Genomic DNA, 288358 nt, shown 5'->3' with positions numbered 1-288358 from the left:
AGCCACCCCTTGGGGTCAGCTCGGTACCGGGGGGGCTTCCCTGGAGACCGGCGGGCGCGGAGACCCTCCTGCTCTTCCGGGGTAAGAGCTGCTTTTCCCTTGGGAAAGTGGCTGCTTCCCGAGAAGCGGCCGGGCGCCCGGGCTGCCCCCGGCGGCCGCGGCCCGCGGCTGCCGCCCGCTGGAGGGAGCGGGCAGGGACCGGGATGGCCCGTTGTCCTGCTTGTCCCTCCCGGGCCCGGTGTTTCGGCCTCTGACACCCGTTGCCTCTGGATCAAGTCCATCACTGGGTTATGGCAGCCCCTAGAAAGGCACCTGGTCGCGGTGGCATGGCGGCGAAAGGAGAAGCAGCCCCAGTTGTGGTGGCTTTTCTGCCAGAGGCTGCCTGCCTGTCACATTCAGACTTCCAAGGCTCAGGCTTACTCTGCTAGAACACCTTTTTCCTCGATTAGAAACCTTCAGCGATCTTTTTTCTTCCTGGGGGGAATTCTTATGCACTCAGATGATGCTACTTTACAAAATTTTTATTTATAAACCGAGAAGACAGCTCCCATTAAGATGGCCGGTATGAGAAATCCTCTTATCCATCACTTTATGGCTCACATGAGCACCCTCACCTATTCAGTTTTTAACACTGGTGTAAAGCGTAGGCATGAGATCCAACAATATTTTGTTCTTGGACTCCCCGGGGCTATATGGGGAGGTATCACTTCCATCTGTTAGCACCACCCCTCCTCTATAATTTTCTTTAATCCTCTTCGCACCCAGATCAGGTGCCTGCCTTGGTGATCCAGAAATGCTGCCCGCTCCGGGTGTCTGCCTTTCCCTTCATGCACAGCCTCTGCGTGTCAGTCCCAAGTACGGAGTTTTGTGTTTGCGTTGAGATGCTTACATGACCCTTTCCTCAATGAGCAACCATCAGCGCTGCTCGAGTTTTATGAATTTTCCCAGTCTCCTGAGTTGAGCAGTGTTAGTCAGCCATCATTTCTGGGAGTTCTGGTACAAGTTTCCTGCACATTTTAATGAAAAAAAAAAACAACCCTCCAAACCTGGTCTTTCCCTCTAGGAGAAATTTGATGTTCTCTTTCTGTAGAAACAACTGTGAGGTTCTTTGTCATTTTCATGTAACTGTCAGCCAAAACCCAAGATCTTGCTGCTTTCTAAATACAGAAGAGACCATTCATTTTAATGTTTGCCTTTTCTGTATCAATAACAGTTTACTATTGACATATAGTAATAGGACTATATACTTTAATTTTTAAAGTGTTTTTGTTCCCTGTCTTGTACATCTTAAAAACCCTTTTCTTGTACTTAGCTGTGCTGGTCAAGACTTCTTTTCTTACTGTGTTTAGCTTTACTTATTGTTGAACTTCATTAGCTGCTTGTCTATATTTATCACTCTCCATTTTTATATCCTTCTATTTGGTAAATAATGCCCTTACTGCCAACAACTACATTTATTTCCCCTTTGAGGCAGACTGTGCTTGGGTTGTTCACTTCACTTCACTTCACTTCACTTCACTTCACTTCACTTCACTTCACTTCACTTCACTTCACTTTCAAGAGCATGAAGTGTGGACAGTGTCCTCAGTCAGATGATTAAGAAACTAAAGAGACCTGGTGACAACATGGTGGTGACTGCCACTACAGGGAACTAGTCAGGTTTGTAATCATAGGTCATATGACACTCTTCAATTCATGGCTTTACCTTTTTCCAGGAGCACTCAAATTAGCTGTGAAAAAAAAAAAATCCAGATCATGGCATAACATATGGAATTTTGTATATTCTATCACAAGGAAAAACTGCTGAGTTTTTGGTGTAATCAGCCACAAACCTGGCTACTTCTGTTCAGGAATCAAGAGCAGTAAGATGAAGGTTGTAGACAGAAGACTGCAGGTGCACAAACCTTTCTTCTAGTGTCCTGTGGTCACATTCTGGAAGTCTTCAGGAAGACGAAACTATTTGATGCTGAGGACTAAGGACCAACCTGCTGGTCAAAAGCAAAATCATCTAGCATGAAGGCTTTTTTTAACTCAGTGGAACTGTTCTTTCCTGTTGAAATAAGTCAGAGTAGAAAAGGAGCAACCTTACTTTAAGTGAAGAGTGGCTGCTGGAAAAGTATAAAAATGATGTTTCATCCCTGCTTTTATTCACAATTACACTACCATTTCTTTTTCTTTCAGATATCATGAAAGTATTTGTTGTCTTCTGATCAAGTGCACTGGAGGAGATTTGTTGTTATTGTTCTGTATCAGTTAAAAAGATAACCCTGTGCTGCTGTAAGAGAAACCAATTCAATGACCTGTTATAACCCTCATCTGATTTGAACCAGTCTTAACACCTCTGAGTTTCTAACTCAAGGTTTTATATGGATAGACCAGCAAGCTAAAATAGCAGAAATTGGCTTCAGAGCAGATAAAGGAAGGTATTTCTTCACTCTACATATATTTCAGCTGTGGAACACATGGTTACTGATAGCTTACATAGGTTCAGAAGTCATTATATGCAAAGATACCATTTCAGTCTCATGAAGTATCTGCCTCACAGAGAAGTACATACTACAAAAGTATCATACGCTTGCTTTGATTTTTACTTTTTGCTGGGCAGATGGTGTTAGCCCATTTTGTAGGCAGGTTAGATGAAGCTGTAGCTTGACCTGAAACAGCTTTTGCATGGTCTGATGTACACGAACCCAGCTGCCTCTGAGGTCTTGTCCCAGTTCCTCTGGATATCGTACTATTGACCACAAAGTTCTACACATGGTATAGGCAGGTGAGACACTGGTGGGAAATTACCCTGTAGCACCATAGCTTCCAGTTCAACAGACCTGCATGGCACACCCTAGAGAAGCAGGGAGAAAACTCAGGTTGTCCTTATTCACTCATTGCCCTCCCTCTCCTCCACTTGCTTCTGAACACTCAGCCTTGCAGGTTCTTGCACCCCACTTGTTCATTTTGCTGCTTGCAAGTGGGATGGACTTTCACCTTCTTGAATGTGTCACAGCGTACTTTAGTTTCTGGATTTCTATGTAGGCTTTGAACTGATATCATTAAGATGCTCTTAATAGGAACCCTATTATTTTTATTGCCCAGCAGTGACTGATACAGGCTGCCCAGAAGCAAACTGCTAGCACCTAACTCAGGCTCAAATCTGATCTACTCAATAGACTCCTACATTTATACAGTCCTAAAATTACATTCGGCCCTTGAAGGTAACCAGAAGGCTGATGTAGCCCCCGGTGACAACAAGTTTGACACCCCTGACCTACAGGATGAGCACTTCAGAGGAACCTATGACTGCATTAACATTTCATCAAACAAAATTATAAAATTTGGTAGAGAATACATAAAACTGGCCCCACAAGTTTTGATGGCACAACTGAGAAAGTTTATCTGTTCCATGTAGTTGAGTGGAGTTTAGTTTAAAAGACAGAAATAGCACAGTTGTGTGTAAATTAAATGACATTATTTGAAAACAACTTTGAAAGATTGGAGACTAGAAATCTTGTCCAATTAATGTGTAACAATAGTTGATGATTTATTGACCTTTCTGTGAATATACAATTTCTATTAACAATCTTTAGATACATTTTCTCAGAAATTCTTAATTATTTATGTTTAGTAATTTATGGTTAAACATTTTACAAGAAACAAGGCACTAAAATGTACAGTTAGTCATCCTTATTACATACTCTGTGAGCTTCAAACATACAGTACATTCCCTTCACTTAGACAATTATTTAATCTCTTCCTCCAATGGTACTTATTGTTGCATTTCACACACCCCCAATTGTCAGAAAGTATAGATTTTTGAGCTGTGCTTTTGTCTCCTTTGACTCATCCTTTCTGTAGAAAAAACAAAGAATTTGCTATGAAAATTAGCTACACAATAAAGATAATTCCTCACATTTCCAAGGACTCAGATACACTGTGAGTTCCTTAGAGATCCAAACTATAATGTGGGCATTATTTATCAATTAAAAACAACAGTAACAATTTTTTTTTTTAATGTGCAATTCCAGAAGCTACTTCTGTGCAGGCAGAAACAGCTTTGGTGGTGTTTGAGGCACTACAATACTAAACCAACACTTTACAGCAGGTGAGATGACTGAAGCTGACACCATGCTAGGAAAATCAGATTAGCCTAGTGCCTACAGTTCAGCTAAAAAGGGAATCTTAAATAATATACAGCTTTTAGTGCAATTTAAAAAGCAAAACCCAGAAACTGTTGCTAATAAAAGGCAAAGACCACAAGAGGTACCATCTAATACTCCATTGAAATATTTAGTATCAGAAGGAGTGTATATATTTTCAAGTATCTTTTTAACAAATAGCCCAATACTTAAGTGCTAGTTCCGTTTTAGATGCTCACCGACTATAAGCACAAACACTGCACAGTGTAATTTTTACATTGTTAAAATACAACAGAATCTAATGTCACATAATAAATACAACACAGTGTAAAGAAAGAGTGGTTTCTTAATTATTTGACCACTTATACAAAAATGACAAAGAGGAGCACCTAGATTCAAGTTTCTGCTTGAGATTCTCAAGCTCTTGTGCTGGCAATAATTTAGAGATCTGATTTTCAGTGCCTCTGCACTTAGACTGCAGTGATCCTGAGCCCCCTGAACACACATGGAAAGGTTCTCTCTTTCAGAGGTTTTCAGAGGATCCTTGTTGTCTCCTTGACCAAAGGAATTCAGGTGCAATTCCAGTGCTGGTGGAATATACATGCAATATAATGGAACCTTCTGCAGGATAAGAAAAAGTGGTGGTGGAGAGAGAAAGTCTGGCAACAACCTTGAAAAATACCCTGGGTCATTGCCAAATTAAAGTGAAAGTTACTTTTTCCCCTTGGAAAGATAAGACTCCTAAAAACCTGGCCAATAAGACTTCTCAAAATATAGTCAACATGATGTACCATCACAAGATGGTAGTACTGGCAGAGATGGCAATTACACATTTTGGGGGAAAAAAATCTCTTAAAGCATTTTTGCTTGTTGGATATTGTAAAAATGCATCTGCAAAACAGCATGAATTTTTGGAAAATAAAAGTTCTTACTCACTTAACAAAACAAGTCACTCAAAGATCATAGGAAGAAAAAATGTTAAAGAAAACCATGATGCAATTGCTTTTTATAAGCAAAACCCATATTTTTTTACTTGTAGTCTCATAGGCTGGAAATTCCAGAAGATGCCCAGGGGAAGTGAGGCTCCAGTGCTCCCTGGAAATTGGTGGGATCTGAGAGTGCTCTGCTGAAAATCCTACCCATGGTTTCTAGAGCCCGTTTTGCTCCGAAGTCCTGACTCACCAGGACCCCTGCTGAAGACAGTGGCTCAGCACCTCTGACAAACTGACCCTGTAACTCCACCAGTGCGGCCAGATACCAGTTGGTGGCAAAAGGGCTGGTACATGCTGTGAGTGGAAGTTCAGAAACGCAACCAGAACAAGAAAGGTATTGTCAGGGCTACACCTTCTAGTGCTCTGGGAAGTAGAGCAGATCTCAATATCTCTGTATTTGCATTTATGGATTACTAGAACTTTTCCTGATATGGATATAAAATGTCAGGACATCTGCATTTCGACAAGCTGAAGATCAGACCTCTCATTATTTTTAACTCTACAGAGAGAAAAAAAAAAAAATTTAAAAGAGGGGAAAGTATAAATAAACATAAAAGCCCACATATAGCTGAAAATACGAAATATTAGAAAAATATTTGATATATTGTTCATTTGTTTGAGTTTATGCATCTGTCTAACTGAGGATGGATTAACAGATTTGGCTTTATTTTTTTATTTAAGAATGCAAACTAATTTGATGAAAGTAGCAAAGATTTTACAAGCAAGAAAGGTGAGACCATGTCTGTATGATATATTAACCATATACCAGTCAAACAAATCCTAACAGAAAATTGAATCTTTCAGACTGAAGCTGTGTTAATTTATTGCTCTTGTTAGCTGAACACTAACAGGTTTAATTTTAACCTGTCCCATGATTTGTAAGATTTTAATGTACAACAATTAAAAAACCCCAGTTGCTTACCACCCAAAGCTGTTTTCAGAGATCAAAGCAACCCACTGCTGTTACTATGTCCATACTTGGTTTTTAAGTTGTGATGGGATATAAGCTTGAGCTTGCTGTGCCATGGGGTTTGAGCCACTTATGTCTATGCTGTGGGTAGGAGAAGGGCTCAAGTTCAAGTCAGACTTTTCCTATGCCTTGTTTTCTCAGCCTGGCCCCCTGACAGTGCTGGATTTACAGAAGCAGCATTGGTAGCTGTGGCATTTGGACCAGAATGAGAGCAGAGATCTACACTTCTCTGTCAAACCCACGGCAACATGCAGAGAAATCTATTGGTTTCAGCAGGACTGTGCAAGCATAAACTGGAAGGAAGCAATTAATTTTCAGACTACAAGAGGAGTTAAAGCAAGATAGACCCCAAAAGACAGTGTTGTAATTGGCTGAGACAAAGCACCATTCCAACCGTTTGTACTTCTTTTTTGTACTTTTGTACAATTGATTGTACTTCTAAACTTGCCGCCTTGTCAGTGTGACAAGGTACTGCAGTGACACAGTTAGCAATGATGGTTGCTCCTGCTGGCCACAGCCCCTCATTTTTTATTAGAATTCATCCATCACCTCTGATTTGATAATCAGAAAAGGTACGGGGAGTCAGTGCCAGACAACTTGAGAGTGTGGGCCCCTTGCGATGGTTTGACCAGTACCATCCAAGTAGGACCATTGCATTCAGGAGGAACAGGACAAAATCAGCATGGGAAGTCATCTTCAAATGCTATCAGCCACCAACAGAGCGCAACATAAAGCCCAGTCTGGCCTCTGAGCCCTCAGGCAAGCCAATAATTGAAAGGAAACAAGTGCATTTTGGAAACTACTGTTGCTTTATTTGGCAAGGACTTGTAATTTCACCTCATTTTAGATGGAAAGTTGGAGATAAGGCAATATTTGGATTGGATGTTGTTGTTCCTTAAGCAGAGGTTGAACCTCTTTATTAAGTCAGCACTGATAACTTCCAGCCTGCCAAAATTTCTGCCCCAGTTTAAATACCAAATCCATCACATCACCTCCTTACTTTGCACTTTTCAGACTCTCAGTATGTGAGAGCATTTACAAGATATTTTTCAGATAAATGGGATTTATCATGTGTGTGTCAATTCAGACTTCATACAGTCCATAGGGTTGATATTCAAAAGTTGTAAAGCCACCGTGGTTCACTGGGTTGAAGGAGAGTTCTGTGGGAACGCACAGGTGTTGAATGGAACAGAATAATTTTTAGCAAAGCCTCAGTAAGAGTATCAGGTCAAAATTTCAAAACTCCGTAATTAAACAGAAGCAGGAGGTTATTTTTCGCTGCATTACACTGTACAGAATGCATGGCAGGAATTCGTATGGGTGATTCAGCTGGTCCATTTGTGGCTTAATATTATACATCATTTCAGGGTATAATGATAAGGGAAGGGACTTTTATGTGACCAAGTAATGGACAGAGCTTGAGCAGCTTATGTCACCTCATTAATGCTGTATAAACAATAAATTACTATTAAATTGGTGTATAATGCCAGTTTCAGATTCACAGCTGTCCAAGAACAGCCTCTTATATCTGAGAATAAATATCTGAAGACTTGTGGAATACAATCAATCTCAAGTTGTGTTGAATATAAACCTACTTCTGCTCTCTTGCCAAACAGATTTGATTAATGAGGTGCTCTAACATTTGGTCAGAAACTGAAGCACACAACTATTCTGCAGCTGAACTGAATAACAAAAGGGAAACCAACAATTTCAATCCACATTTGAAAAAAAAAAAAAACCCACATAAATTAAATAAGGACTATCTAAAAAAATCTTGCTTTATTTCTGTTACATTAGAGAGTTATTTCCCTCTATATATGTAGTGTAACTTTTTATCTAGCCAGCCTTTCATCAGGAAGGCAACAGATTGTTTCTAGCTATTTTGACTGCTTAATATTTTTCCCCTTTTGTTTTTGTCCTGCGGCTGTTTTGACAGATTGGGAAATCTAGACTAGGATGAATTAGAAGATTTGGCAAAAATATTTAAAATATTTCTTGATTCTTATTGTTAAAGAGGTTAAAGACCATCCAGTGAGATGCACCCAACATGCCCTCAACAGTTTTATAACCTACAGCCATGTGGTGGACCTTTTCCTTTTCCTTTTCTTTTTCCTTTTCCTTTTCCTTTTCCTTGCCTATGCCATTTGGCAGTCTAGATGCTGGACAAATTTCACATGCCTTTCCACAGTGTGTAGGATGTGTGTCTGGATAATGCAGTCACAGAAAACTGTCCAACTTCAGTTTAGTCAAGAGTGAGGTCTAATAACTCTAGTGGGATTCCTACCTGACATGGTTACTTTTCTTATTGTCAGGCACTTGGAGCTGTGAATGGTACGATGGAGATGTCCAGAGCCTCAAAGGAAACAGTGAGCAGGGAAGGTGAAGACCGTGCAGGGGATTTGTTCAACATACGTGACAGCGTTACCTCTTAGGACAGCCAAGAGCTGTCTTCACTTCTGACTGGCCTTGAAAACCACACCAGCCCTTTTATTTTTGTCTTTGCAAGTTTTTAATTTGTTCAGGGTTATTAACATGACTGATGATGTGGGATGCTTAACCCTTTCACCACCAGAACAGTAAAATATTCAGAGCCACAGCTAGTACTTTTCTATTTTATTGCTCTTGTTTTAGGTCCAGGAATCTGTCCACGCTTCTATGTGCACTTTCTTTACATATAAGGGAATCAATCTGGTTTATGCAATCCCATGACCAAAAAAAAAATTAAAAAAATTAAAAAATATCTATGAAGTAAAATACCTTGTAAATCAGCACCACAGAAGTTAATCTGTGATAACTGAAACAGAGATCACTGCTTGCTTTCACTGTAAAAATATATTATCCTATTCTTATAGATGCCAAAACAAAAAGTTCTTTCTTTTTCTCAAATGTACAGAGAATTCTTCTGTAGCGCTTTCAAAATTATATTGACAGTCGCTGCATATTATCCTATCATCTTGTTACTTGATTTATTTTATTAGCCTAAATGTATTAATTTTAGTACACAGTAGTACTTACTTTGTACGGAAATGTTTCTGAGTATCTAACTAGAGACAAAGTTCAGGAACAGTGATGATGTGAGTTTACAGTCAGCTGCTTTGAGAAGAAACAGAAAAATAATATGAAAAGACAGGCAATTATCTAATAAAAATAACTAAGATGCATCAGTTTTTTTATAAATATAGCTTCCAACAAGCTAGCTCTAAATATGAAATCACAGGACTACTTGTAAAGGATTTTACTTGCGTGGAAAAAATACATTTAAAATGTTATTTTAAGATTGACATGTAATTCCCCTACTCTCAAAGTAACAATAGATAAATGTGTAGCTGTTTATTGTTTCAATGTCATTATGAGAAAAATACCTGAAAATACGATATTGCACGGATGTGTGGTTGTATGGACCATAACCACAGAAATTCAGAATGAAACTGGAAGCATTGTAATGCAAGTGAGGAAGAAGGAGGACAGATCATAAAAGCCACTTTAACTACAACCAGCAGAAAAATGTCTGCAAAAGATCATTGAAAACATCTACGTAATCATAAAAATCCTTGGGAGACCGTTAAAATTTGGTATTGGAAACACACAAAGATAAACAACCATTGAACAGAAGTCAAGACTACATTCTCAGCTGCACTAGATGAGCTATTACTCTGAAAAGGGCAGCACTGACCCACCCTTCCTTCCTCTGGTCACAGGGCTACAACGGGACTACCTCAGCCCCGTGGTCTGAGTGCTCAGCTGTACCTGCTCTGTAAGGAGCAGTGTCTCTGGGCACTGGCTGCTCAGCAGGACTGTGTCCTTCAGCCCTGGCTAAACACGTCTCTGCAGTGTAGGAAGGCGCATCACAGAGAAGATCTGTGGTAAGTAGCAAGATCCCTTGCTCCTGTGATAGAGTGGGCTGTTGAAGGAAGTAGTGTAGTGCATTGCAGGATGCGTTATTTGTCAAGGTAAGAGTCTCGAGGAAATATCTATGAAAATCTTCCACTGACACTCTTCCACTACCTAGAAAGAAGGAACTTTGTTACGAAGAAACCCCAGACCTAACATATGCAGAACCCCAAGGATTTATGAAGAATCGGTACCGCTTATTCAGCTTCAGCATCCTGCATTAGCTCTGTTCCTGATTAATGACTTTGTAGTCATAGAAAAAATAATTTTGGTTGGAAGAGACCCTCAGGATTATAGAGTTCAACCATAACCTAACTCTAGCACTAAACCATGTCCATAAGAACCTCATCTAAATGCCTTTGAACACCTCCAGGGATGATGACTCCACCACTTCCCTGAACAGCCTGTTACCATAGACTGTCCTCTCAGAACTACGGGGAGCTGGAATGAAGAAAGTGCTCTTCTCTATACAGCCCTTTCTCTACACTAATCTCTCTTCAAAAACCTCTGGTATGTTCCGAGCCTGTGCACAGAACCCAGAGTGCTTGGGCAGCTGTGTAGAAAAGGCATACTAAACATGCTTTCTGTGGAAGGGGAAGATGATGACTGTGAGAAGCACCTAGTTCATGGTCAGTTGTTGTGACAATAGACAATCTGGGCAAGAGAAAGGAAAGAGCAAACCACATAATTCTGGGTGGAATTCCCTGCTCATATTGCTGGTTGAAAAATTAAAGGGGAACACAGACATAAGGAAGAAACAGAGAAGAACAAAACAATAAATAAAGATTATATCAAATAACAAACTTGATGATATTGAAGAAGAGACAGCACTTGAAGGCAGGCTAGTGTCATTTTTGTGAGTGTAAAGGAGTTCACCACATTTTAGCTAGAAGGTCATAGAACATAAGAACATAGAGGCTGAGAACAATGGCCACAACATGGCTAGTGTGTATTTTTTCTTTTGAGGCAGGGATCATTTTACCCAGAATATCTTTTGATTTCATTCTTGCCAACAACTTGTAGAACAAATCCAGAGAAAAGTGCGTATGTTGTTCTTCTTAAAATACTGCTGTATTTTATCTATGAAAAAAAAACTTGTGAAAATAACCTACGTAGCTCGGCCAAATGATTAACAGGAAAACACAATTATGTGAAAGTATCTGAATGATGTAAGCTAGAAGACAGGGAGAGGAAGAAATGGACATACTGCTTGAGATGCCTATATTAAATAGAAACGTCAAAAAAAAGAAAAGCTAAACCATATCAGCAGAATAAATAATTAAAAAGATTTCCACATTTCTCAAGTAATTTAAACTCCATAAAGCCGTTAGCTGGAGAAGTCAAAGCCTGGCAAGGAGACACATTACTTCATCTTGTTGATCTTTTACGTTGTTCTGTGTCTATCACACAACCTTACAGCAACCAACCGTCAGCGATAGATGGGAAAGCAACAGCCTGTGTCACCAGTAAGGCATCTATTACCTGTATCACAAAAGCATCTTGTATCTTTTGTGTTAGGTGTGACATTCCCATTCTTCCTCTACTGATCATTCTTTCTTTCACATCTTCATCCTGGCTTTTTCTAATTTTTCACCTGCAACTTTCTTTCTTTTAAATAGAACCTGAATTAAGACTCCTTTGTTCAGCCTAAGAACTGTAACTTTTCATTTCAGGACAAGTATATATACCAAAATGCAAGGCATTTCTCACTTAGTGCAGTCCAAAACCATGAATATTTTAAATGACCTTTTAATATAAAAATAAAAAAAAATCTTTCACAAGCAATAGTATAATTTTCAGGAGTCAAAACTATCCTTGTCTCACATATCACAAGATTCTCCCTGGGCTATTTAATTCTTTCTCACAGGGCTATCTAGAACTGGATTGTCTCTCCATTCTTGCTCTCTTCACAGTGCTGAAATTGTCTCCATCCGTCACCTTTTGACACCTTAACGTACATGGTTTCAATTTCATAGTTTCAAATTACTTTCACTTAGAAGCAGTGTGGAAGCAATCCCATCACTGGTTAAGAGAAATGTCTTTCCTACCTTTTTTTCTGGATGGTGCCTGAACAATCTTCATAACTGCTCAAATAACTGACTCATCTTGCGGACCACAGAATACAACCTCAGAACAAAAAGGTTCTTACTCCTGTTTACTTCTTTCTTTTGCCTCTACTTCTATTATACATCATTGTCCTACTGTCCAATAGTGTTTCCATTCAGCAGACAAAAAAAGCGTCCTTAAAGATATCCTTCTTTGGAAGTCCTGTGCTTCCTTTACACAGCCAATTTGTAAGAAAACTGAGTTTGCTGTCAAAAAGATCTGTCTTCAGATTTCATACATGGCCTACTTTTGATCTAGCAGCAGCTCTGCAAATTTTTTTTCTCTCTGTCATGTAAAATAAGTTGCAATAAATCACCCCCATTGTGATTGCTGGTGTTAGCACATTGAATGTATGTACCACAGCGTTAACCACAGTGAGTACTGTGGTTGATAATGGCAGTGCTTGCAGAGATGAATTATCAGCAGGGAAAGCAGTTCAAGAAACAGAAACACACACAAAAAAAGAAAACAAAAATCCAAAGGAAAACCGAAAGAAACTCACACTACCAGAAAGAACATCCAGGGAAGAGATGGGCGAGTAACTGGGAATGTATGTTTTGTAACATACCCTGATTTGAATATGTTGCTCACCGTATGGACGTGCCCTCGTGAATCATGATCTGAAAATACTTTATTGAACAATGGGATACTCAGGTTTTTCCCTGAAACTTTATGTTTTTTTCATTTTTCTCACTGGTACAAGCGATGGTTGTACACCTTCCTGTAAAACAGGTTTTCACACTCCAGAAGTTCTTACGAATCTTCATGGAGTGCTGTATTTCACATTTTCTTAAGCCTTGTGCCACTAGACTAAATAATTGCCTGGGGAAGGATTTTTATTTATTTATTTATTTATTTATTTATTTATTTTTGTGCTTTCCTACCATCTACTATTCTGGGTCCCCAAACTTTGTGGGGACCTTCATGTGAACGCTTTACTACAAATCATGTCCATTACCCCTCACTGACAGCAAAGGCGAGAAACACACCATCAGAACCTGCAGGATGGAACAAAACATAACAGTGCTCCAAGACAGGAATGATTCCCTTGAACTGCTTCCCATCCTACATGAAGGTAAAAGAGGAAGCATCTGAGTCTTCTTGCAGCTCAGGAGAGGCTGAAATACTCCAGCTATGCCATAAAGTATTGCACGGGGGGAAAGAGGGAGACTTTGCCAATGGACTGGATGGCTTGTGACATCTTAAGAGCTTTATGAATTATTAAAAAGCTCTTCCCCTTAGAACGGCTCCAGGTGAACAGCACATAGCACTGGCAGCAGCATGCATCCCTCCTATTTTCGTATTCTATTTGGATATGAGATGGGCCTGGAAAAGAGAGGACAAGCACAGTGGCTTTTGAGGAAAAAGTCCCTTTCTTTCCAACTTCTTAAGGGTCAAGGTTCAAACAACCGGAGGCCAAATCCACAACTGTTCTCTCAATCAGCCAGTGAGCTGGAAAGTATTACTGTTCTTCACAAGTAAAGGGCACAGTTACTACAGTGGTCCTTTTGCTATTTTCTTCATTTTTACATCTTCTATGAAGAATAAGTTATGAACTATATTAACCACAGACAAGCTGGTTTGGTTTTGTTTTGTTTTCTAAGCCCCAGCATAACTATCCAACCAATACCTGTCAATCACTTTTTGTCTCAATAGCAGAGAGCAACACAGAGCCATGCCTTCATCTGGGAAATTATAGATTGGAAGAGATAGAAATAAAAATAAATACTATAACCTCATGTTTAAAGCTGTTAAGTTCTCTTAAGAACATCCAATGTAAGAATACCCAGAGTACCTTAAATTTCACAGGTATTTTGAGAGGGAAAAATCTGTTCACATTTTAGAACACTGTGCATGTCTAAAAGTTAAACAAATCAGAACTACCTACAAATGAACAATAAGGTTTTCCCCTTGGTGGACTCTGCGTCTGTTTCCCTAAATGTTAAGAGTCAAAGTGTGTTCACTTATCAGCCAGGTACTGATCCTGTCACTGTACATTCACATTAGAAAACCTTTCCAGTGCACGTTACTCATAAATGTGCTCAATCAGACTGACTCTCTGCCCCTTTATGTTCTATGGTGAATTAGGAAAGGGCCTGTTAAAGGATGATACAGGCCATTCTTTTGTGATGGTCTGCAGTTTTCTCTCCCAATACATTTTCTTTTTATTTAGCACTTCCATTTTTATTCTGTGTTCCTCTTCAGCCATCTCACACTCTCTTTCTATTTGCTGTATTTTTGCCACATGAACTTCATTCATTTGGATTAACTGCAGTTGCAAAATTGACATTTGCTGATGATGTTCTTCTTCATGCATCTTTTTTAGAGCACTTTCCTGAGATGCTTTACTTCTGTAGTTCTTATCTGCTGCTATTCTGACATCAGAACACGAAGGCTCAGGTTGAGAGGTACCTTCACATACTGGGAAATGTACCAGTTCTTTCTCTTCATCACAGAGTTCTCTATTTGAGACAACAAATGACTCTGCAAAACATAAGAGGAAAAAGTATTATAGCATTCCATTATTCTCCCTCAAGAAACATGAACTTGTGATAATGCTGTTATTGGTGTACAGATCTGAAACTTCTGCTTCTGTACCATAGTACAGAAGCCACTACATAACGCAGTTCTGTTACAGATTATGACAGACATAATGGTCTGAACTGAAACACTTTGAGTTCTGTTGATAGACCTCCATGGCTATAACAGGAGCTCAGAATACTAAAGAGCACACAGACATTTATAAGCGGACACTTAAATTTATGTGGCTGAGCCTGGAGTTGAACCTTAATGCAGCTGCTCAAGCCAAATTCACATGTGACTTCCAATATTTTTACAAAAGATCTGAGTCTCAGGTGAAGAGCTGCAACAACATTAATACCAAGAGACTGAGGGAATACTAGGAAGACTACTGTTTATTCCTTCGTTATTGCTACTGTATATGCTGTAAGTGCAGTGGTATGTTTTTTGGGGAAAAATCACACTACTCTAACTTTGAGAAGGTTCTACCAATTCTACTGAAATAAGAGAAACTACTCATGGAATAAAATAGTAACTGCTGCAAATAAGGGTCTCAAAATACATTTATTTACGAATCATGATTACTACTTATGTTGAATACAATTATGAACAAGACATTGTAAGAATGTTATCTAACAATGTAGTTACTGTTGTCATTTGAGCAAGGACACTCTTCTATTTGCAATCCTGATATTACAAAATTTGCAAGAAGATGCTGTAGCCACCCTCCCTCTGTGGTTTTGGATTACTCCTTCTGTGTATGCTTGTCAAACAAAGAAGAATGTGGTGCTCAACTTTTTCAAAAAGGCCATTCTCCAGTATGGACTGTGGTGTGAAATGTGGCTCTACATACTCTTTTTAGTCCTTCTTGAAAACAAAGGAGGGAAGACCTACAGGGAACTCTTGCAGCAGGCAATTGTGTATCAATTTGCTGGTGGTGGCTTTTTTTTTTTTTTTTTAAAAGTGCTCAGACAACCTTTTCCCAACAAAACACTATTTTATAAAGGATCAAATTATCCTAGGGACAGTCCTCTGGAAAGCCAGCATGATAGCTGCTGTGATGCTTGCCACAAAGTAGCAGATATGTCAAAAACTGATGAAAAAAAATTGAGCAAAACATCAGTTTAACTCCTGGGGGCCTAAGGAAATACAATAGGGAGTCTTGTAATATCATAGCTCTGAAATTACTTTTCTATAACCAGCAGTCACAGCTAAGTGGAGAGATTTAGACTGCTGGATGAGAATCACTGGTAAAATCACATACAAAACAATTCCACTTGCATCATTACAGCAACATTTATACCTTGACTAGAAGCATCAGGCTGATATTCAGGATCTTCTTCTGGTGGGCTCTGCAAAAAGTACATTTGCTCAGGCATTATGCTGGCAATCTTCTCTTTCCCTATGATGTGGGTATTTATAAGCGGACTAATACTTCTTTTTACCTTCTCCCGCCTTTCATGTGCCATTATCTTTTTTGTCCGTGCCTTGATATTTTCCCAGCATTTCTTTAACTGTTTGAAGTCTCGCAGTGATACACTGGGCTGTGAATTATATTCATGAGCTAGTGCTTGCCAGGTACGTTGTTTCAGAGCAATAGTTCTTGCATCGCTCTTTTTACATTCAAGCACGTATTTGTATTTTTCAACTAATGCAAGCAGCACACTCTTCTCCACTTCCGAGAAGTATTTAGCAGGCTTTATTATTTCGTTTTGCATTTTCTAATGTTTCTCCAGGAAGCCAAAAATCCTATGAAAACAATGATGAAAGAAAAAAGAAAATCACAAATTACAACTGGGTACAGTATCAGGGAACTGTGTTTCACCAAATAACTCCTAAGCATAGCTACTGATTCTAACACATTTTCATACTTCGTGAGTAGTTCTACAGCATATATTGGAACATCCAGGTAAGATGTAATAAAATTACATCCTGTTTCCTACTGCGACTTCAGTGGCTACACAGTTACAGAAGCATGCCATAAGGAGGAGAAGCTTCAATTTGTTACAATTCGCCTTGATACAAAATACTTAGGATTCAATTTACTTAGTCACTTGTTTTTAATAACCTACTTTCCTATTCCTCATACTTTGTGTCACCCAGGGAGTTTTCAAAGCCCCGAACTCTGGAGCAAGTCCCTAAACGCAGCCCTTCACAGCTTCAGGTTTAAGTCTAAAGCCACTTCCAGCAGGTTTGGGTTTTGTTTGGTACACGAAAGACCCTTTTCTGTCCTTGCTGACTGTGTATAACTAATATCTCTCCTCCATCTGCAATATTTGAAAGTTGTGTCAGAAATGATAGTTAGAAGTTCTCTTTTTAAAGAGTTCTGTTGGGTTGGTTCTACTCCCTGCTCAGGCCTCGTTGACTTGACATCCAATAGGCAGCAGGATCCTAACCAGTATTACAATAGTGAGAAGAAGCAAAGGTTGCAAGAAAATATGAATTACAGAGACCACTCTGAAGGTACAGGTTCTTCGCTCTTTACTGCTGACTCTGTGTGTGCAGCACTCTTCTTTGCACTCATGCTGCTGGTCACTCCCAGAAGTCAATGACCAGGCTAAAAAAAGAGTTTTGGACTCACCCAATATGGCCACTTCTACACACTTACACCATGTTAACAACTATTCTCAAGCCTAGGACTTACATACGCAATAGGGGGGGGGTAGATTACTTTTAGATTTTGTGCAGAAATTTCTGGATGATTAAGCAGAAAAAGGGGGAGCAATGGTGTCTCAGCTTACATTTCTTCTGGTTTTAATAATAAAACAGAGATGAAACATATACAATATGACGCTTGGTTCATATTCCTAACAGTCTAGGACTCTCACAAAATGAATTTTCTAGTATTTTGCCCATTGTTTCCTTCTTCCCTCATAATATTTCTGGAAGATGCAATAGATGCCACCATCAGATTTGCTCTTTTCAATATTTTTTCCTTAATTCCACTGCACTAGCACTCTTTTCGTGCCTTCTTTGTAATTTTTTCCTCCAAATGTCTTAGTACTTACATTTATCCTCACCTCTTTCAGTTAAGACAACTACTTATATTTACAAAGAAAGCTATCAAACAAGCTAACACCAAAATAAGAAATCAACTCTGACATACGAACAGGAGCTTTCTCAAGAAGCCCATGAAATACGACAAAACCCAGCAAAACAACAGAGTCAAAGACTAGAGGAAGCAGTAGAACTAAGCCTAGAATAGCAAAACTGAAACAAAGTGAACTGAAATAAGTAATAGTCTAAGTTAAATGTGTTAAGTCAGCAGCAGTAGATATGTTGTACCCCTGCTGAAAAAGAGGCAACAAACACTCCGTTTGTACTTCGTGTCACTGCTCAACTGGGCAATCACTGGGCATGTACGGATTGGGCAGCCAGCACCGTGGCTCTTGGCTAGTTACAATTCTGCTGTCTTTTCCTGAATGCTGGTGTCATAAGGACATGGGAGAGGTAGGGGTTTTGCAGCAGATGGGATTTAGGGGACAAAGGGAAAGATCCATAGGAAACCTGACTTTATTAGTTCTGCTGCTTGCAGAACAGCTTGTCTATTTTGCAGGAAAGACAAAGGTGGAAGAAGAAAGAGAGCTGGGTGGCTGAGCATCAGGAAGACAGTTCCCTGATCCAGCATTTCCCCCATCACGCTGTATCAAGTTATTTATTACTCTCTGTGAAAACTTAAGTCACCCCAGCTGTTGGTGACAGGAATTCTTAAACACCTATAATCTCACAGAACAAGCTAAGTATATGTAAACAAACTTAAAAGTGTCACATACCAATCGTTATAATGTATAGGTCTAATAGACAGAAGAGAACATCTGCTTCAGAAGTTCCTTAAACAAAAAATAAATTATAAAACAAACAAACAAAAACCAAAAAGAAATGGACATCCTAACAAAGAGATACTGAAAACTAGCAACTTTGCTCCTTGAAACAGCTCTTGAAACATGTAAAATAAGAGACCTATAATGAAATGGACTCTACTAATCTATTTCACTTATGTACTTATTATACCATTTCAGACTATTGATCTGCTTTAGACAGGTGCTGAATTAAATTTTTAGGACTAAACACTTCAGCCTTTCTTAGCCTCTATTTCACCAAGGAACAGGATGAAAAGCAGTCCCCACCAGCAAGTCATAAGGTCCAATAGCTTGTGACCCTGAAAAAATAGGATCGGAGCCTCTGGGTGATCAGAAATAGCTGATTCTGCCTTCCACTGATGCACATAAATCTTATTTCTAGCTTTGAAAAGGTGCAAGAGTCTCAGACCAAAAATAATGTCATGCTTGTGTGTAGAAAATCCCTTTAACTAGAAAACCAATGGATTTTCATGAACTTCAGAGACTTAAGTTCAAAAAGTTAAGCCATGATACAGAGACCTCTGGATTTCAGGTGCTAAATATTTAGCTACACAGACTGACAGAGATCAACTGATATTAGTAAATATTTAAAACATTTCCAAATATGACTTCATATCTATTAACAACCTACGTACTAGGATAATAACAGCTCATCTTTCATGGATGGAGCCACAGCAAAACTTCAAGTATCACTTTCCTAACACTCTATCATTTATTACTATTATTTTTACTGTGGTAGCATCTGAGATCCCCAGTTATAAGCCCCAATACTGTACACTTAAGAATGGAAACGTAGGTCCTACTTTGAAAACACAATATATGTCTTCCCTTCCCCCATACATATTCCCAACTGTTTTTTCCTACACATACGCACTGTGCTTGTGTCCTTTGCATGAAAAAGCTGGGATTATGATCTAGGACACATAAAAGAACTCAAGAACTCATGAAAGCACTTTAATGCACTTACTACATGGAAGATAAGAGTTCTTGAAGATTCTTTTCAAGCTCTTACACGCTTAGCCTGCTTGCTTCAATATATTAAAGCCCATTTTCAATTAGGTGAACAAAAAGCACTCTGAGATGTCAGAGAACTTAGAATACTGAGAAGTTGCAGTAAACCACCACCATATATTTATATTCAACTCCTTTGCTTTATGCATATCAATCATGTCCTGGCAGCCCACTGATTCCTCCGCAGAATATGAGAAAGGACTCTCACAAGCCCAAACAATTTCCATTTTGAGGCTAAAAGATCCTTCCAGGACATATGCCCAGGATATAATTTAGCATGTAGCAATCTGTGCTGAAATTGAAGTAGTTTACTGTGTATAGTTGATAGAGTAAAAAGGATTGATTTGGGAATGTGTAGGCACATGAGGACAGTTGCACAGTGAATTTAAAGAAACAAAGAATGGAGGGCTTCTCCCACTGTTACAGGAGCCCAGGCTCTAAGACATGCAGTAATGAAGTACTTTATCCTAAGTATCTTCTCCTGGCATGGCTCAATTCATAACTTGTCTTAAAACAAATCAGTCTCCTAAATGCTTGTCGTGTCACACAAACCTTTATCTCTTTAAAATAATAATAATAAAAAAAATCTCCCAGCTTCTTATTTTTACTTTGAAATGTTGTGTGGTTTTCTTCTTTTAAAGACTATAAGGGGTATGCTGTGATCTGCTGGAAGAATATCTTGCAAAAGAATTACACAAGTGAAAAAGTGTACATGTTCATAAATATATATATATATGTATTATTTTGCTTGCATACACCTAAAGATACACCCAAACTCCAACCAGTTGCAAGGAATCCCATTTAAAAAAAATAAAATAAAAATCAATCACTTCAGATTGGTATGTATGAGCATTTTCAGTCCCCCCAATATTTTTTTTAGGCATAAGAAAAATGCAAAGAGCAGGTTATGATGGTAACCCAAATGTTAAGGTTACACTAACCAAACACAAAGAAAATAGTTTGCTAGCAAACTGTGGTCACTTACGATGTGAAAAAAAAAAAAAAATTAATTTACCAATGCCAAAAGTATTACTAACAGAAATAGTTAAGGATTGAAAAAAAAAAGACAAAATTGGACTGAAAAACAGAGCAAATTTATTTATCCAACTTATATTGCAGATGAATTAGCAGCATTGGAATTAAATCAATCCTGCCCTTTTCATACAGTGTTTGACGGTGAAAGAAAGGTATGGAATGCAATGACCCAAACTGGCCATAACAACAGGTTTACATTTCATTTGAATGACAGAACCAGCAGCAAACAGTGTCCTTCTTCCTCAAATGCTGGGTTTTCCTCACAGAGCTTCCAGGCCTGACCCTGTCTACCTCGAGACTTGAAATCTCTAGGTTATTAGGTGCATATTACAAATATGAATGAGATTTGTATGTAAATCGTGTTGCATACAGATTAAAAAACACCTTTTGGGTGTTTTAATACAAATCTATAGTTATCACGGATCATCCAGCAAATGAACAAAATAGACTATTAGTAAAAATTCACGGTACTTTGCCTAAATTTCTCCTGGCAAATTTTATATACATACGCACGTAAATGTATTTAAAAATATATAATATTACATTATTTAGACACACACATAGATATATTTTAAGCGGGTCATCCCGCTACCTATGGAGGACATCCAAAGCAGTTTGTGCAAAGAAAGGTAATGGACGCAGGTTGTTATTTCAAACGATTGTCTGAAATTCATCAATAAACAGGCATAAACCGGAATCCTACCAGACTCTCCCGCACCCGAACTTCTCAAACATCAACTCGAGCTTGCTTTTAATTTCCTCGCTAGCTCCTCTTCTGCTTGAACGAGAAAGGAGAGAGCAGGTCCCGGCTCGACAAAAGGCGGCCGCTCCACCCAGGGCGGGCATACAGGCTGCGGCGCGGATCCGGGGACATCTGCCGCGGCGGGAGGAACGGCGGGCGGTCACGCTTGTCACCCAGCGCCCCGGAGACCGCGCTCCGCGGGGCCGGCGGGGACAAGCCCACCCTGCGGCTCCCTGGTGGCTCCCTCCTCGTAACAAAGCGCCGCCGAGAGCCGTCGCCGGCTGCCTCGCCTTCCCCTCCCCTTCCCTCCCCTCCCCTCTCCTCTCCTCTCCTCCCCCCGCACCCGCGCTGGGCGGCCGGGCCTGCCTCCCTCACCTCCTCGCCGGCAGGTCGCTGCTTCAGCTCCCCGCAAACCCCGCGCTGGATTTCCGCCTCTCCGCAGCACGGGCGGGGCGGCAACCGTCCTCTCCCCACGGGAGGCCCGGGCGGCGAGGAGGAGCCGTCCCGAGGGACCCCGAGCACTCCGGGTGCGGGGTGTGTATGTGTGTGAGGGGGGGCTGTTCTGGGGAGCGAACACCCAGCGGCCGCCGGGAAGGAGGTGGGCAGGGCCGTCTGCACCTGGGGCAGGCCGAGCTCCGGGGCCGCCCGTCGCTAGCGCAGCGCCCCGCATGCCCCCAGCCCGGGACGGGAACCCCCCGGCACCACCCGCCCCAGGCCCGGTGCAACGGGAGCAAACGCCAGCTCGGGCTTTACCTCCGATAGCACCCGGCGGAACCACACGCGTGTGCGCCAGCGCCCCCAGCGGCGGCTGGGCGAGCAGCGGGCCCTTGGATGCCGCGCCGTTCCGCCGCCGCGCCCCGTCTCCTCCCGCCGACGTGGAGCTGCTGCCCCTCGCCACCGTACAGTCCCCCAGGCCCCCGCGACGCAGTTCCTGCCAGCGGCAGCCCTGCGGTTTCCCCGGCTCCTTGCGGGAACAAGTGTCCGTCCCCTCCCCGGCAGGGCTGGAAGTGTCGGCAAGACCACTGTCCCTCGGCGGGCGGCCCGGGGCCGACTCACTTTATGGGCGCCTTTGTTCGTGTGTGGTTTGCAGCTTGCTCCTCCCCACCCCTCCGCGGTCCGGAGTGGGACAAACCCCCATCGTGTTGTTGATAAGCGCACACTCCGGGCTCTGCGCGCCTGGTGGCTGTTGCATGTCGTCTGTCCCAGCCCATGCGTGCATTGCAAGCCCAGGAAAGAAGGCGGGAAGCTTGAAATAGTTCGGATTAGTTTGGTTTTCGAGATGCGTGTAGTCTGCTGCTTTTGTGCTTCCACTATAGTCGGCGCTGGTGAGGTCCCACCTTGAATCCTGTGTTCAGCTTTGAGCCCCTCGTCATAAGAAGGACATTGAAATACTAGAGAGAGTTCAGAGAAGGGCAACGAAGCTGGTGAGGGGTCTGGAGCACAAGTCTGATGAGGAGCGGCTGAGGGAACTGGGGCTGTTTAGCCTGGAGAAAAGGAGGCTGAGGGGAGACCTGAGCGCTGCCTGCAACTACCTGAAAGGAGGTTGTAGCATGGAGGAGGTTGGTCTCTTCTCCCAAGTACCAAGTGATAGGACAAGGGGAATGGCTCAGGTTGTGCCAGGGGAGGTTTAGATTGGATACTAGGAAAAAAATCTTCACAGAAAGGGTTGTCGGGCATTGGAACAGGCTGACCATGGAAGTGGTGGAGTCACCATCCCCGGAGGTGTTTAAAAGTCATTTAAACGAGGTTCTTAGGGACATGGTTTAGTGCTAGACTTAGGTAATGGTTGGACTCGATGATCCTGAGGGTCTTTTCCAACTGAAATGATTCTATGATTCTAAACTCTTGGGGAAGAATTGTTCCTTTCCACGCTGTGCTTTGCTCTCAAGTTAAAAATGTGATCATTCGCCTGGAGATTTAAAGGTTGAATGTAAGTGAAGATGGGGCACAAAGTAAAATTGGAATACGCATGACCCTTAAATAGGTGGATCAAGAATATGAATGATTTTGTGAAGCTAAAATAATAGTTTGCAATCTTTTTGCGATTTGCTTAGAGTTTTCTTATCATCTAAAGATCCAATATGGGCCCTGAGGCTGAGATAAATAAGCAAGTAAACCCTTTCTACTGCAATGTAAGTATTCCTTACTGAAAATTGGAACTAAAACAAAATAATTTTATTAGAACAAAGTTGGACTAAACCAACTTTTAAATTCATTTTTTAATTTTTTCTACTGTGCAATAATGATAAATAGCACTGGAATTGAACTTTTTTTGCTGTCTTTGTCATGTTTGACTTGGATTTGTGTCAGGAACCAACTTATGAAAATGAATTATTTTAATAATATTTTGTTTCTAAATAAAGGCATTATTTTAAAGTGGAAGATTAAAATGCAGCTCCTGTTCAGAAAAAAAAAAAAAAAGAAATCCTAATATATCTGGTTCTCAGGGTTATTATTATTGTTTTTAAGGATCTTTGTTTCTTTAGAGGAGGAGAAAATATTTAGACTACCTTTGTCTATTCACATGAATTTAAACCTGATCTGCTCCTGTTCTGAACCTGCCCAGGCATAAACCGGCTGTGACTGAAAAACTTCGTATGCATGTGAGAGAGGCAAGTTCCAAACTGATGAGGGCAAGTGTCTTGGTCTGGATGGAGCGCTGAGAACTGGACCATCTTTGACAGGTGCACTGGCTGGTTACAATTATGCTGTGTCTCTAGTTCAGCCCTAGGAGTTCATGAGGAAGATCTGGGATCTGTCTTTACTTATCCATGAAAAAAACTGCTATGAGGTAGCTGCAGGGTTCTGGAGACATCTGGAATTTTTATGTGATGTGGAGATTCCTTTTCATTTACTCTATTTGGGTGGTCTTGGAGCCTCCTAAAGAAAAGTTTTAAAAGCTGCTTTAGTTTGTAGGAATAGTACTTTTGTAGAATTTACATATACTGATATTTTGATAGCAGATTTGTTTTGATATCATATCAATGATTTTTTAAATTGTTTTATGTGCAATGATAGAAATACTTCTCTTCAACCTAGATTTGCAAAATCTGGTGTGCTTCTGCATTAAACTTGCAGACTCACTTCCTTGGCTTCAAACACAAGACTGTAAGATCAGTTTTTGAATGCACCTTTTGCCAGATTTTATAGATTCATTTTGCAATAGAATACGGGTTTAAAATATATTTTTAATGTCATTTTAAAATGTGCAATTTCAGATACTTAGCTAGTTTTGTTGCTTTACTATTTTATTTACTGGAATAATATAGAACTTAGTTTTTTATGTTAGTCCTATCAGAGACTGTTGTTACAACTTTCTATCTCATATTCTAAATTAGTAAAAACAATACATGAGAATATATGGCTGTTAATAAATGCAAAGTGGAATTACTTAAATCAGAGAGAGTCTAGGAAAAAAGATGTATGCCTTTTTCAAGTTTCATGTAATTATCTACTCACCTGAGCTGCTCTGTGGTGTTAGTGTTAATCTAACTTATTTTATAAATAATAAAATGTTTGCATTTCATTTTTTGAATCTTAAGTGTCTGTCTTTCTTCTTTGTTGGTTGATGACTTGGTAACTTAGGTTGAAAAAGCACTGAAAGCTCATGGCATTGGTAAGTGCAAGATTTTTCACTTTTTACTGTGTTCTATACATGCACCTTTCTCCCTCCCCCAATGTTGCTGCTTATGAAAAAACAAGACTTTCTCAAGACCTGTGCTTTAAGACCTGTCTTGTGTTCTTTAATGACATAATTATTTAATCCTACAGAAATCCATCAATAGTATGAGCAAGAGGTATACAAAGTTTATTAAAAGCACTAGCCACAATAATACAAATCATCTCCATTAAAGTTTTGAGAAACTTTAAAGAATTAAAGACCTTACAGACCTTCAAGATTCAGAATATATTTTAAAAAACAATGCTCATTAAATCAGGTAGAAATACTTTTTTTCTGTATGTACTTTACATTTGTTTTTTTTTAAAAGAGCATATTAAAATATCTTAATTAGCTGAAACAAAGTATTTTTCATTGGTTTAATATATTATTAAACCTTCCACAGGTCTTTATGGACCGGTCTAGTTCCAGAAGGAATGAAGGTCTAACTGTTCATAATTGTTTTCCTACTTCTGTTTCATGATGCACCAAAATGTACTTACAGGTTTCTATGGGACGCTGCTCCTAGAATTTGGTTGGAAAGTTGTGGCCCGAGCTAGACATAGTATTGTACCTACTCAATCCAGGAATTTTCGTATGGATTGCAAAGGAAATTTAAGTGATTTAATACTTAGCAGCTGGATGCTGCTGAACTGGATGCCCTGAAATTATTTGGTGCCCTGAAATGTTTAGAGGTGAATTGGTAGACAGTGGTTTTATTTATTTCTATTTTTTTTTAAGGATTGGTTAATCACTTAAAAATTTGACAGGTTCTAGTGACCAGAATATCATTAGTGTTATTAGAGTCTTTGTAGACTTATCTTCTTAACACTTTACTTCTTTTACTCTTCTGACCTCTTACTTAAGTTCATTTCAGAAAGGTGGTGGTAATGCAGCCAGTATTAAGCAACATCTGATTGGCAGGGAAGATCTGGCAGCTTCATCAGTTATCAACACAATAAAGTTTGTAACTTAAATACTCAATAAAAGTTTTCATGAAGATTATCTCTGCAATCAAAGCAAATGTACAGTAGTATAGGTTGAAGCCTTGTGACTCCCACCTTCTATATAGGGTTTATTGTAAGCCATACGCTCAACTTCTTCACAATATCTGATGTTTCAGTAAGAGATTACTTGCAACAGGAGAATAACAGGGTTGAGAAGCATCCAAGAGATGAAAAAATTCAAATTTGCCCTTAGCTGGTGTTTCAAGCACCGCTAGCAATTGATTTATTTATGTATTTCCATGTAGTAAAATCCTGAGCTTTCTGAATTTCTGAAATCTTATTTTTGTTTTCTTATAGTGAGTGCATTAAGCCCCTGTTCAAGGAATAGCAATTTGCTTCCTTCACGTGCTCTGCATTCCACTCCCAAAGACACAGTCTCATCTCATACAGATGTCTTTCTCACTCTCTGGGTTCCTCAGTGCCAGATCACATTATGTGATTGTCTTACCTTTCTTAAAGTTTTGCAGCTCCAGCTGTATCACATGCCATATGTAGATAGAAAAATATATCTGACGGGGGAGGGGATAGCTGCAGATCTTTTGAAAAAGACAGCAAGGTTATGGGCGGTGTCACGTACCCTGGCAGGCAGCGTGTGGCCTGGCAGTTTAAGCACCTCAAGTTCAGTGGATTTAAACTGAATTCCTGTGATGTATTTTGATTAAAGTAGGCCCGAAATTTACTAAATGAAGCTGTGTTCATCACAGAATAAAAGATACTTGTACTGTAGTGAATCAGTCAGTCTTTTCCCTAGTTGCGGGTTTTCTGTATAAACTAAGTTACAGCCATAATTACTTACAATTTAAGCCGCTGTTTAATAATTTAATTTTGTGATGTGTGGTTGAACCCATATTGTGTGCTAACTGGTCGTTTGATTAGTCTTCCTTTCTGCCTGCTTCCTTGGATTGCCTGAAATTAATTATGTTATTGTCTGGTCTAAGCATTTTTTGTCCATTTTTTGCCAAAAGGAGCTCACAGCACATTCAAAACTAAACATAAATTCTTTTTATCATGTCAACAAAAGCTCAAAGGTGTGGGGTTTTTTTAATTTGTTATCATACCAAATTGGTTTCTCTACTTAGAATTTTATTTCTGCTTCTGGTTTTGTTTGGATTTTTTTTTCAGTTAAAACAGCAAGTGGCTCAGGGGAGCAAGTGAAAACACCTATAAAACTTCCTGATTATGGTAAGAATGTTTAATAATAATTAAAAAAAAAAAAAAAGTTGAAGAAATAAAATGTTTTCAAGTACAGTGTGACAAGTGATGTCTAGACCTTAGCAGGTCATTGGAAATTCATATCTGTTCACTGTATTTTCCACCTGAAGTAATATTTTGTAATCATACTTAATATTTGCAAACAAAATACTATACAAAGAGTAAAAATAGGTTTGGAGGGATAATGTTTTTCAATAACTGACTTAATTTGTGATGTCGGGCTATGTATGTGCAGGGATTCACTTAAGTGTGAATTTCTCAGCATATTTTCTCTAGGCCAAAGGTTAAACTCAGGAATTTGTTTCCTTTTTGAGGATTTTTGTGATGTGGCTTGAGACCATGAAGACTGATTGATAGGTGAATGGTGTGGGATTACATAAAATCGATTTTCTCTTACAGTGCAAACTGAGCCAGAGGGGTTTGTTTCATGGACAGACCTTGGAATAACAGCTTAACACGTGTAAAGATTCAGAACCTGCAGCTGGTGAGGGCTTTTAATATTGTAATTGCTTGTGTGATGTTCACCTTTAAGGAGTGATTATTATTTTATTTTAAATGTAAAATTAGGTAACGTGTAATAAAATCTCCCTATGTTTACACTGAGTACCCAATAGTATGGTAAGAAAGTGACCAATAGTGACAAAATCATTGGGTTTGGCCTGGAATATTGTTTGATTAGGGTAGACACCACATATTGAGAATATTCTCTAGAAAAAATGTAAGGTGATATAACAGAAATGAAGTTTGACTTAGATGATCATTACTCTTTTTTTGCAGTTTAACTGCCCATCCTGTGAAGGGGAGAGTGGAGTGGACAGGAAAAATAACTACAGGGGCATATATTAAGATACATTCCCATCTAAACAGTCACTAAAGAGGTGTTGCTATTATTTTTTTAGGCGATTTAAAAAAAAAAATTGTCAAGTCCTATGTGGTAAATATAAAGCATCTTAAAAAACAATCGGTTTTGTACCTTTGTTGTTGAGGAAGTTTAGACACCCAAAAGATAAAAAACCTGATGATTCTAAAAATCTTGATTCACATGTTTGGCATGCAGCAGTAATGATTTCCTTGAATGTCGCTTTTGTAACTAGCACTGGTTATTTGTTTCAGCAAACAGCAAATTTCCTAACTTTTTTTGTTATCAATACAGGACTTAATTATATAATTGAATACCAATCAAAAGCCAATTTCTCTTTTCTCTATGAATGTCAACTGTGCCACTGTAAAACAGGACTGAGTAACATGGCCATGCATGTTTGTGGTTCCAAGCATAGACTGGCATACCTGATAGGTTTGTAGAGCAAAGGTTGTGGGTGGTTGTTATTTTTTTAATGTAATGATTTAAGTAGAGAATTTGCTAGTGATATTATGATTAAAAAAAATAAGGTGTTACCTGAGCTTTTGTGAAAATGTGTGTGTTTGTATTGCAACCATGCAAATAATGTGATAAATGGATTTAAAATTCTTCTCATCAGTAAGGTTTATGCCTGTCCATTGCTGGTGCTGAGTTTTTAGTTTCTGTTTTGGTTGACGAGTAATGCCAATAATGAAATCTACAGCTAAAATTGACTAGAAGTAGGTTTTTTACTAAATTTTTTGTTATCTTAAAGAACTAGATCAATGAAGAAATTGTTCCATCTTTCAGATGCTTTATGTTAAAAGGAACATAATTATAAATCAGGATGAGATGTATTGGATAGAGGCTGTAACTCGGAATCAGGAGAAAAAAATTATTTCCAGTTTTATGGCTGGACAAGCCATGTAAGTTCTGTGCCTATTTTATGGAAATTTGCAAAGCTCTTAAGGTTCATGTCAGCCTACAAATATTTAGATACATTATTTTTTTCTGTATGTTTAGAGAAATGAGGCTGTCTAGTCTTTGAATGTTTACTTGAATATATTTGTTTAGGATAGGATTTAACAAAACTGAGAAAGCAATATTCTGAAAAGTATTTTGATACTTCCCATAAAATATCTGCTCAAAGATATCCCACATATTTCAAAGTAATAGAAAGCTGAGTTCATATAGCATTTTGAGGCTGTTTTAGAGCTAATGTTGTTATTGGGTGTACTGCAATGGATCTGCAATTATGTCCTTCGTAAACATCATGCTGTTTCTGGTCATTAATTCAGATGTACATGCTGAGTTTTGATGTTCTTAGCTCTTGTATTTCTTGTTTACTTTGAACTGTTTCCTGCGGTTCTGAATCTTGCACTTGTTAACTGCATCTCTGCTATATCCTTAAACACTATAAAATGTAAGAACTTGACAAGGATAACTTTCAAGTCATGCATCTGGGATGGATTAACCCTAGGCAGTGGGAAAGACAGGAGACTGAACGGCTGGAATTTGCTCTCCCGAAAAGGAGCTGGGGGTTCTGGTGGACAAAAAGCTAAAGATACGTACTGTACCTTGGTATCAATGACAGCTGACAGGAAGCTGAGCTATACTAACAGGAGTCAGAGAGCCAGTAGATGAAGAGAAGTGATTATTCCCTTGTTCTTGATGCTTGTTAGGCCATATCTAGAATATTGTGTCCAGTTTTGTGTTACTGCAGACAAGAAAAATATTGATGACATTGAGCGAGTCCAGTGGAGAGCTGCCGAGATGTGCAGGAGGGTGAAGCACTTGCCCTGGGAGGAGCAGCTAAGGTAACTGGTCTTGCTCAGGCTGGAGAAGGAATGTCAGGGGGATCTAACAGCAGTCCTTCAATACTGGGGGGTTATTTAGAAGACAGAATCAGGCCCTTTATGAAGGTGCTTGGCAGGAATGTAAATTCAAACGGGAATTTCCTACTTGCCAAAAGTAAGAAGTTTTTCACTGTGAGGGCACTCAAGCATTGGAGCAGGCTGCCCAGAGAGATAGGGGAATCTCTGTATTCAGAGATTTTTAAGACCCAAGTGGACAAATCCCTCTGCAACCAGTTCAGCATTCACTGTCAGCTCTGTTTTGAGCAGACGATTTGGCTTCAGTCCCATAAATTATTCTGTGACTCTATACACAATCATTTTAATAAGTTCTACTATGTATATATAAAAGTTTATTTTTTTTCTCCATGATTATTAGCTGTGCTAGATCTGGAAAGAGTTGCATAGGATGAAGTTTGACTTCAGGATTTGCATTTCCTTTTCTAGAAACAGCATTATCCTGAGATAGCAGAATCTGATGAAGCTAGGGGTAAAGGCTCCGAAATGAACAGATAAGTTAGGCAAGTTGCATTAACAATTGAGAGGAGGGAAGAAAACAAATAAAGGTACATTTCTTTAATAATTGGAGAAGTTTTGTATTTGTTAAAAAAGTAATTTCTGTTACGGTGGACAAAACTACTTTGGATGATAGGAAAATCTTGCTTTTTTAACCTTTATTACAAATGCTTTTTGTCATTTTCATAACTTCTTCAGGATTCCACAGGGGTCCATCTTAAGGCCAGCACTCTTCAATGTCTTCACAAATGACTTAGACTCAAGACTCAAGGATTGCTTAGTAAGTTTGCTGATGACACAAAACTGGGGGGAGCTGTCGACACTCTCAAGGGCAGAGAGGCCATGCAGAGGGATCTGGACAAATTGGAGAACTGGGCAATCACCAACCGCATGAGGTTCAACAAGGGCAAGTGCCAAATTTTGTACTTGGGACACGGCAGCCCTGGCCGTACATAAAGACTGAGGGACGAGGTGCTGGAAAGCAGCTCTGTAGAGACGGATTTGGGGGTTCTGGTTGACGGCAAGTTGAACATGAGCCAACAGTGTCCCTGGCAGCCAAGAGGGCCACCCATGTCCTGGGTGCATCCAGCGCAGTATTGCCAGCCGGGCGAGGGAGGTGATTGTCCTGCTCTGCTCTGCACTGGTGCGGCCTCACCTGGAGCACTGTGTGCAGTTCTGGTGCCACAGGATAAAAAAGATATAAAGCTACTGGTGGGTGTCCAGAAGAGGGCTACAAAGTTGGTGAAGGGTTTGGAGGGGAAGCCGTATGAGAAGCAGCTAAAGTCAGTTGGTTTGTTCAGCTTGGAGAAGAGGAGACTGAGGGGAGACCTCATGGCAGCTACACGTTCCTCACAAGGGGAGGGGGAGGGGCAGGCGCTGAGCTCTTCTCTCTGGTGACCAGTGACAGAACCTGAGGGAATGTCAGGAAGATGTGCCAGGGGAGGTTCAGGTTGGACATGAGGAAAAGGTTCTTCCCCCAGAGGGTGGTGGAGCACTGGAACAGGCTCCCCAGGGAGGTGTCACGGCCCCAAGCCTGACAGTGTTCAAGAAGAGACTGGACAATGCCCTCAGACACATGGTGTGAACTGTGGGGTTGTCATATGCAGGGACAGGAGCTGGATTTCATGATCCTTATGGGTCCATTCGAACTCAGGACATTCTCTGATTTTATGTTTACTCTGGACACAATTCCCATTGGTCACTCCCATCGTAAGTATTTCTCTTGTTTGAAATAATACTCATGCTACCTGAGTCTACAGAAATACAACTCTAGAGTGCACAAATAACATATTAAATTTAATCAATTTCCAGCTCTGTGTGTGTGTAAAATAATTTGTTTTGTTGTTGCTAGGAGACTACGACTTTTCTGAATTAATTTTTGCTAGCACCTTGTGGCAACTCTCAGAGGAGCCAGGTAGAAATCTTGGTAGTACAAAGGGAAATGCGGGAATTTGCAGGTAGATATGAGTTTATCAGCAATGCCATGGGATCCCAGGAGTGCCACAAGCTTAAGTTCTTGGGGAGCTGCACCTTAGAAGCATGTTCTTATGAAGATATCTTAATATTGCTTTCTGTTGATGCTTACGCCACAGTAGTATTGAGAAATGTTTACCACCTTTATCTGGGCATCATAGTGGCAAAGTTTCTTCTTGAGGTGTACCTTACCACTCTGATTCATGACAAGGTTATTCAAGTGCTTAGTGTTCTTTATGGTATACATTAAATCTGTTTCCTCCATCAATTCCAATGTCTGTCAACATCCTTGGTAAGTAGTGTTTCTTGGCAGGATCTCTTGCTAAAGCTACTTAATGTGCGTGGGCTATGTCTCAGTTTCAAAGCAGAGTGCACAGCGTTACTGTGTTTAATCACCTTATGTCCTGCCCATCTGAAAAAGAGAGCTGTATTTCTTTCTTTGTGATATTATCACAGCTAGGCTTGCAGATGAGAGCCTGTACTGATCCTACTCTTTTTGGATTAAAAAAAGTATGGGAATATTGGAAGATCAAGTCTTTCATCTAGAGTGAATGCTCTAGAAGGAAGAGATTTCTGAGCATCAAATTCAATCTGTCTGCATATCCTTCATTTTTAACATCAGCTTAAAAAGAAAAACAAAACTGACTATTGGCAGTGACTTCTTATTTTGGCCTATGTAATAAATTCAAGTGTTTTTACTCAAGACTGTATATTTTACTTTAGAGCTATGTTCATGGATATAGAGATAATTAATTCCATTTATATTTTGCAGAATGTTTTGTTTCTCTAGGAACAGTTTCACTATATCCATAGCAAATCAGTCCTTGAATTAAGGAACTTTTAAATAGAATGTGCATAATCTGGTTTAGTTTTACTGCTATGTTTTCTGAAACCAGGTATTTAATTTTTTTAGCTCTAACAAAAATTTAATTGTGGTAAATAAGTGTCCAGGTACCTGACTTTTGAATATCCATTCAGGGATTTACACTACTGGTCATATACCCTTAAAAAGTATTTAACTCTAATGAAATACCTATGGAAACATTTTATCCACAAAATAGCTAACATAAACAGGTTTTATTTTTAGGTTGTTACAGATTCTCCAATAATGAGGAGAAGATGGCAAGCACGTAAGTTTGCTCAGTCAGATGTAAATTGTATGTTTCTAATTTGGGTAAACTCCCTTTAATCTAAATCAGCTTGATTTAAGGGCAAATTGAAATATTTGGTCAGTAATTGTAGTCTGTGCTTATGTTTTAAGCTGCATTTTGTATGGTTTATATTGAAAAATTGATAGATGAACAAGTTCTTCCATGGGCAACATAACTACACAGACCTGTTTTATAGGGCTTTGTTCTCTCTCCCTTTTTCCATCCCAGCCGCCCCTTGCTTCCCCTTTACCTAGGATTTCTTTTTATCTGGTAATTGCTGTAGTCTCTGCAGTGCTAACTGCTCATAGGGCTTTTGGTGAACAGGGCAAAAGAAGCAGGTTGGAGCTCCATGTGTGTATTTAATTTACAGTCCAGAAAGTCAGCTGGAGTTCCTAAAGCACTGCTATAGCTCTTTTCTGTGGAAGAAAGCTTTCTGTGTAACTAGCCATTAATACTCACAAAATTGGAGAAATGTAGTATCTCTGGGACTTCTCCACTCAGCTTACAACTCTTTCAAAACTCACTGTAGTACAAAGTCATTCAGATGGACAGACAGGACAACTGCATGCTAAAAATTACTACAAGACCCTCATTCTCAGACCTGCATGAAAAATAAATTTGAATTAAAACTAATTTACTTAATTTTAATGCATATCGGGATGTAAATAGTGTCTTAAAATAGCTCAATAGACGTAATGAGAAGATTATTTCTATAATGATCTAGATTAGCAGTGTCATGCTCTGAAGAGGAAAGATGTCCATTTTGAATCGAGGAAAGTGTTCTGAAGTAAGTTGAATCCTATTCAAATAACATTTCTTGACTGTAAGATTTTGGTTAATGTGTCTAATTTTACACACAGCTATGTGGCATTCTACTATATATAATATTTACATATTTTAAGAAATTTATGTATGTAATTATAATCAGAGTATAAAATATTTAAAACTTTTATATTAATTTGTAGTTCATATTTAATATGCCGTCACATAATAATGATTATAGAATTATTCTTAATGTTTGTAACTAATGGTGGGCAGAAACAGAGCAAATTGCAATTGAAGTGCAGTTTTAGAACCCTCTTCTATCAAGATAACGTCCATTGTGCTACATTTCAAGTGTGTCGGTTTAGATCCTAAAGCAGATAACAGCCCCTCAAAAGCTAAAGTTCAGCATGTGGATATGTCTCTTAGTAATGAAGAAAAAACAGATTGAATAGATTCTGGCATTTTTCCATCCTTATTTTTACAAAGTTAGAGAAAAATTATTTCAAATTTTTTTTTTTTTTTACTTTCAACAATGTATTAATTATTTACTCTTATGTGCTTGTTTATAGCTTCTAGAGTTATGTTCTGCTATGCAAAGTGAATTTGCACAGTGTTTGGAAGGCTTTGGGGTCTGTGGTAGATGAAAGAATGATCCCAGCATTTGTGAATAAAAAAACATCCAGTTTTGCTTCATGTCACTGGATACTTTAGAACTGAAACAAGACAAGATTAATAATTAGAAATTTTTACTATACATATTTTTGGGAGAAGGTGCACAGACTCTTTTTGGGCATATAAGCTGTTCTTCAGTGTGAGGAAAAAGAAATAAGAACAGCTACATGCTGGACTATTTAGAGTACAAGAAGATTAAAAAGGAAATAGATTGGATAGTTGTTGTTGTTTGTTTGTTTTTTTTTATGAATGACATCTAAAATATTTGATTAATGCTTGTTTTCTTGAAAGCAAAACCAGAATTTAAATATAAAAATCAGCGAACAACATGTAATTAAAGAAGCATCAGAAGTTGCTTGGGTGTAGACTTAATGTCAAAGATGAGATTAGGATTCTGTCTAAATATAATTCTGTCTAAATGCATTATAATTACTCTCATTCAGAGTATTTCTGATCAGAAATACAAACTTGTGCTTCATGACTGAACTAAATCTTTGATTTTTAGGTTCAGTTTTTATTTTATTTCTTCACAAGATACCTTACTTTCACCTTCAGGTTTTATTGATATTATCTTTTTTAAAAAATCTAAGCAAAGAATAATTTTAAATTAAAATATTGGATAATCACTAGTAAATATACTGATTTTGTTGTTTTAGCTGAAAATAATGTTCAAGAGGAGCAGGAAAAAAATAATAAAGAACAGGCAAAACCAGATGAGAAGGTTGAACCTAATAAGGCTATTGAAAGCAACAAAGGCAACAAGGCTGAAGAAGGCAGCAAAGGCAGCAACTCAGAAAAGTAAAACAAACAAAAAAACACACCACCTTTATAAAGTAAAACCCTTTAAATTTACTCAAAGGAAAATGTTGTAGATGATACCTGTGTACACTGAATTTGCCCAGAGTGTGCTGTGAGGAAGAAGGGCATGCTGTAATAGTGAAATGCTTGTTCGAAATTGTGCTCAGCTGTAAACTTTCCTCCTCAATAGAAAACCCAGTGTATGTAAATTGACCTCAGATTTTGCTCTAGATGCAGCTATTTTTTATGTTTAACTGTGTTATCCTTAAGCGATAATCCTCTTGTATTACAAGTTCAAAAACAATGTTCCCTCATGGTTTAAAAACCTCTCTGTTATAGGTTCATGTTAGATAATTAGAGTGGTATATGAACTAATTTTAAAAGGAAAAGATAATAATTAAATATCTGTAACAACTGGAGTTCATCTTTACAAAGATTTCATGGAGGAACAATTAGTGTGGTTCTAAAATTGTGAAACTGTGATTGCTGTTTGTAAACATCTTTATTAATAACAGTATCATGAGTGTAGTTTGAACTATCAGCCTTTGTGTGAGGGGGATATCTCCAACATCAGTCATCTTTGTGCAACACCAGGAACCACAGGAGAGCGTTTGATAAGGGCTATACATGCAGCAACCCAAACATAAGACTTTTGTTCCAACAATAAGTTATTTGGTTTTGCTCTAATGACTTCCTCTTTGAACGGTTCATAACCTTAAACCAGTAGTATCTCTCCCAGACATGGAGGGCAAACACCTTTTTCTTGTTTACTGTTATCCAGTAAAAGGAGAAGTTTTCTTGTTCCTGAAATGTCTTTTTGTAGGAATTCTGTCTCTCTGTGGGCAACCATTAAGGAAAAGGATAAACTGAAACCAGATTCAAGTCCAGGTTTATAAATCTTTGTGTTCATTTGTCTGGCTTTCAAATAAATGTAACAGTTCTTAATCTGAAGAGTGAAATAATTCATGAAAACATCAAAAATCGGGAACTAACAAAAGCTCAGACATCCACATCTGGAAATGCTGCTGTTTCTACCAGAGGCAGATCCTCATTGTTCAGTCCCATACTTGAAGTTTTAAGAACAGCATCCTTTGGAAAATCCCTTAACGTTGTTCTTTTAATCCAGTTGTTCAGATAGATCCTGGGTAACTAAGAGCCGACAGGTCTTTCAGCAAGAGACTAATTTGGAGGTTAGTTACTAAATTAGGGCTTCAGCTTGTTCCTGTAATGTTTATTTTTGTGAGACCTCTGAGAGATGTGAACTCAATATACAGTTCCTTAAAAGGAGTAAGATCAGATTCTCATTGACAGTGAGCAGTCAAATGGTCTTGAAAGATTCTGCATTATCAGTCTGGGAATTTCTATTACTTCTAATTTCTTTGTAGTGAAGTTCTGCACAGACAGTCATCCAAAGAAGTAAATTATTTTATTTTGAGTTAAGTGTATCATCTGCTTTTACAACATTTTTGATTCCTAATAAAGATTTCAAGAATGAGGAGGGCTTAGGCTTGGCAATCATATGGTTTTGGTTAATTAAAAACAAGAAAACAAACAAACAGCCACACTCAGCCCTGGTTCCTGGGCTTGCAAAGTGATGGAATGCATCTATGGTAGTTGTAGTTGCAAAACAGTGGAAATACAGGTTAGTAACTTCTAGCCATGTGAATCTTTGTATGCCCAGTAGCTTTGTGGCTACATTGTAAAATGCTTATTTTTATAGCTGAATTTTTGTAAAGGCAAGTTTGTGAAGTGCTGATAAAAATCACACTGTAATTAGGGGCCTTGTCTTTCTGCAATGAATACAAAAAGCTCATAGCTTTTACTACCAGTGTCAAACTTTTTTCTTAATTCTGGGTTTTAGAACTAGGGTACTAGCTAATCACACTAAAAAAACCCTCATAAATAATTTTAATGATGATATCTGGGACCACTGGGATTTTTGCAAGGGAATAATATGTGACCTCTCAGAGTGTGTCAACTACTCTAGTAGGAGTGTGTCAGGAATTTAAACTGATTATCAGTTACTGACTGGCTACACTTTTTTGATAGATCAATCAACTCTATACTGTTTCATTTATGTATGTATTTATTAAGGTGTGAGACCAATAAACCACCACAGGAAGAAAATGAGGAAGTTGAGGTGAATATTTTTCTGTGAATGTGTAGCTCCAGTTTACAAATATTTGGGGAAATAATTACTTCAATATATGATTGGCAATGGTGTTTGCTTTTGCAATGAATAAATAAATTTTCAAATATGCAAAACTATTAAGGACAAGGCTTTTTCCTGCTTTGTCATGTAAACACATGTACATGTTTTATTACTTAATGTTTAATTTTAGAATTGCTACACATAATAGATGTCTGGACTTTTTTTTTTTTTCTTTTAGTGCTAAACAGCAAGACTTTACAGCAAATCCTGAAGAATTCATGAGTCAAGAGGAACTGTTGAGTTACTTGGTGAGTGTTAAATCTTACGTTGCAATGTAATTTTTGGGGAAAAAAATCGCAGCATTACTAAGTTTAAAATGTAGCAATTAACATGAAAGCCAAAATCCAGGCAGTTTGCTAATCTAACAACATATTTTGTCAGAAGGTAAGATTCAGAATAAAATTAATATCATTGAATTTATGGTGTATCTATTAATTTTAAAGTTCCTGGACAGGGATTTTGCCAAAGTACTGGTTTACTCTCAGAGGAATGACTTGTATTGAAAACTAATGTGTTTTTCTCAACTATAGCTTAACTCCACTCCTGAACTACATGATTAAGTAAAATGACCTTTTCTATTTCTTTTCCCTTCTTTTATAATTGGCCTATGATTTTCAAATGGGGAATTTGAAAAGATGTAATTAAATGACAGAAAGAAGCAGAATGAAGAAAAATATCTGAGGTATGCAGAAAGGAAATAATCATTTTTTAAGAAATAAAATATGAGTTGTATAATCAAACAAAACAAAACATAAAACCCAACCAACCAACCAAAAAAAAAAAAAAGAAAAGAAAACAAACCCACAACAAACAACATAAAGTAAAAAACCTCTAATCTCTTTGTACAGTAAGTGGCAGACTATCTGAATTCTGTTCAGTTATTGGAAATATGTATTATGTACACATTCACAGCAGGGATACAATCAATGGGTTGAAAACCAGCAGTTGCCAGTTGTTAGATGTATTAACAACATTTTTGGTCGTACATACAGAAATGGTGATTTTATTAAAAGTATCAGTGACAAATTGTACAAAAATCCTTACTGATAGTCACTGTGACTCAGCTACTGCATGGTAATTTATGCACTATTGACTATCATAAAATCTTTTTTCCCCTTTCTAGTAGGGAATTATTAGATGTAAAGATTGCACATTGCTAACAAACTTTGAATTTGTTTTGAGGCATCCTCTTAGTATGATTGTCCTCCAAGAACAACAGAGGATTGGAAAAATGTTCTGTTTTGGAAAGTTTGAAAATTTTTTAATATTAGCATCTACAGTAATTTTTTTAAAGCTGCATGTTTCTTATGAAGTGGAAAATTTAACTGTGAAAATCAGTATCCTCTGCTTTGTCATTAAAATAATTGAATTTCTTTTACTACCTGATAGCGGAGATATCTTTGCCCAAATTTAATTTTCTTCTTCCACCTAGTTTTTGATAAGATCTTACTTAAATATAACTTGTGCAAACCAGGAGAGATGATTACTCTTAGTGTTAAAAATATAACATAATCTCTATTATGCTGTCATGTATTAACTCACTGCTAGGTTTTTATTATTTTTCCATTCTCTGGTGAGTTTAAAGGTGTTTGGTTCTAATCCAGAAGACTTTGAATCGTTAGGACAGACCTGCAGTTCTGTTGCATCGTGCCCAGTGAAGTATTTTCAGCAGGACTTTATTATTATAGGTAAGAGGATGATACATGTAACTCCCTTTGCGAGGACTGTTAGTGCTAGAACTTGGTCCCCTACTAGAGATTCAGAGTTTCAAAGGTTGCTTTTTCCTTAGGCTTTTTTGGGAAGAACATTAGTATAAGGCAAGGTGGCATATATTTTTAAATTCAGTAGCATTCTGGGTTTTTTTTCTACTTTCTAGATAAATGGGTTCTGACTACATTGCCTCAGGGAATTTGCATGTATTCATTTGTATTCAGGTATCTTGGAAAGAGATTAAAATACTTGAGGAAAAGCTGTGTGTATTTCCAAGCATATTCTTGGGTTGTTTCTTTTCAAAGGGCTCTGCAGCTTCCTTCTGTTAGGATCCTCCTCCACCCCCCGCCCTCCAATTTATGGGATTAAAAGTAAAAACTTGATTTGCTTTGTAAATTCAGCCATGTCTGACAGAAGAATAGAGGCCTAAAAAATGAGGCTTCTGCAGGGTTGTTTTTATACATTGTGATATTTGATCCTTTCAGAGGGAAAATTTTTATATTGTGTATTATTTTTTTTTTCTTTTTATCCTAGTAAAGTTTTGAGATTCTGAATGGAGATGATGCTTCATTTATCCCAAAAGTAACACAGACCCTTACAGATGTGCTGGTGGAATATCATCAACAGGCCGCATCAAAAAAAGTAATGCGGACTTTGTTTTGGTTTTGTTCCACTAATCTGTAGATTCCTGGAACTACGCATTTTTGTTTGTACAGATAGTTTAAACAAAATTGATATGGACACTGTATTGTTAGTGTTAGCCATTAAATACTTAAGTTTTTGTAGTGATGATAGGATAAACTTATAGCTTTTATGTTGAGGAGTCTTAATACTTCCTGTTCAAGGGTGCTTGATTTTTTTTTTTTTTAATAGAAGCTAAAAAATCATCTTGCCTCTTATATCCCATGCTTTTTCTTAAATTTATAGTTTTCTGCTATTTTTGCCCTCTTCGATTCTAACAGGTTTTTCTCATCTCCACTGACCTCCCTAACACTCTTCTTCTGTGTCCCATTTCCTTTCCCAGCCTTCACTTCGTTCACCATGTAATCAAACATTATTGACATCCATTTTCTTTCTTACACAACTGTTTGGTCCTACTCTTTGGACTCTTCCCTTTGAGGTCTCTTTCTTCCTCCACTATTAAAAACACATTTTTTCACCCTCTCTGCTATTACTTTTGACTGATTTGTCTTTACATAGGCATAGCATGGAGGTGTTTTGAGTATTTCTTTGAGGTTGTGACTTGCATTGCCTACACCTTCAGTTTACACTCCACTATACTATAATCTCCACAGTTACTACTCTTGGAATGACTTCTTGTTCATTCCCCCATTGTCAACAGGGATGGTAGGAACATTCATCTTGGTGGTGATCCATTCAACACCTTTGCCATTGGAAATATTATTCCTTATCCCCTCCCAGCGTTTCTGGCACAATTGTCAGTGCTGAACAGACCTCGCATTCACCACAACAGCTACTTAACTACTTTTTTATTTAAAGGATGAACTTAAGTGGGTAATGCCAAATACAGATAAGTACCAGCCAATAAACTGGAGAGAATCACAGAGGTGACACTTCAAGAAAGTTAGTTTTGGTTTGGTTTGGTTTGGTTTTTGTCTTCTAAAGCCTTTCTTAATTCAGGACTTTATAATAAAGTTTATCTTTGTTCCTCATATTCCATCTTTCCTCTGTTGTTTTCTTTCTGCCCCAAAGGCAGTACTTCTCCATAATAAATTCCATGTCTATAGTTCTCTTTAATTATTTACTGCTTTGTAGTTCCTCATTAAGCTTCCTTATTCCTGCTGGTTTTTTCCATATAGGATTTTGTTGTTTTATTCGTATGGGAGGAGGGCAAAATCTGTTACTCTGTCACAAAACAATCGAGTTCTAACTGATGTAACTCCTAAGTACTGGTTGTAGAACCACATCAGGTTGTTGTGGGTTTTTTGTTTTTGTTTTTTTTTTGTTTGTTTGTTTGGTTGGTTGGTTTTTTTTTTTTTAGTTTTCTAAACTATGATCTTTCAACTGGTAATTTTGTAAGTAAATGTTTTACTCTGTGTGTAAAATGTTTCTTTTTTTAGACCTGACAGGGTAAGAATTAGGGTCTAAAAGTATCACTTCTTGTCCTGATACAGTGCTTTTTCAAATGTAGGGAGACATCATGAGCAGTGTATACAAAGAAGTTCGTTATCAGTTGCATGATTTTCAAAGAAATGCTTGATTTTTCAGATTTGGTAGCAGAAATACTGGTCTTTTATTTGGCTTGTGATCAATAAAAATGTAGTAGTTCATTGTTTCAAGAGATTATCTTAATGAAGTTCTGAACACAACTTTTTTCAAACTCATAGGACCTCATAGATGCTGAATATAATGGAGAAGCAGCACTGGAATATTACACAGAATGGTCTGACCTGACTTCAGCAGATATTAGTGAAGCTGATACTGGTAATGTTAGCTTTGTAACCTTGAATGTGCTTTAATCTTAACACTAAACCTTGCATAAATTTTAGTAAGCCTTTTCTTCCTGCTTCTCTAGAAGCAGAGACAAGAGCAGAATAAAGCCAGGGTCAAGTAGCATAAATTAATAGTTTGTTGTTGGTTTTTTCTTCAATCCTCTTCAAATGTTAGGATGGCCAGACTATTCAGAAAACATTCATCTTGTTTAACTGTAGCATTTGGGGAGAAATTTAGTATTGACTCTGACTTTTCTCTGTCTAGAGGCAACTCTTCCTAAGAAGGCTTTCAAAGTTGAACTCTGGCTTTTTTTTTTCCCCATTTCTTTCTCTTCTTGGTGGAGAAGAGGCTTAGTGCAGGTCTAGTCCAATCAAGATGTTAGCAAAAACAAAATTATGTTGTATAGGATGGATAATTCTTTGTATTAATAACATGTAAATATTACAGCTACTTGGCCTCAGTGCTTCTGATGAATCTTTTCAAAGAATCTTGGATTTGTTTGAGGTCCCCTCCTGCTTGATATTAACAAATGGTTATTTTTCTCAAGCATATGAAGTACAGTCATATACTTGGACAGGCAAAATACCCAGAATACTAGTGAAACTATTTTGTTGGTGGTGGTTTGTTTTTGTTTTTTTTTTCCTAGGAATATTAGGTTTTGAAAACCTAAATTAATACAATGCTAATAACAAAAATGACTTACAATACATGAGACTTGGAACTTTTACTTTGTTTTTGCAAGCATAATGGAAATAGCTTTCATCCAGCCCCCCACCCTCATGTCTCCAGGATTTTCTGTAAAAGGAAATCATTCCTCACTCTCAGTTGTATGAACATGTAGGAAAGTCAGATGTGAACCCTATCAGCAATGCTGCTGTGCCAGACCAGAGATGCTTGTTTGGAAAAGCCCTATTTAGAGATATAAGTAATGAGGACTCTTCAGAATATTTTCTTACTGAAAAAAATATTTCTCTTCTTTAAGGCTATACAAGCAGCCAGTCAGCCAAACAATCCTTGTCAGTAAATTAAGAAGATGAACCCCAAAACTTTTCAGCTGGCTCTTTGGAAACAGTATATGAGGACAACATCGCTATTGAATTTTTGAACAGCTTAAGAAATACTAATGTTGAAGAAGTTACTGCTACTCTACGCAAAATAGTAGCAGCAAATCCAGCTTTCAGAGGTAATTCGTGTATACATGCATACACACAAATGCATGTATATAAAAATATACCTAACATATTTTGTTAGCTCTATGAAATATTAAGGACTATGTAGGTCAAAGAACTTCGAGGTATTAAGGAGGGCTGAAGAGACTTCCCCCTTTTAACTTTTGCAGGATTCAGTTTAGGAATGGTATTTCAAAATGGCTGCCTTCCCATGAAGGTGTTAATAATTGCTGAATTGCTTTTAAAATTCTTTTCTCATTTGTTTATCATAATGTTTACATGGTGAGAGATAGTAAACTAAAATCAAGCATATTGCTATTAGAAAAAAAACACGAACTTTTGTCTGTGGTGAAATGCTGGCTTTAGGAATGCCAACAGCAAAGAAATTTTTACTTACTGATTGCTGAAGGAACTGTATTTGCACAGTAACATAGACTTAATAACGAAGCAGAGACAAGTAGTCTTTCTTTTGTTTTTTCTAATAAGTTTCAGCTACTAAACCTTCCCACATCTTCAGTCAATTGCTGCCCCTTCTTCAGAACCTTCCTGTGTACATTTCTAAGCTTCTCAGAGTGTGTTTAGGATCATCAGGATAAAATAAGAACACTGAAGATGAGTACATGGTAGAGCAGCTTAAGATATTCTTTGCAGAGTACTCACTGGGGAAGAAACTGGAGATACTGCGATCTGTGACATAAGTTCTCCTTGGGCATCTGTATGCACACACAGCTCAGTAGCATATTCTTGGAAAGGAAGTTCTGAAAGAAATTAACAACATAAAAACATGAAAGTTGCAAATCGTTATTACTCTTCCATGAATATCACCTGGTCCTAGGGACCTGCAGAACAAAATGGTGAAGTTACTGAAGGTAGTGATTTCTCCCACAAAGCCCCCTTTGGAACCTGAAAATTTGTGGGTGGCAAACATGGTTCTCTTTTATGTATATTTCTCCTTTATTTAAAGTTTTGTTTTGTGTTGAACACAGCTGCTTGCTCTCTGCCTCCCCCCCAGACTCAGCAGCTGGACGGGGAAGTAGAAATAGGAAGAACAAAAGTAGAGAAAACTCATGGGTTGTGATAACGACAGTTTAATAGAATCATAGAATCATTTCAGTTGGAAGAGACCCTCAGGATCATTGAGTCCAACCATAACCTAACTCTGGCACTAATAAGTGGAGGGGAACAAGTGATGCAAAGACAATTGCTCAGCAGACTGATGCCACACCAGTCCTGAGCAACAGCCACTTTAGAACCCAACCCCACCATCTTGCCTTGTCAGTTTTTGTTGCTGAGTATGATGTATGGAATATGCCCTTTGGCCAGTTTGGTTTAGCTGTCTCAGCTTTGTCCTCTACCAGTCTTTTTCTCATGCCCAGCCTAATCACTGTGGGAGTGCAGAGTGGGAAAGAGAGAAAGCCTTGAAGCTGTACAAGCAGCATTCAGCAACAGCCAAAACACTGGTGTGTTATCAACACTGTTTTGGCCAAAAATCCCAAACACGGCACCATGCCTGCTCCTATGTAGAAAGTTAAATCCATCCCAGCCAAAATCAGTACAGAGTTCCAGGTGATCTTTGAAACTTCTAGCTTCTGTTGCAGAGGTGAATAGAAACTGTTTAGAAAAACAAGGTAGGAATTAGTGAATGCCTGGAAAAAAAATTATCTGCTTGGAGTGGTTGGTGGGGAATGAATATGGCTTTTGTGATAAGGAAACCTTCTGTACAAACCCCCTGGTGTTGTTTGAAAGGGGTCAGCAAAGGAGTCAGAGTTTGTTTGGAATTCCACAAAGCTTTTGATAGGTACTCTAATCAGAGACTTTTAAGGGAACTAACTGACTGTGGGAAAAGAGGCAAATCCTTGCAATGTTAAAATAATAAACGGATAGCAAATGGACAATTAATTTTTATAATGAAATGAAAAGAGGTTCCAGTAGAGAACTGTGGGCCTATGTTTAAGACCTGTGCTGTTTAGTATCTTCACAAACGACCTGGAAAAAGGGATGAGTATCTGGATGACACGATTTAGTCAAATTCAAAACAGTTAGAAGTGTTGGTTGACTGATGAATTTCAAAAGCTCCTCATCAGATCAGTGGAAATGCCAACTTATCAGTCAGAAGAATATGCTGAATACAAGGAATTAAGGAAAGAATGGAAATAAAGATGGGAGTTGTCATTTTTCTGTTGCATAAACTCATGCTTTGCCTGTATCTGGCAGAAAGCGATGGTTCTTCATGCAGTAGTAGGTGGATGATCTGTGGAACTCTGAGCAAAAGGATACTGTGGATACAAAAATGTGGCATGTGTCCTTGTCTTCACTGTCTGGCCCAAACTGGGCAAGTGTTTGGAAGGGGGATACTGAAAAGTTTGCCATATCAGACTTGGAAAATTTCCTGAGCTGAAAATGATCTGATATGGGAAGAACATAGTATTCTCACACCCCACCAAGCATCAGGGAAACTTGCCCTGCTCTTCCCTTAGCATTTGGTTATGGGTGCTGAATGTTTATTAGTACCACTTCAGCAGTCCCTGTATCTCTTCTGCTTCTTCTTTTCCTAAAGCCATGGGCATTAGTTTCACCAAAGCAATGTGGCCTTATGCTTCTCTTCAGAAGAGAACTCTTTGACTTATTATTACAATGATAAAATCAAGCATTTCTGGTCATGCTTTCCTGATTATCAGCTGCAGATCTTTCAGAGTCAGAGTAGAGGTGCAAGACAGACCCTTTAGCTGAACCAGTAGAGCTGTTCATATCATACAGTTATAGTTTCCAGGCATATTCTGATTATTGACAGTTATGGTATTTTTCATTTAGTAAGATCCCAACTTATGTCACCCTGTAAATGTTTCAGTATAACTTGTGCTTTTAAATGTATTTTATCATCAAACCACTTATGTTCTGCTTTTGTTTGCCTTTTACTAAGGAATTGATATTCCGAATGTTGCAAGGATCCTGACTGAAAATGGAACTCTGAGAAGACCAAGTAACGGCAGCACAGTGTGTCATGGTAGTTAATAGAGTTAATGTAGCAATGCTTACTTTCTACAAGTTTGTTGTTTTACTTAATATGAACTCATTGTAGCTGAGGTTGCTATGTTCAAATTTTGTACAGTGTCATTTTAATTAATAACTTGGTTTTGAGATTCTTGCTATTTATTTATCCATATAGCTGAAATTTCTGTATTTGTGGAAAGGTTGTAAAGCTCATGTTCTTTCTTTCCATGTTAAAGCATACTTTTAAAACAAGTAACAGGTTTTTTTCTGAATATCATTAAATACCGTACACTGATAGTCTGATAATTTCTTATTGTTGCTTCTTTTACAAAGAGTTATCAGCAGAATGACCTACTGCCATCAGCAGTATAAATTCATCCTACAACAAATACTTGGATGTTATTCCCTGTGGCTGCTAGGCCTGGCTCAAAAGCTTTTGTAATAAAAAATCCTCTCCTATTTAAGGGTTAAGAATAGGTGTCCACAATTTTTTTAAATAAAGATTAATAATAAAAATTCAGTGCTGTCAGTCTAGTTCTGAGTTGAGAAGTGCCTGGACTATAGTGAATTTAGGAAGTATAGATAATTGGAAGCTCTAGCAAAGTCAACAGAGATCGGCTGTGCTTGCAAATTCGGGAATATGTCCCAAAAGATCTAACCAGACTATGGTTAAGAGGCGCAGATATTTGCAAATCTGCAGCAAAAGTATCTTTTGTCCTCCCTTATCCCAGCAGCAGGAGAATGAAATGAAAGCTGGCTTATACAGTCCTTCAGTTCAGGCTCTTTTAACGCAAACTTTTTTCCAAATAAAGTAGGAGTCTTTTTGACTGAATGTAAGGGTCTAAATATCAATGACTACTACTTTTGTAGGATAATGACAAATATTTTGTATGGGTACAAATTACTGTGCTTGGGGGAAAAAAATTAAAGTTGAATTGTGTAATTAAAATTTGCTTCCTGCTTGTGATGTTCGGTAGCATTCAGTGGTTCTAAATATAGCTCTTCAGTTTTGCAGCCAAATGCTGGTATAACATAGATGTGCTGGGGCCAGATGGTAAATGAACCTTTTAATGTTAACTTACTTTTTTTTGAGATCTGGATGGAATTGAGAATCCTCATCCTGATGGTTTCACATCTTCATATCATGGAATGCAAGATACCATAAAAGTAACGGTAATAAAGAAAGCAGCATTTAAATTGGTTAGTTTTGTTCTATGAACACACACAGGAATGAAAGAAGTTATATGACAATTCAAGAAATTAAAACACAAAATGCTGTTTTAAAGAAATTGTGGAGAACTTCTAGAATACCTCTAAATATGTTATCAGAAGCAGAGACAGAACCAGAGCTCTTACAGCTCATTTACTCTATGATAGGGACAATGTTAATGTCTGCTTAATGAAGGTGAACTTGATCAGTAAAAGCATCTTTTAGTTGATATGAAATTCTGAATTCTGTTCCTGTAATACAGAAAATAAAAATCGAAACATCTTTTTGTTTGTTTGGTTTTGAAATGCAGAAAGTGGCTGAGTCGCCATCCCTGGAGGTGTTTAAAAGACATGTAGATGAGATTCTTAAGGACGTGGTTTAGTGCCAGTGTTAGGTTAATGGTTGGACTCGATGACCTTGAGTGTCTCTTCCAACCAAAATGATTCTATGAATTAAAATAATAAGATCAGAATGTTCAGCTGTTGTAAATGACCATCTCTGGGACAGCTTTTTTCTCTTTCTGTGGAATCATTCCTAGTGGAAATAAAATTCAGTTGAAATTACTTGGATTTGAGTATTTTTTTCTGTTGGGTGCAGGAGGAGCATGCTGAAAATGGAAAGACCTCTGAATCTGCAGTACTCAGATATAAACTGGTTTGAATGGTGTGCTGCGGAACACTGCTGTATTTCTCAGCAATGGCTGAGAAAACTGAACTGCACAAAAATCATAAAGTGTATGTTTCTGGTAATGTTTTGAAAGAATGTCTAACACAGCCTATTCAGTTGTACAGTTTTCTTCCCCTTTAAACTTATTTTCTGGTGCAAACAGAGGCTGCAAAAGAATTACATTATTTTGTTCCAGGTATCTGCCTGTGTTTTGTGATGGCATTATACTACAATGGAAAACAGCATGTTTGTTCCAAAACAGTTTTTAAGGATAATGTTTTACTTCTGCCAGAATTTTAAAGTAATAAACAAAAGGCATTCTCTTTCCTAATGATGCTTAAATGATGTTGCTGATTGTATTTAATATTATATATTTTAATTGTTTCTCACAGCAAGGCAGACATCTGGGGTAATTGGAGAATTAGTAGATTAAAACTTAACCAACAGCAAGAAAAATTAAACCAAGACAGAATAAATTTTTCTTTTAGTTTTACCTTGGTTTTACACATTTTACTCAGAGACCAGAGAGCTTAGGGGAAGAGATCCTTAACAAAAAAATGAAGAACTTGCACTCCTCTGACAAGGCAGAAAGTGGAAAGGAGAAGGGTATTCACAGGTGAATTGATAGGAAGTGAAAAGTTTTGAAAGTGCAATAGAAGACTTACTGTCTGGTGTAAACTGTGATGATCTCTGTTCTAAGCAGGTTTTGCATCCTGTGACTTCTAGGATCCTGCTCTGTGCTTCTGGTTTATAAATTCATTACCATTTTGAAGCAGCAAGCCCCACCTTGTATATTTTACCTCGATATTGGTGTACAAAATTATATAGCATGCTTGATAGTCTGATACTATATGTGAAACCTAAAGTGCTAATGGTGACTCTGCATTGCCTTCAACAGAATTGTTCTCTCTTGTAGATGTTTTCCAACTCTATAAAGACAAATCTTCATATTTCTTATTATTAATGCATTCTCGTTGGAGGAAATAAGAAAGAAATAAAGAACTGAAGTAGCTGGGCTCAAAGAAAGTGATCCTATGACTTGCTACGAGTAAGAAGCCTGAGCCAAGATGTCTCTGATTCCAGTAATTAAAATGATGTAACACCTTGTGTGATGGGATGCTGACATTGTAAAAAACGCTGTAGAACTACTGGCAGTCATCCATATTTGTTCCAAACGGTGCAGTGTGATTACTTCAGCGATCTGACTGATTTGTTCTCATGACTGATGCGCTAAGGTAGAACATCCTGATGTGGTCCCAGAGGGAGGCAGAGAGTGAACTGGAGGTGACTTTAAAAATACTTAAAGACACCCCTGCAAAAGCATCTCCCTTCTGTCTAGAGACTTGACGTTAAGCCTGCAAAGGGAAAAGTGTGTCTCTGAGTATCTTCAGGCTAGACACGAGGAAAAATGTTTTTACGGTGAGGGTGGTGAAACACTGGCCCAGGTTGCCCAGAGAGGTGGTAGATGCCCCATCCCTGGAGACATTCCAGGCCAGGCTGGACGGGGCTCTTAGCAACCTGATCTAGTTGCAGATGTCCCTGCTCATGGCAGGGGCTTGGACTGGATGACCTTTGAAGGTACTTCCAACACAAACTGTTCTGTGATTCTATGAAAAGCGTCATGAAGCTCTCGTGGTCCACTGGTTCAACACCTGGCTGCTCTGCTGTAGGTACGTACAACAGTGATGGTTTGCCTGCCCTTGTTTAACACGTTGCTTTGCCAGCAAAGAACTTTTACTATAGAAAAGGGAAAACCTGCTGCAACCCATCACCAGAGCAGCACCCGAGAGCACACCGCTTCGAGGGAAAGAAAAAAACATCTTTGCGACGCTTCGCCGCAGCGGCAAGGTCACGGCTCACACCTCGGGCCCCTCCCGCCTGGGCGGGCGGCGGAGCCCGCCGCTGCTGCAGGTGGCGCCAGCGCTCCGGCGGCGCGGGAAGGGAGGGGCGCTCTTTCCCGCTCCAAGCGGGTGAGGGTTCGAGGCGCTCGCTGGTTGCAGCCGCTCACGTGGGCGGCCGTTTCCGGGCAAGCTCTCGGGGGCGGAAGGGGGCTCGCGCTGCCGCGTGGTTGGTGAGTGGCTGGCGCGCGGCGCGCGCGGGGCTCGGCGGCGCCGTGGCGGCGCGCGGGAGGAGGGGCCCGGCCCGGCCCGGTCCGTCCCGGCCCTGCCCCGCGCTACCGGCCGCCTTTGTGTGACCCACCCCCTTCCCAAACGCTCCTGCGCAGGGCGGCGGGAAAGCGTGAGCACAGCCGCGGGCGTGTGCCGGTCCTGGGGAACCAGCGGCCTCGGCGCCTTCGGCCGCGGGCGTCGCCCGCCACTCCTGCCCCACCTCCCCTCGCCCAGCGGCTTCACCTCAGCCGCGGCTCCCACCGCTGCTGGAGCCCCAGCTCATCCCCGGCGCGGCTGCGGCAGCTCCCGGGAGCCGAACTCGCGGCCTCCCCGCCGGGAGCCCCGGCAGCCGGGCGGGCACTAACGCGCTTTATTTGAACGCCTCGTAGGGCGCCTGGAGCGGAGCAGCTCTTGGGGAACACGCCGAAAGATGTCCCGGGACGGCGAAGAGGGCTGTTCAACGGCCTAGGCACGCGGGAGGAGCCGCCGCCTTCACTTCAGCAGCGCGTTGGCTTCGGGGTACGGCGGGGTGACCGGGGACTTCTGGGAGGGGTTGTGTTCTGTAGTGGTTTTATGTGTTCTGTGGTGATGATGTTCTCTGGTGACCGGTGCTGTGCTTGGCGGGAGCCTCGGAGAGTTAATTGCGAGCGAATGTGGCCTTTAGCTGGCAGAGAATTTGCCCAGGTGCAAACCTGTATCAGATGAGAGGAGTTAGGGCGCGTACCACGCCTTCTGGTTTCTCAGGATTTTCCCGATTGCCCGAGCTTGTAAATGTGCTGGTGGCAGGATTCCCTGAGGATTCCGCTTCAAAGCTGCGATTCCAGGTGAAACAGGGACTCCTTCTGGTTCCCCTCTCTTTCCCTAAGCCTGATGCAAGGATGGTCAAGTGACACCTGAAGTAGCTTCCAAAAGTGTGGTGTACAGCTTTGTGTTAAAAGAAGCTAATATTGATTTGAGGTTATTTTAATGTTTTGGATTGTAAAACTATATTAGTGTGTAAGTTGTTAGGTGCACTTAGCTCAGTCCTGTTGGAAGAGGGCCAGCTGAAAATACATTTGAAGTCAAAAGGCAAACAGTTGTTTCAGCAGGAAGTTTCATTAAAATATTTATGTATCTTTAAGCAAAACTGTATACAGCTTATAATGTTTTGTTATGCAGATACCGTGGTGTTATTATGGCTTTAGTTTTGTAACCATTTTATCTCTGATTTAACATTATACATGTAAATTGGAAATGGATATGTTGAGATTTCTAATAAATAATTTCCAGAATACGCAGTGTAAAGTAAACTGTGCTGCTTTGGTTTAACTGGAGATAGTGTATTTCGTAAGCCCCCTCCTTTAGGAGAACTTAATTGACTTTGTTTAGGCGTGTCTACACCTGTATTGTAAAGTTTTTAGTGCTAAATGGAAGCCAGACATTTTGTCCTGAAATGTGAGACTTTCTAAATGTCTTCATTAAAGCACGCTTTGTAAGTGGAAATAACGTGTCAAAAGATTCTAGCTATTTCTGTATGTCTTGCAGTGAAATAGCGAAAATCTTTTAATTCCTTCCAAAAGATGCATATGGTAAAAATCAAAAGCTTATAAAACCATAGTTTTTATGGTTGGACACTAAAGGACCTTTTTATTTTGGCACCAAACACCAAATTTTTTCAGCGCCTTTTCAGCTGATAGGTTACTTATGCTAAACTTACACTTCAGTTAAAGTTGTCTATTTTAAGCTAACATGTGAAAAGCAGAAATTAAGTTGTAGTCAAATGTTTGTTTAATCAGTTCAAATTGTTTTAAAGGAATAGAAAACGTCAACTGGATTAAAAAGATTCTTTAATGATCACCCTGATGATGTATATATGAAATACTGTAGTACAGCACAAATTTACGGTTTGAAGTCCATTGGGAGAATGAGCTCTAGAATTTTATTTTCTGCAGTGAATGGTGATCATATGCACCATAAAAGAATCATTGTTTGGATATTTTATTTTGAAATTTCTGTGTTTAGTTGGCTGTATTTTTTTTTCTTTTTAGGTAGTATGGTCTTTAAAATTTGAGCATTGTGTTTGCAACTTTTTTTATAGTTCAGATGTTAAGAACCCAAAGAGTAGTTTGAAAGAGAGAAGAGACAAAAAGTTTATGTACCTGATAGCATGGACTTGATACTGTGTACACTGAGGTCTGGAAGGATTCAGATTTCTGGCTCTGTAAATTACCTGTTATAATTAGAAAGTTGTGAGATATTAAACCTCAACATCATAATGGCTTTGTGCTTGCCGCCCTCTTCTCCCTTTTAAACTGTAAGTAATCTCTGCAGCCACTTCCAGCAGCCATCAGACTGTGGATTCACAGTCTTAATGAACAGATGTCTAGGTACAATTTCTATGTGATGTTGAATGTTGTGACATCAGCTTCTGGAGTTTTGTTATGAATGAATTTAAAAGTACAGAGATTGAGGGAAGGAAGATTAACTAAAGGAGCCTCTGTGTGTAGTTTTATAGTTTGTTTTTTGGTTTGTGTGGGGTGTTGGTTTTTTTTTTTTTTTTAATCTGTAAATTGGGTTTGCATAGCAAGGTTGTGGTAGCTGGGCATCTACAGGGGTGGCTTCTGTCTTCTGTTTTAAGATTTAGTTTTTATTTCTCATTATCTGACTCTGATTTTATTTGGAATAAATTAATTAATTTTCCCCAAGTTGTGTCTGTTTTGCCCGTGATGGTAATTGGTGAGTGATCTCTCCCTGTTCTCATCTCAACCCATGACCTATTTGTTATATTCTCTCTGCCCTGCCCAGCTGAGGAGGGGAGTGACAGATTGGCTTTGGTGAGCACCTGGCGTCCAGCCAGGGTTAACACACCACAGTCTGGTAGAATTAAGAGTACTTTTATCAGTACAGATATGTCAAAACCAAGAAGTCATTCAGAAACTGAAGTGTGGGTTTTTATTTGTTTTGGTTATTGTACATCTATTGTAATATGTCCATATGACTTCTAAGTATAGCTATTCATATTTCTTATGCCTTGTGAAACATGACTTAGTTTTTCAGTCTCTTTTTTTCTCTATATGTGCCCATTTAACCTCTTTCCACTCCATTCTTTGTAGTTTTCGTGTTTTAATGCACAGACTGGACTTTTCAGTGTATAGTGGAAGTTTTCTTAGCTACTTGTATAATACTGTTATCAGTGAAGGCTTGATTAAACCCATGATTTCACCTGTGCAGAATGTATGCAATTAATGATTGAGCTGGTAAACAAAGTACAAATTAAATGAAACAGTTCACTGAGCTCCTTTGGCTTGGCAAGAGTCAGCTGTGTAAAAAGTGGCTTTATTGGCAGGAACTTTTAAAAACAAAACCAAACCAATAACTTAATCTGATAAAACAGTGGGAGATGCAGATACTTAAGTGATCTTTTTTCAATAAAGTAGTTCTCAGAGCAAAGACAACCAAAGGAGCAGCAGAAGAACAGCTGTACTGGCTCAGTCTGCATGTCTGTTTAGCCTAGCATCTTGTCCTGGGAGCAGACACTAGTTTATCCATAGGAAAAAACATAAAAACAGTAGTCTTCATAAGGAAGTTGCTGCTCTTTGGTGGAAAAAAATATTTACTTGTAGTGTATTTAATGAAATTAAAATTCTTAATGTCTTTTTTTTTTTTCAGAGAATGAGAATGACTAAAAAAAGGAAACATCAAGAAGATTTCCAGAAAGTGAAATTAAAAGTTGGGAAAAAAAAGCCTAAACTAGAGAATGCAACTGATACTACCTTCAGAACAAAGGCCATACAAATTCCTGAGCAGCTTAAAGAAGATGGAGTGCTTCCTACACAAAATAGAAAACTTAACATAAAGGTATACTGTGGCATTGCATTCTGAAAACAGAAGTTTACTTGTCATTTGTCTAGGTTTACTATGTTCATTAGAGTTGAGGAAAACATTTAAAAAAAAAAAAACAAACAAACCCCAGGAGAGTATCTGCATATAGTTTCTTTGTCCTTGGCAATAAGCTGAACTGTGAATTTAATGACTGAAATTGCTGGACCAGCATATAACCCAAAGGAAAGGTTTTCAGCAGTGCGAAAACTAAAGTTGCACATGTTTAAGAATCTAGGATTAACATTTGGTTTTTGAAAGCCTTGGTTGATAACTTAAGGACAGGATTTTAAAAAGTAGGCTTCCTGAGCTTATGTTTTTTAAAAAACCTTGTGTTTCTTTGGGTGGTGGTTCTGCTTTTCTTCCATTGCATCATCTTCTATCTCTTGCAGCTCTCTGCTTAAACTGAAGAAAGCTGTTGAGACTGAGATTTCATAGTTCTACTTTTGAGGCAAACTGTGAGAGGACTTATTTTTTATCATCCCTCTGTTAAGTCAGTAGGGTTGTGCATAATTGTAGTTACCTGAAGGACAAGTCATGATGTCTTGTTTTTTCTGTCATTGAATTTTGATGATTGTTCATTATTACACTTTAATTTTATATTTGTTCTGAATGTATTATGCTGTCATAAACAGCAGTACATCATAAGAATAAATTCTGTATTTTTGAGTGTTTGAGAAAAATGTGCTGGAAATAGCTGGGGAAGTTTAAAGAGCTTAAAGAAATAATTATGGCAAGTCTATGTTTCTTTCTTTTTAGGATCTACTTTCACAGATGCATCACTATAGTCCTGGGGTTAAGCATAATGCACTTGTTGGACTCAAAGATCTTCTTTCTCATTATCCATTTTTAATTGATGCACACCTTTCAAGTGTAATAAGTGAGGTGGCAGCCGTGTTTACAGACAAAGATTCTGGTGTCAGAGGAGCAGCTGTTCACCTGCTGCAATTCTTGGCTTCAAAAATAAAAGCTGAACAGATTGCTCCATTTTTTCCTTTGGTAAGTGCCCATCTCTCCAGTGCCATGACTCATATCAGTGAGGGAATTCAGGAGGATTCATTGAAAGTCTTGGACGTTTTGTTGGAAGCATACCCAGCTCTTCTCACAGACCGCAGCAGTATATTGTTGAAGAATTTTGTAGAGCTTATTTCCCACCAGCAACTGTCAAAAAGACTCAAAAGCAGAGAGAAACTTTCCTGGATGCTCTCTGTTAACCCAAATCGCAGAGTAACTTCTCAGCAGTGGAGGTTAAATGTACTTATCAGGCTCAAGAAGTTTCTCCAAGCGGTGGTAGATGGATCCAGTGAAACAGAGGATGAAGGGCTTCAAGGACAAAAGGATACCCCTCGTTCTGTGAGGAACCCAATATGCATCAGTTGGAAGGACCATGCAAATAATCAGCAACATATACAACTGTTTGAAAATGGTGGCTTACGACCAAAGATCAACTCATCGTTTAGACTGAGGTGAGAATACCTTAGCTAATTTGGGAATTAATGTCAACTGTGTGATCACAATGTTAAACTGTGGTTTGTTGGTGTTGAAGACAACAATTTATTTTTTTATTGTGGGATTGTCCCTTTGCTGTATTTTACAGCATTTAGTGTAATGGGCAGTCTTAATGCAGTGGCTTGAAAATATGTAAATACTCAGATAACTGCTATGCATATAACATGAACTTTCCCATTATCAAGTAAAAGCTTTATTTTATGCTATTCATAATTATTTTGGAAGATAAGCTCTAGGGTTTTTATTTATTGTTGGGGTTTTTTTGTGGTTTGGTTTTGTTTTGTTTTTTTTGTTTGTTTGTTGGTTTGTTCTTGTTTTCAATGTGAACAGGCAACTACAGGTTGTTGCAGGATATCAAATAGACCTGGGGCAAGCAGGCAAATTTCTTTGCATTAACCATAAGCTTGTTTCTTACACTGTGATAATGAATTTGACTGAAATTTTTTGCTTTTGCCTTCAAGAGTCTATCATAAGTTTAGGACTCTCTTTTCTTTGTATATAGCTCCTTTTAAAAAAGACAGCATGATATGGTGTGTTTGGCTCTATGAAGTTCTGCTGAGTTTCTGATTCTAGATAGTTAATTCACTGGTTCATATCTTCACTATGGATAAAAGATGTCTCATCTGAGATATTGAGAAATATGGAAGGAAGTGTAGTGTGCTTAGTCACAGAAAGCTTTCTGTGTTTTTAGTAATACTCTAAATATATGCGAGCTGAAGTTAAGGGAGAAATAACTAACCATCTTTATTTCTTTTCCTCCTTTCTGAATCACCGACTCCTCAAACTAGAGGGGAACTTACCATCCCACTTCATGGTACCTTTTAAGCGTTAGCAGTGCGTATACATGAAGATGCCATAGATGCTACATACTGGCTGATAGGAGACCTGAAATGATGACGTGGGAAAATAGAAACTATTCAGCTGTTACACATTACTTCTAATCCATACGTATCAAGTTGGCTTGAAGACAAACCACAGTCCTTGTTTTACTGCTGGGGGAGACTGAATAAGTGGTCATCTAGGAAGTCAGTGGCAGAATAGAGTCTAAAACCCACTCTCTAATCCATTGCTATGTCAATCTCATATATTTGAATCCAGTGCAGAAAAGAGACCTCCTGTTGTAATCCCACAGGTATTGGCCTGAATTGGCAGGTTTTCCAGCTCTGTCATGGAGATACACAAAAGGTGGTTCCATTCCCACTCTCCTAGTCTTCCTCTTGGCAGGTAGCATATTAACATAGCATAAGGGTTCAGTCATGCTCAAAAATATCTGCTCTGGTTAAAACTTTAGTTGGAAACTATGTCAGTGAAGCCCACTTGAGGAAGGGGAAAGGGATCAGTGCTGATCACAAAACAGTCCTATAGTCTTCATCTCTGCAGTCAGAAGCATACAATTGTGAACAACTATATTTCAGAGGATTCTTGTGTGGTGCCCTGAATGATATGACGTGTGTGATATACCATGCCCTGTAGTAGCTGAAGATGCATTGTGTCCAAGGTCTAGGAAAGTAAACTTCTGGTGTCACCTGAATTGGATTCTGCTTTTCTGAGGAGCTAGATTTTGGTGAAACATCGTGATCCACTTGTGGTTATAAATACTTTCAAAAAGGAGTTTGCAAGCATGAGGAGGAGCCAGAAGAATAGAAAGAAACATTGCTAGAATCCAAGGCGAGGTTGGCAAAGCAAGCTGATGGCAGCAGAACAGAAGAATGGAAAGAGGAGGGCCATCTGCAGAAGGTACTAAAATGTTCTCTTTCTATTGCATTTGTGCATATTTTTGGTATGTTCATTTTGCCTAAAGGGTCAGTACAGCTTGTTTTAGTGGATATCTGCAAAATGCTAGGAGTGGAAGTTACTGCGGTGACTTTTGTATTTACCACTGAAATATTTTCTAGTCATCTGAAGATGATTAATTCTGTCTCTTCCAATCCCAGCTGTGCCATTCCTAGGCCTCTTCTGTGGCTATTACTGTAAGGACAGAAATTGCTTCTAATAAGAGGTGCAAAACATCTGTAATGCTTCTTGAGTACTTCCAAAATCTCAAACAGTATGTGTGGGTTTCCTTAAAGAAAGAAATGCACAAATAGTCGAGCCCTAACTGTAGGTAATACCTTGACCAAACCATAAGTAACTAATTGTGGTATGTATTGATGGACTCATCACTAGTACTGCAAGTGAGTTTCAACTTTGTCCTTTAAAAAGCAGACTTCCAAACACCACTAATAGTATGCTACATTTTTAAAATTCTCATATCTTTTCAGTCTTGCAAGTTCATTGATTAGTGATGGCACCTCATTGATAACCTCGTGATTATGGAAAAAGATTTTCAGAATTGGTTTGCAGTTTTAATGTTTAGGAAAAAGTGTGGATTCTGAGCTTTGTATGCTGGATGGTTCAACAATGCAGATCTTAAGACTTCATTATTTTCTGTTGTGTGCTAGGTCTTCCTACTGTGTGTGATTTAAAGATTACAGTGATTATCAGAATATATCCTCTGACTGTGCTGCTTTTTGCATCAAATTCATTTCAGGTGTGGAAAAATGGAAAACCTTCACAACTTAAATGTGGTGATACCAAGGTGTGTGATGTATATTCGGAATGGAAGTGGTGCTGAAGAGAAATGGTAGCACTTCTGTTTCTGCTGAGAAAGGAGAAAATGAAGCTGTGGAGAAAAGCCAAGAAGACTTGAGAGACCAAAATGGAAGACGAAGCATAGTGAATAAATATGTACATAGTGTGATCTGTGCATCAGATGGAAATGGGAAAATACAGTTCACTTGGTGTACTGAATGCTTCTTTGCCGCAGTTGGCAGCACACACACAAAAGGAGGACAGTAACCTGACTTAGACTCTAAGCCATAAAAACTTATTAACTTCCAATGACTTTCCATATCTTAAGCAACAGAAAGTTGTTTCCTTATGTTCTTTTTCTTTTACACTTCCTTGACTTCCCTTTGCTGTACCTTTCAGAAAAGTACTGAAATAGTTGGAGGTCTGTGTTATGCTTTTCTAGGAGTCTTGAGGCGTGTGTTGGGTGTGTGTTCTTGGGTTTCATGCATTCTTAAATGTTTAATTTGGACATTTCTTTGTGTGTGTTCCAGAGATTGCTCAAATTCTAGAGCTCTGCTGTAATATCAGCTATTATTTTCAGAGAAACTATTCAAGACTACTACTTCAAAATCATTTCAGGATCTCGGTGGAGTGTGTAGTCATGGCATAGCATTTACAGGACAACCTAACTTTTTCAGTGAAGTTATGGTCTTGGTATCAAATGGTTTGTCCAGTGACACTTTAGAATTTGTTGTGGTTAAAACTGGAAGATGGGATTTGTATGCTGTGTCTTTAGATGACTATGAGTTAGATGTCTAAGTGGGAACCATTCACCCTAAACTCTCTTTGTAGTCTGAAAGAAACTGGTGTCTTTACTGCAGTGCCTGTGGTGTAGAAGGAATATAGAGCAACAAAAAAAGGGACAGATAATCCAAATTACATTGACTGCATATGTTGGTTGTTGTGGTTACTCTTAATAACATTTTAAGATGTCTGATAGTTGTAGTAGCTACCACAGATAAAACTAGCATTTTTTTCGTATGACCAGTTAAGTTTCTGTCTACTTTATTTTGTGCTAGAGATCTAAATTCTCTCTCCCATTTTGCTTTCATGAAAAAAAGGGCTGGCATTTGTCTCTCACTTTCTTTTTATTCATTTGCAGTTGTCTTCTTCCTGCTCCTTTTACAGTTTGTTAATACCTGGGTTTGTTTTGGTTTAGTAATTTTCTTGAGATAGCAATTTCAACCAGAGAGACAAGACAGAATAAAACTTTTTATTATCTGCATATATAGATGATTGCAACAGCATGAGAAATGAAGCTTCATAGAAGGATATAAATAATTGGATAATTTGGAAATCAGGTGACCAGGAAAAACTGCTTTACCTCTTCAATCAAACATTCAGTTAAAGTATTTGTAGAGAGAACTTCTTTGCCTATCAGTGGAAAGAAAGCAAATAGTCTTTTAGATCCTATTTTTGGGTGTATATGTAAAGAAATAATCGCTTAGAGAATGTCACTGAAACAGAAAGGAGTTTTAACAGAAGGTTCAGCGTACCAATTTTATGTATATTAGGAAGTTATAGTTATGATGGGAATTCCCTGCTGTGAGTTAGAAAACAGGATCAGAAATAATCAGTTGAAATTGTTGCTTTTTTTTTAAATGTCTCTTGTTATTTGGAAACCCTTCCAGAAGCTTGTATTGCTTAAAATTATTGGGAGTTATTTAGGGGTTTCTTTCTTTAAAGAACCTTTTTTATAAAATGGGTACAAATTGCCTGACTTGATCCAGGGGCGGGATTTTGTCATTTGTGCTAACAATCCCTTTTGAAAATGAAGTGTGTTATGAGAGGGGGGCAAAAAGTCCTTGGTTTTCTTGCTTTCTGGGAGATGTTATTTTAATTTAAACTATATCTCGTAATTTTTTGATAACATTTTTTTAACTTCATTATCAGACCATTTTAATAACTTTTCAGCTTTTTTGCTCTCCAGACCATTAAAGGTGAATATTAGGTGGGAACCAAAGTTATATTTCTGAAGAATGATTTTTTTTTTTTCTTTCCTATTAATATGAACAACCATTATGTTTTTTATAGCGATGGTTATTAACTCTAATAAACCACATGCATTTGACAATACTTTGTAGTCAGTTTCATTATTTTGCTTCAAGGAGCTTAAAACTTAAAACTTTTTTATTTTGTTGTGCTGAGTACAGTGAATTCTTATCTGTTGGTTTACAGTGATACGATGATGCAAATCACATTTCTTCACTTTATAGACTTTACATATAACAATGGGGAAAGAAATGCTGGAATCTAAGTTGTTACAAACTTGCAGGGAGGCTCTGGAGAAGGTTTGTTGTAGATGGTTTAAACTCCCATTTTTCCTTACTGAAGTTTCTAGCAAGAAAGCAAGCAAACATTTAATGTATTTTAAAAGTAATTTTTCCTGTTATTCAGAAAGTGATAATGCCCTCATCTGTTAACCTGTTTTTAAAGGTGTAATTTTTTTTTTTTTTTGCCTTTGTCATTTAGGTCTGTGGCAAGCGTAATGGACAGTGCAGAAAAAGGCCTGTCCTCGGCTGAAAACTTAAAAGGTTTTATTGAGATAATAATTCCATTACTGATTGAGTGCTGGATTGAAGCGTCTCCTGCACAATCAGCTCCCATTCTTGGAAACCTTTTGGAATCAGAATCTCATCAGCTTATGCAGCAAGTGCTTAGTATAATACATTTATTGTGGAAACTCACAAAGCGACATGATGAAACGTACAAAATGGTAAGGGAGATGAAATCTCTGGCATGATGATGACAGTTCATTTTGTTTTGATTGGAAACTAGTGATTTGGTGATTGGAAGGAGTGGAAATACTTTATGGAGAAAAAGCCTAGGTTTGGTTACAATTTTATTTTGGATTTTGTCAAGTGTCTTACTCTAGAAAAGAATCTGTTGAACTGAGCAATGAGTTCAACAATAGTCTCAGGAATCCTTCACAGACTGCAGCACAAAAGCTTTTGAAATTGAAAGTGGTATTGGAGAAGAGGAGCATTTTGTCTCCCACATAACCTCTAGAATATAAATCTGAACAAAGTATGGAATGGAGTAGTTTGTTCCTTGCTTTTGTGTGTTGAAAAAATTTACAGAGGTGGGGGAGTGGAAGTGAATAAATTCAAAAGCCTTGGGAAGGTAGGGAATAACAGGTGGTATGAGATGCTGTAATTGCTTCGTGCAGCCTATGTTGTGTCACGATTGATAGTATCACAAGACATTGAATCAAGACCTCAATAAGAATTTTGGAAAATATCCTTAAAGTTTTTTTTTTCCCCTAATTATTTTGCCTTTTACTTTTACAAATGAATTGCTATTTTTTTGTAACTTATGCTGCTCTTCAAATATTTTTGTGAACTGAAAAAAGAACACTCTTTCCACTTAGGCTGTTGAGAGTAGTTGGAAGGAATGTCTTGACAGCTCTTTGTTTTACCTGTGTATAGGACTCTAGGCCCATGCGTTAAACAAGATGTACACTTAGAGTAGTTATGGAAACACATTTGTGGAATCATTCTATTAGACCAGAGTGACCCAACATACACAGCCTGAGGGGTGGATCAGAGTTGTCTGAACAAAACACGCTGTTCTCTTTTTTTCCCCTCTTCATCTTTTCTAGAGGGTCTGTTGGAAGCAGGCAGAAAACAGGCAGTTAGCCAGGTAAATACATGTGGCAGCCTTTTTCTTTAGGGTACTGCAGATGTGCTGCCCTTAACCAAAACGCAGGCACCCTACGACTATCTGAAAGGTGTGCGCCTGTGGCAGGTTGAGAGCTGTTCTGTTTCGCAGTTGCATTACGAACTAATGATATTTTGGAAAAAAAATTCTGATGTCTATGCAACTTTTTTTTTTGAGCATATTGTGTTTTAGATAAGAGAAACAGTTTATTTTGTCTTTTCCTTTATAGTCACCTTTATACCTAAAATCCATTTAAATGCTTCAGTTTGAAAATGTAAGCTTTGCTTATTTAATAGCCCTTGGGCTTACAGGCCCAAGTGCTTATTGTAGACACTTTGGGAAACCTCTGAATATGCTTAGTGGAAAACTATTAACCTTTGAAATAGTTTAATGGTCATTTTTTCTTCTTAATACTTGAGTACCAAAAATAATGTTCTGCCTGACCAATTTGATAGCAGTGCAGGCTTTTTTTTTTTTTCCAATGAGTTCTGCTGGATACTTTATGGAATGGTGACTGCGAGGGTCTGCTAACCCACAAAGTAAAATTATTTGTAAATATTGAAAAAAATCCTTTGTCTGTAAGGATGACCTTTCTACTGGAAAAATTTGTCAGCGGGCCTTGAACTACAAGTACACTGATAATGGGAAAAGATGAAAGTGATGTGAGAATACATCTTAATGGAAAACTCAGAACAGTCACTACAAGTTAATCAGAGTTCACTCTGATTTTTAGTACCCTGATAAATTGATATAAAGCACTTTTGATTCACATCTGTAAGTCACACAGTTTAATATTGCACATATCAACATCAATATGTGCGAAGATAACATGCTGGTCCAGTTTGGATTAAATGTTGTTGCACCACCTTGTTTTGTGGACCTTCAGGTTCATGCACAGGACTTCACATTTACATCTGAAAGTAAAGTATATGAACACTTGCAAACATCTGGTAAAGTTCCTGGTTTTCATTGATTACACTAATAGATTTTGGAAGATGACTGCATTGATGTATTTCACTTACTACCCTGTTTCCTGTCTATCATCTGCTTTCCTTAACAGGAGCTGTGGCTTCGAATGAATTACCTTGTTGATTTCAAGCACCACTTCATGCGTCATTTTCCTTATTCTTTACACGAAACAGTAAAGCACAAAAAGAAAGATTCGTGCAAAGGGTAAGACTAAAATCAATGTCATGTTACAGCTTTTAATTTCGTAAGATAAGTGTGACAATGTCAATCTCACGCTTTTATGTTTTTAATGTTGGAAAAGAAAACTTTTTATTGTGTGTTCCTTGAAGATCTGTAAAGAAGTTTTTATAGGAAAGTAGCATTGCTTTGAATTGAGAAGTTTTTGTTGTTTTTTGTAAAAGTATTGTATAAGAAGTCATCTGAATAGCATCCAGTAGAAATTAAAATGCTGTCTTAGAGAAATTAAAGTATTTTATTGAACACTTGATCTGGAATTTGCATGTTGCTACGTGGTGATTCGTGGTAGTCTGATTGTTTTCATATTTCTGCATGTCTTCTGCAGTTGACTGCTGAATAACATCAAAACATAGTTAATTTTCTTTTTTCCACCCACATCTACTCTTCTACAGTTGTATTACAGGGCTGGATAAATACAGCTAGGAGGGGAGATGTATGGTAAAGCAGTACTGGAGCAGAACAAGCCAGACACAGACGCTTTTCTTAACTATTGAGCTGGCAGAGTGTGCGCACCAATTTAGTTCTGGCACAGGCCAGTAGCAGGTTGTCTCCCCTCTCAGCTCCCAGATGTGAGACTCTGTCCGTACAAAGTCTGTTCTGGAATTGTTCTGCGCCTTTGCAGTCTGTGTAAAATGCTGGTGTATGTATAAGGGTTATCAGCCCGTGTCTATCTTCGTTTCAAATACTTGCAAACTGCCACTGCAGGTTGAGTTCTAGTAGTAGAATCATCCCTTTTTATGCTAAGGGTCTACTGTGGTACTTGAGGCTGAAATCCTGTTTAATATTTTGACTTGCATTTTCTCATCCTGGAAGGGCACATAGATTAGAAGTACAGCATAGCTCTTTGTGAAATGTTTTAATTTCAGCTAAATCTTCCCCATTAAGTTTATAAAGCCAAAAGGTGTTTTGCTTTTCCAGGTTTTGACCTCAACACCCTTCCTGGAAACTGAAAATCTTAGAATTAGTAGTTAGACAACGGAACCATCTTTCTTGTTTTATAGATGATATCCTGACTAACCATACTTCTGTTCATCCTTTTTCACTCTGCTACTAAATTTTGCCCCATTCTTGCACTTTAAAATAAACATGTTGTTGGATACATGGAGGAAAAATGATCTGTGAAACTCTTTTGTGTTCGTATTGTGACTGTTACTTCAAGCCTTCTGGAATCTTAGCTTCATCCATGAAAGTAAAAATGATTGCTTTTGTTTTCCTTGCTTACCAATATATTGGGTTAAAGGCCTGCATTTGGAAATCTTTGAGGCTTCATTCCTTCTCCAGTTTGCAAAATGTTGCAGAAATCTACCATGGTATTGTTCATAGTATGTAGTATCTACACATTCCGAACGTGGAAAAGTTATTAACATTTATGCCATGTGTAAGTGATGTCCGCAGGTTGAGATTTGTTTGCTTATATTGAAATGGTTGGCTCTGAACTGGTGGGTGACTACCCTTATGTTAGTGCAGGTTGAAGTTATTTCATTTTCACAGCTAGATTTTGCGTTGTGAATGTAGGTGTTCATATTGTGCAGCTTTCTGTGGATAAATGCTGTGACTTATTTTTTTTTTATGCTGTGAGTGGCCAGTCAGCAAGTAGAGAACTTTGAGCATTATATGTCAATCTGTGGTACCCTTGATTTCTTTCTTAATATCCCCCAATTTTGCCTCTCAGAGCTCTGTAGGGCAACAGAGTGGTCCTGCAGAACATTGTAATGTTAAAAAGGTGGTTTTGATTCCACATGAGTTTGGAAAAAAGTACACAAATTTCTGTGTTCATGGTGCTTTTTGTCATTGTGTAGTAATGACGAAATCCACGTGATTCCTCACAGAAGAAGAAACACAGAAGACACTGAAACTAAGGCTTATTTTTTTTACCAGTCTGTTACTGGTTTCAGTCACCTAAAAGTGCTGCTAGACCACAGTAAGAATATCAAACAGGAGAAACCAGCTGTAAAGATACAATTTAGAGTTTTGGTTGTTGCTGCTACTATAAATATGAGAAATAGACATTTTGGTGGCAGAACAAAAAATTTCAAGTACCCAAATGTCAAATGTGAAGACTTTTAAATAGCATATTGGCTTTATAATGTTAATATTTAGATATTTTTTTTCTACATAGTATAATTTCTAACGAAGTAACATATATTAAAAGGCACAATATATATATTTTAAAATAATCTCTCTCTTTTCTTTTCTTCCTCCTGCCCCTTCCCCTTAGCAACAGGTATTGTATGACATCCTCAAACAGTGTAGACCATCTTTTACTGAACTTAACCTTGTGTGACATAATGGTTTCACTAGCAAGCACTTCAACACTTCAGACGGATTCTGGTTGGCTGGATATGATAAGGAAATTTGTGACAGACACTCTTCAGGATGGCAGCAAGCTGAATAGCAAGCAGGTGAACAGATTGCTTGGTGTGACTTGGAGACTAATGCAAATACAGCAAAACAAAGGTAAGATATGAGTAGTTTCTACAAAGCAAAATTATGCAATGACAGCTTGAGTTATTCTAGTGTTTTCAGGTCACTTCATCTTATATCCTCAGTTGTTACATTATAATGTATTTTGTCTATAGAGGTGAATTGAATTTTGTGATCATATCCCTGCATGTAGCATTGAAAACTGCTTGATTTTTAGGAATGCTGTTAGATTCATATTGTTGATATACAAAGTATTAATATATTTGTGTAGCTGTTCTCTGGTTTTGCTACTTAAGATATTCTTATAGATGGGAAGATTGTTTTCTTCACTGAAATAAATAATTACTGGAATGTAGAGGTACATGATACCTTAATATTCCAATCCTTATTTAAAATCATTAATGCAGCCAGTACTCTTCTGTGAGCGCTGTCAGATAACCATTCTAGTTCTGCAATGACATGAAATGCCAAAATAGTTTTGATGGAAGCTGCTGTAGAATATTTCCAAGGTGTTTGGTTTGAATCCCTTTTCAAGAGAAAACATATTACTGATTGTGGTACAGTATTTTGGCTTGGCTTTTTTTTTTCCTTTTCAAGTACTGCTTGGTTGTGTTCCCAGATGAGACCTTGGTTGACATGTCTGTTAAGTGATTGATGTAGGACTTCTTAAAGAAAGGAATATTTCAGTAAATGCTGGAGAAATGGGCTGGTGGTTCAACAAGGAAGGAGTGCAAAGTCCTGCACCGGAGGAGGAACAACTTCACTGTTAGGGTGACCAAGTGCTGGTACAGGTTGCCCAAAGAAGCTGTGGAGTCTCTATCATTGGAGATATTAAGAAGCTGTCTGGAAATGGTCCTGGACAGTGAGAACTAGGTGATCCTACTTCAGCAGAGGTGATCTTCAGAGGTCCCTTCCCACTTCAACCATTATATGATTTGGTGGAAGCAAAACTTTCTTCCTTGTTTGTTTTTTTTTTTTTTTTTTGATGGTGCTCTGGATATTCTGAACTATGTTGCATCAGATGATACTGCAAAAGATGGTACATACCAAAAAGATGTCTGGTGTTTTTTTTTTTTAAAACCTATCTGACATTGGGATTAAGGACCTGAAAGGGTGTGTCTTCTTTAGAAGACAATGCAAAAGAAAAAATGAAGCATTACAATCAACACTTTTTTTAGAACACAATGCAAATCAAAAGAGGGAAAATTTAGATAGAAGAAACAAGGAGCTAATGAATGAGAGATGAAATAAACCCATAGTTAAACTCCTGTGCATTACGCAACAAAAGCAGGGTGGTATCTTTGCAGTTGCATTTTTCATGGTTGCCTGTTTTGAGTGGATGTTTATGGTGGGGTGAAATGCACATATCCACCTTTTTCTATGGATGTCTGAAAGAGCTTTGAGCTGCGATGAGTGAAGATTTCTCTCCCACTGTTTAAGTTCAGACTCTGGATTTACTCTCTGTAATTAGGAGGTCCGCTCCTTTCTTGCATCTCGCGGGTATGACTTTTGCAGCAGCTTCCCTGCTAGTTGTATTTTTTATAAATTTTCTTCAAGTCATGAAGAGAGTACTACATTTTAAGAATACATTTTTAAATTGCATCTGCTTTTACATTTGTCCTGTTCATATGAAGCAATTAAATAGTAGGACCTGCTTTACTAAATGTGCCATAGAGTTATTGCAAAGTGGCTGAATGTTCTACACATTAGAATATTACTTACTATATTTGTTCAGTTAACAGTTTGTTAATTAGCTAAAAACTACAGAAAGGTACCATTGTTATTCAATTAAGAATAAGCCAGTGTTCTGTTTAAGAATTGCTTCCAAGATGATTATTCACCTGAAGAATATGTGAATTGAACAAGTTAATGCTCCTGATGCAATGAAAATAACTTAATGATATATCTTAATAAAGACCATTCTAATAATACTTATTTTTCTGTTAACAAATATGTTAGATTTCAACTTCTGAATGGCTCTCTGCATTATGCCTTAGTATGTCCATTACCATGTCAGGTGCTTTTTATATAGTGTCTTTTAAAGAGAACGCCTATACGATAAGTTAAACATGTTCCCTGGTAAGAGTTTTACTGATGAAGATGAGCCCCTGGCTGCATCTGGAATTGTTTTTAGTATGGAGCGTTCTTATCTCTGTGGGAAGAGGTAGCACGGAACACAAAACTGTCTGGTTTTGAATACATAACTTTTTAAGACTGCTCTGTACACCTGGGTGAAAGACAAAGCATTCGCAGTCTTGATTTATGAAGGTAATAAAATGATTGCTGCTACTTAAGTATGTCTTGACAGCAATGAATTCATTGGGGGACCTCAGACTTCTGAGACAAACTGAGTCAGGTCTTATACCCTCCATATATAGTTTTAAGTTTTCAGATGCTTCCCCATTCTTTCCATTATCTTCTCTGAATTCAGATGTTTTTCCATGCTTTGTTAGTTTTTACATCCAGTGGTTTATCTGGTGATGAGAGTTTTAGAGGAGTAAGGGTTTCAGTGGAGTTTAGCAGTTCTCTTTGCAGTGGCTTGCCAGTGGCATCTTGAAGTATGTATTTTCTGGTTGATTAGCCAATGTCATTTGGAGCCAGTTGGTTCAAGGCAGAGTGAGTTGACAAGGCCTGGTGTGTGTGGCAGGGAGAAAGGGATGGTATAGAGAGAACTGAAGGCACGGTGACAGTGATGTTTAGGGGAGCGTAGGTGTGGAGTAAAGGAGAAGACTGATGTGAGGTTGCTGCACTAGGGGAAAAGCATGTGGCAGATGGCTCTGGAAAGAAGGAATTTATTGTTTCTCAGCTACCTCACAACATGTGCACTGCCTTGTCTTCGAGGAGTTCTGAAGTTTTCACTTGCATGTTGTCTCTAGTCTTTTGTGTCTCTTTCACAAGCTACACAAAAATGTTGTTTCAGTGGTGTAGAATTCTATCCAGTAGTTGTTTTAAAGCATTTTGTTACTTCACTGTGGAGTTAAATATAGCTGGTTGCAGATCCAGGTGATAGCTCTTCTGTGTATGTATGTGTGTGTATATTTATGTATAAAATCAGAAGATTAAGAAGCACTACTTCAGATTTTTATATGTTTTCTTTCTAGTGGCAACAGAACCCTTGATAAAAGCAGTATATACACTATACCAGCAAAGGAATCTTCTCTTTCCAGTTCGGACCTTGCTTTTGAAATTTTTTAGCAAAGTTTACCAAAAAGAAGATTCGAGGACTCAAAGAATCAGGTAAAACCCTTTTGCATATTCTTTTTTCAATTCAACATAGTCTATTTATTTCAGAAGTCAGAATACTGAATCTCTGTGTAGATATTGTAAAACTTCATTCTGAATCTGTTTTGGTACTGTGTCACTGAAATCTGAAAGTTCAGGTTCTCTGTGAGATTGAGATTCGTGTTAGTTTTTTTTGTCTTTTCTTCTTAACGTAAGTACCAAATAGATCTTAAGGATTTAAAATTTAACTTGAAGTACACTGCTGCAAGCCCGTTGTTACTGGCTGTGTGGTAGTCAGTAGGTGTGTCAAGATTGTGCAGCTATAGCCATGCAGTATTTCCACTACTTCAGCCTGAGGTGGACTTGCGACTTAGTGCCAGTGGTAGTTCTGGTAATGCCTATCTAGCCTTTTGTATTTATTTTTTTTTTAAGAAAAGTTTTCTTCTTTTGTTGTGGGTGCATGGTTCCAAAGGGACTAGAAAATGTTCTTGTCCTTTTGGGTTTCCAGTTTCATGCATCTATTAGGTATCTGACTTGCTTCAAGTAAGAGGCGAATATTTACTATGTTACTCTTATTACACTTTTTCATCATAAGATTTATCCAAATTGTCCCCAAGTGTTAACTTTTCCAGGAGGTATTTTTTAGCCAAGTCATCTGATTCCATCTATGTAAAATCGTTGAGCACAGATGAGGGTGCATCAATCCTACCTCATTTGAGAACTGCAAAGGGACATAAGATCATACCCATGATACCTGTTTCTGCTGCTAGGTTAAAATCAAACCTCAGGGCCCCCAGAAGTCCTGGCATCCACTAGCAGAGTCAAGCTTTGGGAAAACTGTTCTCCTCTGCAACTCTAGACCTCGCTTTGTTAAATTTTATGTTGTGGTAATGCCTGAGTACATGTAATTAGATCTACAGCCAGAAGTATCTAACACTGCCCTATGAATATTATAAAAAGTACAGGGAATTTGAAAGACAGGAAAAAGGTTTGGGAATATCCTGTTTTCCTCCTCTTTTCACACAGAGTGAAAAAGATCTTTTTCATTCTGATTAATTTCCCTGAGGTTACATAACCACTGTTTTCTGTGCTTTCCTGGAAGTCTTGAGCATCTCATCCAGTTTGATGTGATCATCTAACTGTCTAGAAAGCTTTAATTGTCTATATTTAGACATCACAAATGGCAGCTGTTTTCCTGCTGTTCCTCTTAGTCTACATCAAATTGTGACATTTTTAGTAACAGAAGAACAAAATCTCAAAACTCCTTTGCAAAAGGATAATTGCACTTATGTCTGACAAGAAATTTTAAGACAATGTAGTGTTGTGTACTATACTGATCAATTTCTTTCCTTTAGGGCCAAGTGTTTTGTTGTTGATTTGTTTGTTTGTTGTTTTGTTGTTGTTTTTGTTTGTTTGTTTTTCTCATTTCTTCAATATAAGGACTGTGCAGTAGATCCTGGATGACATTCATGTTAATTCCATTCAGTTTGATGTCATAGCTCCTTCAACCCTCCTGTGACAACTGTCCTTGTTTTTGGTTTGTTTTTTCTCAGAAGCTTTTCAAGAGCAGTCAGAGAGGAGCAGAATTCATGTTGGAATATTTTCCAAGGACATTTAAGTGAAGCTGTTTATTTTTTAGGTGTAACTGATTCAAAGGTTAGGTAGGAGCTTTTGGCTTATTGTTGCTTTGTGAAAGAAAACTTGATTGATTTATTGCAAGGTTCAGAGTTAATATTTCCGTCTTGATGTTAGTTATCTTGACCCCTAATCGCTACACACATGTGCATAGTCATTGTATATATCTATGCATATAGTGTGTATACACCTGCATGTATATACATACACTGGTAGACACTTAAAAGGCTATTTAGCCTCACAGCCTGCCTTCAGCGCAACTATGTGAGATGCTGTAGGAAGAAGACAATAAGTTTTCCATAGTACTCTAAGCTTCTAACCATTTGAAGCCTGTACTTCCTCACTGCACAGAGCTTCTGTGTGTTTAGTATCACTCAGTGGATGTCTTTTCCGTGAGCTTGTCCTTGAGTTAGTCCTTGGACTGGTCTAAATAAAGAGCAAGTGCAGCAGCCTCTGTCAAGGAGTGATGAAGCTCAGCTGTCTGAAGACCATCTTTTATTTGTTTTGATCCTGGCTTCTTCTAAGTTCATTTGATACCAGCACCCACTTCTTCAGTGAGGAAACAAATACTTTATTCCCATCCACCACTTGCGTTTCAAGTGATTTGAGACCTCTGTTGAGCCCGCCTCAAACTCACCCACTTAAGTTGTCTCTTCTTCAGGCTTTTCCTGCTGTTAAACAAAATTAATCTCTCTATGCAAAGCCCTCTCTCATGTCATGGATACTTAGTTTCCTCAAAAAGTTTTTTTGTGAGGGATTTTTCTGAAAACTAAACTTTTATCATTATTATGCTACCCTTGTTGACACCTTCAAAGACCCACTTTGAACTTCTTGATTTACACTTAGCAGCTTCTTTCATGTAATCATCATTTTAGTAGTAAGCTGATGAAATGCTTTTGGTGTATAAATGGTACTTGATTTGATAAACCAGGATGCAATAGAAATTGTAGCTGTTGGAAGATAGGGTTGGTCTATAACATTGTTCCAGTTTCATCTAGAAAGGATAAATAAAAGCAAATCTATGATGGAGGTTGTCAGGCTTTAAAGCTCAGCAGCAAAGATGTTTAAAGGAAAAACAAAATAAAAAACGCAAAACAAACAAAACAAAAAAACACACACAAAACAAACCATCAAACAAAACCAAAACACCTAATTAGTGAAGTGTCCTGATTATGAACAGGCAGATTGATTAGAACAGGGGAGGAGGTCTGGAGAATCAAGTCATAAATACACATGAAAATTTATCTTGGGCTAGGGAAGAGCCTGGAAAGAAATTAATGTCCAAGTTTTTTGCTGTTTCTTGGCCAGCTTTTAGGGGCCTTTTATGGTAAACAGCACTTATAGAGAATAGAAAAAGAGGAATTGATAAACTGGCTTAATTTCTGTTTTTCTGACAAGCAGGTTAGAAATAGCAATTCCTAAATGTCAAGCTGAATGATTTTTTTCACAGGATGTGAAAACCGTCATGCTGTAGGATAAAGGGAAGAAGCGAGTCTGAAATTAGGATGAATTCAGGTCCTTCAATATAAATATCTTGTCACATATTTCAATAAATGTTATTATAAATTGCATAAAACACAAGGGATGGTCAGGGTCCTCAGATTTGGAAACAAAAGTGCTGTGAATGAAATTGCATTGAATGCTGTCAAATGAATGCAAAAGAGGAGGATTAGGTAAATTTTATTCCAGGGGCTTGGGAGAGCTGATGTGTGAAAATGCAGATAGTAAGAACTTTGACTATTACCTTTAAAGGCAGGTAATGCAATCTGGATTTGGTGTAAAAGATGGAGTCTCACTTAAAGAATAGGAGTGTCTACAGTGGGATACACAGTACAATGGGAATGGTAAAACTGAAGAGTATGCTTATACAGTTCCTCAGAGCTCTCTTGCAGCTAAACTTCATGTTATCATTAATGACTGGGTCACAAAGCAGGGGCATGCCAATAGAAACTTTCTGGTGACATACAGTTCAGAAGCATTATCTGAACAGAGGAAATGAGAAATAAACCAAAAGAACTCGATTATGTGAGGGAATGGTAGAAGAAGGAAGAGGTATATTTATACAAAACAAAAATTGGTGCACTTAACTAACAGGATTTTCTTAAATCTAAAATTGAACCAGGCAGTTGCAAACAATAATCCCGTGATCTGTGTCCTTCTATATGTTTCCCCACCAAGATTGTGGGTAAAAAGTGTAATTTTTAAAGATGCAAAGCTGTAGCAGAAGATACGTGGAAGTATTGTAATCTTTGAACAAGATCATGTGATACCTCATTCAGTTGACTTGTGTTTGTAGGGACTTATGCCCAAGAAAACCTGACTTGTAAGAGCTGCAGGGGGAACCAAAGCTATAAGGACTCCTTCCACTCATGTTTGAATCAGCCAAAACACCTCAGTTGTACTTTCTTGAGCATCTAGGTAGAAAGCTAGACATTCCAGCAGAACAAGTAAGATCTTATGTAAAAAGCCTCTTTAAATTTAGGAGGTGAAGAATCTTATCAGCTGAATGTAGTGAAAGCGATGGACCAGGTGGATATGCCGGGATATATCTGAGAAAGTTGTCTTGTGAAAGTGAAGCCATTGTTTGTCATATAGGAGGTATTGTATGGAAAAAGACAAATCTATCTTGAAGAGAATCTGGGGAGTATCAGGCTGATGAGCTTCAGCTTGATCTCTGGAAAGATCATGCAGTCTTTGCTCGGAATTAATATCTGAATGTATAAAGGACAAGCAGGTAATCGGGAACAAGCTAGCACATAAGAGGAAATCATGCTTTGCCAACATCATAACTTTTTGTGATGAATGGCTGCATGGACAAGGGGAGAGCATCTGACGCAACACACTTGGTTAATAAGATGGTTCGGTGCTGTTCCCACAAGTTCTAGTTTTTCATTCTGCTTTAAGAGGTATCTGAATTGGCAAACAAGGTGACAGCAAAGGTAGAATTGAATTTGAAGGTCTAGCCTAAAGAGTAATAGCTTGATCGGGGGATTCAGTGGTATTGAGGGTATAGTAGTCTCATGGATCTTTAGCCTGATTCATAACTCTTTAAAAATAAACTAATAAAACTAATGATAAAGAGTTGCTTTGGCAGCATACAGTCAATTTCCACAAGTACTTTCTGAAAGAGTTGAAAATATGCAGTGCCAAACCTATGGATCAAATACATACTTCTGATGTAGCTGTAGTAGCACACCAATGTGCTCGAATCTTCTAGTGAAACATTCTCAGCAAATCACAGTATTGCAGTTTATTGTAATAATTGTACATAACATTAAAGCAACTTAACCAAGACTGGAAAGAGTAAGTTTTTGGTTTTTTGTTGTTTTTTTCCCCCTCTTTCTTTAGAAGTCGAAGTAAAGTTTTGTCTCGTTGGTTGGCTGGCTTACCTCAGCAACTTGCTCTGCTTGGCTTGAGAAACCCTGAGCTTTCAAATCAACTGATTGATATCATTCATTCTGCTGCTTCTCGTTCAAACAAGGAATTACTACAAAGTTTACAAGCCACTGCTGCTCGAATATATGGTAAGACTTTTACACTACAGCAGAATTTATTTTGTCCATCACTTGGCAGGGAAGTTGCAATCCATGGAAAATACTGGTGTTTCGTAGGTGGACATAAAGTGTGCATGGGGGTTGTGGAGGTTGGTTAAGTCCCTTATAATAAAGGTTAAAAGAAATAGAATAATAGAATTGGTTGGAAGGGATTTCAAGGATCATCTGGGCCAACCTATCTTGACAAAAGCACAGTCTAGACAAGACAGCCTAGCAGTCTGTCCAGCCCAAACTTAAAATGTCCAATGTTGGGGAAGCAACCATTTCCCTGGGGAGATTATTCCAATGGCTGATTGTTCTCATCATGAAAGATTTCCCCCTTGTGTCCTGTCAGAATCTCCCTGGGAGTAACTTGTACCCATTGCCCCTTGTCTTTTCCATGTGACTTCTTGTAAAAAGGGATTCTCCATCTTCTTTGTAGCCACCCTTTAAATACTGGAACATGGTGATAAGGTCCCTTCCTAAAGTCTAGTAAAAAGATCAAAATCTTCAGTTCAAGTTAGCAGAACATTAGTCTGACAGACTATAAGCTTCAGGTTTTGTGAAATTTACTTCTGGTAGTATCGCACTACGGGCTCTTAGCTAAGTAAGAGCAGTTAGGAAAGAGACCGGGCCACTACAGGATTGTTGCAGCATTTTGCATGAGATGCTTATGCTCTGGAATTGTCACAAAGTACAAAAGTTTTTTGTGTATGTAAAGACAATTTTAAGTGACAGTATGATGACTGTGTATGTGCCGGTAGATCCGCTGGACGGGACGCTGGTGCTGCTGCCGGCGGAGGCCCAGCGGCGGCTGGTGCAGCTGGTGTACTTCTTGCCCGGCCTGCCTGCCGGCCTGCTTGCCCGACTCAGCCGCTGCTGCCTCATGGGTAGGATGTCCTCTGAGCTGGCTGCCACCCTCATCGGGATACTGCGCATGAGGTATGGCTGGGAATGTCTGCTTTAGTTTAGCTGTTGTTTTTTTTTTAAAAAAAAAAAAGTTTAGACATTAAGCGTGAACTTTGTTACTGGTCTGCACAAAAAAATCAGTGTAACAGATGAGGATTGGCATAATGAGGAAAGTTAATGCTTCCATCAAACTTTACTTCTAGCCTTTCACTTTAGCTCTGTCTTTACACTGACCAGTTTTCTCCAACAAAATCATATCAGTTACCTGTAAGGCTGTGTGGTATTGAGCACCCTCTACCCAGAACATCATCATTGGTGGTCTTTGTTCTGGCACTGATGGCAGCTTTTCCTCATAAATACTTTGACTTGACTGTTTGTAGTAAAAAAACAACCAACCAGTGTGTGTTATCATGTTCTGCTTTCTTTCAAATTTTTAAAACTTGCTTTTCCTGTAATTACCACGCTTAATAGCCAAATCATAGTTGCTAGGCAAGTGTCTTGTTAGAAATTATTCACGCTCTTGTTGGTTTTGTCCTGGCTTGAAAGAGGGTAAGTGTGTCTGCAAAGTCAGGGAGAGATCCTGCTGTTCCACTGGAGTGAGTTGAAGGCGTGCTGGGATATCACAAGGATATTTTTGCTGCTTGTGAAAAAATACACTTGCTTTTCTCCATTGCTCTATATTGTACAGAGTTTAGATAAATAAACAGGAATTAAGCTTGTATAGATTATAGTTTGATTTTTTTTTTCTTAATGCTTTTTGGAACTTAACCATAATTTTATTAAAACATTACATGACGCAATGTACTGTCAAATACAGACCTGTTCATATTAGCTGTATAACATGTGAATAGGGTGATAAATGTATGAAGTGATGGTGATGAAATGTATAATATCCTATATACCACTATAAAAATGAAATTCTGTGTAGTTTTGGGATGGTGGACCTCAAATTTTATTAAAAAAAAAATAAGTGCTCTTCCATATACTGGAAATTCAGTGGCAAACCATAACCACATCAAAGACAGTCATTGTAAGAACTAAAGCTTTTAAAGATTATCAGAAAGCTGCAGGTGGGATGTGGGCATTTGATCCTTTTGGTAGAAGATGCAAGAGACAGCTGAGGGGACATCATTCTTATCAAAAGAGGAGGAGGAGGAGCAACTTTTCATTTTTCAAAGGTGCAAAGAAAGTGTCTTGATGTTAATTTATGGTATTTGGAACGTAAGTTGAATACAAAGATTGTGGATTATCCACTCAAGAAGTCAATCTGAAATAACTAGATGGGAAGAAAGTACTGCCATAGTTACACCAGTGCAGTTTCTTGTATTGATAAGCCCTAGCGGTCTTCCTTTCTGGAAGATTACAAGTTCTGAGGAAAGTTGGAGAAGAGGTATTACTCTTGACTGAGCATTATTTTTCTTTGAAAAGGCTGTTCCCACTTCACTGGGAATAATCTGTGTTAAAAACAAGAACTTGATCAGTTTTCTTTAGAAACACATCTGAAAATAGTACAAGTCTTTGGAAAGAACTTTTACAGACCAGGTGAATGCAACAGCATTGAAAAGACATTCTCACCTATACAGCCAACTTAAAAACTTTTAGTACGAGTTTTACAGGACTTGTCAATGACACATTTTTAGCTGTGGCTCAGCTTCTTAGTACATAGGTGAAATCTCTTTTGTGAAAAACTGCCTTTTTTTTCTTATCATCATGACCATAGACATTTTTATCCTAAAGTTAATTCTAGGATGCCTTAAAGAATTAGAGAGCTGAGATGATGTTGGAAGTTTTAGTGGCTGCCAAGAGGGATGCCCTCCCCCAGAAAAAGTTACTTTGACAACTTAAGCATGCAAAGATAGGGAGATAAGTAACAATATTAACTACTCAAGAAGAGAAGAGCCTGATATCTTCTTCTTTGGGAAAATGAGTTGTACAGTTAAAGAAACCGTAGTAGTTTTTCTAGATATGAACCTTAGCTGGGCTTTATGAGCTTCATAACCTCTCATTGCACACAGGGTACATGAACTAATTTTCCAGCTCTTATCAGAAAAGCCAAGCTGGATTATTGTGTCCAGTTTGGTGACTTGCTTTTAGATAGTGATGTGGATGAACTGGATTGAGTTTCAAGGAGAGCAGACAAAAAACAATAGTCTGTAAATTGTGATAATAGAGAATAACTGACAAATTGTCACTGTTAGGCAAATAAGGCTGGGAAGGAGGGGGGAACTTGTCTTCGTGTGTGTAAAAGACTCTTGGAAAGGGTTGGGAGAACGCATTTTTAGTTGGATTAGCAATATAAACCTTAAATGTCAGGAAAAACATTTGGTTTGAGTGCTAGCAAAACTTTGCAAAGGTAGAGCTATATACTGGAATAGGCTTTGTAGGAAGGTGGTATAAATATAATTCACAGGAGATACTTAATATCAGGTTGGACAAAAGTATATTGTGGATAGCAGAGGTAAAGACCTGAAGGGAGTAGAGGAACTAGGTAACTTTTGTAGTCATTTACAGCTCTTGTGATGCTCAGAGTTAAACTTGAAAATTTTTGAAATGAACAAGTACTATAGCAAAATGTATATCTCATTTCACAGTTTTGTTCCACAATCTGGTTCATGGGACACTTTCTTTAGTTCTAGATCACGATAGTTTTGCTTAAAGGGATGGATAAAAGTTATTCCATCGGAAGGCATCATTTATGAGTAAAACTGATGTTGTCAGTAGATGGCACTGTTTTTCTTCCAGTAGATTCATGTTCTGTTTGGTGGGGGGGGAGTTTTTATAAAATTTCTTCTAAGCCACCTGCTTATCTGTCATGCCTTAAATAGATTGCATTCAGTAGCATCAGAGGCTCACTGCTGTATTTGGTAATTGTTTTAAATTTCTTTAAAATACTGTATTTCAGCATTATTCTTGATGGCAGAGCATGTACGTTCTTAGGTGCATCGGAGAATGCACATACATACCCATGTGTATTTGCTGGGAAGAAGCTATGTTAGAGTGTATTTGATGACCGTACATATGGATGATAATAAGACTTGCTGTTATTCTAGGAAGAATCATTATAAACTCAAACTCATAGCTTTATGTGTGTGTAAACTATAAAAGTAGATAGTAAATGTATCCAGATGGCTTAAACCACAGCCCTGTGATGGTATCGGATGGTAGCATTAAATTATAATTATTGCATGTTCACTTCTAGAATTTTTTGTTGATTAGAAGTGAATTCTTAAGACATTTAAAAGTTTCCACTTTTTTCTTCTACAATGGTGAAATGAATAGTCAGGTGGCCTTCAGGAGTCCACAGAGTGAGCCATGGTGGGCTCTGTGTGTGCTGAGAATTAAGATGGTGTTGATGGTATATAATAGGAAGGCTTCTAATATCAATACTGGTAAATTATTATTAGGATGCTTCCTGTTATGCTTTTGGTCCATATTCACTAGTACAGGCCAAGGAGCATTCTGAAAACAAAGCTGAAATGCAACCACCCTGTGGCAAGCGATAGTATGAACATGGCCAGACTTAAGGTAATTGGTGTGTGTGCCAAGAACCAGAGCTTGCTGCTCTTTGGCTCACTGGGACTGCTGCAGCTGGTGAGTATCAGGTGAAACCGAGGGGACACAAAGTGTTCTCTTGGCTGAATTTCTCTGCTGTTGTCCAGTGCCTGCCTTGTGCCTACTGTGGGGGACCTGAGACGTAGGTAACTTCAATAAATCCAATCAGGGTTTTGAGAGATGGAAACCTGCCAGGGTTTTGGAGTGTAGATATTTCTCCCCTCTCCTGTTCATACACCAACAGGTGAGGAAAGATGTGGAGCAACCTGAGCAAACCATCTGCGACTTCAGACTGAGAGAAATGAGAGGTAGCGGCTCCTTAGAAGATGATTAATTCCCTGAGTCAGCTTCTGATTTTAGCCTCTGAGTTTAAATTTATGAAGACAAATACAAGGGTGTGGGAAGTATTTTAGATGGTTCACCAAATCTGCAAGGTTTTTTTGTTTTTTGTTAGGTGGTGCTACTTAGATTTATATATTGAAATGAGCCATTCATCTTGATGCAGTGTGCTACATTTCTAAAATAATGAACTTAAATAATTAATTTAAAATGCTTATTGGAATAGCTTGTAAATGCTCGAATAGTAGTTCTCTACTAATTAAAGATGAATGGCTAAAGTGTTGGGCAGGAATATGTAACATTTAATGAGTGGGCTGTTTGGTTTGAAATTCCAGCCTTAGCTTCATCTCAGTGGTGGAATTCTGGTGATTCTGGGAGGATGTGGCTGTGGACAGACAGACGATTCTGTCCAGGAAATCAAGAAATATATTAATCATGGATTGTCTAGTAGGGACTACGGTCAAACTTGAGCATTATTATAGGTAGAGCTGGAAAGAATTTTCAGTGTAATCCCTCTGCTCCTACTTTCTACACTTGTAGGGCAGATGTGCTGCTTCAGAATGGTATTAAAAGGACTAGTAAGGTATATACTTTTCTTTATGAGGACTTTTTGGAAGACTGGCTTTGAGGCAAATCTTTTTGTCAGATGTGGAAACGTTTTAGATGTTGTAAACTCACCCTGTACATGGTAGATTGTCTTGTCTGACAAAACGGAGGTCTGCTGTTAATATACAAAAAATCTGTATACAGTAACAGTGGCAGAGGAACATAATTTGTCACCATTTGTTAGTCTCAGTGTTTTTGTTTGCTAGTTCTCAGTGATTTTGTGGTGATTGAATGGCAGATATTCTTGCAAACACATTTTTTTCTTTTGTATAATGTAGGTTACTTAAGATAATTAATACATAATCTGAGTATTTTTATGAGATACAGATTACTAAATGCAGATTGAGAATAATAATAAACTGAAAAGCTAGATTGCTGACTTCATGGGAAAAGTTAGGTACAAATAAGGAAAACCTATTGAGTATAATTACATAAATGCAATTTATTTATGTGCCTTTATTTAGTGTAATTACATAAATGCAATTTATGTGCCTTGTGTATAATAGTTAGAGATTTTTTTAGAATTTAATGCATTGCAACAGAGTGTGTGGAAATGGTTTCACTGTGATATGGAATTAGATAATATTTCACAGCCCAGATAAAAAAAAAATAGGAATTAATTTATGGCATTTCTCTCTTGAAGTAGCATGTCCACAAATGAGCTCTCCAGTGGCTTCAAAAAGCTACTTCTTATTCTTGTGGGGCTCTTTCCCCGCTGGGATCTCACAAAGAACTGTTGTTTCTGTTGCTGTAGAAAATGAGAAGGGTGAGGACCAGATAAATAAAAGCTGAGTGCTCTCTCCCAATGAGACATAAATTGTGTGGGAGTTCCTAGTCTTCACAGGTTTGAGATAACTCTGGAGGTAATTCACATTCTGCTTGTCACCACTGTAAAGGGACTCCTTCTTAAGAGGTAACACCTTTAAAATATTCTGTTGCTTTCAGACAACAATGAGGGAGCTCAGCTGGCATCTCATCAAGCAGCTGGGGATGCTTGTGAGTTCCTGCTGTCCTTGAGAATATGGTGATTAGAAAGAATGGGGATGGACATTTTAATGTCTGTTTATTATAAGATACAAAATTCTGTGTCTCCAGATATGTTACCCAGATATGTTTTAGGGTCATAGTAGAGTTCAGAGTTTTCTGTAGATACTTCCTTTGTGAGTAAGTATTACTTTTGCTTTATTTAGTCATCCTAGTTATGTGATCTGCAACCTTTGACAGTATAGCTGGTGGAAGCACAGTCAGAATGCAGAATGTAGGTAACTAAGAGCCTATATTCTACTTCATTAAAGACTTATTGAATGCATTATTGTAGGCAAGAAAAAAAATATATTCCCAGAAAGTATTTGCAATCTGGAGAGAACCTGGAAAGAATATTGTAACCCATTATTGTGAATAACAACACCGACAGAGCAATTAAATACAGTAATTCTCATACAAATGGAGTGAGGAAAAGATTTAAGAACAGTATTGGCAAAAAAAGACATAAAATTTGTACTAAAATAAAAGAAGTTCTTATTAAAAACAAAAAAAAAAAAAGAGAAAAAGAAAAAATAAAAAATCACTTTCAAGTCATTACATGTGGTACTATGGAAAGTCAACTCAATACACCTTGGATAATAAGAAAAGCACACCTGTGTAGGAAGGTGTAGTAATTATGAATAGGTTGCGAAGAAAAATGAAAAATGTAAGAGTAGTAAGGTCTGTGTTCACTGTGAAGTGTTTTTCTAGTTATATTTTCACACCCCTGAATTTAGAAGAAAAATGAAGGAGAAGAGTATTTAAAAGTTAACGAATGCTGAAGGCACTTTTCAATATAAACAGTGTGCTTTCAAAAATGCTGGCACTTCTGTGACTTGATGCTGCTGAAGATGAAAAGTAAAAGTTTTCCTTACTGCAAGATCAGAAGGGATCCATGGTTGTTGCATTCCTTAATCTGGATCTCATCAGCAAATTTCCTTTTCCTTGCTCGCTGTTATGTCGAGGTCTAGGACTTGAGCGAGGGAGGTGGCTAAGCCTGTGTTTAGGACGTGGCCCTCTAAATTTGTCCCCAGGTGGTTGGTTGTAGCTTGATATTCCTAACCAAGTGGAAGAGAATTATGTTGCTGCACTTAAATTTGCACTAGTCAGTAAATGCCGTTTGCTCATTAGTGAATGTTTCTTCCCATTTGTGCTCTTGTTTATAATGTATGAGCAGTTCTTTTCTTCAGACAACCTTTGCAACCATGGAGCAAATGAGTAGCGGACAGGCTTACTTTTAACAATGCATAGCTCAACTTGTTGTTTTCTTAAAATAGGGTTCATATTTTTCCCCAAATCCCTGGTAATTCCTTGCAGATGTTTATTGTATTTTGCCACATCTTCAAATGGAAACAGTTGATCTTCCAAAGAGATAATGAAAGTTAAAACAAAAAACCTTACACTAACAAACCAGTGCCTACATATGGTAACCTGTTAGAGGAAGATAAAAACTCTTCACTTACTCTCAAAGTTTATGTTCAGGACATATGCTACCTCAAGCTGAGTTGGTGTGAATTATGAGATGGGTGCAGGGTTGGAGAAGTACTCAAAGATCTATTTTTATTTTTTTTTAAAGTGATTTCAACGTCTTTTTGTGACAGTGTTGGTTTCCTGTCCCTTTAAGAACCCAAGAATGTTGATCCTCCTTAACAATGTAACATGAAACTGATTTAATTTAGTTGATGCAGGAACCTGGGTTTATACTTTATTACAGTTGCATTTCAATTTGACAAATTATTGTTCATTTAAGCTAGACAGGAATAAAATATGCCAAAGCTGAGATAAATATTGGCACAGTGCTTTTGAGTATTTTAAAAGAACATATTTTACTGTAGTGCAAGTATGTGGGAGAAAATGTTTTGTATTTTTCTTCCATAAAGGTTCAACAGTCCTAGTATTGTACTTGCACGTGGTTTTGCTCCTTCCAGTGTATATTGTTTATACATGCGTAGTTCCTGAGAATGAGCACATGGGAGTGTTTGGGATATATGGTAACATACTTGCCAAGATCTTCAGAATAGCTAATTCCAGAATTGTCCCATTACCTTGTGTTTGGCAGGGAGGTTTAAGTGTAAGCGCCGTTTTAGATGGTTGTCAGGCATTGCTGTTGCTAGTCGTGCAGCTAGGTGTCTGTGTAAAACATGAGATGTTCATGACAGCCCTGTGAGGAGGCTGACTAGAAGACACACCTGTACAGTGTTGTCCTGGTGTGGTTTTCATTCAGCAGAGCAGTGTTTCTGGGCTCGGACAGTGACCCCTGAGCAGTGTGCTGCAGAATTTGAAGGGAGTCCTCTTAGCTGTAGAGAAGGATGCTGCAGTGTCTCTGTGGATATCTTCTGCTCCTGATGAGCACTGGTCAGTAGTTGAACAGTTTTGTCTTGATAGATAAACACTCTGGGCTGATATTAGACTTGGCTGTGTTGAGAGGTCATAGATGGCACAGGTCCTAAAAACAAGAAAGCCAAAAGAGAAGTTTTTCTTTACCGCCTTTCTGTGGATCAGTAACTTCTCAACACAGTTTCTGGGTGATCATGGTGGAAGATTCAAAAATGTAAACAGGTTTTGTCCTACACATCTGTAATCTTGGGTTGTGTAGGAAAACTCAGCTGCATTTCATGCAGTGGAGACAACTTCTTTATGACCCTTGGTTGCAGTATGATTATTCTGGCTGTTGTGCAAGAACCACTTACTCTGCTTCTCCTATTTCCAAGACCTTAACTGAACCCCTGGGTAGGCAAAAAGAGCTGCTCTTCTGTATCCTGATGAGCTGCAGACCAACAGAACATGCATCTGGAAGGTGGTGTTGTGTCATCTTCAGATTGTAGGTAGATGAGCTGTCTGAATAGCTTTGGCAAGAAAAGAAAGAGTAGACTTGATTAGCTGCATTCTGCTATAGAAAATACTTTGGTATACTAAATAATGTGAATGTTATTAGTGGACTTGTGTGATCTCTCTGGGTTGTTGATGAATAGGCCGTACAGCACAGGTCTCATGAACCTCCAGTGATGTTTTTATTCCGCTGTGGGAGCCGATCAGTGAGTTCTACCCACTATTTCCTGCCATTAAACCAGTTGTCTTTTCATGTAAGGACCTTCATTCCTACACTATCTGCTTAGTTTTCTGGAATTCTTTTTCCTGAGTATTATAGGGTCTTTCATATTCATGTGCACCTACCCCCTAAGATTTCTAAGAGGTATGTGAGGAAAAAAGTATTTTTTCAGAAACCATTTTGTCTGTACCCAAGCATGACATAGGTATTCATGTGTTAGCTAATTTTATCCATTGTTCCAGTGTGTATTAATTTGCCTAGTGCAGGAATTAAAGTTACAGACCTTCGTTATGTGGAACTTATTTTTAAAAACAGCCTTCCAAAACATCACCACATTTGTCCCCCGCCCCGCCCAGGCTGTAGGTGTCAGGGAAGGTCTCAGATGGCAGGTTGCTCGCAGCTGCTAGTAGTTCTGCTCATCCCTGCCTTGCCTTTGCACTGTGAATGCCATCTCATCCTGGTAACTCCCTTCTGGTTTGTTGGTTCCATAATATGTTGTTCAGCTGCTTGAAGTTGGAACAGGTCTTCCTGAAGAGTCATTCTGGGATGGGAACCAGTACAGTTCCTTCTCTGGTGGTCAGAGATGGGCAGAATTCCTGTAGCTTCTGTTCTGTAGCCTTATTTTACCTGAGTGCTGCTCTCATGCACTGGTTGTCTGCTGCGTGTACAGAATCTTGGGAAGTTTTCTGCTCCTGATGTGTTTGAAGGACAATTTATTAGTAGAATCTCAGTGGTTAAAGCAATTGCTGAGGATGCAGAAAGTCTGAATTCACTGCCTTCATCTGAAGAGGAGCTTGATTTACCATTTCTGAACATAGTGACTTAGTCATTGAACTATTTTGAGGAGGTGTACTTAATTTAATAATATATAAATAAATTATATTAATTTTATTAAATTTCCACTGAGTTGAGGCCTGGAATCCAGTTAATGTCTTTTCAGGAAATGAGCGAATCAGCTGGGGGCTGTGCCTATGAATATTTACATGTTCTGTGTGAAACAGAAGTATCAGTGGAAGAAATAGAGGAGAAACTCCTTTTAGAATATTTTTTGTAACCTAGAATTAAAGACAGAGTTGTGAAAGGCCATGGTTTTAATCTATGAGCAATGGTTGATAAAATAAATATAAAATGGGATCACCTACCGCAGTCTAAATTAAGTTAGGTTTCTCAGCCTGTTCTCTTGCAAGTTTTTAAATAATTGTGTAAAGTTTCAGAAGCACCCTGTGCTAGAATAATCTGTATTATGGCAGTGCTAGCATTTTACTGGAAGGTGAAAGAATTGGATTTTGGTTTCCTTAAACAGAAAACCCAGAGCTTTGACCTTATACTTCTTGAGTTCTGTTACCCTTACATTGATGAAGAAAAGGGTGATAGTATCAGTGCCTCACAGGAACTGCCAGTCTTGCATTTGCTTTTTCTTGTTTTACTTTAAAAATACTTCAAGACCAAATTGAGGGGGTTTTGAGATTGATCTCACTTTTTTCATTTTATTGCTGAACAACAAAAAATAGGTCAAAAACCCAACCCAAATTCTAAGCAAAACTTGCTGTGCTTGATACATGCATTGCTCTCTGAATTAGAGTTTGAGCAGTGTGTTTTACAGGAGGACAAGCGGAAGGATAATTTCTGAAATAACTGCAGCAGGGTTCAACAGCGTTCTACTGCAGACCTCTAAATGACCCAAAGGCTCCTTGTGACTACTGAACTCAAACCCAACACTTGAAACCTGAACCAGCAAGCAATTGGTAGGTAGTTTAGGAAGCACAACAATAATAGTCTGTAGATGGGAAATAACCACTTGTGCACAAGCTGCAGTTGTTTTATTTTGCAACTGTGTGATACAGCCCAACATGAAAATAACAACAGTGTGAACAAAAGTAGTGAGGTCTTTCTGGAGTTAAAAGTTAGCAGCAAACGATAAAAGGAATCCATTGCACAGTTGCTGTGACTGAGAAATATTTGCTATGCTAATGGCTAGAGAAGCAGTGATTTTTATTTTTTTTTTAACATTAATTACATTCAACTTTTCTTTTAATACCATTTGGCATACAGAGAGGGTTACCTAAAGGTGCAATTCTTAACCTCAGTAGAGAGGATCTCATGGAGAGCAGGTAACCTTATGGAAATTACAACACGTGATTCATCATATTTAATGTGAGTTTGGACTAGCTGACTGGAGAGGTCTCACTCTTATGCAATTTGATAGCATGTTCCCATTGTCAGTAAAAAAATATTCAAAAAAGGGTGGTTATAATATGCTTATTACCTCTTCCTCCTATAAATCAGATTTTTTTTTTAGTTAAATATCTGACATGTAATTTACAAGTATCTTGGAAATATATTTTGAAAGTGCACATAGTTCCTAATTATTTGTGGTAGTCTTAATATATTAAACTAAGATTAAAAAAAAAAAAATGTAATGTATTTGTAGTACATCAACATCCATTCTAGGATTAAATTTTTTTTGTTCTGCATTCTTTGTCTTATTTCTGATTTCCTTTCATGCAAACTTCAAAATAAAGTAGCTTTAACTACATTCTGTATGGAGGGCATCATGCTCACTGGAGGACTGTTGACATAGTATTATGCTTTCTCCTTGTTGTTTCAGTAGAAGGCTCCACATTTTGTTTTTTTCTATGTTCCATGTGGAAAACAAAGTGATTCCCCCTGCCCATGGAATTTTGTCTTGTGCTCAAGTATATTTACAGCTAGAGGTGATATTTTTTCCAGCTTACAGGTGAGGAACTGATGCAAGGAAAAGGTATAGGCAAAAGTACATAGAAGTACGTGCTAGCTTTAGCTATTCAGCATGAAGCATTTGGGCACTGATTTTTCAGAATATTTAGCATTTTCTGTCTTGAAAACAAAAGGTTGACTTCAATTTCCCTATGAGTGCGAGTGGAGCAGTAGAGATCAATGGGTCTGTGTGCTTCTCTTTAGGGTCTGTGAAGCTGTATCACTCTACAGCTGTTACTGCCCATTTAGCTTTCTACTCATTGTTGAACTGTTGCAGGGCTAGTGATAACTAGCAGAAAGAAGGGATGAGAGAAGCTCCTGCTATGAACATTGTGGGGTTTTTTGTATTCTAAAAGTAAATTAATATCTTGTGATGATATTTGGAGAAATATGTTTCTGCTGACTTCCTGTCCTCCAATTTTAAGTATTTATGTAACATCTCATAGAACCTCTGTGATACAGATAGGAGGGTGATCCAGTATAATACCTAAAACCTATTTGTTTTTTCTGAATTTGTGAGCTAATCTTCCACTTTTTCTATCCATCTCATGCCTCTTACGTTGTGCATGTTATAGATGATACAGTAAATAAGGCAGGAACAGGTCAGGCTGTGTTATCCTTTGTTGCATAATCCTGATAGATCCATTCATCCATGATTTGAACAAGGCAGAGATTTTTTTTTTTAGAGTAAATATGACACATAATATTATCATACAATGAGGTGTATGAACAAAGAGGCCAAGTTGAAGATTATAGGCAACTTTATCACTTTCTAAATTGAATGCTAGATTATTTTTAACCTTCATGCCCTTTTAACACTGAGACTTCTTTTATGTATGTAATAGCTTTCACTCTAAAAAAAAAAAAGTAAGCTGCCACTGACTTTGGGGCTGTTGGATTTGTGCACGCAGGTCTCAGTGTAGCTCTGCTTGTAGATGAGTCTTCAAACCATTTAACAGCTCTGTGAAGGGCTTGAGTTTGTGCTGCCTCCAGGTTCCTGGGGTAGGACAGCAGCAGTTCTCTCTGCTTCCCCTAATGTCTATGTCAGTGGCACTTGGCGTGCTGTGAGGATGCTTAAAATGTTTGTCCTGTTTTGTGAGTGTGCAGATAGTCAAACATGGGTAGAAAAACAAAACTGTGGAAGCATTTGAAAAATTTTCAGACGCTTAGCAATAAGTTTCAGAATAATTTTACATGTCCAGGGATCTCCTGAACCTATTGCAGTTTGTGTTTGGGGGCCTGCTGTGAATCTGAGGTTTTGGTCTGGAGTTTGACACATCTAACTATTGCATGGAAAAATATATTTTATTATTTTAAACCAGATTCTGACTAGCTTTGTCATGCAAGGCCCCACACACCTTGAATTCAGGCTTATCTCAAATTCTTTGTGTTTTCTGTCTACCTGCCCAATATTTTTTTTTTTAATTTTCACATCTCCCCGATTTCCTTTGCAGCTTGTAATGTGATGTATGTCTTCCAACCTCTTGCGTTCCCACCATTTTGCTTACTGATTGCATCACAATTTCAATTTCTGTGTCCAGTAAGTCCTAAATTCCGCTGAATCTCTCTTCATGCTCCTCAGTGCTTATTTTGGTGTAATGTTTGACCTCAAGTCTGACTCATGGTCCCTTTACGTTAGATTCAGGCAGCTTCTTCCCCTGTGCTGAACAAGATGTGGGTTTCATTCTTTCTTCTGGCGTATGGATCTAGTTCTTGTGTGAATGTTCACCTTATGTAGAATCCCCAGGGAAACAGGTTGCAAGACCTCTTGCTGATTTAGTTCAGTGTGCGGGAAATCTCGCTGGTGCTGTAATGAATCGGGGGATTCTCCAGGAAACTGGGACCTCCTTGGAAGCAGGGAAGAAATTCTCCCTTCTCCTGGGCGAAGACTGCCAGCCCGGGGCAAGGGGTGGAGAACACAGAGTTGGAGCCAAGTGGCAGCTTGACAAGTGGAGAGGGACTGAGAGACTACAGGTTGAGAAAAGGAAGCAGTGAGCCAGGCATCGGAGGAGGACTGAAGGACTCCTGGGAGCTAGAAGGGACCATGCAGAGCTGCCTGCACTGCAAAGTCACCAGGTTGCCTGAGAGATACCTGGAAAGAAGGATTTGCCGTTAAGGATACGATGTGAAGTGGGAGCTTTAGTAAAGCTTTTCTTTGTTCTTTCTCACCTAGCTGTGATTTTCTCTTCCCCCCCCATAATTAATTATCTGATGCGGCAGCCTGATTAAATCCAGATTATTTAATTTAAAGAAATTCTGAAATTCCTTGTTTTCTTTTCTTTCCTTTTGAGTAGCTCCAGACAAGTGCATATTCTAGCTGTCATTTTTTTGGATACTGAAATCTTGTGGATGGATTTTCATGGGGTGGGAAAATGCATATGCCTGGCACAAAGGTATTCCAAATTTGATATTTTTTGCTCCCAAAACACAGAGCTGTAAAGAATTTCTTAAAAACAAGCTTTCCAGAATTTTGTTACCCATGAGCTAAGCCATTTTGGCTGTTAGCGGAGAGAAATTAGGAAAAAAGTGATCTGAGGCAGATAGTTGGCTTGGAAAATTGCATTGGGAAGCTCTGAAATTTCACAAGATTGCAGGAGCAGAAAGCAGCAATCTCTTACAGCAAAGATCGATAGTCTGCAGTGCAAGTGCCAAGAGCAGTGTACAAGTGGATTTGAATAACATGCATTTTGCGTAATGTGACGCAAAGCTGCAGCGTGTGTGAGATGCGCTTGTTCCCAGCTCCTGGCTGTCTCCTGGTTCTGCATAGATACGCGTGCAAGATGCTGCTGTTGGGTGATCAGTGGTGTCTGTTCACTCTGAGTTTCCACGAGCACGTGCGGCTTCTAATTTGAGAAACCACAAGTAGGCTGGTGCTCCAACTTCTAACAGATTGCCCCTAAAAAGGGAAGTGTCGGGCAGCTTCGGTAATGGATTTGCTCCTGCCTTTGCATATTGCTATTTCTTTGTGTTCCAAACCTCAAAGCAAGTTTTTAATTTAGTTCTGTGTTCAATGGGTTTAGTTACTCAAAAATAGATGCTGAGACTGCTTTTAAATGGAATCTATTGTTCATGTAAAGAGCTGTATTAGAAGTAGCGTATATAATGAAAAATACAGCCCAGCTTTGTAATATAATGACTTTTACCAAATAAGGAAATAAAACTAATTTAATTTACTGTGTGTTGGCTGTCGTCACTATATTAAAGGTTATGTCGGTATTTATGAGGAGTTGCTATCTCAGTAATTTAATCAATTTAACAATCTAAGCCCATGCAGGGGTGCAAAGTTCAATGTTACTTGTCTTGAAAAGAGCAAGTTCTGGTTTTGAATCTATTTAAAATGCTATTCTAACAACAACAGTTAAAAACAGGAATGCTAAAATTAACAATTTAGTCATGCTAATTGATTGTATTGTGCAGGTAGGTTGCGAATTCTTAATTACATGGTTTTTAATAAACTATCTGCTATTGGTTTTGTGTAGATCATCCTTTGCAGGCTGGAAGTGCCAAGTGCAGGATAATTCAGTGAGTGATGTGGACTATTTCAGCTTCTTGTTTTCAACCCTTATAGGTAATCCATGTGAATGTCATAATTCAGAATTAATAAAATGAAATTTGTTTTGATAGTCAATTAGTGGATTTAATTTAGAATAAATGGTGTAGTAAGTACTTCCTGAAAGTAAATCTAATCTTGTTACATGTTTTGCATACAAGATAACCTTTTTTTTTTTTTTTTGACACCCTATTTTTACACTTTGCCACTTGGGCTGAGTATTTGCATACTTTTTCTTCATTTTAGCAACTTTATTTGGAAAGTATGAGGAAAACCTAAATTCAGTATATGACGTGAATAAGAATTTTTTTCTAGATCTAAGTAAATGCCTCTTATTGGCTTGTAACAGTATAAATGAGTGCCTTTGAGATTTCCTGTGGACACGCTTATGCTATTAAAAACGCTCCATCACAATAAAGTAATCAAAGTATGTTGAAGTGAGCTGCCCAGCATGTGAGCAGAATTACTTCTGCTGCTATATTCTTATTCAGATATAAAAATAGTTTTACTCTATGGTGATGAAACTTTTGGAAATTACAGTGGTTAAAATGGCACAATATTGCTAAGAAATATCTTCCAGTAACTTGTCATGTGATTAAAGTATCTTTTCTTCATCACCTCAGTCATTCATAATGTTCAGTTGCTTTGCTTTCAAGAATTACCTTTTTTTCCTAAAACAGTGAAAAGAGAGCTGTACTGATACCAGAGAAAATGAAAGCAAAACCAAAGCGATTGTTTTGGAGCAGTAGTCCTGTTTCACGAAAGCATTTAATACCTGGCTAGAAATAATAAGCCAGAAGTGGTGTGGGTTGTCTTTTTTTGTGTGTGTTTGTTTGTTTGTTTTAACCCTGAGGTTATGTTAGAATTTTACTGAATTGTTGTGAACACATGATGAATTGTCTTACATTATACCTGGGTTTTAAAATTATTTAAAATTATTTTTAAAAGATATGTTGAAAATAGCGTAACGTTGCCCTCTTACAGTTTTTTTAATACATTATAGTTTAAATGGGTATGCCATAGATTTTTCAAGTATTCTTGTTTCCTCTCAGAAGTCAGACTTTGTATTTTGATTTTCTTAAATTTAAAATACCAAGCAAGAACCTTTTAACAACAACGAAATGTTATGCAGACATATATTTAAAGACAGTTTCTGTCAATGATGCTGTTGAAATAGAACAGTGCTTTGCTTGTTTTGTGATACTGTTGTACTGCTTATTTTTCTCTAGGGTTTTCAAGAGAGGAGTTGACTAGTCTCCAGGGCATTAGAGGAAAGCCACACATTAGCCAGACACAGCTTTCACCTGTCCGTCTTTACCTAACTGATCTGGACCAGTTTTTACACCACTGGGCTGTGACAGAGGTAATACATCAACACTAATTCTAAATGACAGCATACAAACTCCAAGTGCTCTCCATCCCTTTTCCACAGATGCCTAAATCTTGTTGTGAGTTGAAAAAAGAATGAAAAGTATAGTAGTTGTTGAACAGCTGATGTTTTTCTATAGCCATCAGTGATATTTTGAAGGAGGCTGCTTTAAAATGTTCAGACATGCAGTATGCAAAACAATACTCATGGAAAAAAGGGTAGAAGCCTTGATGGAAAATTCTTAAACACTAATATGATTAAGACCAGCGACATGTTTTTGCTTTCAAAAATAAATTAATCGTAAAAATACTTTTTATGAGGAGTTTTCTTTGAGAATAAATTCCACTGTTAATTAAAAAGCACTTGCATTAAATAAGATTTTAACTTGGAAGTAATATCATGTTGGCATTGATGGTTATTTAGAATAACTTCTGATGCTTATTTAATAAAAATTTATTTGGATTAGAAACTTCACTGTGAATTTAGTTGCTGCTCGTTAGGTCGTAAGAACTGAAAGCTTAATTTTATTGCTGGTTCTAAAGGGATCTTAGCCACCCAATTTTATTCAGAACAGGTGTCTATTAGTCTTAATTCAGGCTGAGTTCTTTTTGTTGCTTAGCCCATCATAAACCACTTTAAGGTGTGAAGTCGTGCTTTAATGACATGCCAGTTTGATAGTATTTATGAAATCTCTGTCACAAATACAGAAAGAAGAGTGTTACAGAAGTTTTTAGTTGTATGATGTATTCTGTTTTTTTCATGGCAATCTTTGTGGTTCAAGAAAGCAATATAGATTTTTCTCTTCCAAATCACGAAGTTTAAGTGCTAGCCTACTGAAACTAATGATAGTCTGAGGCATATATTGCATGTGTACTCTTACGTATTGAGTACTATTTGAAGCAAAGTTGTTATTTGGTACCATGACTGACATGTGTCTTTAGACGTCCTGCCTTCAGTCAGCTGGCCTGTGGAACAGGTAAACTTTCTTCCAAAGTTGTTTAGCTTTGTCTCTTCTGGGCAGTAATGATGTATTTTCTCACCAAAACACCTTTTTTCAGTATTGAAATACGAGAATGTTCTCTGTCCCTGTCCTGTACAGAACACAGGATTGTTCCTCTGTGAATGCACCAGAGAGATTACTTGCAAATGTTTGTCCATGAGTTAACATAATCCCATCCATCTGAAGGATTTTTATGTACTTCACCTGCTTCTGAAAATGCCACCCCTCACATCCTCTTTCTTTCCTGTTTTTGCTTCTCTTCCACAAATCTCTCAAAGTTGGTTGAGAAACCACATAACAGGAGTGTTTTCACTTAGGGATGGTGAAATAGTTAGACTGTAGATAGCTTGTTTGTGCTTTTGGTTCCTCGTTGCAAGTTTGGTTTACTTCTGCCACAATCTTTTCAGTGTTTTGATGCCATCAAGGACGGTCATTGCTTTTCAGAAACATGAGGCTTGCTTTTGTTAAATACCATTTCTTGGGAAAAATACAAGGTGCTCTCTCAAGTTCTCAGAAGTGAATGGCAGTCATTAAGCAAGAGCTGGATATCCTTGGTTTGTAATTAAGGAGGTTTTGGACATTCTGTGGATGTGTGTGGAGAGCGATGAGACCTTCTAGACCCACCTCATCTTGTAGACTCGTAATCAAAGGGAGTTCTGGACTACCGCTTACAACTCTGAACTTGAGAGGGAGATTAGAGGCTCTTCCTTGTTAAGTGTGATCATGATTGTGGAGACAAGGTTTCTAGTAAACTGGGTTTTATCAGGTATTTATAGGATGTGGCCAGCAATAGTCAGCAAGAATTTATGAAGGGCAAAATGTCCTCAACCAACCTGTTGGCTTTCTGCGACAAGGTGACTAGCTTTTGGGTCAGGGGAGAGCAGTGGATGTCCATTAAAAAAAAATCACATGTTTAGGCTTTTCAATGACTATTTTATCTGTGTTTAAATATCTAATACAGTTTTGGGGGTTTTCTCTTTTCCTCATTGAGTACCATTCTCCAACCTTGAACACGTTGACCGATATTCTATTTCATGTTCAATTTGTAAAGAAAACATCCAGAGCACTGTAGTCCATAAAAAAACTTTGGTAATTGGAGGCTGGGCCATTTCAAAGAAAAGAAAGAAAAAAAAAAAAAAGGAGAGAAAAGGAAAAAAAAAAATAAGGAAAATCCTGGCTTAGCAAAAACCTTTTCAGTTCAAGATTTGCCAAAAGTTGCACAGGGATACTTTTTGTAGAGCAAGTGGTTTCTACCAAGTATTGAACAAGCTGCTCTCCTCTCAGAAGAAAATAAACAGCAACAAAAGCCCCCAGACCCAGAGCAGTAGCCTCTGGGGAGAAGAAAACTGCCAGCAAATCCTGAAGCTCTTCTAGGATGTCTTGAAAGACGGTGGGATACGATTGCTCTGTGTGTATAGAGTTTGATGGAGGTGTGTTTGGAGACCAATTTCTTCCAAGTGGACATAGCTCAAAGTATGACACAGTTTTGGAATCAAAATATTTTCAGCTGTGACAGAAAATTATTTTATTTAGATAAAGCGCTGCTACAGGAAATAATAAAACCTAGCTTGAGTCATGCTTTGGGTGGAACTGGGTAGAGCAGCACAGCTTCTGAATGCTGAATGTTTCATGCTTTCCCTTGCTGGATAAGGAAGTTTATGATGATGCTGTAATGTTAAGGAAAATATTTGTAGTAATTTAAAATACCTAGTGAGTGAGAACAGCCCTCCATTGGCTGCAGAGCAGGCAGCATTCAGACCTCTGCTTTATGTTGAGAATGAGAATTGTTCATTTAAAAGAGTTCTCATTGTGTAGTTGTAATTAAGGTTTTCATCGTAATGGCAAAATAATTTGTTGTGGATGAAAATAAAGGGGGAACTTACATAATTATTATTTGACAGCCTGATTTCCTAGGATTAAATGAGACTAGTTATCAGATTATTATTAGACCATCCATCCTTCTCCCTCTTCTCTTCCACCACTAGTTTTGTTTAAACCGTTGGCTATTTCTTGTCTCTCTGCTAAAATTATAAAGTTGCAAATACTAGTTGCCTGTAAATTTTATGAAAATAAGCAGGTGGAAGAGAAAAAATCACCTCCCTTGTGCTAATCTAGAGGGTTTAAGTTGGCTTCTGGATCCTGCTGGCCAGCCCGCATGTGCATCGCTCTGAACTGGGCTGTCACTCGGTCCACGGGGGTGCTGGGGGGTCGTGAGGCAGGAGTGGCTGGGGTTACGGTGCTGAGGAAATAGAAGGGCGAGGGTTGAAGAGTCCCCTTCATTGCTTACTGCTTGGCTTTGTTCAGAAATCCCGAGGAGGGCAGTCCCAGCGTTGCGGCACCAGCCAACTGTCCTGTGCAGTGAGCGGTTTGTGTTTCTACTGGTAGCAAACTGTGAGAGAGAATGTGGTGTATAACACATGCATGCCAGAAAGGGGGAAGGAGAAAATATGTGCCTTTGGAGAAAGAGCAACTTGCATAAAGGAAAAGAATAACTGAAGGCATTTTCACATGGCAGTCTGGGCTTGGAGCATGTTGTGATATAACCAGTGCACTTGGTAGCATGTGGTTCTGGTCGATGGCAAGTTGAACCTACAGTGTCCTGGGTGCATCCAGCACAGCATTGCCAGCCGGGCGAGAGAGGTGATTGTCCCGCTCTGCTCTGCACTGGTGCGGCCTCACCTGGAGCACTGGGTGCAGCTCTGGGCTACACAGGATGAAAAAGATATAAAGCTACTGGAGAGTGTCCAGAGGAGGACCACGAAGTTGGTGAAGGGTTTGGAGAGGAAGCAGTATGAGGAGCAGCTAAAGTCACTTGGTTTGTTCAGCCTGGAGGAGACTGAGGGTAGACCTCATGGTGGCTACAGCTTCCTCACAAGGGGAGGAGGAGGGGCAGGTGCTGAGCTCTCTGGCTAAAAATTATAGAACCCATGGGAATGTCAGGAAGATGTGCCAGGGGAGGTTTAGGTTGGACATCAGGAAAAGGTTCTACAGCCAGCGGGTGGTGGAGCACTGGAACAGGCTCCCCAGGGAGGTGTCACGGCCCCAAGCCTGACAGTGTTCAAGAAGAGACTGGACAACGCCCTCAGACACATGGTGTGAACTGTGGGGTTGTCACATGCAGGGACAGGAGTTGGACTCCATGATCCTTGTGGGTCCCTTCCAACTCAGGACATTCTATGATTCTAAGTGTTAATCGGTGACACCACCACCTAACAAATGCACTTCTCATAGGAGTTAATGCTTTTAAGTGCTTTATAACAAAAACCATTTTGAGATAGATACTCTTTGTAACTTTTATTGTCTAGAGAGTGGTAATTGGAATAGTAGAAATTAGAAGCCTTTTGTGGAAACTTTTAGGTAATGGTGATTTTTCACTTACAGAGCAGTGCTGAAGATAGGTGTCCCTTTAAATGCCATTTTGTGTAGCTGTGAAGTTTAGTCTTTATATTTGCTGAAAGAAATGTTAAATGTGGAAACCTTGGTTCCTTTTCGGGAGCAACTTAAAATGACTTCTGTCTTACTAAAGACAATTATTTAAAATCATGCCCCCACAGCTGAAATAGATGGGGCTCCAGAATAAATGGTTGCAGCCTAAGGGAAGAGGCTTCAGTCTTTGTTCATTTTTAAATGTGCCTATAGTGTTTGTCGGTAATATTGTTCACTCCCCTGTAATTGAATTGCTCTGCTAGCATCAAATGAAATAGTGCCAACAGGAATGAACATTTAGCAAGGTAACCATGTATACATGGTAATTTCTGTTGTTGTAATACTTGCTGTTTGTAACACTTGGACATTTTGGAGGGGGAAAGCAAACCATAATTCAAAAATTCTGCTTGAAGTTGAGATTCTGGACTTATATTGAGCACGTAATTGACTCGAAGAAATAAAATACTTAACAAAACATTTAAAATTGTTTAAGACCAAACATTAGGGAAGGTCAACTGCTTTTCAAAGCAGTCTTGAATTCAAAAACCTTGGGATGCATATGATGTGATATACTAATGTGTGTCAAAACCAGAGTAGTCTTATAGGTGAGACAGACTGGGGAAGGCTGCATCTGCACTAATATGCTATGGAAATGATGACAAATCATTAAAACATAACAAGTCAATGTGTGTAAATTTTAAGTCCTGCAAGGATATTTTTCTTGAGAAGTAAATGGTGGTGTTGCAGTGCTGAAGCTTAACTTTAAGCAGAGCATTTCAAAAACATTAGGCATTTAAAAAAAACCAGCAGTTTTTTAAATAAGATTTTGAGTTGAAGTGCCTGTAAGACTTCAACTTGTGGTCTTCATTGAGACTTTCAGATGCGAGTTACATTGGGGAGAAAAGGCAACTGAAGGAAAATAGTATCCCTTCTGAACTAGAATTATGCTACAATTTTTAATCCTCTTTAAGGAGGATAAAAAAATTCTATATAGGTCCATTAGTGTTTTGTAAAATTGCATCTTATCCAAGTTTAATGTTAAGAAATGAAAATGATGGCTGTCATTTTCTTGAAAAATAATGCAAATATCAAAGAAACAAAAGAGAGATTCTATAAATAAATGCAATGCCTCCTAAAAAGAAAAAAAGCTCTTTTTTAAAGGTCTCTTCTGTAATTTTCTTAAGATACAAAGCTTTAAAAGCAACCAAAAAAACCCCAGTAAAACCCAAACACCAAAACACACACCCCCCCCAAAAAAAACTGACTTGTGGTATTTTATAGCTGGGAGCTCACATGGTACTGCATGTAACCAATGCAAATTAACATCTCCACAGCTACTATGCGTTATGCTGGAAATCCATATCCTGATTTGGAATACCTAAACTAAATTTGCTCAAAAAGACTGGCTTTGTGGGACAAAAGTGTACTGGTTTTGTTCACAAAATAATAATATTTTCTGAAGTGCCTATCGCTTACTGAGACAGCAGGAGTGTCTCCAGCCTGTCGTTCTTTGCCTCCTCATACCAAATCTTGCTGTTACCCCCATTTAAACACGTGATCAAATTGTTGCATGGTAGGTGGGCAGTGGTGGTTGTCACTCGTGTGTTTGTGTCCAGTGGCAAATCAAGATAAACTTCACACTTGGTTTAGTCAGCTTTTAACGTAGGTTTAGCATCAGGCTGTGTGCCACAGCCAAGGAGCCTGCAGGTAAGCAATCGCCACAGTTCATCAGGTGGGAGAGGAGTTTGTGTGCTGCAGTTATCTTGCTTCTGAGACAGTGACTGGACATTGACTGTGTTTCATAATCCTTCTAAGTCTTTGTAAATAGGTAATCTATCAAGATTGTGTATCTGTCAGGGCACAATACATGTTCTCAAGCATTTATAATTCTTAAACAAATTTCTGTATTCCTGTTCTGCTACCCAGAATGTAAAATTAGCCCCATAGTTTTTGGTTTGTTTTTTTTTTTTTTTTTTTACCTGTTGCCCACCTATGTAATGTTCTCCTGCAGACTCTGTTCCATCTTTTTGTCTCTTTTTTTAACCTAGGTTTTGTTTTGTTGAGACTGTGTAGGGGGTTTGTGGGGGATTTTTTGTTTGTGTGGGGTTTTTTTGTTTGTTTGGAATCACTGAATCGGGAATACCTTTCACATCCGCCCCCGTGAGCTTAGCCAAGGCAGATGAACAAAGATCTCTTGTTGTACGCAGCTTTCTCAACAACTCAGGGCACTGTTAATATTGCCCTGTCAAATCAATTTATTTCAGAAAGAGAAGCAGCACCTGTCAAGGGAGTACACTGTCTGATAAGCTAGGGCGCTTCGGGGGAAGCTGGCTGAGCTTCAGACGACAGGCTTCATTGCCTGCCCCATCACCTGAAAACTTCTCGTTTTCTGCGCTCTGCAGTAACATGTTCCGCTGGTTGGAGTCCCTCTTGCAACAGTCATTTCACAAGGGCTTGGGAATTGACTGCAGAACAGCCTGTTATGTTTTAGTTACTCATGTTTGAGGTGGATGTCGATATGAATTGAAAAATATATTTTATAGTTCACATTAGGATATAGTGTCTGGTGTGTGCCAACTTTATTTTTTAAAAAATCACTTCCCTTGGAGTCTGAAGTGTCTTTGGTCTGACTCCACAGTGTGGCTTGCTAAAGTACTTGATCCATTATTTTTTCTGCTTGCTTGGTTCCTCTCAGTGCTCATGCTTGTTTGTGTCTTCAGAAGAAGGTATTTTTCTTTGAAAAAAGAGTATTTCACAGCATGATTTAGCTTGAAATTATATGCAGATTTCCCCTGGGGAGCTCCTGATAAAATATTTCGCTGAGGATTTTTGAGTCAGGAACGTTATTACGGAAGCGTTGAGTGATTTAGGGATTGGGAGCAGTTAAATAACGAACAAAACATTACTCTCGATTCATCATTTGTGCAGGTCCCTGTTACCCTGAGGGCTCAGACTGACATTGGGCTTCCTTGGGTCCTCCCAACTCTTGCCTTTTGGAGTGGAGCACACCTTAACAGAAAAGCAGTATTAAACTGATGGTTTCCTCTGATTGTACGTTAGAGCTATGAAAAGCCTTTTTCAGGTTGGATTAAGAATCAGCTCAGTTGGCTGTCAGCAGCAAAAATGCTTCTAATTCTTCATATGAAGACTAGACTAAAATAGCATGCGACTTGACCCATCCTCTGAGATCCAGTTAATGGTGTGGGGACAAGCGAACGGAGCAAAGGTGACTTTCAGTGTTTTTAGTGTCAATGGCCCAAAAGTCCCTTTACTGCAAGCAGTGTCCTTGGCATTGGTTTTGGCTGAAGGATTGGTTTGCAGGCACTACCTTCTGGTTACATTTGCAATCTACTCCGTGGTGTCAGGATTTCCAAAAAGTGTAGGGAGTGCTCCTGGGCTGCATTCCCAGCCTTAGCTGGCTGCTGGCGGAATATGTCTTGAGTATGGCAGACAGGGAGGTCCCTGTAGTAACAATTGCATGAAGCACTAGTAGGGATCCTGCTCTTATAGTTGTGTAGATCATTATTATGATGGGTAGTTGGGCTTGTCTGGTCAGTAAGGTTTGGTTTGAAAAGCTGCCAATGGATAAGGAAGCCTGTAGTATTTACTACATAATGTTAACAGTTAATCCCTGTATTTATAATAACATCGTGCTTTTCTCCAGCTTTGGCTTAATTGGATGGGGCTTTGAGCAACCTGGTCTACTGGAAGGTGTCCCTGCCCATGGCTGGTTGGAACTAGATGATCTTTAAGGTCCCTTCCAACCCAAACCATTCTGTGATTCTGTGAATTTACTCAAGTGGGCATTCAAACAAAATTAAAAACAAACACAAAACCTCTAAGCCAATTTGTTACACCTTTGTGAAACAAGTATTTTATACCCCCATCCACTATGATCAGAAATGCTCATTCTCTGTCCATTCACTTCAGTAACGCTCTGAAACAAAACTACTCTGGCTGTAGTCCAAAACCAATCTGTGAATGCGCCAAAAATGTGATAAATGGTAATCAAATGTAAAATAATGAATCAGCTGTGACATTTTATTATGGAAATTAAACATCATGCAAACCCTTGCCTAAGGAAAATAAATTGACAGGAAAAATACTAATTTTGATGCGATAATTAAGTTTTCTTTGCTTTTCATTTCCATGTCTAATAACATTTCAGTTTCACTTTTTATACCAGGCGTTCGTTCTGAAGGCCATTTCAAGCCGGATTTAATTTATGGAATTGAAAAGGATTGCCACTCCCGCTTAATTGTAGAAAAAAATAGAACTGGACGTATGGAATGGTTGTGCCATTTGGAGGGTCACAGAGATTTGAAAGGTTGAAAAACTAACTTGCCAAGCATTCTGCACTTTACAACATCCCTTCTAAGCAAGTGTGCTGCTCTTCAGTGCAGTGCTGTCTGTTTTCCTTGCCAATTCTGGGACGGCCCGAGTGTCGGTGCATTGTACCCATTGTGAAATGTTCCTGCAGCTTGTCATCTGGGGAGAACCTCAGTGGACTGGTAGGCCAGTCCAGGGCTGTAGTCCTAAGGGCAAAATATTGATAATGGTTTTGTTAATGATGAAATCTGAGTTTGCAGAGCAAGTCTGGTGGATTTGCCTTCAAGATCTTTAATTTGTTGACCTCATGTGGGTGTATGTTGAATGAGAAGGCATCTCCCTGGCTTACTGTTTCTGGTGTCATGCACTCACAGGCATGTGGCATCTCCCTTTGGTAAACTTCCTGAGCAGCGTGTTATGAGCAAAAATGTATCCTGCATTTCCTCTTTCATAACCATCCTTCCTAATTCCCATTCCATTTGCATTCCCAGCCATCTATCATCATTGTTATTTTTTATTGCTGTTTGGTTATATTTGTTTTCCTGCAGCGGTTTTCACCACTTCATTGCATTTGTAAATTACCATAATATCCCTTCTCAACTTTAGTTTTGCCAGCCTAAGTGGATGAAGTTCACAGAACCATAGACTAGTTTGGGTTGGAAGGACATTCAAAGGTCATCAAGTCCAACCCCCTGCAATGAGCAGGGACATCTTCAACTAGATCAGGTTACTCAGAGCCCCGTCCAGCCTGGCCTGGAATGTCTCCAGGGATGGGGCATCTACCACCTCTCTGGGCAACCTGTTCCTTCTGTTCACACCTGTAAGACAGAATCTCTGTTCTTTGTGCAATTTTTCTATGCCTGTTGTGTTGGAATTTACCTTTCTTGAAAATGAGGGACTCCAGTTTTACACAGTATTTCAGAAACGGTCCAAGTAGGGTCTTATGGAGTAGTACGGAATGTATCTTCAGTACTATTGATCACTTCTGTTGTGATAATATTTTTTCTGTCCTAAAGTGATATTTGCCTGTTTCATGGTTGTATCACAACCACCTTGTGGTGAGTTGTTATGACCTGCCCTGGTTCAACTTAATTTTTTCCTCATTTCCCATTATTAAAACTTCTAGATGCATGTAGAAGTTTTTATTGGTTTCTGAGCACCATGACCTGTCACTTCTCTTTCACGGAGTTGTTTCTGTATCTGTTATTCATCAAACCCATGCTATCTTTTCTATAGGTTAGTCCAATTCTCCTGTCATGACAGGATTTCTGACCTTTGAGCTGTCAGCTGACAGATTAATCAGCGTAGCTTTCCCTTTTGTGTGTTACTAGTTAAAATAAGGTGAGATGGGCATCAGAGTTTGTCCTTGATGTGACAATCCACAGTAGTTACCTCTGTCTCAGCTTGGCTTCATTCCTTGATGCTGCTAATATGCAGATGTTTTGAGTATGTTTCTTGGGAATACTCCAGAGTACTTCATATCTTACCACATTGAAATTGCAGTGTACAGAAGCACTATCATCTAAGATAAGAGTACACAGTTTTAATAATATTTCTTTATTAAATAAATGCATCAAAAATAAGGGTATTCAATGCAAGAGTATCTATAAAATTCTTTTAAATAGTCCTGCTAGTCAAACAAAATGCTTGCACAGTTACACCTCTAAAACTGATTAATGTGAGCAATGTCCTGACAGCCCAACAGTATTATGTTCTGTGAAGCAGATGTGTTGAGCATCTCCTGAACTTGGCCAGCTGGAGCAAGGCTGAAAGCATGTGCAACATATAATTTTGCAAAAAGCTGAGCACACTTTTATATCGCCTCAAATGACGCTGCTTGGCCATCTGGTTAAACCACCACTGGCATCCACATTACTTAGGATTGAGTTTCCATGCTGCAGGACCTTGAGCTAATGTTCTTTCCCTAACCTTTCCTTCCCTTGGGATCTCTCTTCAGCTGGAAATCTGGACTATTATTTTTGGCATAATGTGGGTGATGTTTTCTGTTTTGTCATTATCTCTTGTTCAGGTGTCTTGATGCGCTCTGCTTCAAGTGAAGTCTCAAAACCGGGCTGCTATCACAGAATTTAATCCCTCAGATCATTCTGTGAAAGTTTTCTTTAGCTCTTTCTTCAGTCAGCAAGGTATCTGAGAGGAATAGTTTTTGCTTAGCTGGAGTATTTGTAAAACTCAGAGACTTAAATTCTTCCTTCCCACAAACATCTAATCTTGATGTGCTCTTGCTGTATTTCCTTGAGCACAAAGAGAATGTTTAATTCCTCATGGATTGGTTCTTCCATCTTCCTTGTCCTTAACAGAGTGTCATGACTGCTAATGGTCTATCAACGCACTCATGCTGTGCGCTGTGCTTTCTGGAGGCTTCACAGTTGACACTGGTGGGAAAAGCAATGAATGTAACCAGAGGGAAGTCATCCCGGCTCTCTGACTAGTTTGCAAGTTATTGGAATAGATGGGAATGAAAAGACAAACAGAGAAAGCCATCTGCTGAGGGCTGTAGTACAGTGTATGAGCAGATCTACTAGAGCTCTGGTTTCTTTATCCTATCTGGGACACATATAACATTTCATGGAGTCTTGGTCAACTTTTTTTTTTCTCACTCCAGTGTTTTATACTAAAAAGTTAAGATCTGATTCTTCAGTTCACCTTTTTTTTTTTTTTTTTTTTAATTCTTTCCATCAAACCTCTGGGTAGCTAATAGAGTTTCCTAGTGCCTGATTTTTTATAAGCACCAGAAAGCTTTTGGCAGATTTCTCTTTGTAGTATTACATTTTGTATCATCTCTGAACATGATGTTTGAAGTTGAAGTATGAAAGTTCAGCAAATCTGAGTGCTGGGTCCTGCACTTGGGTCACAGTAACCCCAGGCAGTTTACAGGCTTGGGGAAGAGTGGCTGGAAAGCTGCCTGGTGGAAAAGGACCAGGGGGTGTTGATTAACAGTGGCCGAACATGACCAGCAGTGTGCCCAGGTGGCCAAAAAGGCCAACAGCATCCTGGCTTGTATCAGGAATAGTGTGGCCAGCAGGATTAGGGAAGGGTTTGTGCCACTGTACTTGCCACTGGTGGGGCCGCACCTTGAATCCTGTGTTCAGTTTTGGGCCCCTCACTGCAGGAAAGACATTGAGGTGCTGGAGAGAGTTCAGAGAAGGGCAACGAAGCTGGTGAGGGGCCTGGAGCACAAGTCTGATGAGGAGCAGCTGAGGGAACTGGGGCTGTTTAGCCTGGAGAAAAGGAGGCTGAGGGGAGACCTGATCGCTGTCTGCAACTACCTGAAAGGAGGTTGTAGCATGGAGGGGGTTGGTCTCTTTCCCCAAGTAGCAAGTGATAGGACAAGAGGAAATGGCCTCAAGTTGTGCCAGGGAAGGTTTAGATTGGATATTAGGAAAAAATTCTTCATGGAAAGGATTGTCAGGCATTGGAACAGGCTGCCCAGGGAATTGGTGGAGTCACCATCCCTGGAGGTGTTTAAAAGACATTTAGATGAGGTTCCTAGGAACATGGTTTAGTGCTATATTTATTTTATGGTTGGACTTTATGATCTTAAGGGTCTCTTCCAACCACAATTATTCTATCATGTTTTTGGCAGTGTAGAGGAAAATAAGTTGGAAATGGATCTTTGCTACTTTATTTTTTGCTGTGTTTTTTTGCTTTGCTTCATTGTGATTCTTCTGTTTTGTGCTTGATGAAGTTATTTGGGAAGTTGTTTTCTTAAATTCTTCAGAACTGAGAAAAGGCAGGTGGAGGCTTGGTGTGGTGCTGTAGCTGGATAGAATATTTTTTGCCTTCTGTTTGTATCACATAGATAAAATGAAGAAAGCTACCACCAAAACAACTAGTGGTATAAGCCGTCATCTCTTTTAACACTGAACAATTTATGTTGACAATATTACTCTTATATACTGTAAAGAATCAATACTTTGAGACAAAGCTGCTTCTTGTCTGTGTCGGTGCTTTGTATTTAGGTCTGTCAACAAAGTATGACTACACAGTGAATGATTGCTGGTTGCATTTAGTGCACATAAATATAACTTTGTTTTATTGAAACAGATGATCTGTCGCAGCTTGTCGGCTATACCTTCACAAAGTCAGTGTTTTGACATTCTCCAGACTGGCATCTGTAAATATCTGGTAAGTAACATTTCGTCATCTTGGTTAACTTCCTTGTGATAATTTTTTCTAAGTCTCATTACCCCTCAGATCCACTTATTCCAGATAGTTCATGTATAATTTCAGCATTTGCAAAAGTTTTCAACAAGATTAGGAGAGTTTTAAAAAATAGTTAATAGTATCTGATAACTGGGGGTGGGTGTTAACTAAAATAACAGCTTTTAAGTCGGCTTATGTGTTCTATGACACTGTCTGTTTGGGCATGGTCTTGGTGATGGCTGCAGTTCATCTTCTCTCACACAGGAACACCATCCTGTGATGGACTGTGATTTGCCTGTGCTCTTGGCCTTGAAATACACTTTGTGTTCTTATATTGGAAGTATTTAGAAGTTCGAACTCATCATCATTCTATTTTTCACCTCTCATGAATAATCATGCCAATGAAATGCATTCCACATTTCCATAGCTTGTATTTCTTTATTGGTCTTCTTCTAAACATTCCTGAAAGAGCTGACCTTGAGTGAGCCAACTGTCTATATCAGCTTAAAGCAATGTAATTGCACGTGAGCAAATTAGGCTACTTTAAAACCCCTTAAATTAGTTTTTTAAAAAGAGAAATAATGCATTGCTAATGTGGCACCATTTTTTATGGCTTTGCAGGACACAAATCTAGGATAGGTACTCAACAGCACTTAAAAATGTCAACTACTTTATAATTCACTGCCTCTACCCCCCAAAAATATATATATATATATATTTTAAATTATTTTATTTATCGTGCCTGTAAAACCCTTACTCAAGATGTTCTGATTTTAACAACAGAAGAGCATCACCCCAGCTGTGGCCCCACCGTATGTTTCCTTAGCTTTGATATAACTCAGCTCATAATGCTCTTTCCTGTGGAGCACATTGGATTTCTAAGGAGACTCACCCTGATGATGATCCAGTAGAAGCTTTTCTTTCTGGAGAGTAAATCTGATTTTCCTTCTGCCTCAGTGACTTGCTTGCTGCTGTTTCAAGCTGTGGAAGTGCTGCTCTTTCCCATGATATATGCTTAAAAGGAAAGACCTGTTCTGTCCAAGATTGTTTGTACCTGTACCATCTTTCAGTGCAAGGCTCAAAGCAGTGGGTTTTCTTTCTACATACATTTGACATTAGTGTTTATTTAGAGGGGATGGAATGAAGATGCTGGTTTAACATTCTCTTGGTATGGGTGGCAATTTCTTAGGGAAATAGGGATTTGAAAAAACGCAATAGTGTGTAGAACTTGAAGAGAAACAAAGTAATTTATGTCACAATATGAAAGAGAATCACTTGGCTGCAGATATGCTTGTATACCAGCAAAAAAGTGCATAAAGTGATGAACTTTTTGTTTGTTTGTTTTATTTTTACCTTTTTTTTTTTTTAAATTCTAATACAGGTTGGATTGGTTGTAATACCTGATAGCACAGCTGGATCTGTTCTATGTGCCATAAATAAGCTCTTGGATCAAGCCTGCATCCTAAGTGAAAACCTGCACAAGTTCTTAGCTTCTTGTTGTTACAGTCTTTTGTACTTTCTGCTGACTTTAGACAAAGAGGATGCAGAACATGTACAGAAAAGGTAAAGCTGCTTTTCTTACCGTGTTAATTGTCTCTGCCATTATACCCACGAGTATTTAGAGATGTAAAATGAAAGGATACCCTGCCCCATCCCCCTGGTTTATTTTGCTGTCATTTGCTTACTTCAAAACAGCACTTGGACTTAAGCAAAAGAGCTGCAAAGTTAGTTGGAATTATTCAAAACAATAACTGAAGAAGGTTTCATCTCAAAGCTTTTACTGACAATTGTTCTAGTTAGATGTCAGAACCATCCTGACTTCAGAAAGGTGGATATTTATACCTTAATCTTTAGCTTTAGCCTTTAGTTTCATTAGATACGTTGAAAAGTGACATGCAAAGGATTTGGCTTTTTAAGCTTGTACTCTTAACTGACTTGATATTTCAGCTTTAACAAAACTTCTCAGGCATCATTTTATAGACTTGCAAATCCATTTGATTTAAAAAAAAAAAAAACCTACAGAAACCAGATTTAAATAAGTTTATTTACCTGTATAGCAGAAATGTCTTTGAACAGTTTAAACTTCAGATTTTTTTTACTCTGACTGTTCCATATACAGGAAAGTTGCTCAAAGCTTACTTAAATTTTAAGACGTGTTTTTCAAGCCAGAGTCAACCTTCACTTACTCTATTTCATGACTTCCATATCACAAAAAGCTGATTCCTTTGTTTGATTTCTTAAATAACGATTCAAGTGTACCTGAACAATGACTGAAATAAAAACCTCTTCCCAGATGCATCAAGCAGAAATTACACTGCGTAAGAGCTTCAATATTTGTAGCTCCAGGGCAGGACCTTACATTTTTTCCAGTGCTGTATGTAATTTTAGAACATTTCCAAGTTTAGCACTTCCTTGTACAAATTTTCTTCTTTTGGTGCTGATGGTGAAGGCAGTTGGTGCGATTACATTCAGAGAGGCATGTTTCCTTGCACAGCTTATGAGACCAGTTCACAGGAGCATCCTGGAAATAAGCGTCCTCGGTCATTTCAATTTTTGTTCTGTTTTCCTCTCAGGGATATGCTGTGGGGATCGTGTATTTCTGCATTAGCACTCCTGCCACGGTTACTGAGACTGATGCTGCAAAGTCTGCAAGTGAGCAGGATCTGTCGGGAAGAGCTGCCCGTTGTTGCTCAGTTGCTTCGGTTACTCATGCAGCACGGTCAGCTCCGCAGCCATATGATCACGAATGAATTTCTGGTGCAACAGATTATCAAGGACATCATGGTATGAAACTTCTTGTTGTCTCCCACAAGTTACAAGGGCATACAAGGTTTAAAAATTATTTCAAACGTGAAGTACAGATGTTTAGCGAAACACAAGTTATGATTTTCTTTTGTCTCGGAAGTCCAGGCTGTGTCACAGCTACTTGTCCGAGCTCCTGTGGTTGTTGCGCAGATGAGACAGTTGTGAAGTTGAGCTTGTACCAGCCCAGTGTCCCTGGGCAGCAGTTGGCTTCTTAACAAAATGCACTGGAAGCACGTTACCCGCACAGCCTGAGAGCTGCCCAAAATAAGAAACTCATCATTTCTGTTTATTGGAGCAGGGCTATACAGGTGTAGAAGTTATTAAACCAGACAAACTCTCTTAAATATGTACGGTACAGAATATATTCTCTTTCAAATATTGCAAAACCTAGCGCTTCTATTAATGTGTCTACGTTCCAGTAGTTTTGAGACTATTACAGCTGCTTCTCCAAAAAAGAAAAATATCTGAAACCGCCTTTACACAAAGCTCTTAACTAGTGTTGAGCAGAGAGAGCTGGTATGTCCTACAGGTTTTAATAAGTAAGCCTCACGTATCCAATTAGTAGCTTTTAAATGGTCTATTACCAGCAAACCTCAATGGTGGTGAAAGCAGATGGAAGAGAGGATCATCATGCACCTTCTCTGACAGAGAATGAGGTGGTTGGCTTCCTTTGGTGTTGAAAATGCCTCAGCAAGTTTTTGTGATGTTCCACTGTGGGTGGGTTGTGTTTGGGGTTTTTTTAACCACTGATGAATGTTAAGGAAAGGGAGTTACTGGCCTCCTGGCTGTGCTCGTTCTGTAGACTGGGGTATTGAGCTCTGCTGCTTTAGTAGAACCATGCTCATTTGCATTTTAATTGACTTCTAAATTGCCGAACTGGAAAGTAAGCAAGGTGCTATAAGGAAGAGTAAGGAAATCACAGCTGGTGTAATTCACACACTTCATAATGTGCCACTGACTCAGTGTACCAAGTAGTAACACTTTATTATTTCAGCTTTACCAGACGTACCATGTTGAAATGTATAAATGAGAAGAATGACGTTGCTGTGTGCAGTGAACGAGGCCATCGCCACCTTTAACAGCGCACCTGTTTAACTGTGAAAACAAAGCAAAGCTTTGCAAGTGCTGGTGGTGAAACTGAGTTTTACCTTTTTTCCCCTTCTTTGCAGACACTGAAGAGCGGTGAAGTTCAGGAGCAGTGGCTGACAGACCTCCATTACTGTTTCAACATCTACCTTGCCTCTCACCCCCAGGGACCCGGCCCTGTGAACGCGGTATATTGAAGAGGTCGAACTGCATTTGTTGTAAAGCATTTCCTTCTATTTAGTTTTGAATGGAAGATGTTGGAACAAAGCTTGTCAATTTTTTTGTAAGTGAAACAGAATAAAAATTTTACAAAGAACCGCACACCTCTGTTGCCTTTCTTTTCAAGTAGACATTCCCGGCAGTTGTTCTTGTAGATGCTGTGACCGCGGTGATGGGTGTTGAAGGAAATCCAGTCTCCTTGAAGCTTCAGTGCTTGCCAAGGAACAGACTTATATTGACTCCAATCATCTATTATTTCTAAGCATCATATTAATTTAAAAAAATATGTAATACTAGCTGGAAGAAAAAAATAGAAAAACAATGTACTTTGAAACTAGAGTAACATCTTTTTATTTTTGCAGTTCATATTTTTAAATACTTTGTGCAAGGTAAATAATGCTGGCAGCTCCAAAGCTATTATAAGAACAAGTTTTCTTCTAGAATAAGTCCCATCTTGCTTTCTGTAGAAACTCTTTTTGTGCATGTATAAAAATAGTTATGAATGCAGAAGAAACTGGTGATAATCTCAAAGGGAAGAAAACATACCCCACCCCTAACAATTTCCATAGGCTGTGGGAAGCAATGTATTTACTGAGTGTTTTTTTGTCAACATCTCTTCCTTCCAAACCCATAGCTAGCTAAGAAACAATTGTTTCATTAGTACAGAAGTGGAGCGTTAAGGTTCTTTGGTTCCTGTTTGGATTTTGAAATATTATTATATTTGATAAATTTGAGGGGAAATCACATGGCAGTCTTCAAACCTGTTACATCTTTAGTACAGTTTCCCACTCCTTTGAAACTATGTTTGATGAACACATTCAAAATTTCTACTTTGGACAAAGGAAAACTTTGGGAGCCCCTGCAACTCTGTTGTAATGCTGGGCTTAGTGCTTCATTTTCTGTTTCCAAATAAAATTCAGATTTCATCCTGTCAGTAAATAAGTTAACAGTTGCATTTAAAAACTTAACTTGTACACAAAAATAAAATGAGTGCAACTCCTTAGAAGTCTGCTTGGCATGTAATGTGGAGATAATACAAAAATTGAAAATGTGTTCAAGTTTAATATGTTGTAGATGACTTGTATGTTATGAAATATAACAGTTGTACCGGAATGTGCTTTTTAAATTCCAAACATTCAGTTTTGCTTAGTGCTTGAGTCTTGTATTTTTTGATTTTGCAGCAGTGGTTGGTCTCATGTTGTATGAAAATTGTTTTGATTTTCCCATGTTCTCCAGCAAATTAACACACTGCAGGTTGTTTACTGTAAAAGAACAAAATAGGTTTGGTGAGTAACTCTAGTGGATAAAAATAAGTTTCATCTACGCTCTATTCTAGATTTCATAAACAATGAAATCTACCCTTTGGTCTCCAACACAATGCTCTTGCCTGGGCTTGATGAAGAGCAGCAAGAGGTTTTGTTGAGCATTATTTAGCAATGTCAGGTACTGGGTCATTTCTAGGGGGCAGAGGAAACTCTTCCAGGGCTAAAGTGAGGAGTCTCTGAATTATTAGAAAGCAAAAATTTGAGTCTGGCTGGATGCCTGGACTCATTCAATGTGTTTTTATTTACTGTATTATGCTACAAATAATATGTGTGTTTTCCTTCCCCAGTTTTGTGGAGATTGGATGTAAACATTTTGGTGCTTTATCCCATTCTAGCCAGGGTCATCCCGAGTGCAAATCTGAACGTTTCACTGAAGGGGTGAAGCCAGCACATGGCAAGGGCCTCTTTCTAATGCTAAGGATTGCAAAACCTCCTCCTTTACCATTCTATAAGCACACTTTAATGTCCACAGTGAAATAAAAGAGGGGCTTATCTGTCTGGCCTGCTGCAGAGAACCTCTTCAGATGCCATTTATTTAATTGACAAAAGCAATCTCTTTAATTAAAAAAAAAAAAAGTATATGAAAAAGGAACAACTTTCAAGTTCCTAAATGTTTTAATTATAACAATCATAAGGGCTCCATTTGCCAGAATATTTTGAAGCACATACCCAATGTTCGTACATCCCATCGCACTCTCCTTTTCCACCTGTCACCCTCTGCCCCCTGCACTCATTTGTACATTTCTTTCAGTAACTTCTCCATGTCCCCACTCCAAAGTGTTTGGGCTGCTTACGCCCGTAAGTTTAAGTGAGTTTGGTGTCAGTCCATGTCACAGATTTGTCACTTTGTCCTTTTTCCAGCAGCTCTAGGAACATTAAAGCTCGGGCTGACAGTCTTCACCTTCCCAGCTGTACCTTCCGTAAGAGAAGAATCAGTCGGCACAGTCCAGTCTGACCTACGTCAGAACTGGAGTATCTGGCATTAGCCACTGACAGCTCTGAACTTTTCCAACAAACGTAATGTTGTCGTGCACAAAGGCAGGCAGATGAGAAACATGTTATTGTCTTTAAGCACAGGCTAAAGTTCCCTGAGCTCCTGTTAGGTGAATGAAAGTAGGTAGTGTTCTAAAGGCACTGGGCAGAGTTCCTATCACTATCCTACTCGTCACCAAGTTATGAAAGCAAAGGACACTCAGATCTCTAAAGAAAGCCTTTTTATTTCAGAAGACAGGGAGATCTGTTGCCCTGAAAAGTTAAACGAAAAGAAGCATTATTTGCTAAAGCTCTTCTAAAATTTAGATTCCTATCTGCATGAAGAGGTGGCAATCAAACACCTGTCTGGTCAAGCCTCTTAATTAAAACAGTTTTCAAACAGTGAACAGAAAAAAGCCTCTGTCTCTTAGTGAGGCAGAAACTTACTTACCTATAATTCTAACAAACTCCAGGATGAGTCTGCTGTCAGATTTCCTTCTGACTTCAGAATTTTGTTAAATTAGTGGAAAAATGTATTTTACTTCCCTTTGCAAATTATCTGAACTACTGTCTTGGAGTGTTTGCTTTGTTGCTATCTGGCCGTGGCTGCCCCAGAATGACACGTGAGACAACCATGAAGACCAAATGTGCAATGAGGAGCTAAAACATCATATGGCGAAGGGCTAACAGAACTATAGCTTCCATTCCTAAGTGCATAATATGCCTGAAACAGCCTTAAAAAGGCATTTAGTAAAGAAGTACTCGGAGAGACAACCATGTACTCCATTTTTAAGCCAGCTGTCAATGCCATGTGCATGAAAGTTCCAGCTGTTAATGACCTAGATTATACTTCTACAATCACTGGGTTTTGATGCTTTCCTGTTTTACACGCCGTAGCCCCATCTGTCCACCTGCACAGCTCAAGAGCCTCAATTGTGCCAACCCTGATGCCCCAGTACCAATTGTATACACAAAATTTTGTCTGCAACAGAACTAAGGCCTTCCCAAGGAAGACCTGGTACCGACTGCATGGCTTCTGAGTTTAACAAAATCATGCATTTATTTTTTGGTTGAGTCTTAAAACTTAACTGCAACTAAAATGCTATGAAATGATTGAGGCTCTGTGCACAGCGTGGGAACTCTGTTATGCCATTTTAGAAGAAAGAGCAGCACTATGCACTAAACCATGTATTTCAGACAAACAGGTGTGTAAATTCTTGGCACACGTAGAAATCTGCTCTCTTCTATAGGACTAGTAATGTTTGTGCTGCTGAACCAAAGTATGAGCGTCTGTAAGCTATTATTTTAACCACAGGTGAACATTATCCGGCTTCTTACTGTACAAGTGCATTATATTAAGGTCTTTCCTACTAACAGCCCAGTGAAAATAGGTTTTCATACAAATGACTCGAGAAAAGTGCACAGCTCAAATAAGTCAAAATGTAGCGAAAAAAGAGTGGAGTTCGGTAGTAGTTAGTTCTATGTTTTGGTATGAAATCCCAGCTCTTGAGCAGATTTTTTTTTCTTAGAATTCTAAGCTGAGACGAATCTCACATGTATATAAACATCAAACTATTCTTAAAATGTGTGTGTCTTACCTGAGACCAGCTGCACGTCAGAAAGTTTCAGCTTAGAAGGAGCTCTTGTTGGCTGACACACTTTGCCTTCCTGAGAACGTCCTTTAACAAACAATATGAACAGCTCTGTGTTTATTCACATAAAGATGTGGTTAGGTATAGCTAGAAACTACTCAACCAGGTTACACCATTATTTTATCCTAAAAATTATTCTCATTTATGATGAGGAAACTCATGAGACTATTTCTATATGACAAAAAATTGTGACAACCACAACAGGACTTAGGTAAAGTTAAAACACATCTTGTGGATGCTATAAAAGAAGGAAAATAACATTATGAGCTTCATTTATTTAATCATTTTTGGCTATCTAAACAACAGAGCCCTGATAGAAGGGACTAGTAAATAGCTACAGTTAGCACATCCTTACTCCATCAGTGAGCCATGCTGCTGAGGAACTCAAGGTTTAAAGCAATGCTGTTTCTCTACCCTTCCTTTGCACCCTACATACAGGTGTAGTGCAAAGCAGTGCAGTGTTACCAGAAAAGACGATCTTCCAAAAAAACAGCAGCTGTTTTCAAACAAGAAAGTTACTCACACGGAATAAGACAGTATTCTTCACATGGAAATGTTTGAAAAACAGTACCAAACCGAACCAGTTGAAAACAATGCTTAGAAAAAATAAACCACGATCCAGAGAGCCACGGTGCGTCCGTACAGCCACCTATCCCCAGTTCAACTGCTCTGTTTCCACATGGGTATCTGGGAGCGGCTCTGGCAACAGAATTATTGGGTTGCTCAGGGCCTGTGCTGGAATAACACTGTGTGGGGATTCAAACAGCTTGAGCAGCTGCTATTTTAAATCACCAAAGTGTTTGGTGTTTTTTCAACCTGAAACAAAAATACAATTACCCAGCACACCTGAGATTCAGACTAATTTTTATAAATAGTTGAAATTCCTAACAATTTGGTGAGAAGTGTACAGAAGGATGCACTCTGTTACAAAAATAAAAGCATAGCTATTTAAAGTGAAGACAAAATTACCATAGATCTGCTTAAGGATGGACTGCTTGCTGGTTTTTACAGCTGAGCTGGTTTTGTTCATGGATTTCAGATTTTTACATGACGGAGCTGCTTTCAGGGGGCTGTGGTTCAGCTGTTTCTCCCAAGCAACCTGAATGAAGAAGGCAGCTGTCTCTTGTCTCCATTTGTCTTCGTCTTCCTTGCACTGCCGCTTCGCACCAAGAAGCTGAAACAAGCGCTGTCTGAGCTGGTAACTAGAGAGCAGAAAAGAGAAGAGCACTTGTTTTAGGTGACCTGCTTTAACTTTGGTGCTTTCCACGCATCAGTTCACATGGCGGATTACACGAGTAGCTGGGAAAACAGAACTCCCACTGATGTGCTAAGTCATCTGGATAAGAAATGTTTGCTCAGAAGAAAAAGTAGGAGCTGGGTTCAATTCTGGAGGCGCCCACTATTTCACACAGCTAACAGAGATGTGGCATTACAGGTGTCGAAAGTTCCAGGACTGCAACATAATTTAGAGAAAATCTGGAGAAGACAAATCCTATAAATACTTATGATATAACAGTATAATCAATACTTTTTTTCTCATTTTCACTATATTCACAGCTTAGTAACACCAAGTTTTCTCGTGTGCTTTACCACTTTGTATTCTCGGTCAATCAGTGCGACACACAAGCCAAATCGACCTCTTATGGGTTCATGTCCTCTACAGAAAACTGAGCTGCTTCCCATCCCTCCTCTGAAGATGCTCCCCTCACCTTGTGTTCAGCAATCTCTCTGTGCTTCTTTTCCCCTTCCCTCCAAAGAGTCCCTGTCTTTCAACCCAACCTTGCCACAGCTGATTATCTGTCCTTCTTCCCACTTTGGTGGGAAGCCACCAGCAACAAGGAGTTGTTTGGTGTTTGTTTGGTTTGTTTTGTTTTTTCCTTGAATCAGATGTAAGTATTCGATCAGATATTGGCATTTCACACTCACAAGTCAATTAACTGGCCTAGCAATTGACTCTGAATCTTCCTGGTATAAACCTGTCACAAAGGACCACTGTGTAACACTTGTAAAATATTAATTATAAGCGTTTGGTAACAGGCCAAAACACGTCAATCATCATCCCCTCTGGCATTCTACTGGATGCCCCCATCAGGGGAATGAGGAAGGAGGGAGAAAGAGATGATTTTGTTCTTTTGCTCCATCTACAACAAGTTCTAAATTAAAACAAAAGACAACACAACCAGATAAATTATAAGCCAATGAAGTATATATCATTCAAACAAGACAGCAGCCTTATACAGAAAAGGAGTACACAACAGAGTGCCAAAGGGGGATGACAAGCTCAGGTATATTCCAAATAATTTAAAAATTTCAATAAGCTTAGTAAATTACCTCTGTGAAATTTGCTAGTTGAGACAAATGTATTTAATCTTAATTTAGTGGAGCTTCAGAATTCAGGCATGTACTGTTACACAGCTCATTAAATTACCTAACAAAGGTGGTGAGCAACTGCATCTTACTAATGAATGCCCATAGTGCCTACGAGTTGCAAAGCACTGTATGAAATCAGAACGGGAGCGTTATTAAGAGATGGAGGAAAAAAAGAAGATCCGGTTTTGTTAAATAACACGTCACTTTGAACTTTTCAAGGGGGTAAGAGAGGAAGAGAAAGTGAAGAGGGGGCACAATGACAGTGAGGTGCTAACATAACTGGAGCTAAGGAGGGGTTATGTGAATGCCACTGCAGGAAAAACAACTGCAGAAAAGAATATTAAGCTTTTCTCCTGGAATTTGGTAATTCTTGCCAGAAGCCTTTGCTGACACATGAAATGACCCATTCACAAGCACTCCACCTTTGCACCCAGCTGTGTTTTCATGTTTGTAGACAGGTTCTGGTAGTTTTTAGCAACAAGAAAAGAGCTGTGAGGCTCCGACACTGCGAAGCTGTGTGCAGTTGGCTTTAGAGCACACGCACCTTTTTAAATTCAGCTCTCCTGGAACAGATCATTCTGATCCTCGTGAGAAAAAAAGAATGGGACCAAGTTTGATGTGGTGCCTTAACAAAATACCCGATACCTAGTCAACAAAGCTACTGCACAAAAACAAAACATGGAAAATATGTGCAAAATGACGATGCTGGTATTCAGATTTATTTTTACAGAAGCTCGGTTCTTAAAAACTACTGCTGGTCAAAGTGTGCATGTAGCAGTAACATATAGAAAAAGACACAGCTTGAGTTGAGCAGGAGAACAACAGGGACAGCAAACAACTTATTTATTTGCAGCTTCTGGTGACTCACTGTGGACCCCAGAGAACAGCACAGGCCTCAGTGTCCCCACGAGAGCGAGCCAGACACAGATCTATAAGCCTCAACGAGCAGGATGAACAATTAACCTTTGGCAAGACACACACCTTAAGATACACTTTTGAGGGCTACATTTGTAAAGTTTGTGGACTGTGGGAATTGAAACATTTTCCCAAGAAAGGCAAGTTTAATATACTTAAGTAGTCCAGTGCCACTCTGTTGTAGCTCACAATAGCGCTCAGTAAACTGACAATAAGTAAATGACGACTACCAAATTTGCAGCGAGACAAAGGTATTTAATCCTAATTTAAAGAAACGCCAGAACTCAAGCATGGACTTCTACATGTTTCTAATGTTGAATTATGTATTAATGATGTATAACGTATAATTCCATTGCTGTCTACAAGTACAGGCTATTTACCAGTGCAAGCCTGGAACCAAAAGACAAAACACAGGACTGAGCGGGACCCACAGCCACACAGTAGGTACCTGCTGAAGAGCTGTAATTTGGTGTACAGTGAATGGGAGATGGGGTGTTTTGGAGGGAGAGACAGAGTAAGTGACATATTAGTAGTCAGCACATACAGCCGCCCAGCATGGGCCAGCTGGAAATACTCACTGCGACCCCTTGGCAGGCAGGCGACTTGGGATCCACATCCTAAAATACCCACGCCACCTCTTTTTTTGAGATACATGAACTCTGCTCCCAAGGAAGAGGCAGAACTCTCTTATTTTTTTAAAAAAGAAACATAATTGCTGTGGTAATAGCCCAGCAACTGGGAGGAAATCTGGCCCACCTTCACAGAGAAGGGAGGAGGGAAGCGTGGCTCTTGCTAACGCTGCAGTGCCCCCAACTCAGCATCGCTGCCCAACAAACTGTTTGGTGTTCTGCATCAAAACAATCACTGAAATAAATGCATTACGATATTGCTGCAAATTTTATGAACTCCTTCGAAGCTCTAGTGACAGTAAACTGGCTGCAGACGTGACAAAATGACACTGGAGGAACTGCCGAACTAATCTCTCCTGCACTCTTGAAGAATTTATGATCCTCGTCAGTGTTCCATAAGATGTGAGTTTTGCAAACAGAACAGTTATATTCATTTTTCTTTATGAATTCTTTAAATAACAAACATCATTTAAACAATCTTTAATCCCCACAATTTCCAAAGTGGTGTAAGGAAGTGCCCACACTTCTGGCTGAGGGAGCACACTGCCGCTCTTCCAGCAGGCAGGGGGATTGGACAGGATGATCTTTCGAGGTCCCTTTTAATCCCTAACATTCTGTGATTCTGCGTGTGTGACAGTTTAGAGAGATCTATCAAAAATATTTATAGGCAAAACTGCAAGTGGCATGCAAAGATTTCTACATAGGTAAGCTAGCTCAACACAAGGCTTTAGATCCCAGTTCTTGTGAGGAAATCTGCACAAGCACTCGCTACACATCTTTAAGCTTTGACTGCGCCTACTCCTCTGTAAGGAATTTACTTCAGTGCTAAGTGGACACAGCACGGCCTTCAGAAGCAATAGTATCACTTAGGGATATACCCTCCTAACCTGCACCTGCCTTACGTTACCTTTTGAGGGTCTGAACACATAAGACAAGAATTTGGGATCTAAATTAGAAAAGAAGGCCAAGCAGGACATTGCCAGCACTGAGCTGATTACACAGCGTGTGGAAAAATGCAGGAAGGCAGGCAATATTTATTCAGCCTCCAGCAAGCAGTGGAGAGAGCTGATGGCAAAGTGGTGGATCACTGAAGACGTGGCTGCTTTGCTTTGCAGCTCAGTGTGGGTAGAACCATAGAATTGTTTTGGTTGGAAAAGCCCTTTAAGATCATTGAGTCCAACTGTTAACCCAACATGGCCAAGTTCACCACTAAACCATGTCCCTAAGAGCCTCATCTACACATCTTTTAAACACCTCCAGGGATGGTGACTCAACCACTTCCCTGGGCAGCCTGTTCCAATGTCTGACAACCCTTTCTGTGAGGAAATGTTTCCTAATATCCAATCTGAACCTCCCCTGGTGCAACTTGAGGACATTTCCTCTTGTCCTATCACTTGCTGTTTGGATGAAGAGACCAACCCCCTCCATGCTACAACCTCCTTTCAGGTAGTTGCAGAGAGCGATCAGGTCTCCCCTCAGCCTCCTTTTCTCCAGGCTGAACAGCCCCAGTTCCCTCAGCTGCTCCTCATCAGACTTGTGCTCCAGGCCCCTCACCAGCTTCGTTGCCCTTCTCTGAACTCTCTCCAGCACCTCAATGTCTTTCTTGTAGTGAGGGGCCCAAAACTGAACACAGGATTCAAGGTGGGTCCTCAACAGTGCTGAGTATAGGAAGAAACCCTCTCCGAGTTTCCAAATCTCTTTCAGTTTGGTTCTCCAGTCAAAACGCAGGTCAGAATACAATTTCAGGTGTGTCAGTAAATGGTACTGAAGGATCTGGTTACGAAAAGCTTTTTCCAGAAAAAAACCCCATATCCATACACATGCAAGTTTGCTAATGAACATGACAGCAGTGAACTCTTGGCTTAGGCAAATCTTGATGGGCACTCTAAAGAAGTATCAGTGCTTGAAATAGAAATTTAATAACTTCTCCAATTATTAAAAGTAATCACTCACATTGCACTTTTTATGAACTTACTAATGTAATTCTAGGTGACTGGAACACACTTCTACTTGTTTGGTGAAAGATTATTAAATTCCTGATTTAGCACTGGTAATGTTGTAAGCTAAAGGACCAAATAAAGCACACTGCCAACAACCCTAATTTAATTTCCATCTACTTGTATCTCACTCTTCTCTAGCTACTGAAACAGCAGTTCTTACCTTCTCCACGTCCTCTGTATGACTGTAGCAGCATAGTTCTTCTTCCGAAACAGCTCTTTCCTTTTTCTTTCTTTTTCTATAATCTGCATTCGAATCTCTAAAGGGATTAGTTCAATATTTGTACTTTGCCATGCGACAGAACATAATTGATCATCTGCACTCCTGGATCCGATTACGCCTGCTTTTTCCAAGTTCCAGCTGTCATCAGGAGCAGAACAAGCCACTGGGTTTCTTGGCACAGTTCCAGTAGGTTCTCCCTCAGCAGACAATAAAGGGGAGGCCTTTTTTGCTAATTCGGTATTTCCCACTTTGTTAGTTTGTTCTCCAGCATTCCTGCTGTCACTGCGGGTGTTTACAAACACCGTTTTGGCAGTTCCCGGTCTACTGGAGCCAGCTGGTGAACATCGCTCGTCATTTACCTCTTTATTTCTGGATTTCTGCTGATGCCTTTTGCCTTTGGAAGCAGCTTCGCACTGCTTCGGGTTTCTCACCATTCCACCAGTACAACTGAGGCTGCAGAAGAACGCAGCTGTTCCCTCGCAATGGTCCCTGTTGCCAGATGAAGACTGACTTTGATCTCTTAATTTTTCCCCAGCACTAGCAGTCCTACAAGCAGACGGGGTCCGCCTCCTGCTCCTCCGAGCACAAGTACGTGTCGCCTCGGCACTGTGCTCCCTGGGCTTCTCTCCATCCAGTTCTGCCGCGGCTGCAACCTGCTGATGTTTCGCTTCCACTTTTGTTCCCTCTTTTGCTTTGCCACAATGGAACTGGACACAAGTTGACTTGCTTTTGCTGTGTTTCCTCAGTGAATCTTTAGACAGAGAAATGAAAAACAAGCAAAACATTGTTTATGATGTCTCTATTTTTTTACCTTTGAAGCACACCAGGATTTACAGAAATGAAAAGACACTTTAAGTGGGAAGAATCAGAAGAGGACACAACTGCCTGTAATGGTGCAGTCCCAAAATTCTTAATTTCCTTACTGTTCTAGAAGGATCTTTCTTTCTCACAGCACAACCTTCTGCTGGAGCCACCCTGTGTCCTGGCCCATGGTGACAGACAGGACAACCCACTGACCCAGGAAACCCAGAGCTCTTGGCTTCTCAGCACTTCCCTTGACAGCCTACATGAAACTAGGATGTCCTTCCCATTTCTCCCTCGCTCCTGGGTGGTAACTGCTTCTCAGGGCTCCTGTGAGGATGACTCGGAAGCCAGGCTGAAATGCAAAACTGAAAATCTCCCACCCACCATCCACACATCTTCATTTTGTCTGGAAACAAACAGGAGAACAAACACATAGACCAGGCAGGATGAAACGAAGCAGAGTGTTAAAGGGTAGGTAAGAGGGAGAAAAAAAGAAATGGATCTTTGATATACTAAAATCACATAACATCTTCTGAATCATCCAAAACCTGGTGAAACCATGCTGTATTTATCCTTACTGTAATGCCTTCACAGGATGCTCTTTTCACCCGATAACAGAATATGGCACATTAACAGATTATACAGAAGAAACTAATGACTAACATCAATGAAGTCTCCAGTGAAGAAGATTTATCACAGTGACAGGTCAGTATGGGCTGAGAGGCTACTCTAACTTATACGTGATTGTCATATGGGTAGATAGCCCTGTATGTTCTGGGTTGGAGGAAAAAAAAACCCCACTATTATTAATTTAATTAATGATTTCTTATGTGTTTGGATCTAGTATTTTAATCTCCCAGAATGGAGAAGGAAATTCCCTCTCTCTTGTATTACACCAGGGGAACAGACAATTTAAAAATGTGCCTTCTGGTGCCAAGATTTCTACGGGCATAATCCCACTCCCAACAAAGCCAAAGGAAAAAAACTCAGTGCCATCAATAAAACCAGTATAGGTCTGACAGTCAGTTTAAATGTATGAAATTCCCAGCACTGTCTCAACACTATTTTGATCTCTCAACAAGGAAAAAGAACACGGCTTTTTAAAAAAGGCCTCGTCATTCTGAACTCACCAAAACCTGGCTCCTGGGATGCACGTACAGAATGCGTAACACTTTTTTACTTCAACCATAAGACATTTAAGTACTATGTGCAAAACTTCCAAATCCGAACAACTGGGTAACTGGATAATGGGAGAAAAGTGTAATTTAAGTATTCTAGCTCGTCTTTGGTAGCTGAAATAAACTTTCTTAGAAAGGAAAACCAAGCTATGACAGGTACAGAACACAAAAAAGAACTTACCTGTTTGTGCTACAGTCAAGACAAATGAGATAACATACAAAGGAAAGAGGATTTGACTTCTCTGTGACGAACAGATCAGGAAAGACCCACCAACTAAATCACAGTTTTCAGAGCCCACAGGATCTAAATTTATATTTAATTCCAATAAAACATCCAATTAAGTCCATCAAAGTTTTGGTCACAAGAGCATTGATTAAAACACCTAATGAGAACTGATTTAAGAACTTCATTACTTGATCCTTGATACATCAACTTTCCCGGCATCATTTCAACAGCAAAAAGAGATGCATGCCTAAAAATAGCATAACATTTTATTTCAAACACAGGCTTTTTGGATTGGGCAAGAAGGGGCCTTCTTTAGAATCTCTTTAGGTAAACTGGTCTCACTGTAGAAGCAAGTAGACGTGTTACACATTTTCAGAAGTGCCTTAAGAGTTTTCTTCTCATCATGTTCAATGCTCATGATGAAAAAAGATAATAAACAATAGCAAAGAATCTTCTATTGAAAAGTAAAACTCTCTCTCTTGCAGAAATTATATTCTGCTTTTAAAGACACATTGAAAAGCAAAAAATCTCCACCCAATAGCCTATATGATTTTAAAATCTTACTTGTAGAACCATCACCATGGAAAAATTATCTTGGCAAAGCTACATCAGGAAATCTCCAACTAAAGGGAAGCCTTCAATCAAAAGTCCAAGCTATATGCTGCTGACATTTGCTGCTGGTTAGAATTCGCTACGTTACTGTGAAGGGTAGTGTAGACAACTCAACATAAATGTGTCTTTTCAAATAAAAGTATCAATATTAGAATTCTCTGCAGAAAATTTGGCAAATTCAGTCCTGATCTCCGCAGTCTGTTTGACTTTATAGCCCCTGTTTCCCATCAGTTACCCACTACCTACTTCCTTAGGTCACTCTCCCAGTGCAAAACTGTTATATTTGCTCCAAGAAACAGTGGGAATCTGAAGCAATGCAATTTCCATTGTCATAACCAATGGGAGATTTTGGCTAAGAATGGATACTGAAGTAAAAGAAAAGGCTGTTTGTTCCTCTTTTATAGTTTCTTTGTCCTTCTCCTTCTCTTGTCCTCCCTGCACTGTTGTAATCCTCCCCACAGCTTTCTCTCTCTTTCCCCTTTTTTCCATAATTATCAATTTCTCCTCGTTATGTTCATTACAGGTATCCATTTTTCTCTTGGAAACTACTGTGTCTGATTATTCTTATGTGTTTTACTTCACCACTTGAATATTTCAATTAACGTAAAGTTAATACACATGCAGGTAAAGCTTAATTTTTAACACCTCTGTTTATCATTGCTTCGCTCTCTTCGTATAAGTTAGGCTAAAATATATATATGTCTGCTTTTACTCTGACAATATAGTCAAGTATTCTGTTTACCAACACAGTTCCATGTAAAAGCTGAAGAAATCTAGGTAAAATGATTCAGTAGAACAGCTCTTCGACTTTATTTTCTTTTGGATTATTACAATATTCTAATTAGCAGAACTTCCAGAGGAATTAGCGGAAGTTTTACATCTGAGGAGTTCTTGCACCTTACCTTAAATAAACTCCTTATCCCATTTTTGCTTTTAATAATAACGAAGATACTTTAACATTACTAGTCTTTAAAGATTTGAGCCATGGGCTCTTGTAACTGGCTGAAGTCAGAACTGATTCTAATGTCATTAAAATCTGTATCTCGCAAAACTAATACAGGAGTGGTCAAGAAATTATGATAAACGGATGTTGTATTTACAGACAGAACAAAAGAGTGCAGCAAGGCAAGAAAAGTAACAGAAAGAGCTTTGACACACAGTTTCATAGTAGCATTTCTAGAAACAATCTCACTTCTCAATAAAATATCCCAGAGTGTTGTCAACAAGAGGGCTTCAGAGACAAATCACGGGAGAATCCTGCCATGGAGAATGAAGCTGCCTGCACAGCTCCCTCTGTGTGCTGGAGATGTCACTTTTAGAACAATTTTATCCTCACTTTAACCTTGTTTAAATACAAGAGTTACCATTTCTCCACTAACATTCTTCAGGTATCTCACAGATATGCCAAACATCTTTAACCTCATTTTCTCCAAACATTAATACTAATAGAACAACTCCCAACAGCCTGTTCTCACGTATTTTAGGTATTTTTACAGACACCACAGATACTGGTATTTTTGACTGAAGTTGACAGAACACAAGCAGTAAAATAATCTGTATCTATCCTATATGAATTGCTTAAATAACAAAAGAATAAGAAATGATAGAAAATAAAACAAGTCCTATATATAAAACACGCCTAGATATGGACAGAAATGATAATCAGGAAAATTAAAAGAGATTACAAACCTTGCCTGATTTTATGCCCTTCACTCTGAGGCTCTGCTGACAGGCAACTCTCCTTTGGTGTCCCTCTGCTGTGAGAAACTTGAGGTGAACCTCTACTGTTTCTCCCTGGCTGGATTTGTGACACAGTGAGGGACAGAGGTCTCTTATTCTGTATATCAGTGGGTTTACTGGGCAACTGTGAGATGCTAGTAGTCTTCTCTCGATTTGCAGGATTCTGCTGGACTTGAAACCTATTTGGTTCCACGTTCTGCGGCCCTTTCTGTAGCTTGGCTTCTTTTCTCTTGCTTTCTTCTTCACGTTTCCTGCAATTATAGACAATACCATAATAAAACCTTGACTAAAACATTTATTTTTTTTGGTGAGAAAGGGACACCTGTTGCACTGAAGTGTCTTAGCTTGATCCAAACCACAACTGACTTGCAGCTACAGCCAAATGAAGGTTCAGTCCTTATAAGCCAGCTGCCCATCCAGTTTGCAGCAGTTTCAACTGATTCTAAAATGCTCTCTTATTGAAAGCAATGAAACTCAGGGGTTTTATAAATGCAGAAAAATGAAAAGAAGGATTTGAAAAGGTGTCAGAAGAACCATGATACTAATAGCTATGTTTTGAATTAGTAACAAACAATGCTTTAATAGAAGTACTACTGCAATACATTGTATTTGAAAAGCAGAAAACTTTTATTAAATATGTCATCTCTTTGAAAATTATTTTGCGTACTAACCTGTATCATACTTAATACAATTATAAACCAACTTCCAACCAGCTACAGATACTAACTTGCTGCTAAATATTAATTGTTGGCAGATAATTAAAGAATTTAATTTACCTAAATGGATTACACGTTGTACAAATGATAAATCCTGAAAATACGATATGTGAATTAAAAATTTGTGAGCACAGAGTATGCCATTACAATTATGACATATGGTTTTCGAAAATGAAAGAAAGTCACACATCTCTCAAATAGTGTAGGTCTAAAAGAGAATTTGGACAAGATTAGGAAAGGTGCACCTGTTGAATACAGTTTTGCAGCCTATTTTGAAATACAGTGGGATATCATTGCACTTTAGCTCTTAAATTCTTCCTCTTACAAAGCAGAATAAACCAAGTAGCACATAGCGAACATTCCATACATACCTACCTACCACTGCATTTGTTTTTATAAATTAAGTACGGGTTGCAAGATGAAGTGACACTTTTCCTGTTGGAACGGACAGGTGGTAAATGTCGTATCATGTAGCTGCCTGATATTTCAACTTGCTTCCAACGCCACGACACGGTTTGCAGACTGTTGACACAGGGGCTCACAGCGCAGCATATGACAGGTTAGTTATGAGCGCACCAGCCTCGGCTCCTGCAAGTCCTATCAATGCCAGTAAATGTCACTTCAGCCCCAGCTGCCAAGGAGAAGCCTTAACTTTACCTGTCAGTACTATCTTACCAAGTACACTCTGCGGAAGAAGCTGATTGAACTTTGTACCTGAAAAGCTGCTAATTGATCTGAAAAATACACTCAGGGCAGCCTGAGGTTCAGTATTCCCTCTGGCACGGAAGAAAAGTGGCTAGTTCAAAATAATATTGGCATTCCACACGCAGACTACATGGGGATGTCTGTCTCGTGTATAGTATGGATCTCACTGCCACTACCCTGCTGTTTGAGCTGATAAATCCAATCTTACTATTCACAGAATAGTAATTTCATTTTCTTCACAAGAATCAAGCTGCCTATTACCAGTATCCTCCATTCAGGGTATTAGAAAAGAAAGTGCAAGAGAGGTTGTGCAATACACAATCAAGCCCGAGGAGCCTGCACTTTTTGGATGAACAGATTAACTCAAAACATTAACTTCAGCAACATGCCAGTTGTAAAGTTTTTGAAATGACACAGGACTAGAAGTTGAAAAGAAGTAAAAGGGGATTTTTTTTAAAAAAGGTCATGTTTGTGTGCTAATTTTGTCAGCTGAAACTGATGAAATAATAAATGGAAGGGATTTCAAAGCTCCCTATTCATAGACCATCATCCTAATTGTCACAGGAAAGATGAATTGATTAACAGACTCCTGAAGAACACTTGTGAACCTTCCCTTGTGGTTTACTTTATTTAGTTAGAAATACAGCTTGGTTTACAATGAAGGTTGTTTTCAAAATGAAAATTTCCAAGTTTTACTGTTGTCTGAGTTGAGAAACTGGGTTTCCTGAAAAAGTAAAGCAAGTAGACAAGTTCCTAACTTAAGCGTTCTCAGTCATTCTCAGGAGGATCCAAATATTGGTGCTGAAGTTAGAAAAATACTCTGTGATAACAGAGCTGGCATGCCAAAACTTTCCACTTTATTTGCAACAGAATTTTGTTCTGAATGGTCGTAAATTTGTATTTCATTACAAAATTGAGCGAATGGAAACTGAGCCTTTAGCAGATGGAAATGAACAGTTTCAGCCTTAAGCATTTGTGAAAACACAGAGATGCTTTGAATTTTTGATCCTGCTAAAATGAAACCAACCTTTCCTATTCTGTTAAGAACACTTTGCTTTTTGCATCTGCTCTGTGGAAGACATTTTAAATATAGAACATGTCCATGTACCTGTAGAGCGTTTCTAAAGTTATCCTTGCAAAAAATGTTACTTAAAAAAATCATAACTCAAAATAGATCTCCAGGTATGATCCTACTGCTGCTGAAGCTTTACCTGAACCACGAGGAGTTATATTTTGTGTTGTATAAATAGCCATCTCCTGCTATACAGTCTAATACGATGTTTGTTTTTGAAAGCAAGTCACTGTTGAATCACAACACCTGTAGCTTATGATCTCCTACAACCTTTTAACAGATAGTCCTTAACAAAAATGCTAAAAAGACAGTGAATTTCCGTCCAGTATTCCTATGTTGATTGGTCTTGCCAAATGTGTAGAGGTGTCTGTTTATACTTACCTAACCACCTATTTTTTCCTCAACCATTTCTCATATGTATTAACAGCATTCCGATTTCTGCTTTAGTCTTCAATGTGCTTACAACTCTTAGGCACCTTGGTGACATTTGGAAATTTGACATTTTACTTCTTAAATGAAAATACTTTATATTATCAGATTCAGAACGTGGAATTCTCATTGATATACGCTTCTGGTTTAAAGTTCCACCATTAAACTACTCTTTGCTATGTTCTTCCAAGCAGCTTTTACTTGTAGTAGTTTAATTCAAGCTACTTTGCCCAACATTGCTAATGAGAATGGCACATGGGAAAGTATGAAAACTTCAGGCAAGTCTGAATGACAGCTACTCTATCATCTCCATGGCCACAAAACTTGCTATTCTGTCACAAAGTAAAATTGAGTCGTTTTGATGTTGGCTCTTAGTAAATTCAAAGCAACCATCACTTGCTTTCTGATGTTCCAGATACATAGAAGTTTGACTGCTCATTCTGAGATAAGAAAGGTATGGAGTTCCTGTAATGAGTCCAGTGAAAGGTCACGGAGAAGCTTAAGGGGCTGGAGCATCTTTCATATGAGAAACAGCAGAGCGAGCTGGGACTGCTCAGCCTGGACAAGAAAGGGCTCAAGGGGGAATCTCATCTATGTCCATAAATACCTGGTGGGAAGGAATGAAGAAGATGGAGCCAGACTGTTCACAGTAGCACCCACTGACAGCACAGCAGGCAATAAATATAAATGAGAACTCATTAAATTCTGTCTGAACACAAGAAAACACCTTTTTCTTTTTTTTTTTTTTACCATGAGCAAGTTGCCCAGAGGGGTTGTGGAGTTTCCATTTGCATAGATATTCAAAACCTGAGTGGACATGGTCCTGCAGAAGCTGTTCTAGGTGACCCTGTTTGAGCAAGGGCAGGGGTGAGCCACATGATCTCAAAAGGTCCCTTCTAACCTCAACAATTCTGTGGTTCTTGGGAATGAAGTTTATAAGTCTACAGACTCCTTCCTCCTTGAGAATGCAGACACTGCTAATTTTGTGAATTCTCCAGTCCCACCAGTCTTCATAAAGTTTTTAAGAGTAGCAATTTTAAGATGATATCACCTAGTTTTCTAAATATCTCAGACTCAATTTTATCAGGCCAAGCTGATCTACAAACATCTCGTGCATCTGATAAGTCTCTAAACTCTTGCTTCAGAATTTTAGCCTGCACTTCGGCCCTTCGTTACTAGTGTGAATTCCACTTGCTCATGGACATCATTTGACATTTAAGAAAGACCGGAGCAAAAAAAAAAGAACACTTCAGCCTTCTTAGCATCACTTGTAGACCAACTGTTTCTTTGTTCTTCCTTTAAAAATGTGTACGTTTACAATGATTCATTGTGAATCCTTCACATCCCTTGCTAGTTGTTCTTATTTTGCACCTCAGCTTGTTTAATTTTATCATCATATGTTATTACTACCCCTAATTTTAGTCATTGCACTAAATTCTGACTATATGCCTTCCCTTTACAGGTTGCTGAAAGGCTCATTAGTTCTCTCGTTACACATATTTTCTCAGACTGCAGGCCTTACTGGCAGTTTTTTTAAGAACCTCATGATCTACTTGTACTCACTTGCTGCTAGAACATTTTTATAAATCTGTTGAAGGCTGTTTAATTGAACTGTTTTATTTTCTTGCTGTTCTTCTCTTCCCAAATATCACGAGTGAGTTATTTTTACTCACTTTCCATTCCTCCAACTGGTCAGAATGAAATAAAAACAGAAGTAGAGAGTCAATAACTTATTCTGAGAACAAGTGATGAATGATTTCTGCCCCTTTCAACCCCCAATATATTGGACATTGGTTTTCTCTGTTTTAAAGCCTTAAATATCATTTTCCTAAAGATATTGTTTTGTAAAAAGTAAAACAAAAGCCTCTTTTCAAAAAGGTTTCTGAAGTCCATCATTTTACCTGTATGTAGTCTGTTTTTTAAATGCCTCCTTCCCAGATTGCCTCTCTGCTACTCTGAAAAACACGGCTTCCCTCCTCCCAGGTTCTCCATCCCACCTATTAATAATCAGTTACTTTCACTCCCACTGAAGAAAAGTACATATATTATATTGATACATTTATGGCTGTTAAATAGATGTTAAATGTTTAATCCTCATGCATCCCAACAACTTTGCCCTCTCCCAAAAGATCAGAGGATCATAAGGTACCACATATTGGAAGGGATCTCAGGAAGTCATCGAGGCCCATGTTCTGCTCAAAAAAGGGTCAACTATGAAGTCAGACTGCGTTGCTCAGGGTTTTATCCAGTTTGGTCTTGAAAACCTTTAAGGATGGAGATTGTACAACCTCTTTGGGCAACCTGCTCCACTGCTTGATTGTCCCGAGATTGAAAAAAAACCCTCTATTTCCAGCCAAAATCTCTCTTGTTTCAACTCATGGTCTGGTTTAAGTTTCCCAGGAGTCAAAGTGAGGCCAACCTGTCTGCAGTTCCCCAGATTATTCTTTTGGCCCTTTTTGAGGTTGGGTGCAGCACCTGCTTTTGTTCAATCATTGGGGAGCTTCCCTGTGACCTTTCAAAGATGTTGGAAAGTGGCCTTCTAAGGACATGAGGTAGTTCTCTCAGCACCCTTGGCTGCAGCCTGTCTGGTGCCATGGACTTGTCTGGGCTGAGTTCTCTCAAGCAATCTCTGACTTGATTCTCTGAGGCAGGCAGTTCTCCTCCTCCTTGAATCACTTCTCTAAGCACAGAGGTCTGGGAGACCTTCTTGGTGAAGACTGAGGAAAAGGCGGCACTGAGTTCTACTGCCAAACCTGTGTCTGTTGTCACTAAATCGCTCACATTGTTCAGCAACAGGCCCACATTTTCCTTCCTCAGACTTTTACTATCAATGTAGCGGCAGAAGCTCACCTTGTTACCGGTGACATCCCTGGAAAGCCTCCACTCCATTTGAGTTTTGGCTTTTCTGACACCATCCCTACATGGCCACACAATGTTTTCACACCTTTGCAGCCCATCCCTGCTCCAACCTCCTGTATATACATACTGCTTTTTTGCATTTGAGCTCATGTCAAGGCTTCCCCACCTACCCAAACTAGTCTTCTGATACTTCTCTTTGCTCAATGACATAATAATGTGCATGGTTTTTTTGGCCTGCATCAATCTTTGTTCTATAAATTACTATTTCTTTGATATAGGTTTGTTCAACATGGGAGAATATGTTTGTATAGAAATATTTCATAGACATTCAATACAGTGAATGTAACTTTACCAGTAAATAATACAGGTATGAAATGTTGGTTGACTTTTTGTTAAGAAAAAAAAAGAGAGAAAAGACTAATTAAAAACATGCAGACTTAGGAATGATTTAGTGATACTCTCTAAAATAACATATTACGAAGCAAGTTTTAAATACATACACTGAAATAGTGTGTGTGTAGGGGTTCAATCTGGGAGCTCACCATCACTATGGATTCCCACAGAATGTTTAAAAATCTGCTCTCCAGATAAAAGTAGACATCAGTAGGGATATTAGTTTTTTGTATGTAGCAACACCCTGGCCAATTTTAGCTGTGGAATGCACAGATGGGTACGCAGAATGATGACAACATAATGTCCCCTCCAGTTTATTACAGATCATAAAACTGCAATTAAATAAAATTTGTTATGTGACAACTTGATTTGCTTGTACACTCCAACTGTACTTTAATTCTGTTTTTATGGAATTTGGTACACAGACTCTGTTTCTATTGTTTTCAAACAAATCAACAACAGCTTACTAAGTTTCAGAAAGTACATCAGAAACTCACAGAGGAAAACAATTATAGAAACACCCCCAAATTTCCATGAGGCAATCCTTTTTCTTGTAGTCTTCTAGATGGGGTATTACCAATTCTTCTAAAAATCGCTGTCATCACAAAGAATGAAATTCCCTCGTTTGGTAAAGTCATTTGTGACCACACAGCAAGAAACATAGTTCTCCAAATTAAAAAAAAAATATATATGAGATATTCAGGATATTTTCAAAGGCAGCTTCTCCATACATGAGTTTGACTTCTGCTGACTTCAGAAGAAAAGGCAAATAGTAGGAGAGCAGTAAGTGGCAAACTTTGGGATCTAAAGATGTGAGCAAGAGATTAGTTATCAGCTGTTTCTAGGTTTCATTCATTCTTCCTGGCCATTAACAATTACTAATCAGTGTATGAGCAGCATTCAAACCCAGTGAAGGTCAGACTGGCCAGTTCTGCAGAATATCAAACTACTGAGTTTGAAATGGCAGCTGATATTGTCTGTGATACACGGATGCAATGAAAATATCTCTAGGTGCAATAATTATGTTGTGTGTTTATTCCTATGACCTCTCTCTACAGAAATAGTACTAGAAAATCATGCAGAAATCTGCTCAGACTGTTATGTTTTTTTCATTCCAGAATCAGATTTTCTCAAGAGAAACCAGGTGCTGATTTGTTCTTCACATTATGAATCTTAAGGATAAAGCCCAAGCAAGCAAAGTATTTTGATGACCATTTATGTACCCTCTGATTTTAGAATTTCACCACTTTGCTACCATTACCTCATTTAAATAGGGTACAGTCAGAACCTACACATTGTACAAATAACTATTTGAATTGCATATGTTAGTTATCTATAATCTAATATAATGATTTCATGATAACTCTCTAATTCAAGAGTAGAAAATGTAAGTGCAGAGAATGATACTGCCAAGACAGAAGTTGCAAATAAAATCCAGGAGGTCAGTTTGCTAGAAAAGCACAACCTGCCTTGCAAAACAATAAATTCAGCCCTAGTAAACCAGGCGTTTCCTGGTTTTGTTTTTGTTTTTTTTCTTGATTAACTTATTAATGTCTTTTTAAAACTAGTATCAAAGACTTGATAAGTCAATAATTATTTCCATTACTGTAGAGTGATAAATATTTTCCAAGCATTTCTGTTATATCAGGTAAAGATTTATGGATGCTAACATGCTAGTTTCTCAGCGTTTGTTATTTTTGCCCTTTTCTTCTATATTATATAAAACTTGTTATTTAATTTGGGGTTATCTGGAAAAAAATATCCATCTAGAGATGTATGGAAAAATTCCATTATATGCTTCTTATGGTTTTATGAATTTTACTAAGAGGAAAAATAAATTATGATGAGTAACAGATAGAATCATACACTGATACATACAAACTTATGACAAATGTCTATTTGCTGGAGCAGATTTCAAGTCTCAGACTTACTTGGCAGCAGCATCTTTTCTCAGCTGTTCATGTTTCATCAAAAGATTCTTCCTCTCTTGAAAAGCCTTTCTAACTTTGTATCCTTTGTAGACAGCCTGAATTTTGAAAGCAGCAATGTCCTGTATGGCAGCTATAGACAGAGCCCCGTGTTCTAACATGAACTGAATCACTTCATGGTGTTCACCAAGCAAGGCATAATCCAGTGGAGTATATCTAAAAAAAGAAGAAAAAAAAAGAAGAAAAAAAAGAACCAAAAGACACTACAATTATAATTGAACGAGAATTCTAACTATAATGTGCATTTATTTCATCTTTGTTTCGTAAAAAGGCAACTGATCTTTCAAGGTCCCTTCCGATCCCTAACATTCTGTGAACTTCAAGTATGAAGACAGATTAAACACTGTTTTCAGTAGGCTGTTTTACTAGTTTTTAATATTATTTTCCTATCGTACTCATCCTACGCACCTTGACTATGTTTAAGGCTTACTTTATCTCCTAGTATAAAGGGGGCAGGGCAGACTATAGGAAGTGTCAGATCAAAATCCTGCCAGACCCTATCCATAGAACTAACTGTTCAGGCAGGCAAACTTAAAAAGGTGTTCTTGAGGTTCTCATGTAGAAATATAACCTTATTAAAAAGCAAGTTAACACATTTTTAATGTTATTTCCATATAAATTTAAGTTCTAGAGATTTACTGTCAAATCTGGCTTCGCTTCTGTAACAATGACTGAGGACGATGTGACTGACCAGGCAGCAGGATTACACCAGCATCAGTGGATAATATTGTTTTTTTCCAAGGGCTAGTAAGACTTAAGTCTGCTTTCAAATGGAAAGAGGTACTAAAAATATTAAATAGCTTGTCTTTTTAATGGTGTCAAAGATGCCTAAGCCCTTTTAAAAATAATTGCCAAATTTCCCATTGTCACACAGGGGAAAAATTTACTTATCTCCCTCCCAACACTGAAACATTAGGCAAAGACATTTAGTGACTGAAAATTACCAGTCAGCAACCATAATCAAGACCATATAATACAAGACTATCAAATAGCAAGTGTCAATGCATGTGACTGGGAAAATTAGGGCTCCTCTTGATGGTAACTTGCTAGGACGCAATGCTGGTGAGCAAAGAAAAACAGACAGAAGGCAGAATTGGACTTGCCACGCAGCAATGATCTGATGGAAGGATTAACAGTATCTGAACTGAGGTGTCTGCGTGAATAAAGACAATGACATAACGTGAAAATTTGTATGTCAAGGTGTGTTGCTGATAGCATTTAAAGAGAGAGAGATTTTTGATAACCCAGGAATGGGAACTTCAGCAGGGACCTCATTTCAGAAAAACACATTTTTAAAGTATACCTAGTTTTGAATATTTTAATAAACAGGTACGAAAGATGCTAACGTAAACTTTATGCTACTAGCATGTATGTACCAAGACAATGCATTATATTATGGATTCCAGCCATGAAGACCCATATTCTTAGACGTGTATTCTCTAACTCCATTAGAGCTACCTTTGAAAGTAAAAAAAAAATCACTCAGATGAAATCTGAATAGGGCTTCATACAACTGGACACCACCCATTCAAGGCTGCTCACATACACTTCTCTCAACCAGCCATTAGTTTGTTGTGTCAGTTCAAAGCCTGTTATAAATTCTTTTCCACTGGGTATCTGGAAAGCAGACAGCTTTTAAATCAAGCTGGCTTCACAGGAAATCACGCAAATAAGACATCAGCCATCAGCTGTTACATGTAATTTAGCATGAGGTTGGTCAAGCAGCAGCGAGTCTGGCATCACGAGATTATGAAATAAATTTGCAAAAAACAACAAACCTACCACCCTCCAGACCAGCACTTAATCACCTATCTGCGTGCAAGTGGGCAGCTTAAAATCTTAGACGCAATCTCAGCTCCATCTTTTCACAAACCTATTTAGTTTTAACTGCTACGGTTGAATTTTGAACTGCTATCTCATATTGCACTCCACAAAAGGGAAGAAGGGAAGCTTCTTTCTGTAGATATATTGGAAAAAAAATTACTGTTTGGGGAAATTATTACTGATTGAAAAATAATTTCATCCAAGTACAGATGAACTGTATGCATGAAGTTATTTTTACTCTCTCTTACAACACTTGATTTTTCCATTTTCCAAACTTCTGATCTCTTAACAACAAAACAAGGTTTTCTAGATGTTTATTAAGAGGCAATTGTGCAATCTCTATGTACAATACATATATTTTTTTGAGAATTGCATTTAAAGACTGATTTATCTAGAAATATTGGGGATCTGTTTTGTTCTGCACATGGACTAGTGCTTAAGGGCTGACATTTGGAATATCGCTAGTTATATTTTGAGTAATCGAGGTTTATACATAAGAACATGTACTAATGCCAGAAGGGAAACAAAAATAGATACTAACTGAATGATTATAGTAAAAACACAGCTAAGGTATTTTGCTGACATTTGGGCATCATTAGCGCATTTCTACAAAGTAAGGAAAACAGCAGCCTCTTTTCTGGTAAAATAGTGGGTTTGAATCTTACTTATTAAAAGCAATTTAATTACAACTGTTTCTTTAATTTTCTGTTGAAAATTACTAAAGAGAGAATTGGTACTACTTAATTAGGAACTGGTTATATTTTCATTTCTGTTTCTCAATAAAAAATAAGAACAGAAAAAGAAGAGAGATCCGAGTGGTTTAGAGTAGAGAACAAAAGAGAAATGATGGGGGAAGAAAGCAACTGAAAACTGAGATAAGTACAGAAGGCTCAAATTTAGCACTAAAATATCGGGTTTCAAAGTTCTTAAGTTATTTAAAATGTTGAAATATTCAAATTTATATGGCATACTGATCACAATTTTATTTATAATTATGAGGAGGTCATCTAATGTAAAAAAGGGATTATACATTTCTGCTAATAGTAATTATCTTCATGGTCAGGTGACTAATTCAAACTGCACAACTCAAATCACTTTAAAAAAACTATTATTTATATGTCAATGAAAGACAAAGAAGAGAGATGTAAATGTACTGTCCCTTTATGATTATAGGAGGATTTTTTTTTAATTAGGCCTTTAGTTAACCTTACAGTTAACCACCAGGTAATTTGTAATCGCTATTTTAATACATGTTACATCTCTCCCATTTTCTTTCTTCTCACTGTATTCCTACCAAATAGAAAGATTCCAGTCTACTCCAACAGCAGCAGAAATGCCTCATCACCCTTTGTCTACACATATCCAGTGTCAACTTCGTATGAATAAAAGAGATATTTAATATATGAAACAAGAATAGAATGAGTAAATACTTTCAGAAATCTCTGGAAGTTCGGGGTTCAAAAATGTTGAAGTTGCAATGTCTTACTTAAAGAAGAGACTTTTCACATTAGAAAAGCTGCTTACACTGAAGCCCAAGTTTACATCCCTCCTTTTAGATACAAGATCACAATTCTCTGGGAACACCCGAACACTTTATGTTGAAATCAGTAGGTAGCACTTCTTTTAAATTACAAAATAATGCATTCAGATGAGCAATACCTCTCCTCACTGTTCTCCATATGATTAGGGAAAGCATCGAAACCAAGCAGCAACTTTATAGCATCAAGGTAACCATTGTTGCAGAGCCAGTGCAAAGCAGTTCTTCCCTGTAAACAACAAAAATAAATATTATCCGCAAACTCTATCACACCACAATAAAAGTCATAAATCACACTGTAATTCAATGCTTTTCTGCACATGAGGGACAAACTAATTCTTCTAAATGAACTTCCCTGTTAAAACAAAAGAATACAGCACTTAAAAATGAAGTAACTTTTTAACTTTTTTTTTAGTTGTTGTTTTTAGGCGAGATTACAACACTAGTGCTTTTTCACCTAAGTGGCTGAAAAACAGCATTAGGACACTACCTCTAGAGTTTCTCTCTTCGTAGCTACGCTGCCAAGTCTGAAGCAGCTATGACCTGGATGAATAGACTTGAGTGCACCCTCAGCAACTTCGCCGATGACATCAAACTGGGTGGAAGGGCTGACAGAGCAGAAGGCTCCACTGCCATCCAGCGAGACCTGGACAGGCTGGAGGGCTGGGCAGAGAAGAACCTGATGAAATTCAACAAGGGCAAGTGAAGGGTCCTGTACCTGGGGAAGAATAACCCCAGGCACCAGCACATGTCAGGGGTGGACCTGCTGGAAAGCAGCACTGCAGAGAAGGACTTGGGAGTTCTGGTCGACAACAGGTTGTCCATCAGTCAACAATGAGAAGAGTGTGACCAGCAGGCCGAGAGAAGTTACCCTCCCCGTCTACTCTGCCCTGGTGGGGCCACACCTGGAATACTGTGTCCAGTTCTGGGCTATCCAGTTTAAGAAGGACAAGAAATTACTGGAAGGAGTCCAGCAGCGGTGTGCTACAAAGATGATTAGGGGCCTGGAGCACTTTTCTTGTAAGGAGAGACTGAGAGAGCTGTGTCTGTTCAGCCTGGAGAAGAGAAGGCTGAGAGGGGATCTCATCAATGTTTATCAATATCTCTAGGGTGAATGTCAAGAGGATGGGACCAGACTCCTTTTAGTGGTGCCCAATGATACGATGAGGGGCAAGAGACACAGACTGAAGCAAAGGAGGTTCCATCTGAATATGAGGAGAAACTTCCTCTCCATGAGGGTGCCAGAGCACTGGAACAGGCTGCCCAGAGAGGTTGTGGAGTCTCCTTCTCTGGAGACATTAAAAACATATCTGGACACATTCCTGTGTGATCTGCTCTCGGTGAACCTGCTCTAGCAGGTGGCTTGAAATAGATTATCTGCAGAGGTCCCTTCAAACCCCAGCCATTCTGTGATTCAGGCTGTTTTCTAGGCTGCTCCAAAATGCAGCGCAAGACTGAAAAAATTACTACAGAGCTCAAAGTCAGATGAAGTTTGACGAAGGCTTGTCAGCACATGCAAACAAGGAAAGATTCCAGCTGTACTTTCAAAATGAGCTTGATTTCAGAATCTAAGCAGAAATCCAATTCTCAAGCTGCACTCTATACCTCCAGCTCATATCTGACCACTTTTGGGACTGGGATCACAGATCCACAAGACAATTACCTCAGGTTGTGTTAATATCAACAGAAAACATTTCACTTCCCTTTCAGGTCATGCCTTCTGTTGCTGTCTTGTTTTTCTGAACTCCAAATTTAGGAAATTTAGGAAGGCTGGGTACCACAGAAAAACATCAAGACCATGCCCTCCAATAAATAGCTACAGGAAAAGTTTAACAAATTGGGTGAAATTCTTTTGACTGATGAAGTTCTAATGACTTCTGAGAAATTATGTCATATTACAAAGAAATCTGTTATATGTTGCACAATTGTTCTGGCTCCTAATTTCACTTACTGCTTGACTACTGGCATGAAAGAATATATGAACTTATCAGCAGGGTATTTTTTCACCTGGAAGACTGATACGTATGTGGATACTTATGTGGATAAGTAATTGAAGTTGTTGTTGTGCAACCTGCAATATCTTGCTTGCTCTATCTCTATGCTGAAGAAACACATTACAAACTATAAAATTACATTCCCATGTCAGCTGTTAATAAGGAATGACAGAAGTTAAGAAAGCAGATGATTAATATGATTAATATGACTCCTCATAAGATCACACTTTGACAAGGAGAAGTCAAAAGCGATATGGAAAAATATGAATCTTCATGCTGCATATGAAAATGTTACTTTTCACTCAAGATTTCAGAAGTGAAGCCATAGGGAAAATTATGTCAGGATGCATTTCATGATCAACAGCAGCAAAGATGCTTCGATGTCCCAGAAAAGAGAAAGACCTTGAAGAAAAGGGAAAAGTTTTGACTTACAGTTATTCTGAGGTTAATTAAACAGCCCAGTGAAGAAGAACATACCTCTTTATCCTGAATATTTGGATCTGCGTTGTTTTCCAGTAACACTACCATACAGTTAATGTAACCTCCATAAGCAGCACACTGCAGTGGTGTTCTACCCGCGTAATCCTGCACGTTAGGATTGATTTTATTTTCTATCAAGATTTGGCACACGTCAGCATTTCCTCCTAGGGCTGCCCAGTGAAGGGGGGAATGGCCATCTTGGTCCACCAGATCTACTCTTGCTCCTCCTGCAACAACAAATACATTTTTGAACACAGAAAGAAAATACTTTTGAAAGAAAAGATAACAAAGAATAGCTTTCTGTTCAACTAGAACTTATTTGATAAACTAATAAATCAGAGAAATATTTTGGAAAGTGATTTCAACTTGATCACTCAAATCCACATCCTAAACCAAAATGAATTGAGAATGAGATAGTTTCAGTGAGGGTCAGGCTTCTGACTTTTTCACAAGCTTGTCAGTATCCTCTTGGATGCTTTAGAATCTCCAGATTTATCAAATCCCCTTGAAAAACTTAGTCTTTATTTGTTTCAGGCCTATTAATTTTCAGTGAAACTTTTATTTCTTAACAACAAAATCACATTTGAAAATTAGACTTCAGGTGAAATATCTTTTTAAAACTCTAAAGCAGATAAAATACTCACAAGTGTAAGGAACATTTTTTTAAAAAGCTTTATTTTTTTTTTTAATTCAAGCATGAGAAGACCATTATGCAGATAATTAATTTCTCTATGTGCTCTTGTCAGATGTAAAAACTCTGTACAAACATAGAATGCTAGAAATATAAAAAAAATGAACCAACCAGCAACAATGACTCTCTATATCATAAAATATGTAATTTAAGATAACTCAGATTCTGATAACCAATCTTCTTGCATCTACTGAAACTAAATGGCATAGGAGGTGGGATGAAGAGCTTAACAAGAGGTTTAAGTACGCCCAGCAGATCATGGAGGGAGTCACGCTTTTCACTAAGAAATGTTGGTTGATGGAAAACTTGCAATTTGTTAACCTGGATACTTCAACTGTCTGTAAATGAAATAATATCTCAAGTAGGAGGGAAACTGCTTGCAGCTACTTAGAACTTTACTGTGAAGCTAACATGATAGAATTTTGCATCTAAGGTACCACTGTTCTTTCACCATATTTCATCCACTTCAGCAGAGTTTTTACAATTATCTAAAGCTGCAAATTTTAAATGTTATTTCTGCCTGCAAATAAAATACTGCTTATAGTAACTAACCAAAGGAAAATATTGATTTAGGATTTTTGATAGCTACCTTTATTAAAAAATAAAGATTCATTTAAATAGCCAATAAGAAGCCTAAAAATGCTTTTTCACAAAAGACAAAAAAGATTAGTTTGGTCTTATATATTGGAGAAAAAAAAAAAAAAAGACAAACAATTTCTTGCTAGGGGAGGAGGTGGTTTGAGAGACTAGAATGTACTTGAAAAGGCCTGAGCAGAAAAGAGCTGTGAAAAGAACTATCCAAATATTGCAAATTTCATATTTAACTCTTCTAGATATTTTGCACATTCTGATCATCTTTTACATTTGTTAGCGCTGTTTCACAAAGGGAACTTCCAGACAAAACCAAATTTAGAGAAGACATTTTCTCCCCCACCTCCTGCTCAGCTATGCTGTTTATTCCCCAGTCCGTCAGAAAACAGCACCAGAACTCTGAACCGTTTTGTAGATTCATAACAGCTGACCTTTAATGAGTGTTTGTATCACCTCTTTGTGTCCCATCTCACAGGCTCGGAAAAGCGGGGTGTGTTTCATGACATCCAAAGCATCTACCTGTGCGTTATGTTCCAACAGCAATTTGACGGTGCTGACATGGCCAGAAAGGGCAGCGGCGTGTAACGCTAGAAGAATAAAGCAGAAGGAAAAAACCAAAATCACGATATCATGAGCTTTGGAGGTTCACAATTAGAGAACAGTCAAAATTAAAATAAACTTCAATCTTTTGGGGGACAAAAAAGTGCTTTCAACCATAAGAAACTGATGAATCAAAACAAGGGATTGCTAACAGGAAAGTTTACAGGAAAGTTTAACAAATTGGGTGAAATTCTTTTGACTGATGAAGTTCTACTGACATCTGAGAAATTATGTCATATTACAAAGAAATCTGTTATATCTTGCACAATTGTTCTGGCTCCTAATTTCACTTGGTTGAAATGCCAGTCCAGCCAGTTCATGGTTCCTTTTGAAGGACAGGAGAGCTACGCATATCAATGGGATTTCAAACCAATGGAGGATACACATATTAGCATTTCCTTACCATTCAATTAACAGAGCAATAAGCAGAAAAAATGTTAGGCCTGAAAAAAGTTTCTTGTACAAACTTGTACAAATAGGAATTTTAACCTTAACAACACCAAGATTGGCTTATACTGAGGATTTGTGGAAGGTTAGCAGCTTCTGATTAAGAGAACATAACACAATCTACTTCTGCCTCTGTTTTGTGGCATTTCTTAGATCATCCCAATGGAGATGAAACTGTCCATTAGCAGTGAAAGCAAGCTTCCACTATTTCTTCAGTGTTTTCCTGAAAATACCTTTTTTTTTTTTTTTCCCTTTCAAATAAGCAAAACTGTCTCAACTAATACTAACTCCAGATAACCACCCAGCTGTTCTCCCCCAGTTCATGTTCATGGTTCTTTTTGAAGGACAGGACAGCTACACATAGCAATGGGATTTCAAACCAATGGAAGATACACATATCGGTGATTTCACTTACAATTTTATTTCAAAATGCTTTGGATTATTTCCTATAGTCAGCGAAAGAACTGGATAATCTATGTTCTTATACTGCCTTACATGTAGAATATTTCACAGATGACAAAATCAAAATAATTTAGAATAAAAATACAAAAAAGTGCAATTCATAAATGTCCGTTTAGTAAAATGTATTCATATTTTCCCATGAAATGTGACAAATATTCTTCCTTGGTGAGAATTCAGTGTGCTCAAGCAAACAAAACGTGGGGCTATGAACAGTACCTGCCTGTCTTGACTTGTTTAATATGCCAACAGGCAGGGTCAGGATCCAGCAGAACCATTATACAGAAAGGCACACCACGAAGGGCCAGTGTTAGAAGGAATCAGTTGAGTCACAGCCAGCATATCGAAACAGGCTTTTTGTATCTGCCTGCTACTCTTTGTCCCGGTACCAGCTTCACACAGCTTATGAAACAGTAATTTAGCAAAACCCATTACACTGGCACTACTAAAATGCACAGGTTGTTCTTTCTGTCTGTGAGTCAAATCCAGCTGAAGTGTGTTGTCTTAAAACAGATTGTCGAAATCAGTGCTAGTAATTCGAACTCTGGTACAGACAAATGAGGTGCTTCCAACAAGAACTGGGGTCCCAGCCAGGGACAGTACAAGAAGCGCTGCTTTAGTAATTGAAATCATGCCTTTAAGATGACACTGATGTTTAACTGTTGCAGCTACAAAGCACAGGGGAACTCATCACATCCGTGAAAACTATCTGTAAAGAGCAGGATCTGTGGTAGCGAGGCGAGTGGGTGGCTATCAGTAGAAGTGTGACAAGAATGAGACCCCTGTCGCTTTGTACGTTTGCGTGGGCCTGCTTTTCATGGTCTGACCTCACAGTAAACTCTAGGTTCTGGTTTTTGTACTGCGTTTCTTATGAAACCAAAGGCAGTAAACCACTCCATCAGATGACACATGGGGTGTGTATAACAATACAATAGAAAAAGAGCTGCTGTGTCAGCTTGGCCGCTTCTTCCCCCCTATCACTCATTCTGACGCAGGCATCTTGTTTCGCACTTTGTGCTCAATATTTTCTTGTAAGCCAAATTTTCTGTGATGGAGTCACGGTGACTGAAGAGATTCTTGGGCCAGCTGGTCACAATAGGCCCTTTGTTCCGCCGACAGACAGAGCCCTCTCCATTGTAGGCAGTGACGGCAGCACTATAAAGCTGCCCCTGTAACACTCCTGCGGCGCTGATCTCGGAGAACAGGGAAATTCCTTTCCCTTGGTGTCATTCTCCTACACAATGCGGAGGGGCTGGATGTTCCAGCAGAGCTGAATGGAGAGCTTGCTCTTCTTAAGTGAAGGCAAAAGGCTGAGTTAATGCAACAGTATAACTGAGCTTAGTGAAGCAGGCACACAAAAGTGAGAAAAACACAACCTTGAACTCTCCTCAGCAACTGTATCCCAGGCAGGGTGGCATGTATGCTGTTTTCTATTAGTGCACAGTTTCCTGTCAGAATACAACGCTACTTTACCTCACCAAAACTTGGGAATGATTAAGAACTTTTGGGAAAAAAAACAACCAACCAAACAACAAAACACAACAGCAACAACAACAAAAAGCGAAACAAAACAACATCACCCCCACCAGATCTGAAATCGGAGAGTGATTTACCGCTGGGTTTCCTTTAAAGTTTACAGCTCACTATAATAAAGCCCATGCTACTGCACATGCTTGCACAATGGTAAAATTTTGATTGCTCGACAGCAAGTGACAAACGGCACAGTTGCCCGTTTCAGGACTATGAATTTGTTCTGCTCAACAGCAGTTTCAAGTAAATGAAAAACCCATTCATTTCATTGAATTAAAAGCCCTACAAACAAAAAATCAAGTTTAAAAGGTGATTACACATCACTGCTATGAAAGGTTTAAGACTGGAAGATAATATACCCAACCATTTGAATTATTCAAGCATGAAATCCACACCTGAGTAGTTTATGAAACACAGTATGTGATTTCTGCCTGCAAAGGAGAAAACCCTTTACAAAGAGGTTTGCACAGTGACTACAACATAACTGCACCTTAAGGTCTGAAACAAATACTGTGAGGTATTTTAAAAGGAACTGTCAGGAAGGTGAGACTGACAAAAGATGAAACAAGACTAAAATGGTAGAGTATGTAGTTTGTAAAGTCATCAAACACGAAGACTGAGATTTTAGTTGTTGCACTATTTCTTAAAGTCAAAAATTACAAACTATAATAACCTGGAAAAAATATTTTTTTATGTGTGTGTTAATTTGTAAGGAAAGAAAGAGTTTTGATATTTAAATAGAATTTTATGATAACTGTACTTGGCTTTTTGTGTACAGATCTCCCACACAGCCAAAGGAAATAAAAATTTCATTTTTTTAATACTAAACTAATAGCCATGCATGCCATCTTTCAAATCCTGAACCATGCAACCCTGACATTGCATTTATTTAACCTTTTTATATAGTTCAAAGTATGATCTGAAAGAGAAAAGCTGTTAAACTAATATCCTTTTTTTCTGGGTTGGGATAGATCTGTACTGCAAGTTCCCTAAATCTAAGCACACAGCTTAGGCTAGTTTGTGTATCTGTGCAGCCAAAGGATTCCTTGAGTATACTTTAAAAGAAACATATTAAAATTTACATAAACAAACATTGCAATATACAGTCTTGTTTGTTTAAAATAACACAGTTTACAGAAGAAATGCCCTCTACTGTATTATGTATAGGTGTGTGCTCAGGCTATCAGCTCAGCTCTCATTTTACTACTTATTATACACAAGTATACATTTTTGCACTTCTAAATTTGTGACCTGGCTGTGACTGGCAGGTTCATGACCTCTTCCCACACAGCTTACCCCTGCACCCCCTGCTACCAAACCCTCCAATTTATGCCCAATATATTCACATTCTCCTCTTTTTGTATTCAGATGTGATCAGCACACAATACAGCTCCACTGCTTTTACCTGTCTTTCCAACACCGTTGAATACATATACCCTTCAACACCTGACTCTCTGTCAGAACTGTGATCCTATTGTTGTTGAAAGTACTACACAGGTACAATATTTCTAACATAAATTCTTATAATTTTTCATTAAAGGAGATAAATTCATAGTTGCTATAGGAAATTTTGAATTTCATTACTTACATGCTCTAATTCTGAAACACTGTTGCGTACCTATTTTTTGCTTTGTGCAGATAATGGGCTGATAAACTTGGGGGTTATTAAGTTTAACCTCTTGTCTAGATTACAGACGTGCAATAGTTCTAATCTTTATTACACTATCTTTACAAATAACCGTGGTACTTGTGATTTTCATTTTTAACCACTTCACTGGTTAGTTTGCTCTATATTATTTCAAAGTATTTAATTACTGACAATTTTTTTTAAGAGGCATTTTCAAGGAGGGTTTTTTATGCAATTGTATTTCTTTTCAGCCTTCAAAATACAGAACAGTTTTTCCTTTCACAGGATTACAGATCCAACTAAACAGAAGCACAGCAGTACATTTCTTCTTTTTGCTCTGTTTCAAGTGAACCGGTCTAATCTGAACAGAAAAGATTTGTTTCTTTCCCACAATAAGGCAAAGAAGCAACTCACACACATAATTAAACTACTGCAGAAATATTTTCAGGATTACACTACACATCCAGGAAAAAAATGAATATAGATTCTAACTTGTTTTTATGTGGTGGGAACCACGCTAACTGGAAACATTCAGTGGCTCTTTATTGTAAAGTATCTTACCTGTGCCAGCGTATTTGTCTGTCATATTGATATCAATGTCCAGTTTTAAAGTCAGCATCGTCCTAATGACATCATCGCTGCCTTTGCCAGCTGCCCACATGAAGGATGTTCTTCCCTCGAGATCTGAGTCATCTTTTACAGAGGGATGTTTCAAAAATACTTCAACTGTTTCCTGAAAAGACATGCTATTGAAATTAACATGAAAAGGAATCTGTAACAACAAGAAACTATTGTGTCTCATTTAGCTGTTTATGAAGCAAATCAAAGCTTCATTTTTCCTTTTTATGTTTATAGAGAGTAATAGCTCAACAGGAGCATTGTCTTTTCTGCTGTGCCCTTTTCCTCATCAATTTTCATTGCATGTTCTTAACGATCAGTTTAACGCTGTCGTTTATTTCAAACTTCTTTTTAGTGTCAAACATCATATGTTCATCATAAGGAAGTAAAAGAAACTTCAGTCACTGTGAAGAAAGCAATGAGATTAATATTATCAGCTTATCAAAATATTACTCTAATACTGTGATGCTAAAATAATGTTCCTTCAAAATATTCTCCTGATGGGTTACTAATTACTAAATATCATAAATAAAAAAAAGATTCAGAAAGTCTTTACGTTTGAGTCCAGGCTTTCCACTGTAACTGTTACAGTAAATTCTCTATTTAGACCAAAGTAAAAAGAATTATTTCTTCAAATGCTGTGTTTGTGTTAAGCGAACAAATCCACTTGTTTAACTTGCTGCTGAATTCTTACTAAAGCCACACAGGAAAGGAAGGGAGAGGAAATCACTACTGCAGCAAAAAGGGTTAGAGGAAGATTTTTCCCTTTTCTGTCTAATGCCTTACAAAGGCTGTGTATTTAACAGCTGGTAAACATCTTTTAAAAGCCACTGATAGGCTGGCCAATAAAAACTGGAAAAGTGGGTTTCGTTACTTTTATATTTTAGTATTAACACTATTTTATCCTTTCCTCAGTGTGACCCCAAAATAGTGCTATCACTGCTCTAGGTGGGATAAGAATTCTGTGGCTATAAGGAATCAAATGCTTATAATCCCAAAGGCGTTAAAATTCCTAAGTCCCACTGTTAGTCTGAATTTTTTTTAACTACTACTTCTTACTTCATCCCTCTAAAGAAATAGGAAATTTCTCATTTATCTCACGTTAATGTGACCAAAGATCCTAACAGCCTAGGGAATTCGGGTCTGTATATGAACTATTAGTTTATTGTAAAAAGGTCCAGCCAGAAGTAATGAGGAATGGAAGAATTAAGCCTTCCACACAAACCAGCGTGTGTCTGTGTGCTCACACTGACCATGGCCACCCCTCACACACCAAGGGCTGCTCATTAGACCGGCAGCCCAGCCCCCTGCCAGTGCTCTGCACTGCTTGAAACCCTGCGCGAAAGCCGGACCTTTTCAACGCCGTGGCACACATGCTACAAACATAAATAAGTCATTTCATTTTTCCGTTATGTTCCTTTCAAACACTCATTTTTCTTCTTTTTTTTTTTTTCTAGTGTTTTAATGCGAAAAAGTGGAAGTGCTATGAGAGTTATCTTCCAAAATGAAGTTGACACAACTTGAAAATGAAATGGAAATAAATGACAACAGGATGGTTAAGAAATCAGAAAATAGAAGTATGAATCAGTTTAATTGTACATGTATTTTGTCATGAGAAATCACATGTATCTTATCTGTATTAAAAAAGAAAAAGTGGAGAAAACAAAATAAAAAACAACAAAGCCGAAAAACAACAGGAAAGGAGAGAAATAAACCTGGATCATTTCACTCTGTGTTACCAAGAAACTCTGAAAAATACTAAATATTATTTTTGAATATTCAAAAATAAGACAGGGGTCTCCACATTTCATTTACTAGATTAATCTATACAAGTATCTGAAAGGGAAATACACTGTCTTCGATGTTTCTGGAAAATTTTTTTTTATATATATTTAGTCCTGCATTCTGCATACTAAAATCAACACTAACAGAGCATTTGCCTTCACACATGAAGTTCAAAAATTTAAAATGGATGTTTATTTGGACCTTCTGCAGGATACTTAAAACTTCCACATTTCCAGCAACCTATTTGGGTGGTTTTATCAGTCAACTTTTCTTCTAGAACTTTTCCTTCTATAATAAATGGGAGTGAGTTAGTCTTAGAGAACAAATTCCTCAGGTAAATTAAGTGCTGGCTAAGTCTCTTTGGTCTTTAAATACCAAAAATAGCACATTAGAGTAAGTAACCCACAGAAAAACAGAGCAAAGAACAAGATATTGAGATATTTACAATAAACACAAAAAAACAAACTTTCTTCTTGTTTTTTTGGGCTAAGAAACACCACATTTTAACTGAGAAATGTACCATGCCTATCCAAACTTGGGCAGACTGAACAGAACAACAACATGGCCCTCAAACCATAAACGTATAGATGCTACTGCCAAAATAAACACGGATGTGTTTCTACTTGATTGTTTGACTGTGTATATGGAATGCAACAGTGAGAAATACTCAAGGGTTTGTAGGTAGTCAAGGAAAAAAAAAAAAAAGCAAAAAGTGGTGCTCAGAAACAACCAGAGTGGTAAAAAAAAAAAAAAAAAAGAGAAGCTCCAAAGATAATGTAGGCAAACAAACAGAGGCTCTCTGTACATCATGAGCTAAGAGAGGCCTGCAGACCTGAATGAGACCCTGATACATCATGTCAGATGGGAAACAGGACATTCATTGTAAGCCCACGAGATTGCAAATGAATGAATGATTCCATCACCTACTCTTATTTCCACATAAAAACCTAAACGATATCATAGTTTGGCTGGCTGGTGGGATCAAAAGGCAGCAACATGATGAAGACGTTTCAGTACAACTGAATCGAGCCCAGAGATAGCCAGCCAGTAAGGAAAATAGCGATGTATCACTATAGAAAAAAACCAAACCCAATGATAAAAGCATGTGGAGATAATCACCAGATTGTAAATAAAAACATTCTGTCTTCCCCATGAGTCTGACTCAAACTAGAAAGAAAGGCTTTTACAACATAAATATTTTAGGTGTGTGAGTCAGACCCAAATTGTACATACCATGTACAAAGCATCTGTAAAAAGTCTTTAAAAATTTGTACACTATCCACAGACATATGCTCTGATTAAAGTCTGAATTTAAAAAAAAATATCTGTATGGTCTTACTAAGACCAGCTCCAAAAAACCCCACCAAAACCCCAAAACTCGCTCTCACCAAGAAACAGAAGGTGACAGTTGTGGTATTAACATACATTGGCCACTTCCCTCTTTCAATTGTAATTCTGGATTTGTTAACTTGAATGGTTCTCAAGGGTTTTAAAATTTCACTTACGTTACAATAATTAACCTGTGGGTTGGAAATACCCAAACTAGTATCCCTGTTAAGAAAATGCTGCAATATTACATTAATGAGCATAAATTATGCTACATAACTACATTAATGAGGCACTAAATAACCTTATTTTGCAAAGGGAGCTTATCAATAATACAACTGAACACAAGTTAGATGGGAGGTCTCAGCTTACTATGCATGGCATAATTCATCTATGAGAGACAGAATAACATGAAAAAACCTTCTTAAGTTGCAGTGCTTGAGGATGACTTCTATAATAACATTTATGACCAGCAATCATTAAACTGCTGAGTTTTATACTTAGCTCTACCATCTCTGATCTTGCTCTGGAAAAAGTTTACTTATTCTAATAAAACATAAGAATTAGGCTGTCTGAGAAACCATTTTTTTTGTTGGCAGGAATTTGAAAATATTTTTAAAATATTAAAAACTTTAAAAAGCTTCTACAAATATAGTGGTCATGGCAAATTCTGACAAAAGGTACTCACTCTTCAGCCACACTTTATGAGACAAAGGCTCATTCATAATGGCAAATATTAATAAGTTAATCACTTTCAAAGAGTGGTTTCACTGGTACTGTAGCAGCTACGCAAATGCTCACACAGGTGATCTTACTCTAGATACCTTATATCTGCTTAGATTTTGCTATAAGGAGCTTTAAAAAGTGAAAGCTCAGTAAAATAGCAGGTGCCATTCTGCTTTCTACTGAAACACCTACATGACTACTGTGTGTTCTGATGCAAACATATAGATCAAAGGGCTTCTCTTTGTACAGCAATTTAGTCTTAAAATCTATGTTAGTAGTCTGAAATTAAACACATTCATATCACATAACATAAGAAAACTCTGAATTGAGTTTGTGCAGACAACACTTTGTTATGTTATAAAAACAAAAAAAGCAAAACATATTTACTTCATATTTAGGGTACGTGCTACTTACAGCAAAGTTGCTCTGTGCTGCATAATGCAGGGGTGTTGCACCTTGGCTATCAGATGGGATAGTTCCAAACTTATTTCTTTCTAATAAGAGATGGACAATCTGTGCATGACCTGAGAAAAATAATAAAATAAAACCAGATATGTGTCAAATCCTGAAGTTAAACACTTTGAATTAAAAAAAGAGAGAGAATGAAGAGACCTCAATATAAAAAAGTATGTTTGTGTTGTAGCCATTATAGTCTAAACGTAAGACACAATAGTGTCCCACTTCCACAGCCTGTATCCTTATATTTGAGAGGCATCTGTAAATCAGGATCTATGAATAGGAGCATGTGGAAAGATTTTCTGTTTCTTTTAAAATAAATCATGAGAGCACTTCCCTAAACAAAGAAACCAGCAGTAGCTGGTCAGATAACTGTGATATTAACAGTGCAATGAGTCAGTTGAATAGTTCTAGAAAAAGCTTCTGATAATTCAGCTGAAATACTGCATTTGAGTGAGAGGTCAGTCAGAAGCAGTAAAGTGAGCATAGACTGATGTGGAGCATTTGTCCATCTACATTAAAAGGTAGCTAAACCAACACTAACTACAGTTTCATCCTACACCACATTGTTTTACAGAAGTTAAGCGTAAATACTTTACTTAGGTAAGTACTTTACTTAGGTAATTTTGATTTATTCAATCAAAATTTCAACTGAAGATGTATAAGGGAATCTGAAGGCCAGTCTACTGTCAGCTGCTATATCTGCAATAAACAACGAACTGACACACACAACCCACTCCATCAAAACAGATTAGGAATTTTTTTTATTAAAATCACAATATTTTTGAGGGAGTGGGAAAACTTTATATCCACTTCACAGACAGGAGAACAAAGACACAATATAGTATATTGCCAATAAAGTCAACTGACCCTTTCATATGCTTTCTTTTGTAGGCATAGGCACCTTACAGAATAACTTAATGATATGGTATTTTAAGAGACACTATAAGGCATAAATCAGGCAAAAATACTCTGATTTTGCAGGAGAAATCTCCCAGTATCTTGCATGTGGGGAAAACAATCAATTTTGCAGCTTGTTACTTTTGCAGAGTTGACCTGAATTAGTTTAGAATAAATGAAAAAAGTAGGTAAACCTTTCAACTATCAGTAGACTTTTTTTTAAATGAAAACACCAGCAATTACAGAATGAAGTTGTGTTACAGTCGTGGTATGTAGCTTTTCAAAACCTAGGAGATGGAGGAGCAGGCAAACCTTTTGTGGAATGGCACTTTTAGACTTCATATGTATAGACATATCAGAAATGAGGGAAAACAGTCAACTTGAGTCAAAAAGGATGAACAGTTACGTGGGTATTTTTTTTTCTAGGGGTTTTAGGGTTTACAGAAAGGCTCCTCTTTCAGCCATTAAGGCAAGTCTGGACCCAGAACACCACAACACTGTCCCTCCCCACCAGAAAAACACTAAAAAGAGGGGATGCAATGTTGCTATACTCTTCCCATCTCAACACTATAAGAAGTGAATGGAGGCGCACTGGAAGAAGTTGGTTCCGAGTGCAACCCTAGCAGGGAAAACGTAGGAGTACTGGGCCTGAATAAAAAAAAAAGTTGCCTGAACTTTCAGGATATAGAACTAGAAAAAGGGTAACTGAACTCTGTAATCAGGACAGGTCTACCTAAATTATCTATGAAAGAAGGCTTGAGAGAGTTGAAAAATATTGCGTGCAACAGTGAATAAGTTGTTGCAAAGACGGATCTTATTTAAACATTAATTCTTGAGGTCAAGAATTGTCATTTCTGTAGTACTTTTATTTAGAACAGATGTAACTTGGCAAAGACTTTTATTTATACAAAAGGTAACAGGAACAACAACGCCCTAAGATGCAGTCACATGTATCCTATCACCTTTAAAAGAATGTTTGTGGCTGTATCCATGCGCTACTTAAAAACTACTCTTAACCCATTTAGTAACAGTTTAGACTCTTTGAGATTTATATACAGCACCCAGTATCTAGCTTGAAACAGAACCCTAAAAATTAATCATGATTTACCAATCAGAAGTTTGCCATGGGCATGTGCCACCTAGAGACCCCATCAATTTCACAAAGGACTCTGGATGTCTTGGAACATCTTCCCCCTTTGTTCCACACTGGTTAGACAATCAATTTTTCCAAAAAACAAAACTGCTCTCTTAAATACAGTTTCAAAACACGACAAATTTTGTGTCTTAGACAGAACCAAGTGATAATGACTATTTATTTGGGGGACTGATCCTATGACACTTGAAATGTTTCACAATTTCTCTGTAAAAATGTGATAACCCTACTTAAATGCAAATCTGAGAACACTTTTTTTTTTTTTAAGAAAAAAATAAACATAATCAAACTACATGTATATTGTCACTGGAGCTGCATTAAATCGCTCCAGTGAGCAAACTGACTCTTTTATTGGCATTCTTTGTCTGCAGTGTCCCAAAGGGTCATGGGGATGAAGCCTGTTAAAAGGGGAGAGAGAGTGTTTGAAGATTCATTCTTTCTATCCATTACATGGTGTTTATTTTTAGCTCCTTATGCATAGGAGAATGGAAAACAGGAGGTCAGTTTTCTAAATAGTATTATTTTTGTGCCCATCATTTTATGAGTTGCATTTCCATGTATTTAGAGTATTTATATTTAATCAGGTTTTTACCTGTTTTGCAAAGATCAAGTTTTGTAACCTGTAAAACCAAACCATGCAGAATTCACGTATGCAGGGTTGCAATTTACAGAGCATCTGATTGTCAGGGTAGCAATCTGAACAGAAAAAAACTTTATCTGAATAACATTTCTTGTCAGATCTGATTAGATTGTAACGTGTCTGATTAAGAGCTTGTACTAGGAGTAGGAGAAGTGCAGCTCTGCCATCTTCTTCTGCCAGCATTATTAGATCACCTGCAGTTTCTTTGTAGGAATATTTTAAGTCACTTGCCTATTTTGTAAGGGGTCATTTAGTAAAAATTCTGTAAAATCATCCATAAATCCACATAACTGGGCACATGTAAACTGCAGTACATCACAATCAGCTGAAAGTGAACAAGGGAGTGATGATGCCACTGTGAGCCCCCGCCTTGTGGAGCAGGCACTTCCCTCAGGCACCTGTGATCATCTTACATATGGACCAAGTGAGGGTGCTGGCATCAATCCATATATTATTAGTAAAGTTGTTACATTTTTTCAGATAAAAAATTTTTTAAAGTTCTGATATTTTTGTCATGCACCCCAACGGATTGGCTTACATACATTTCAGACACCACTGCTCTAGAGCACCAGTTGTTACTTTTTTACTTATGAACAAAGCTACATATGCAAGAACATCTCAACATGGTATAATTGTTCCTAAATCATGACCTCACGTAGCCTGCTGAAGTAATGTGTTTTACAGTGCTTCGAAGAATCTGAAGCTAAAAAATACCAAACAACAACAACAAACCCCAAAACAAACAAAACCCCAAAACCAAAACAAAACAAAAACCCCACAACAACACAGTCTACACACAAACTTCTAATCCTGGCCTAGCAGAAACTATTATTTTTCTAAGAGAGTAGTTAGCGTAATGCCGGACTGGAATTACACAAAAATCAGAGACAAAGATTAAACACCACAGCCAATTAATTATTAAATCACTTCAGTGCTGTCGACTTTACCAAGTAAGGCTGCCCAGTGAAGGGGAGTTCGGAATAAGTTGTCATAAGATGTCACATTGCAACCTTCATAGGAGGTCAGGACATCAACAACTGCTACGTTCCCATCAGCAACAGCAAAATGAAGGGGAGTTCGTCCTTCGTAGTCTTGCCAGTTAAGCAGAGATTCTGTAGGTGCAGCTTCCTTTAAAAAAATAAAACCAAAAAAACCAACAAAATTAAAAAAAAAATATATAAGTTCAAGAGAAAAACTATATACTCTTCATGGACTTTTGAGTCTTATTATAAGGAGATAAACTGTCCTTGTTCAGTAGAATATAGCTCTACAAATATATACTTTTGTTACAGTATAGGCTATTTTCAAGTATTTCTTATGGCATTTTTTTCATACTTACTGTACAAGACTAATTTTTGGTACATAGCCTCTAGTTTTACCAGTGTTTTGTGCAAGTGGTTAACACAATATAGGCACTAACAGATATAACTTGACTTTTCATTACATTTTCTTTAAAAATACACTAAATTAATTTTCATATAAGGCCCCATGCTATATAGTTTCATATTATGATAATTTCCTCTCCGATCAACTTTTTACTAGACAAATTTATCTTCATTATTTTCCTTCTCGGCCAAAACAGAATAGATACAAATGAACATCATCTTAGCGTTGCATAGACCTCCAAATGGCAACTATCATAAAGGCCCATGAAATACAAACTATAAACTTCACTTCACTGAAAAAAGAGGTATCTCCAAATAAGATGGTAAACAATAAAACAATAGTAACTCAGGATACAGGACACCAAACATCTAGAGCAGAGGCCAAATGTTAAAACAAGAGCTTGAATAAACTATAGGGATGTTCTGGTTTTGCTAAAAAACGGGTTTCTCTTTTAGTGAATTTGCCTGTCAGCTAAAGCCTTCATATTAGCTGCATTTTCCTGGAAAATCAGATACATGTTTTGGTAAACATAGCAATGGAATGCAAGGTTATTGATAAGGATGGATGTACCTCTTGCGAGAGGGGCAATGAGAAACAGGTGACTAAGAAACTGACCAACAGAGTATAACATCCCATTCATGTGAATACTTCTTATAAAAGTGGGAGATCACGAGGATCTCGTCCCTTTTTCCTTACAGCCAACATTAGGAGAGGACCTTGCTAGTCATCCCTGCGAACTGAGGCCTAGTGACAGACTGAATCCAGTCCCGGCTGGCTGCAGAGTCCAGTCCAGGACTTCAGGTGCCGGCCCTGCATCTGCTGGAGCAGTTGCCAGGACTTTCAAGATTGGTTTTGTATATTTTGTATTATTTCCCTCTATTTTATCAGTAGCATTAGTAAAACATTTTTAATTTTTCCAACTCTCTTCTCTCTGTCCTTCTTTCCCTCCTGATCGCCTGTCCTTAGTGGGAAGGGGGGGAGGTAGGGGAGAGGGGGATAGCAATACATCTGCCACAGTTCTATTGTCACCCTGCAATCAAAACTTCGACAAGGGAGTAAGTCTGCTGTTCTATTTCCAACAACTCAAAAAAATTCACTGAAATAATGGGAACCCTGTACAAAATTAAAAAAAAAAAAAAAAAGGAATATAGTCCAGACGTTTTTAACTTCCAGCACTAGAGTGGATTTTAACCCGTGATAACTGAGAACAACAATCCTCTCAATAACAGAGCACCACACCATATCTTACAATATACTTGTGAAAGAGGAGGGAGAAACTGTGGTCAGAGCAGCTTGTTAGCAATTAAAGCAAGTTCCTGAGCCCCTTCTCACTAAACTAATTGCAATTTTTCCCATTGACTTCACTGGGTACATGAATAGGCCATAAAATCACTTGTATTTGCATTATTTGAAATGCAGTAGCTGTTACAAAGAAAACAAACATCTAACATTGAGAACAATAAATCAAGAAGCAGAAAGTCAGGAAATTCGAGTTGATTTCTGTCTATTAACTGACAAAGCTTGTATATTCTATATATTCTATTTCATAGATAAAAAAAATAAATATGTTTAGAGTTTTATTTAACCACATGACCTAAGTGCAATTTGTCTAAGTTAATGCTGCAGTAGTAACCTCAGCTCCACAATGCCCCAATTCTTTGCTTCTTATTGTCTTACTTTCTAACAGTGCCAACTTAAACCTACTAATATTTGATTAATTTAAGTTTTCTAAAGTTAAACATTTACATACTTTGCATACTGTATGTAAATGCTAATTAAGTTGTCTGTCTCTCATATTAAAAAACTGCATCAGTTTTAGATATCAGTAGTTAGCCGTGTTTTACTAGAGAAAAAAATTAACATAGTGGAAACATATTTCACTTCATTACAATATCTAACAGATAATCCATTAAAAACACAAAAAATTGATCTGAGTCTCAACTAAAAACATAATCAAATTTAACATTGTTGCAGGCACAAACCACAATAATCAAAGCATGAATAACACTTCTTTTAATAAGCATTCAAAAGCATTTATCTGAGCCATTACAGTGAGAGGTGGAGTTTTATGTACTTCTCTAGCTTTAATAATTCTCAAGGGAAAGCTAACTGCTAATATGCTCACTTTCTGTCTACTCAAAGAGCTCAGCAGGGGGAGTATAGAGCCCACTGCAAAAATTCAGATGTGATCTTCATAAGAATCCCTTTTAAGAATGACTAAAAATGAATGACCATAGGCACAAAAATTATAACTGAAATTCTAACTCCATCAGAGGAAAACCTGTTTGAAAAGAACAGACGAACAAGAAAAAAAAATGCTTATTCACTTTACCTATAATTTATTGATGTAATCTGGAAAGCTAATTTTCAAGCCTCTTAAAAGCACAAACAACATACTAAATAAATGACTCCTAAAACTCACAGCTTAAAGTCGCTGATGTTCCCTAGAACATACCCCCATAATCAAAAGTGTTACTTTTGCAAAACGGTAAAGAACATTTTAATGACAAAGCCACTGTTTATATCCTGGCCTAAAAGTACTCAGGTGTTTTGTGATTTCTGGCCACTTCAACTAGAATTTTCTAGGCCTCTTCCTGCCTGCATTCAAGGCTATAATTTCTTTGGATTTTAAGTGTTTTTTGTGTAAAATTAGCTATAATTAAACTGTGGTACTATATTAATATTTTAAGCAAAATACACAGAAGAGAAGCTATGCATTTTTGTGCAGCAGTTAGAACAATGGAACTGTAGGCAATAATGGAAAGTGTCGTATAAATAAATGTCATGTCTCTTACCATGAAGAATAAATAAAGAGGAGAGATATAAAATAGACAGAGAGTATTAAGCAGTTGCTTCCATCATATTAATGGAACCTTATTCTGTTCTTTTCTCCTTAAATCTTCCCAACGTTTTTCATGTAACCAAGCACTTCTGAATCTGGAAAGGTGGAAAAGGAAGTTGACCATGAGAGACTCTCCAGATTAGAGTTTCTCTCTACTACACACGTTTACTTTCTAAATACGTCATGAGTTCCCTTTTTGCTCTATTTTGTGGATTTCAGTATTAGATATAACCAATTTGTGCATAACTGTCACCCCTGCAAACCCAACGTACTTCAGCATTCAGTTGAGCTCTTTTCATTATTGTTTATTTTAACAAACCCTACCGGCTAAGTGCTATACAAACATCAAACAAAAAGATGACCCTTAATTTTTAAGAATTTATAAACAGGAGACAACAAATGGACACATCCAGATGGCACAGCACAGAAAAAGAAGACTATCTTTTCAGTAAAACCAGCAGCTTAACTTTTGTCAAGTTTTCATAAAGCAGCACTGGAGAATTCTGAGTAGGACACTAGAGAAAACTAATTTCCTGGGGTATTTTTTCAGAGTGCTAAAGATAACATGAGAGAAACAACAGCAGTGTTGTTTTTCATAACTTAGTCAGCAGGCAACAAAGGCTGCCAATGCAGATCGACCAGCTGTAGATATCAATATCTAACTGCTATCTGAGCAATGGCAAACACCTTACAGTTTATGGCACTCTGTCATGAAAGCAAAGACAAATGGTTCATGTTGGATGCAATTAAAAAAATGGAGAGGCAACAGAGGCACATAGTTGTAGACCTTTTGCACGGCTATCTCTCCAAGACAATAGTCTCATGACATTAGAAATACAATTACGTATGTTAAGACACAAGATGACAGAAATGTTAACTGTATGGGTACCTACAATAGAAATATAATGCAGAAAGACTATGAAGAACTATATAGTTAATCTGGATGTAAAGACTTAGAGAGGAATGAGAATCAAAGGTGATGCTTGGGCAATAGATCTGGAATGAGGTAATACGGCAAAAAGTAGCTAAGAAAGGGAGGGAAGATTGTAAGCTCTGCTAGGTAGGTATCTATCAAGACAAGTAAGAAAAACTCTTCAGTCTGGAGAGTAGACAAGATCTTACTAAAGAACTAAACTCAGAGGCACCGCAACCAAAAAAAAGTATTTATACTCGGCAACAGAGTCAGTCAACAGATTGATTACCTAAGTAATGTTTCTGTAACATCAACTTTGACAGCATATTCTGTAAGCTAAATTACTTTTACATTTAAACTTGCTATTATCTCACTCCATCAACAAGCATATATAGGTATAACTATTTGGAATGTAAACAATTTAGCTGATGCATGAAAAAGCCTAAATAGAATAAAGAATACTCTCTTCTGTCAGAGTAAAAGAAAAAGAACCAAAAAATCTGGAGGTGATCACAGTTCTGTATTACCTGAAGAGAATCTTTGAGAACACCTGCAATAAGGAGACAAGGATTCTTGACCTCTTGTAGTACGCCTGGCTGAGAGGGAGTAAATTTTCCTTGCAGCAGCAGGTATGGTGCTGGGTTTCATATTTGTGATTAAAACTGTTGATAACACACCAATGCTTTGGCTACTACTGAACAGTGTTTGCACAGCACCAAGGATTTCTCTTGATCATGCCCTGCCCTGTCCTGCTCCCCTGCTTCCTCTAGTGAATGGGTTGGGAGTGAGCAAGAGACTGGGAGGGCACACAGCTGGGAGAGCTGACCCGAACTGGCCCAAGCAATATCCCATACCATGTAACATCACACTCATCCAAAAAAGCTCAAGGAAAGGAGGAGGCAGGGGCGATGCTCGTGGCTACACCTTTTGTCTTCCCAAGCAGCAATTAAGCCTGCAGAAGCTCTTTTTCCACTTTCCTGGGAGTAGCCAACATCTGCCTGCTGATGGGAAGTACTGAATAAATTCCCTTTTTTTCACATACAGCTTCAGCTTTCCATACTGAACTGTCATCATCTTCATTCATGAGTCTTCTTGCTTCCTTCTATTTTCTCCCAGTCTTGCAAGAGGGGAGTGAGTGAGCAGCTGTGCAGGTGTTAGGCTGTTGCCTGGGACAACCACAAATTTAAAAACATTTACCTTGACTATCTAGTGTTTGAAAAAGTCTGTATTTGAATATAGGAACCTTTACCTACTTCTCAGCAAATCTGTTTCTCTAGTGTGGCAGAAAAGTAGATGGTACATATAAACTAAAATTTTGTGACAAATTATTTCACGTTGAGGCCAAATTACAGATCTCTTGAATATAAAGAAGTCATACAGAAACAATATCACAATAATTTAACACTGGAAACCTCTCAAAAACTATTTTTATAGTAAAAAAAAAAAGTGTCAGTAACTGTAAGACCATCAATGTGATTTAAAGAAAAGCAAAGCTAATGTTCATATACCACACAAAAGTTCTCAACTTGCAAGCTAATCAGGCAAACAGACATAGAAGTCATTGTAGTTAGCTTACAATCAATATGTGTCTAGTTCTAAAAGACATTCCAAAGACAAAGATATAGAGATTGCTGTAATATGACAGAAAAATTAAATTAGGATTTCTGTATCTTTCCATGTTAGTGAAGTTGAGAGATTTCCACAGAATAAAAAGGTAAAAATCAAGCTGAGCACATTATTTCATTGCACTCGTTACAACTGTCCATGTAAAAAATGAAACTGAAATACTGCAGAAAGAGAAAATAGGCCACTGAGGAAAAATTATTAAATCCGTACAGAAAAATGTCTGGAAAGTCTCTCAATGAACTGATCATGGTCTGACTGATAATTGATCAAATATCTCGCAGAATTCTGACTCAAAAGACCAAATTAAATTAGACTTTTCACTACAGTTAACTAGAAATAAACTTTCAAATAATGAAGAAAAGACACACAACAAAGAAATCAGTCAGCGAGATGCAACTGAGATGAGTAATATGACTGGTTATTTTAACTAGAACTTGCAACCCCCTCCACCCTCCATCCCCCCGCAAATGAACAGCTACACACATCAAACTAAGAGACTATACATAGTCCATGAGCTAAAGCAAAGACATTCATCCACAGAACTCAGAAAAACTCATTTTAAGATTTTCTTACAAAATTCTGGATATTATGAAAAGCAAATGATTTCATTTTCAAAGAGTCAGTGGATTAAAATGAAAAATTTTAAGAGAACAAAAAAATATTTCTATCAGGGTAACGTAATAAATACAGAAAGTGTTCTACATATAAAAGACTTTCTTACCAGAATACATTTCACTGTGTGAACTGCACTAGGGTCCTTGTTGTTAGCTGCCCAGTGAAGTGGGATTTTTCCTTCAATATCAGGGATTCCAATATTTGAATCATGTTTTATGAGAAGTTTCACATGCTCTGGGTTATTGTAGTAGGCACTCCAATGCAATGCAGTTTGCTGGAACACAATATTCACAAGTTTTACAAACACATGAAAAAATGAATATAGGATGAAAATTAAAGTGGGTTAGAACCTGAAATATGATTTAAATATATTTTCACAAAGAAAGAGATCACCTAGTCCAACCCTTCTGCTCAAAGCATGGTCAACAGGGTGATCAGGACACTTTCCGGTCAGATTTTGAGTTATCTCCACAAACAGAGATTCCACAACCTCTATGGACAACCTGTTCTAGTGTTTTACCTCCCTTGCAGCAAAAGAGTATTTTCTCAGGTTCAAACAGAATTTATTATATTTCAACTTGTGCCTATTGCCTCTTGTCTGTTCACTGCTGACCACTCAGAAGAGTCTGGCTCTATCTTCTTTACCGCCTCCAATCAGGTATTTATACACATAGGTAAAATCACCCCTGAACTGTCTCTTCTTCAAGCTAAACATGTGCAGGTCTCAGACTCTCCTTGATGGCAGTTGCTCCAACCTGTTAACCACCTTTGTGGCTCTTCACTGGATGTACTCCAGTGTCCATGCCCTTACTGTACTGGACAACCCAAAAGCAGACACAACATTCCATTTGTGGTGTCGCCAGTGCTGAGCACAGGGGATGGACCATGGGTAAAACCAGTTTTAAACAATGGGTAAATGAGCAATCTTCTGTTACAAAGAGGACTGACAGAAAATGGAACACATGTACCTAGGGTGGGTGACCATACAAAACCACTGGAGAATAGGCTTCAAACAAAACTGAACCAGAGGCCCATCTGCCTAACTAAGAGTAGATACTCAGGCATCTTTGCTGCTAAGGTCTCAATTAGATCTAAGCTACAGCATCTTAAATGGGACCCACACTGAGAAGCCCTTATGCTTGGAATATACATATTTCTGATAAGAGATGAATTGCTTCATATGAGGATTTCTTGGACGATGGCAGGAGAATGCTGTCCATGCTACTTAGGCAGCCAACAGGGCAATGACATTGGATGCAGCAATTCCAACCTGCAGAAAATATCTGAGCTTGGTATTAAGCCATCATGTCCAAGTTAGAATGATCATTTGAAGCAGGCACCAGAGCTGCACTACGGAACAGCTGCTGTAAGTAGTTTGGTCCCTCTTACATTTGGAAATCTCTTGGAATAAATTGACAAAGAAGAACAAAACAAGATGACTCTCCACTAGAGGAAGATGGCACTGAATTCTGAGACTGAACTCGGATCCATCTTGAGCAAAGGTTTTGACTTTCTGTACTGTCCTTGATCACTCGGAATTCTGAGGTTGAATATTACTGAATATAATGCCCACCGACCCATGGCAGCCCAATAAAACGTCAAAAGACAATCCAGGCTCCTATTGCTAATTCCTGACTGCCAGTGGCTTTTTATGGGTATTACTGATGTTCATAATTAGAGAAGCAAACCAATGTCTGAGGCTTTTTTAAACAGTGAAGTGTTGGTATATTAACAGGTATTTTATTTCTCAGACACATCTCTCTCAACTGCCGAGTACCAGAGGGTTGTAAGATACAGAATGAACTTTATTCCCCCCATCTCACTTCCCTCCCCGCCCCTGCAAAATAACATGCGGCACTTTGATTTGAAAATGGAGAGAAATAACTGTTGTGGGACATTTGTGTGTAAGCCTACAACGACCTGGATTAACACCCTTGAAAAGTGAGAATGTATGAGTTCAGTATTGTTTCCTTAATATCTCTGTAAAGTAGGAAGGCAAAAATAAGCCTATTTTTTGTTTCTTGCTTTAAGCTGTTAGTTTTGTACCATGGTGACATAACACATTTTTGTCCACTTGATAGTTCACTGAAAAAGAGGTCATTTAAAGACATAACTGGAGGGGCTGCAAGGAAAGGTCTGATAACTGTCACCACATGCAACGACACACTGCCTAGCACCATAAAGCATGTTCAAACCATTACAGTCTGTCAGGATTTGAACTGAAAAGGCTTCTAGCAGGAGAAATTTGTAATAAGTTAAGAAATGTTTTTTCTTAAGTGGAGCTGACCAGTATCGCTAGAAACTGACAGCTGCAATGAAAGTAAAAACTTTTGATTACCAGGAGGCCAATGTAGTTTTGGTTTACTGTTTTATCTCACCTACAGTCTTCTTTTCACTCAGTTGCCTACATGGAAGTAGATGTAAATGACAGCTGTTCTCTCACACGTTCAGGAATTATATTTGACAATCTTGATGTGCATAGTTGCAACAAGGGAAACAAATAAGATAGATGCCCAAAAGGGTCAAGCTTGTTGGACCACCTTTCATCAACCTGAATTCCATCTTTGCTACTGTGACTACTGATGACACAAACTGGAATCAAAGTGCTCTGCGTTTTGTGGGAAATCTGGCAATGATTTAATACTGCCTTGGAAATCTGCTAAACAGCAGACAACGTTCCTAAAAGATTTTGGCTGGTTACCATGTACCTTTGTTAATTAATTAACATGGTCAGGAAGTCAGCATGACCTCTCCAGAATGACTGCTGTACTGATAGCCATGGTTTCCATGATACATGTTAGAATACCCTGGAAGGCAACCAGCTGATTTCTAGGGCACAGGCTGCTTCAACTCCATTATCCAGAGGGGACAGAAGATTCATTTTTTGGAAACTGGGCTTGCAGCTATCTTATCCTGCTTCCTAGATGATAAAATCAGACAGCAATTTCAGAGTGTATACAGTAACACCACTAGCAAGTCCAGTCCCCTTCTCTATGTCCTCTTGTGGTAGAATGAAACCTACTACATGAGATATGGAATGATGATTTCCACTAAAACCAGCCTTGCCAAGCTGATATGTTGATTATTAGCTGATCCAAATACACTTGATCAGGGCACTTACATTTGAATCAGTGCTAGATTAGTGCCTAGTGGGGAGATTTTCTGCACCAGTTCCAAGATCACTTACAAATTGTAGGAAGGAGAAGTTAATGCTTAAAAAGCCTTCATCATCAGCGACAGTTCTAGTCGTATCTGACACCATGCCCACCTCGCCAACAGTAGTTACATAATTGGTTTTTGGCCTTCTTTTTGCTACATATACTCACAGTATCTCACTTTGTGTCACTATATCCTTGGAGGAAAAAAATGGGCTTAGGGAACATTCATATCTCTGGATTCTTTGAAAGAAGTTTCTTTCAGGTTTCAGTATACATAAACTGCTAAAGCACATGAAATTTAAACCAGATATTTCCAGATAAACTGGTCCACAATAGTTACTAGAAATCCATCTACTAAAGGTAATGTGATCAGCTCCCAAAAAGAACATGCATCAAGCATTCTGACAAGAGGTGCACCTGTTTTGTTCAAAACCTCTGTGAAAACACCAGTTTTAAATCAAGTATTGCTAAGCACTCAAATTTATGAACCACAGTGATCTGAGCAACTAAAAAAATACAGTTATTATACGCTAAATAATTATTCCTTCTTTTAAAATGGGTTAGTGTGCTATTACTACAGACTGGCAGCCCTCTCTCTATGAATAGTAAATCAATTAAGAACGATATGAGTTTCCTTTTAAGATCTGTTATCTCTTCTGGATGGTCATTTTAGTGACAGTCCTTTCTCACAAACATCAGTAGATTATTTCCTGAGGCTCTTCGAGGTCAGTGTGCTTCTGAAGCAGGCTCATTTTATGGATGTGGTAGAGCATTACTTGACTTCGCAAAGGGACATCAGACAACTCATGGTGATAGATGCGCTATACAATGCACCTGGAAAGTCACCTGGAGATTTCCTGGCCTTTCAAGCAACTGTTGTCGCTACAGATGCAGAATATTAGTCTGAAGGACTTTTTTCCAAGAAGGTAGTAATGTAAAGCTCTGAAGATGTTAAGATTACATTTTCTCCTGAGGAAGTCTGCAGTTGCACAAAACAAATGTTTACGTGACCAACCAATGCTCTGTTTGAAATGAAAGTTTCATGCTAGAATGTCAATCAACTTTATTATCACATGCCTCTCACTAAGCCATGCATTCATGGAAGCAACAGTGTACGTGCATTGATAGCAGATCTGCTGCTGCCAATCGGTCCATTTAATAATAATAATAATAATATTGATAACAATAACGTTTTTTTTTTTTTAAGCCCACCTGATACTTTTTATTGTCCCTGTTAGAAAATCTTCTCGATAAATGGCATCGCATTCTATCCCAGGCCAAAACGTTCTGTACAACTAGGGGACTCTCAAAATTGACCATTTTTGCTTGCAGAGATACAGAAAAAAAGGACAGTTGACGAGAGAGATTTAGCCTATGGGTATTTTTAACCTTGGACCACCCTTGCAGATGGAAGTGAAGAAGTGGAAGTGACGGAATAAATTTGAACTAGGAATAAAAGGGGTGGTAGTGGTTTGAAGGTGTTCTGTCTCTCTTTCTCACTATGTAATAGTATTTTGAATGGCAACAAATGAAACTAATTTTCTTGAAGTTAGTCTATTGTGCCCATGACAGTAACTGGTGAGCAATCTTCCTGTCCTTATGTCAAACTACAAGCTTTCTCAATTTATTTTCTCCACCTGTCCCACTGAAGAGGGGGAGCGAGAGAGTGGCTGGGTGGCCATTTGGCTGCTGGCCAAAATTAACCCACCACACATTTCTAAAATGTGGACACCTCTGTTGATCCTACCATCATTTTAGTGGCCCCAATTGATCACCCAATGTTAGAAAGGATGTCTGCCAACAGCAAACCTGCATTCAGCTCAGCACCAAAGGAATTTCCTCTATTTTTTTGGTTTTTAATTGATAAATACTTTGAAGGCCTTTTGCACAAAGCTTTCTAGTGACTCTTATCATTAAATGATACTAAATGTAGGGTTTTTCCAAGGAAGAAAAGCAAGATAAGCATATGCTATCCAGATTCTAACAAGGATCACAATTTTACAGAAAGACCTAGACCTTAAAACCAGTGCTTTTTGAATCCTCTATTATTCTATGTACTCTCAACAAGAATGCCAATGAATTCAGTGGAATGAACGTTCGCCTTATTATCATCAGGAAAATATTAATATTTCTAAAGGTGATTATTAGATTACCAGTGTTAGCCACTATTTTGAAGACTCAGAAAAAGTTTGTTATGACAGAAATAGTTTTTCACACACAACTATCTGATGCAATACTAATTTCTAAAGTTGCTACAAGTGTTGTCTTAAAATAAGTAGTATTTTTACCTTGTTTCTGTCCTGCGTATCCACTTCTCCAGGTGCCATATGCTTTAGCAATAAAGCTAAACATTTTGGGCTTTTGTGACGTGTAGTTAAATGTAATGGTGTCATATCCTCTAAGTCCTTCTGCATCCAGTTCCCTCTACGAGCCAGTAAAAGTTTCATGAAGCGGTAATTTCCCTGAATAAGGTAAAACATCAGAAATTTATTCCAATTTATAAAATCAATTAATGATACTGTTCAGATATATTTACTGTTCTATTACAGTGCCTAAAAAAACCCCAGCAAACAGCTCTAAGGTTTGGAAACAGCTAATATGTATTTTTTGTTAAAAACAATTCTCTTGTGATTTTTAAGTCTGTTTTTCTATTTGGTATTAGATACATATCTTCCATTAGTGGAGTGTGTAAGACAGGGTTCAGTAATACCAAAAATTCTGCAACATTGTCAGAGTTTCCTGACAGTTCAACCTCAATAAACATCATGTAAAAACTAAAATAGGACCATTACATGCTAGTTTCAGCAAGGTAGCCAGTTATCAGATTAGGAATAAAGCTAAACACGAAGAAAGATTACAATTATCAAAATGAAAGTAACAAAAATAATAGAGAACGACTCAGGGAGATAAAATGTACTCATCTGAATTAATAACAAACATACAGAAAAGTGATTTTGTCTTAAATTTTTAAATTGGGAACTGTACATGAGTTTTGATCTGTTATATGCATGATAAACGGATGGGATAGCTAGCTTTGCAACACATTTTAAATACTTAACACTCTGGACTTAATAGGTTTTCAAAAGAAATAATGCAGTAATGCTCCAGTGACTAATGACTGAGGGTGGATCCCAAGGGAAAACAATCCAGTTTTATTTCTCAAATCATTGAAGAAGCCAGCCAAAAATTAAAGATATAATAATGAAATTGTGAAGAAGCTGACGTGCTTTAAGCCAGCCTTGACCTGCTGCTGCCCCTTGCTTGGAGATTATTCTCCATATAACTGAGTTGCTACATATGACACTTTGATGCTTCCAATTCAGTACAAAGCCTCTTGGGTTTTCCAAACCACCTTCAGCAATTGAGTTTTAGTGGAGGACCAGTAAGAGCTGGAAAAATAACTCATTAAAGCAAAACATCAGGATCTACTTCATGTGATCATGTTTTAAATATCCCTATTCTTTCTCCACTCTAATATCTAACCTTTCCTAAAGAGAAAGGAGTGTGCTGTCTCACAATTTTACTCACTGTCTCTCATATTAGTTTTTGCCAATTTCACATATTGACAGTTTAAATGAAAGTATCAATTACCCATAAACACAATGAAAATAGAAAGCTCAGAAGGGAAGAGAAATTATACTAATTCCTTCCACTCAGGGAAAAGCTGCAGCTTTTTTTTTTTTTAGATGAAGCTTTATTAGGCAATGAACACAGAAAAGATGGCACCGAAATCAATAGCAGTCATGTCTTTGGATTCTTCTGCTTACGGAACTACCTGCAAATTAACATATATCAGTCTGTTACAATTCTTTTATAAATCCTGGATGTTAACTTAGTCCCGTTAGGGTGTCTTTGGAAAAATAATGAAAAAAAAGCCATGTAGACAAGTGCAAGCAGAGCTAATGAATGGGGGGCACTTCTGTGTATCTTAAGACTCAGTAATGTGAATTGCTTTGTCAGCAGAATAGCAGGGTGGAGACAGGCCAAATGATTCGAGACCCCCACAATATCCAGTGCCAGGACATAAAATATCCTGGTTTCCTTTTCCATAGCAGACAGACATCAGAAGGGCAGATTTTATATATGTTACTGTTCTGTTCTTTGTCTAATAAAAACGGAAGGGTTGAGCTTTATGTGGGCAGAATGGATTTCACCAAGTATGCCTAAAATAAATGTGATCTTTTTTTTCCTGCTACACTATTTTATTTTAAAATACAAAACAGGGAGAGCAAATAATGAATGAGCTCAGACAAAATAACCTCTTCATACTTCTACAGTTTATGGCCATCAGTCCTTGCTCTTCAGTGAAAGCCTACAAGAAAACTCTGCCAAAAACCTTACCACAAAACTGCCTGAAAGTGCAAACTTCTCTTGCCAGAGATGGCGTGGCTACTGTGCTCTTCAACAGCATTCACACCAAGTAGTGAGTGACTAGTTCTCTTTCTTCTGCTGGGTGCCAGGGGAAGCATAACCTTAGGGTTTTGTCCCTTTAATGCACAGCCATGCATCAAGGCACACACAGAAGTGCAAAGGTAGAACAGCATAATGTCTGCACAGGTACTAATCCACACAATATACTCAAAGTGAATTAATAATACATTCGGGAATGAGTTAGGGATGAGAAAACTCCTCATTATTGTCATTATATCTTAACATGTAAATACAAGATGAATTTGCAAAACTCATTAAAAAAGAAAAATACCTAGCAAAAAAATCACAGTGTATCATGATATGATTGGTAATTAGACTTATGAGAATATTAGTCTTGGAAAAAATATGGCTGGTTTTCTCCATCAATGCATTTGTTTTGTTTTCAGTATTTCCTGCTCAATGTGCATGCACACACTTGAAAGAAAAAAAAAAATGATTTTGTCTTCTTGATGGAAATTTATTGGAAGATTTACAAGTATATTGTGCTTTTTGAATGAATTCAGCTGAAAAAAAGAGAATCGAAGTTAAAGTAATACATAAAACTAAGAGAACATGCATTTTTATTATTAGAGTTTCTTTCCCTATACTCTGTTTTATTTTTGCTGTTACACATTCCTCCACCAATTACTACTATACTATTCTGTTGCATGCTTAGCCACCAACAAATCCCTCTCCTTACGAAATGAACCTGTAATAAATACCCTCACTTGGAAACACAAAAGATTCTGTTTCTTCCAAATGATTTAAGATTTTTTTTTTTAAATACCACCATAGAAAACACCTGTACTTACATTACTTATTTGCAATGATCTTATCCATGCTCCTACTTCTGACTGCTGTTCTTTAGTAATACCATGAATGCTGCTCTGTTCCTTTCACTCCTTAGAAAATAGCAGCATCCCTATTAATGACAATGGAAAAATTCCCCACCTTCAACTGATTACTGTTTAAGTTTGTAAATATGCAATGTATCAACATGTCCTGAAGGCAGATTTAATTTAGATCTTTCTAGGTGGAGGGATAAAAAAGTATGCTTAATCTGAAGAGCAGCTACTAGCCAAATTCCTTCATTTTTATAAAATTCTTGTGTACAATGAGTCTTTAAACTGGCTAGTTTTTACTCAAAGAAAATGCACTTGATTTGCCTAAAGATTCCCAGGCATCATGAAGCGCTTTGGGTCTGTTGCCGGACTCTTAACATTGGTAGTGTCTCTATAATGATTCTGTTACACTCTGAAAACTTTATGAGCAAACAGAATTAAATACTGGTATAGAAAACTCAGTTCCTGGTAGCCCAAATTTACTATTCCAATACTGATTCTTGAAATTCCTTTATCTTCTATTAAAATTCTCTTCAGCCAAGACTCAACTCTGTATGAAAACTACAGCACAGTTTCAGAGAACAGCTGACAACTAATTTCAGCATAATCGGAAGAAATACTTCTGCTGTTTCAAAAATTCAGCCACATACACTGACTGCAATGGAGTATAACGCAGTTGTTGGCAGATGGATTGCTCAAGAAGCAATCACTGCTCTGTCATCAAGTAGTGTCTTTGAAGAAATTTCTGGACCCCAAGCTTAACTGCTAAGCAGTCAGAAAAAATTTCCTTTCCTGGAATGTTTCAATAGACACAAGAGCGATGGAAGAAACATCTTAGATGGAATCAATGAACTTACCAGAATTCAGATTATCCCTGAAATTGGGAAAAATACTCCCAAAATTGCATATTCATTCAAAAAAACCCCTGTCTAGTCTTTTCAATATGACTTTATTGCCAGGAACAGGTTGCAGTGGGAAAACTCTTTTTTACCTGCTTTTCCAGGCCTACAAAATAATGTGTTTATTTCTTCATCCATATAAAGCAGCTTTTTCAACCTATTTTCTCTTCCTGGCCTGTTGAGGAGGTAGAGTGAGAGAGCAGGTGGGTGGGCATCTGCAACTAGCCAAGGTCAATCCACCCCATGTCATCACCTTAGAGAAAGACTAAAGAAAAAATGAGCTCTAAACTGATAACAGTGTTGTTACGATGTTGATACGTGTTATGTCCTTCCTCACAAGGGGAGGAGGAGGGGCAGGCGCTGATCTCCTCTCTTTAGTGACCAATGACAGAATCCGAGGGAATGTCAGGAAGATGTGTCAGGGGAGGTTTAGGTTGGACATTAGGAAAAGGTTCTTCCCCCAGAGGGTGGTGGAGCACTGGAACAGGCTCCCCAGGGAGGTGTCACGGCCCCAAGCCTGACAGTGTTCAAGAAGAGACGGGACAATGCCCTCAGACACATGGTGTGAACTGTGGGGTTGTCACATGCAGGGACAGGAGTTGGACTTGATGATCCTTGTGGGTCACTTCGAACTCAGGGCATTCTGTGATTCTAATTGTAGATTTATACTGAAATGACTGATGGTTATATTACCAATGCACTAAAAATATCAGCCTCACACTTCACATAATGCCACTCTATACAGCCTGGCATGGTCCTGCTCTAAGACACCCACTCACCCAGTGCCTCTGCTTCAAATATCTTCCTCAGAACTCAGCTCACGGTACCTTCACTCAGCGGGTGGGAAGATAAGGGAAAGAACATTTCTTTTTCCTTTCCTTGAATCAGTGGTAGTCCTCTTCTTCCCAAGCAAACTATTGGAGAACAGAAGATCTGGTACATGACTGAACCTAACGTGTCACAGGGGGATTTCAGCATCTCTGTGAAGCCATTCTGACATCTGAAGCCCTTCTGGGCCAGGTTTCAGCCTCTCCCTGAACAAACATACAGACACAGGTTCCCACCGGTCTATTGTCCAAAGTAGTTCAATTGTAATGCAACATTTAGAGCAATCGTATTTTCATATTACTGTTGGGAATGTTTAAATAACGCTACGCATCTCTACTAGCTAGCTCTCTGGCGACAGCACAACAGACCAACCAACCTAACAAAGAAAACACTACCATAAAAATACAGCTCTGCAAATATTCCAGCACCCAAAATGAAAAAGAAGATTTGGCAGACGTATTTGTTCCCCAGATGATATCAAGCAGTGCAAGAAAGATGAAGAGTTGCTAATGGATTTTTTAATTTACCTTTTCAATACATGTAGATAATTTAATACATTCCCAGACACACTATTAAAGCCTGAATCTTAGACAAACACAGAGCTAAAACCAAACTGCTGTAGCTAATCCTGTTTCTTGTGAAAGGTTTTATTCTTTGTGTAAGCAAAATTCTCCCAGAAATTTCTTCGCATACATGAGTGTTAACCTCCTTAACAGGTGACAGGTACCCTCAACCGTGAGGTATCACACATGTGCCTCGAAGAGCCAGCCAGCTTAACCTGCCAGCAGAGAGGTCGCACACAGGGCTCTGCAGCAGTTGGTAGAAGCCTGGCAATGCCAGCAATAGCAGGTGGGATCACCGCGCAGCTATCAGGGGATAAAAGAAGAATGACAACTGCAATTAATACTTACAGGAAACATCTTACTACCTTTCAGCTGGCTAAAATCTGATGCTTTTCTGATTCAGAACTGAAAAGACTATGGTTCCTCTAAATTGTATGACATTTTCTTTCTATGAACTGAAAGTCATAGTCTAGAACAGCAATAGGGACATTTAAAGTAACATTATATAAAATACAGAAATGTAAAAACCTGGATTACTGACTGTTGTTACTTAAAACAGGACAAATCAGTATAACCTTAATATTAAGTATGCATATATAGAAATCAAGTTTCATCATAGATGTCTCCTGGATAGTCATTAGTAGATAATGGTCCAAACACTTTACCAAACTACAGATAACACCAAAAGACAGTAGACAAGTAACACTTATTAATAGGACAGGAACCAACCCTCTTAATCCGTTAATATTCTTTCTCCTTGTATTACTCCCATTGTATATGCCTAAGACTCAGTAAGTTGACATCCCTCTCCTGTATCAGATGTGGTTCTAGAAGAAATGGGAAGGATAAAGGGAAGGGAGAAATAGAACTATTTCATCTAAATACTAAATGAATGACATATCAGTAGTCCAGATTGCCATTTATTATGCACCCACAATCAGGAAGATTTTGCAGAATCCCAAATAAAATTCTCCCGGGCACATAATGATTGATGAATGACACTGCAGAATTTTGCATAGCAAACTGTTAAATATTTCAGAGACACACAAGCTTGCTTTAAAGAGTTCACCTGGGTTCTAGAAAAATTCTGCTTATGCGCAGAGCTCTCTGAAAATTTATTTCCCTTCTCATCTCACTCTTTCTTGGTGAGTTAACTTAGTCTTTATAGAACCATGTGCTTCTATGCTCTGACTAACCACTCCTCCTACTCCGTACTGTGGATTTACCTCTGAGGTTGTATGTTCCATCTTTGCATTTTAAAAACATACTATATAGGTACATACTACATAGGTAGATAAATATAACACCATTTTATAAAAGGAGAAACTGAGCTGTACAATATAAGGCTAAGAGTCAGAGGAATATATCAACCTCACCAAGCATCAAAGGCACATCCGTAGACAGGTGACCATCACCTTGTCATCAGTGGGTTAAAAGGGGCCAACAAATATAGAAGAATTGCTTATTTCCCTATTCATCGCTGAGACTACATTTTCAAGAAGCATAACAACTCTAATCCATCTGAAATATTTAACATGACTCGAAAGGCTGATTTGTAATCATTTATAATGTAGTGCACACGAGCTGACTACTGACTGTTACAGCACAACTACACCTGGGTTTTGGAATACCTACAAGAGGCTTGTGAAAACTGCAAGCGAGTGGTAAAATAAAAGTTCCCACAAAAGCAGAAATGTAAAGGTTGACCTGTTTAAAGGGGTGCGTTTGAAGAGAACAGAGGAGGAGTAACAGTGCAACGAAGTCCACCATCCATGACAGTGGGGATTTCGGAGATTTGATAATTACACATTCTACCATAGTTTAATAATTTATTAACTTATTAAATTTTGATTTTTGAAGTATATTCATTATTAATTAAGTGGGACTTATGTAAGACATTTTAGCACAATTTTCTCAGTATTCTTTTGTGAAAAGAGAGACTATTAAACAATCAATAACTCCTCTTCAGAGGAATGTAATTTATAATTCAGTTACCTTTACTCTTTCACAAACAGAACACCACAACATTATTACAGTTGAATTAACTGCAGAGATAAAACAGGTCTGCTTTTCTAATACTACACTAATTGTAGTGTAGGTAATGATTATACTTTCTCTGTCTTTAAATATTATTAATGTTTTAATTTTCCTTTTTAAACTCATAAATAATTTTTTTAGAAGTATAGTTGGATACATAGCAGCTTGAGAGCGGGAAAACAAATTGTATCATAGGTTATTACTTATAAATTCACTCATGTACACTGTTCCTTTGGTTTATACCCAGTTTGGGGCAGAACGAGAACTGGAAAGGTGCATGAAAATTTAGCATACCAGGCCACTGATGTCTTTTTCTAGATAAGCACATTCTGCCCAAATATACTAGTTTTCATTCTAAGGTAACAAAAAAAAAAAAAAAAAGAAATAGATTGCTATGAATTTTTAACAGTCAGATTAGATATTAACCTTTTAAATCCCGGACTCCTTAAAAGTCAGAGTTAAGATTTAATTATTGCTCATTTCTGAAACACAAAATGGTCTGTACTTTTTCACAGAGACGTGCAAGCTTCTAAAGTCAGTATAAATCTATACATTGACAAATAACAAATTGTATCGTGCACTCAGACACTCACTGGGGTAAAATATGAACAACATGAAAGTCATTTAGATTTTAGCTTAAAGCTCAAGCAGCATATAGCACCCACTTTGCACCACATCAGCACACTCTGCCAACAGATTAGCATAGATCTGGGAGCAGCCCCTTGCTGTCAGATGCTTTCAAGCAGCAGTGAAAGTCAAAAAACTTGAACTCCTTAATTGCCAGCTCAGCCTTTAAAAGAGAAACATACCCATGAGCTTTCCCTTTAAAACAAAACCGGCAACTGAATTCAACCTGCTTATGTTCACAGAGCAGAAACTGCTGATTTTGACCTACTCAGTCTTACAGGAGATAATCTTTCTGTATACACAAAGATCCATCCCCACTCACCCTCTTTCCTGCGAGGAGGTGCTGAAGAGAGGATGCTTCACCCCACAGATCAACATGGTCACAATTTTTCAAAACCAGAGAATTTTCATAACTTTGGAAAGAAAAAGGGCTGTGCATGTGGTTTCTTTAGAGGTTCCTGCATCTATTAGTGTCCCTTTGAGAAGAAGCAGATTCTCAGAACATCAGAAACAACTTAGAATGACATGGAGCAGATGAAGAACTTTCTGTCACCAACACCTGCCAGTTTTAGTAGCTTTTCCGGGAACAAACTAAGCACTTACAAAAACAGAAGCTGTGACTATCATACTTCTAATTTGATATATATAGGAACAGAGACTGTTCCAAAAGGAACTGAAATCTATACATCAAAAGGAGCATTTTGATATGCTTATATTATCAGCTAACTGCCAGACATCTGACAAGGATTCTTCAGAAAAGAAGTTATTAAAATAGACAGTAGCAAGTAGATACATTAAACTACAAGTAAGAATTTGTAAATTTATAAATTAACAGCACTTGTGTTGTGAAAAATTATCTCTGCATTGACATAGTGAAACACTGATTTTTAATACACTGAAAATGAACTGGTTACAATAGCTATAGCCCTTGTAAAAGCTACCCTTTAAACATATATGACTCCACCACTCCTACACTCCTTGAATATCAGTAATTTTTTTTAAACAGTTCCTGAAAAAAGAAAAAAAAAAAAAGCAATATAGCTACTTAGAACCTCAATTTCTAGTGAAAATGAGTAAATTTGCCATCAATATAGCAGGCTATTTCTCTGGATACCACATGCAATATTGCCATACAAGTTCAACAAACACAATATTCTTATTTGAGCAAATAAACTCATGACAAAGTTTATATAAAGTTTTGAGTATGTTTGAATGTTAATACATTTTAATATATTTTAAATTTCAAATGCTATATCAAGAATATACAAAATTAGAATCAGACAAGCTCCCAATAACTTTTTCCCCACAGCTCTTCCATAATAAGTATGATTTTGATATGTAAACCATGAATAGGGAAGGAAATACTATTTTATCCATATATCTTAACAGTTGGATTAATATTTCTTCATTAAAGCATAGCACGTGAAAACATATTGTCACTGTTGAATGAAACCACATCAAAAGAGAAGGTGAATAAGTCAAATGATTTCACAAATTTAAAGTGAGGTGATCGTATTCATCCATCTTACTGCAAAATCCTATGAACGAATACACTGAAGTGTTTCTGTTAAAAATAACAGTTATAAGGACATTCTCAATCCTTTCAAATAGTCCCCTCAACCTTTGGGACACATGGGGCAAGAAGCAGACACTGAAGATGATAATTCTTAGCTCATTTTTGTTGCATACTGTCTACTCACTGTGGTAGTCTATACTAACTACATTATAGACAAAGTCAGCAGAGGTAGTAGAGAGACTACTCCCTCCTGTCCTGAGCGCTTCCTAATCTGCCGGCAGATGACAGTCAGAAGCCTTGATTTCCACATGCATCTTCAGTAAAGCTGCTGCAGAGTGAATGCAAACAACCCAGCTCTGAACAGATGGATGAAATATAATAATGTAAATTTTATTGATTACAGAGAGTTAAATCAGTATTTCTTCTACCTCTGGAACAACTTCAGTCACAACTGGACCAGTTTACTTCAAGAAAACTTGAAATCAAGTGTTTAGGTAGTTTTAATTTGAGCAAAACTAAACAGTTTAAAATAAAAAATAAAATAAAAGTAAGTAAAAGAAAATCTTCAGGATTGTTGTTTTAAACATAACCCTTAACAGTTGAACTATACAGCTTTGAAAAAAATTCTGTAAGCAATATATTACCTCTATGTGGGCAAGGATGATGCCATGTCTTCTATCTAACAAACCACTAGCAGATTTAAATACGGTATGCTTTGCTAATACTTTCAAGTCAACCATGGCAAAAACACCACTGATTTTGACAATGGGTTAATCTCCACAAATTAGCCTTTTAGCATCCTAGACCCAAAAGGAAAGCACTCAACTGGAGAGAACCTCTCAGCTGGACAGAAACTTTCTTTATCAGTTTCCAAGCTGAATGTGTTTATCTGTCTGGCAAAGCATCTTAGGCAATCAATCCATCAGCCAAGAACATCGGTACAACTTGCGGCCAGTTCCGATTATCAGACACTTGGACTGAGAGCAAGGCAGTGTCTGAGCTTGGAGCACTTCTTTAGCTTTAGCCTCTTGCAAGATTGGCTGCAGTATCTTGGTTTCCATAGGAATAGAGAGAACTATTAACTGGCACGGAGTCAAAGAATACAACAGAGAAGACAACTGATCAGTGCTGTAAAAGACAAGGTAAAACTGGTTCCCAGCATGAGCTGAAGGAAAATAGGTGTTTGCATCTTACAGCCTTTGACCTCATTCATCCACGGTCTGTACGTGTTGTTTCTGTGCAGTGTTCTTGGCTCCTTGGCTCTAAATTTTATGGTCTACCATAGTGGCTTTCACGTAAAAAAAAACCAACACTTCAAGGATGAAAAATGCAATTAGCATTCTCATTTCCAGTTGATCTCTTCTACTGTTACTGAACTTGTTTTCCTATAGTGTTCTTTTCAAGTCATTCAAGCAGAAGTACCCACAACACACAGACCCTGAGGATTTATGAGAAAACCTGAGACAGATCACCTATATCTGCAGGGTCACGGCCCACCTCTTCATAAAGAATCAAAGATTAAGTTTTAAAAAAATAGAGTATTTAATAAAATATTGTGATTTGAAAGATTTGGCAGCAAGTACTGAAGCCCTCCTCCCCAAAAATATGAAAAAATATTTAGTACATTAATTTTCTTAATGGCTTTAAGTTGAATAGTCTTGAACTAAGAGTAGTGTTAAACACTTAAGAAAATATATCCCTGAAATAGATGTCTTTCTTTTTAAAAATGGCTTTTCATATATTCACATTCTTCTTGAACCCTAGCAAAGTTTTTATTTATGACTTCTTCCAATTTTTAGTAATTATCTGTATACCTCACATAACTGATGTCTTGCAGGTGTCCAAGTCTCTTATTGCTTAGTTATACATACATTACTTAATGTCTCTTAAACTTCTCACCTCTCTTCCAGAAACACCAGACAAGTTAGCATGGTTGCTCAAAAGCATTTTAGCAAGACAAAAAATTTCTCCATAATCTGCTTACACACAGAAATTTTTAAATTGCATAAGATTGTACTTTAAGAGGACAAACCTACACTTACACAGACTTCATATGAGTTTGCATTCTTCTAGATAAGTTTCTATGTTATGTCCACATTTCTATTTAAAATCTAATTAAAAGGTTATAAACAACAGTATTATTCGTGATACAATTCTACCGGAAAGACAAGTCCTAATCACAGCCACCAGTCCAGTCAAAGACCTCACTGTTTATCCTACCTTCGGGCATTATTGTTTCATTCTGGAAGGAAACTAATTGCCATTGCTACTCAGCATCGCTCTGACAAGTGCTGGGTCACTACTGCCCGGTATTTTTAACTGCAGCGCTCAAAGGGCTCGTGTCTGTGACATCTTTTCAGACTCCCTGAAGCAACAATGCTTGCAAAATGAAAACTTTGTATATATGCTCATTTTTGAGCATATCTTCCCAGAATTTTTTGTTATTACTGTGGTTGCTACTTTATCAGAAAATAAATCCATGTCTTTTGATTGATTTAAATATATTTCAAACATCTTGAGTCCTATAACAAACAACTGTGTGAAATAATTACAGAACTATATACCAAATCGATTTATGAGAAAAGTTCTCCAGACACAGTGAAGTTTCCAGAACTGTTACAGAAGCAGACAGATAACCTGTAATGAAAATAATGTGCAAGAAAGGTAGGTTTACCCTTACTTTAATTAATTATTGAGACACTTGAGACTACTTTTATACACTGCAGTATTTCATAGCTTCATTAGACACTATAGTGATGTTTGAGATTTAAAATGAAGTCAGAATCTACTTACAGTACTGGTAAATAAATCAAAGCCTTAGTGAGCTACTCAAAGTACATCCTAGCAGTAATAAAAGTACTGATTTATTTCTCTTTCTTCAGCCTATAGGCATTTAAAATAACAATTCAAGCTTGGTGTTTCTTAAATTCTTTTCCAAATCTATACCATTCTAACAGAACACTGAAAAAACATGTCCTATGTACGTATATATATATTCATGTTTAAATGTTCCACTCAGAACGCTGGACATATGCAGATGATATTCATAACATAAATCACTTAATATTTCAGTAGATACCATTCTCATTAATAAAAAATAGTAGCATTCTTCATTAATTCTTCATTAATAAAGAAATGTGTAACAAAAAAGGGTTCCAAACTGCTATAGATAGAGACCAAGAAATGATAATTTTAATAGGTAAGTTAAACTACTTTTATATATTATGATATGCTGAAATTAGCTGTTGCTTTCCAGGAAACAACATAATTTGCTTACGTAGTTTATACATATCCATTTTCACTTGAGTGTGATTCATCTAATTCTCTTTAATCAACAATTTAACCAACTGTTTGCAGACAAAGAGAGAGACAAATGAAAGATTAGTGCTCCTGGAGTTTGTGGCTGGCCACAAGATCTGAATTTATTTTTCAAACACCTTCCATAGCAATAGCCTTGCATGCTGAAGACATTCTATCTAGTGCACTATTGATCCAAATGACAAGCCTGAGCATCAGATTAAGGACATGTCAGACACCTGATAGAAGATTCCTGGAGAATGCAGCAGAAAGGTGTCCTGTTTCAAAATGATCTATTGCTCCTACTACATTTTTGAAGTGTATACGGAAACATTTAACATAAAACTAATTCGCTTAAAATTAGAATAACATTTTTAATCAGTGAAAACAAATACCTTCATTTTTTACTACAGAATATCTGGAAAAAGTCGCCTCATTCAAACCAAAATCACCAAACAGCTCACAAAACTGGACTAAACCAAACTGATGAGTTAATACTAGGAAAATCCCTGTTTTAATTTGTCAGTGCCAAATCTGGTCACAAACAAGCAAGCCGTTTCTCAGTCCCAACAATAACATTGCTTCTTGCAACCATTAAAGATCAGTTGTGAGGTCAGCTGCAAAGGGGCAATTAATGCAAAAATGATGTTTCAGAAAGGACACTCAAACAGGGAGATGTCTTTGCCTGTAAAGGTATTTTTAAGGTATAGACTTGGCAGCAGACATCAATGTCCTGGGAGAAAAGCTGGACAAGTCTCTTGTGCACCAAGGGATGCCACAATGCTAAACGTGCTAAATTAAATCCATTCAGATCTGAACCATAACACTTCACATACAGTAAGGACCATGCTTAAGAAAAAACCCATTTTTAAGATGTAATCATTAAAGTTCAAATGCTAGAGAAATTTCATGTATCCTTTGAATAAAGCAAAATGAGAGAGAGAGGGGATAGCTGTTTCATAACAGCCTGTACAAGAGAGCTAGTAGTTGAAAACCAGGATATTTAAGACAGCTTAAATCAGCTGAACATCAAGTGACATGGAATAATGTTCTGTAGAAAAAGCAGTGCTCATGCCCGCACAAAGTACTTACCTTTGCTGGACAAAATTTTGCCTAACTTTCCTAAAGTACGTCAGCATCCTCTTCAGTTCTAGCCTGTCTTCCCAACAAAATCTCTGAGTTGAAGTTACACACCAATATTTTTTTAGCATTAAGTCCTCACATGTTTTTTTTTTAGGATAGGATCACTCTACCTTGTCATTCTTGGGAACTGATATTCTTCATAAACTAATACAAATTATTTATTGTTAGCAGCCTGAAAAATTATTGCTATGGAAGAGGACTTAGATAAGATCAGAAAACCTGACAATGGGTAAGTCATCAGCCAGGAGTTCTTCCAAATTTTCCTCACAAAAGTACGACTGTGAATTTGATAGATGAAAATGAAGCAATTCTACCAGCTGGCTGTAGAGATATTTAAGATATCATTCCATATGCTATGCAGAATTAGTTCCTTTTTACTGAGAAACACAACAGAAGCAGAGCTGCTCTGTGTTCTGCCACCATGGCTTGCACTTGATTCATATTTTCAAAATCTTTTAGAAAATCACTGCAGTTGGAGACATTTCTTTTATTATTTTTAATGAAATTTCAAATGCTTGAGATCAAGACTGCCCAACAGAGGCACTAGTATGATAATACAATGTATGTTTGGAGCCTGACAATATCCTCTTCATCAGTTTGAATCATGAAAGCTTATTTCAAGCACAGAAAACATGGTAGAAGAAGATACAAAGCCAACAAAGGAAAGGGGGAGAGTTAGCAAAGCAAAAAGCAAAGCAGAGACGCAGAGAACTGAAATTACATGGTGCTTCAAAATGAAAGAGAACAGTTTGTACAATGAAAATAAGTCAATTAGGTTAATAAAAATAGCTGTGACATCACTGGAGGAAAAGAGAACTACAATATCACCAATAGACTAGGAAGGGGAGAAAATGGGGAAATAACAGGTCATTGCCTTGGCAAAGAAATTGGAAAAAAAAAAAAAAAAGCCAAGGATTTTGGTAGCAAGTGCTAGATAAAACTCTAGAAATTAAGATACTGAATTCTGACATCCTTCTTGTCACAAATAAGCTCATCTTATCACAGCGCTTCTATAGCACAGACTACACCACAGTGTGGAAACACTGGGTCAGCTCCACGGCTATTATGGGCACAGAAGCCAAACTGGCCACAGCACCATAACACTTCTCTTGCAGCTCAGCGGTTTCAGCTATCTCCAACACACACAAAGCCGTGAGAGCAGCCCATGATCTCAGTTCTTCATCTGTCCTTCCTGTAGCTCACACCAGAAGGTTAAATGTGATTAAATCAGATTATACAGACTCAAAAATATCACGATTGTACAGAGTTGGGGAAGCAATGAAACAAAACAGAGAGAAAGATGAGGCAGGAGAACCGGATTATGAGAAAAGTATGAAGTTTAGTTCTGATAAAGCCTAGACTAGAGATGACAGAGGTACAATACCTGTCAAATAACTAATTGCAAAACCAAAAATCATTCAAGACCCACAAATCCAGACTCTTACACAAAGATGGGCTTTTGAGAGCATGACACTCAAAGGGGAAAAAATCCCTGATTTCTGACACTTTAGCCATTGAAACAGGGTAACAGACAAACCGTTCAAGATTTCTGCTTCTGAAATACACCATTGTACTAATCTACAAATATAAACTTGAGATTAAGGATGGGTTTGCCAGTATTCACAGCAGATCACCAGTAAATACGATTTCGTGAGTCCAAATGGCCATCAATAAGTGGTGCAGAAGAGAGTGGAGCAGCAGGGGAATCAATCCGAACTGAAACAGCAATAGCAACCCACTAGTTTACAACAAATTATCAAATCCAGGAAAAAAACTGTGAGATTTCAAAAAATCTGCAAGCTTATAAAAAAGAAGAAAACCATAAATTTGTCTTTTTGTTTAATTAGCCGATACAAAAATAATTTCACCACCCCACCCCCCCAAGACTGCTTTTTCAAGGTCATCAGCAGTTAAGGATGCTCCTTATAACAGGTGGCCAGTTGTATTGGTAACTCTGGCCAAGCAGTATACTAATAGATCTCAGGGAAAATGTGTTACTTAGAGAAAGGAAATACTGGTATGGTTACAGTTAAGACTTGCTTTGAAAAGAGTGACAAAATAAGATGACAAATAAAGATATCAATATTTTAATAATTTTATAATCAGCAAATCCTCCTTTAAAATCTACTCCTATTATTTATTCTAGTAAGATAAATATTAACATTGTAAACCTCCTGAGATATGAATGTAAAAAAAATATTTGTTCTTCTAGTATAATGGCTCATTGGATTCATCTTCTTTAGAAGAACACAAATCTTTCTCCAAGAAACAGGCAGAGACCAAGGGATCAAAAGCAACAGTTAGAAAATACAGACAAAATTCAGCTGACAATTTTACAAACCAGTGCTGGACTGGATCATAGTACTTATTCTACTTACAGCAACATCGAAACAACTGATTATATCTCAAGAAACACTGGTACTATCGGACTGCCAAACCTTTACAACAAAACATTAAAATCAAATATTCAGTTTCCTTATGATTCTGCTAAGTGATTCCCTCCATTGGTGGCTATTTTCCTCTCCTATATCATAACCTTCTGCATTTATAGTCCCCATCTGAGTAGTTAAACTGGCTTTTTGTCAAAGCAGAGAACCAGTCTGATTTGGTATCACAGTGCCAAATCTGTTCCACACACATTCTGTCTGTGTGTGTGTGCACATGAAAGAGCGTGAGATTCAGAGAGTGCCCACCACGCATCCTCATTAACCAGAGAGATCTGTAATTAAACAAGAAGGGGTTAAAGCGTGTGTTAGCCTATTCTACTTTTCTACCTATTACTTTTTTAAAAGCTTTCATATGTCTTCTTCCTTGTTTCTGAACGCTAACCATCCCTTCTTCCTTTCAGGAAGGCTGACATTTGACAGCTTAACATAGCTGACAGGGTTACCCAACAGCCCACCCTCCCTATTCTCAATCCAATTAGACCTCTAATCCTCCAGATGAAAGGCCCAACTACTCACGTTCCTCATGACAACGACAGCTATTGATTATTTGTCACTACAGCTAACACCTTCTCTGTCGAGGCCACTCTGACAGAAGCAAACCTACCAAATTAGACAGCACTTTATCTGCCCTGGAGGCCAAATGGCACAGCAAGTAAAGGCTAATAAATGGTATAAAAATGAACAAATCATAACATTATGACAGGTTGATCGTTGCCAGCAGCTTCAGAGCTCAAGCTTGATGCTCCGTTAGACCTGTTCCTTCTCTTTTCTCTTCCACTCCTGCTCCAACTTTGACTGAATTAAAGGCCAGAACAATTAAGGCATTTGACCAGCAAAGATAAGCTAGGATAGAAGTATCATCAAGGGACACAAATGTCAATAGCAGACTACCGTTTGTCAATAAAAACATTCCAGAGATGCAAATGCTCGTGACTCTGCTCTCCGCTAGGCTGTACTGACTCCCTTTGTACCGAGCTCTCCTCAAACCCAGGCACAAATGCCGGGAAAATTAACCCCAAAAAAACAAGCTTGAGCTGGGAAGCGTTCTTAGCAGGTAAGAGTCTGCATCATTAAAAAAGGAATCCCAATACCGAGCTACAAGGCAGAGAGATGTTACAGTTGTTATTCCATTTAATATCCATGAAATTTTCCTTTCTTTTCAGTGGAGTGATTTAAGACTGGAATACATAATTCGAATTTATCATTATAAATTTTCTTCAATTGTTTCTCAAGAAAAAAAAAGTCTGTTTCTAGGACTATATGCACTATCTACCAGCATTCGACCTAAAAACAAACAAACAAACAAAAATTTTAAAAAAATCATATAACTCTAAGGCAAAGTGAAAAGAAGCGACAAGATTTATTATTCTTGCAGTGGTACTATAAAAAAAAAAAACAACAGCAAGATCAGAGACATGGTCCCTAAACTGAGTCTGTTTAATGCAACAAATGGCAGGAAGAGAACATTTAAATAAAATGCCAGCAAACCACCACGACCATGGGAACATTGTTAAGATCATGCAAGCACAAGAATAACGTAAGTAAAAATACAAAAGTTCTTGAAATAGTTAAAAAGCAATTAGTACTGTCCTGCCACAATTAATTAATTGATTTCTCAACTATGCCAAAAAGAATATTTTTTTCCAGCAAGGGATTCCTAGGCTTCTGAAATTGCATACTAACAATAAAATAATATTAAATAAAATGACATTAAAACCTAAATAAAATAAAATCTTCTTTAGCTAAAGAAGGCATAAAACGTGAATATCTATTATTCTACTTTAGAAAAAAAATCTAGTTTAACTGAGGAAAATGTTACTATGTAACATTTACATCATACAGGTACATGAAACTGCAAGCAAGTGCAGCATAATGTTATTTTTTAAACTAGAAACTCTGTAAAAATACTTATTCAGTAAAAAAAAGTAATCAGATTATGCAGTATTTGTCCTCAGACTGTTTCGTCTTCTCAAGTTAACAAAATACTCTTGTGGCTGAACACGTATTTATGAATCATTTCAACCAGACACAGACAAACTCTTTAACAACGTGCATTTCAGTACAGGAATATCACAAAATATAGACATTAGAATGAATAGTTTGGCAACAGATCGCTTAAGACTACTATTACACTTAGAAAAAATGAACCTACGGGATATTTAGGTAAGTTGGCTCCCATGAAACTCAAGCAAACTAGTAAAAATACTGATAGGTTGAAAGTGTATATAATATTTCTAGGAATAAACTTAAATTATTACTATACTGCTTTAAATTGTACTCCAAATATAAGAAAACACTGCAAAGAGGAGACAAATATTTTCATTTTCAAATAAGGTAGTGTACCATCAAGTAGATACGTTTTCATTTATAGTGATCAAACCCATTTTTCATCCCATTCTGTCTTTTCCAAGACCAGACTAGTTCAGAACCCCTCGCACAGAGCCCCCCAGGAGGCTTCTGATGGCAAACCCACCCCAGTCATCCATACTGGGGAGAACCCAGCAAACTCTTTCCAAACTCTTACTCATACAATTACAGTTGTGAAAAGGGCTCAGGGGAAGGGCTCAGGGGAAGACCATGTGCAGAACCAACCCTTTGGTAGCTCCATCAGTTTATCTGTAATACAACATATACAAATCATATATAAGGAACTCTGTTTTCTGCCCTCAAGCATCTTCAGGCTGCATTCACTAGAGAGAACCCTTTGTTTGGGAAAGAAAATAAAACATTTATATCATAGTTATTGTCTGTGGCTTAATTAAACACAGAGGAAACTGTAGTCCTGCATGTAAAAAAATCACCTCTTCTGGTTGTTTGGCCCACATTCCTGTTTCACACCTTGGTTTGTTCAGATTTACTTTTTTTTTAGACAAATTTTATGTTCACATGAAAGTATGACTGAATGAATGTAAAGCTCATTCATACTTCATGAACCTACTATATGCACAGAATTAATATTACTCATTATGAGCTCTCATTTAAGGAGGAACATCACAAAAGGTTACCAGCCTAGAAAAAAAAAGAACACAAACTGACCACTATCATCTTTGAAAGGCACTGTGTTTGTTTATTTTCATGATATACACTGGGAAAGTTAAGACTTGGAAATAAGGTTTCAAAAAACAACTAAACTAAAGACTACCTTCTGTTTCTATTTTTCTATGATGTCTTATGCTTTCCATAGGTTGTCTTATTTCCTTCTTTACCTGTATGGTTACTGGTAAGTATACAGGAACAACTATTTTTCATACATTAAGAAAAATTACAACTAAAGATCATTAAAACATACACTCCTACTTGACACAGAATTCCTAACTGCATCCTGGATGTACTGTTATTTGTCAATAACTGTGTCAGCAAAGAATTAATACAACCTACAGAATATTTAGTACTTCTACATAATGAAAGCCACATTTTCCCACTGGGGCGGTATTAATCTTCCTGAAGCCAAAAATTAATATCCTCCTGACAGTTAAGCACCCTGATAGATTATTTTAAGTGCATATTATTAGCATCCAACAACAAAGCTATTGAATTTTTTCTTCTGTCCCTGTTCAGACAAAAGGCTGTGGCTAGGGAATTCATAGAGATTGTTACTTCCCCAGAGTAAACAGGTTGCTATTAAGTGAGCATCCTCTGTGAGAAATTCTGACAGATGCAGGCCTGTTTTTTTCCTTATATTAAACTGGAATTACTTAATGGAAGACAAATGAAAACATCATATACAGGTAATTTGGCTATGTAGAAACATTTCCGTTCAGAAGTATCACATGCGAGAGTTTAAGCAAGTTGCAATTTTAGACTAGAAGCAAATTGCTACCAGAATGCTTACAAGTGAAAATGAATGTCTGCAGTTAAACTGCAATCCCAGTACTCATATCTGTCTCCACAGCATGTTTATTGCACAATAATCTAAGTTCTACCACTTTAAACAACCTGTACACACATAGTAATACAATTCCTCAGTGTGAAATCACTGGCAAATTATGTTAACGATTTTACTTCAGTTGCAATCAGTCACTGCAGCAGCAACCAGTAAATTACATCCATGCTCATGAAGTCATAACTGTCCTGTGAAACTCCTATGGCAATCTTCACAGGTGCACTCCTGAAATGATTTGTAGCATTTTCGGGTGGGTCTGGGTTTTGTTTTTTTGTTTTTTTGGGGTTTTTTTGCTCGTTTTTTAATTTAAGTTTTCTGAAGTTGACTTGACCTATCTTTTTTTTTTTTTTTTAAGGGTGTGCATACTTTCAAAATTGCTTGGGAGGTCTGTCCATTTTAATGACAGACCAAAGTAGTCTACCTTTATAGCAGAATGGAAGAAAACGAAAGAAATAAAACCAGATAACTTATTTTACATGGCCTTCTGCCCACAAAGACTGAAGCATCTCCATCATAAGGTGATGAAGACAAGACAGAAACTACAAAAGATCATGTTAATGAAGATTCAAGAAAGATCACTTGATAAAAAAAGGTATGCCTTGGGTGAGATTCATTTGTCACAATTTAGACATTGAGAACATCAAAAACTACATCAGTCAGATGCCTAAAAGGATGACTTAGCTAGTCAGCGTGTCCTACAGTATTTACTTTAGGATGAATAAATTTCACCTAATTAAGTGCATTAACTTTAAAAGTGATCTAGATTACTAGCTCAGATTTAGATGTCTGCAAAGTAAATTCCTGAAGTTACTCGAGATTATTCCCACTCCATTGTCTAAAATTGCATTGTAGTATATTTAAAATATTTTCCATCAAAAGATATATTTGTTACATTTAAGCAAAGAGTTTAACTCCTTATTCATGCTAAGAATCTTTTCCAGACCAACAGATGTGTAAAGCTTAAAAGCTATAAGTCTATGGAAGACTTATTATTAAGAACGTAACTATTATTACGTAAGCAACCACTCGGCAGAGGTTATCATATCAATGTATAACCATAGCTGTTTTCAAAAAGCATTGCTATTTCAAGTAGTATTAACAGCTGAAATTTCTGATAAGGTCAGAAATTACCTTACTAGTTTAAGAACTTTCAGCAAAGAAAAGTGTGAGAACATGCCCAATCTGGTACAAAAGAAAGGTGATTAGGTGGACCAATAAGTAACTCTTACTTCCAGGACATCAATGAAGTCTGAGACAGAGACATTAAAAGGATGCTCTTGTTGAGAACCTGATCCATGCTTCCAGGTAACTGTCACTTTATAGACACGCTCCAGTGACAAAAGCCATTTGGACAAATAATGGCAAGACAAGGATGACATAGTGACTTTGAGTTCTGAGACCTCAGTTTCCCCAGTAATTGGTAAAGGTGACATAGATATTAAAACAGCATTAGACAGAGTTACTGAAGTCATCAGATCACCTTAACCTTTTACCTATGTTTAAACCCTTGGATCTGAAAGAATATGGCACAGCATGGGTCAGTCTGCCTGGCTATACTAACAGAAATATTTTCGATGGAGACTATGAACAGCATTTATATCAAGTACAGAAGCTGTGATACTGCTTATTGATATCCAAAGCAAAACAGAGCTATTTTAGACAACTCAGAGTTCTGAAAGATGGCTTCTGGGACACTTGTGGGACAACAAGCAAGAGCACCTGAGTGCTAGGAGGAGATCAATTACCCAACTGCAAGTAATAAAGTGACTACTTCAAAAGGAGTTAGAGATGCCATTAGGAAAAGATGAAGGATTAAGGAATACCTTAGCTCAGTTATTTGATACTGGAGAGAAAAGAAAGAAACTTACATTGACTGTAGAGTTTTAGCTTATATTGAGCGAAAGCAGTACTGCAAGATTCTCCTAGAAAGTACAAGCTCTTAAAACAGCAATGAATTATACTGTCTCTGCAAATAGCTACAAATACACTAAGTAAAAACATTAAAAATAAAATTTACTTTGAGATGGGCCAAGTTTTAAAAAACACATAGCATTATTTGCCTCTAAAATAATGAAAGCCTCTAAAGATACACAATGCTTACTCAATACAAGAAAATCTCCTTTATACCTGCTGTGAATGCTGCAAGTTTATAGGACGGCAGAGCACTTTTAACGTTATTACCTTTTGTGCAGCAAGATGGAGCGCAGTTCTTCGGCTACGATCAGCTCTATTAACATCAGCTCCAGCCTTCAGCAATGTCTCTGCACAGTCCAGCCTGTCTGCTAGTACACAGTACATAAGTGGAGTTCTTCCAAACTGGTCCTCTTTATCTTTCAGCTCAGAGTTTCCTAAAAAACAACAAAAGTCACACAAAGCAATCAAGTCCATGAGTATCTAAGAGCAGTACTTTTTTAATTAAAAGGGCACTTTAAGTAAAAGTAGTATTTTCTTATTATAAATGGAGTGATCAAAATAAAGGAGTACAAGAAAAACTCAAAAGTTACTACTTTTTACCCTGTTTTTACAGACATTTATAGGATATTTTGAAACATATTTACCAAAAATGTACATTTGGAAAACATTAGTTCTGAAAATACAGCTACCACCAGTAACATTCTGCAGCATCATTATTTTAAATATTTTTGAAATAGTTACACAGATCTTGTCTGCAAAGATTATTTTAAAAAATTTCAACAGCAAGTAAGCCAAACAGTCCTCCTGAAACCTGTGAACACTGTAACTAAAGCTTTGAAGCCTACTCACAGCAATGTTTATTGAAAAAGCATTAACATGTCAATATTCCATCAATACATTATTTATTTTATAGTGCCTTGCAATATGGAAACTACTAAAATGTTTCTCAAGCTTTCTTGAATTGATTCAGTTAGTATCAACTAGTTAGTAAAGCAGCAATTAATCTAAAATAAGAAGTTTTAGGTCCTATACAAAAAAAAACAAAATTGTATTCCTATTCACAATAAAAAAACCCAAACCACTGGCCATGATAAAGTTTGAAATTTCTATTATGTCATTACATAGAAACTAGGTGTCAACTATCCTACACATCCCAACTCTAAATACGTCCCATGCAGCACTATCGCCTACAATTATTCAAGGAACACTGAATTTTAACAGGAAGTTATTTTTTACTTTTAAATACTCCTTTGTTCGCGTGATCGTTGATGCTTCAAAAGAACTCCAGGAGAGGTATGCTTCTCCTTTAGAAACACAATTATCACTCTCCCCCAGCATATTATACTTTTCTACATATCCAGTAATTGATTCTTAATTATAATTTATATTGATTCATCTAGCAGAAGAGTCAAGCAGATTAAACGTAAATCAAAGGGAATATTAAGGATTAAAATTCACTCCCAGTCAACCAAGCCCCTCACAAAATGCACTTTTAAGCAGGATATTGCTAGTCTGAGTAATGCTCATTCACTCCATTTCCAAGTTCTTTTAAAACTGTTGAGTGAATAACATGTCATTTTTATGATTCACTCTGTAACACCTTCTCTTGCTTAGAAACAGTGATTTACCCCGAGTAAACTCTTTCTGTTCCACAAAAAAACCCAACAGATTAGGAACCTTTCTAAGCTCTTCTGTGAAGGTAAATATAGAATTTTTTTTGTTGTTCTTCACCCAGGGCCTTGTCTTCTCTGACTGACCCCTCAACTTGGTAAACCACTAGTTCTGTAATTAATTTTATGCCTCTAACAAATTATTCCTTAAAAAAAAAAAAAAAAAAAAAAAAGTATTTTACTGACCTGCATCTACCTTCCTCAGTCACAGGTTATGCTTTTGAATAACATCTTGCTTTTAATATCCAGCCTCACACTACCATTTAGCCATATTTGCTTCCCTTTGACACTTTGACATTCCTCAACTTTTTATTTTATTAAGTGCTTATGCGTTGATTTCACACTGCAAGCAAGGAGTATAGTCTTTAGATTATTCTTCAGTTTCTTCTTAGCAAGCACTTTCATTTTAATGCCCTTGACCATTTCTAGAGTACACAACTATAGCAGGCTGCTGTTGCTTATCCCTGTGCACTCCGGTCAAGAGTTACAAAAATCTCACTTGGTAGCACCAGTTTGGGTCCTACACAGCAGTCAAGAGAAACTCAAGAGTTCACTTAGTTCTGGGTTCACTGGAATTTCTGTTGCAAGTCCATTCTTGATTTCTAACAAATTAGTTTTAGGATGATATCCCCAATAGCCATTTACCCCAAACCACAGGAAAGTAACCTTCATTACTATTGTGGTTCCTGACAATTCAGACTCTCCAGCCTCCTTTAGTGTGTCACACATATCACCATCTGGTCAGACAGACCAGATGTCTGTAAAATGTCAGTACTATGGTTTCTTGTTTAGACCTACAAATGCAATCATTACATGTTTTGGGTTGGTTTTTTTTTCACGTTCAAGCTTGCTTTATATGGTCATTTGTTAATCGCATTTGAATCCAGGACTTGTTTTCTGCTTCGGATTTTACAAGTGTATCACCACTCCTCCACCTACTTCCACGGGTTTACCAGAATACAAAGTACACAGAAAAGACATGGTCCACACTGATGTCTTCCCTTCCACAGATTTTTACATTCTCACTGTATTAGCAACAGCCTCATTTAAAGCATGACATCCTAATTCTCCCACCTAAATTTTTAAACTTCCATGTATGTAGAAAAACATATATTTGGTTTGGTTTTCTACACAACTTTGACTGCTTTAAATAGGATGCTACCTTTTCCTACTGTATTACTACATAAATGAAGATACAGAATAGCTACAATTCCACCTTCTGTAGATTTGCCACTGGGAACTGCACGTACCCTTGTCAGCTTTTCCTCATTTTTGCCTTTAGAAATGTCTCAAAGAGCACAACAGGTGGGTCTTTGATTTTTATTCAGTATAAAAATATACTTTGGTCATCTATTCCTTGAAAAAAATCTAATAATAGAAAATTACATTTGTAAATGTATAGAGGTTATTTTTTTCCTGTATGACTTTGCATAAAAGCTGCATAAGAATTTGGTCAGAATCTTGCTTAGCATTAGAGAAGATGAAAGTACTGGATAGATCTTATTCATTACTCTTCACATCAAAACACAAGATATCAAAAAAGCTTAATTTGATAGTAGTGTATTTAAAAGTAAATTGTAAGACTGTTAAACAATAATTTGCAATATGTTTCTGAAAGGGACTTAAAAGCTGTGTAAATTGAAAGGTACTTGGATTATTATTTATGATCTGTTATATGTAACTGCATTTTTATGTGAAAAATAAATAATGTATACAATGTTAATAAAAATTATATATTTGATACTCTTAAAATGCTAATTTTCATCAACATTTTTTGAGAAAAAAGCTCATGTATTGTCTTTACATATTCACTTAAATGTCATCTTAGTTTCATTATTGAAGCCTATAGTTGTTCTACTCAAAATGAAATGCTGTAATATTTACTAAATGCATTAGAAAGCAGTATGTAGAAAAAAAGTCACTTGTTTAATTAATTACATTACATTTAGGAAATAATTCAAAATGTAAGATAGGAGTTACACAGAGGAATACAAATGGTTTTTATTTTCCCTAAGTTGTAAAAGCATTTGCTAGACTTTTATTTGACAGCATTATAGTTCTACTGCAAACTGGAAGCAGTTTCACAATAATTCTTTCATCTACTATTAGAAAGAAGTATTTTAAAATCTATACACACATATGGTAAAACTGCCAACGTCTTATGTCTCAGTATTTTATCTTTTCCCATTCAGCAGAGCATAGTACAGAAACATCTAAGCCAGTTATGAACAAACATGCAGTCCTGCGTACCAACAGATAGCTACTGAGGTACAAAGAATAATTGAACATGGCACTGCTCCCAGTCAACAAGCCAGTTTCTTTAATTAGCTAACTATTGTCAGGTGCTCTTGGAGTATTAGTTCAGTCTGGTAATTTAGATATCACTAAACCATACTCCATTGTTCAGTGTTAACACAGCCTCGACTGTATCTTAAATTTGTTGAAGGTTATGGGGCTTACACAATCACATATATTTTTAAAAAGAAATACATAAACATGCATTTATCCCAATAAACACAAGCACATGGCTTATGCTCATGTAACACCTGTTCTCAAATCAGCAGTGTGCAAAACTAGTCTCTCTCCCTCAAATTCCAAGTTCTCTTTCTGCTATATAATGTCAGAGGATGTACAGAATGTAGAGACTAGAAGAAACGGATCCGGTCAAGACGAGAAAAAACAGCTTCTTGTCAGCTATTTAGCCCACAAGTGGCTCCAGGGTTCCCAGGACCTCATTTAGTGTCTATATATATAGGTAACTATATACCTAAGCTCAAGGACAACCCAGCTAAGTCAAGCAACAAACATAACTTATGACAAAACTTCCATGTGTGCATACAGCCTGAGTGAAAAATGAGCTAGACCTTCAAAACTTCATGCCAGTGATTTTCCCAAAGCTGCTGCGCTGTTTTTTAAGGGGAAGAAACTATCTTCAGCTAGCAGTAAGTTTCTTCTTGTTATTATTTTGTTTGCTTACAAGACTCTGTAAGGTATTTGGAGTGGTTAAGGTTCTGTGGGCATTTTCCAGAAAGAGTGTCTCTGTGCTCAGGATAAGAGACAGGACAAGGACTAGGAGCTACTACATCACTATCAAGCGCTAAAGGGGATGATCTTGATGAAACACACTAACCACAGCACCTTGTGGACCTCACAGCTACAGCCAATTATTATTTTCTGCAATCAAGAAAGCACAGCAAGCCTTCTAAACATTCACATGTTGGTCTATCTAAAATGTGCTGTGGCAAAATTAAAGTCTCTTTCACATACTTGCTTAAGAAAGGAAGTTTGTTTGATCCCTCCCTTTTCAGGATCAACATCCTCATCCCACCCAGATTACACATTTTATAAACTTGTTGCCAATGGAGGTCACAAATATCACAAAATCAAGTGGCTCAATTTCAAAATTTAACTCTCATATTCCTATCTCATTACTTCCTTACTGTCTATGCAAGCAGTCACATCAGACTCTTAACATTTCTATGCATTTATCAAGCCAGAAGAGGATAAAGGGCAGGGGGAAGACATGAATTCTGTTTAATTATTAAAAGATAAACCATCTCATGTTACTTGCAAGAATCCTGCCTTTTGTAATATCTGATTTGAGTCTTACTCAACCTCTCACATTGCAGAATATGGAAAAGCAGAGAATCAAAGAAAAACAGGCAACTGCATATTTGCAATCCAGAATTTCAGAGTTTTAGAAGCAGTTGCATGCAAGTCATACTAAGGGTTTTAGAAGGAGTTGGAGTGAATGGGCACTTCAGTATAATGACTATAATGCATATTGTTGTGTTCTTATGCACAATTAAAACAATTAGATACATCTTCCTGAAACTCTACATAAATGTGCTGACTACAAAATTATCCTCCAAACACAGAATCAACTTTTGCTCCCTTTTGGACTAGAATGAAAAATCATACAGATGGCTTTTAACACAGAAGAACTGTTAATTAAAGACACGTTTGGTGTTGTATAATAAAAATACTGTGAGTATTCCCAAAAGCCTGAGATCATACAATTCTAAAACAATGTGATATAGTAGTAAGCAACTCATGCAAAGCAAACAATTAGCACACTTCGTTAGAGCACTGGTTATACAATAAACACTTGGCATGTCCTGTGCTTTATGGTATTTAACCCATGCGTTGTTTAGAAAGTCATAGCATCATTTTGGTTGGAAGACATCCTCAAGATCATCAAGTCCAACCATTAATCTAACACTGCGAAGTCCACCTCTAAGCCATGTCCCTAAGAACCTCATCTACACATCTTTTAAACACCTCCAGGGATGGTGACTCAACCACTTCCCTGGGCAGCCTGTTCCAATGCCCGACAACTCTTTCCGTGAAGAATTTTTTCCTAATACTCAATCTAAACCTCCTCTGGCACAACTTGAGGCCATTTCTTCTTTTTTTATCACTCGTTACCTGGGAGAAGAGACCAACACCCTCCATGCTACAACCTCCTTTCAGGTAGTTGTAGACAGCAATCAGGTCTCCCCTCAGCCTCCTTTTCTCCAGGCTAAACAGCCCCAGTTCCCTCAGCTGCTCCTCATCAGACTTGTGCTCCAGACCCCTCACCAGCTTCGTTGCCCTTCTCTGAACTCTCTCCAGCACCTCAATGTCTTTCTTGCAGTGAGGGGCCCAAAACTGAACACAGGATTAGAGGTGGGGCCTCCCCAGTGCTGAGTACAGGGGGACGATCACTTCCCTAGTCCTGCCTGTTGGCCACACTATTCCTGATACAAGCCAGGATGCTGTTGGCCTTGTTGGCCACTGGGGCACACTGCTGGCTCATATTAATTCTAATTAATCATCAGTGATGGTTAACAAAACACCACACTTTGTTCCAAAGTCCTCCTTTCTGTAAGTTTTCTACTTACCTTTGATTCTGCCTATTTATGCCTCCTATTGGTACAGGATATCAAAAGGCACACAGTATCTAGAACACACTGTATTATTTCAAACACATGTTCCTTTAAAATCGCAGGCTATTGGGTGGCAGATTACATATGCGTCCATACTCAGGAGTTATATGCTAATACAGTGTATATGTTTGTATACAGTCACACATGCTCCATGAAACTACAGGTGGAAAAAAGAACAAATCACCAAAAAGGTTAGAGGGGCTGCTCTAAGGGACTGTTTAACTGGCCACTATGCCCCTCATATGTTACTAACTTAACAGGGAAAACTCAAAGAGGAAAGTAATAATGAATTCAAGAGTAAAAAGCCCTTCCTAAAAGAAGCAGAAAGTCAGACTTTATGTTACTGCATATACCACTAGCCACATAATCAAGTTGCAAAGCTTGGCTGTGTTAAGAGAACATTGTTAAGCCATCCAGTATACACACACATAATGCTGAAGTACCGTCCTGAATTAGATGCTGCTGCTAAGTGCAGCCATGAAGTTCAGTGAATAACACCAACTGCTCAGCTTACTTCTGGCATCAAGTTATACTTTCAACAGTGTCTGGTAAACAGCTAAAAATACTACTCTGATGCATTCTTCTTCTGCTAGGCAATACTTTTTTTTGGTCCTGTCCTGGCAAAAGTAAGGTCTGTGTCATATCCTGTCAAAACACGACAAAGCAGAGAAGAAAAATTTTGCTGTTATAGCAAAGACTGCAAGGATTTTGCAGTTTTATCTCCCACGTAAAATCAGAATCAAAGGAACAAACAGAGGCCAGGTCATTTAATCCCCAAATACTACACTGTGACAAGACTTCATTAGCTATAAATAAATGATGTGTAAAAACAAGTTTATAAAATTTCCCACAAAAGCAATTATACAAAAATGAGGATTTGGGGCCAAAATATTTGAGCCCAAAGCACTTCTCCATAATTTCAAATTCCATGAAAAAGAAGATCCGAATAACTCTTCTAGTTGTATGACTTACCAATTTTCTATATATCTCACACAGAAGTACCAATCAAAGGCAACGGATAATAAAAAGTAAGAAAAATCAGTCCTATTTTCAGGACTACATTTATTCTAGAAATACATATAGCCAAGAAATTAAAATGTATCTTAAAGATCAGAGTAGTAAATCAAAACCAAAAAGCTTCAGTTCTGAAGTAATCAAAATGCATCTACAAAGAAAACATTTACCTGCTATTAGCTTTTGGAGGGTACTCTTATCTCCATTAACAGCAGCAGCATGCACTTCAGATGCTAACAAGGAACCACTGAAGAGGCAGTTTGCTGAAATACTCATACTCTTTCAAGGTATTATTATAAGTCAGATCTGCAGCACCAACATTTTTTGTAGGAATTCAGTTCTAGAAAAAAAACAAAACAAAACAATAAAAGATAATGAATTTTATAAAGAGTCATTAAGATGACTCAAAACAATGCTAAAGAGAATAAACTCTTCTGTTAAAAACAAAAAAGAACAAACACATTTCTTATTTTGTGCATTAAATCTACCTCTATCCAAGATTCAACCAGAAAAAGCCTACATTAAGGAGATATATACATACATATATTGTAGTTTCATTGCCTTCAACATAAATTTCAGTCAATAAGCTTTGCAAAGGTCTGCAAATAGGACAGTGTTTATCTAAAAATCCAAGAGATTTCTTCAGAGTGTTGGCATACAAGCTTCAATTCAGTAACCAATGAAGTTTGTTATCAAGTATCAAGTTGATATATTCCTCCAGTACTGGAGATATGGTGGTATTCTACCATGATGGTTTATGGACATATGCAGGTCAAGGCTTGTAAGCAGAACTAGTATATTTTGTTTCACCAGCTGACATAACTGAAATAATCAGGTCAGCTTTCTAGATGGTAAATACTCTTTAAACCTGAACAGAAATGGGAAAATGTGTGTGTAAGAGAAGCCACAATGAATGAGACTAAAAGTCTAGCTCTAAATCCTGTCTAGAACTGGGGAATGGCAGATGCCACACATCATTTTGGAGAAAGTCAACAAGTTTTCAAGTTTGCAGACCCTTCTTCATTTCCAAAACTATCAAACACTTGAACTTCCACTTTTGATTCTTACCACACTTCACATTCGGAACAGAAAACAAACTGAGATGTGCAAGCAAAAATTGTACACACCAGCAAAAAGAGGAGGTATCACTGAGGCTGTCTACTGAATTCTTGGGAATTTTTCACTTCATCTTCTGTTCCATGTTAATTTAAATATACTCCTTTTTTTTTCATGTCCCACATTTACATCATAGTACACTTGGAAAACAGCAAGAGAAAGATACTTTGTTTCAATTGTTATTTTCATCATACATTTATTTGTTCTGTAAATTTGGTATACTGCTATACAGCATCTGTTCTTATTAAGGGGGAAAATGTTACTAAAATACCAGAGAAACCTTTACTTCTATGTAAAACAAAGTTAAAATTTCTACAGAGATATTAAGCATGAAGTAATTAAGATACAGGCCTTTACCTGCAAACAAACAAACAAAAAAAAATCAAATACATTTTCATACTCTAGTATAATTGTAGACCTTTCTTCACAAGCTCCAAACTTCCTTGGAGAGCTAATAAGAAAACGAATACAGGAAGCTTCAGGGCAAATCAGTTACTCAGAAAACACCTGCACAATCACAATATCAGTTCGCACCACATCTCTGTAATAAGCACAAATACAGAACCATGCCATTGTGCAAACGTGCTTAACAACACTAACATAATGCATCCACTCTACATGAAAACACTCAAGTATAACTCAGACATTGTCTGAAGTATACCACATGACAACTGCAGACAAAGCTTTTAGCACGCTGGTCCAGGGATGTCAAACTCATTTTCACCAGGGGCCACATCAGCCTCATGGTTGCCTTCAAAGGGCCAAATGTAATTTTAGGACTGTACAAATTTAACTACTCCTACATTTAGTGTCTAAACTGCTGCTTCTCCATCTTGTCCTCAGGCAGCCAAGGGCATGCTGTGGTGCTTCTTTCAACGACTCACCGTATCACTGCACTTTCCCTTCCTGAAGTCTGTTTGGTTGAGTTCTAATAAGCCACGCAAGTGGGTTCACCATGTCCTAAGGCATATAACACCTTATCTTCCAACCTTTCTCCCCAACAAAAACTAGTAATGGTGTGACCAGAAAGGTATGAGATGCTGGTTTTCTTGAAGACACATACTAGAACTCCTCACTACTGCAACGCTTCCTTGCTTGTGTTCACGGATCTCCCTTTGCTGTCTGCCGGTCACTTCAGAACCAATAGTAAGTATGGTATTGCTTAACTTTATCACTGCTTAGAAAAAGTGCATTAAGGAAACATGCAGTGGCTCACTACACTCTAATAAAGCAAGCAATTTCCCCAAACTCAACCTGTGTTTCAGGAACCCCTACAAAATTATTTCAGAAATCACCCTAGCCACTTACCCAACAACCAACTTGCCAACATGAAGCACGCATGGCATTTGTACCTGTCTGAAGGGACAGGTTATTAGAGCGCAATAGTTACTTGCTTCTACAACAGCACTGGTGCACTCTGTTGAGAACACTGGTGCAGAAGTGTGAGGAGAAGCTCCAAACATAACTTTATGAAAGTATTTTTTCTGGAGCCATTGCCAGTCTGAAACCTATGGAACAACACGATCCTATGCTATTGCTTTCCTCTTCTTCTGTGAACCTCAGAATAACACAACAATGATGATGTTGGAAGTCCTGAATGCTTCCATCGTCACTGAGTTTGGTGAACCTCTCTACACTTCAGAAAAGCCAAACTTTATTTTAAACACACTTGTTTTACCACACAAGTAGGTGATCCTTCCCATAATGAGAACTGTGTCATTAATGGACTCATGGTTTTGTTGACTTTTAGGAGCAGAGAACAGAAAGGAGTTCGAAGAGTCTAACGTGACAGGAGGTTAACAACATTTCCACTTTCAGAGCCATACAAGACAGGCTAACAGTGCCATAAGGTACCACAACAAATTACAGAAAACCTTGACTTGGTGCTTAAGAAAGCCAAAGAAAGTACAGATGCATAAGTGACAATGCAGGGTGGACAGAGCTTAGGCATGCCCAAACAAGCCCAAATATACTTTAAGACATAAAACAAATTTTAACATAACAGCCTTTCAAACGTTCCCAGTGCTAGCTACAATCACTGTTTCCTTTTAAAGAGGAAAAAGAAAACCCATATCTTTCAAAATACTTGCCCCATTCTCTGCTTCCCAAGTATCCTCTTCTCCTCCAACAAAACTGCTTTTTTGACTTTTTAGGACACAATAGTTATGTTTCATTCAAAACTAAGCTTTTCCTCACAATCTAGCAGTATGGTTTATGCTTTCTGTTATCTTCTCTACATTATACTGCATAAAAGCAGATAAGGCATTTCTGATTCAGGCAAATCTGAAGAAATTAAAAGGGACAACATGAAACTGAGTGTTAGTTACAAGTAGTCGCAGTGCCTCCTCCTACTTAACCATTAACTTATTTTCTTCTTCGTTATTCCTACAGCTATATACATTTGCCTGCAATATGAAGGAAACTACATCACCCAACTGCAATCCAAAGAGGAAAGAAAGAGAAAGGAAAAGGCTGCAGTGATGGATCATGTGCTACAGTTTAACATGCACTTGGCATACAGGAGTACAGCTTATCTTTAACTTGCCTCCACCTTGTCCTGAAAAGCTTCCTCTGGATACAAAGAAAACATCAGCACTTCCTACATTATTAAGTGGACCTATATGCACCATTGGAATTTTACACTTGTTGGAATTTTGAGATACTAGTTTTAATCCCCAAAGTTATCACTGACATCCGTTTTCTTTATATTTTACCCTTCTAGAAACAAATAAACTACAATATAAAACATCCAGGGGCAGCAGTGTAAAATTCAGCAAATACTGGAGAACTTAGTAAGCATCAGAAGTATCCCAATTACATCAACAATCATATAAAACTGACTATATATAGAATTAATAATGAAAGAGTTCATAATTTCCAGATGAAAACAAGAGCCCCATCTGCATAAAGTGTCTGTAATCAGAGGTGAGAGAAGCAATCAATTCTCTCTACAGTAATTCTCAGTCCAGTATCTTAACTCCATTGAAAGAACTAATTCTGTATCAGAGAAATTCTGAAATATTAAAAGGAATTAAAAAAGGAAAATATGTAACTCTCCTCAGATATTTCTCTCATGTATATGTCAAACAGATGAATTGGTATTGAGAGGACTAACAAAAAATGAGACATTCATTTGTAAGGGATGAAAAACAACACTAAAACCCAAGAAATAACTACAAGATCTTCCTATAAAAAAAAAAAAGGTAATTGACATTATCTATAATACACTTTTTATTACTGGAATTAAGTAAATAATTCACTTTTACTTCTTTAAGCTAACATGTACAAAAAGTTTAGCCTTGTCAAGTCACCTGAAATGAAAGGACAGTCATATGGACACCAAGGGCTCTTCAAAGTATGTGAAATTTCACACCAAACTGTGGTAAGTCTACTTTGGATTACACAGATAATCATCATTTTCCTATTCAGCAAAACATGAGATTGTTAAAATTTAAATAAGACCACTCTATAAAATTCTACTGATAAAGTTTCAAAGCAAAGAATAAGCTGCTATGAAAAGATACCAAAGTATTTTTCAAATGTGAGCGTATTTAGAAGACATTCATTCTACAGATTGAGAAGCCCAGGCTCTTAAGGCAGGCATAGCAGATCTGATAAATACATGATTTGTATATATATTCTTGTTTTCAGCTAATGAAACTGATAGGTCAAATGACTTTTACAGGGTCACACATAGTTTGAGCCTGTCAGGCTTTCTTTGAAGCCAAATTTGGCTTGACTTGCAAAAAGCTGATGTAAATAGTTTTCTTCTAAATGGCGTTATGCCCTGTTTCACTCCTTACGCTTGGGTACATACTAGAAACTCAAAGAACACGAAGTGCAGCTCTTTGTGATCTTTTTGAGGCAGCTCTGCAATGTCTCAAAGCATGTATATACAGTAAGGTCCAAAGCTTTACAGAAAGAGTATGAAGTACTGAATTTTAGGTACTCTTCCTTTCCAGCATTCAGAACTCAGGAAGTTAGAAAAAACACAAAACTGTTGAAGCGTCAAGGAATAAAAATGAACGATGACATCCCAGTTCAGTCCTATTATCAAGCTAAAATTTCCCCACCTCCCACCAGATCCTCTGCCCCCTCACACAAAACGTTCCCCGGCATCCCAAGCAGAGGTTGCTTCCCCAACTCCAAGGAAGTGATGACCCCAAGGCCCACGGCGCCCCAACACCACCCAAAGCCATTTGCCTGCTCCCGGCGCCTGAAGGGGCGAGGCGGGACCCGACCACACCACACGGAACGTGGATAAACTTTCCACGGGGACCGCTGGGGCTGCCCAACCCGCCCGGGCACCGCGGAGTCCGCTCGACCCCCCGCCTCAACAACGGGGCAGCCGCCCACCACCACTGAGGGCCCGCCCGGGCTGAGGGGTCGCTGGGACCCACAACGAGCGCCGGCATCCGATCAAGGGGCTGCGGCGCCACGGGACAGCCCCGCCAGCACAGCAAGAAAGGTTAACCCTGCCTTGACCGGGCGGCCACAGGCGCCTCCCGCCGCCTCTCTCCCTCCCTCCTTCGCTTCCCCGCCCCGGCGCCGCAGCTGCGCCCCGTAACTCACCTCGACCCCACCCGCCGCCTCATTGCGCCGCCACCCGGCACAACCCCTCACGGGCCGGGCGCGGCCCCCTGCTCGAGCAGCCCCGGTGCCTTCTGGGATCGCCTCATTGCCTCCCTCCACCTCCCCCGCCGGCCGGAACTACACTTCCCGGCGTGCCCCTCGCAGCGTGGGGACCCGGAAGTGAGCGGTGGAGGCGGGGAGCGCGGGGGCCCCGCGCTGGAACTTGCCCGGGTGTTTCCTGGCGACGGGGGAAGTGAGGAGCCGCCGCGGAGAGCGGGAGCCGTGTTCCTCCCCTCCCGGGCGCCCGATCTACCATGAGACCCGCCATCTTCCCGCTGCTGCCTGACCCTGGCTGCCTCCTCGTCCTTCTGGTGAGCGGCCGGCTGCCCGCAGCCCTTCCCTTCCCCGCTGCGGCCCCGCCGGTGGGGGGCACCGCGCCGGGCGGCGTGGGGGCGGCCGGCGGGCCTCGGGGCTCTTTCCTCCAGGCTGCTCCTGCTTTCCTGCTCGCCCCGCGTGTGCGCGCCGGGGACGTGCTTGGAGGCGGGTGGTGGCTCCCGGCCCCGCCGCGGTACCGACCCTCGCACGGCCGGGGCCATTCCGCCGGCACCTGCTCGGCGGGGGAGGGGAGGGAGGGAGCGAGGCGAGCGGCGGCTGCGGGAGCGGCCCCGGTTGGCGGAGTGCGGTGTTGTGGCCGAGGCTGATAGGCTGCGGACCCGGAACGGGCCGGCGGCGGGGCGGGGCCGGGCCTGGGCTCGCCACCGAGGCTCGGGGGCCGCCGCGGGCTCGGGGCATTGGCCTGGTGGACGGTGGGGCCTGGTGCCGGCTCCTCCGCAGAGAAGGCTGGCGTGGCGCCTGCCCCCTTCAGGAGCCGGGGAGGGAAAGCGAGGGGAGGGAGCGGACCCGCGGGTGGGCGCGCAACCCCTGGGGCGGTAGCGGGAGCCGCGGCGGCCGGGAGGAAAGTGCCTCGACGGAGCCTTTGCGGGGTCCGCTTGTCGCCCGTGGTTCGGTGTTGCTGCTCTTAAACTGAGGGGAACGCGTGCCCGAGCGCCCCATCCGTGAGCATGGCTGCGGTGGGGGGACCCTTTCCCACAGCTCAGTGGCCCGGGCAGGGAAGAGTTCCCGAGCCGTCTTGCAGCGTGGTCACATTTATCTTTCTCTGTCAGATTACAGCATTGTTTTTTTTCTTCAGGCTGGTATTACATGCATGACCTAAGCCACCCTCTGCCTTTGCACACACACACAAACACAATCACTGATGCATGTGTTTTGTGGTGATAAGTTGTCTCTGTTATACTTGATCTGTATTTTTAAACAGGCTGATGTGGTGATTCTTACTTTTCCAGAACCAGATTCTGGGCCTTTTATAACACAAATAGCTTGCAGAGCTAAAGGCAACTTGTGTGAATAAGTTTAATAGGATTTGGGCTTAAGATACTAATGTGTTTCATCCATCTATGTAAAATATTTGGGATAATAAAATTGGCCAGAAAATGAAGGACTAACTGGAGGTAAAGGTAGATAGCCCTTTGGGGGTCCAAAGGGAAGTACATAGTAAATGGCTACTAATGAATGGATTAATTAGAAATGTGATGACAGGTACTTAATTAAGAGAACAAGTACTCATTATTCATTTGAAATGGGCATTTCTACCTGGATAAACTCTGGTTAAATTATTATAAACTTGCTGTAGTTTCAGGGTTAGTAAATATGCATGATTGACGGGATCACTACAGGGTGTTTCAAAGAGATGGACCAAATTTCAGAGATACAGTGATTTCAAATGGAGTCTATCTTTTTGAAACATCCAGTATATGAGAGACTAAAGTGAAGAACCCAGTATCTTCCAGACACATCTGTGCATTAAAACGATTCTGCTTCTGCACTAGGTTGGTTTTCACCACTGTTTTAAGTACAGACTAAAATAAGCAAAAGCAAGGAGTGTGTACTGTTTTTAAATGCCATTGAAATGGACAAGTACAAGTTTGAAAAAGTGGACATGAGTTAATGAAAGCATTTATCTTCATGGTACAGTTGATCAATGCAGATTTAATATGCATCAGATCTATGTTTGCCAGCTAAAAATAGGAAATGGCTAAGATCTGAATTTTCCCCATGTTTAGTTGTTGTTTCTTTGTGTATGGGTCATTTAAACCCATTTCTGATGTGATTAAAAAGAATTGTATCCATAAAACCTCAAGAAGACTACAGATCAGAGTTGTTTTTTAAAAAGATGTAATTATCTATAATGTTATCTGTGTAATTCTTCAGCATCATATTGGATGTGGCCCTGTGTTGTAAGGCATCTAATTACATGCTTTGATCAAGCCAATGAATCATTGCTTTTAGTAGCTTTGTTGAGAACTTTGGAAAAGTTGTTCTGAGCAGACTGGGAGTGGGAGGGATCCTTTTACTTTAAAATAGCTGAAAAAGTCTTTTACAAAGCAGGGTGTCTTTTTCTTTTTGCGGCATTCAAAGAATCAGGGAGGGTGCTTAAAGTTCTGGTAACTTTGTTTTTCTTGTTACCAGCAGCCATGAATACCTAAGACCAACAACATTAATTGTGGTCTTGGTCGGTAAGGCTTGGCAGAGTGCTCTGCATCCAAAGGATGTGCCATCTAGCAGAGCCTCTCTGAGCGTGGCAGTTGGCATATCTTGTGTATAGGTGAGCTTATTAGCATTACATCAGTGGTTCCTAAAACAGAATACAATGATATATAGCTCCAAAACCAGCTTACTAAGCTGGTCTTGCTTAGTAATAGCAATGAAGTTAAACATTATTTAAATTTCCAGACTTTTGGATAAGCATATTTCTTTTCTAGATGGGGAATTAAAATGCTACAAAGGGAAGAAAATATACTATGTCAATGTCAAAAGAAGTTGTTTTGTCTAAGAAGTTTGACAGTAGGAGATCACTAAAATTTTGGTGGGCTTTGGGTCTTGCTCTATTATTATTCTCCCTGGTCTCACTGAAGGCTGGGTTGCTAGGATGGGGATTGCAGGGCAAGGCTTTACAGGGATAGCTACCAGTCCCAGCACAACCCTTTTCCCTTCCAACTTTTCAATCTCCTTTGCTCATGTTGTACTGGGCTGCTGGGAGACAAATTCGGGCTGGAGAGAGGACAGAGGAGGTACAGGCTGGCATGTCTCTGCCTCTGCAGTGCTGGAGATGAGCACAGGCTGCGGAGGATTGTGTACAGCCGATTGCAAGACTGGAATAAGAGATGCATTGGAATGTTGTGTGGCTCCCTGTGCTCATAGATTAAGATGTTTCTGCCACGTTGGTATATTGCTTAATAGTGGGTAGGACAGATGTTTAAGATGAATCCAAGACTGTGAAATACATGCTGATGGGACAGTGGCTCATCACATTCTCCTTGAAGGCAAGGTGTGGTTCTTTCGCTTTGCTCTAACCAATCGTTCTGTACGTTTGCTTCTACCTGAAGATGAGTATACTTTTCCTGTAAAGAAAATTCTAGGACAAGGCACTCTGCACATGCATCTTCTGCATATGTATGAAAGACATTTGTCATGTTGCTCAATACTTCACTGGAAGGCTTATGCATGGTGTCCCTGAGGAATAGATGTGACTAGAGGAAACCACCAACTGATAGTAAGGGAAATGAAAGGGGAAGTTCTCTATGTTTTTCTTTCCCTTGAACAACTGCAAAAGGATTTATCAGTTTTTGTACTTCAATCTCTGGAGGTTTATTAGATTTCAAAGCACCACTACTATACCTTTTCTTTGTAGCTTGTTTGGAAAGGTGGTGTGAACAAACTGAGAACACCTACTTATTCACGTATTTGGCAACACCTTTGGAAGAGCGTATTTGTCCTCTCATATTCTGAGAATGTGAAATGTTGTAGTGTTTTCTCAGTCTTAAAGTTTACCTAGTTTTCTAATAAGCTGTGGCTTCTCTTCACTTGGGGTTATTATAGAAGTCTGGTGTATGTTCCATTTATGATTCAATAGCCCCACTGTGTATGCTCTACTTTGTAAGTTAATGCAGTTTATCATTGGCAGGAAATATTTAGTGTTACAGTTAGTTTTACATTATAATGTTTTATATTTTTAGTGAAGCTTTCAGAATACTACTTACATAGCAATGCAATTGCAGCTATTAGGAGCAGTAACTTAGAAGAGGCACTAGTCAATGAACTTTTCATTTTCATATTAAACTTTTAACTGGAGAAAATACTGTAGGGTGATACTTGTTTCTTGTTTGAGTGCCACTGCCTCTTGTGTCTCGTTAATATGATACTAGGTACCCAAATAGTGAAAGTAAAATGAAATAAAATTGTCTTTTAACTTAATACTAAATACTGTAGTAAGTTGCCCAAAGAGAAGTTGAACTCTTTGTACATTTTATGATGTACAGAATGTATTTCTATGCATTTGCATCTCTGTGTTTGTATTAACAAACAAATTTTATAATTGAGAATCCTGCTCAAAATGTAATATTCTGAATTTGAACATTAGTCGAAGTCATAGTTACAAGCAGATTTTAGGCCACTGGGCCTTATACAGTGAAAGGTGTTCCCTCCAAGGGTAGCATAGGAGTTCTGACTTGTCCATCATCTGTCATGTCCTCTAAGCAGTGAAAATTTAACTGAGGAACTTTTCCTAGGCTGGTGGCAGGGAGGAGGAGGGGAAGCTTAGACTCTTGCTGTGAAGAATTGCATTCTTCTTGCTGTGCCATGTGATGGCAGGTTTCCTGTTTGGAGTGCTCAGAAGAGAGGACAGGAGAAACTGAACTGATTCTTCAAACAAAACACTTGGACAAGGTTGGAAAATGTATGAATGAGTTATTGACAGTAGGCCATCTGAGATCCTGTTGCTGGCAGCTAAAAAGCTCTGTGGTTACACATTCCTCTCTTTTTTTTTTTTTTTTAATATCTTACTGTTCTCCGTAATCTGCTTTGGGATTTTTGGCAGGACAGCTTTTTTAGGCAAGAGACTGGTCCTCATGCTGCTTTCTTGGGAAAGGAGAATTACCTCTGGTTGTTCTTATACATGCCCAACAGTTAACCCCTGTGTTTCAATCAAACCTATTTCTTTTGAAAGACTTAAGGATTATATGCTGCTATTCAGGAGGACCATTCACCTTGCAGGCTCTTTTATAAGCCTTACTTTTGTATACTTTCTAGATATTTTGTTTGCTTGCAGGGAGGGAGTTGTCTCACGTGAAAAGCAAGTATACAAATACGCTTTAAATTTTGTACCAGAGCTTCTTCAAAAGCTCTTCAGGAGAGTCTAGAAACATTTTTAAGTAATAGGTGCTTCAATAATGGAAATAGTGGAGTGGGTTTGGATGCATTAGCAGTATCTTTCCCCCCTCCCCCCCCATTGTTTGAGACTGAGTTCTCAGTGATCTAGAGGAGGAATATTTAGGAATGTAAGCAGAAGCAATATAGGGTGTTGGTGCAGAGCCTAAGCAACATTTCCTTACAAAACTAAACTGGAGAAAGCTCCCTTGAGAAGTAGAGGAGGGCTGGTGCATTGTAGAGAAAATTAGGAAAGGAAGTGATACCAAATTTCTTTCTGAAATTTTTGCCTTTGCACGTCTTTCCTCCCTTATGTTTCTTCATTCATCAGAAGCATGCTAACCATTGGTAGAAATAGGTAATTTTCTTTTTCAAAACAGTTATTAATGTCAACTGCTCATATAATCTAATTTTTTTAAAACGTTCATAACTCTGAGATTTTTAAAGTTTTATTAACTTTAATGATTTTAATTTACTGGCTGTCAGGTATATAATTTTACACTGTTAAAGGTTATTCTGTAAAGCTGTTTCTATACTCAAAACTCAGAATATTTTTTTTTTCGCTGCCAGTTCAGGATGCTGTATTTATCCAAAGCAGCTGTAGGATCCTGTCCACATTAAATTATGCTCTGACAACAACAAAAAGTGCCTTACAAAAAGTGACAAGACACATTGCAAAGAGAGTTCCATAATTTTTCCTTTTTTCATGTGTGTTCCTACTAAGAAACTGGCATCCTGATAATACATCCTTTACAGCTAAGAGACGTTCATGCCGTTAAAACATGCAAAGTTCCAATACTGCGCCCTCCTCCTAAGCACCTAGTACTTGCAACCTCTTCGAGGAATGAACCAAACCTTAGAATTCCTTCACATGCATGCACATACGCATTTTCTTTAATCTGGTAGTGATCCACAAGATCTGCTCTTTGTGGAGCTGACAGAACATGAGTGTTATCTTCTTGGCTGCAGTGGCACTAAGCAAAATGCAAAGTGCTGGGGTTTTATCTTAAACCATGTACTGACTGAAATAGTGAAAGCAGTGAGGACAGAACACCATACGTACTTATCTAAATGCAGGTGCTCTTTGGATACCTTCAGCAGATAACTGGCTTCCCAACTAATTGTATATGCAGCATGAGGTTTCTAATAAACACAGTAAATCTGTTCATCTGATTTAACAGTACCAAATGTATTTGGTTTCTTCTCTCCCCCTTTTTTCTTGATCTCCATTAGTTTGGCTTTAGCAAGAAAGCTTTGATGAACAGTATTTTGAGGCTCAGTGTATTTACCTGCTATGGTCAAATTGTAGAGTTCTGGTTTTTGATTGCCACTGAAAGTTTGATAATTTAAATGAGAAAGGACCTCTAAAGGTCATCTGGCCTTACTCCCTGCTAAGTGTAAAACTAACTTGGATGGGGTTACTCATGTTTTTTCCCAGCTGAGATTTGAATATCTCCAAGGACTGAGGCTCTACAGCTTCTCTAGACACCTGTTGTAGTGTTTGATCAAAACCTTGTTGAAAGTTCTATCTGAAAAATCTGTTTGGAGCAGCAGCTTGTGTCCATTGCCTTTTGTCCCATCACTGTGTATCTTTGAGAAGAGTCTGGCTCTGCCTTCTCCATAACCTCCAACTAGGTCATTGGTATTAGTGGTAATAGCTTCATCTTCTTAAGACTGAAAAATGCCATTTTCTCAGCCTTTCCTTGCATACCTTGTTCTCTAGCCACTGTTTAACTTGGTAGTCATCTGCTGGACTTCATTCCCTTATGTTAATGTCTGTCTTGTACAGTCAGTTGCAAAGCTGGACAGAATCCTTCAGGTGTGGTCCCGTAAGTGCCAAATGAAAGGGAAGAATCACTTCCCTTGGTCTGCTGGCTACACTTTCGGTAATGCAGCCCAGTTTGCAGTTGTCTTTGCTGCAAGCGGCATGCTGCTGATTCCTGTTCAACTTGCACCCCAAGATCTTGTCTGCAAATCTGTTTTCTATCTAGTTGTCTCCCAGCCCATATGGGGTTACTCTACCTGAGATTCAGGACTTTGCCTTTGTTGAACTCAGAGGGTTTGTGTCAGGCCATTTCTCAGCCAGTTGAGGTCTCTCTGAAGAGCAGGTTTCCTTTCTGGCATATAAGCCCCTTCCCCCAGTTCAGTAACCTCAGGAAATTTGCTGAGGGGAGACTCTGTTCCATCATCCTGGTCATTAGTAAAGACAAACCTTACACCCAATATTGATCTGGAGAATCTTCATTGGAGACTAGCTGGACGTGATACATTTGGTTACAGCCCTTTGAGCCCAGCAGTCCAGCTGCTGTGTCCTTTTATAGTTCACTTATTCCATTCATATATCTTATTTTGTTATGAACTTAGTTCATCTTTCATATATCACTCATTTAGGACTAAGGATATTCAATTTGAGATGCTGTGTTAGAAGCTTGCTAAAGTCAAGGCAAACAATATCAAATATTCTTCTAATTTACAGAGCTAATCACCTCACTACAGAGAACAGATTGATTTATATAATCTAAATCCATGCTGGATGGATGTGGCTTCTGGAGAGAAAATTTGTCTCCATAATCCTCCTGGGGACCTGAGGAAAATGCATTTTCTCTGGTTCTGTGGCTCTGTGTATGTCCAACTTGCTTAAGAGCTTTCTAACTCAGTCTTCTGCTATGTGAGTAATGCTTCTCTTCCTTGATACTCTACTACTAGGCTCAGACCTCATCAGTAGAAAGTCAAAGAGGACACTGAGTACCTAAACCTTTTCCATGTCCTTTGTCACTATGTCCCCGAGAGTTGAGCAGCAGGCCTACAGTTTCCTTCGTCTTCCGTTTGCTGCTGGCATACCTGTGGAAACCTGTGTTATACTTAACATTGCTCAAGCAATGTTTCTGTACTCCTACTGAGTATTTATTTTCTAATCTCTACCTTCTGTGTACTCCATTTTTTTAAAACTCATCCAGAAATTCTGTGTATCCATGGAGTTCTTCTGTCATACCTTCTTTCTGTACAGTGGAGTAGATTGTTTCTGTGCTTTGAAGAGGTTGTCCTTGAAGATCAACAGGCTCTTATCGGCCCTTTTGGCTTTCAGAGCCATGTTCTATGAGTGGACTGAATTGTTAAGACCTGAGTGTCTTCAGTTGTCACTTTTTTTCAGAGTTCTGTGAGGTACATTTTTCTATTAAAAATAAGTATTGTACTACATTACAGATGGGAATTATTGTGAGGCTCAGTCATTGATGAGCTGTATCTGGAAGTTGCATCAGCAGTGGCAATAAATTGAAACACTGGAGATCCCAATGGTTTGTTTCCTGGAAGAAGCAGATGACCACATTTTATGTGCTAGAGTCTCACTGCTGCTTCACTTTGGGACCAAAATTAAGGATATGCTAACCCACAGGGAGATTTCAGGGAGATGGTTTGCCGCATTCATGGTAAAAGAAAAGATACTTCTTTATGTATTCAATACTGTAGAGAGAGTTCTCTACAGTATTCAAGAAGAGACTGGACAACACCCTCAGACACATGGTGTGAACTGTGGGGTTGTCATATGCAGGGACAGGAGTTGGACTCAATGATCCTTGTGGGTCCCTTCCAACTCAGGACATTCTGATTCTATGGCACTAATTTCTTTAATCACTGAAACTTTGTATGCTAAATGGTGCTCATGAAATGGGAACCTGAGCAGAAGGTAGAGCTCTAGAAATAGAGTAAATGACCTGGTTCCTTGGCATACTTTTTTGAGCCAGCACGTCTCCTGTCTTGCTTGGCATCAGTGATTCTTGCCTGGTTTCAGTGTGTGTTTCACTGAGATGCATAAAAAAAATAGTCTGTAAGGATGTCAGGTTTTTTGTTTTTTGTTTTTTGTTTTTTTTTGTTGTTGTTGTTGTTGTTTGGTTTTTTGTTTGTTTGTTTTGTTTGTTTGTTTTTGTTTGTTTTTTTAATCTGTGGAAAAGAGTGGAGAGAAGAAAAGCAATCTAATCTTTGTTGTAAGATAACTGGCAGTAAAGCTTATGTTTCATCTCCAACTGGATTCATGTGGCAATTGGGCATAAAAATGGAGAGAACTTGTTCATTAGGAAGTCTGCAAGGAAGTATTTTGAAAGGCAAGGAATAGGTGCCTGTTCCAATGGTCTCGAAAAAGAAAACAACAGCTGTGATAGTGTTTTGTTGTTTCCCATAGCTGTCGTGATTATAAAGTGATGATATAATTAACTACTTCAAAAGCTTCACAAAGGGAAAACTTTTTAATGATATATCCACATTTGTAATCCCAAGAAGAGCTTTTTGTTCTTTTAGTCACTGTCTATCACTTGTGTCTCTTATAGTTTATTGAAATCCCCTTTCTTAAATCTTACTGGAAACACTTAGGCTCTACATTTTTTGCCAGTCGTAAAAATCATGCATTTTCATAAGTGTGTATATGAAAATACTTTTTTTTTTTTCTTCTCACTGTTGAGTCTATTCACTGGGGATTTTGGACAGAATGACTGAAAGACAAATTGGTCCCTTCACAAAGGTAATTAAGACAGTATGTGGTGCAGGGGGTGAACAGTTAGGAGTTCTTCCCTACTAATGATCCATTAATTAGTGAACTGAGCTCAGCAAGCGTGTGGACCTCTTGGGAACTACCTTCGAATGACATATAAAACTGGTTAAGAACATGAAATTGCAGGTGGAAGAGGCCTTTTTTTTTCTGGTATTTTTTTTTCTCTCAACATAGGCCAGCAGAATTTGCTAAACCAGTGCAAATATGTACATATAATTAATACAACATAGCTATTAAACATTATTTTAAAATAAGCCAATGCATAGCTGTGGTACCTTGCTGAGGAGTTCGGTCATGATTTTGGTTGCAGCAGCCCTCTATGTTGAGAACAGTAAGCTCACACTATGGAGCTGGTTAATTGCAGAGCCAGTGTGTCTGACATTTGCTACCAGTTCCAGCACTGCACCATGTGAATACGTTAATATTATTTTTAGGACCAGTCTGGAATACTTGCTTGAATATTTTTATGGGAGTCAGCCTGAAGCTGACAGGGTTAATAATCCTTGGAGGCGGTAAGCCAGCAGTGGGGTATCTCTGTATCATGTTCTTTTGTGCATTATAAAATATCTGTGGCATGTGTCCTGTCCTCTCCATTATTTACTCTTCTGCTGTCCAGTTATCCAGGATAAATTTACTGCATATGTGCAGGCCCTTAGCAGCTGTTTAGGGTAGAAATAAAATAGCTCTTATGCAGTCTGAAATTAGCCACTCATTCTTCAAGCTACAGGCAGATGTGGTCCCAAAGGTGAATTTTTCTCTTCAAATCCAGGCAGCATTGCTTTATTCAGTGTTCTTCTGTAGAAGATAGTCAAATAGCTTAATTGTAAAATGTTGTTTGGTTGATTGTTGTTTTTTTTTTCCCTCATTTAAATTGGGAGATTTTTCTAATGCCAACATGTCAGTTAGAATGCAACTGTGGAGTAGTATTTCTATTACTGCTTATTTGGAAATATCCCTTATCTTCTCTTGTAATTTTAAGGTAGCAAATAATAAATACTAATCTAAAAATTGAGTTAGAGCATTTGTTAGAGACAAGCTAATGCATTGCCAGTGAGCTTTAATATACTATGATAAGTAGTTTGCATGTGTAGAACTCAAGTTTGTGGAGTGTGCATCAGAGATTTGCCTGGAAAGAATGAAAGAAAATAATTCAATTAACATAAAATAAGACTATGTTTTAAATGGATTTATTCTAAAGTTCAGAGTTCTGATGTTAAGGGAAGCTGAGTGACAAAACCCCATTGTATTTTAGAAAGTATGATTTTGCAGTTCTAAGGTTTTCTTCCTCATTTTGGTTCCTCAGAAAAAGAGGGAAGAGCAGCAGCAACACAGGACTGAATCTCAAATGGTTTGAATGTGTTAGACAGTTTTAATGTATGGACAAACACTTTGTATGCTATGGACAGCTATGTCACAAAGCACCATAGTTGTGTTTTCATAGTTGCACAACACCTTAACTTTCTGCAAAAATACTCGGAGGCAGTGTGAAGAAATCTGGCATCTCAGTCATGCTGAAGGAAGGAGAAAACCCTGTAGCACAATGAGAGTCCTAGTGATATTGAAAGTATTATTGCTAAAAGCTCTTGATCTGAGGTTAATAAATGGGGGTGGTTGCATGTGTATTCATGTGTGGGTTAGTTCTGGCTGAGATTGCAGGGCGTAGCATTTCCATGCAGTGCTAAATCTGGCAGAGGGTAAGAATTTAACTTGGATTGCTCATTGTCATCCATACACTTTCTCCTGTATGCTGGGATCATTTATTCATTGCTTAGTGTGCTAATCATCATTGCATTCAGCATCAAATAAGGATGAGCCAAATCAAGCTGGTTGTGCTTCTGTGCTCTCAAACCGATTTTGTTATTTGGAAGTACAGATAGGCAGCAGAGCTAATATGAGTGGTACAATTGAAATGGTGTTATCAGAGGCTGGTTTGTCTGCTTGTCTTGAGAATGGCAGTTAAATGTGTTGCTTTCCTTTGGGTAGACTGGGTGAGGAGAATGACTCTAGCTGTATTTTTCACTTAAGTATTTTATTTGTCACTTCTGTCACTTCTATGCCACAGCTGCATAGTTGAAAGCAGTGCGGATCCTGCACCTCTGGAGCCACATGATTTTGTTACTTCTGATAAGAATACGTGAAATGCAGGTTTCTCCAGGGCTGAACTTTCTATTTTATCTAAATTGCTTCTTAGGTGTTTCTGTCATGGAGGTCTAGTTTATACGTGTTTATGATAGCCCAGATTTTTCCATTTGAGCAGTTGTTTTTGGTAATTCATACCTACTTTTAAAACAAGTTCCAGCCTGAAAAGTAAAACTGAACAGGCTTGTTTTTGCTTAAAGTTCCCGCCTTTCTTGATACTACAAAGAGATGGATAACTTGATGTTTTGGAGCAAAAGATTGAAAAGGTATTCAGTGTTGCAAATAGAGGATATGGTTAATAAAAAAGATAAGTGGCTAAAAGTAAGTAGGTATTGAAATTGAGCATTTTTCTTGAAATAAATTGATTTTTGTCTTGTTGAACGATAATCTCTATGTATTAAAATGTACCAAAATAGGAATGTTGTGTTATTTTTAAAGGATTGGAATGTGTGTAGGCAGCAAGTGTGGAATATTCAGTTGTCCCCTTACATGTTCAGTCCTTCAGATTATTCCAAGGTAGCAAACATTCACATGACATAGGATATCCTGTTTCTTGTGAAAACACTCTCTCCTTTTGGTTTCTTCCTGCAAGATAATGCTTCATATGAATGATTCTGAATTCTGTGGCCATTCCTTCCACAGAATATCATAGAAGTTTTGGATTCATTTTAATATCAGTTTTCCTTGCTAGTCCAAGAATGAACAAAACACCCATACATATATTAAATATATATAAAAAATGTTCTCATTTCTAGTTTAATGGTGGCCCTGTGTGTAAAGACAAGTATAAAGGGCACAAGAAGACTGTACAAGATGACAATGAATAACAGGATAGTATGTTGCTTTTGTTTAATGATCCATGTGGCTCTCAAAACACAGTTCCTAATAAACCTTCTATTTAGTCTAGGCTATTTATATGAAATGACTCACACTTTCTACTTTATTGCTATGCATCAAAATAATTTCCAAGATATTTTAGGTGAAAAAATGGCTCTGACTTAAAATACAGAGAGGAAAGTATTGAGAAATGACTTGCATGTCAAGGTTACATGTGATCTGTGGGATAAGGAATGGAGTTATGAATACACATTCTCCAAAGTTTAAACTCTCTACAATGAACTTTTTTGGTAATGCATTTTTTGTGTAATAGCAGTGGCCAAAATAGAGAACAGGCCATTTTTCTTAACTTAGTGAGAAGAGGCAGCAAACTAATCTGCTCTGCTAGCCTTATCAAAGTTTTGACAAGATGAAACCAAACTACCCTTTATTTCGTATTGCTGGATCACAGCTTTAACAACTTCAGAAATTTTAGGGTGCTGGCTTTCAGTTCCAGCAATAACCACTTAACTTGCACTAATGATGTCAGAGGTTGCATTTGTACACTACATGTTTTACTCCTTGAAAGTGAATCCTTGTGGTGTTGCCAGATAATCAGTGCAGGTGGTAGATATTTTTAAATAAGAGTTACCAGAACATGAGGTTGTGTTTTTTTCCTAAAAAGCTGCAAAAATGATACCTTTTGTTTTTCTGAGGAGTTCTATGTTCTTGTGTAAAGTTAAGAAGTGTGATAAGTAAAATATCTAACGATTGAGAGTTTTCAGTAGTTTCCTGGGGATCTGATTTAGTGGCTTTAAAGCCGTGAAACACACTTTGAAGTAGATTCATATTTCTGAAGATGTGAAGCACTTTAAACATTATTCATGAATACTACAGTTATTCAGGCACCTATTTACATCTTTTGTAGGTATATGTACTGTGTTGCCTCTACGTGGATGTTTAAGACAAGGAAACCAGTGTGTTATAGCCCTGACTTGAGATTGTCTTTTCCCTCTGGCCAAGAGAAAAAAATTTAGAGAGGCCTCATGTCGTTTTTCTGAGCCCTTACTTAAACATTTCTATGAAAGAATGATCCTTAGGTTTGTGCCCAGAGGCTTAAGCTTTAAAATTGTCTTTGGGTGTATGGTTCTGCTATTAATAGCTTTATGGAAAAAAAGGCAATGCACTGAAGTGCACATTGTGATAATGAGGTTTAATTTTCATTTCTGCAATGGACTTTCTGAATGAAAATCTCATGTGTTCTGATAATAGTTCACAAGCTGTTGATAGGTTAAATTACCTGTTTTTCTGAGGACCTTCAGTGCTGCGGTAACAGGCCATTGAGGTATCTCTGCGGCTGTGAATCAGTCCCAGTCATACACAATAATCCTACATCTCCTTTTCTCATCTGTTAAGTTCACTTGTAGGAACTATTTGTTGTGAGGGATTTTTTTTTTTTTTCTGATTTGGAGTATCAAAACAATATAATTTGGGATTTCAAATATATTGTCATAAATTGGGGATTTTTTGTTTGTTTCCAGCGTTTTCATTAGCAAAAAGTTCTTCAATATTAATAACACATGTACCTACACCAGGTATTCCTGTCAGACACTTAAAATGGGAGTATATTACAAGATACATGGAGGAAAAAAATCACGCTACCTCTTTTAATACAGTGGTATCACTACCTAGCTCTGTGCAGTTACAGCACTGTTTGCCTAAATCATTATAAAATTGAACTGTCTATCAAGGCTAAAGAAATAAGTTTACTTGTTAAATATGTATTATCTGTATTTCAGTTTAGTTTTATCTCTGTTCTCCTGGAAGTTAGTAACTGCAATCCTTGAATCTATTTTCAGTAGCTTCAAGTGTTTTAAATTTCCCTGAGTAAATTGGAGATGCAGCTCTTGAGAGAAAAACAACAGGAAAAGGATTTTTCTGATAACAATTCAAAAATTGCTCTGAGAACTTGAATGTAGTTCAGAAATTATCATTTGTTACTGTTTGAACTAATATAGTTGTGTGTCGTAGTCTTAGAATGAAAATAGCTTACATTGCTAATATAAACTCTGCTTAATCAACAGGGATGGCAGCAGTCTAAGTTGTGAAAATGTTCAGGAATCAAGTGGTGACAATTAGGAGTTGAACTGCTGTCACTGAGAGGGTGAATAATGTTCTCTTTTTTTATTTTTCCCCACCATTCTCTATTTACTGTTATCTCTCTCTGCTCTGAATTTTGTGGTTCATTATGGGGCTTCTGGCAACATCGACAGTGAGATGTTCCTGACTGATGGTTCTAAAGCCAAACTTCAGGGGTTCTTATAATGTCTGTCAGCTCCAGCCTTGCTGTCTCCCGGGATTGCTTTCAATTTGTATCATCCTACAGCAGGCTGTAAACCCATCTGCTTCCCGTTGTCCATGAGTTTAACACCAGGCTCAGAGCAGCAGCAGATTAGCGGCATGCATAAAGAAAATGGTACTTGGAGACGGAAAGTCGGCCGCAGTGTCCTGTGGGGCTAGGACTTCAGGTAGGAACTTCAGCGCGTCAGTCTGGATTAGACAAGGGCTAGAGCCGGTTGCCAAACATAAAATGATTTTTGTGGTAGAGGAGAAAGATAGTTTAGTCGTGTGCCTTTAGGATTTCCCAGCAGGAGGAAAAGGTGAATGGAAAGTTTAGCAAGTGAAAATGACGGCTGTTCTTGTTGACTGCCTTGCAGGTGTGCTACTAATTAGAAATCATAATGCTTCAATAATAGATTTTCTGTACTCTTCGGGCAGTATACTCTGGAAATGAGGACCTCTGTTTCATTAAATGAATTAAAAAATAAAGAAGTGAAAAACTAAAATGCAACAGATATGGGTTTTTTCCCCTTTTCTTGTAGTTTTAAGATGGTGCACAGTTAAACTGTTAAACTCTTCTACAAGAAAATGGTGTGTAAATTATGATAAACTTGTGCAAGTAATGCCACTAAACCAATAGGCCTGTTTCTTCTGTCCAGTTAGCAACAAAAAAATAACAGCACTAATTGGTAAGAGTAAAATGTTGATAAAAGTTTTATCTAAATCTCCTGAACAACCAATGGGCTTCATTGGTATGTGAGGTGGCTATTGAACAGCAGCACTGTCAGCAGAAGATGGGTTGAAATTGAGTGCTGTTTTATTTCCTATTTGGAAAAGGGCTATGAAGTCTGGCAGAGGTCTGACATCGAGGGTGAATGGAACGGGTTTTGTCCAGGGATTTTGTTTTGTGTAAGGACGCTTGCATAGCCTTGTGCCACGTGGCAGAGGATAATGTTTGCTTTCAGGCAGTGCTTTGAGGTCTTCCATTAGAAAAAATAGTTACTCCTCAGAAGTGACTAGCAGAAGTGGGTAAGTAGTTTGCTAACTTGAAGTGAGGATCAAAACTGCATCAGAAATACTAGGATCTCTGTACTAATTAAACTTTCTAATAAAAACATGGGCAGTGTTATCTTTAGAAGCCTCCAGGAACCTGGGATCACAGAATCACAGAATGGTTGGGGTTGGAAGGGACCTCTGGAGATCATCTAGTCCAACCCACCTGCTAAAGCAGGTTCACCCAGAGCAGGTCACACAGAAACGTGCCCAGGCAAGTCTTGAATGTCTCCAGAGAAGGAGATTCCACAACCTCTCTGGGCAGCCTGTTCCAGTGTTGTGGAAAGAAGTAAAAGTAAAGAAATAGAAGATGTTTTTCCTTATATTCAGATGGAACCTCCTGTGCTTCATTCTGCCTGTAGCCCCTCATCCTGTCGTTGGGCACCACTAAAAGGAGTCTGGTCCCATCCTCTTGACACCCACCCTTGAGATGTTTATAAACATGGATAAGATGCCCTCTGAGCCTTCTGTTCTCCAGACTGAACAGACTCAGCCTCTGTCTCTCCTCACAAGAAAGGTGTTCTAGGCCCCTAATAATCTTTGTAGCCCACTGCTGGACTCCCTCCGGTAATTCCTTGTCCTTCTTAAACTGGGGAGCCCAGAAAGGGACACAGTACTCCAGATGCAGCATCACCAGGGCAGAGTAGAGGGGCAGGATAACTTCCCTCGGCCTGCTGGTCACACTCTTCTTAATGCACCGCAGGTACTATTGGCCTTCTTGGCCACAAGGGCACATTGCTGACTGATGGACAACCTGTTGTCGACCAGAACTCCCAAGTCCTTCTCTGCAGTGCTGCTTTCCAGCAGGTCCACCCCTGACCTGTGCTGGTGCCTGAGGATATTCCTCCCTAGGTTCAGGACCCTTCACTTGCCCTTGTTGAATTTCCTCAGGTTCTTCTCTGCCCAGCCCTCCAGTCTGTCCAGGTCTCGCTAGATGGCAGTGGAGCCTTCTGCTCTGTCAGCCCTTCCACCCGGTTTGGTGTCATCAGCGAAGTTGCTGAGGGTGCACTCAGTCTATTCATCCAGGTCATTCATGAACAGCTTGAACAGAACTGAGCCTAACACTGACCTCTGGGGAACTCCACTAACTACAGGCCTCCAACCAGATTCTGCACCGTTGATCACAACCCTCTGAGCTTTGCCATCCAGCCAGTTCATGATCCATCTCACTGTGCATTTGTCCAGCCACACTTCTGAGCTTGACTATGAGGAGGCTGTGAGAGATGATATATTCCTGCTTTATTTGATAGTGTTTCTCAGAGGCAGAAGAGTAAAAACATGTGCCATTTCCTCCTCTTCCCTCACCCCATATGAGCTAAATTTTATCTTTGTGAATGCATTGTTCAATTTATGACTATTTTCCCCCTCAGCAATGCATTCTGCAAGTGTATACAAGCTTTCTGCATTCACTTCTTGGTCTATGGTTTTTGCAATTTTTGTATAGCTTTTAATGATTGTGAGTAGAATATAAACATGCTCATCTAACTTGTGCAGTTTCACACTCAAGTATTTAGAGTTTTAATATTCTACTGTATCTTCATTTTTTTGAAATCTTTTGCTTTTATAACTGCCTAGTTTTACCTTCATATTTTAGTAGTTTAAACATTTTTAAAAACCCACAAATAAAAAAAATACAGCTAATTGTATCCAATATAAAGGCAGAGACCTGAGTAGTTTTCAGGTATACTTACATAGCTAATTTTCCTTCTGAGTTATTTTTGCAAGACGCTTTCTTCAGTGAGTTTTTATGTATCTTGTGAGATCAGTTAGAATTTTTTTCCTCAGGTACAAATGTGAACAGTCATCCATGTGTCCTTCTGGTGTAGACCAGTGGAATGCAAAGTTTGCATTTAAAAGTAAAAAGTTCTGAAGACTTTTTTTTTTTAGACAGTATGTTTTTCAGAACATATGTTTAATACTTATAAAGTGTGTAGCTGACATTCTAAAATGATTTCCTCACAAATGTCTTGTTTCTTGCCGGTGGCTATCAAGCACATGCCTCATCAAAGTCAGAAAGTATTCTCAAAACAGTGTAGCTTCTTAGCAATTTAAAAATGAATTTGTATTCCTTCATGTTAAATATTAATACTAGTAATATCCTAAACCCTCTTGCATCTCCTGGGACAGAAAGATTACTGGGTCAAAAGGATGTTTTCCTCCTTACGGGCTTTATACCTTTATGAAAGCTTCAGCTGAACTGAGTCTTGCATATTTATTGACATTTCCTCCAGGAATACTTTTTTTTCCTTAAGTCTATCTGCTTATTATGGAGGTTTTGGCATCTATAATTATTTGGTCAGTATAAAATGTGATAATGAATATATTTTGACAAAATAGAAATTTTCATATTTCTCGTGGAAAAAAAAAATTTGATTATCCAGGTCTTCTGGAGCTTTTGGGAAAAGACATTCTTAGTCTCAATACTTTTCCACTACTGTTTAATATAAAGGGGCAATAGCATATACAGCTTAATTTCAGTTTCACCTTCAATATGTGAAGATATTTGGGTTCTTAATTTCAGTACATGCAGCTACCACCACATTTTTCCACACCAGGAGTTAAGAGAGCAATTGAAACTTTTATTCATGCTATAAAGAAGTATTAGTTTTAATTTGCTTTTTCTGCACATAGCACAGTCTATTAGAAGGTTTTATTGGCTAGTAAGCCTTGTGCTTTGATTTTGTGGTTAAATATTTGCATTGCAAGTTAAGGTGTATTGTAGCAATCTACAAATGCAACTACAGTTCCTCATCTAAGTATATCTGCCAAATAATGTAGCCTGTTTGCTGATTGCAAATAATATGCTTATCTATGTTTAATTAATGTGTAATGTATCCTATTAGATTAATGTTGCTGCTGTAGAATAGCTTTAGGCAAGCCATGTGGGTTTAAGAAATTCATGTTTTAACCATTTGGTGTGTTTAGACAATACAAACTGCTGAGCTCCTGTGAAAATAATTTCACCAAGACCTACTGTGGAAATTCTTTCCAAGTACGGATATTGATGCAGAGCTGTGGGCAGCAGCTAAAAAGTTCCTGCTTTCTAGAGGCTTCTGTGGATTTTCTGTGGAAACAAGTGTTGTTCAAAATTCGTAGCAGGATAAGTAAGTCTGTGGTCATCAAGGATACGATCAGAGGTTCCTGAGACCTTTCAAGGCAGCTTAAGCCTTGGAACTGAGATGAGTTTGCAAAGTCACCTGCGGTAGGATCAGGTGGCAGCCAACTGAATGAATGTTGAGTTAAACTGCCCTTTACTGTCTAGAGCAATATTCCAACTGTTATTGTTAATCATAGCTACTGCTTCAGTTGTGCACAAGTTACATCTAACCTAACGCAACAGAACAGCATGTGTGTACAAACAAAACCCATGCCAGCTCACCCACAAGCTTTACTGACCCATTACTGCAAATGTAACTACTACTACCAGCACCTCCCCATAGCAACACCATGGAAGTTGTCATCCCATGCAGCACCCAGGGGGTGATGGGGAGGTATCTGTGCTGATGGTTGCCACCAACTGTCACTCATCTTGTAGTAATCTGACTGATGTGGACTAGGGTCTATAGATGTAGCTCTCCTCTTCAAAGTCTGAAAGCAGGGTCGTCCTTTCTTGCTGCTCAGCAGTCAGCAACAGCATCTTCAAAGGAACTTCCCCAATACTGGCCTGCCGCAACTTGTGCATTGCATAGCTTGCTTAATGAGTTATTTTTTGGCAGATTGTGTCGTTATTCTGTTAGTTTCAACTGTGGACCTTACAGCTCAACCCTTAGTTTTGGTTCTCTACAGTTATCTTAAAGCCACAGTTCAGACATTTGTGTCGGGCGGTTTTAAATGCCACAGGAACAGTTGCGCAAACTCCACCACAGATCTTAGACTTACATATAAGATAAGTATCTTGTCCAATTCCCAAGTGAGAAGCACTGATACTTATTTTGTATTACAACAGCTGATGTGTTTTCAGTCTGTAGTGTAAGTGTATATGCTACCCAGCGGCCTCTATATGGGAAATATGAGAGGTTCAGTATCTTCACCGAAAAGTGTTTAATGATCCATAAATCAGGAGGAGTTCAAATGTTGGCTGCAAATCTCACCTGCATGCCGTTTACAGTGATAGTTTGCGATCTATGACAACATCTTGCTGTAGAAGTCTTGCACAGTTTTTGAAGCTGATCTTAGAGAAAGCGGGCATCCAGTATGGCTGATGTTTTTGAGAGGCAAATATTTGGTATACAGTTGCCACAAATGTTAGAAAACTAGGCATTTGACATTGACTTAGTCTTTTGACAAATCATAGCCCGTGTCAAAGAAAAACGTGCTCTGGGAGCTTGCTCCTTGTAGTCATGATTCTGGTATGGGTTCGCGATAGGTCTCAGGCTCTCCCATGAGTACAGAGATCCTTCTATCACTGGATCCTTGTATCCAGCTGCTCTATGTGGTATTATTTGCATGCTTTTTATGCTTCCAGCGAAATTTTTCCATAATGTCTTCAGTAAAAGCAGCCAACAGCTCTGTCTCTCTAGCCATAGGCAGATTTTCTTTGCAGCTGCAAGGAGTAAACTAAGGCTTTAGGAATATCCATAGTGTGTTTGTCATGTTCCACCACATCTCAGTGTGAGGACTAATTCTTCAAGTACCATTGGGATATCCAGTGTCCACCTGGCTCCCTCACCTGTGTTCAGTTCTCTACCAAAAACCTTCCTTTTCCTTTCCTGCCATCTCTGTCAGCTGAATCATGGAAATGATGAATGGAACCATAGAATCATGGAAAATGAGGCTGGGGGGCATCTCAGTAGAGCCTCTGGTCTGAGCCTTGGGCCTGTTTAGAGGAGTGCTGCCTTTCTGACCAGATTGCTTGGGATGGAAACATTCACATGCCAGACCAGAACGTTTGTTGTCCTGCATGCTTCTTTCTCTTAAAGCAAAAATAAGTTGTAACTTGCTGATACCTCTCTCACCTCAGACAGACAAGCAACTCTACCCCCTTTCTCCCCACCATATTTTGAGATAACAGAACTGGGCCTGTTGCAGTGAGTGAGAGCGCTCGTTCATAAAACTGTGCATTGCTGTGATAGTTGCATTAAGACTAATACATGTGTTGCTTTGTAATTGAATGATCTGGCTGGTGTGGTGTCTCAGTTTTTATAGTCTGATATGGCAATCGCATGCTAGGACTGAAGCAGTGTCAAGAAAAAATACAGAAGGAGATAGAAGACTGTAGCTTGTTGAGTTAGATAAACTGAAACTTTTTTTCAGAAAACAGCAATGAAAATGGATGCAATTGCAAGCTTTACCTAAAGAGAAACTTGGTATGCAGACAAGCCCTGTAAGGGACAGACGAAATTACCTGTCTCTGGGTGAAAACTGCCTATGAACTTCTGGGCTGTGTCAGGTTGTTGGGTGGCTAAAATGGGGTTTCAGTTCTTTCCTCAGAGTGAGTTTAAGTTATTAAAGGTATGAAATTTATCTGCTACCCTTCTGCTAACATAATCATGTGAAGAGATAACCAGTTTTGCTTTAAATGTGAAAGTATGTTGTAGCTGTAAACAGTGTTTATTTGTAGTACTGCTGTCATCTGAAATGCATTAAGCATTATTTTACCATTCTTTTCCAACTTTTGAACAGCAACATTTAAAATCATAGCTATATTACTACTTTATTGCTGAAACTTTACATACATTACTGATTTGCTTTCTCCTTTTAGGTGTCTTGGCTTTTTAGTCCAACAAGAAGTGAAATAACAAGTCTAGATAGTGGAAATATAGATGACATTTTAAGTGAGTACTTTGAATTTTTTTTTTCTTTGTATGTCTGCAGTCACTTATCTGTGTGAATCTTGCAATGTTATTAAATGAATATGCATACTCTAGCTTTGAATATGTGAATTGCAATCGGCATAGAAGTATTAAACGCCTATGATCAAAATTAGCTTTCGGAAGTAATGCGTCGCCTAACAAATTACTTCATTGTAATCTCAATGAAGATTTGTTTGTCTAAGAAAAATATCTGGTGTCTTGTTTGCAGATGGGAGTGCTTGATTGCATAACCAAAACCTGTCAAGAGAGCATTTTAAAAGTTCCCCCAGAAATAGCAGCAGTTGAAACCCATGGTGATGGGCCTTAAATATTTTGCTTGTTCCGCTATGCTTTTCCTCAAGTTAAGCAGTGCCCTGATTCTGGTGGTTCATAGAAAGGAGACCCATAAATTAAACTTTTCCTTGTCGGAAAAGTATGCAATTTGTCTGCATCTGGTTATCTTCACAGGGAAAAATGTTGTTATATTGTTTCAAATACATTGCAAAAAAAATCTTTATACTCTTTTATTTGAGTCTGTGCTGGAACCTGCCCACTGTGGCAGGATTGCTTTGTGTAATAAATGTATGATTAGGTGATATCAGAGGTTTGTAAATACCTTTTGTACAGTGGAAAACAGAATCCTTTTGTAAAATGTTACTCATAAAAGGGAACGTATGCCAAGTATAAGTACTTTTAAAATTGATCTGATTACTTTCAATAAATACTTTGTCTTGGAGGTAACCCTGAATTTTTCTGTGCTTAATAATTTCTTGTTCACCACTTCCATTCCTTGCTGCCATAATTTTGATCAAAATTGTAGTTTTTCCCAGCCTTCTCAAGAGTCACCTGTTCCAGCATGTTATATTTTCCAGGCTGCCATTATCTTAGTCTTCGCTTGTAACTACTTTGTAACTTTATCAATTGTGCAAATTAATCTAACAACATTTCTAATTTTTGAAGTTGTGGCTGATATTCTATATTTCCAATATTTATTTCAAGTTTTTTTAATGTCAAGGGTTTTTTTTTTTTTTTTTCAATGTCTAGGCTACCACTACTAATAAAAATCAGTTTTCAGCATGGTTGTTATATTGTGTGAAGAATACAGTTCATTTTTGGGCAGGATATTGGTCCTTCTAGTTTTGATATATTTTTCCTTTTTTTGGTATGTGAAAAATAACGCATAGGGGCATTATTTCACTACCTCATATCTATCCCTATAGTACTGCATTTTTTTCAAGTGTCTGTCAGCTGTTTTCTTTTTTTGGGCACTGAAGATTTCTCTGCTACCTTTTGCCTTAGTATTCAGCTTCTTATCAAATAAGGCAGGTAAGGACTGACCAGAGCAAGTTGCACGAGCAGGCAAATAATAATAGTTGACATTGCAGCTTTTAACCTTTTTTTAACGGTTATGAATAATCTCGGTAATGCTTAACAGGTATACTGGAGTACAACTTCTAGCTTTGAGTGCCTTAATTTTAAATCAAGAATAACTTTTTGTCTCATGTCAATTATTTACTTATTTTGAATCTTAGTACCTTAAGTATTGACACTTTTAATGCCTAATATATCAATAAAATAATTGACTGAAGGCCTCTTTAATCACTTTCACGTTTAATATAGATTATATTTTAGATAAGATTTATCCTAGCAGTTTTCTAGCAGACTAAGGTGTATGCTGAATAATCTAGAAATATATGCTTTAATACTTTTTGTGCATATTTTTACAATCTTAGATAAAAAACCAAAGTTTACTGCACAATGTGACACTGGATTTTTTTTCTTTTTCTTTCCCTTCAGACAATGCAGATGTTGCTTTAGTTAATTTTTATGCTGATTGGTAAGTTAATACAAGTTGGCTTTTTTCTGTGTTTATACTTATGTCTTTTGAGAACTGTCATGTTTGGCTATAGTTTTCTAATTGAAAATACAGTGGTATGTTGCTTTCAAACTGTTTCTTTCCTTTTTTTTTTTTTTAATTTAATGTCCTGATTACTACTTCTTCTGCCATCTTTTGTTTCATTCAAGACTCCTATCAGAGGAAAAAGGCAAGAAGGCTTCTATAGTAGTATGGAATAACATGCTATGTAATTGATTTTTATTTTTTTCCCCCTCCCTGGCCCTTAGCAAAACAGATTTCATTCAGTTTTTGCTCCTGAACACAGGATAGTCCAAAATATTCAATTTTTCCATCTTCTTCTGTCGTGCTCCCATGTGTGTGTGCTAGGGAAAAAAAGGCATGAAAAGACACTAAAAATCAAATCCTTCTCTAACCTGGAAGAACTTCCAAGTAGAGAACTAGAGGAGTTATAATTGAGGGGTGAAATCTGAGCGACGGGAAAAGGAAAGAATTTGGGGCCAGGTTGGTTAGACATTGTGAAAGACATATGTAGAAGGAACTGTTTACTTGAAACTATATATTTTAAAAAACCCCAAACTTCCATGCAGAAATCATTGTTAGAATTACTTTAAGCACCAGATGCCCTTTTTAAAAATTGTGTAAGAAGTCATTTAAAATGTTATGTTCTGCTCCACTGTTAGTATTTTTAAAAGAATCTTTAGCAAGGAAGAAACCAGAAAAGTATTCGGAGAAAATAAAAGTTAATGTGCACATTGATATAAAAATGAGGTTAGAGAAATTAATCCTTTTCAGTCTTCCTTGATTAAAATAATCTTGGATGTAAAAAGCTTTATAATGTAAAGCAATAACTAAACTGCAGGACTACACTTGAAAGATTTCTTTCCCTGCTGTTTTGCTTTGTTAGCATAAAACGTCAGCTTTCAGAATCAGAGGTCGTGTAAGTGATTAGGTTTCTGATTCCTTTCAGTTCTCTCACATCCCGCTATATATCTAGGTCTGGATGGCCCAGAAATAGCAAGTGCTTTATATGAGCTTCACTTGAAAAATTTTCACTTTGCCTGTACTGATAATTCATTCAATTAGCAGCAGGCTAATTTTAATTGTTTGTTTAGAAAGTGATTTTGAAAAATTCATACCCAGTCTTTTCATATGGAATGAAGTTCTCAATAAAGATGTTTTTATGCCTTCATTTAAACTTTGTGTATAGACATTATACCAATCTAAATCATTTAAGAACATTTATACATACCTCTGTCATTTTATAGAGACTTTTTAGAGTTAGTTTGCATCTGTTCATTTGCTACCACAGACTAAATTTAAACCAATGGAGTTTTTCTATGGAGAGATTGCGTTAATTCACCAAGTAAATTATTTGTTTGAAATGTCTTTATAACGATAGTACAACTAAGTAACTACTTAAGAAACTAGGTCTAATGTCTTATGTGTTCTGTATAGAATTACGCTACAGGTGCTGTCTTTTAACATAAGTAAATAAATGAAACTTTTAAGATGGTTATTTTGTGTTTGTGGTCTATAGATGCCTGGTGAATCATGGACTACTTCAAAAGGTTTTATTTAAGATAACCAAGGACAGAAAATCTATTAAGAGTAAATCTAGTACGCTGGGACTTGGGGTCTGTGGTGCCGTTGAAAAATCATTTTTGGGTTTTGCAAATGACAAGCTGCAGGAGGCTAAAAATGCATGTTCTGATACCTCTGTGATAGAGGGATGATACCAATATTTTTAAAAGTGATATAGCAAGGTAACAAGCATCCCATTTTAGGACCTTATTAGCACAGCTCTTTCTGCAAATCCTCACTGTTAGCAAATCCTCTCTAGAACAGGTTTGCTTTGAATTTAAAGATTTGTGTATGCTCGCAAGTTGAGTGACTTTATACTACGCCATAATTTTAAAACATTACAGCCTTAATTTTGATAATTACATGTAGGATTTCAGTCATCACCCCTCAACACAACGTATTGCCAGGCTATGATGTAACATGACCTTTGGATGAGAACACATCAGTTTGCTGATGTACATACTCTGCCGTAAGGGTGGAGAGAATGAGGGACAAGGAAGACACGTGTAGCACATAAGTGCTACGTGAATGCGTAACACGCAGTTGTGCTGCCCAAAGTCAGGTTTCTTCCAGAAAATGGCCTTAAGGCCTGTTTGTATTTTGAAAGCAAAACCTGCCTCTTTACTTGAGTGTTTGCTGCTGTAGACATAACAGCATCCCCAGGCTATCACTGTTACATTTCAGTAGGGCTCCAGCGCAGGCTTTTTTATTGCAAGTCTGCTCCATGAGGTCTCATTCTAACAACTTCTACAGTGCTCTTATAAGTCTTCAATTTAAAATTGTGCCATCTGTTTAAAAGAACATAATATAAAATAATTTTATTGACATATTAATAATAGGCTTGTGTATTAATGTTACCCTAGACTCCCCAAAGCCACCAAGGTATCTTTACAATCGTACAGCCTTTTCCACAGGCAGAAAGAGAGCATTTGCTTCAGAATCTGACATGACTGGAAGAAGGGACCTGTGGGATTCTCTTTGTTTATAGTGCTGTAATAGAAATATGTTCAAATTCTACCAAACTTGAGCAACAATATAATAATACTTATAGCTTCTATTGTTGACCCTTATAAATTTGTCTCTGTGGTATTTCTGTTGATTGATTCTGGTGATTGTTGGTGAAAATTTGAATCTCAACAATCTAAGTAACTTACTGTATTTTTAAAATTACTTCCCCAGGGATAACTCAGGTAGAAAAAATGAAGAACAGATTTTCTGAATATAATATATTTTCTAAATGCTTAGAATTGGTTTACTGTGTTTCTTAAGCAGATAAAGCAGGAGGGCACATCTTGAACTACATGTGCTTTTAGAATTATTTTCCTACCTGAATTATTCAAGCTACTTTTGATCCTGTTCTTATCCATTCAGTTGCTGGGATGATTACAAGTAGATGTTCTTTTCCAATAGCTTTTCTTTTTTTTTTTTTCTTCAAGGATTGAAATATTCCCTGAGTCATCAATTAAAATATTTCAAATTAGTATTTTGAAGTTATGATTTTGTGTTCTATCCACAGGTGCCGCTTCAGCCAAATGCTACATCCTATTTTTGAGGAAGCTTCTAATGTAATTAAGGAAGAATATCCAGATAAGAATCAAGTGGTATTTGCTAGAGTAGACTGCGACCAGCATTGTAAGTAAATCCTGACTTAGGTTGTTGTGTGCTGTCTTGCCAGTAAGTTATTCATTGCACTGAAGAATATACTAGATAGTAATCTGAAGTGTAGTTGTGCCTGCCCCATCACTTAGCCTGGAGAGAGTTGCTTATATACATCAGTGAACCTCTTCTTCCAAATTTGTCAGGGCGATCTCCAGTGTTGTTTTCTCATTGCGTTTATATCAGTTTAGCCAATCTCATTTGATCAGGGGGGAAAAAGGGCTGCGATTATTTAATTGAATTGGCTTGGAGATGTCAAAGAAGCATGAGTGCAACAAATGGTGCAGGTCTTCACAACTGAGAAAAGGGCTAACCCTCCATTGTCAGCACCAAGATGATGTTCTGTTCAGGTCTTCCCTCCAGCTAGGAGTCATGGTGGACTGTGAGTTGAGTTCTGCACAGCCAGGAGGGGATCAGAGCTTTTCTGCTTTGCTGTTTGTACACATGCCAGCAAATGGTTGTGTATTTGACTTCTCTCCCCACCTTGCCCAGAAATACATGAAAACGGTATGCCAAAACTTCTGAATTTTATGCTAGTATTAATCCCTAAAATTGCTCTTTGATCCCATAATAAGTAAAAATTAAGGAATATCCTCTACACATTGAAGGGCAAATGGAGAGCACTGAGATTTTTGTTATGGTGCTTTTTACAGTTTAAGATCAGCTTTTTTGTTTAATGCTTCTGGAAGAACAGCATTCGCAGGCATAGTTTCTTTACAGTGGTTTGTGATTCCAGAGTTGCAAGTGGCTTCGAATGCCAGCAGAAGTTCAGTTCTAACCAATACTGATGGTAATATTTGGACTTTACAAAACTGTTAATTTATAAGAAGGATCACAGTTGGGAATGTGAGACATCACTCTACAGAGTTATTAATTTGTTTCTGCAGCACATCCCTGAGACTTAGCATTGAATTAATAGCTGTGTTGTAGTGTTCTGTTATAAAAATCTAGAGAGAGAACTTTACAGAACAGAAAAAAGTCAAATGCATATCTATGAAAAATAACTGATTTAATTTACATTTTTTTCCCATTTTGACAATCTCATTTTTTTTTGTGTTAGAGGGGATTTTTCCCTGTAATGAGAATTCTTGGTTTGAAGTGTCTTGATTCTTACTTGCAGATTTAAGTGAGTAAGTCCACTTCAAGCATCTTCCATTGGCACCGTTTTATTCTCTATTATGTACATATGCATGTAATTGCCCAACAATATAAGCACCTGTCTTGTGATCTTGAAGACGTTCTCAGTCATTAAAAAAATACTTTTAAGGGAGCAAACAGTATCAACTCAGTATCTGAAGTGTAAAATAAGCTGATTGTTTAAGCTGTGAGTAGTCACTAGGGAGTTTCTGTTTTATCCCTTCCCAAAGACCAGCAAAACCACTTCATGACCACGGGAAACTTAAATGCCTCTGGAATTAAATTGTTGAATCGCTGCGATATAGGACCCCCTTTATGGCCTCAGCTGGAAAAAAGGCATGACAGCATTCGCTTGGAGTATGTGAGCAGCTCTGAAGTGCTCAGTTGCCTTCCTGCATTAGAGTAGTTGGGATGTGTTAAGGAACGGATACCAAAGTAGAAAAAATCAATGCAGTTGTAACAAACATTCTGATTGGTTTTGTGTCAGCCTATTAAACCAGTCACTCTACATACTTGAAATTACTTTTGCATATAATTTTGTATATATTCTCTCTCTTTCATTAGTGAGTTTCTCAAATTTACTTGATTTAATTGAGAGGAAGAGATTAAGGACAGTCATGCTTTCAGTTTACTTGATGTTTACGGTTGTCCTTAAGTCTCATCTCAGTGTTTAACAGTCTGGTTGGCTCATCTTTTCATTGACTCAAAATATTGACAATGAAACTTTCTATAAAGTTCTCACAAAAGACTGTAGTAAAATCAGCCCGTGTTTGTTAAGGTTTACATAAGTCCTTGTTTTGTTTGCTGCAGCTTTAGTTATTTGGGTAACTTGGAGAGTCTTAGGTCTGCTGGATGCGCAGTGTTTAACCATGAGGTGTTCTTGTCTTAGCAGTTATGTGCCTCAGAACATTTTTTTCCCCACCCCAAGTATTTGAAACACTTTAGAAGCTTGTTGCTTGATCTCATGTGTACGTTGACTTGAGCTCATGAGAGCTTGTCACAGTGAAGTAAGGAGGAAATGCAGCTGCAGAGATTGTGTTCCTTCCCCTGGGAGCAAGTATGGTGGGCTAAGTAGTGTGAGGCATCAAGGAGTTTTGGTCTTTCTTTTCATTACCGGAATACTATGAATTTGCTGTATTCACTCTTTGTGTCTTTAATTTACGAAGTAGATGAGCATGACTTCTGCTGCAGATGCTGTAAAATATCAGAATTAAAAATAAAATCCTGTAATGAGAGATGAAGTGGTTTTTTTTGCAAGTTGCGTTGCCTTTTTGAATTAAAGTAGCAAAGCTACTGGTTTCTGTTGTTTATTTAATGGGTAGTAAGCAATGGTACATTTCATGGAACATAGTTATTGAGTATGTCCTAAAGTTTTAAGTATTTTAACTTTGATTTTAATGTATGTAATGGCAGCTTTTTAGTAAGAGAGTGGATGTTACTATATTCTGCAGCTTGGGCCTGCTGTAGTAGTTTATTAAAATGTTGGAGTCAAGATTGTTATTGCACTTTTTTCATTCCCTGTTTTACCTTTTGTATTTTTGTATGTGTTTACATATTTTAGCAACACTAGAAGGTTTATGCCAATATTTAGGGGTTTGTTATGCCTGCAGATTTCATACCACTAGTAGTTCAATATTAGGATGGTGTTATAGAGGTATAGTGGATTATTTCCATTACAAATGATCTGTTTCTTTTTGAAGCCAAGACTCTGTAGGGAATCCAAATAGCTGATTTCAGGCCACTCAAAAACAGCTTTCAGAATGGTCTGCCAGGCATAGGTACTTTCCATTTAATGCACTGTTATTGAAGCACACTGCAGGGCCCAACAGCTCACACCAGCTTCTGAGGGTAAAGCAAATTAAAGAGAATTATTGATGCACTGCCAAATGTTTGATGCTTAATGACAAAACCGTCATTCTGTCTGCTCTTATAGCCAATATAAAGATGTCTTTCTGGAAGGTGATAGGCCCCAATGTGATTAAATACAAAATCTGAATATTAACACTACATTAAGCCTTTGTGTGTGTTTTTTTTTTTTTTAATTTTACACCAGTTTATAATATTGTAGAAGATAATTAGAACTGAACTGCCTAAGTTAAGTCATCAGGCTGTTTTTAAGCTAGTGTGGAACATATACTAAAGGTGAATGTGTTGAAGCAGATACTCTTTCAGTTTCCAAGATCTCATCCTTTCATAACTTATAAATATCTAACTTCCACTACATAGTTTGCTGTTTAGATCTCTGGTGGTTTTGGTGTGTTAGATTTAGTAATTCATTTATCTTAAAAATTATGCATTTCTATTCCTAGTGTAATACCTAGTAAAAGTCACCTTCTGTATAAAATTATGGAAGACCTTTCTGCATATACATTATTAGAAAGGTTTTGTTTTGGTGGTGATGTTGTTTGTTTTGGGGGATTTGTTATGGGGTTTTTTGCTTGCCTGTGAGGGTTTTTTGTGCTTTTTTATCTTTCATGTTAAGCAGCAATGTTGGAAACTCACTTGATACCATGAATTTCCTGTGTTTCTGTTCTCTGTGATTGAATATTGCAATATAAAAGAACTGATGTTTATGGAGGAGAGTTTGTATTTTGAACAGTTTCTATTAATTCAATATTAGGCATTGTGGTACAGAATTCTCATCAATTACTTTTTGGGGTTTAATTCTGCTGCACCATTATTTCCTTTGATTTCTGAGTTCAAAAATAAAAAATAAAAGCTGGTTTGAATATGTTTTTTTGCTTCCAAACAGACAATAACTCTCTGGTGGGATGTTAAGAGGTGCTTTGCTAGACAGACTGTTGGGGGAACTCTTGTTCTTTCTTTGAAATCGTCCAAGGGTGGTTTTCTCATTCAGTGCAGTGAGCTTCTGGTCTCTCTGGGTCTGGCCATTCCTGTTATGTGTGCTAGTAATGTAATATGTAATGTAATGTGTGCTAGTGTTAGTTTTCAGAGGGTCACCTCGATGGTATTGCTGCTGTGCCTTCTGTAAGAAAAATAACTCAGTACGATAAATTTGGAAGTTCATAAATGAACTGTAAGTGAATCTGTAAACAAGTGTGAGGATTTCATTGTGTTCCTGCCACTTCGCCCAGAAAAAAAATACCGGTCTGAAAGAGTTAGCTTTGGATAAAATAAAAAGTGGAGGCGATTCGGAAAGGTTGTTGATGGCTCTCCTCAGGAGAGCCATTTTGTCAGCCTGTCAGAAAAGGTTATGGGATCCCAACTGATGGGGCCCCGCTAAGGGCAGGCATGGCTGTTGTGAATGCTCCTTTGCAGCAGAAGGTGGTCTAGATTTGCTATTTCCCAGCTTGTCGGTAGCTGAGTTTGATGTGGAGCATTGATTGCTTTTCTTGTACCTGTTTTGATCCGTCATACAAGTCACCAGTATCACAGTCATGGGGGTAGGATGCCTAATTGAGGTGGTCTCCCAAGTTCCTTTCTAATTCTGCTTCCCATGCATATTCCTGGGTGTTATGATTGTGGGCAAGCGTCACAAGAGGAGTAGGTTATCTGGGGAGAACTAATGCTGTGTTATGAAAATCTTAACAATAATGTGAATGTAGTGCTATATGTAGGAAAGTAGGAGGCAAAAAGGCCTTTTTAAGTGATCTTGAGAGAAAAAAGCTTGTGGAATAATAAGTAAAAAGGTACCTATCAAAGAGAGATTTCATTTGTCATCTGTAGTGTGCCCTGGCAGGCAGCCTGAGGCACTTCAAAAGATGTGATTGATCTCAAGTGAGCAAGCAGAATACTCATTTGGTAGTCCCAGCTTCAAATATACAGCTGAAGGAATTTTTTGCCTTTGAGAAGGAAGGTATTGCACAAGGGTGAGGAAGAGTTAAGGTTATTTGGCACAGAAAGATTAGCATTAGATCCAGTATATTTTATATATATATATATATAAAATATATATATTATATATATATATATATGTAGCTATGCAATTTCTATAAGCATCATGTAGAAACAAAATTAGGAAGGTTTGTACCTTTTAGGTACCTTTGTACCTGAAGAAAATGTCAAGTTGTAGCTGGGAGACATTTTTTTTCCTTTAGGTAGGTTACCCTTATCTGTTTCTAATACCTCTTTTCATCAGAAAACAGGCAGTGAGAATGTCTGGAAATATTTTTAAATTTAATTTAGGATTTACTATAACTAACGTGATCTTTGAATGAGTTCAAACAATATTCCATGTATTTGCATTGTGTATTTCCAATTTTAAAAGGAATATAATTTTGTAGTTGCTCTGCTTATGCTAACTCTACCTGTATCAAATGCCAGGACTTAATGAAGCATTTAAGGTTTACTCTATTTGACATTTGAATGAATTCAAACAATTTTTCATGTACTTGCATTTTATATTTTGTGAAAAGATGGTTTTCAAATACTTACTTCTGTAGCACTGTCATTTCTCTGTGTTAGCTCAAATACCAGTATTCATGGAATCTCAATGTAATTTGCAAAGAGCATGCAAGTTCTGACTTATGAAATAATGTTTGAATTCAGACTTGACAGTGGACATTTTATTACTGTTAATTTTTTTACGGAACTTCAGTACTTGATGAGGATCCCCATCCCTAGGGACTGCCATCTCCCATCTCGGACACCCTTCAAGACCCACTGAATGCCCATTCTGCAACCTGTGCATCCTCCTATAACAATGGAAATTACCTGAAGGAAATTTCCATGTTGTGAGACAAAAAAAAAGTGTAGTTTTGGTGTTCTTTTGCTGTGGAGTTCTCTAACAGTCTTCAATCTCAATGTGTTTCTGCAAAACCTTGATATGTAGCGCTCCTTGTCTCTTATCAGACCCTGATCAAGTTTTGATAGACAGATGTACTGTCAGACCAAAGGTCCTTCTATCAACGGGGAAGAAGAGCAACAAGTGCCTGGTTTGTTGACATTGTCTTCCACCCAGCAAATATGAAGTGATTCCTCCCCTGCTAAATTTGTTACCTTCTTGCAGGCAGCTCTTGGTACTTCAGCTAAAAAGTGATGGAATTTAAAGGAAGATCTAATACTCATAACGTTGAATATATTGGTATCTTCCCTTGAGAAATTTGTGTTAATTTGAAATAAAAGCACTCTGAATTTAGGACATAGAATGTCTTACCCTTAATTTTAACTGTAATTAGTGCACTAAGAAACTCTTCTGGGATATTTAGGAAACAGGTCAAGTCCTTTCTTACTCAAAATTTATAGACTGAATTCTGTGATATTTTATAATGATGCAAAGCTTGTTAGTAACTGGCCTTAGGTGGTGAAACTTTTCAAGCTTACTGGTTTGAGGGATGTTAAAGAACATTTTTGTGGAGCAGACCTGGTTCTTATTCCTTTGCTGTTCACCTTTTGTTTTCAGTTTGCAGATTCGTTTTAAGTTGTGCAGCTGGTACAAAGATTGTTTTCAGTAGTTTAAGCTTCAAGAGATTAGTAGTGTTTTAGCAGCAGTGAAGCCATCAGTAATTTTAATTGAAGGTTCTTCAGTCAGGAGGCTATTAAGATTTTTTGTTATCTCTTCGAAGTCCAAAAGAGGTGGAGAGCTTTGTGTGCTGGAGGACTGTTACAGGTGCAGTTCTATAGGGGAGTGACTTATTTCCAGTTGCACAGGGTTTTAATTTTCATTTGCAACTGAGAGGCGTATGTTAGCTGCCTGGTATCAGCAGTTTACTCACAGCAACTGGCTCTAAATAATAGTTTTTGAGAACTTCTGTCTCCAGTCTCTTTAACAAAAAAAAAAAAAAAAAAAGAAAAAAGAAAAAAAAAGAGTAAGCGTAAGACAGAAAGAAAATCTGCTTTGTGGTAAATATGTAATTGAGAAGAAAGGACATTCTTGTCAAAAAGGGTGAGCTGGTATGTTGTTCAGTACTGTGCCAGATATGCTGATGGGCCCTCATTTGGTTGCCTTCCTGCTGTGGCCAGTCCAGGTCACCTCAAGTGTCTGAGGAGTCAGTGAAAAGTGACAGGATGTGCATGCCTGGATGAAACTTCTTTGTCTCCAAAGGATAAATCCATCTGTTGAAGTTCACTGTTTCTCCCTTTCCTTGAGAGATAAAAGAAAAGAATGGGAAACGGGGTGGGTGTGGTTGACTGGAACAAGTCACCTCAAAGGATTAAGCAGCTCTGGAAAGTGGGCAGATTGCTTGTATTTTGGGATTTAGTTGGATTTAGCTGCAAACATGACTGAGATTTAGGTAAACTGGACCCTACTCTGTGATAGGGGACACCCAGTTTTCACAAGGGCAATGAGGTTTGTTTTGTTTTGAGGTGCATTTCCAGGGAAGGAGTAAACAGGAGAGCTTAATTAAAGAAGGCAAAAGGAAAGTGCTTGTGGAAATCTGCTTGGCATTACATGCTTTGTCCTTATTATTTGTTTTTAGTCTTGTTTTCCTAAGTGTATCTGCGAAGTCTGTCTGCTGACCTTGTTTCTCCAAACCTTCCTCATAAAACTTGCTTGAAGCTTTTTGCTCAACTTCAACCACCTCCAAAAGAGGCAAGGGCATTCAAAGCTATTAAGTATTTACAAACTTGGATTAAAGCAGTTGATGGATATTTGAGATGCACAAAACCGATTTGTGCACTGTAGCAATGGGTGCTGTAAAAACTGAAGGCTGGTGGATCTTCCGTGGTGTATCATGGACCACTTGCTGGTCCTGTATCAGTTTCCTCATCAGTGTGTAGCTGAGAACTGTCTGCAACAATTAGTGCTTCTTGCTGTGTCCCAGGGATTAACCAAAGTGGAAGATGGACAAAGGGACACTTAAAGTCCTCTGGTGGGGTGTAGCAAAGAACTGGATTATTGCCTTAGCAGTGGTTGAAGATAATGGGGCAGAGGATGCACAATCATGGCAAACCGGCTTTATTGGTTCTGCTCAGCTTTCTTCTTTGCTGCTCTTCTAATTTTACCGTAAAACCTCTTTTCATTTTTTCTTCTTCTTTTACATTCGTAAGTCTCACGAATAAATGACTTTAGTAATGGACCTGTTATATGAAGGTGAAAATAGCTCGTGCTCTTATGCGAGATGAACACAAATACGTGTTACTTTATTGTGTAAAGCTCTGTGTGGTCCAGGTCTGGAAGAACGCTGAGCTGCATGTAGAGATGTGAATGATGAACTGTCTCTAAGGAATGCTGGTACTGGTTGACCAGAGAGGTGTTTGCCTTAATTTAGAAACCTGAAATTTTGTGTTTTTCAAAACCTGAACAGCTCAGAACTGTAACAGCAGTCTTCTGACCTTCAAAAAATATTTTGCACAGTGTTCGTGTTCTCTAAAATTCAAGACATTATATTTCCAGCACTGTAATTGAGAGTGAGTTTAAAGAAAAATAGGGCATGATTTATTTTATTAAAATTTTCTCATGTGGATTAATTGAGATTCGGCAAGCTTAAAGGTTTCTCACGTTCTTGTTATGCTCTTAAATTGGCTTTCCTACTTGTTTATAGGAACTGTACTAAATGAGTGTAGCTGAAGTCAAGTCTTTACTTACCCCAGATTTTCGTCATGATTTTTAATGAAGATCAGTACATGTGAGAAATACTGTAGCTGATATCGGTTCTCTCCCTTATGGTGGTGGTTGTGTGGTTTTTTTTAGTTTGTTCTTGTTTTAAGATATGGAACAACTGGTTCAGAGATTCTGTTTAATAGACACATATACATGTAGAAGATACCACGTTCAGTATATTTCTGTATTTGTAGAGGTTTTTATTTATTTTCTTAATTTCTTTTTAGCGGATATAGCTCAGAGATACAGGATAAGCAAATATCCAACTCTGAAACTCTTCCGGAATGGGATGATGATGAAGAGAGAATACAGGGGCCAGAGGTCTGTGACAGCAATAGCAGATTATATCAGGCAGCAGAAGAGTAACCCGATTCGGGAGGTCCAGGATTTGGAAGAAATAAATTCTCTTGATGTAAGTGTTTCCATTTTATTCCTTCTGAATACATTATTTTTTTTTTTAAATGTTGAAGTGATCAAACATGTATTTGAAGTACATATTTACTACTTTTTTTCCATTCTGAAATGTTCTGAGTGCTTTTTTTAAACTGAGAGGAAAACTGGATCATTTCCAATATTACAAAAACTCAACTACCAAATTATTTATTTTACTTTTAATCATTTGAAAGAATCATACGTTCTCTTTGACATCTAATATTCCTCACTGGAAAAATATTCACAAGGATGATTCTGAATATTGAAAAGGCAGAAAAGAAATAACTTCTGCACAGTTATTGACTGTCAAATGAATGGCACCTCCATATTTAATATCCTTAGGGAGTAGCGATAGTTTTTGATAATTCAAGGCAAATTATAATTTAATCTTTGTTTTTACAGCGCAGCAGAAGAAATATTATTGGATACTTTGAGCAAAAGGACTCTGACAATTACAGAACCTTTGAAAGAGTAGCAAATATTTTGCATGATGATTGTGTATTCCTGTCTGCCTTTGGGTAAGTTTTAAAATCTGTTGATTTCATTACTTCGTTATTGAAATTGCTGTGAAATTCAACTTTGATTTTTTTGCTTCCTTTTTCTTTTTTTCAAAGAGTGGCTAGTATCTTAAATGTTTCTCGATTAGCATATCCATGCTTGTTCTGAGGGCAGCCAACCTGAGTTGTTATTAGAATTTTAAATTATTTTTTGGCCCCCCATATGACTTTTCATTCTTTTCAGGAATGCTTTTTAAAAAATCATTAGTAAGAGAACAATACTTTAAGATCCTCTCTCCTGTTGTTTGATTCTGTTTGCTTATGTCAACTTCGTATGATGAGAAATAGTCTCCAACCAGTGTTAGTATTTGGTTGTTGGACAGACACTGTTCTTGAAGTAGTTACTATGGGGTTTTGATTTTTTGGGGTTTTTTTCTTAGATATAAATAATAAGCAAACCTAATGGAACAGGTCAGAGTTTGATTATTTGTAACTTGCCCATGTAACTACAGATTCCACAGCAAGCTTGTCATTATTCTCTTCTCCAGTTGCCTGTTCACTTTCTAGCCTGGAGCTGTTTGTTTTAAAGAGCAGCTTTGGAAACTAAATATTTTGATCTCAGAGTGGCTGTGGCTCTCAAGCTTCCTGAAAAACTATATGTGAAAAGACTTCTGAGGGAGATACTGACTATATAATAGCGTTTTCCATTCATATTATATATAACAGAATGTTTCATGGGGAGCTGGTGCTGATCAGTCAAACTCTTCTGACAACAGGGCATCCTAACAGCCCCTGGGAGGGATTTTTGGTTTTGCTATGGACAGAGGTCAAAATGTGTAGGGTTTGTGAGGTATATGGTAACATGAGCTGTCATGGTCAAATTTCTAGTAAGCTAAAATAAACTCAAAACGAACTATTTGACAGTAAAAAATAAATCACTATCTGCTGTCAAGGCAGAACTGTTCCCTGCTATGCCAAAATTATTCTGGCTTCAGGTTGTTGTAACAGCTTATTTTTTTAAACTGCATTAATGGTACTTATTTGCAGATCAAAATACTCTTAAATCAGCTGATTCTTACAGTTCTGTGGTGACTGAGGTGACTGCAGAGCAAGGTTAATGAGAGAAGACTTGTAAGCAGGAGAGAGGAGGGATACTGATGAAGAGATTATTAGAGGTAGGTTTTAGAAGTAGAACTAGAGAGGGATAAATCTGAAATGTATGTAGACCAGGAAGAGAATGGCCTTGTGCCATTGAGCCATAGCATAGAAGCCAAATGCAGAAAACCAAAACAAACAGCCAAAAAATACTTTTTATCACAGAAGGCTCTGAACTATAGGTAACTCATGGAAGAGGGTGATGAATGTAGCAAGTTTTATGTTATCAAGCAAACATGGCAGGGGGATTGTGTGGTTCCAAGAGGTCCACCGTCTCCGTTACTTCTTCAAGAAGAGACAAAAGGCAAACTGAAGTGTTTCCCTTTTGGTAGTTGTTTTTAAAAGGTCCGTCTTCAGGTGTTTGGGATTTTCACATCATATCCCCACTTTATTTGAGTTACCTGAAACAAATCAGTGACAACTGCAGCTACTAAAGTAGAAGAACACAGAACAGGACCTTTTGGGTTCTACCACAGGCCTACCCTAGCACATATATTTCATTATAGATTATTATCAGTTTACAAAGCAGTTACTGGGCAGGTGGCTTCTAGGTCTTCACGTTGTTCTTATTCAGTGAAGGATTGTGTGGGATGCAAGTGGTTTAACTTGGTGTTGATGGTCACAAAGAAGCCTCATTTCACATTATGGGAGTAGTCATCATGTCTGGAATACGAAGATGCAATTTAAAATACACATCTCTATACTGGTGCCAATACTGATAGGTATAAAATACTATGCAAGACATTTTTTGTATATGATAAGAAAAGGATAATTGGATCAAATGAAATAAATAAAGCATAGGTACTTCAAGTGAAGCTTTATGATGTCTTTTTTTTTCCTTGACCCTCTAAAATTGTTCAGACCCCTGGAAGATTTACCTCATCCTGCAGTGTGATAAACTGAGTTATTTTTATTTCCTTTTTTGTCCTCTCCTTTGCATCTCTTAATTAGCCTTCACCAATACTTTTATTGAGTCCACAGAAGAGATACTATTAGTGGAGAAGCTGGAACACTTAGCTAATGTTTCCCAGAGGCTGACATGCTTTCGTTTTAACCTATGCTAAAAGGAAAATAAATTAGTAGCTCATTTTACTCTTTTGTGGCATATGCAACCAGTTAGTGCTGGCTTGCCAGCATGAGTTATAATAGGTTGGAACAACAAGGTGGTGAGGAGTCAAGTCCTCTTTTGGTGTCTGAAGGTGGTGAAGGGCTTTATTTCAGTTGAGAAGTTTCTTCCCTTATTTTTTTTTTTCTACTGTATTGGATGCATGGCTGTCCCCAATTGTTTGGAAAAGAGATAGTAATTGGGGGGGTACAAGCTCACAGCTTTCAGGGCACTCTGTTGTGACTGAGATTAAGGAACCATAGGATATCCCAGAGGCAGGGGAGGAACTTCCCAAGGTGACACTCAGTAAGCTGAATCCCAAGGAGGAGCTGCATGCGTTCTCCAGATACCTACATACCATGTCATTGGTGATCAGAAACCGTATTGTGTGTCTCGTACACCCCACATATGTTTTGAGGGTGAAATGGACAGTGTGGGCTTATTTGCAATCCATTTTCTCAGTGCTTGTGCCGATAGGGCACCTCAAAGCCCTTCTTTATCAGAGGAGATAAGATGTAAATTTCTAGTGTAAACAATAGAAGAGGAAGAATAAATGCGAACAAGTATCCGCCTTTCCTTCCTTAAGAATAGGTATTCTTTTTTTTTTTTTTAATTTACATGATTATATTAATTAATTCTTTCTCTGATGGTCTCTTATGCAAAATTGTACTAGCATTCATCACTTCAGTGCCTTTAGTCCACACTTCTAATCTTAGGGACACGTCTTGTTGACTTCCTTAATGCCATATTACCAAGCCAGGGCAAGTTTCTGTGGAGTCACTTTACAGTTTACTTTAAAGATGAAGGATTTTAATTCTCAAATTTTGAAAGAAAAATAAAAGTACAGCAAATTTAAAAAGAATTTTTGACATCTCAGTTATTTTATTTGTCTGTACCAAGACATGCTTACTGGTTGGTTTGTTGTAGGGCTGTTTCAAAAGCAGAGAGATTTAGCGGAGACAATGTAATCTACAAGCCACCAGGGGTAAGTGTAACTATGTATTTCATTCTGCTTATTGTCATTATATGTGAATATGAACAAATGGAGACTGTACTCAGAACATTCAGCATGTTACTACATCTGAAATCTTAATTTTACTTACCTAAATAATGTGAGAAATAGGGTCATAGGAACAAGTGTTTCTGAGTCAGTGAAAAAGATACCGGTCTCACTTGTTGCCAGTTAAGTGCACAAAACCTGTATCCGTCATTTTAAGTGTCAATGTCCAGAAATGTGTTTGGTTTGGTTTGGTTTTTTGGTTTTTGTTTTGGTGTATGTTGTTATTGGGATTTTTTGTTGTTTGTTTGGGTGGGGGTTTTTTGTGGTTGGTTTGTTTTCTTAGAAACATGATCAACTTTGTGTTCTATAGAAGTCTGAAAATATGAAGTTGGTAGACATCATATTTTTCAAAGCAAGTGACAAGTATTTCTGACTGTCACTTGCCTGTCTTGTGTGTCTTATTCCAAAAGAGCTAAGGGCTGTTCTCTTAACTTTTTAAAAAAGAAAGGAATTAGTAAAATAAACTCTCATCATTTGACTTGAGGGAAAATTCAGTACAGAAGAAAATCTACAAGAATGGCTTTTTAGAAACGTATCTTAAAATCTGCTTATTTCTCAAATTTAGTTTATGAAAAGAGTTGCTTGCAGAAAAAAACACACACACAAAAACACAAAACAAAACAAAAACAAGCACACCACCAATAACTAAGTGGGGAGGGACTTTCAAACCTTTTTCTGCAAAACCAGAATTTATTCGGTTACCTAATTTACAGCATTTCTGAACTAAGGTGTGATTAATCATGGCCACAGTTGCGAAGACACACCTCACTTCATGTTAGTCAATACTGTGATTACATTAAAAGATGGCAGAACCAAATTCTGAGTTAGAACTACTAACAAATAAAGGAAGACTTATGTATTTGGATCTCTTTGGCAAAGCAAATGTAAAAATAACAGCTTCAAGTCCTGTAGGACACTAGGAGGGGCTTTTTAGTGCGTCTTTGTCCGCACAAAGCAGCTTTGTATCTGCATTTAGTTTCTATCTCAATAGATTTTTTTTTTTTAGGTATGGAGATAACTATTTGTCAACAGAAGTCTAAATAGCCTTTATTTGAAGCGTCTCTAATTTGGAAACAAATATCTTTTCAATTATTCTTAAGTTGTCTTAAAAAGTGGAGTTGCCCACATAAATGAGTGTGTATAATATTTATTTGCCTGTGGTAGTTTTCTACCATAGTTAATAAAGATATTGTATGCATGAAGGTTGAATATTGGCTTTCAATATTTATATATATATTGTTACTTTATGCCAGGTGGGTAATCTTTGAACGTAGCAGTTTCTCAACTAGTATATTTTTCTTTTCAACAGGAAAATGCTCCAGATATGGTATATTTAGGCTCGCTAACCAATTTTGATTTGATTTATGCATGGACACAAGATAAATGTGTACCACTAGTTCGAGAAATTACATTTGAAAATGGGGAGGTAAGAATTTTTTATACCATTCTACTTTTGGGATTTCTTTCTCAAAACCAAAGTGTCTCTTTCAAGGTCTCTAATCCACACCAAAGAACTTTCTGCATGCTTTGTTTCCAAAGAAAATACCTGTCAGATAATGTCTTTTCTTTCTTCTGGAGTTTTTTGGTTAGACTTGAAATTCACTGGAGGCAGATTGGTAGGAGTTTTGTACACTGCCAAAATAAGAAGTTAGAATCACGCATAAAGATTGCATAAGAAATGCCTGGTGATTTGCAGAGTGTGGACACTTGTGTGTAAAGAATGTGTGTGCTGGTATGTACATATGGTTGTGTGACACCTTGGGTAGGTTGTATCATTTATCTAAAATAGGTACGTATTATTTATACAGATGTTACGACTAAATGCTGAATTAAGATCCATACATAAATGTTCTTTAAGTATTTTTTGCATCTGTTAAGACCTTGAAAAAATGCTTCTAGTCAGGGTAGAAAATACCCGTGTCAGCATGTCCACGACACTTTGAAAGAGCAAAATAGTTGTGAACTGTCCTTTAGTTAATATAATGAGCTTTTAAAATGTAATGTTAAAAGTTAGTAGTAGAAAAACATTATGGTATTAACAGCTTCCAAAGCATTGGATGTGATATCTTTTTCCTTTGATCAATCTGTGTTTAAACACTGGTACTTTCTGAATCTTTTTAGCTTCACGTGCTCTTTCTGCTGGGTTTCTTCTTTTAGTTGTAACGCAAATTTGTGAGTTTGCTTTTAAAAATCTCATTATCCTTATTTTCTTTCAATGCCTTTCTGTTTCCTTTGATAACTTACTCCTCTTCCATCTATTTCCAATATTATATATATTTATTTGTAAAATAACCAAAAGGAAAAAAGTGTCTTTGGTATCTCACAAAGAGTATTTGTACGTAGCCACAGCATCTGCTAGGAATGCTGTTGAGGTTTGTAACAAACTACAGTATGTTGTCCACACTGGATCAGAAACCAAAGAATCAGTCATATGATTCAGTCTGAGTTTGCACACTTTGGGGTTTTTTTTTATCCTGAATCTGCAGCGTAGGTAACTCTGAGTGCGCACAACACCTCAGGTTACGTGACAGAGATGGGGACAGGGTGGGATGTAGAAAATGGTGTAAGCACAATCTTCTAGTCCAGCCTGCCAACTTTTATTGGAAAGTTCTGTTGGTTAAACAAATTTTAGTGCTTCATTTGCAACTCAATATGTAAAAGATGCCCCATGTTAACATCTTTAGAAGCGTGTGGTAGATTTTCTGTGTACTTTTCCCAGGGCGAAGCTGGATTCTGAGCCTTAGAAGCCAAGGGCCATCACTCTCAGTTTCCACCACATTGTGTTGTGGTTTTTCTGGTTGTTCCCTTAACCCTCAGTTCCTGTTTACTTAAGCAGGGATTTACAATTCCAATGTCACATTTTGCCTAGCAACATTTGTTTTAAAATTTCAGTGCTGCCAGTACCCAAACAAATTTAAACATGTCAAAATGGAGATACTTCTTCCTGCTGAAATTGTGTGGTGTTTAAATGGGGTCTTAATGCATACCACAATATTACAGGGTAAAAATATGAAGTGCTGTGACTGTTAAGCTGTGTTTATGGTACTAGAATACTCTATAAATTAGGTAAAGACAAAAATTTCTACCACAGACTTTAAATTCAATTTTAAAACCAAAATTTGCCTCTGTAAACTGCTGGTAGGTTTTTTTTTCCTCATTTTTTTAATGAATGTTTTCATTATCTGGTAAGTGTCATGGGCAGGCCAGCTGGGAAGGTGTCCAATCTGAACAGAGTTCATCACTGTGCCTTTAGAAAATACATAGTAATGGAACTCGGAAGCAAGGGCTGCAGCTTGAGAAGACTGTCCATCAAGAGACAGTGCCTGTACTTGACACGAAAAGGCTGTTGGGATCAGTAATACCATTCAGAAGAAATCACCATTTAACCTATAATCTCTGTGTATAATCTCTGTAAGTTTGCACACTTTGTTGCACACTGTGTTACATGAATACAATGAACTATGTGGTCTAACAGTGCTGCTGAACTGTTTTTGAAAGGGTAAAAAGTTTCTCAAAGGTGTACAGAAGTGATGCTAGAAGGTTGCATCTAATGAAAAATCTTTTGATGTTCTCAGTGCCAGACGAGACAGTAACTTTTGAGGGGGCAGTCCAAAGCGAATGAAACAGCTGTTCCGCTTGCTGTGTGTAAAACGTACTATGAAAGCTGGAATAGAAAAGCAAATGAAAGAAGGTACTTCATAGAAACCAGTTAGGGCCAAGATTGGCAAGGCTTTCAAGCCAACTGCCCTAACAGCCTGTTTGGAGGTGAATTGATCTTGTGAATACGACTATGCTGAGGTTGTCCTTTTAGCTGCTTGCAAGCAGGAGGGGAGCTTAGAGCCAGAGCACCAAGCTCCCTTTGGGAGTTCTCCCTCTGGAAATGTGCCTGCTGAAGTGAGTGAGGAAATGGAGCCATAATTGTAGTGGTACAAAACAGACTTTATTTTCCCCATCCTCTAATAGGAGAGGAGACTGAGACCCAACTGAATTCGTGTGCATAAAAATGAGAATGAGCAAATATGTTTAGTGGTTGTTTTAGGGTTGGATTGGAAAACTTGGATTTTGTCAAGAGCACTGAAGTTCTGAGGATCTTTGCAATCTGCTGTTGAAAGACCACGTTTCAACTTACCTGCTAGACTTGGTTGAAGGGAAAATGACCGTCATTTCATGTACACAACATAGCTGCCTGCCTACTTATTAGGGAAGGCATTTCTTTCAACTTACTTCAAATCAGAAATATCTGAAGAAACTCTTACTTTGTGGCAGAATGAATGAGTGCGATCTTTTTCAAAAAACATAGATTTTATTCTGATACACGCTGGAATCAAAGAAATAGCAGCACTTGTGCACCAGTTGTGCAAATGAAAGATAGGCAAGACTGTAGGCATTTGTTAGATGAGAAGTTATTATTTCTTCAGTCAGGCTCTAGTGAGTTGAGCCAATGTTCAAATGTGCCTAAAAATCACTTTGGAAGCAAGCAAATGCATGTGGTTCATGTTTTGTTTGGGTTCTGAATAAAAGAAAAAATCCCACATAAATGGTTCAAGGAGTTCTTACGTTTACCTGTCCACGGACAGAGATCTTTAAAAGGCACTTGGGCTGCAAAAATGCATTCTTATGAGGAACTATAGCTTGCCTGTCCAACAAAGGTCTTAATTTCTTCATCAATTTTAGTAATATAGTAATATAGTAACCTGTGAATTTAATAATAGTGCTATATGGATGACCAGTCAGGACACACTTACTAGCAAAAGAGCAGTACTTGATCATATCTGATATAGCTACATCGTTAGCTTCTTTTTTTTTTAATAGTGTCTTATGCTAAGAAAACACCAACTTACTACATGAACCAAGCTAGGACTGGGTCTAGAATACACCCTCAACTTTTCATAGCACTTAATACTATGCTGTTCAGGCCTTATTGCTGTTTCTATGAAGATGTGTTTTCTCAGAATTGGGCTATTTCTTTTGAGCAAGTATTCCAGTGCGAGTGTGTCCTTTCTGGAAATGCCGATAATGAAAAACCTTCATCCTTTGTGCTGTATATGATAAGTGAAGAAAACATGGCTAAATGTCACTCAGGTATCTTAAATGAAGGGTCAGCTGTTAACGCCTTTAGTCCTGTTCTTTCAGCTGTCTTTTAAGTGGAAATCTCAATGAATTATTGGAATGACTTACTTAAAGTGTCCTTAAGAAATGGAAGAAATGAGATTTGTCGCTTGTTTTCTGTGCAGGAACTGACAGAAGAAGGCCTTCCTTTTCTCATACTTTTCCACATGAAAGACGACTTGGAGAGTTTAGAGAAATTCCAACAGGAGGTTGCACGACAGTTAATAAGTGAAAAAGGTTTGTAGGAACGCCTACTACTTCTTGTTTTTACTGGTATAATAGTTTTCAGGCAAATTCAGTCAAGTGGAAGCAAAGGCCACACAGAGTCTGAGCCTTAAAGCTCTTGAGACCAAAGGGCTTTATGTACTTTTGACAATGAGGACCGACTCCTCTGGAAATTATTAAAATAGATATGCAATTTATTAGTAAGTTACTATTTCAGAAATCGTACTTGTCTAAATGGCTTAATGCAGTTTGAGAGGCCATTAAACAAAACTTCGGTTTGTATTGTGGCCAAAAGCACTGTAAGAAACATCCATTATTTTGATGGTGTTAGTCACTTCAATCTATTTTCAAGTGTTCTACTTATGTAGTATTTCCACCTTTGTATTAGTTTTGAAAGTGGTTATAGGGTTTCAAGATAATCATAATCATTGAAAAAAATCTTAACGTGGATTTTTGTTTCCTCCCAATTTTAAGGTACAATAAACTTCCTCCATGCTGACTGTGATAAATTCAGGCACCCACTCCTCCACATTCAGAAGACTCCAGCAGACTGCCCGGTTATTGCCATTGACAGCTTTAAGCACATGTATGTCTTCCCAGACTTCAGCGACTTGTCGTAAGTATTTCTCTTTGTGAATTTAAATTTAAGAACAACAAAGGAAAATATTTGCTTGTATTATAATTACTACTGTGATAGGAAGATGATGAAATCTGGAAGAGGTAACACTGCCTTGATTCAGTGTCAGAGCCTTAAAGTGATATGAACTGGTGTGAAGTCATTGTTTAAATGGGGTTGCATTGCTTTATGTAAGAAGGGAATCTCACATGAAGTTTTTAGATGCTGCTCTTCTTTGAATTGAAAGTTTTGCTATTTTCCACAGTAGTTAGGCATTCAGTATTTTTAGTGGTGATCTAGATATATCAATTAGCTTAAAACATTCAAAATACAGCGTTTCAAAAAGATAGACCCGCTTTGCAATCACTGTATCTCTTTATTTAGGTCTCGTTTATAAAAAGGTTACTAAAACTTGATAACTCATTAAACCAGTTGCAAATTGTTATGTCATTGTAACATGTTGCTGCTATTGTGAAATATAGTGCTTTGAAACTGGGTCCATGTTTTTGAAACACCCTGTACTATATGGTATGTTTAAGTGCTGTGTTATGCAATGATTACTGTAAAACACATCATTAAGAATTCCCAGCCTGCTGGTTCGGTTTTTCCTGCTGTGCAATTCCACCCTTCCTGCATTTCACCTGGAAAGCTGGCAGAGAAATCCTTGTTGTGTGGGTTTCCAGAATTTTCCTTGTGCAGCTTGGAAAATACCTGATCATCAGCATGTTATCTTCTTGAAATATGAGAGAGAGAAGTATCAGGGTCCTTAAGCGAAACACCACTTTGATATCCCACTACATCATCCTATCTCTTCATGTTGTCCTGCCTTGGAAGCAGATGTTCTATCTCCCCTGGTTCAGTTGAAGATGTGTAAATATTTTTAGGGTCCTTCAGCATGACAAAAGTGTTGAGGTTGTGTGTTAAACTCCAGTTTTTGTTTCAAAGGAGGCACCTGCACATACACCGCTTGTTAAGTCCTGGTTAGATGCCTGGGCTTCGCAACTTGAATTTTTGCCCATTTTAAAAGCTCAGGCTATTTCATTTCTGTCAAAGTTGAGGATTCAAAGCTCAGATTTAGCATGCAGTGTGAACGTAACCCTGTGTCTAATTTTGCCATTCCAGCAGGCATTTTTGTACCTGAAATGTTCACATTTGGAAGAAGGCTTCAAACCTAGCTTCTCCCCATCATTCTCTATGGGCCTATTCTTAAATTTTAGTCTCTGTTTGATGTATCTCAAATAGTGGTTTTCAAATATCCAAAGCTATGTATTTGGGAAACTCTGATGGTGACTATTTTTCTCCCTGTGTTCCATTTTCTTGGGAGGATCAAGCTCACTGCACATGCTAGTGCTTTAAAAATATAGTGGGATATTTGCTTTTTGAAAGCACCCTATTTATTGTCACTTTTGAAACAGGCCTAAAATAAATTAATATCTCATAAATGGAAATAGAAATGTTTAGTTTAGACTTTGCGTTATGTTTCTTAACACATTCTGTTTCTGTGAAACATTATCAGAATAATTAAAGCTACTTGCGTGTTTGTATACCAGTTGTTACATACAAATGAAGATGAGAAAGATGTCAGGATTGTAGACAGTTGCTTAACGATAAATAATTATTCAACCTTACTCTAGGAGATTGAGCTGATGCTTAGAAATACGTAACAAACAGTTGGGAAACAAGGAGATCTTGGAGCTCCTGGGGTGATATTCTTTTGCGTGTCTGTGTGTGGTTTGGATTTTGGTTTTGGTTTTGGTTTTGTTTTGTTTGTTTTTTATAGGTAAAAATCTTAATTCTGAGACTTTCATCTACCTGCAAGGATTTTTGCCACTTTAGTACATTTTCTGGACTCACTTTACAAACTGGCCCCAGACTGTCTGTTGTAATCTCAGTGCCGCCACCAACCATTATGGTTTGGATGGTGCTTTCAGAACTGGCCCACTAAAACATTTCTTGTCTCTTTAGGGAGTTATCTTTTTGGAGAATAGCCACTTCATAACAAATGGGATAACCACCCAATATTTTGTCCTCATACTTTGGCCACCTGGCCCTATTCATCCTGCTGTTCCAGGTCAGAAATGAGAGCAGGGAGTGTTCAACAGATGAGTTTGTAGCTTCTCAGTGAGAACTGGCTGAGCATCAAGAGGCTGTAGGCACCAAATGCCCTTGCTGGGTTAGGAGAGGAGAGGCTGGAGGGGAATGTCTCCAGCAGGGTTGCCTGACCTGGACCAGGGCAGGAGCCCAAGGGAAAGCAGGGAGCAGTGACTCTGTCCCTGCAACCAGGCTGGAGTGAACCCCCTTCTCTCCATCAGTACTAATTCCTGATCTTACCTGGGAAGGGGAGAGACGCCTCCAAGTACCACTGTAATACTGATTAGTTACAGACGCTGCTGTAGTGATACCCTCTGACTATGTCATGCTATAATATGTTTTATCCATAGAGTTTTCTGATGATCTGAAACACTGCGGATGTCCTGTCTGCCCAGACTTTGCCCCTCTTTCCTATAAGTAGTAATGGGTCTGATGAAAGACTCCCTACAAAACCTGTCTCCATTCGTACATTACCTTTTGATTGCATGCATAGTGCTCACGTTATCGTTTTTTATCTTGGATACTTACTAGAACAACTCTTCATTTTAAGCTCTTTAGTCTATTTGACGTTTCACAAATAAAATTGGATGCTGTAGTTTAGCACGTTTGCTGTGGGTGACAGTAGATGATCTCAGATTAGATTTACATTGATACCCTCTTAGTGCTTATCTCTAGCGTATATGCAGTTGCTCAGGCACTAGAGAGCCTTTCAAAGATGTTTTGTCAATACTGCTACCCAGCTGTCATTTGTATCTGTAAACTGTGCATTTGGAACCTGCTGTTCCCTCTTACATTATGGTTAGTGGGGAGCTGCAGTGACTATACAATGAAGTTATCGGCTAGTACAGCTCTGTGGGAGTTATTGAAAAGATGAAATACTTGCTGTGTTCTCAAGAGACAGTGGGAAGAAAAAGAAGCTGGTAGGATACCTTAACAAACCATTTGGCTTCCTGTCCTCTATTAATCACCTAAAAGTAGACATAGTGTGCCAGATAAACAGAAATTGGCTACTCTAAACAGTGCACTTTAACTCTTGTGTGTTTGGACTTAACTTGTAATAAACATGTGGGTGTTTCTGTTGGATTTGTTCCAGAGTCCCAGGTAAACTGAAGCAATTCGTACTAGACTTGCATTCTGGAAAATTGCACAGAGAGTTTCATCATGGCCCTGATCCAACTGATGTAGCACCTGGTCAGGTAAGGTTACAACAAGTATATTTAATTTGGCCATTTAATAAAGAGCTTTTTTTACTACTTGTGAGAACTATACTTTCTAACATGAGTGTACTTTTAACTTTAGTCTCTGAAAAGATAAATCTGTTTATAGAAGCATAACATAAGCATAAAAGAAACTCTTCCTTTAACTTTGTTTGGATAAAGGCAGGGAGAGCATTAGGGGGAAATATGGTACCTGTTTGCTTTGAGTAAAAAAAGAATCATTAAGTCATTTTGGTTGGAGAAGACCTCTAAGATCAGAGTCCAACCATTAACTTAACACTGCCAAGTCCACCACTAAACCACGTCCTTAAGAACCTCATCTACGCATCTTTTAAACACCTCCAGGGGTGACAACTCAACCACTTCCCTGAGCAGCCTGGCCCAGTGCCTGACAACCTTTTCTTGTTAGGACATTTTTCCTCATATCCAATCTAAACCTCCCTTGGTGCAACTTGAGGCCATTTTCTCTCATCCTGTCACTTCTTGGGAGAAGAGACCAACACCTTCCATGCTACAACCTCCTTTCAGGTAGTTGTAGACAGCGATCAGGTCTCCCCTCAGCCTCCTTTTCTCCAGGCTAAACAGCCCCAGTTCCCTCAGGCTTGTGCTCCAGGCCCCTCACCAGCTTTCTTGCCCTCCTCTGCACTCTCTCCAGTACCTCAATGTCTGTCTTGTAGTGAGGGGCCCAAAACTGAACACAGGATTCGAGGTGCAGCCTCATCAGTGCTGAGTACAGTGGCACAATTACTTCCCTAATCCTTCTGGCCACACTATTCCTGATACAAGCCAGGATGCTGTTGGCCTTTTTGGCCACCTGGGCACACTGCTGGCTCATGTTCAGCTGCTGTTAATCAATACCCCCTGGTCCTTTTCCACGAGGCAGCTTTCCAGCCACTCTTTCCCGAGCCTGTAGAACTGCCTGGGGTTGTTGTGACCCAAGTGCAGGACCCAGCACTTGGCCTTGTTGAACCTCATGCAATTTGCCTCAGCTCAGTGATCCAGCTGGTCCAGATCCCTCTGTGTGGCCTTCCTACCCTCCAGCAGATCAACACTGCCACCCAGGTTGGTGTCATCTGCAAACTTACTGAGGGTGCACTTTATCCCCTCATCCTCATTGATAAAGAGATTAAACAGAACTGGCCACAATACTGAGCCCTGGGGAACACCATGTGTGACTGGCCACCAACTGGGTTTGACTCTGTTCCCCACAATTCTTCGGGCCCGGCCATCCTGCCATTTTTTTCCCCAGCAAGAGTATGTCCATCCAAACCATGAGCAGCCAGTTTCTCCAGAAGAATGCTGTGGGAAACAGTGTCTAAGGCTTTACTAAAGTCCAGGTAGATACCATCCACAGCCTTTCCCTCATCCAGTAGTTGGGTCACCTTGTCATACAAGGAGATCAGGTTGGTCCAGCAGGACCTGTCTTTCATAAACCCATGCTGACTGGGCCTGATCACCTGGTTGTCCTGTATATGCTGTGTGATGGCATTCAAGATGATCTGCTCCATAATCTTCCCCAGTACCAAGGTTAGACTGACAGACCTGTGGTTCCCTGGATCCTCCTTCCAGCCCTTCTTGTCAAAGGTGTCACTTTTGCCAGCTTCCAGTCAACTGAGACCTCCCCAGTCGGCCAGGACTGCTGGTAAATGATGGAAAGTGGCTTGGTGAGCACCTCTGCCAGCCCCCTCAGAACCCTTGCATGTGTAAGAATATATATTTTCTCCCCTGAAACAGAAGACCTTGGGCCAGATAGACTGTTCTGACCTCATAGAGCTGCTCATAGAGCTGCTCTTATGTTCCCATGTGATTTCAGTGCAAAAACCAATGATAGAGGTATTGTTTCCATCACAACATACTATGAAAGGGTTCTTCTGAGGGCAAACATCAATTGCTTGAATGTTTAACATATTTACTTGTAATCACCGATCCAAGCAGGAGGCAGTTTGTTAGAACATCAACAGAAGATTGATAAGTGGTAATAGAGCTTATGACTTTTATTAATGCAATTAACAAGCAGCATTAATAGTGGCCACAGGCTGCATTTGTCAGTTTGCATTCATCACTGTTCTGCTCAAAGGTTTCCATGCTGTATAATTACATGCCTGGAAGTCACTCCTGGGATCTCCTCAGGAGCACATCTACTAGATAGTTCTTCAGCAAAACTCAGGAGTATCTCAGTGTTTAGTTTAATCCAAGAGGCAGAAAAGAAGGGACATCATCAGCCCTGATTCCCTCTGCTCAGCCCAGTCTTCTGTGTCTTCATCAGCTTTGTATGTTCTTGATACGCTGCTCAGCTCATATGCTTGGTGTCATGTGGAAAAGTGCCTGTCAGGTAACCTTCTCATTACCTCAGGCCCTCTCTAAAGAAATAATTGGTTTTAAACACTTAAGTTATATGTTGCATTGTGTAGGGCTCAAGAGAGCCACGCTGATCCCGGAGGAGACCTGGTGTTCTTGTGTTGGGGTGCCTTGGGCCATCCCAGAACCCATGGTTGAGGGACAGAAATTATTTATGGCTACAGGCTCGTTTTCCTGGTCATCTGTGGGGTGCATAAGGGTGGCTCTGTGCTAAGTTGTGTGAGTGCAGCCTTCCATTGCCCTGCTCAAAGCTGAAAGATTTAAAAGCATGGAAGCCCCAGAGGGCTTGCCTTAGACTAGGAGAATGGCTGCTTTTGAATGTTGTCGTGAGTGGTTGTGAAAACACGAGGCCTGAGTTCTCTTGGCAGTGATTCACTTTAGTGGTAACTCCCTGTGTTTCTCAGGAATTTGTTGAGCAACAGGAATTCAGGTCAACAGGAGGAGATGCAGAAAACAGGGCTGGAGACTGAGAAGTAGGTCAGCTGGGAGCCAGGCGGGTGACAGGCGTGAGGGACACTATGGAGCCCTTGTGGCCTGGAGGAGGCTTGGGCAGGGTGGGAGGGAACCTGCCCAGTCCCAGGATCCTGCTGCCCAGGTGGGCACAGGCTGGTTGCCTAGAGCTGCAAGCTTGCTTGTCTTTGTTCTGCCTTGAAAAATGCACACAGAACCTGGGATGTTTACATTCTCATGTCCCTATGGCCATCTTGTGGAAGATGGAGATGCTGGGACATGTATGTCCCTTAAATTGCTTGTTTGGAGTTTTCTTTTTTTTTTGTTTCCATAGAAAACTAATTCTAAAATATCTCAGCATCAATGTCACTTTTGCCCTAGTGCATCTCAAAAGCAAACACACAAACCAGACTGCTTTCAAAGTAAGTGGTAGATGGACTCAAATCTACAATGGGGTGCATTTGAAATACTATTAAGTCACTTGCACAGAAACTTGTGTGATGGCCATTACCTTTGAGATGTGCTAACAAGAGGAGTTGGCACACCTTAACGGATGGTGCTTGATGAATTTAAATATGTGTGCGTGTGTATTCCGCCTGCTTGGGACTTAAAATGTGCCTTCCAAAACAAAAACACAAAACAACAACAAAATCTGAAAAATGTCAACACACACACAAACAAATACACCTCAGTTCATAAGAATGCTGGACGTTTGGGCACTCCCATAATTGCCATAATTAATGCTAGAAGTTCATTTAGCGAAGATGATTATTAAAATGAGTCTAACAAGCAATTTTACTGTTTGTTCTGTTTTTTCAGCCAATTCAGGATTTAGCAAGCAGCCCACCAGAGAGCTCATTCCAGAAGCTGGCACCCAGTGAACATAGGTACACCTTATTGAGGGAAAAAGATGAACTTTAAAAACTTGAAATAATCTTGCAAGCCTTTCAGACAGCAGCATTGACTTCCGTGTGGTGGAAATAGTAAACCTATATTTTCATAATTCTATGTGTATTTTTATTTTGAATAAACTGAAAAAATAATTTTTTTTCTCCCCAGGCTTGTAAATACATTTGTTTGGTGGGTCATTCTGTACAGCATCTTTCAAACAGTACGTTCCTAATGCTATAGTAAAATATCAGAGACCCATCCAGACTCTTGACCTAACTTTGTTCTGTAAAACTTTTATAATCCAAATGAAGGTATCCCTGCCAGAGACATGCTGTTAACTTGCACTATGCCATTAAATAGGACTTTTGGGTTGTTTCTGTGTAACCTTGGTAGTATGTGCTTTCTCTTCTTCATATGAACAGCTATCCTGGTAATCTGTTTTTTTGTCACGTTTTTCTCCAACTTTAAGAGGGTCTTCTATTCTGGATACTCGGGAGGGGAATAAATTAAAGTTTTACAGAATCTCGTGTGGTGCTTTACTGGGTCCAAATGTTGAAGCGATCAAACAATTCTGACTATTAAAATACCAAGCGAGGAAAATAAATTTTTTAATACTATTAGCTGTACTTTGAATCAAAGGGCTGTATTGACCTGCCCTAGTTTCTTGGAGTTAATATTATTATTATTATATTATCCACAGGGTTGTGTTAAAAGAACATGAGTGTTGGAAACCCTTCAAAGTAGGAGAGGACTAGGGCTGGACTGCCATCTTAGTTTTGTCAGTCTTAAATTAATCACTGTATGTATATGTTACAATTAGTCTTTTTTTTTTTTCTTTTGGGTTCTTACCATCTACTTTCTGAACAAGCACTGCCAATTTTCTGTTACTCCTTTGTCTGGCTTGTGCCTTATTTATTGCATACTCATTGAATTCTGCTCTCAAGAAGGAATTACTGCTTTCCTTGTGGGCTTTTCTCAATGAATCCTCAAGCTGCTGGGTGAAATGAACATAAAGAAAATGTAGAGATGGAAGAATATCTGCTAATTTGGGGTGCATTGCTGGAGATGAATTAGGAATTAGTACTGGATTTGTGCGGTACACTTACTACAAAGAATCTAGCTCCATGAGTTGGGCCCCCATGGTTTAGTGTCCTTAGAAGCTTGTTCTTTGGATGACTAGACCACTGGGTTCATGTTTTATTTCTGCAAGTGCCCCAATGTCTGCAGTTCAGGGCTTAGGATCCCATCTGGGCTGGATGCCACCTCCTTGGTTATTGACAGAAGACGGGCACGGTCCTGTGCAGCTGTGGCCAAAGTTGGTGCCAAGAGAGGCTGCTGAATCGAGTCCCTGCAGCAAAGGGCACGTGAGGTTTCAAGGAGGCGATTCTGAGGAGAAAACTGCTTCTACCAGCCAGCGCTGGCTTCCAGCTGACTGAGCAGATGCAGAATTGGTAGCTAAAATGAGTAAGATTTTGTTGACAGGTGTACTTTTTTTGTCAGTTTTGTGAACCTGCATTTTCGAGCGCGCATGAAGTGCCTGAAAGCCAGGTCTTCTCCTGTACCATTCTCCATCTTATGACAAATGAAGTGGTTTTGGCAGCCAAGTCGTACCACCGCTGGGAGCAGGGGATGGTTTTAGGGCTGGTGCTTGTTATCTGCAGGTGGTGCAACCAAACTTCCATAGTTGTTCAGGCACCTGAAATTTTAGTCCACTCTGGCATGGTACCTACAAGTACTCATCTTACTCCTCTGAGGTTCCTATTTTGACTTGGGATTTTTATATATATAATGCTGTTTGGTGGCAGATGTCTAAACTTCTCTTTCTGGAGGGAGATTCTACCTCATCGTATACACCCAAGGTCAGTGGCTGGTGCTTTCAGCTAGAAAGTGAGAGATGGACCCCCCCATGTTTCCTTTTCTGAGTAAGGACTTGTTCCCAGAGCTTTGGGATCCCAGCACCAGGCAGGCAATTAAATGTAGCGGTTCATGAGCTATGCACTCCCAAGTCATTTCGTTGTGTATTCGTGGGGGGTCGAACAGCTGAAGTCCAGGTTTGCCTAACGTGATGTTGAGTATCACTTGAACTTTCGAAGTATGTGATGAAACAGAGAATTTGCCTGGAGAGAGGAAGCATTGGACAATATGCGAGATGTATTTCAAATTGAGCCCTTTGATTCTGATCATCTACATCAATGGTTTTAACCATTTGGTGCTCAACTAACCCCTCCCTTTAACATTTCTCAAGGTTTTCATGCGAGGTTGTCAAACAGTGTTATGCCCATACAGAACAAAACCATCCCAAACTCTCATTTTAATTGAACTTAAGGAGTCCATTTCTGAGCTAGCGTATGTGTTTGAGTTACTGGATGCATGCAACGTTTCATTTCAGTCAATGTAAATATCTCAGTAGCTGAAGCATGTGTTTGGTAACTCAATTTGGGATTCTTAGATCTTGGTAATGCAATTATTTTAATAATATAAAGTTTGTGAGGGATTAATCCTTTAGATTGCTGAAACGAAATAAACCCCAACATCTCAATAAATGCTACAACCAATTTCATAGGCAAAAACTTTTATTTGGTCTGAAAGAATTACGTATATCTTACATTTCTTCTGATTAACATGCCTAGCAATTTAAATGCTGATTTGGTTACTCTGTTGCCCATGTTTCTTCACATATGTAAATAACCCATCTATTTTTTAAAAAATCATAGCTTAAATAACAGTCTTCCAAGTCTGGGCTGTACACAATGTTTTGAAATTGCTTCCTTAAAGACTCAAGGAGGAAGAATAGTTTTTGTGCTAGACATTTCATAAAATGAATACATACCAAGCTGAATTTGTATAAGCTGTGGCAGGAATTCAGTTTTATGAATTTAGATTGTCCTGGCATTGGGGAGAGAGGGTGGAGTCTTCAGTGCCTCTGCTGTGGCTGCTGTCATTTAAATGCGCAAGGTTTTGAAGCATACAGTAGGAAAGCAGACATGGCGTTTTGAAATCACACAAAGAATCAACCAGAACACCTTTTTTTTTCCCTCAGTTTCTTCCTTTAAATGTAGAAGTTACATATTGAAGGAATCACAGAATCACAGGTTGTGAAGAGCCTTAGTATAAAGTTGTTACGAGCTCATTAATTTTTTAATTCAAAGTAGATTGTATTTAAAGAAAAACAATTTTTGCCTGACTGGAGCAAAGGATCTGAATTCCTTGGGTCATGTTTTCCCCTCCAGCTGATTTTACGGATGTAGGCGCTGCGGCTTCAACACACGCAGTTCGGACAATGTTCACGATTACTTGTGAAATCTATTTTTGCAAACGTTGCTTCCCTAAGCCTCAGACCTGCTTAAAATAGACACAGTGCTCTGGCTGACAGCAATTTCAGTCCTATTTTAGAAATAATAAGGAAGAACTGTTCAGAAAAATACATTTGTGCTGAAACTAACAGTTGCTTGTAGTGTCTCTAGGCACAAACACCTGTTGTCTGTCACAGTAGAGAGTAATTTCCAATAATGATACCAAAGTACTGGTTAAGAAAAGGGATCTCTTTCTATAGTATGTTTCCTTATATGGTGTTCCCTGCTAAGGAGCCTTCTCACTGAACACTGACTTCTGTGTTCATCTAATAAAACTGGACTCAAGCAGAGCTCAGAGTGAATTGAACAATTTAAAAACTTTAAAAAGCAGCTTCCCAACCTCAATTTCTTTTCCCCCAAACAGCAGCAGCAATAGTGTGAGAACTGTCCTGGAAGGATGGAGGTAGGGCCATGTGCTGAACAGTACATTTGTGACAATAGTACAAGTATGTGGCAATAAAAACACGTTAACGCTCCTGTATTTAACAATGGAAGTTTCAGAAGCAAAAGGCTTCTTAAGCAGTAAAATAAGGACACTCAGAATGACAGGCATCCGCTATAAAAACCTAGCGAAAGCACTAACAGCATCTCACCCCACACAGGCTCCACAGCACGTCCCAGAATATTGAGAAGGCTGAGAAGCCACTCGACAGTGCAGGTAGAAGCAGAAGTTTCAGGCCTGACCAGTGTGCAGGAGCTTTGCTGCTGACCCAGCCAAGCACGTTTTACATCTTGTCAACAGCCACAGGCTGACAGCTTCAAAATAGCCCCATCATCTGGGGAGCTCAGCTGACACTTCCACTATTTAAAGGGCCTCGCTGCTTCACCACCCTTTGACCTGGTGCCTAATGCCAACCTTGAGGGACGATAAAGACTCTTGAGGGAGTGGGGCTGCAGCAGCACCTTCCAGCTCTTCAGCTCTCCTGCCAGCGCCCTGCGGGCAATGGGAGATGAGAAGCAAGAGCAACACCGAGCAGTAGGCGCTGCTTAAGTAAGCTGAGGCTTTGGGCTTAGAATGGCAGAGCTTGTCACTTCATCCTGCGTGCTGTTCTCAGGACAAGCCAAGGAGCTGAACAGCCATGGAAAAATACCCTCCAGCAGCAGTCCTGCAGGGTTGCTGCTTACCATGTTTAACTACATTTTGAACAAGATGAGGAGTTTACCATTTTTTTTAAAAAAAAACGACCTGAAAAAGGGGAAAAGCTGATGCTGATCTAATTGTCTGATGGAGGCAGATGTGGGATGTACTGAAGTGTTTTTTCCAACTTGCTCAGCCAACGTTTCAACTTTTTCCTATGGCAACTAATGCTTCCCTGTGCATTAGTTATTGAACAGGCCTAGTCAGTCGTGTCCTGGGGGTATAGACAGGAGGAGTTTGGGAATCCAGATAAATTAAATTTAAAGTACCATGGCCATGAAAGACAGATGAAGCTTATTTCCTTTCCTTTGGGGCTCTATTAATAAAATCTCCAGCTTCTGGGTGCCGTTCATGGGAAAGCACTACGGTTTTCCAAATATCTCTCTTTGTATTGTCTGCAAGACACTTTGTGCAAATTTGGCGTGAAGCACCCATCACCCATCATTACAGCTGTGCATACAGCTCACCTAAGAATTTTATAATTAAAAGTTATCCATATAATTTTCAAAGGACTGATGTCACTTAGCACATCTGAAAAGTGAAATACTGACATTACTGTTTCGCCCCTCCCAAGTAACAGTCCTGTTGTCAAAATTCACACAACTCAGCCTTGTATTTAAAGCCTAAGGCTGCAAGTCTGTCATTAGCATGGCTACTACACTTTTGTTCCTAGTCAAAATGAATCTCTACTTCAGCTGGATTTTTTGGCACTTGTGTGAGAAAGCTCTGGACAGCTGGAACAGATCTGCTCGGTCATTTTTTTTTTCTTTCTTTGCATCAATTTTCCACCTGTGAAACCCAAAATCCCACCACCAAGTGCAGCTGCGATTCCTGCCACTTTGTAGCCTGCAAGGAGCCCAATGGGACCCCCCACCACTCCACCAATAACTGCACCTGCCACAGGCAGAGCTGCCAGCTTGTACATTGCAGCCTGTAGAAGGAGAAAAAAAAATAGTTAGCATACTTGCCTGTGGTGATGCGCATTTCCCCCTCATTGCTCTTGGCAAAGACTGCAATGCTCAGTGAGAAATAAACTTTACAAGTTAGTATTTTAAAAAAAAAAAGATGATCTACTATCCCACATGTATGACAGAACGCACCAAAACCAATTCAAAACTGAGCTCTCTCACATATGCAGTTGTGAAGCAGCTAATTTTTACGTGCTACTGCCTGACTGTACACGTTATTTATTACCTCATCTCCATCATTATCAAATGAGAAACTGAGAAGATGCTCGGACTTTTCAGTAACACACCTGAAGCTGGGTTTGTGGCTTATAGCAACTATCACTGACATCTACATAGAACAGGACTGAAATTGCATGTTATCATCACCCTGTTGTTTTACGCTTAATTTTTGTGAGCCAATCGCTGGATGCTCCTGTCTTTGCAGGTAAACCAAGGTAGCATCAGAATAGCATTAAAAAAGCAAAACCAAACCAACAAGCCTGTATTTCCCAGTAGCCTGGATGTGCTACAAAATTACAAGAGATTGATTTTTTTTTTCCCTGCTACCTGTGGGTCATTTCTTCCTTATTTCCTTAATTGCTGGCTCCTTCAGCATTAAAGACGGCAGATCAATTGGGTTAATACAGAGGACTGCTGGGAGGCAGAGCACCATTGATTCACCAGCAGGAGCAGATCCCTACCTTCCCCAACTTTTTGGTTCCCTCTTCAACATTCACAGCAGCACTGTTGACATGGTCTTCAATCCTGTCAATCTTCTCCTGCTGAGACTAGATGCAAAGGAATTATGAGTGAGGGCACCTGCTGGGAAGCAGCAGTGAGCCAATACACACCATTTTAATGCCTGTAATCAGGGCCCCACAGCCGCTTTCATCTGCTACCCACTGCAGCCTGCAGCCTTAATGGTGCTTCATTAATAGTATCTGATAAACTGTGCTGAAACTGCAAACTTTAAAAAAAATCATCTTAACTATTAAGTAATAATATGGTGTGGGTATTATACAATGTGTTGCTGCAGTTAAACAACCCAAAACATGTGATTTCTAAATCTTGTCTGTGAATAGATGAACTTGCATTCCAAAGGGAAAAATAATCCAAACTGGCCTTTTTGTTTCCTGCTGAGTTTCACGTTCACAAAAAATTCTATAAAGAGCATTTATAACATCAGTACCGACTCCAGCATACAAAGCTGCACCAAGAAATCTAAATAGAAGTGTTTAATCAGGACATTATGAAACACTGGCTCAACTTTACAAATAGAGCAGTGGTGACAGCACTGAAAATACACTTGATGTTCCTCTACATTTTATTGTTTTCATTTTACAAAACCTTCCATCTTGTCTCCAAATGCAGTCAGATTCCCCTGCAGTCTCTCTCAGAGAATACTGGAGCAGAAGATAAAGGGGTTTGTGGGCTTGTTTGTTCTTGTTTTAATCTCAGCAGTACCCAGGCTGTTTTATGTCACAAAATAATGAGAAGGCTAATGTTCAGCTTAAAGTAAAAGGCATTCTGTACTATTTTCCTCTAATTCAGAAACTGCTGAATCTACCAGCTCTGGTATCTTCACCTACAATCCAACCCACATACTTTAGAGGCTTGTTATTATATCTAGTGATGGTTATGTGTAAAATCCAGAAAGTCTTGAGAACAGGAACATTTAGGCTACTGAATAAAAATTTTTGCAGTCCCTCTCCAGCCTAATGAATCTTTATCTTTTCTGGTTTTTTTGCATATGTGAAGCAGCACATATTCAGCAGAAAGGATAAAAGCTAACCCAACAGCAATAAGATTAAAGAACTCTCCTAGGAGATGAGAATTGTGAGTTTAAATTCCCTGTGGCACAGGAAGAACTAAACATAGGGAACTGAGTGTGGATGATGCACAACCTTTTGGCAACTACATTTTTGAGAGCAGAGAAAGGGTGTGAATAAAGGTGAAGGACACTTGAAATTTTTCAAGTACTCCTGAATAAACAAGGAAAAGTAGCTGAGAAACAGCCACCCTGTGCAGTGAAGGCTATCATCACCGTGAAGGTTAGAAATGGTAAAAATGAATGGGACCTGGGTGCAAGTCTGCAGGCAACACTGCAGAGCTTCTGCTAAGGTTCAGCTTGTGGGTGGAACATCAGTAGGTGCTCTGGTGACAAGAACTCAGGAGCAACTCCTAGCAATAGGGCTGAAACAGAAGACTTGTCTCCTCAAAAAATGTCTTTGAACATCTGTTTGCACTTGAAAATCAAAACTTTACATCAAATTGTCTAGAAGGTGAAAACATCAAATGCATCACCTACGACTTGGTAAAGTATGTAATGGACAGTCCTGGAAACTATAGGTGTCTTTATCATAAGTCCCAAGTAGCACAGGCAGCACCTTTGTGCAGGCACCTCAGCTCACTGCAGGGAAACTGCTCTGCCTCTACTGGCATGTTCCTCAAGTTCCTAAGGGTTTTGTAGTCTTGAATATTGGACTGAATAAATCCAGTTAATGCTATTCTGGTGTTCTGTCACTTTGCTCAAGTGATCCTAGCTCAGTCTGAGTTCAGATTATGGGCAGAAGTACTGCTTGTCTTTTATTTCCCCCAACTAGGAGTTCCCCATTCACTTTCTTTCTGTACAAGACTCTGTCTAGGACAGAACGCAAAATCAATACTTACGTTGACTAAGAGAGAAAAATCAGTCACCAACTGGCTAAGCTGAATCAAGTCCTAAAAACAAAAAACAAGTTTTATTTTGTAATAGTTGCTAAAAACAAGAGCACCAGTGTGGCAGTAAGGGAGTTTCAACATACCCCTTCTAAGGTTTCCCAGGACTCAGCTGCATTTTCTTCCTGAGGTATTTTGGGAAGGCGGGAGTAGATCTGGATTAAGCTCTGGGAGCCATCCTTCACTTCCATGTTATGTAAAGTTTCTGAAAGAGAAACATGTTTATAAATAAATGCAGGGGATCAGAATGCAGGTGATGTGCAAAGTTTCTCACTCTTAATGTTTCACAAGGATAAATTGATATTTAACCCAATTCAAGCCAAGCAACAGCCCTGGAAATGATCATATAGGGAAAAGTCTTACAGCACTAAACAGTTTCTTGAAAGGAAGTTACTGCCAAAGAAACAGGTTCATTGCTATCAGCACCTTCTCACAATCAGCTCTGAGAATTATATTAAATTATACTACCGAATTCAAGGTCAGTTAATTATTTTTGTATCAACCGAGCTAAGAAAACTGAGCTTGGGACAAAATCTTTTCATTTACATACAACACATAAAAACACTGTGCTTCCAAAACTGAACAGACAGTTATTCATTTTATGATTGATTATTCTGCTACTGGTTTGATTTTCAGCCATTTGTGACTCAAAAGAGCTGGAGGAAAATGCTTTCAAAGTAACAGCGGCGAAAACCAAGTAACATGCTGCCCAGCACTCAGTGCTGGAACCAGTTGGGTAACCATACTGGGAGGATGGAAAACATTTGAAGCTTGGCAGTGTGTAAAGGAGATAATTCTCCAGTATCTTCCTTTCTAAATCACATGGGTTGAATGCAGAAGGCATTAGAATGAAGCATGGTGGAAAAAATAGGGAATAAGAAGACAGCTGGGTGGTATGAGGTGAGCAGATGTGACAAACAGACACACAGATACCTCCTCCAGTTAGAGCGCCCAGCCTTGAGCCACTACGAATGGAATAGACACGTGCATAATTATGGACAAGTAATTAAGTGGTACTCAAGAACAATAAGAAACAAGTCTGGCTTGTCATAGCAAGGCTTAAGCTTGAGGGTACGAAAGGCAGACTGGAGAACGTATGTGTGTAAACACAGTGTGAAGATCATGTTAATAGAGACAATTTAAGTTTCTGAAGGAAGGTATTACAGCTACTTCAGTAGGACACTGGTGTTTCCTGCCTTGGGAGGGCAGTACCAAGGGAAATCTTAATATGGGGAAGACTGGTTAGATATGTCTAATAATATTAAAGTGTAAATATTGCATTAGAATAGTTACAAACAATGAATGTGCCAAGGTACTATAATAATATTATACAAGTGTTACTACAATGGATATGAACAATTGAAAATAAATGAAAATAGTAATATTCAATAACAAGTCAGTAACAGTGCATGTTTTTTCATGGAATTAATTTAACGTAAAATAAAAATTATACATTTTAATAATATTTGTCCATTTCTCAACATTTTAATCCCACTATCTCAAAATACATGAAGGACCTAATCTTCTCGCTCTCTGATCAACAGAACTCTGGCATCTATGAAGCAAATATTGAGCTGTAATTACTAAGTAAGGAGAGCAGCAGAGTAATGATGGAGTAAGCGATTTTGAGGTTTATTTTGGCCTTGCTTTTCTTTCTAATTATTTCTGCCCCTTTTCCTTTAAGAATCCAGACATGGAAGGCACTTCACCTTCTACAGTCATCACCTGTTCTTCCAGAACATATGTTTGTTCTGTAGTATCAGATTATGTTACATACTCTGTTCTGAAATATTGCTTTTCCCTTTTCACTATAATTAATCATATATCCAAATGTGTCCCACTTTTGGATAAACCTATTCTGCTATGTATTCTGACATTCAACATTGCTTTTGAGCATTTTATTGCATTTCAATCCTTCACAATCTTATTTAAAAATCAATTTTCTTCTGCCAAAAAGCATGCTCTTCCCTAATTAGCCACATGCATGCTAGGTTGGTTGAAATTAAAATATATGTAATTCAAAAGCAAACAAAGAAAGCTCACTAAGCAAAAGCGCCTCCTCACAAATTATGCTCCCTATTCCTGTCTATCCTTAACAACCTATGCTGACCTACTGTAGAAGAGCAAGCACATCCTTCAACACACATGAATGATACCAAACTTTACCATGACACACATTCAAGATAATTTAAAATCATGTTTTCAGTATCATTTTCTAATAACTAAAAGTTAATGGGAAAAAAAAAACAACTCAAGGAAAATTCTTTAATCGCTTCAAAAACTAAAGAACAAGAAGGGTAAGAGAAGGTGAAACTTCGTTTGGGCTAGAAGTTTGAGTAAAAAAATTTACATTCCCTAGTTCAAGTTTTATCAAGTCTAACCAATTTTAATAGAATTGAGAATGGAAGTGGTTCCACCAGTTCACTTACAGCATCTCCACAGAATAATACAAAACACGTCTGCAGATTCCATAGAGCAGCTTCGCACCTCATTACACTCAAGATAAAAATCTAATGCTCTGGAAGATTCAATATGTTGCTTAAAAGATTTTAGTAACTTTAAGAGTGGAGTCTCACCTTTTGTTAATATTTATTTTAAATGCAATTAAATTCCATTTCTATTGGACCCGAGCTGAGGATGGTGAAGGGGGGAAGGGACCTCATCATTTCACTGACACGGGCCATTTGAATTTGTAAACTCCTTCCTTCTCTACCAGATGGGAAGCAACACGCTACAAAGAATGGGGACACTGGAGCTCCTTTGATTAAGATCACCAGCCAAGATTTGCTTTCAGGACTGTGCACAAAAGAACAGGCAATATATTGCATCTGTGTTCAACAGAGCTGCTTTCACAGTCAGGCAGCTTGAAAAAAAAAAAAAAATCTGTTTAATTGTATTTAGTTGTCTGCCAGGCTGAGTGTTTCACTTTAAATGGGGTGAATTATTTCCGTATTCTTGAGCAGACTTGCAGGAGCATGTCATCCCACTAGTATTTTTCTGTTCATCTCATCCCAATCTTTCTGCTCAGTTTTGTGTCTCCCTGAGGAGCAGCTACACTCAATGTCCTCCATACTTTAAAGGTATTTTAGATTTTAAAAGCGGTCCTGTTCTTTGAAATTAAACTCTAGTTCCCATTTACCACGTATGTAACTGTTAGAAAAGCCATAAGCCAGGACAAGACCTTTCCAATGAAATACGAGAATGTATTGAAGACCACTGCAGAAAGTTACCAGAAGAAGGGATACTTTAAATTTAATTCTGATTGTAACAGAGAAGAGCTTGCAAAGAGCCTGAAAGTAATGGCTGATATGGATGAAGGGAATTGCTGAATACCAGAGTTCACTATTCTAAAACTCAGAGTAAAAGACCAAAGACATCAAGTTCCCCCCAAATGAGATATCAACAAATTTGGCAAACTGACTAATGGAAACTGTGAAATTCCTAAAGGATAAAGGGCTACAAAAGAGCTGGCAGACACTAATAAAACAGGCTACACTGAAGATGACAGCAAATTGTCCTGATGCAGAGCAAAACATTTATGGCTTCGGCAACAGCTTTTCAATGCCACCCTGGATTTCAAGAATTTGACACACAATTAAGGTGAGTACAAGGAATAATATAAACATGGGAAGCTAGTATCAGAAAGACCAGGACACAAACAAATTGCAGCTACCAAAGGGCACAAATGGTAGCAAGAAAATTTCTATGAATGCCATTGAAGTTAGAGGACAATGAAGTATAAGTGCATTGCCAGGTAAAGAAGGAAAATAACAGATGACCCAGAGAAAGATGAAGTCAGTCTTATACAAAAAGGTAGCTGTAATCAGATACTTGATGCAATTCATTTAAACAATGAGAAAAGAAGAAAAAAAAAAGGCTGAAACATAAAGAGAACAGCTTAAAAATATTTAGAAGAGCTAGATTTATTCCAGTCCTGAGGGTTTGATGAAATTTGCTCTAGAATATTTAAGAAAAAGCCTCTGAAAGTTCAAGCATATTTCTGAGAACTTGCAGAGAGTACTAAAGGGATCCCAGAGGACAGCAAGAGAACAGACCCAGTTATTATAGTCTTTTTTGGGAGAGGAAGGAGGACACAGCAAATAGCCAGACTTTGAAACCCACTAAGATATTAGGGCAAGCTACTGAACAACCAGCTAAAAGATGTTGAAGGTATTGAATAAGTCAAGAGTCCTATGTCAAAAGCCACATCAGTCTTTTTTATCAGCCTGTTAAGATGACATAAATTTTTTACCATGAGGGTGGTGAGGGACTGGAACAGGCTGCCCAGGAAGTTGTGGAAGCCACATCATTTGAAGTGTTCAAGGCCAGGCTGAATGGGGCTCAGAGCAACCGGATCTAGTAGAAGATGTCCCTGCAACCTGCAGGGAGGGGTGGACAATACGATCTTCAAAGGTCCCTTCCAACTCAAACCATTCTATGGTTCTACACTTGATACATCTTGATGTTCTGATACTGGACATTCTCAAAAGCAAGCCCTGTCTTCAAATCTTTCCTCCCTGTTCAACCATTAGACTTGCTAGCTTGTTAATCACAACTGGAAGAGTTCTTGTAGTTCTTTATATAGCAACAGGAAGGGTCATGAAATCAAATTTGATGGCAGGTTCTTCTACAACGCCACTGACTGAGAATACTCTTTCAATTTTAAGATACATGACATTTTCAAACAACTTTAAACAATATTACTGGTGCAGCAATCAAACTAATTACTGTTATGTGGAAGGATTTAATCCTGATCTAACCAGCTTTCTCATAGATCATTAGCAGAGAGCAACAGCAGGCATCAGGGCATGGTATTGGCTTCCCCTGAAGACAGAACGGTAGAACAAGGAATAAAAGACATTCTGTACAGAAAAGAGGGGAAAAAAAGTAAATATATGTCTGACTTGTAGCATGCTATAGTGTGTTTTCAAGATCTTTTGTTTAAAAGGATTTATAGTTTTCTGCTTTCTTGTCAGTTACCAAGATAAAATGCTACAGGAAGAGATGTCCTCCTTTATATAGATACTTGTTCCTCTTTCCCAAGTATTTCAGCAATGGTATATTATACTGTCGTAAAAAAATGCTTTCTACTTGATGTTGCACATGCTAATTCAGTGAAAATGGCCCAAAGGATCAAGTAATCAAGTGATTTGCAGGGGGGAAAAAAAAAAAAAGAAGTCAAGCTACTGTGAAACATGAATGTAAGATTTTTTCCTGTCAACAGTCTTCTGTTTCAAGATCTAAGGCTACAGGATCTGTCTCAAGGAAGGCCACAGCTATTGAATTTCTTAAGACTGGAGAGCAGAGTAGGGGAAAGGGACCTGGGGGTCCTGGTGGACAGCAGGATGACCATGAGCCAGCACTGTGCCCTTGTGACCAGGAAGGCCAATGGCATCCTGGGGTGTATTAGAAGGGGGGTGGTTAGTAGGTCAAGAGAGGTTCTCCTGCCCCTCTACTCTGCCCTGGTGAGACCACACCTGGAATATTGTGTGCAGTTCTGGGCCCCTCAGTTCAGGAAGGACAGGGAACTGCTGGAGAGAGTCCAGTGCAGAGCCACAAAGGTGATTAAGGGAGTGGAGCATCTCCCTTATGAGGAAAGGCTGAGGGAGCTGGGGCTCTTTAGTTTGCAGAAGAGGAAACTGAGGGGTGACCTCATTAATGTTTATAAATATGTAAAGAGTGAGCGTCTCGAGGATGGAGCCAGGCTCTTCTCGGTGACAACCAATGGTAAGACAAGGGGCAATGGGTACAAACTGGAACACAGGAGGTTCCACTTAAACATGAGAAGAAACTTCTCAGTGAGGGTGCCAGAGCACTGCAACAGGCTGCCCAGGGAGGTTGTGGAGTCTCCTTCTCTGGAGACTTTCAAGCCCGCCTGGACACATTCCTGTGTAACCTCATCTAGGTGTTCCTGCTCTGGCAGGGGGATTGGACTAGATGATCTTTCGAGGTACCTTCCAATCCCTAACATCTTGTGATTCTGTGTGATGCTTAATTAGAGCATTCGCCACTGATCAAAACTCAGTCACAAGTAATGAGAAAAATGTAGTGTAGGGATATAAATCCACTTCTTGACTAATAATCATTATTCAACTGTAATCTCATTTGTTTACTTCATTTATACCTGGTCAGAGAAGCTTCAGACTGGATACAACAACACAGATACAATACGTACAGAAATGAAATTCTACTACCTCCTCCTACAGTTGCAGATCTGGTTAAAGAGGCATCCTCCAGTCCTCCGAATTGCCTTCTAAGTTCTTCTGCAGATTCAGAATGGAGCTGCAGGAATTCTTTTACGGCAAACGAAGCCTCCTCTTTAACGGGATTTATCATTCTCTGCAGAATGGGGGCGTCTTCCTGCCGGACTCGCAAACAGAGTTTCTCCATCTCCCTCATGTTGGCACGGACTTGCTGTAACAGTTATAAGAGTTACTTTGCAGCTTACTGTGTAAGAGCACCAGGCACCTTCAGTGGATGGGAAGCAACTATCATCTTGATTATCATTAAATAATCATAAAAACTGCCATTTCTAACTTTTAATAAACTACGACACACACAAAACAACTAACCCTTCAGAGTCCCTGCTTTCAGGCCAGGTTGAGGTATCTCGGGACATATTGCGGAGTCTTCTTGGACCGGACCTACTTTCCATAGGGGAAGCTGAGGTCTCTGCCCCTGAAGAACCAAAGATCAAGGACGAGATGCTTTTCTATTTTTTATATTAAGCTACTGTGGTGGTCATAGCACTTCAGAATACAATCACTTGCAATCCCCAACTACCCCCAAATTATCATTTTCATTTTGTAAAGACAACTTCAGGGACAAAGAAGAAGAATTACTTTCCTCGTCAATGTTTATATTATTTTCCTGAGAAGAAGAACAAATATATTTGTTCAATTGGAGTATCACATACTGAAATATTTCTTTAGTTACAAGAGTTTTGAGAAGGTATGAACTATTCACAACTAGCAAGAAGAGTCTGTGTGCATCTCCTGTGAGAGAAATGTCTGTCTACAGCAAAAATAGACTTTTTTTAATTGCCTAGGTTTTTAAAATCCAAAAATGCACATAACTTTTCTTTTTCTGCAAATCAAGAAATTTATACTTTAAATTATACCACTCATTGTTTTAGGACAAAGTTTTTATCTAATTGTAAAAAAAAAATAAGGCTGTAATAAAAATAATATTCATTGCATAACATTATAAGACGATATAATGATTTATTTATTGCAGAACAAGAGAATGGATTAACACCAGTGAGTGGTTAGAAAAAGAAAGGTTTTCTTTGGTACAGGTAATGCCTTAGAATGGCAATACTGCTTACCTGAAAAAGCAAGAACTATATTGAGTTCCTGCTAAATTCCTAATTTAGGAGTTCATTTTATTTATATACACTCATAGAATTAAGTTTTTTAACATGTATGGAAAAAACAGTAGAAATATAATTACAGAAAAAGGAAATTAATTCAACCACACATGGAAGTAACACCACACAAGTCATATTAGGCAACCAAAGAAAGAACTATTGCTTCGTAAAAACCGTCTGTCAAATTACTAGGAGTACATTCTACTGCATGCCTAAATTCAGAGTACTACTAGCCAAGTTAGGCTCCATTATTTAAGGCTAACCCCAGGCAAAAACACTGACTAACAATAAAAAAAGGGAAATACAAAAAAAAATCTGTAAGATATTGAGTTGAATTAGAAACATGGCACCAAATAACTTTCCTTATGCATTTCTCATCTTAATCTACCCTGTTCTTCCTGTTCCTGTCCTCCCACGGTCTGCCCATAAGTACTGAAAAAGGGAGAACATCATCACTGTCACAGTATACCATGTGTCAAAATTCTTGTTTTATAAAGTCTTGGAATTTCATTTAAAAGACAAAATAGGACTATGTAGACACAACATCTAATTATCTATCCTGTGAAAATTCTGTGCAGGGGACCAAGTGAAGTTGATCCTGCTCTTTTGTCTAAGGAAACAAAATTATTATTCTCCTGCCTTTGACCGTAATGGAGACAAAAAAATGACATGCCAAACAAAAACATGTGAAACAGTGACAATAGTGAGTTTGGGAGGTGCTAATAATGCTTCCAAAGCACTTTCTTTTTAAAAATAGTAAATTAATTTAAAAAAAAAAAAGGAAAATTGCCCAGTTGAAATTGAGTTGAAATGTAGCTCTGCTAGAGATTTGCATCACTGCAGCTGGGGCAAATCACCAGAACAGCCAATGCAAATGTATACTGAAGATGGTTACTGTGCAGTGACCAACGCAACCACCAACTTCCTGCTGGAGTTTTCAAAAATCCTGGACAGAAAAGCTTCAAGAGCTGCAAATTACCCACCCCAATGAATGGCTAAATCAGATCCTCACTTCCACTGTTCATTATTACACTGCTGGTCAAAGAAAAATATCAATATTTGTGAGAAAGTAGATGGGGGAATCAGATGATGATATTGGCCTATTGGGTGAAATTTAATTTTAGTACCTCTTTCTTTGTGGTTTTGGAGAGAGGACTCTTGTTCCATTTATTGTCAATTAAACAGAAGCTAAATGACTTAGCAAGAAAGCTTAAGCCCTGCTGGGAGGAGACACATCTTAGGAGCTCACCAGGGTGTAGCACGATAAATGTTAGAGATATACAAGTGACTGTGACTTCTTTTCATAATCATTTGAATGTGCCAGAGTTTAATCTCTGGGTAGGGCATAAAACTGTATCACCCTCTTCCCAACTGTTTCCACTTTTAAAACCAAGCTTACTTGGAGAGAAAGATAATACAAAATCCTGTTTTCATTTATGAGAACTCCCAAGTTTCGAACTCACCAAATTCAGCCCAGAAGACAGAGAATTTTTCTTTATAATATTTGCAATTTTGGTCTGTTAACTTCCCAAATCAAGTAACAGTGTTTCAAATGCCGTTCTCACAAAAACCATAGGAAAATAAAGCTGGTGAAAACCTTGGAAGTTACCCCTTCAAAGCATGATCCATTGTCCCTATCTTATTTCTGACAGTTTATCTAATCTGATCTTAAAAGGACTTATTTAGGAAGAGCTATGTCCTCCTTGACAGTATGTTACAAGAATTTTTTATCCTAATTGCCACAACATTTTTCCTCATGTCTAACGGAAACCTGTCTTGCCTCGGTTTAAATCAGGTATTTCTAATCCTTTCTGTTCAACACAGAGAAGAACAGGTCTTGTCCTCTTTGCAGCCATCTGTGCCATGTTTGCAAACAGACAACGTTCCTCTGACAGGGGTCCTTTGGGCAAAATAACTAATTTGTCAGTATTTCCAAACAAGTCTCATTTTCCCAATTTCTAACCATTTTCATTGCTCTCCCTGAACACCCCCAACCAGCCCACAGCTTCCTCAAAAGTGTCATGCCCAAACTGGTTTAACTCTTCTACCTGGGGCCCTAATAATGCTGCCCAAAGAGACTGCATGAGAGACTGCACTGACTTCTCTCCCGCTTATACACCCCACTACATTATTTGGCTTTTTTCTATCACGTTGTTGTGGTGGTTGTGCCAGTATTACACTCAGTCTCTGCCACCATCATTCTCTTTTTCTTCTTCTTGGTCGTGTTATCATTAAATGTAATGTCACATACATTTTCCCATAGTTTACACTTTAAACTCTTTGTGCTGAAATAGTACATGGATGACACAGGATCTGTCATGTCCAACAAATCAGTCCCTTTTTATCTCCTGTCCTCTGCATTAATCACTGTCAACTCTTCCTCCATTCTGCATGTTATTGTTTTAAATTAAGAAGTAAATAGCACCTTCAAATAACCCACCACCTTAAACCCTTTCAAACATAAATATGATTTTTAAGAAAGTGCTGCGGTAGCGTAGCGGTACAAATGCCAACTTGCCTTCACTTATCTTGTCTGGACTTTGTTCAAAGTAATGTAAAAAAGGATATATGTTACAAATTGCTTGTCATAGGTCAAATACAATCTGAGTTTAAGGATATATCTATTCTACAGATGGCCAGAGGCTGTAACAGTGAGCTGATTTTACATGACCCTGCACTGATGCCATAAACAATCTCCTGCAGGGAGAAATACACTCATCTACCCTGCATCTCATGCTCTCCCAGTATATTGCATAGTATTCCAGAAAGATACTTAATTTGAAGACTGCTTTAAAGATGGTACAGAAGACATGAGCCATACAACCGAGTTTTGAAGATTTATGCAAAAGAGATCTGACCGAAAACCACCATTTACTTGTAAACCATTTGCACTTGAAATGTAGATCATAAAAGTGAAAAAGAAAAAACAAATAGATTAACATTTTTCGAGTAGCTTTCAACGTTAGAGCAACGCAGAGGAGAGACCTCTGCCTAGGTGTGTTTTGCAGAACACAGTCTCCTTTTGTGGGCTGAATACAGACTAAAGCCAGATCATTCAGCCACAGTATTTTTCCTCTTTTTGTTCAATGCCTTATATCCTCTCTTGTAACTGCGGCAGTTTTCTGCCTTTCACTACAAATATGATCAAAGCAGTCCTTAGGTGTGACAACAAAATACTGCCATTTCATTGAAATGAACTTAAATCTTTCAATAATTAACTAATTGTATGGAATAGTCAGCATATATGGGGCAAAGCCTAGAAAAACTGCATAATTATTCAGGCCCTAACATTTTAAGAACTCCACACACTGCCCCTAAAAATGAAAACCCACAAGACCACATTCATGAAAACTAATACACAGTATATAAGAGCTATTTTCTCAGTATTTTTAACAGGGTGTCATCACACCCTATGTAAAGATTTCCCTGGTTTCTTCACTTTCCTTTTTAGAAGTTTTTAACGTGGCCCCCAGTCACCAGAAAGAAGAGGTACACGTTTATGCTCATCTATACTTCTATTGTAATTTTGACCATCATCAAAAGTACAACAGAAGTAATTATTCTGGGTAAACTGAAAATTCAAAAAAATGGCTAATTATGTGCACATGGATTAAATGTAGAGTGGCTGTGCATATATTTGTCTAAAACCTGTGGCGGATGCCTTGGGTCAATATTGACTTAGGGATTCCTAATGTATTTTTACAACATCTAATTTTGAGAGCAAAGTGTGCACTGCAGAGAACATTTGGTATCACAATAATTAATCTGATTTCTTTGCAAACAAACAGATCACAAGTCCATTGGTAAACATTTAAACAGCTTACAGCAAACACATTCTACATGTCATATAATTTATTATCAAGTACTCCAGACTCCTACCTATTTAATTAAAACAGAGAGCTAGTCTACCCTTCTTGCATGGCCCCAGACACTTATTCTGTTCTCTGGGTATCAGAATGTGAACCACTTTAAGGCATAATTTGCATCTGGATCTAAAAGCAATAAGCATTAAATAAAATATAAGGAAATTTATTTTGGCTGAAAGCAAAAATGGCAAGCTTTAGGTTGAAGACAAATATAAATGTCTCTAGAGACAAATATGAGGATTTATGACTAGACCATTTAATGTATTTAAAAACATCATCTTCAACATGATTACTTTTTCTCTAATTATTGATAGATTATGTCTTGCTGATAATAAGGAGTTCCAAGAGAAGCTTTTCCTCCCCTCAGGTGTGGAAACACATTAGAGCACACACATAAGCAAACACATGCTTACTACACCACACCTGTTAGAATGCCATTGTTTTAACAGGACTTACACATTTAGAAGACTCTTTTGATATTAAGAATAAACTTATTTTATATTTGGATTTCAAAAATGTTTTGTGAAAAATCAAAATAAATGTTCAAACCTCCAAACAACAGAAAAATCAAGTGGATTTCATATATAACTTCTTATCATCTACACTATAAAAGCTCATTAACACCTTCCATTCCTCAAAAAAGATAAATAACTGGAGCTCTGCCTACTGTCTAATACTGTTGTTCAATCAGGATTAGTCCTTCTTTCTGTATTTTTTTTTTTTTTTTTTTTCATTTTTAGTCTGGTCTAATTTCCCACAGAAGTCAGTAAGGCAGTGCAACAAACACAGGAATTCACAGTATTAGAATTATAAACCACAGTGGCTTAGAACTGTACTACCACTGCGGGCAAAGCCTGCTTGCCTAGATGTAGGGTAGGTCACAAAAGTCTTCTGACCACCACCTATGAAGCCACCCCAAGATGTGTCTCCTGCTGGCAAAGACACAACTGTCCCCAGAATTTTGCCTCTACAGCCTGTTGTAACCACCCGCTGCTGTTATCTGTGTCAGCAAACTTTGCGGTGAGGATCTGGTCTTTGTGTGTTTCCGTACTGATAATCATAGAACCATTTCAGTTGGAAGAGACCCTCAGGATCATCAAGTCCAACCATAACCTAACCTAACTCCAGCACTAAACCATGTCCCTAAGAACCTCGTTTAAACACCTTTTAAACACCTCCAGAGATGGTGACTCCACCACTTCCCTTGGCAGCCCGTTCCAATGCCTGACAACCTTTTCCTTGAAAAAATATTTCCTAATATCCTAACTGAAATCTGAAATTTTCTTTGGCTATGTGCTGTTCAGCAGTGTGAAGGCTGATGTTTGGCATTAGCTTCTTCACCATTTTCATCAAGACATGTCTTTTTTTTAGAAACAGATGTGAGATTCCCTGTGTGCTGGGTTATGAGTGACTATGCATGAAGTCACTGAGATGACACCATGCTGACATATGTGCCTGGCATTTCCTCCTTTGATGGTATTACGCATCTAAGGAGGGATTTGCACACCAAAGTAGTAGTCCAGATGTTCTGTGTTTGGTCTGAAACCATGCTTTAAAATCAACTGTATGTCGTATTGCAACTCCTGCCTTCTAATTTAGAAACATACGAGGATAGTTTGCAAAAGACCAGAGTCTCCAAACTTTTGTTTGTTCAAGAATTCTCAAACATTTCTGTCTGTATTTGCCTCACAGGACACAATTAGGAAACCCCTACCTTTTAAACGAAGTAAAGCAATACCAGGTACTTGCCCAATCCATGTGTCAAATCTACACCTCTGTGAAGCACCATCCCACAGGTAACCAGTACTATATATGTAATTTAATTCTATTACTATTAGTCATTTTAATATGCTTACCTGAACTGTTCGTCCTGCGTTAATGTGCTCTTCGTGCAATTTGTCCCAGAGTCTGCATCTATGATACTAAAATAAAGGAAAAAGATTCCATATAATTGCTATTTTTACCAACTAGCTATGCAGAAAAAAGGAACCTTCAGTAAATAATAAGTTTAATTTTCCAAAATGAACAGTAAAGAATTTGAGTCATGGGCATTTCCACTGCAAAATTAGAGAGGTAAATAGCAATGTATTTAATGAGTAATTTTGTACAATGTTTTTTACTGAACTGCAGATAACCAGGGTTTCAGCATCAGTTTTTAACAACAAAGCAATATTGCAGCATCCTGATACCACTGTGGCATAAATCACTTGGTGGTCAGTAAAATAAAGGGCAGAAGAAGGAAAAAGAAATGGAACAGGGGATGGATGAGCACTACTGGTCATATAGGACAACGAGGTATCTGATATTATTTAAAAGAGAGTTGCATTCATCACAAAGCACTTCTCTCCATATTTACACTTTACCATTACTATATAGTTACAAACACAGTTAAAAGAACCATCAGGGCAGATTTGGCACCTGCCTGAGGCTCCACTGACTTCAATGGGAAACTCGCCATGCAGCGCTTTCCATGTGACAGAGACCAAAATAATTATTCCATTAGCAGAGAGTAAGCTTTGCAAAAGAAATACATATCATCGCATATAAACCTTATCACCATTAAAATAAATCGATCCCTGTTAGTGCTAGTTGACATATAGACACACTATCATGAAAAAGAGTAGTAAAATAACAGCAGTAGAAGCAGTGATTTGTAGAGCATGTGCTGAAACCATCAATGGATGCATCTACAATACTAGATGATATTAGAACATTCTTTTTAATTGTTAAAATAACAAGAAAAAAATAGTATTATTTGTGAGGTATTTTTATGTAAAATTTAATTCCTCAATTTCTAAATATGCTTTGTTGTCAATAAAAAAACCTTTATCTACAGCCTACATCTTTCCTTAATTCTTTTCATAATTTTAGAGACCACAGTAATAAACACCACATTACTAAGCTTCCTAGTATATAATGAGAAATCTGAAGTTACTTCTTATTTTCAAAGAAAAAAAAGCTCTTTCATGTTAGGATTTTGCAGCGCTGTGGAAGACAAAAGGTTTAGTGTTCAATTAAGTCAGATTAAAGTGATTTTTCTAGGAAACTAGCAACTTCTGCGTAAATTACTATGCCATTAAAATTACTGCCATTGTTCTTTAAAATAAAATGAACAAAAAAATCTGTACCAACAGTAGATCTTCCAATTCAATCATCCCTGAAAGAGTACTGAAACAGGAGTTTCTGAGGGTGGGACAGAAGGAGTTTGGGGAAAAATTACCATTTCAATTTCAGTTGACTGTAATCTATTGTCCATGCACTGAATAACAAAAAAATAAAAAAATTAAAAAAATCTGTCTTCCAGGTAAGAACAACAAGAAGAAATCATCGGAAAGCCTTTATTGCTCTTTATAATTTCTAAGAGAAAGGCTCAGCACATTCATCTGCTTTATATATTTAATAGCTTTGTTACCTTGCTTTCAGTTTCCTAGTATGCTAGTGGTGAACTTAAAGAACCCAGCGACTTAATACACCCAGTGCAATGACATTCATGTGGTCAGAGAATTCTTCTTGTTGACTCCTCTCTGTCACTCAACATAAAGTGGGCCGTACTCCTGAGCAGTGTTCACTCTGGGGGGCTTGAGGATAGCAAACCTCGAGGAGAGACAGTATTGCCATCATTTATCATTAACAAATACAACATGTTAAACTAAGGGAGGTCCATGAAGTAAAAATACCTATGGAATCCTAACCTGATAGAATCATAGAATCATTTTGGTTCGAAGAGACCCTCAAGATCATTGAGTCCAACCATAACCTAAATCTAGCACTAAACCATGTCCTTAAGAGCGTCATCTAAATGTCTTTTAAACCCCTACAGGGGTGGTGACTCCACCACTTTCCTGGGCAGCCTGTTCCAATGCCTGACAACCCTTTCCATGAGGATGTTTTTCCTAATATCCAATCTAAACTGCCCCTGGCACAACTTGAGGCCATTCCCCTTGCCCTATCACTTGCTACCTGGGAGAAGAGACCAACCCCCTCCATGTTACAGCCCCTTTCAGGTAGTTGTAGACAGCTATAAGGTCTCCCCTCAGCCTCCTTTTCTCCAGGCTAAATGGCCCCAGTTCCCTCAGCCGCTCCTCATCAGACTTGTGCTCCAGACCTATCACCAGCTTCATTGCCCTTCTCTGCACTCTCTCCAGCACCTCAATGTCCTTCTTACAGAAAGAGTGGGTCCAGAGGACAGTCATGAAAAAGGTCTCTCCTATGAGGAAAGGCTGAGAGAGTTGGGGTTGTTCACCCTTGAGAAGAAAAGGCCCTAGGAAGACATGATTGGAGCCTTTCAATATATAAAGAGAGCTTGGAAGGAAGATGGAGAGAGACTTTTTACCAAGGCCTGTAGTGAAAGGACAAGAGGCAATGGTTTTAAACTGAAAAAGAGTAAGCTTAGATTGGACATAAGAAAGAAATTTTGTACGATGACGATGGTAAGGCACTGAACAGGTTGTCCAGAGAAGTTACAGAAGCCCCATCATTGGATGGTCAGGTTGGCCGGGGCTTTGAGCAATCTGATCTAGTGAAAGATGTTCCTGCTCGTGGCAGGCGGGTTGGACAAGATGCTCTTTACAGTCCTTTCCAAACCAGACTATTATATGACTCTATATTTAAATGTAATTGTGCTATAGCCAAATAGTTTGTTTTCCACATCAGAAATACAAAACTCAACGTTACTCTTGGACGAGCTCTTTTCTTCGTCCCATTCTCTTTTGAGAACCCTCTTTAGAAAGAAACCTTCATGCTTACGCTTTTGATCCCTTCCATTTCTCCTTGAAAGGATCCAGTGGACATGGACAGAATTCAAAGTTTTGATAATATCTTCTGCATTAATTTTTGTAGCAGTTAGTACTCACCAACATTTCTAGAAGGCTCTGTAATTAATGTCTTATACAAACATATAGATTCTGATGAAGACTGTATTAAGACTCGGATATCTTAATTTCTCATTTTGTGTCACCTTTGTGTACCTTCCCACCACAACAATAGTCCTCAGCCAAAGGTAAAAAGTGTTTCACAAACATCCTTTACACAGTCATGGGAAATAAAATCAAAGCTCAGAGCAACAGAGAAAAGGATGCCATGTCTCACAGCCCATTTTCTTAAGTATTGTTGCATATCGTAAGCAAAGTATAGGGCAGCATGCCAAAGTCTCCATCCTCCTGCAGTACCTTGACAATCACTTTTATCTAACAGAGTCTAATGGAAAGCTGTAACTCTTTAGATAAGCATGCATTTTATTTCCCCTTTTGGAGTGAAAGACTATCCAACCTACAGAATGTGCTTTAAAAAAACCAAACCAAAACAAAAAACACCTCTTTGGGGAAAACATGAAAAGAAAAACAAAACAAAACAAAGCAAACAACCACAAGCATAGAGTACTGATTTCTTAAGGATGTAAGTTTTAAGTCTTCAGAAACTGTCATATGGAAAGCTGGACTTTCAAATGGTTGAGAAGCAATGCTATGATGATGGATTTACGGTAGCCACTTCCTCTGAAAAGGTGTACTCAAGATCAAATTTCATTATATATTGATTTTATAGTTTCTTCAAACAGTGATTTAGTAGATTAATTGTTTGGTCTATCTCTGGAACCTAAGGTTTAAATCAATATTCATGAAACTAGGTTAGAGATATTGGCTTCATCATAAGTAAATAATGTTGCTGCTCTAAGCAATTTGACATAATTAGTGATTTTTGCTTAAAAGTAGCCTGCAAAATAAACAGGACCAGATTCTACTAAATTATCCCTTTACCTGTAGGGATGTTTGGTTTACACGACTGAAAGTTAATTTTACAAAAAGTGTTTTAGCGGAAAATATTTAAGTTGCTGATCTTGGCAGCTCACAAAAGTACTGTAACACATTTGTTATGGCTAAAGGGCATGTAAAAGATAAAAAAAAATCTAAATTATTATGGAAGTATTTAAACCAAACTATTGCTAGTGTTCTGATAATCTAAAAGTATCTAGAGTGACAGATTTCAAATGCAGATTTGCCATATTTTTGTTCTCACCTTCTCATAAATCTACCAATAGAGCAAACTTTGGAATATTTATAGTTCTTACAGCCAGAAAAGCATTTAAAAAAACCTCAAAATTTTCAAATTTTAAGAACATTACACCAAGTATGGACTTTTAAAAGAATCTAGCATTTAGGGACTATTTTTATAGTCAGATGTATTACTTCTCATAAATGTCTGTGTCTTAGATTTTTTTGTCAATATACAGAAGTTCTGAAGCCTTCAGTACTGCTGAATATCTTCTGGTATAGTTAGCAATCATTTATTTGAAGGTTTTATCCATAGTTACTTGTTTCTAATAATCCTGTTAATTACTAATTCAAATATCAAATATGCCAGGACTTACACTGTCTAGGGATAAAGGAATTTTTAATTAATAGTATTCTGAGATTAGAAAGACAAATCTGTACTAAATGTTGCTACCAATTCTTGCTTTAATAAAAGTGTTGTTCTAGAGTAAACGCAGTTAACACTTTAAAGAACTGTATTTACAACTATTTAAGGATTTTTCTGATATGCAAATTTTGTTATGTTGACTAAACAGATCATTCACATCCACACCAACAACCTGAAAATCTCAAGAAATGTCCAAACTAGACACTTTCAGACTACATTAGATTTTTACATTCAAGATATAAAATTCAACTCAACAAAGTATCCTGGTAGTTCAATGTGATCATTAAGTGCCAACACAGAAACACTGCAGTTTGTATCACCTACAATTGAACTCTGGCTAAGCCTGAGTTTCTCTGACAATGCCTTGAACAAAGTGTTAAATCAGAACTAAAGACTTCATTTGATCAACACATGGCTGAATTAAGTGGAACATATTTCTCCCCTTTCCTGACACCATGGTAACACCATATAGCTAGATACAGCATAATTATTCTTTGTCTAAGTACATAGAAGATTTTCAGCAGGATCAACCAGTAACTGGCTGCCTCTCCTCACTGACCAGGTTCTGCAAAATGCAGCAGCTCCCAAGATCATCGTTCACATCAGTAAGTACAACACAGGGTAATAACTGATGACGTCTCTGTTTCTCATTGCAGCACCCAATGCCTTTTGAAGCTTCTTGATAGGGTTTGTATATATGCTAAACGAAGAGGGGTTTACATATATGGACAATATTTAGCAAAGAATCTATTTAGCTGTACAAAGTAATAGTCTTCAAAAGAAAAACCCAAGCAGCAGTTATGTCCATCCTCTCCATCCTCTGTCCCTAATTACTACCTTACACACATCAAAAGCTTATCTTTATCTTCGAATTGCAGCCAAACCACTTGCCTAAGGCTAATGTGCCCTGCTAATCACTTCCCATTCTGTATTGGCAGGTCAGCTCCCTCCTCCCATCACCACACTACCTTCTTCTAGGGAAAACACATTCACTCCTCTCATAATGACAACATATTTGCTCCTCTCAGGCAAGGCGGTAGCTTCTATGCCACCTTTTGCAGGCATTTATTAAATGCATCCCTTCATTTTGGGATGCCTTCTTCAGAAATTGGAATAATTGTACACCTCACTGTTCCAAAAGTCATTGATGCTGTTGGTGTTAACTGAAGTGCTGCCCTGAAGATATAATTTTTAACACAATTTTAACATAAGCCAACTGTGGACCAGAAACTACCTCTCTGCAACCAAGAAATCCCTCTTGGTGGATTATGACAAATGCATATTGCATCTATGCACTCTTGTGCAACTTGTGGGCCCTTCACAACAGGAAAGACATTGAGGTACTAGAGAGAGTGCAGAGGAGGGTAACAAAGCTGGTGATGGGTCTGGAGCACAAGTCTGATGAGGAGCGGCTGAGGGAACTGGGGCTGTTTAGCCTGGAGAAAAGGAGGCTGAGGGGAGACCTGATCACTGTCTGCAAATACCTGAAAGGAGGTTGTAGCATGGAGGGGGTTGGTCTCTTCTCCCGGGCAACAAGTGATAGGACAAGAGGAAATGGCCTCAAGTTGTGCCAGAGGAGGTTCAGATTGGATATTAGGAAACATTTCTTCACGGAAAGGGTTGTCAGGCACTGGAACAGGCTGCCCAGGGAAGTGGTGGAGTCACCATCCCTGGAGGTGTTTAAAAGGCGTTTAGACGAGGTTCTTAGGGACACGGTTTAGTGCTAGACTTAGGTTTTGGTTGGACTCAATGATCTTGAGGGTCTCTTCCAACCAAAATGTTTCTATGATTCTGGTTAGAGAAAGAAGGGAACAACCCAGCTACCAAGACTGTCTATATTTGAATGAAACAGCCTGCATGGAAAAGCTATTATTATGATGGTCTCTGAATCCTGTCCTATTTCACATGATTCTTCACTAGGTGCCCTTAGCTAGCTCTGTGGCTGTTGCCAGGTACAGGCTATGAACACTATATCTATACTAATAAACAGAGACCAAGAACATTTCAAGTCTGAAATCTGGTCATCTGTGCTGTTATATTGTTAGAACTGTCCCTGGCCAAGCCAAACAGCTCTCTCACAGAAAATGTTCTGAAGAACAGCTAAGGAGTCATAAACACAGAACAGGGGCTTATTCCCCATCAGCAATGTGGATACAGCCACCCTGTTTTGCAAAATATGAGGATTTAACAATATGGACATAAGCCATGTCAAGCCAGACAACTGCCCTGGCCATCTTTATTTTACCAGTACAGGCATTGCCGCAGCTTATACAAGAATTTAACTTGGAAGCATATTCACATTCACTGTCAAGTGAGATAACGTCAACAAGAAGCATATAAATATACTACAATTTCCATACAATTCTTTTTCTATTTATCTAAATAACACAGTCTCTCTATTTCTCTCAACTCAGTTTTAAAATATATAGAGAAAAAGATGGTAACAGTAGGTTACTCAGAATAGTTGGCAGAAAACCACTGTGACTTAAAAAATAAAGTGAGAACATTAGGCTGCTTTCCTTACAATGACTTTTTAACACAAAACAGTGATGTTTCTCACTGTGTTGACTGACTGCTTACTACAAATATAATTCAGTGTGTGGGAAGGCCTTTATAAGTCAATACAGAACTTTCATTTTTTGCCAATTTTGAATTAAAGCATATCATAATCAACTTTCCATCAAAATCTCTATATAATCTTTCAGCATGACCACTTCTATACTGTAAAAAGAACTACATTAATAAAAAGTGACCACTAACCTTCTCAATATTTATTTGGTGTTTTCTTAACCTTTCCAAATCTGTTGGAATTGCCACTTTAATGAATTTCTGAAGGGCAGGTTCAATTCGATGGAGTTTAACTTTTTCATCATCTTCAGACATCCTAAAAGAAGCTTCCAAGTCAATACTTGTCCAGTACACCTTCACCAGGGTAGAAACCCCTAAAAATGAAAGAATTGCAGACTTACAAAAACACAGTAATTTAGAAACACTTTTTAAAAGAAAGCAAAACAAAGTAGATCACTCTTCCCAATAATCACATCTATTCCAAAACCACAGTTGAGCAGTACTAACTACTTAAAATGTGGATACTCTATTTGCATTTTAAATTTATTTTTTCCACTTATTTGCAGGCTTTGGGGATCATTTTTCATACATAAAACTTATCACTAAGAAAAAAGTGCTAAATAATGAAGGCAGATACAAACATGCTTGCAGCATAATGATAGATTATGAGAATTACAATAGATGCTTTGCTTGATCAAAGTTCAAGTATTGCCAATTTACATTGTGAATCATCTTAAAAATTCTAAAGCATGTCCTGAAAAGACACCAAAATAGAATTAATTTTGGAAGTCCATTTCCTAGAAAGATTAATAGCTCCTGAAGATTTGCACTCCGAGTTGCATTTGTCCCCTCCTGAAAATGACTAAGGCATCACCTAACAAGGGGTTTCAAACAGGTCACTGAAATATTTGCAGAACTGGTACATAAGCAGCCTGAATTCTGTTCCCCACATACCCATCAAACATAACTTTGAAGTTTCACTCCTCTAAAAGAAAGATACGTAGAACTGTATATAACAGCACTTATATACAGAACATACGAGTAATATAAATGAATTCCATTATACTGAATACACACAAGGGACAAAATTATTGTGAGATTTGTTTTAGTTTTAATACTGTATAAACAGGCTATTTAAATGATATTATCTTTCTATACTCCTTTTCAAACAAAACCAAGAAGTTGAATTGCAGACACATATGAGAAAGTTTTGTCACACGTGTCACTGTAAAAAGACACATGCTAACTTGGCCACGTGAACATACCTGTACTAGAACAGCAACTGCATCAGAAGGCTTTTCCTGATTTTCCTGTTCCAGTAAAGAAACTGACTTAAAATAATTAAGCTAGCATAATCATCCTGGTACATATTAGGCACAGCAGAATGTAACAGGTTAAAAATTCTTCCTAATTTTCACACAGTCAAACAATGATTTACACATTATTTTTCTCCCATCTAACTACGGTGTGAAAGTGCAGGGGGAGAGTGTTGAGGATTTCTGAGACCTGTGATCCCTGCAGGCAGAAAGAACTTCAAAGCAGACGCCAGCTGATGGCACCAGGTCTCTGACTGAACCGCTTGAAGTCATAGCCCTCACTTACAGGCAGCAAGGAGGGTATATACAAATCTCCCTCACTTTCAAAGGAGCCAGGTAAGTGGCAAGCATCTTCCATCAGGTCAGCTAGAAAGCTGAAAGCGCTCCTGGCAAAAGGAAACCGGGTTTCTAGAAGAAAATGGTCCCTGATTACTCACCTTTTCCAATGCAGTTGCAAATAAAACCAAGCTGTGTTTTTCTGAAGACCAGAACACTAAGAGAAGACTCTCTTTTATCCCATCCAACAAAGAAACTGAAATCTGTAGGAAACCGAGCATTTACCAAAGGTAGAACAAGTCTGGGGGAGTCAATCTTTAAGGTTTTACTGCAGAGTTACCACTGATACACCTTTTCCTTGTTCAGAACCTCAGAAGGAAATTGTTTCATCAGTTGACCTAAATCACCTCTGCTTCAAATAACAGAGAGATATACTATCAAGCAGTCTTTAAAATCCCTTTCTGATGCAATGCATTTATTATTATTAGATCTTTGTCCAAATCTCCAAATAAACATGCACTGGGTGGTCACACAGTTTTGGGGATGTAAAAAGAACTTTAATCCTTTTGGGTTGATTTACTCTTTCCACCATTCTAAAAACAGTAGCTTAAATGCAAGATGATTAAAAAAATGCATAAATTATTTTATTATACTTGGTCACTATGGTCCCTAGCAGTTTTGAAAGAGCCACTTGTATCGCATAGTTGAACTCAATTTTGAGACTAGACCAAATGTTTTTTTTGCAATGAGCAGAAGATAAAAAGTATCAAACTCCAACCTGCAGTATTTCCTCTTCAAATACACATTTTATTTCCTGACAGCTTCTACACTAACCCATGAATTTATGAGCTAGAATTAATTTAAAATTGGCTCCTTAAAGATATTTAGTAGCCATGCCATGGTTATCTTTAATACTGAATAATCTTGAAGAAGTGATGACACAAACTCTTCAAACATCATACACTGTGAACTCACAGAAAACGACCACCCATTCTCTCTTCATGCAAATACAGCAGAGACTAAGCTAAAGCCATCATAATTTGGTCCTTATCTTTTAACGACATCTGGAGATTGATAAAAGTAAAATCTAACAGTTTAGACAACTTATAAACTCAACCACTGTGAAAGCAGAGTTAATGTAACCAACAGCTATATGTATTGAGTAGGTAATATAAGTAAGCAACAGGTCTAAATTCAAAGATTTGGCTGCATGCAGGACTCTAGATAGTAATTTTCTTCTCCTTAAAACTTCCCAGACGGTAAACTAGCTTTCATGACAGTGTCTATGAGTCTCTTTAAGGCACGGCTGCCTAAAACTCACTGCACAATAAGTATGAAAAACTAATAAAGAAATATAAGAACTGCTTACAGTCTCATCAGGTCTCCTGCTTAGTGATCTCTCTAACAGTATAGTAATTTTGTAACAAAAATTCTAAGCCATAAATTACCAATAAAATACACAAGGTCTTATTTTTTTAAAGTGCACATAATATGGTAAATAAAATTAACATTACAAGCTTTTGTGATGACCATATGCTCGTTCTGGATGCAATTCCAAGGAAATCTAAGGTTTCTCACATACTTTATTTGGTTTGTGTTTTCCTAAGAATAACTTAACAATTATTTTCCAAAGCTATAACACTGTTTTTTGAGTAATCATGGAATAACAGGACAGTTTCATTTGGGAAGGATATTCTTGCACCATTGAGCACAAGCTCAATTAGATGTGGTTGCACAGGCCCTTGTCAAGTTCCTACACCTCCATAGATGGACACTCCATATACTTACTAGACCCCTCCTTCAGTGTTTGACCATTCTCCAGGTTAAAAACAAACAAAACTGAAAAGACCTTTGTTGTAGCTAAATCATCTTGTGCCCATTGCCTCCCATCCCATTGTCAGGCACCCCCAAGAGGAGTCTGGCTTTACATCTTCTCACACACAGCAGTAAGATCTCCCCTTCCTTCACCTTCTCAAGGCTGAACAAACCCACCTCTCTCCGTCTCTCCTTAAATATCATGTTCTCCGGACCCCTAACCACTTTGCTAGCCTCACAAGTGCTGAACATGGGGGAGGACTCACTCTTTCAACCACCGTCCCTCAGCCACCATTGCTATAATGGCCCACAATGTGGTTGTCCCTCTTTGCTTCAGCAGGACAGACTCATTCAACATTTGGTCCACCAGGACACCCAGGTCCCATTCAGCAATGCTGCTCTCCACCAAGTGTTCCCCCAGCCTGTACTGGTCATTGGGTGACACCATCCCAGATGGTGTCTCTCCTTGCCTTTGAAGGAATTTATGAAGTTCCTGTCAGCTCATTTCTCCATCCCATCGAGATCCCTCCCGAGTAACAGCCCTGCCCAGCCTATCAACCACTCTCCTCAGGCAAGTAAAAAATACTGCTCTCAACTATGGCTTTTTAGGAAGATTATTTTGTCTCTCTCCTTGGATCTGAATTGCAGTCAGCACGTACATGAACCTGCCTAAGTTCCAAACTCTTCTCAGAGGTGCCATTCAGGCACCATGAGGTCATGTGACCCATCACCCTCCCTTTCTCATTTCTTCTGTACAGGGTGATCCTTATGGGTCCCTTCCAACTTGAGATATTCTATGACTGTCACTTGAACAAGGGCTTGGGCACTCCCTCCTACAAACATTTACCAAGTTTCAAGCACAACAAAATCTCAGGTTCTCTGAGACTGCAATACACGGCTCCAGTTCTCTAAAATAAATTAATGTTTGAGCAAAAAAGTCCAAAAGAATACCATATAATTAAATTAGTAATTTTAAAAATTATATAAAGCCATTTGTAATTAACTGAATTAACTGCCCTTGTTATATTCACTGTGCAAGATATTTTGATAAACAAAGAAATTACAGAATCTTGTCTTTTCAAATGGTGATGCAATAGGCCATTTAGGGGTTATCTTCTAAGTAAAATACTTACAATTTAACATTCAAAATTCATGTGCCAAAATTAAATTCTATTTCAGTGACAGGAATAACACTTATACAGAAGTGATCAAGACCCAGATGCAAAATAATTTTTAATCAACATATCCAACATATCAGACATATCCCAAACATACTGTAGCAGCATTATCAAAGTATTAGATGATGACAAAAATTATACACAACTCCCTTCTTAATATTTACATTTCCTGGAGCCTGGGCCCAAACTGAAACTGTAATAGTGAAGTAAAAATAGCATAAAACAATACCATTAACTTGATATCTACACTTAATATGAAAATCATCTATGATTCTTATTTCCCAAGATAGGGAAAAATTCCTTATCCAGTTTGTTCACCCCATGTCCTTGAAGTTACTTAAGTGTATCTTCCAGAAAAGATTAGTCCACATGCTCTTGTTTCTAATCAACAGAGCAAAAGAATCTGAGGAGTTCCACTGGCTTCATCTTTGCTTTACCAAATTAATGAGTATGTAAAGCAAACAAAAGTTTTCAAGAACAGATCAATTCTTCTGTCAGCTTTTGTAGGTCCAGCCAGTATATGTTACCTTACTTCACTGCTTAAATCAAATAATTGTACGGGGTAAAAGAACCTTAAGGCATACAATTCCAAACCGTGAAAGTGTGAGTGTAATTCTGACACTAACACAAAATATCCACCTATTTGGGGTGGTGCATAGAAAGCACATCAACACATCGTTGCAGTCAATCAGAAGTAAAATTCTTCCTAAGTACCTGTATTATAAATTTCAGTAAATGTTGTTAATACACATCACATGTAATGCTCATGAACTTGTCAAATTGCCTGGTGTTCTCCATCCAAATACAGCAGGAAAACTGCAGAATAAACCTGAAAAGTTCTGCTTGCCCAAGGAAACACAATGTAACACTCCTATTTGATTTTAATTCACTTACGACACTTTAGACAACCACTGCCACTAGAAAAAAGTATTTTCAGCATAGATGATGCCTTTTTCTTAAGGGTTGCAAGGCCCAAAGGCTTCTTCCTTTTCTCAAGGTAAATAAAATAAATTCAAATACAGGTGCTAGAATACAGAGACTTAAAACAGCTGTCTCACTAAGGTGACGCGAAACACTTCTCAGAGTAGTACTGGCCCCAGAATCACAGTGACAAAGAGTATTCACTGTTGCTCACCTGGCTGAAGTCTGTAGTTAGTGAGGAACACATTCCTGTGGCTACAGCCAAACTCCACTTTGGGTCTGATTTACATCTTTCTCCTTTGGCTGCAAAAAGAACCAAAGGGAAATACCTTTGTTGGGCTGAAATATGGCATTGTCACCAGCCCCAGCCTGTTCACAAAGTAACATGAAACTACTTGGTGGAATAAAGAGTGACGCGTGCGGGATTTCCTGCAGAACGATCAGAATTAGCAGCAGTACATAACAGACTGTGGTTCCTAGAGGATCTTCACGTTTGTGGATCACCTGGCCAGACAAACTTGATCCAGACAACACAAGGGCACCTGACTGCATTATGAGAAATCAGAGCAGACCACAGGCATTTTGTATTGATTTTACATGTTTCCGCTGGCTGCACAAGAGCAGCAAATACGTAATGACTAACACGTCAACACTTTTTGAACACAGCTGAACCAGCAGAGTAAGTTTTTAGTGGATCAACACCTGCAATACATGTCTGCAACGCAGCTCAACCTGCAATCAAAGCCCTAATACTGGTTTTTCCACATTCCTTAATTATGCCCGTGGTCTCTCCCCAGCAATGAAGAGGCTACAGAGGCCTGTGCCTCCTGTATCTCGCCCCTAAAAAGCAAGGGGTGCATGGAGTAGAAGCGTAAGAGAAGAATAAAGGTTTTACACCCTACATCAAGGCTTCAAGTGGACTACAGCAGTTTCTTTTCCCTGAATTGCTTTTTTTAAAGCTTGAGGAACGCATGGATAAACCATTTGTCACACTGTCTTCTATTTTTTAATTTTTTTTTAATTTTCCTGAACCCAAGCTGGTGTGACGAGTTGTGATCCGGCTCAGCTCCCCACCGGCACGTCGACCTGTGCCTCCCCGCCACCTGCCCTACACCCCCCGCGAAGGGCCTCCCGGGCCTCCCCGCCGGGCCTGGGGCACCCCCACGGCTGGGGCACCCCCACGGCTGGGGCACCCCCACGGCTGGGGCACCCCCGGCCACTCCGCCGCCCTGGCCAGACTCAGGCACCGGCCGCTACTGGGGAGGGAAACCACCCTTACCAGAGCGGGGGCCAGGGCGGAGCGGGACGGTTTCCCCCGCCGCGCCAGCCCGCTCCCGAGCAGCGGGAGAGGGGAGGCCGAAGGGCGCGGGCCTGCCAGCGGCAGCAGGGCCCGGCCTACGGCGCGGCCCGCCAGGCCGGGGTGAGCAGGCGGCCCCGCTGAGGGGCAGAAACCGGGGGGTTCAGGGGAGAAACCGGCGCTCCGCTCCCCGCCGCGCTGCGAGATCCTACCGGCCGGCCACGTCCGCAGGGCACGCCGGGGACCCTCCAGGCTCCGGCCTGGCCTCGTCCTCGCCTCCCCGGCGCGGGAACCGAAAGCGAAAGCAGCGCGGCCGCGGTGGGGGCACGGCAGCCTCGCTGCCCGCCCTGGCAGCCTCCCCCCCGCCTCGGCGCAGCGCGCCCTGCCGCCACCCCTCGCCCGCGGCCCCTCACCGTGTGGCGGCTGCGGGCGAGACGACGACCGCGGGCGGCGGCGGCCCCGGGACGCTGGGCGGCAGCCGGAGCGCAGGGCTCCCCCGCGGCGGGAAGCGGCCCAGCCCCCGCCCGCCACACGCACCAACACCCGTCCGGGCGCTCCGGGCGATTTTCATGTTTATTTTCCTCCGTAACTCTGGGGCGGGAAGGGGCAGGGGCGGAGGAGGAGAAGCAGCTTCTCAGGCTGCGGGGGGTGGGACAGAGTACCAGTGACTGGGATAAGGGTTCATGGGGAGAAAAGAAAGTTAAATTTCTTATTCTAAAAGAAAGCCAAAGGTTCCCACCATCATTTTAAGAATTTTTCTTAAATTCCCCACTACCAACATTTTCACTTGCCTTGACAGGGGGTTTTGGTAATACCAAATCACCAAGTGAGACCCTGGGGATTCAGAGCATTGATTTGTAGGGGACAAATATCAACCAGGCCATGGCAGTAAGGCTTCTTTATCCCCTACTGACCTCCACTGTTTCCAACACTATTCAGAAAATAAGTAGGAAATATTTCTGACCTTGAAAAATTTTACACTTATTTGAAAATAAGTGTAACCTGTGTTGTATCTGAGTTTAAGCTGGAACATAAGAGGTTCCACTTAAACTTGAGAAGAAACTTCTTCTCAGTGAGGGTGCCAGAGCACTGGAACAGGCTGCCCAGGGAGGCTGTGGAGTCTCCTGCTCTGGAGACATTCAAAACCCGCCTGGACACATTCCTGTGTAGCCTCATCTAGGTGTTCCTGCTCCGGCAGGGGGATTGGACTAGGTGATTTTTTGAGGTCCTTTCCAAGACCTAGCATTCTATGATTCTGTGACTGATCACTGGATCCTCTCCCAGCACCACAGTCTGTTTGGCAGAGCACCTGCCCCCAGCAGGCACACTGGCAGATGTAGGACAGGCAGAGCAAAACCTCCAAGGGCAGCTTGGTGTCCCTTCTGGTCATTTTACCACCTCTAAATAGAGGTGGAAAACTGTCTGGCTACCAGGCGATATCTGGAGAGCATCTATGTTATGCCACTGTCAAAATAGAATGTATCTTAACTGAACAGCATTAATAGAATATACCTTAGAAGATCTCCACAGTATCAAAGATGAGTTTAAGCTGATTTTGCCATTCTGGGCAAGATTTATGTTATTGGTCCATCCGCCTGCCATTCCATGCCTTTTGGCCACTTCCATTCTCACTTGAATAAAGTCATTAGACTCTTATAAGTTTTGTGGAAATCAATATGTCACTGAGGAAATAAATCTGAATTTGTTTCCTCAGCAAGGGAACACAGAATTGCAGAATCGCAGAATGGGTGGGGTTGGAAGGGACCTCTAGAGATCATCTAGTCCAGGGGTGTCAAACTAATTTTAACCAGGGTCTACATCAGCCTCGTGGTTGCCTTCAAAGGGCCAAATGTAATTTTAGGACTGTACAAATGTAACTACTCCTACATTTATACAGTCATAAAATTACATTCGGCCCTTTGATGGCAACCGCGAGGCTGATGTGGCCACTGGTGAAAATGAGTTTGACATCCCTGATCTAGTCCAGCCCACCTGCTAAAGCAGGTTCACTGAGAACAGATCACAAAGGAATGTGTCCAGATGTGTTTGAAAGTCTCCAGAGAAGGAGACTCCACAACCTCTCTGGCAGCCTGTTCCAGTGCTCTGGCACCCTCAGTGTAAAGTTTCCCCTCATATTCAGATGGAACCTCCTGTGCTTCAGTCTGTGCCCATTGCTCCTCATCCTATTGTTGGGCACCACTGGAAGGAGTCTGGTCCCATCCTCTTGACATCCACCCTAGAGATACTGATAGACATTGATGAGATCCCCTCTCAACCTTCCCTTCTCCAGGCTGAACAGACCCAGATCTCTCATCCTCTCC

The 288358-nt window shown here is 38.5% G+C and overlaps 5 protein-coding genes across 18 annotated transcripts; 2 read left to right on the top strand and 3 right to left on the bottom strand.

Annotated features, from left to right (window-relative positions):
• Nucleotides 1–10512: 10512 nt before the first annotated feature.
• On the bottom strand, nt 10513–22095 carry MSANTD3 (Myb/SANT DNA binding domain containing 3). Of its 5 annotated transcripts, none has more exons than XM_082044892.1 (4): nt 22011–22095; nt 21219–21389; nt 15913–16358; nt 10513–14573 (listed from the first exon to the last, which is right to left on the bottom strand). In XM_082044892.1, the coding sequence occupies exons 3-4, from the start codon at nt 16325–16327 to the stop codon at nt 14164–14166; spliced, it is 825 nt and encodes a 274-aa protein (XP_081901018.1). In that variant the 5' UTR covers nt 16328–16358; nt 21219–21389; nt 22011–22095; the 3' UTR covers nt 10513–14163. The 5 variants fall into 5 exon arrangements, with proteins under 5 accessions (XP_081901018.1, XP_081901019.1, XP_081901022.1 ...); XM_082044893.1 differs by lacking the exon at nt 22011–22095 and adding an exon at nt 21633–21643; XM_082044896.1 differs by lacking the exon at nt 22011–22095 and having other exon boundaries at nt 15913–15961; nt 16055–16358; nt 21219–21536.
• Nucleotides 22096–49592: 27497 nt separating this feature from the next.
• On the top strand, nt 49593–107641 carry TEX10 (testis expressed 10). Its single transcript, XM_082044742.1, has 16 exons — nt 49593–49683; nt 50110–50239; nt 53369–53557; nt 54338–55044; nt 60170–60413; nt 62418–62530; nt 64782–65020; nt 68089–68224; nt 73193–73368; nt 74142–74319; nt 89071–89159; nt 90371–90504; nt 103331–103411; nt 104811–104992; nt 106003–106213; nt 107404–107641. The coding sequence occupies exons 3-16, from the start codon at nt 53372–53374 to the stop codon at nt 107515–107517; spliced, it is 2790 nt and encodes a 929-aa protein (XP_081900868.1). The 5' UTR covers nt 49593–49683; nt 50110–50239; nt 53369–53371; the 3' UTR covers nt 107518–107641.
• Nucleotides 107642–107762: 121 nt separating this feature from the next.
• Nucleotides 107763–198052, bottom strand: INVS (inversin). 4 transcript variants are annotated; one of them, XM_082044738.1, is made up of 17 exons: nt 197975–198052; nt 192457–192626; nt 184942–185108; nt 162557–162730; nt 157217–157384; nt 150676–150856; nt 146994–147103; nt 142686–142857; nt 137893–138048; nt 136177–136406; nt 133828–133934; nt 130288–130500; nt 122132–122433; nt 117563–118373; nt 112458–112690; nt 111435–111515; nt 107763–108801 (listed from the first exon to the last, which is right to left on the bottom strand). In XM_082044738.1, the coding sequence occupies exons 2-17, from the start codon at nt 192560–192562 to the stop codon at nt 108686–108688; spliced, it is 3327 nt and encodes a 1108-aa protein (XP_081900864.1). In that variant the 5' UTR covers nt 192563–192626; nt 197975–198052; the 3' UTR covers nt 107763–108685. The 4 variants fall into 4 exon arrangements, with proteins under 4 accessions (XP_081900864.1, XP_081900866.1, XP_081900865.1 ...); XM_082044740.1 differs by lacking the exon at nt 197975–198052 and adding an exon at nt 191701–191917 and having other exon boundaries at nt 192457–192503; XM_082044739.1 differs by lacking the exon at nt 197975–198052 and adding an exon at nt 191787–191917 and having other exon boundaries at nt 192457–192503.
• Nucleotides 198053–198153: 101 nt separating this feature from the next.
• Nucleotides 198154–254243, top strand: ERP44 (endoplasmic reticulum protein 44). Of its 2 annotated transcripts, none has more exons than XM_082044743.1 (12): nt 198154–198345; nt 219829–219901; nt 221717–221756; nt 224875–224990; nt 233883–234067; nt 234490–234605; nt 237772–237829; nt 239214–239330; nt 243139–243250; nt 243713–243854; nt 247039–247141; nt 250790–254243. In XM_082044743.1, the coding sequence occupies exons 1-12, from the start codon at nt 198289–198291 to the stop codon at nt 250889–250891; spliced, it is 1221 nt and encodes a 406-aa protein (XP_081900869.1). In that variant the 5' UTR covers nt 198154–198288; the 3' UTR covers nt 250892–254243. The 2 variants fall into 2 exon arrangements, with proteins under 2 accessions (XP_081900869.1, XP_081900870.1); XM_082044744.1 differs by lacking the exon at nt 198154–198345 and adding an exon at nt 212874–212898.
• A 1149-nt stretch (nt 254244–255392) lies between these two features.
• STX17 (syntaxin 17) lies at nt 255393–286583 on the bottom strand. Of its 6 annotated transcripts, none has more exons than XM_082044746.1 (9): nt 286451–286560; nt 284955–285043; nt 279427–279608; nt 272109–272174; nt 265212–265431; nt 259104–259222; nt 258970–259020; nt 257001–257087; nt 255393–256283 (listed from the first exon to the last, which is right to left on the bottom strand). In XM_082044746.1, the coding sequence occupies exons 3-9, from the start codon at nt 279547–279549 to the stop codon at nt 256044–256046; spliced, it is 906 nt and encodes a 301-aa protein (XP_081900872.1). In that variant the 5' UTR covers nt 279550–279608; nt 284955–285043; nt 286451–286560; the 3' UTR covers nt 255393–256043. The 6 variants fall into 6 exon arrangements, with proteins under 6 accessions (XP_081900872.1, XP_081900873.1, XP_081900871.1 ...); XM_082044747.1 differs by lacking the exon at nt 286451–286560 and adding an exon at nt 286250–286390; XM_082044745.1 differs by lacking the exon at nt 286451–286560 and adding an exon at nt 286020–286381.
• Between the last annotated feature and the right edge of the window lie 1775 nt (nt 286584–288358).

Source organism: Streptopelia decaocto, assembly GCF_964273445.1.
Source record: "Streptopelia decaocto genome assembly, chromosome: 2".
In the NCBI taxonomy this organism is placed as follows: Eukaryota; Metazoa; Chordata; class Aves; order Columbiformes; family Columbidae; genus Streptopelia; species Streptopelia decaocto.
This window is presented reverse-complemented; position numbering and strand designations above follow the sequence as displayed.

Bases quoted from the DNA above. Each gene is read 5' to 3' on its own strand.
- STX17 (XM_082044748.1), bottom strand. From the start codon at position 279,549: ATGTCTGAAGATGATGAAAAAGTTAAACTCCATCGAATTGAACCTGCC. The intron at 272,175-279,426 runs GTTAGTGGTCAC...CCTTTATTTTAG, and splicing joins ACCAAATAAATATTGAGAAG to TATCATAGATGCAGACTCTG. The intron at 265,432-272,108 runs GTAAGCATATTA...TAACTGTTACAG, and splicing joins ACGCAGGACGAACAGTTCAG to CAAGTCCGTGCCAACATGAG.
- INVS (XM_082044738.1), bottom strand. From the start codon at position 192,562: ATGAGTATTTCAGCAAACTGCCTCTTCAGTGGTTCCTTGTTAGCATCT. The intron at 142,858-146,993 runs GTAAGTAGCACG...ATGTCTTTTCAG, and splicing joins CAGCACAGAGCAACTTTGCT to GAAACAGTTGAAGTATTTTT. The intron at 122,434-130,287 runs GTAAGTCTGAGA...CTATAATTGCAG, and splicing joins AGAAAAGATGCTGCTGCCAA to GAAACGTGAAGAAGAAAGCA.
- TEX10 (XM_082044742.1), top strand. From the start codon at position 53,372: ATGAGAATGACTAAAAAAAGGAAACATCAAGAAGATTTCCAGAAAGTG. The intron at 53,558-54,337 runs GTATACTGTGGC...CTTTCTTTTTAG, and splicing joins ATAGAAAACTTAACATAAAG to GATCTACTTTCACAGATGCA. The intron at 55,045-60,169 runs GTGAGAATACCT...TTTGTCATTTAG, and splicing joins AACTCATCGTTTAGACTGAG to GTCTGTGGCAAGCGTAATGG.
- MSANTD3 (XM_082044892.1), bottom strand. From the start codon at position 16,327: ATGCAAAACGAAATAATAAAGCCTGCTAAATACTTCTCGGAAGTGGAG. The intron at 14,574-15,912 runs GTATAAATGTTG...TATGTTTTGCAG, and splicing joins GCCTGATGCTTCTAGTCAAG to AGTCATTTGTTGTCTCAAAT.
- ERP44 (XM_082044743.1), top strand. From the start codon at position 198,289: ATGAGACCCGCCATCTTCCCGCTGCTGCCTGACCCTGGCTGCCTCCTC. The intron at 221,757-224,874 runs GTAAGTTAATAC...TTCTATCCACAG, and splicing joins GTTAATTTTTATGCTGATTG to GTGCCGCTTCAGCCAAATGC. The intron at 247,142-250,789 runs GTAAGGTTACAA...CTGTTTTTTCAG, and splicing joins CTGATGTAGCACCTGGTCAG to CCAATTCAGGATTTAGCAAG.